Raw genomic sequence first — 257808 nt, forward strand, 5'->3', positions numbered from 1 at the left:
ATAAATAAATAAATAAAAAATCTTAAAAAAAAAAGATTAAAAAAAAAGGTGGGGAATAAATAAATAAAAAATCTTAAAAAAAAAAAGATTAAAAAAAAAAAAAAGGTGGGGGGATCCCTGGGTGGCTCAGCGGTTTCGCGCCTGCCTTTGGCCCAGGGCACGATCCTGGAGTCCTGGGATCGAGTCCCACATCGGGCTCCCTGCATGGAGCCTGCTTCTCCCTCTGCCTGTGTCTCTGCCTCTCTCTCTCTCTCTCTATCATAAATAAATAAATAAAATCTTTTTTTTTAAATTTTTTTTTATTATTTATTTATGATAGTCACAGAGAGAGAGAGAGAGGCAGAGACACAGGCAGAGGAAGAAGCAGGCTCCATGCACCGGGAGCCCGACGTGGGATTCGATCCCGGGTCCCCAGGATCGCGCCCTGGGCCAAAGGCAGGCGCCAAACCGCTGCGCCACCCACGGATCCCAATAAAATCTTTTTTAAAAAAAGATTTTATTTTATTTTTTAAATGTATTTATTCATGAGAGACACACAGAGAGAGAGGCAGAGACATAGGCAGAGAGAAGCAGGCTCCATGCAAGGAGCCTGATGTGGGACTCGATCCTGGGACCCCAGGATCAGTCCCTGGGCTGAAGACAGGCACTCAACTGCTGAGCCACCAGGCATTCCTGCAGTGAGGGATTTTTTTTTTTTTAAGATTTTATTTATTTACTCATGAGAGACACAGAGAGAGAGAGGCAGAGATACAGGCAGAGGGAGAAGCAGGCTCCATGCAGGGAGCCTGACGTGGGACTCAATCCCCGGTCCCCAGGATCAGGCCCTGGGCTGAAGGCAGCGCTAAACCGCTGAGCCACCAGGCTGCCTGCAGTGAGAGATTTTAATGCAAAAAAAAAACCATCAGGGTACCAGGAGATGAGCTCATTAATTTAAAACATATCACCTTGTCTGTGATCATTTACCCTAAGCTAGGCCAGAGCCAATTGTTTGTAATCTATGCAAGTTGTAAAAAGAAACTATAAAATGTTTCAGCATGTTAATTAATGGGAGCATGCCAATTTTCTTAGTGTGCAAATCCATCCTAAATAAGCCATTCGAATTACCATTAATGATTTTGTAGATGTAACATTTTTTTTGTTCTTATCATATATATAAACATTCAAGTGTTCATAATGATATCTTTTTTAAAAAGGTTTATTTATTTTAGATAGAGAATGAGCAGAGAGACAGGCAGAGGGAGACAGGGAATCTCAAGCAGTCTCCATGCAGAGCGCAGAACTGATGCAGGGCTCAATCCTAAGACCCTGAGACCATGACCTGAGCTGAAATCAAGAGTCAGATGCTCAACCAACTGAGCCACCCGGATGTGCCTTAATTACTGAAGAAAAAAAAATTAATGTTCATCATTGGAGTCCCTTGGGTGCTAATTCATTCTAAAAATTGGCAAATAAAAGGAAAAAAAAGTCAAACAATCTTCTTTTCTTTCTTTTTTTAATTTATTTATTTATTCATAAGAGACAGAGAGAGAGGCAGAGAGAGAAGCAGGCTGCATGCAGGGAGCCCGACGTGGGACTCCATCCCAGGTCTCCAGGATCACACTCCAGGTGAAAGCGGCACTAAACCGCTGAGCTACCGGGGTTGCCCTTAATCTTTTTTTCTATACAAATTGCATTTTGAAGAGATTACATAGACGATGACTCCAGGGTTTTTTTTTTTTTATTTTTTATTTATTTATTTATGATAGTCACACAGAGAGAGAGAGAGTTGGGGGGCAGAGACACAGGCAGAGGGAGAAGCAGGCTCCATGCACCAGGAGCCCGATGTGGGATTCGATCCCGGGTTTCCAGGATCGCGCCCTGGGCCAAAGGCAGGCGCCAAACCGCCGCGCCACCCAGGGATCCCCAGGTTTGTTTGTTTTTTTTTTTTTAATATTTATTTATTTATTCATAGAGAGAGAGAGAGAGAGAGAGGCAGAGACACAGGCAGAGGGAGCCGATGTGGGACTCGATCCTGGGTCTCCAGGATCACACCCTTGGCTGCAGGCGACACTAAACCGCTGCGCCACCGGGGCTGCCCGATTCCAGGTTTTTCAAAAGAATTCCAGCTAAGAGGGGGCCTGGGTGGCTCAGCTGGTGAAGTGTCTGCCTTCAGTTCAGGTCGTGATCTCAGAGGCCTGGGATCGAGCCCCGCGTCGGGCTCCCGGGTCAGCAGGGGGCCTGTTTCTCCCTCTCCCCTCACCTCTGCTCATGCTCTCTCTCTGTCTCTCTGTCTCTCTCTCTCAAATAACTCAATAAGATCTTTAAAAAAAATTCCAGCTGGGGATCCCTGGGTGGCGCAGGGGTTTGGCGCTTGCCTTTGGCCCAGGGCGCGATCCTGGAGACCCGGGATCGAATCCCACATCGGGCTCCCGGTGCATGGAGCCTGCTTCTCCCTCTGCCTATGTCTCTGCCTCTCTCTCTCTCTCTCTCTCTCTCTGTGACTATCATAAATAAATAAAAATAAAAAAAAAAATTTTGGAAAAAAAAAAAAATTCCAGCTAAGTAATGCAGAAGTATTAGAGAATGGCCATTTGCACATGCCTAATGAAACCATGCAGGCTGAGAACAATCCCGAGAGGCTGCTGGAACCGTCCGACGAAAGGTCGATGTGGCAGTTGATGACAGGTGGACCAGCCTGACGTCCCAGAGCCTAGTGCACCTCACCACAGGTGGGACAAGCAGAGTGTCCCCTGAGGTGAAGCAGTGGAAGCCCGCTGGGGCTCACCCAGCCTGAGACCCCAGAGGAGCAGATGAGCGGGCCACAGCTCACCTGGAGGATCCCATCAGGCAGATCCAGAAGCACCCACGCGAAATTCTCAACCCCAGTGTCCTGGTTTCCTGCACACCTAAGCACCACAAGGACAGAAAAGGAGACGGAAGTGAGTGTGGTATAATAAATATATATTTGATCTTTGTCCCCAGCTCCTGGCACAGGGCTCCTAAATCCCCTGGACTTTCCTGAGCAATCCGAATGGTCTTGTTGTTCATAACCAGCTCCTTTCAAGTACACCAGGGTCTGTGTTGATGAGGTGACTCTTGGGGGCCCCTGGATAGTTCCACGGTGGGTGCTGGTCACCAGAAAGACCAAGCTGTGCTTAGAGGTTTGGGACTTTCAGTGTCACCATACCCCACCCTCTGGAGAGGGGAGCCCAGTTAATCATCAATGGCTGAATCAATCGTGCCTTTTAATGACACCTCCATAAAGACTCCTAGATGATGGGGTTCAGCTCCTGGGTTGGTGGACCCTTGGAGGTGCCGGGAGGGCGGTGCACCTGCACAGAAGTGACACCCCCGAGGCCGTACCTTGTCCTAGACATCTCTCGCATCTGGCCGTTCCTTTATAATAAACCAGTGACTGTAAGTAAAGCATTTTCCTGACTTCTGTGACTTGTTTTACCAAGGTATGGAGCCTGACGCATGGTCATGGGAGCCCTCTTATGTGCGTCCGGCTGGCAAGACCTGGGCAGCCTGGCACCTGACCCGTGGCCGGGGTCTGAGGCAGGGCAGCCTTGTGCGATTGAGCCCTCAACCTGCGGGGTCTGGGCTAATTCCAGGTAGCCCCAGAATTTGACTGAATTGTGGGGCACCCCGCTGGTTTCAGACGGTTTGCGTGAGAAAAAACATCTTCGTGCAAGCGCATAGTGCATTGTCCAAGTGCGTAGTGTTGACTCCATCTGGATCCTGATGTAGATACACCAGCTTGAACAACAGTTTTGGGACACAAAAAAATAAATATTTCACATTTGATGATACTAAGAAAGCACTGTTGACTTTGGTAGGTATGTTAATGGTAGTGTTTTGTTTTGTTAATGATATTGCTATGCTGAAAATAAGAATCCCTTTTTTTTTTTTTTTTTAAGAATCCCTATTTTTTGCAGTTGAAATGGAAAAAGCAGACTCAAAAAAATTAAAAATTTAAGGCAGGGAATTTCAAATTAAATTAAATTAAATTAAATTAATTAAATTTAAAAAACTTAAATAAAAAAAATAACAATAATTTAAGACAAACCAAACATTGGGAAACAGACAAGGATGTGAACAGGAAGTTCATTAAAAAAAAAAAAAAGGAAAGAAAGAAAGGAATAAAGAAAAAAGAAAACATGCCCTTTTAGGGACACCTGGCTGGCTCAGTTAGTGGAGCATGTGATTCTTGATCTCAGGGTTGTAAGTTTGAATCTCGTGTTGGGTATAGAGATTATTTACAAATAAAATTTTTGGGATGTGACCTCAACTCGGGTCCTGATCTCAGGGTCCTGGGATCGAGTCCCACATCGGTCTCCCTGCAGGGAGCCCGCTTCTCTATGTCTCTGCCTCTTTCTCTGTGTCTCTCATGAATAAACAAAGTCTTTTAAAAATTTGATTAAGGGATCCCTGGGTGGCGCAGCGGTTTAGCGCCTGCCTTTGGCCCAGGGCGCGATCCTGGATCCTGGATCCTGGATCCTGGATCGAAGCCCACGTCGGGCTCCCGGTGCTCCCTCTGCCTGTGTCTCTGCCGCTCTCTCTGTGTGACTATCATAAATAAATAAAAATTTAAAAAATTTTTTAATTAAAAAAATGTTTTAAGGGCAGCCCCAGTGGCGCAGCGGTTTAGTGCCACCTGCAGCCCAGGGCTTGATCCTGGAGACCCTGGATGGAATCCCACCACGTCGGGCTCCCTGCATGCAGCCTGCTTCTCTTTTTTTTTTTTTTTTTTTAAAGATTTTATTTATTCATGAGAGACACAGAGAGAGAAAGAGAGAGAGAGAGAGACAGAGACACAGGCAGAGGGAGAAGCAGGTTCCATGCAGGGAGCCCAACATGGGACTCGATCCCAGGTCTCCAGGATCAGGCCCTGGGCTGAAGCAGCACTAAACCACTGAGCCACCAGGGCTGCCCCTGGAGCCTGCTTCTCCCTCTGCCTGTGTCTCTGCCTCTTTCTCTCTCTCTCTGTATCTCTATGAATAAATAAATAAAATATATTTTTTAAAGTTTTTAAAAAATGTAATGCAAGACATGCCCTTTTAGTAATGCAAGAAAAGCAAGTTAAATAATATGATGCCATCATTTTAGAACATTAAGTTGTCAAAGATATATTTTTCAGGAAAATTAACACAATCCTATCTTGGAAAGGTAAAACCAGAGTTTCTCTCTTTCCCTCTCTCTCGAAGATTTCATTTTTAAGTAATCTCTGTTTTTTAAAGATCTTATTTATTTATTCATGAGACACACACAGAGAGGCAGAGAGAGAAGCAGGCAGGCTCCATGCAGGGAGCCTGATGCAGGACTTGATCCTGAGACTCCAGGATCACGCCCGGGCCAAAGGCAGGCTCCAAACCACTGAGCCACCCAGGGATCCCCATATTTTTAAGTAATCTGTACACCCAACATGAAACTCAAACTCACAATCCTGAGATCGAGTCCCATGCTCCAACAACTACTGAGCCAGCCAGGAGCCCACCAGGGAATTTCACATGGATGACATAATCCTACGGTAGAAAATGTTAAGGAATCATGCAAAATTTAAGAACTAGTGAATTAGTTCAGCAAGGTTGCAGGATATAAGACTAATATACAAAAATCAGGTACCGGGCAAAGTCGTGGACTGTTCAACTCTTGATCTTGGGGTTGTGAGTTTGAGCCCCATGTTGGGGGGAGAAGTTCTTTTTTTTTTTTTTACTTATTTTTTTTTAAGATTTTATTTATTTGTTCATGAGAAACCCACAGAGAGAGAGAGAGAAGGAGGCAGAGACACAGGCAGAGGGAGAAGCAGGCTCCATGCAGGGAGCCCGACGCGGGACTCGATCCCAGGACTCCAGGATCACGCCCTGGACTGAAGCCGGCGCTAAACCGCTGAGCCATCCGGCTGCCCCAGATCTTAAAATTTATATGGAAATTCAAAGGACCTAGTATGGGCAAAGCAATTTTGAAAAATATAACAAACTTAGAGAACTTAAACTATCTATTATCAAAAGTGACTACAAAGCTACAGTAACCAAGGGATTGGGGTGTTAAAAATGGGCATATGGGAGGGAATCCCTGGGTGGCTCAGTGGTTCAGAGCTGCCTTCTGCCCAGGGCGTGATCCCGGAGACCCAGGATCGAGTCCCACGTCAGGATCCCTGCATGGAGCCTTCTTTTCCCCTCTGCCTATGTCTCTGCCTCTCTCTCCATTCCTTCTTGAATAAATAAATAAAATCTAAAAAAAAAAAAAAAAAAAAAAAGAATGGGCATATAGGTTGGGAAACAGAATTGAGATTTCAGAAATAGGGACCCCCGGTGGCTCAGCGGTTTAGCGCCGCCTTCGGCATGGGGTGTGATCCTGGAGACCCTGGATCGAGTCCCACATCAAGCTCCCTGCATGGAGCCTGCTTCTCCCTCTGCCTGTGTCTCTGCCTCTCTCTTTCTCTCTGTGTCCGTCATGAATAAATAAATAAAATCTTAAAAAAAAAAAAAAAGAGATTTCAGAAATAAACCCTTAAATTTATGGTGATCTGGGGTGCCTGGCTGGCTCCGAAGGTGGAGCATGTGACTCTTGGTCTCAGGATTGTGAGTTCAAGCCCCATGTTGGGTGTAAAGATTACTTAAAATCTTTAAAATCTTTATATTTCCAAATCATACACCTGATAAATGATATCCAGAACATATAAGTACTATTACAACTGAGTAAGGCGACCCAATTTAAAAATGGACAACAGGGCAGTGCGGGTGGCTCAGCGGTTTGGCCCCTGCCTTCAGCCCAGGGCGTGATCCTGGAGACCCAGGATCGAGTCCCGCGTCGGGCTCCCAGCATGGAGCCTGCTTCTCCCTCTGCCTGTGTCTCTGCCTCTCTCTCTATCATAAATAAATAAATAAATCTTTTTAAAAAAATGGACAACAGACTTGAGTAGATGTTTTACCAAGGAAGAGATGTCATCAGGGAGATGCAAATCAAACCCACAATGAGACATCATGTCACACTGGGCTTTAATCAAAAAGACAGACAATGCCAAGTATTGTCTAGGGTGTGCCCCACTGGAACCTTCTTTTATTGCTGGCAGGACTGTAAAATGGGAACATCCTCCTTGGAAAACATGGGGAATCCCACTCTTGGGAATCTACCGGAGATAAAAGAACATAGGTTCACACAAAGCAAAATGCAAATGTTCACAATGGACAAAAAGGAAACCAAAAGGCCATCAATTAACAAATGAAGAAAAACAAAATGTGCTATAGTTACTTAACCAACAGGACAGCACACACATTTCATGCCATAGATGGACTTGAGAAACATTAGTCACAAGACACCATTCGTGGAATCACAAGACACCATAAGACTGTTTATTGTATGATTCCACTTATGTGAAATGATCAGGAAAGGCAAAAAAGGCCCCAAAAACAGGACAGTGGTTGCCAGGGTCTGGGAGAGATGGGGTGGTAGGAAGAGGCATCAATGGCAAATAGCTCGAGGTAAAGTTTGGAGTGATGTTTATGCAACTCTACAGATTTACTAAAAAATAATTGAATTATAAACTTTTGGTGGATGGATTTTGTAAATTATACCTGTAAAAAATGGTCTATGTTATTAACTATTTTTATTTGAATCTCATTGAAAAGCTTTAATTCACAGGGTTTTTAAAGTAATGTGTATCAGCATTTGTATTTATTTATTTATTTATTTAATTTATTTATTAAGATTTTATGTATTTATTCCTGAGAGACACAGAGAGAGGCAGAGACCCAGGCAGAAGGAGAAGCAGGCTCCCTGCGGGGAGTGGGATGCGGGACTCGATCGATTCGGGGACCCCGGGGTCACACCCTGAGCTGAAGGGGCCTGAGGTGAAAGCAGGTGCTCAACCGCTGAGCCCCCCGCCCTGGCAACAGCCCCCCCCCCCCCCGCATCAGCATTTATTAAATACCGCGTAGATATCCTGCCACCGCAGGAGAGCGCAGGGCCACGCAGTGATCCGTTCCATGCTTTTCAGATCCCTAGGGTGAAAAGGTTTGATGCTGAAAAAATGTTGCGGTGAACCTTGTATCCAAACCGCTGCTCACACCCACGGTGATCTCCTCAGGGTAAGTTTTTCACCCTGCCCTTGCTGAGACCCGCCACCTGAGCACTGCTGAGGTGTAGGTAGGTCCACAGCTGCCCCCAGCCCCCCAGCCCCCCTGCATCAGGTGCGGCCGTGCTGTTATCCCGCGTGCTCACATCTTAGGTTCTTTGCTAATTTAACAAAAAGTTCAAAATAGGGGATCCCCGGGTGGCTCAGCGGTTTGGCGCCTGCCTTTGGCCCAGGACGAGATCCTGGAGTCCCGGGATCGAGTCCCGGGATCGAGTCCCGCATCGGGCTCCCAGCATGAGCCTGCTTCTCCCTCCCTCCCTCCCTGTGTCTATCATAAATAAATAAATAAAACTTAAAACAAAATTGTCAAAATAGTGTCACTGCTCCCTTGTGATGGTACAAAAACTAAAGGAAGCACCACATCACATCCAAAACCTGGTTTCCACAGGTCTGCCCTCCACCCCACAGAAAGGATGGAGGACAGGAGCGGCTCAGTGCTGGGCTGGGGGGTTGCCTCCAGGGTCTCAGCCATGAGGACTCTGCAGGACCCCTGGGTCCTTTACCAGGACATTACATGGAGCGAGGAGGATCATCCTATCCACGAAGACCCCAGTGTACAACTAACTGCCATGCATGAAATTTAATTTGATTCTGATTCAAACTAAAATGAAAGAACTCACAATGTGATCAAGGAAAATAATGTATGGATCTTTTTATTTTTTAAAAAGATTTATTTATTTACTTATTTATTTATTTATTCATGAGAGAGAGAAAGAAAGGCAGAGACACAGGAGGAGGGAGAAGCAGGATCGGCAGGAGAGCTCTGGCTGTGCTCGCGCAGCCCACAGAAAGCAGAGGCAGCTGCTGTAGGTCGCTGCTCCGAGCCAGTCCACTAAGCTGTTCCTTACCCAGCGGTAGATCCTGCAACAGGTGGATAAGGGCGCGGTGGCCAGAAGGATCCCCTTCCTCTGAAATAAACACATGCTAGAAGATTTAAGGTCGCTGTCACCTCTGAGGTTTGCTTCAAACCTGCTGTGTGTGGGGGAGGAGGGAGGGCACAGGTGGAAGAAAGGCCGCAGGCTGCTAACTGCTGAAGCTAGCTGCCAGGCCCACTGGGTTCACGGTACCCTTCTTTGGACTTTGGTGCATGTGGTGGGGCACCTGCAAGACAGGGCCCGACGGCCTAGGCGGCCAGACTTCTCACCCCGCGGCCCCTCCTACGCTGTCCTAGGGCAGGTCTGTGTGAGCAGAGCACCAGGGACCTTGCTTCTGAGATTCAGCTTCTAAGAGCCAGTGCAGCTTCGCCTCCAGTGCTTGCTGTTTCCCGGCTCTTGTCCTCTGTCCATGGTCCATCTGTCCGCCTCTGAGGCCTCACCTGGGACAAGCCAGCTACCTTGTTGTGGGCAGCCCTCTGGAGAGGCAGGGAGTGCCAGGTGGCACTGAGTCCTCCAGCGCACGAGGAACCGGACTCCTGTCCATAGCATCTGCAAGGCCCTAGGGACCCGGGCTCTGGCCGGCGACTGACCTGCGACCTCAAGGACCAGGAGCCAGGGCCGCCTGCCAAGCAGCTCCCTGATCTCAGCCGTAGAACTGCTGTGTTAAGCTGCTAAATACCATGGGAACGTTTTTACACTGTGATAGATCACGAATAAAACGTGTTTGATTTTTCCTACAGCGGCTTTTTTTCTTTTTACTTTTTGTTTTGTTTTTCAAAAGCACTTGGGTGATCTGCAAGCCGACCTTCTCCTCTCCCAGCCGCTGGGCGTGCAGGGCGGCGGGCGGGGTGTGCGGGCTTGCACAGGGGAAGCCGGAGAGCAGCACGCCGAGGCGCTCACCACGAGGCTCTGCACACACAGCCGAGGCTCTGCACACACAGCCGGCGCGCGGCTGCTACGTCACGCAGAATCTGCACATATTCCCCCGGTACTAAAACATATCTCCCAACGGGTAGCCAGGTTCGCAGCTCGCCTTCAGTTCCCTCCGCGCAGGGCCGCGCGGGGCCGAGCGTGCCGGGCCGAGGGCGGGGCGGGGGGGGGGGGCGGCACCTGCCGGGGCTCGGCGGCGCGCGCGGCTCATTCGGACACCTGCCGGCCGCGGGGAAGGGCGGGCGGAAGCGACCGGGCCGGCCGCACCGGGAGCTTCCGGATTAGGCTGCGAGGAGCGCCTCGGCGCCGGGCCCCCCTCCGCCGCGCCGGGACCCGGGGACGCCCCGCACCCCCGCACCGGAGAGCACCCGGCGCCCCGCGCGCGGCCCCGGCCCCGCCCCCGCGGACGCGCCCACGGAGGCCGGCTCCACAAGATGGCGGCGGCGCGCTCCCGGCGGCCCGTGCGCGCGCATGCGCCTTCCGCCCTCCGCCGTCCGCCCGGCGCGAGCGGAAGTCGCGTGACCCCGGAAGTGGCAGGCCGGGCGCGCGCGGGCGGGGCGGCGACGTTCGTCATTCCGTGCGGGAGGGAGCGCGAGAGCGGCGCGGTCGAGCCTCCGGTGAGCGGCGGCGGCGGCGGCGGCGGGCAGGGCGAGGCGGGGCGGGGCGGGACCGGGGAGGCGGGCGCCGCGGGGCCGGGGGTGCCGCGCCTTTGTTCGCGCCGCTCGCCGGGGTGGGCGCGGGCCTCCTCGGGGGCCACCGCCCGTGTCCCGCGGCGCCCCCGTCCGCGCCGCTGCTCGCCGGCGGACCCGGCCGGCGCCCCCTCCCCGGGGATGGCGGGCGCGGCGCCCTCACGGCGGCGTGGTCCCGAGCACCCCTCCCCGCGCGGCGCGCCCGCCCGCCCGCCCAGATTGCGGAGCGCTGCGGAAGGAAGTGTGGGCCGCGGCCATCGCTCTCGGAGGATCCTGTCGCCCGCGGCCACACTTGGGTGGCGTCAGGGCGTGAGCCTTCCAGAGGAATTCCAGAGGAAGCGGCCGGAGGCCTGCAACAGCGGCTGGCCCCACCCCGCCGGCGGCGGCCCTTTGTGGGGCTCGGGCCGCCCCCGGCGACCCCAGGCGGCCCGCCGGTCCGTGGGGACGGGCAGGCCGAGGTCTAGGGGGCCAGGGCCCCGGCCCACCTCCCGCGCCGCCCGGAGGACCCGAGCGGGCTTCCGTGTCCCGGGGCGACGCTGTCCGAGCCGCCCGGGGCCAGGATCCCGGAGGAGGATCCTGAGACCATGTGGGCACTGCCGCGCTTCCCAAACCGTGGCTCACGTACCCTGGCCGTTGGAGACGAGGTTGGCGGGTACTTAGGGCTCCTGGTGAGGCGCCGGGACCCACCTGTGGGACTCGGGCTGGCCGGGTCACCTGAGCTGCGCCGTGAGGACTTGCTTCCCTGTTAGAACCGGGCCCAGGGAGTGTGTTTGGTCAGGGAGACCCAGGAGGAGGTGTCGCTTGGGGAGAGGGTCTGGGCAGCTGCAGAAGAATCTCGGGGCTTCAGAGGTGACCCCTCCCTGTCGGGGCTGGGAGTGCTGTCTTCTCCCCCAGGCTTGGGAGAGGGATGCCTGGTCTTTTCAAGGAGCGGGTTGCAGGCCCCACTTGGTTCTGGATGCTCTATCCCAGCTTCTAGCAGGTCCCCGAGGTGGGCAGGGCAAGGAGTGTGCTCCCTCTCGGCTTCAGGAACTTGTTTGGGGGGCGAAGCTGAGTCTGCAGTTGCTTTCCTCCCAAAGGCCTACATCCCCTTGCGCCCAGACAAGGGGCCGGGTTACCTGCGGAGGGCCCGTCAGTACAGCGCACCTGCACCGGCGGAGGGGCTTGCTGAGAGGCAGGAGAGGGAGACGTGCGTCCCTTCAGGCTGACACAGCCCTGTCCCTGCCCACAGGTGTCCCAGACCAGCTAGGAGTGAGCATGGCTGAGCAAGAGCCCACAGCTGAGCAGCTTGCGCAGATCGCAGCTGAGAACGAGGAGGATGAGCACTCCGTCAACTACAAGCCCCCTGCCCAGAAGAGCATCCAGGAGATCCAGGAGCTGGACAAGGATGACGAGAGCCTGCGCAAGTACAAGGAGGCCCTGTTGGGCCGCGTAGCCGTGTCTGCTGGTAAGTGGGCTGAGGCAGCACCAAAAGGGATGCTTGTCACTTCTGGGTTTCAGCTGCCAGCCCCGCCCCCCAGCCTCCAGCAAGTGGGAGGTGGGGAGGTGGTCCAACCCACTCTCCCTCCGCAGACCCCAACGTCCCCAATGTTGTTGTGACCCGCCTGACCCTGGTGTGTAGCACAGCCCCGGGCCCTCTGGAGCTGGACCTGACAGGTGAGTGGCATCACTGAGGTTCTCCCGCCTGCCACCTTGCTGTTTCTGCTGAAACTAGTTCTCAGAACGTGGGTGCCCCCTTGTGGGGGGCGCGAGAAGCGCAACCAGGAAGTCTGCAGGCTCTGGCTTTGGAGGGACCTGGGCGGCGGGTGGGGTCAGGGTGGGGGCGGAAGGAGCGCCGAGCGCTGCAGATGGGAGATGCTGAGGCGGGCAGCTTCTCGCGGCTGAGCCTTTTAGTGCAATCTTCTTGGGCACAGGGGACCTGGAGAGCTTCAAGAAGCAGTCCTTTGTGCTGAAGGAGGGCGTGGAGTACCGGATAAAGATCTCTTTCCGAGTAAGGCAGAGGCTGTGGGAGGAGCTGGGAGGTGTCGGGCCTGGAGGGCCCCACCGAGCTCTGCCTGGGTTCTCCCCCTGCAGGTGAACCGGGAGATTGTGTCGGGCATGAAGTACATCCAGCACACGTACAGGAAAGGCGTCAAGAGTGAGTGGGGGGGTTGGCCCTGCCCCCGAGATGCCGTGGCACCATCTAGGTGGCCTGTGGGAGGGGGCAGGGTGGAGGTGGCTGCCCAGGGCTCTGGGACCAGGAGGGAGAGGAAGATGGCGGTGTGTGCCCTCAGCCCTGGCGGGATCGGGAGCACCGGTGACCTGTGTGTCTTCTGCACACAGTTGACAAGACCGACTACATGGTGGGGAGCTACGGGCCCCGGGCAGAGGAGTACGAGTTTCTGACCCCCATGGAGGAGGCACCCAAGGGTATGTTGGCTCGCGGCAGCTACAACATTAAGTCACGCTTCACAGACGACGACAAGACTGACCACCTGTCCTGGGAGTGGAACCTTACCATCAAAAAGGAATGGAAGGACTGAGCCCTTGCCCGGGAGGCGGGCAGGCCTTCGGACAGACAGACGGACCTGTCTGACACGCCCCACCCCTACCGCCCCCACCCCATCCCAACCCCTTACCAAAGTGCTGACGGGTCTGCTCCCCCTGGCCGACCCTTCCCATCCCTCCCGGCCCCGCCCCGCAGGCCCCAGCCTCCTCGGTGGTCTCGCCTTGCTGCTTCTGCCTGTGCTGGGGGGGGAGGGGGGAGGGAGCCTCCAGGCCAGGCCCCCACCTCCCCTTCCGTACCCCTTCATGTTCCCCCACCTGTCCTCACCTGACCTGAGGCCCTGGCTTTTCCGAGGGAATCTCGTGGGGGTGCTCGGGTCCCTGTGGGCCTTCGCAGTAGCCCTGAATCCTGTTCTTTCTCTTCTTCCGGGGTGGGGGTGGGGTGGGGTGCATGATTCGAGGCCTTTTGGGGGCCAGCCACCCTCCTGCTTTCACCTGTCCCCGGTCAGTTCATCCATCGCTGTCCGTAACCGTCTAACCATGATGCCTTAACATGTGGAACGTGTGCTGTGGGGGCCGTCACTAACCTCTAACCCCCCGTGTCTGCATGAGCATGTGGTCTCCCCCGGTCCTTGCCCCCTCCGCAATCCCCGTGGCCCGGGGAGGTGTGTGGGATGTGCTGCTGCTGCTCCCCTGCCCGCCAGGGCCTAGCCAGCCCCCTCCCCTGGCCAGGGCAGTGGGGGCGGCTCCAGGGGCTTGGGGAAAGCCAAATTGCCAAAACTGAAGTTGCCTCCATTCCCATGTGGGAGGCCAGGTGTCCTCACGCCTCTGCCTTCTCTGTCCCAGGGGGCGGTGCGGGAGCCCGGGGCCCCAGCACACAGCCCTTGCCAGACAGAGCCAGCGGCCGAGCCTTACTTGTCCCACCCGGGCCTGCCGGCCTGGTGTCGTGTGCCTGGCCGGTCAGTATTTATTGCCTCCATATGTGCCGTCCTCTGGGCCCCCTGGCCTGCCACCTCTGCCCCCAGGCTCGGTGCCACCATCCCCGGCAGGCCATCCCCGGACCCAGCCAGGACAGCTGCGGGACCAAGCCGCACAGTCGGAGCCCTCCCCTGTGCCTCCCTCCCCTTGCCTCCCTTGTTAGGCCTGGGCCTAGGATGTTCCGGAGCCTGACCCTGCTTCTCCTTTTCTGACCGGGAAATAAACTCCCCCAAAGGAGCCAGGGTGTCTGCTGCTTGTCTCCGGGGGCGGGGGAGGGGGCAGTAGGGACCCACAGGGAAGTGCTGACTCTTCCCCAGGCGGTAGCCACTGCCCCTGCGGCCGTTGAAGAAGGAAGGCTTTCGTACCAGTTTCTTTTTTTTTTTTAAAGATTTTTACTCATTTATGAGAGAGACACAGGCAGATGGAGAAGTAGGCTTCGTGCAGGGAGCCCGATGTGGGACTCAATCCCGGGACTCCAGGATCATGCCCTGAGCCAAACCAAACCGCTGCTCCACCCGGGCTGCCTGGCTTTCATGCCGGTTTCGTGTGGCTGGTGCTTCATGGCAGGTGTGGTCCTGGAGTCTCCCCAGAGGGCCTGTGTTGCAGGGGTTCTGGGCCAGTGGGGAGGTGCAGGTGTGCAGCAGGCCTGTCTGGGGGGTCTGGAGCACAGGCTCCGCGGAGGGAGTTCCCCCAACCCGGAAGAAGGGGAACCTGGCTGGAGCCCGGAGGCCTCTGCGAGAGGGAGGGGGACTGGAGGGTCCCTGCAGCTGGGGCAGGAGGCTGGAGGGAAGTGGGTGCCACAGGGAGCACCCGAGGCTGGCCCTGCCCCGGTTCCCTGCGGAGCCAGACAGGGATCAGGGGCCCGAGGCAGAATGGGTGGAGTGGGGTTGAAGGGAAGACACTGGGGGACCCTCACTGCTTAGAGGTGTAGGAGCGGCAAGGGGGGAACCCCTCCGCAGGGCCGTGGGGGCAGGGTGACCTGCCTCCTCCTAGACTGCCCAAGGGCACCAGCAACTGCGCCACCCCTCCCCCGGCCCGGGATGGGGAGAGGCACATGGGCCACCCGAGCTCCGGAGACCCTCTGCCGTGTCGCCCGCCGTGAAACCTGCTCTTTCCGTGGCCTGAAGTGGCTTAGGGTGTGCCGACGGGGGGCTGGGAAGCTGCCCTCCCAGGCCCCACCGCCCCGTCCCCAGGGCCCGCCCCTCCGCTCCTGCAGCGGGGCTGGGGCGGCCTGGTGACCTGGGTCCTCGCCGGGGCCCCCTGCTGGCTGACTCGTGCAGGTGGCACTGCCCGCTTAGTGGCGGCAGCGGCCGCGGGCAAAGAGCGGGCCCGCCCCCAGCCAGCGCCCGGGCCTGCCTCCCGAGCCCGCCTCCCGCGCCCCACCTTTCCCAGGCTGCTTCCTGGGAGGCCCAGGGTGGCCCCGCGCGGTCAGCGCTGCTCTACCCGCAGGCCCTCTGAGCCCGACACGTGAACTGGGACCCTACCTGCCCCGTTGTGCAGGCTCCCTGCCAACAGCCAGGACTTTGTGCTGGCTCCGCCCCGGGTGAAGGGCGACGTCGGGTGGTGCCCGCAGGACTTACATGACGTGTCTCTTGGGTCCCAAGTCTAACCTGATTTTCCTCCTGGTTCCACGCAGAACCTGGGAGCCAGGGCCTGTGGTCCTCTCTCCTCCCGTCCTCTGCCCGTGTCCCCCAGGAATCCCCAAGCTGCCCCCTCATCTAATCCCAGATGGGCCTCTCTTCCTTGAGGAAGTGCCAGTGGATGCCAGGTCAGGGCCTCTGATGGGACCGACTCATTCCTGTGACTTAGTACAATCTCCATGCCCAGCATTGTCCCACTCCAACCTCAGGACCCCCTCCTGCCCCCGGGCCGCGCTCCTCACTGTGTCCCAGAGTGCACACAGGCTGGCTGTGCTGGGTGTGCAGTCCTGCCCCACTGGGACCCTACAGTCAGGAGCCGACCCCTGGACCCCTCGTGGCCAGCGAGCACTTCCTGGCTGCCATGAGCCTGCCGGTGACTCCCTCGAAACCTACCCTGTCACAGACTGGGAGGAAGCTTTACTCTGAGAACTCTTATTTTTGAGAATAGTATTTATCAAAACGTCACTCAGTACTTCAAATGAGATTTAATGGGCAGCTTCTCAGAGGAGAGACGCCTGGAGGATGCTCTGGAGCCGCTGTGCTGGTCCTGAGAGATGCCAGAGCCACTGTCACAAGGGCACATTCCAGTGCAGGGCCCTGGGTGCAGGGTGAACAGCCTCGGGGCCTCTCTCTGGAGCTGCCTCTGGAAGATACGTGAGGGGACCCTTGGAAGGAGATCCACGCCAGGCCTCCCCTCCAAGCCGAGGCCTGCAGAGGTGTTCAGTGAACCTGCCTGTGTTCTGAGACCAACCCCACAGAAACTGGGGATCTCGGGCCTTCCCCAAATCAGGCCTCCTTCCAACTTGGAGGACCCCAACATTGCTGCTCTTGCACAGGTTGGCACAAGGCCAATTCAAGAGGCGCAGGCACCCTGAGAAGCACACAGTGCAGCCAAGATACCAAACACTGTGCCCCGTCCAGGCCAGAGCCCTGCTTAGGCTTTGCTCTTCACAGGACGTGACTTGGCCTTGCCACCTGGGCTGCACTGTCATCACCTGCATCAAGGTGTGTCGGCTGCCCTTGGCTACACGGAGGCACAGACTCAGCTACCAGAAGGTTCGGTCATGGCCGCAGCTGGACCCTTGTCTGGTTTGTTCTCCCCTGGATCCCAAAGTTCTCATTTTTTGTCAAGACGGTATGCTGCAGGGTGAAGCTGCTCTAAACCATCACAGACTCATCAACATCATGATATCTTAAATCTCTTAGTTCTGTCCCCATCAGGAAAAAACGAAGCCGCAACATGCAGCCATCTAAACACTGGTCTTTATGAGTGCCTCTGAAATCCAGACAAGGTACAAATATTGCTTATATCAGACCCAAAATTGTGGTCTATACAGTAAGGGTTATGGTAACCACAAAACGTTGGAAATGCGGCAGCAGCCGTGAAGCAACTGCCACCCGTTGGAAAAAAGCAAAGGGGACTTTGCTTGCCATTAGTTACGAAGAGCTGTCATTCATCCCTTGAGCTGCGGGGCCAGGGCCCCACTGAAGCTGGGCTGAGCGGCAGCTGCCAGGCACGTGTGCATAGCCCTTCCGCCCCAAGCTCCTGCAAAGCCCCAGCTCAGAGGACACAGGGATCCCGGCAGGTGCACCCCTCTGCTGACCCTTGCTCTAGTGGCACGAGGGGCAAGACACAGAGAACCTGGTCTTGACCTTCAGGAACTCGCTGAGTGGAGGGAGCCCCAACAGGAGGTGAGAGAGCAGGGCCTCACGAGCCAAGCAGCAACGAAATGCGAACTCTGGAGGGTACAAAGGCACCTTTTCTCTGTGTCTGACCGTTGGTGAAAGGAGGACGTTAGGACAGCCAACGTGTACATTGAGCGTGGGCGTTTCTCTCCTTCCTGCCAGGTTATTAAATTGATGATTAGTCCTCAAACCAGTGGTGGTGGCCCTTTCGTAAGAGAGGAAGCCAATTAAACGAAGAGGAAGGTTTCCTGGAGAAAAAAACGGCCTGTTCGGAGAGCGGGGGCGGGGCGGGCTGCTGGGCCGGGGGCCAGCTGACCCGTCTAGCGCGGGGCCAACGACAACAACGTGAGCCACGCTTTGCACGTTACTTTAATTAAATGTCATTTTAAGTTTCCTAGAACCTAGTTCAAAAAAAAAAAAAAAAAAAAGACACGCGCTAAAATGGAGCATTTTCAGTTAACCCGATGCATGCAAACTCTCGATACGTGTCCACACACGCATCTCGGGGATGCCCGTCCTGCCTCCGCGTCCCGGCCGGTGCTCCGCAGCCTCGCGGCCGGCGGGGTCGGGGGAGCGGCTGCAAGCGGGGGCCTCCCGCCGGCCGGACACGTCCCCGCTTCCGGGCCCGCAGGGGGACCGGCCCCCCCGCCCCCTCTTGCTGACCCCGCTCGGCCTCGGCCCGCCCCGGGCCCCCCGCGCGCAGCCCCGGCCCCCGCCCCCCGGGCCCCTGGCCCGCGGCCTCCGCAGGCACCGCCCGAACCTCACGCGCACCGGAAGTCGCGTTGCCCCAGCTTCCGGCTCGCCGAGCGGGTGTGTGCGGGGGGAGCGGTGTCAGTTACGGGCAAGCCGTCCAATCAGAATGCAACACGAGGGGTTTCAGAGGCGCAGGCGCAGCCCCGCCCCTCAGCCGGGAGCTCCGCCCCACTGCCACGTTCGACGACGGATCGCGCGGGGCGTGCGCGCCTCTCTTGGCCAATCAGGAGCCGCGCAGCCCGGGCCGCCGAAGGTGGCAGCCAGTCCAGGCCCGCGGAAGCCCAGGGAGAAAGCCACCAGTCACAAGTCGAGGAAGAGAAAGTTCTCCCGCGGGAGCCAATCAGGAGCCCGGGAAGACTGCGAGCGCGAGCTCCTCGGCCAATCCCGGGCGAGGCCGAGGGCAGCGGCCACGGCGATTCCGAATCCGGGGTCGGGGGCCGGGGCGGGCAGCCAATCCGAGCGCCTCGGAGGCGGGCCCCGGAGCCCGCCAGCCAATCGGGCGCGGGAGCGGGCGGGCGCGCGCGCGGCGGCGGCCGGGCTTATAGGGGCGGGGCGGGCGGCGCGCGCTCTCGTGGCCTCGCTGTCCCGGCGGCGCCAACCGAAGCGCCGCGCCCGCTGCCGACATGCTGCGCCGCGCTCTGCTCTGCCTGGCCCTGGCCGCGCTCACGCGCGCGGGCGCCGCCGCCCCGGAGGAGGAGGACCACGTCCTGGTGCTGCACAAGGGCAACTTCGAGGAGGCGCTGGCGGCGCACAAGTACCTGCTGGTGGAGTTCTGTGAGTGCCGCCGGCGGGCCGGGCCTGGGGCGCGGGGGCGCGGGGCCGCGGGGCCGCGGGGCCGGGCGGGGCGGGGCCCCCAGGGCTGCCGGCGCTCCCCGCCCGCGGATGCACGGGCCGCGCGCCGACGCTGCCCCGCGAGCTGCTGTCAGTCCCGGGCGCGCCCCTCCTGCCCCGGGGACCCAGCCCAGCGCGCCGCCGCCGCCCGCCAGCATCACCAGCCCGGCCCGGGCGGAAACCTAGAGCCCAGCGCCGCCCCCGTCGGCTGAGCGGCGGCCCTGTCCGGCGCCCCGAGCCCCGGAGCCACGGCGGCGCCAGGCCGCGTGCACACCCGCCCCGCACACGCCCGACCGGGTCTCGCTACGTGCGCAGGTGCCCGGGCGCCGGCCTCCTAGTCCTGTGCTCCCCGGGCCGGCGCAGGGGCCCCCGCCCTTGCCGCCTGCAGGTGCTCGGAGGGTCCCCCGGAGTTTGTCCCGTGCTGACCGTGACGGGGCGCGGGGGGCGGGGGTTGGTGTGGCGCTGTCGTTCGTGGCCTCTGTCCCGATATTGCCTAAGAGCATCGAGCTATCAGCTCAGCCCCGCGCGTTCACAGGGGGTTATCTTGGCGAGTAGATAAGGTTTTTATGGAAGGAGGGAAGTGCGCACAAGAAGGTGAGGGGAGCGGCGGAACTTGGTCAGTGCTGCTTCCTAGCGCCCCGCTTGCTCTTCCAGATGCCCCTTGGTGCGGCCACTGCAAGGCTCTGGCCCCTGAGTACGCCAAAGCCGCCGGGACACTGAAGGCAGAAGGTTCGGAGATCAGGCTGGCAAAGGTCGATGCCACAGAAGAGTCTGATCTGGCCCAGCAGTACGGGGTCCGTGGCTACCCCACGATCAAGTTCTTCAAGAACGGAGACACGGCTGCTCCCAGGGAGTACACAGGTGCGGCTGCCACGCTGCCCCTAAATGCGTGCAGGCCGCACAGGGTACCTGAGGGGCAGGAGGGGCCCTGTCCTCGGCCCAGTCCGGCCTCTCCGGCTCTCGGGAGGAGCGTTCCCAATCCCTGCAGAATCCTTTGGGTGGAGGAGGGCAGCCTTTTGGGGTGGATAGCAAGCTGAGGCTGGTCCTACGATTGACCCTGAGGAGAGAAGGGCTGGGGCCCCTGGGACCTCACAGAGCAACAGGTGTAGTGATAACTAACCCAGGTGTGCCAGCCGGCGTCACTCACCTGTCACCGAGCTCAGACGCAAGGCCAGCTGGGTGCCGCCTCTGGGGCTGCCTCCTGGGGGTTGGGCTGCGCTGCGGCTCGTAGGTACTGACGAGAGGAGAGACTTTTGTCTCTAGAACCGGTTCTGTAGCTCCTTGTCAGAACGCTCTGGAGCAGCCTAGTTAATCCTGACGCTGGTGACTCTGGTCTGCGTCTTAGGCTGCTGTTCATTGTTCCCACGTTCACTTGTGGAACAGGAAGCGCAGAGTTGTCACGGTCCCGCCGCTGACACGTAGCTTTGAGAACAAGACAGCTACTCCTAATTCCACCTGTAACTGATGACTCAGCTTTGAGCTGCCACTTAGGAGAATCCTTTTTAAGTGTGAGCTTTCGCAACCTTTCTCGCGTTGGACCAGCGAGCCAAACTGAGGGGAACGGTGACTGGCCTCAGTCTCAGGAGGAGCAGGCTCCTAGCGCTTCGTTCGGTCTGCCCTGTGGCACGCAGGTGCATGATCACGCTCCTTCCCTAGTCTGGGAGGCACATGCAGTAGGCCACAGCAGCCACGGACAGGGACACCTGAGTGGCCTGGATGCCCAAGGCCAGCTGTTGCTCAGCCTGTTGTCACAGGGAAAGCTGCTGTTCATCTGACTTACCAGCCTTTTTTTCCCCTTTTAAAAAAGTTGTACTGCATCTTTATGATGAGTGAGGCCACCGGGGGAAAGTGTGTGTGTTTAACGAGTTTAAAAGACAGGGAAGTTCAGAAGATGGAAAGGGACTGGAAAGGGAAAAGGAGCGGTAGCCCTATTGCTCGGCAGTAGCTGCTGTCCTTCCCCTGCTCCAAACTCAGTTTCTCGTGTGCTCAAGAAAGCCTTTTTTAGCCCTAGAATTTGCACGGGTGTGTAGACAAGGTGGCTCTTCTGTGGAAAGAGAATATCCTGCCTTGGTTTTGGCAGAGCTCAGAGAATGATGGGCAGGGAGGGTGGGCCTGGGTTTCAGTGGAATGTGCATGTGTTTGGGTGCAGCTGGCAGAGAAGCTGAGGACATTGTAAACTGGCTGAAGAAGCGCACAGGCCCTGCTGCCACCACACTGCCCGATGGGGCCGCCGCAGAGGCCTTGCTGGAGTCCAGCGAGGTGACCGTCATTGGCTTCTTCAAGGTAGAGGCTTTCATTTCGGGCCTTCTCCCCCAACACACAACCCCCATTCCCCATCGTCATTGGTTTCCGGTGGCCTGGGCAGTGGGCTGTCCTGCTGCTGACCCAGGCAGGGAGCCTCAGTGTCTGGGTGTCTGGCCACCTCTGCTGCTTCTTCCCTGTAGGACGTGGAGTCGGACTTTGCCAAGCAGTTCTTGCTGGCGGCAGAGGCCATTGATGACATACCTTTCGGGATCACGTCCAACAGCGACGTGTTCTCCAAATACCAGCTGAGCAAGGATGGGGTTGTCCTCTTCAAGAAGGTGAGTGCACCCCCCCCGCAGCCCCGCCCCAGGTGAGATGCCGCGGCCAGGGGCTGCTTTCCTTATTGCTCCCAGCGCCCGAGGACCTTGGCCGGGCGGCGCTGGACCGCCAGCTGGACTCATCGAGCACCTGTTTTGCAACATCAGACCTGAGGAGCCACTTAGACAGTGGCCTTCAGACTTTGCGCTGTGGGTCCTTCGTTCTGGCTTGTGTGGCAGCAGCACCAGGGCTGATGAAAGTAGAGCCACTCTGGGGTCTTAATTCTCTCTCTTTTTTTTTTTTTTTTTTTTGGTCTTAGTTCTTCTTTAAAAAAATGTTACAAGTCACGTAGCAATGTTTGCCATTACGATAGTTTTAAGTACGTGGTCGTTAGTATGTCGCGTCAATGATGTCGACACTGCTGTGTGACCCTTACTGTTTCCATGACCTTTGGGCTCACCGGAAACCGACTGGAGTCTCGCCACTGCTGGCCCGGGCCCCACAGTGTGGCGAGCACGGGTCCGGGACCAGTGCCTTTCAGTTGTTTGCGCCGTTGCTGGGACGTGGCCTGGCTTACATGTACGGTGTTACCACAGGGCCTCGTGTTTCTGGATTTTTATTTTAGCCACTAGACAGCCAGGTGGGCTGGCTGAACGGCCTTGCTGGGAGCACGGCTGTCCCCACGTCGTCCCTATGGGTCGGTAGCATGTGGCTCAGCGCAGGCAGTGGAGGCGAGGGTGGGAGGCGTGTCACGCCAGCACAGGCGTGGAGACAGGGCAAGAAGACGGCAGGTGTAGGGCTCTCGAAAGGTGGCGCACCCCGTGGTCCCGAGGGCCACTGGTCTCTGCCTGTGTGTGCACCCCACGTGTGGGCCGGGCAGCTGTGTAGTGAGGGCGGCCTCTGGCATTGTGCCCAGGGCTGCTGGGAGGGGCGGGGGTGCCTCCTGGTCGCACTCCTGGACCCGGGACACCACGGCTAGGGGGGGCTTGCTCCGGTGTCCTGGCTGTTCCGCTGTTGCCCCTCCCCGGGAACTCCGCGTGCTCTTCCTGAGGCGCCGATCCTCACAGCACTCCCCGGAGGCAGCGGAGTTGCTAGATTAGCCCATCGTCATCACACAGGGGTCCAGGAGATCCCAGTTCCCAAGTGAGGGGAGCCTGTGGGAGCCCCGGGGGCCGGGGCGGGAGGTGAGAGTCCTGGGTCCTGGGGTGGAGGCTGACGGAGGGGGAGAGTTTCTCTGAGGCTGCCAGGGCCGCACACCTTGCTGGGTCCTCGCACTGCTTTCCCATCGCCCTGAAGTTCCAGGGCACCAGTTTTCACGCAGGCCCCGTGCTGCTCCATGTCCTTGAAGGTCTGCGGAGGCGGCGTGTGCGGGAGCTCAGCCGCGGGCCGACGAGTGCTTGCTTCCCGTTGTCCATGCGCGCTGGGCACAGCCGGGCCCCTGGGGCTGGGGCTGGCTGGGGGGCAGCCTGGAGCATGAGCCTGGCAGAACCGGGGACTTGGTGCTGCGCAGGTCAGCGGTTGCCCCACGGGGCGGGGGGCTCAGGTCCAGCCCCTCCCAGGTTCCTGCGGGGCCACCCGTCTTCTCCACGTGACGCCTTTGCTTGTTCCTTCCTCCAGGGTCCAGTTGCGCACAGTGCGCTGGGTCTGCCTGTCTGCCGGGGGCCGGGGGCCTCCCCAGGGGACAGGGCAGGCAGGTGGGCTCCAGGAGTGGCCAGCTGCCACTTGCCGGGAGGATGGAGGCTTGGGTCATGGGTCACTGCCGGTTGGACGGCTGGTTTGAGGGCCACTTACCTGTGTCTTTGTCGGGTGTTCGCTGTGTTTGCCTCTTTCTCTGAAGCGGGCAGGTCAGGAGGCGCTGTGGGGCCGGCGTCTCCACTGCCTGCAGTGTCAAGCCTTCGGGCTCGTTTGTCTCTGGGGCCTCGTGGAGCTAGTCGCCGCGGCCGAATGAGGGCCGGTCATCTGCTTCTCACTCAGCGGACCGTGAGCGTAGTGTGAGGTGGCAGCGTTGCTAACAGGTTGCATCTCGAGGCGGGTGCATGGGGCAGCTCTGTTCCTGGGGCTCCCAGCGTGAAATCGGGCAGGCTGCTGACAGGTGGGGGTGGAGATGCGGTTCTGGAGGAGGCCGGGGCGCTGGCCTAGTGCTTCTGGTCGCCGCAGCGGCACGCCTGGTGGGCCTGGCCTGGCCTGGCCTTGGCTTCTCTGCCCCCTTTCGCTCTTCTCCGTCCCAGGTTTGGGAAGACAAAGGCTTTGGCTTTGCCCACCGAGGCCCAGGCCTCGATCTGGTCTAACTTAGCAGCCCCTGTTGTGCACCAGCTAAAGCCCAGGCTCTACGTGTAATGGTGGGAGCAGGGAGTGGCCACCTGTTCTTCTAGAAGTTTCTTCAGGGAAGCATAAAGGGAAACGTCTAGAATGAAAAGAGTAGTTTGTCTCGGGTCTGATCTGAGAGTCCAGAGGGAATGAAAAAGGCAGGCTCACCGGTACCCTCACCGGGCAGGGCATCAGCCCATCTGCGGCGGGGGGTGGCTTCCGTGCGCCCCTTCCAGAGCCCTCCTTGGGGGGCTGCAGGCCCCCTCTTGGGCCTCTCTGGTCAACAACCACGGCCTCCCACCCTCGGGGCTCCAGGACTCCTGGAACTCTTCCATGTTGTTGGGGATCCCGAAGAGCTTCTGTGGTTGTGGATTGATTATACCTACGGATTTTTATTGGGCCAGAAATTAGAGAAATGTCTTAAACAGTTTGTTCATCCAGGGTCACCCGACTGGCTCAGTTGCTGGAGCAAGCGACTCCTGATCTCAGCCACATTTTGGCAGAGGAGCCGACTTAAATCCCTTTCATCTAAAATAACATTGTATGATCACAAGTAACAGTCTTGTGAAAGTCCCTTTTCTCCAGACAACTGCAGCTGAGTGGTGAGAGTGTTCGGTTTCTGCCAGTCTCCTGGCCGACCTCAGCGTGCGGGATGTCCTCCATCCCTCCGCTTCCATCCAAGGGCACGGTGTGCTCAGGGGTGTGCTCAGGGGAGGGCGGGAGCAGGAACTTGCAGCTCCTCCCTAGGAAAGGCTGCACCAACCCTTGGTGTCCTCCCCTTGGTGTCGCTGTTGCCTGGTGCCCTGGAGGATGCTGCCCTCTGCAGCCCTCCGCTGGCTTTGTTTTGTGGACAGAGGCAAGTGGCTTCTGCTCCCATTGCCCACCCCCCCCCCCAGACAGGAAGGTGCAGGCTGCCCCGGTCGCAGGGAGGGTGGCACAGGAGGCTGGGGGCTCCAAGGCGCTCACGGCCCTCTCTGCATCCACAGTTTGACGAAGGCCGCAACAACTTCGAGGGGGAAATCAGCAAGGAGAAGCTGCTGGACTTCATCAAGCACAACCAGCTGCCACTGGTCATCGAGTTCACAGAGCAGGTGCGGCCCTCTAGTGGGTCCTGTGCCCTGAGAGTGGGGTGGCGCCCCAAAAGAGGTCCTGGCCCCAGGGATCCCCAGGCGCCGAGTGTGTGGTGGCGGCATCATAGCTGTTGAGAGAACATCCTGTGTTCGTGGCTTGGTCCCAGTAACCTGTGCTTGTGACACAGACGGCCCCGAAGATCTTCGGAGGGGAGATCAAGACCCACATCCTGCTGTTCCTGCCCAAGAGCGTGTCTGACTACGACAGCAAACTGAGCAACTTCAAGAAGGCGGCCGAGCGCTTCAAGGGGAAGGTGAGCAGCCCGTGTGCCCGCCTCCAGCGGCAGGGTAGCAGCAGCGTCCCCGCTTTCAGGACTGCAGGCCCGAGGCCGGCCACCCTCGGCCCCCCGCCCACCGAGCCACTTCTCCCCCCAGATCCTGTTCATCTTCATCGACAGCGACCACACTGACAACCAGCGCATCCTCGAGTTCTTTGGCCTCAAGAAGGAGGAGTGCCCCGCCGTGCGCCTCATCACCCTGGAGGAGGAGATGACCAAGTACAAGCCAGAGTCGACCGAGCTCACGGCCGAGAAGATCGAAGATTTCTGCCACCGCTTCCTGGAAGGAAAGATCAAGGTGGGGGGCGCCGCACGTGGCATGGGGCTGGCCCTGGGCCTGAGCCAAGGGTCCCGAGGACGGGGCGCCGCATGGGCATGGCCCCCTTCCAGGCAGCCCTGGTCCTCAGGGCGGGGGGGCAGAGGCCCGGCATCCCTGACCTTGGCCCACCTGTCCTCCAGCCCCACCTCATGAGCCAGGAGCTGCCTGAAGACTGGGACAAGCAGCCCGTCAAGGTGCTCGTTGGGAAGAACTTTGAGGAGGTCGCTTTCGATGAGAAAAAGAACGTCTTTGTGGAATTCTGTAAGTGAGGGGCCTGCAGCTCCCTGGCCTGAGCGCCAGAGTGTGTGCACGCTGGGGGCGGGTGGCCCAGGGCCTCAGCACCGTTCTCTTTCAGACGCGCCATGGTGTGGCCATTGCAAACAGCTGGCTCCCATTTGGGATAAGCTGGGAGAGACGTACAAGGACCACGAAAACATCATCATCGCCAAGATGGACTCGACGGCTAACGAGGTGGAGGCAGTGAAAGTGCACAGCTTCCCGACGCTCAAGTTCTTCCCCGCCAGCGCGGACAGGACGGTGCGCCACGCGCGGGCCCGGCAGGGAGGCAGGGAGGGGGAGCTGCTAGCCAACTCCCTAAGTCTCCCTGTCCCCCTCCACAGGTCATTGATTACAACGGTGAGCGGACACTAGAGGGTTTTAAGAAGTTTTTGGAGAGCGGTGGCCAGGACGGAGCTGGGGACGATGACGTGAGTGGGAGCCAGTGGTCGATGGGCCCTAGCCCGTGTCTGGAGATGCGCCCTGTGGTCCAGGGGCAGGCCTGCAGGGGCACCGTGGGAGGCAGGCGTGTGTATCCGGGCTAGGGGGAGCCACTCTCCGGATGGACACTCCGTATGTAGGGGTCCTTAAATGCTGGCGTTTGCTCATGGCAGCTGAGGTGTGTCCCGTGAGGCTCCCTGCTAACTGGGGCTCACGTGCTCTCCCCAGCCCATTGGCTGAGGTCTCCCACCAGACGGCAGCTTAGGCCTGTCCGTGTCGGCCTTGGGCAGCTGCGGGTGTGCCCGGGCCAGGGGGGCTGGCATAGGGTTGGAGGCCCACAGTGGTAGCAGGCCCGCCAAGACAGTGCTCCCTGAAGCCGTGGAGGCTGTCACCAAGCTGCAGACCCTGGAGCCTGGGGTCCCACACATCTGCTCGTAGATACCAGAGTCGGCTGTTTCTGTCCCGATGGCCAACCTGTCGGGGTGCGGGGCGTGGCTGCCGGCCGAGCTGTGCCACCCTCCTGATGGGTTTCTCCACTTCCTTTCCTGCGTCCTATCCCCCAGGATCTGGAAGATCTGGAAGAAGCAGAGGAGCCTGACCTGGAGGAGGAGGACGATCAGAAAACTGTGAGAGACGAGCTGTGAGGCAGAGTGCAGACCTGGGCACCCCAGACACGACCCCCACGGCTGCACGTCCAGCAGCACGGCCTCTGGAAGCCCGCGGACCCTCACCGGGACGAGGGAACACCGATCGGAAATGCAGGGAACTTTACTGAAGCCACACTTCATCCTAACACACGTGTAAACTTAGGCCCGTTTCTTCCTTCTGCTTTTCAATTTTTGGAAAGGGATTTATCTCCAGGCCAGCCCATCTTGATGGGCCGTTTTTTTTTAAATTGTGATGTACTTTTTCGTACATGGTTTTGTCCAAAGTGCTCGTTAAAATGTCTTGGGATCTCATGCAGGTGAAGCCTCCTTCCTGTTAGGTTTATACTCTCACTTTAAAAAATTCCATTTGTGGGATTTTGAGACATTTTTGGACGTCAGGGTGTCTGTTCCACTCTGGCCGGGCCTCCCTGGAGACTCCTGTCCCCTGTGTGGGGAGGGGCCGGGCCGGGCTGGACGGGTCCCTCCCACCTGGTGCCGGTGTTGCCGTGACCGAGTGTGGGTCTCACATTGTTTGCTTAAATGGAGACTTTGGGTCTCTGTCTCGGGGGGCCTTCTAGAAACGACTGGAGGGGCGGTGGGTGCTGGCTGGGCCCGGACGGGCCCGGGCAGCACCCCTTCCCCACCAAGCTGGGCTCCCCGGTGCTCTGACTCCCAGGGTAGCCTGAGGCCTGCCCCAGGCAGAACCAGAACCCTCCATTTCCAGGCTGGGAAACGGCCGAGGGTGCTTGAGCCGAACCACGTGCAGGCCGTTCTTCAGCCATTTCTACCATGATAGCGGAATTGAACACATTGGCCAAATAAAGTTGAAATTTTACTACTTCTTGTCTCTATCTTAGGAACTCTCCAGGCCACAGGGCATGGGCTTGGGTTGGGCCTCTCCTGGTCGCATCATGCTTATGGGAGCCACATGAGTGTCACGGGTAGTTTGCTGTGTCGTCACCAACTGGAAGGCATTGCCTGCCCTGGGGGCTGCGCGTCAGGTGGGGTGGGTGTCCTGGCACTGTCCTTGGGCCCCCGGCTGCCACGTGTGTCCTGCTCCGTGCTGCTCCAGGACCCAAGGTGGCCCCAGTCTGTTGCACAAGAGCAGTCTCCCTGCCATTGCGGGGTCCAACAAGAAACGGGGCACACACTCCAGGGTGGGTGAGTCGAGGGCATTGCCGTGCTTCACCAAGAAGCCTTCACAAGCAGGATTGTGCGTTGAAATAGCAAGTTACCCAGTTTTGTTTTGTTTTGTTTTGTTTTAAGATTTTATTTATTCAAAAAAAAAAAGATTTTATTTATTCATGAGACAGAGAGGCAGAGACACAGGCAGAGGGAGAAGCAGGCTCCCTGCAGGGAGCCCGACATGGGACTCTATGCCAGGTCTCCAGGATCAGGCCCTAGGCCAAAGTCGGCGCTAAACCGCTGAGCCACCTGGGCTGCCCCACAAGTTAACCAGTTTTTTAAATGCAATTTGACTTTGAAAACCTCAGCTTCGGGCAGCCCCAGATTTTACCTATTTATTCAGAGAGAGAGAGGCAGGGACACAGGCAGAGGAAGAAGCAAGCATCATACAGAGAGCCTGACGTAGGACTCGATCCAGGGTCTCCAGGATCACGCCCCGGGCTGCAGGTGGCGCTAAACCTCAGCACCACGGGGGCTACCCTAAATAAAATCTTTAATTGAAAAAACGTTAGGATGCTAATGTTAAAACTGAAACGGAGGGCAGCCCCGGTGGCACAGCGGTTTAGTGCCGCCTGCAGCCCGGGGTGTGATCCTGGAGACCCGGGATTGAGTCCCACATCGGGCTTCCTGTGTGGAGCCTGCTTCTCTCTCTGCCTGTGTCTCTGCCTCTCTCTGTGTGTGTCTCTACGAATAAATAAACAAAATCTTAAAAAAAAAAAACTGAAAAGGAAAAATTTCTAAAAAAAAAAGAAAACCTCAGCGTCCTTGGTTCACACAGGGACCGTCGGAATTGGTTTTCCTGCAGACGAAGCCACCGGCCTAGCTGCAGTCCTGGGCACATGCGCCTTGTGAGCCCGACTGACTCCTCGGGCCCTGCTGCCCAGCTGCACCTGTGGGTCCCCCTCGAGAGCAGGAGAGGAGCCCCACACGGGGCTGGCGGGCCTCGGGTAGCCGTCTGTCCCTGACGGCAGTACCCCCCAGGGCTTGGCATCTGCGCTCTCAGCTTGTCTACAGGGGCGGGAGGGCCACCCGGTGACCTCCTGGGAGGGGGACGGATGTGGACATACCGTCCACCTTGGGTCAAGGACAGCGCACATAGCTAGGTCTCTACAGAGCCCTGCCTGTCACTGCACGAGTCCCCCAACCTCTCCAGCCCTGCCCGCCCGGGGCGCTGATGCCCATGTGCCCCGGGGGGCTTCGAGGTGCCGGTGCCTGGCTGGAGACGCCACCGTAGGACGTGCCATGGACATGGCTCTCCAGCGTTCTCTGTTCACTGTCGCAGCCTGTGTCCTGCCCCAGCCCTCCCTGCTGCGTCAGCCTGCCCCAGGCCTCCGCAGACCCCAGCCCAGGTGAGCGGGACCCTGCGCAGCAGCCCGGGCCTCGGGTGGCCCGTCCTGGGGCTGCTCTCCAGCTCGTGCGCTCCGGGGCCTAGGCGCGCCGGGCCTCTGTCCTGCTGATGGAAGGCGACACGCAGGCAGAGAAAGGTGAGCTGGGCCACTTCTGGGGGAGAGGATGGTAGCCCTGCCCTCCAGACTGTGAGTCGTTCCCCCAGGGGTCACGGGGGGAGAAGAACCTCGGGGGAGGAAGCCCGCCCCGAGCAAGGCCGTCAGGATCCTGCGCTCCCGCCCCAGCGACGGGCGTGGGTGACCCTGAGCACCCAGCGGTGCCGGCCAGGCCCTGTGCACAGAGCTGGGACCAGGCGCGGCTGCCCGGAGCTGCTGTCATGTGCTCCCGGGAGAGGGACTGAGTCACCCATACCTTTCCTCTTTTGCAGAGGCAGCTGATTAGCACATTCCAGGGCCTGGATTGGCTGGGAGGCTGTGGGGTGGAGTCCAAAACCTGGCGGGGCTGGTGGATTAGCAGGCAACTTTGCAGCTCAGGGTGGTCAGTCAAGGCTTAGCAGCCCGGGACATCCCAAATCTCCCTCTTCCTCTCCTCCCTCCTCTTCTGCTCTCTGCAGGTGGTTGGAGGCTGCTGCCTCCGAAGTGCACCAGACCCTCGAGGTCCTCGGCCGCCAAGCCTGCTGGCAGGGGACGGGCGGCAGTGGGCCAGGCACCCGTTCTCCTAACAGGCTCTCCAGCTCTGTTTTCTGCGGGACGCAAAGCAGGACTGGTTGTGTTTCTCGGCCTTTTCCAAAGTAAGCTTTTTGGGTTAGATATTTCGGCCTGCTCCAGTTCCCTAGAAGGCAGAGCCTAACGTCGCACAAACCACGTCACTTCACAGGTTTACTTGGGCGTCAGGGACAAGGCTGGATAAACACTAGGTTTGGTCCTGCCTGTGGCTGCGTGAAAGATCCACTTTGCCAGATGGTCGGTCTCAGGTTGGATGCTCGCAGCCCGCTTCTGACGCCCCAGGCCGCACCCTGGTTCAGAGGACGTCCTGTGTCCTCAGCAGAACAAAAAGCACAGCAAAGTACTTTCCAGGGGGTCTGTGGTGACTGCGGGGCTTTGGGCACCGGTCCCTTCTCAGATCCACATGGAAACCCCAAAGCCACCGACGCCCAAGCTCTCCCTCAAGCTCACCTCAGTCTGATGGGCCAGGGGCTTCGTCACTGGGGTTGCCTACAGGTTTGCGCTGGCCTGAGTCAAGCCCAAAGCTGGTCGCTCTCGGGAAACGCTGTACCCGTGGCGGCCTCACTCAGGGTTCTTGGAGGCCAGACAGAACTTTCCACAGCACCAGACTAGGCAATCTTCACATCAAAGGAAAGTTCAGCCTCCTGTAAACAAGCCAGCAGCAGCTACACCGACTCCTCCCAAGTGACCAGGAGTTAAGATCACCTGGCACCACACTCACACTCGGAGCCCCGAAGTGCAGGAACACTGGGTACCAGGGGTATCAGGGCCCCCGCAGGGCCTGGGCTGGGAGGGGGGTCCCGCGGGGCTGGGCCCGCCAGCAGGTGGAGGCTCTGAGACCAGCTGGGAACCCCTTGTCAGGGCAGGGAGTCAGTCCTAGGCGGTGCCCCATTGCTGCACAGCATTCGGCCCAAGGCTTTGCACCTAGAGGGTGTTAAATACATTTGATTTGGTTTTGTTGGATCAAAACCAGCCTGGTGATGCAAGGCTTGCTGGTCACCAGGCTGCCTGCCCCACCCCCGTGCAGAGTACCCGTCAAGTGCTGGTCAATCTTGGTTCTGTCCTCCTTCAGGACTTCGGTGAGACCACCCACGGGGATCTCACCAATGTTATGGGGGAAGCTCCTCCAACATTCCTGTGTTGACCCCAGCTCCTCAGTACATGATCTTATTTGGAAATACAGTTGTCACAGATGTGACCAGTCAAGATGAGCTCTTCCTGCACCAGGAGGGAGCCTAATCCCATGACTAGTGTCCTTATAAAAAGTGAAAATTTGGGGACACCTGGGTGGCTCAGTGGTTGAGCATCTGCCTTCAACTCAGGGTGTGATCCTGGGGTCCTGGGATCGAGTTCCCCACGGGGAGCCTGCTTCTCCCTCTTTCATGAATAAATAAATAAAACCTTGAAAAAAAATGGAAATTTGGACACAGACACGCACACAGGGAGAAGACCACATGGACGTGAGGGCAGAGATGGGTGGATATGTCTGTGAATGAGAGAACGCCAAGGAGCGCCTCCAGACCCCAGGACATGGGCCCAGAACAGATTCTCCTTGGAAGGAACCCAGGATGCTGACACCTTGATCTTGGACTTCTGGTCTCTAGAATCATGAGAAAATAAAAGTTTTAAGCCCCCAGTCTGGTCCTTTGCAACAGCAGCCCTACCAAACGCAGCCAGCCAACCTCATGGGCTGCAGGGGCTGCCCCCGACCCGACAGGTATGCTCCCACTCCTGCACGCTCACGTCCACCGGCTCCTCTCCCCACGGAAGCGGAAGCCACCTCCAGACGTGGTTGCTGCGGTGAAGACAGTGAGTGACGGCTCAGGCCTCCGCCGCTTAGCCCCTCCCAGGGGTCTGGGCCGGCCAGAGTGTGCACCCCCCTAGGGATGCGATGGTCCATCCTGCAGGGCAGACCGCCCTTCCCTTCAGTGGGAGCACGCGTAGCCTCGGCAGTAAGTGGCAGGAGCCTGGACCCAGGGGAGAGGCGGGGGTCGAGGGAAACAAGTGTGGGATGGGCTGCGGGGAGCTGAGGCCTTTCTTCAGATTCCAACCTGGGACGTTTGTGAGGCGGAGGGCGGAGTGGTGTAGGCCCTGGTGAAGGTGACAAGTGACAGGGAGATACGGATGGCACTGGGCCTTCTCTGGCATGCTCAGGGCCCTGTGCCTCAGCCGTGGGCAGCCCCTGGCTTTCCCGGAGGTCGAAGCAGCCACCTTCACCAGACATCAAGGCCTTTCTCTGGAGTTACCAGGTCTCCAGGAGATGCCTGGGCCCTCTCCGTGACCTTGGTACCCACTTGTCTTCCTTATGGGTCCTGTCCTTCTAGTGCCTTCTCCTGCCCTCTGTAAGCACCTTCTAGGCCCAGCTGTGGGGCAGACGACAGTGGCCAGGAAGGACCTGACCCCTTTGGCCGGGGCACAGCAACAGGTGGGTTGAAAGATGAGCCATTAAACATGATCCTGAGCGCAGGGCCGGAGCTGCTCTGTTTCAGCCCCTCCCGGCGTGAGCATGACTGCGCAGCTTTATATAGCGCTGCGAGTCCTATATAAGAGGGACGTGCCCTGGTCACAGGGGAGCACGGGAGCGGGGTGGCGCTGGAAGAGACTGCATGCGTTGTGTGACCCGGGCCGGACACGTCCCTTCCCCGAGAAGCAGGGTCCCCACAAGGTGGGCCCGCCACGGCACCCAGGATGCCCAGCAGGACCAGCCGCTATGCCCGCTACAGCCCCCGGCAGCGGCGCAGGCGGCTGCTGGCGGATCGCAGCGTGCGCTTCCCGAATGACGTCCTGTTCCTAGACCACATCCGCCAGGGTGACTTGGAGCAGGTCGGGCGCTTCATCCGGGCTCGGAAAGTCGCCCTGGACACCATCCACCCGTCAGGTGAGTGCCTGCCGGACCAGCGGAGGGTCTGCGGGGTGTCAGGGCAAGGTCTCGGCCCTGACCCCTCGCGCCCTGTCCTGCGCAGGCCTGGCCGCCCTGCACGAAGCCGTGCTCTCTGGAAACCTGGAGTGCGTGAAGCTGCTGGTCAAATACGGCGCGGACATCCACCAGCGGGACGAGACCGGGTGGACGCCCCTGCACATCGCCTGCAGCGACGGCTACCCCGACATAGCCAGGTGAGAGGGTCAGGCCAGGGGCTCCGGCCTCCAGGGGCTCCAGGACGTGGTCTCCCCGAAGGGGGCCCTGGTCGTACGGCTAGGAACCCTCGGAGCTTCTCGGGTCTCCTTCCTGGCCTCCTGCCTTCCCCAGAGCAAACTAGCAAAATCAGCCTTTGTTTCTGGAGGATCAGGTTTCCTCCTCTTCACCCCTCCTGGAAAAATTAAAACAAAACAAAAACAAAATCAAGATGCCCCTCAGGACTCAGCCTGCGCTCCTCCTGACTGCATCGTCACGGCCACTTTGCACCCCAGGTACCTCATCTCCCTGGGGGCAGACAGAGACGCCACCAACGATGACGGGGACCTGCCCTCTGACCTCATCGACCCGGACTTCAAGGACCTGGTGGAGCTCTTCCAAGGGACCAAGATGGACTGAGCCCCACCTGCCCTTCCGGGGCTCCTGCCCCCCGGGTGCCAGGGCCTGTCCCACCAGTGGGGCCGGCAGGCGCCCAGGACCCTGCACCTGGGCACAACCCACCCCTCACACTTCTGGCCTGGCTTTTTCTCCAGGTGAATTTTTTATTGTGACACTTTTTACTTTTTCAATAAATGTCATTCCCTAGCTGCGGTGGTAGCCTCTTTACTGGGGATGGGACCATCTGCTCCCCCGCCTGGCTCATCCGACCCAGGCTGAGGGCCCAGGGGACAGCGCCGGTGCAGTTCCCCCACCCCCCACCTGCCCCCGACCTCGACCCCGACCCGCGGGCTGTGAGGTCTCCGGCGCGCCAGCCCCGGACCCCCGGGACCCCGCCGCACCCAGCCCTCAGCGGCGCTCCCCGAGGGCGTGCGAACCCCGCCCCGCGCCCCGCGCCCCGCGCCCCACTCCCCGCCCGGCCGTGCAGCGCACCCCGCCGAGGCCCCGCCCCCCGCCGAGGCCCCGCCCCCGCCGCGCGCGCGCCGGCCGTCACGTGCCCTCGCGCTGCCCGCACCTGCGCCTGCGCGCGCCGCGGTGACGTCACTTCCGGCCGGGCCCCAGCTGGCGGCGGCGGCGGCGGCGGCCGAGCGGGCGAGGTGAGGCGGGAGCGGGGGCGGGGGCGGAGGCGGGGGCGGGGCGGGCGCGGCCGGGACCCGCCCCGGCGCGGCGGCGGGCGCGGGGAGGGCGCGGGGAGGGCGCGGGCGGGCACCGGCTGGGCTGCGCCGCGCCCGAGTTGCTGGGCCTGCCGGGGGCGCGGGGCGCGCGGCGGGCGGGGCGGCGAGGAGCGGGGCGTGGGGACGTGGCGGGCCCCGCTTCCCGGGGGACACGGGCTCCACGGGGCCGCCGGGGGCCCGCCCTTCTCGCCTGTGAAGGGGCGGCCGCCGGGGTGGACAAGTGTCCTGCCCTCCGTTTTCCAAAGGGGCCGTTCCTGAGGATGCTTCGTGGCTCTCGGAGTGCAGCCGCCGCCCCCCGCCCCCGCCCCCCGCCGGGACTTTCCTTCCTTCCGTTTTCCAGCCTTCCCCGCGGTGCCGGCCTCCGCCCGCAGGTGGTGCGCGGCTAGGTGCGGGGTGGCCCGGGTGCGCTGTCTGCAGGGCCCGCCCGCCCCGGGGCTGCGGGGGTGCTGCACGGGCGGGGTGGACGCCCCGTGTGGGTCCGAGTCGTGACACCGAGGGTGTGGAGGTGCAGACGCCAGGCCCCCGGCCAGCCCCGGGAGGCTTCCAAGGAAAGGCGGTCTTTTAGCAGAATCCCAAGGATGAGCGAGATCCTGTGGGGCGGCGGGGACACCTTGAGCAAAGGCCCCGAGACGTCAGCGGGGAGCAGCGAGTGAGTGCTGGGGTCGAGAGAGAGAGAGAGAGAGAGAGAGAGAGAGAGAGAGAGCACAGTGGGAGTGAGGAGGAGCCGGGCAGGAGCCTCCTCCAGGGCCCAGGGCGGAGGCTGACGGGGGTGAGCTGAAGGGATGCTGAGGTTTCTGGGTCAGGGGGTAAGGGTGCCCAGGCTCAGGCTACTGCTTGGGATGCAAGCTGCTGCCATCAGCCAGGAAGGGGGGCGAGGGCGTGCTTCGGGGTTTGGCCCCGGGGTCTTCAGGGGAATGCCCCTTGGGGCATCTGGCACAGCGCTACTCTGGCACCCCTGTGGGTAGCAGTTTTTTGTTTTCTTTTTAAGTTTTCATTTATTCATGAGAGACAGAGAGAGAGGCAGACAGAGGCAGAGGGAGAAGCAGGCTCCACGCAGGAAGCCCGATGCGGGACTCCATCCCTGGTCTCCAGGATCACGCCCCGGGCTGAAGGTGGTGCTAAACGGTTGAGCCCCCCGGGCTGCCCTGCAGATCTTTTTCTAGAAGGCTTAATGGCTGAAAGTGTCGAGTACCGCAGAGACAAGGAATGTCATGGGAAAGTGGAATCCAAGAAAATTCAAGTATCAGAAATTCCAAAGGAAGACAGAACAACCACCGTTTGCATCACTGATTCTAGCTCTAGAATACTCATTGTCACTTTCCTGAACAACAGCGTGTCATCTCCTCTCCTGTCTTTAGGCATATGGCTGTGTGCGAGGAAAGAGTTTGAGACTGCGGGGCTGGAGGCTGGGCATCGGGTTCCCCACGCCCTGTCTCCCGCCCAAGGACCAGGGAGTCCTTGGTTCCCCTGCAAGAGCAAGGTACAAAACTTATCCATTGGGGGAGACTCCCTCCTCGTCTCTGAGCAGGGCCACGTGGATGCCAAGGGGGCCTGCCAGCGGGTGTGGGAGAGGCCATTGGCAGGCTCTTGGGTGCTCAGGTTGGCTGAGGTGTCTGAGCCTGGCCCTGACTGCCATGGCCCTGGAGGCTCAGAGGCTGGCAGCCACTTGGGGCTCAGACCCTGCTTTGCTGGGTGGCAGCTGGTGGCACTGCAGCCTTTTCACATGTCCTGGGCTTCCGTGGGCCTCCAGGTCCTTGTGCAGGGGCTGGCGCCACGTCTGGTGCACCCAGCACTGTCCTGGCCTGTGCGTCATAGTCAGCAATGGCCGTGCCACTCCCAGAATCGCCCAGTTAGACGTTGTGCTGTTTCTGTGATCGTCCTGTCTGTTGTCAAGCAGGAGAGCCTAGCGCACATCCTTGGGGACTGCTTTGGCTTAGTTGAGTACTGTGAGGCCCAGAGGGGGAAGGGGCTTCCCTGGAGGCAGCAGAGCAAGGGACGGATGATCTCCAGCCACAGAATCGTTTTGGACCTTCCCGTGTGCCCAGCACGTAGCCACTGGCTGCCGTGAGCCCTGCAGAGTGCGCAGTGGGGGGCAGCGTGTGGCTCCCTGTGGTGATGGCAGCGGGCAGAGGGGGCTGTGTGTCGGAGACTGTGCTTGGGGGTGGGCTGGAGCCCAGCAGAGACACCTGAAGAAATAGACTGGGCCACGCTGGGGGCTCTATGGCAGCACAGGGCCCAGGGCGTGCAGGCGGGGGATTCTTTGGGGAGGGGTGTCAGGGCCGGAGTCGGGGAGAGAGGTGCAGGAGACCGTGCTGCCGTACGGGGTGGTAGCTGGGCGAGGGGAGGCTGCGAATGGGAAGAGGTAGCCCGAGAGCACATTGGCGGCTCTGGGAAGGATGGCCTTGGGCTTGCCAAGGGTGGGATCGTGGGCCAGGGGAGACCATCGTTGTGTCATTAGATCTGAGACACCAGGAACTGAGCTGCTCCTCACATCACTGTCACCCGAATCCGTAGGACACTGGCAAACGTCAACACACTGGCAATTGCCAGGTGTGGTGATACTTCAAAACCGTTAAAGTGAAAGAAGTATCTTGGAGGTGATGGGACTGAGTGTGTACAGTAAGATTTTAAGGTCCAGAGCTGAAAAAATAACTTTTTGAAAAGATTTTATTTATCTGTGGGAGAGAGAGGGCGCGCCCAGGAGCATGAGCAGAGGGGAGGGGCAGAGGGAGAGGGAGAAGCAGAGTCCCCCCCCCTCCAAGCAGGGAGCTCCACCCACGATCATGGCCTGAGCTGAAGGCAGACGGAGCCACGCGGGCGCCCCCAGAGCTGGGAAGTAGTTGCCCCCAGAGCTGGGAAGTAGTTGCGCTTCGTAGTCCTTGTGAGCAGAAGAGGGAAGACAGATGAGAGGGACGGAGGGTCTCTGGCCTGGGCATCCGGCCCGCAGCCCCTGCCCCCTGCACACCAGGCCTTCGTCCTCCTAGACTTGAGGCTCCGTGGTCCTCGTGGCATGGCCTGTCTTGCTAGGGGTCCTTGGCCACTGGTCCCAGTCTCTGTCACCTGGCCCCTCTACACCTGCCTCTTCCATGGCCGTGGTCAGCCTGGCCTCCGGCCTCCCTTCAGAGCTGCTCCTCCCCACGGCAGCCTCGCTGACCACCCACTTTCTCCCCGTGTTCCACGGAGACCGTTCCTGCTGAGCGGGTTTGTCACGCTGGTCCAGTGGTCGCTTAGGTCCAGGTTGTGCTTGACTCCAGCTGTTCCCTTAGATGGGTCCCTGCCGACCTGAGCCTCTGTGGCTCGGCTTCTGCTGGGGCTGCTCCCAGCCTGCTCCTGGCCCCAGGCTTCCATCCTCTGTCCTTTTGGGTCACTTCCTTTTGCTCAGCCTCAGTGCCAGGATTTGCCTGCTCTTGTGTGGTTCATGTTCCCAGCGGTGTCAACTTCAGTGGCCAGAGTGGGGCCAACATAGGCTACCTTCTCTGGTGGCTCTTCCTTTAGGTGCTCATGAGGGACGCCTCTCTGGCCGCTCTTGTGTGCCTCCCAGTGGCCTCATGGCCCTTGTGTCAGACACGTACCCGGGACTAGAATGGTTTGTCAGGGTGTGCGTGATTATTCATGTGTTTTTTTTTAAGATTTTAGGGGCTCCCTGGGTGGCTCAGCAGTTTAGTGCCTGCCTTTGGGCATGATCCTGGGGTCCCTGGGTCAGGTCCCGTGTCGGGCTCCCTGCATGGAGCCTACTTCTGACTCTGCCTTTGTTTTTGTCTCTCTCTGTGTCTTTCATGAATAAATAAAATCTTTTATTTTTTATTTTTATTTTATTTTTTAAAATTTTTATTTATTTATGATAGTCACACACACACACAGAGAGAGGGGGGTGGGCAGAGACGCAGGCAGAGGGAGAAGCAGGCTCCATGCACCGGGAGCCCGATGTGGGATTCGATCCCGGGTCTCCAGGATCGCGCCCTGGGCCAAAGGCAGGCGCCAAACCGCTGTGCCACCCAGGGATCCCAAATCTTTTTTTTTTTTTTTTTTTTAATATTTTACTTATTTACTGATGAGAGACACAGAGAGCGAGGCACAGACACAGGCAGAGGGAGAAGCAGGCTCCATGCAGGGAGCCCGACGTGGGACTCCATCCCAGGTCTCCAGGATGACGCCCTGGGCTGAAGGCGGCGCTAAGCTGCTGAGCCACCTGGGCTGCCCCTAAAATGTCATTTTATTTGTTCTTCTGGCCCCCAGGCTCTGAGAACCCACTGAATGTACGACCCTGGGCAAAGATGCTTCTTAGTTCAGTTTATCCAGGGTACCAGAAATCTCCCTAACTGAAGTACGACGTCCGTACAGGCGGGCCTTTGGTGACAGAGGCCCAGGCCTGGGACAGGGAGCACATGTCATGCTGCTGCTTTAGTCAGGAACTGGGGGCAGTCGGGCTGGGTCCTCCAGGTGGGGCCCGAGTGCTCCGGTCACAGATACACCTGCGCAGGCCCGCTGCCCTGGGGCCAGCCCAGATGAGGCCTTCGGTCTGCAGAGACAGAGGAGCAGGTGAGGTGTCCAGAGACCCCCTGCAGGGAGGGTGGCGGGAGCTGAGAGGGTGAGCACCTGCGTTAGCCTGAGAGGGTGAGTAGGGGACCCTGAGATGAGGGCCCCGGGCCCATGAAGGCCGGTGGTCCCCAGGGGCTGTGACGGGGCGGGGTGGGGGGCAGGCTGCCCTGCAGGGAGAGGCCTGAAGCGAGGCGGGGGAGGCACGAAGGGCAGGTGTTCTGCGGCCGGGGCCTCCCAGGTTGAGGGGGACAAGCTGGGAGAGGGGCAGGAGATGACGAGGGCCCGGCTGAGGGCAGGCAGGGCCTGGCCCGTTCTCCTGGAACTTCCCGCCTTGTGCCGCTGAGGACAGCCCGAGTATCTCAGGGTGTCCTCGGCCAGAGCAGGCCTTTCCTCTGCTCTGGTGTTCAGGGGGCTGGTGCCTGGGAAAGAGGACCATGGGCAGCGAGACCCCGGAGTCCGGGAAAGAAGTCACTTTGCGAGGGGCAGGGTGGGGCTCGGCATCCCCTGTGCCCTCCTGGAAGTTGGCTGTATGCTCGGTCGCCCTTGTTTGGAATTTGGCTTGTTTTTACCTGTGCAGGTGTTCAAATGCTGGATCATTTATGAGACAACCGAGCAAAGCAGGGAGCACGTGCCCCCAGCGCCCCATCTTTTCGGGCCTCTGGGAAGGTCTGCAGCTACATGCTGTGGGCTGTGTGGGGCCCCAGGGCCCCCAAGTACCTAGGGGCACCCTGTCCTGTCCTGGGGCCGGCCCGGGACAGGCTGCTCCCTGGCCGTGTGCTGTTCTCAGCCAGAGGGGGCACGTCCAGCTGGCTAGGGTGACACTGAGCCTGAAGATACCCCCCCACCCCGGGGCTAAAACCTGAGCTGAGGGAGGCTGTGAACGGGCAGCAACCCCGGGCTCTCTGTCCCTGGGTCAGGCCTTCCCCCAGCCCCCCGTCTGTGCTGGGGCCCCGAGCCCCGGAGGCTGCGGGTGCCCTGCATCCCCTGGGCCCCGGCCTCTGCCGGGCTCCTCACCCAGACGCCCGTCCCTGTTTTGCGGGTGGGAACCAGCCTCAGCGGAAACAGGGCACCGGCCCTGCGGCAGGAAGGCAGAGTTAGGGTCCTGGGGTCGCCGAGCCCTTCCTGACAGGTGTTCTGTCTCCTGGAAAGGGGGCCCCACGGCACTGCTGCTGGCGCCACCAGGCTGCCTACCGCGGGGAAGGGCTCCCCAGCGGCAGGGGTCCCGGCCCAGGGGTGCTGGGGACTCGGCTGCTCCGAGTGGACGGCAGGTTGCTGGCCCCTGGCCTCATGGGGTTGTGTCTGCCCGGCTTGTGGCCTTCTCCGGAGGGGTCCCTGGTAGGCCACGAGCCCGGAGCAGTTTGTTGGGAGTTTGAGGGAGGAAGTAGACGGCCCGGGGAGGGCCAGCGCCTCCCCGCCCCGCAGCCCCCGTGGAGACGGTGACTGTCCTGCTCCCGGCCCGCCTTCCCTTTCAGAGGCCGAGGGGACCCGGCAGTGCAGCGCAAGGACCAGACGCCCCCGCGATGACCAGGTGGGTCTCGGGCAGTGGCGTGGCCTCCCCCGGGGGAGGGGAGGGGCGGGGGTGGGCCCCGCTGCTCCCAGCCCGCCCTAATGTGCCGGGTGCCCCCAGTTCCCCTGTCTCCAGAGTCGTCTACAACGGCAAGAGGAACAGTAGCCCCCGGTCTCCCCCCAGCAGCACCGAGATCTTCACCCCGGCCCATGAGGAGAATGTGCGCTTCATTTACGAAGGTACGTGGGGAGCTCCCCAGAGCCCTCCTCCTCTGCACCCTGCCTTCAGGGCCGGGGTGCCAGGCCCACGGGGGACTTGCCTGGTGAGAGACTGGTGCTGCCAGTGGGGGCAGGCAGCCCCTCGGGGGAGGAGCATGGGAGCCAGGCAGGTCTGCAGGGGCGGGAGCCGCGTGCAGGACAGGCAGGTAGGGGCAGCCGTGTGTCGTGACCCTGTGCCAGGAGGCAGGGGCTGGAGGAGGGGGAAAGGTACGGAGACTGAGTGGAGGATCGAGAGCCCATGGGCCCCGGTCACGGTACAGATGCACGCGGGCCCCCTAGGAGCCGGGATGGGCATAGGGAGGGGAGAGGGGTGCTTTGAAGACAGCCCCAGGTCGGGAGCAGACTGGCGGGGGGCTGCGGGCTGCGAGGTGGGGGGCGGGAGGAGGGCCGGGGAGGGGTGCAGGGCTGACCACTTGGACCTGGCCTGCTACGCAGCCATTTGGGGGCTCTGACGCCACCTCGTTGCTTCTGGCAGCCTGGCAGGGTGTGGAGCGAGATCTGCGGAGCCAGATGTCAGGCAGCGAGCGGGGCCTGGTGGAGGAGTACGTGGAGAAGGTCCCTAACCCCAGTCTGAAGAGTGAGTGGAGGAGCGGACCTAGCAGGGAGCGGCCTGGCCAGGGGCAGTGCTGGGGGGCGGGCAGGAAGGCCCCTCTACTTGGAAGGCGGTCTGGGGCGCAGGCCCCGCCTCCCGTCTGTGCCCCCACTGACCACTCTGTCCCCCCACAGCCTTCAAGCCCATCGACCTGAGTGACCTGAAGCGCCGGAACACGCCGGACGCCAAGAAGTCCTGAAGGGCACTGGGGTCCCTCCCCTGGCCTCTGGGAGACCGGGTACCGCCTCATGGTGGTCTCCTGTGGGCCCAGCTCCTGGGAAGGGGGGGGGGCGTGCGCCTGCGGGGCTGTCAACCCCAGGACCAGGAGGGGCATGGTCGGTGGCCAGGGCTTGCCCTTCCTCCCCAAGCCCCCTCCTTTCTTCTCAGGGGCCATCAGGCTGCCCCTGTCCCTGGGGGGGGTCTGGGCCCTGCCAGCCCCGGCTCTCCCCCTGGTTGTGTCTAGAGCTACGTGCTCTGCCCCCACCCCAGGGCCTTGACCCTGACTCCCCTCTGCTTCCCATCACCTTCCACTGCCCCTCACCCCCAACTATTCCAAGGTCAGGAGGGCAATGAGGGCCCTCTGCTGTCCCCCAGGCTGGTGGGCCTAGGCTCGTCCATAAGGTGGCCCTTCTCACACCCCCTGTCCCCCCCCCCACTGCTTTTCCATCCTGGACACATTGGGGAGCGTCTAGTTCTTCACCCTGCTGTCCAGCCTGGCCCGTCCTCCCCTGCATCAGCTTCAGGATGGCAGCAGCTCTCCGGGCCTGCGATGCCACCGAGCACCCCCCTCCACGAGGGTCCTGGGTAGCCACGGGTAGCCCCGTGCTGTGTGCGGCCCCGTGGCCCTGGCAGTCCCTTTGGACAGGAGCATAGGGCTGATCCTGGCCCCAAACTATGTGCCAGGGTGGTCACCAGGGTCCCCTGTTGTTCCTGTGCCCTCCAAAAGCCAAGTGTCTGTGACTGGAGCCCAAGGGCCAGTGAATAAAGGCGGGTGGCACTGGATTGGCCCCTTGGTCTGTCAGGTCCCCGTCCCAGCAGCCCACTCAGGGCTGGACGTCCAGGGTCGTGCTCCAGGCCGCCGAACCCAGAAATTCCATCTGGTCCCTGGGTTCCTCTAGGGGGTGCTCAAGCCTCCTGGGGGGGGCACTGGGAGGCAGAGGGTGGGGGGTTTCTGGAGGGAGGCTGAGGCAGCTTTCCTGTGTTCTTCAAGGGACCAGCCCCCTCCGGGTGGGGGCCCTGGACCTACACACTGGCCCCGGGGGAAGGATGGCCACTGGGCCCCGAGAGAGACCCAGGCGCACTTGACCTTCAGACCTGGAAAGCCCCGCTAGGCCAGGCCCGGATAGCCAAACTGGAATTTATTTTGGGAACACCCTTTCCTGGAAGAGTATTCTGAGGCCCTACAGGTGACTCCAGGAGGTGTCTTCTTCGGCGTGGGGGGGTGCTCCCGAGGGACAGGGCGCAGGAAGGACAGGTCATGTAATAAACAGCTGCCTGGGCTCGCTGCCAGTGGGCGCTGGCTGGTGCCGGGCCCTGAGCCAAGTCTCTAACCACGTGGCCTTGTTTGCTCCCCGGGGACCTGTGGGGTGTTTTGCTGAGGGGTTGGGATGCCCACAGCTCCCCTCCTTGGCCTCTTGTGCGACGTGATAGCTGTGGGCCTGTACCCCCTGCGGACCACAGGGGACCCCGCAAAGGCTTGTCACTCAGCGTCCCTGCCAACCTAGCTGCTTTGGGAGGCGGAGGCCCTCGGGCTGTGGTCTTTCTGCCAAGAACACCTTGGAGGTGGGAATGTGCTTAGGAGTCCACGCGCTAGGAGGGCGCAGCCCCGCTGGGGCAGGGGCAGGGAGGCACGCTGCTGCGTGTGCAGCCGTCCCTGACGGGGAGGGGGTCACTCCATGTGGCCCTAAAGGGGGTCGTGGGGACCAGGGGCCGGCGTGGGTGGAGGGGGGGGTGGGGCACAGGTGGTGGGAGGGCGGGGGGCCCGCCTCTCGAGGGGCACAAGCTGTCTGGGCTGAGGGCAGCCCCAGCTGCTCCCTGTCCAGGGTCCGGGGGGGGGGGGGGCTCCCCAGGCCCGGGGCTGCGTGGCGCCGCCGCAGACTCCGCCTCGGGTGCAGGGAGGGTGGGAGCATCCGTTTGGCCCTCGGTTTACTCTGCACATGCGCACATCACTTCCGATCACTGTTGACAACTCCGTGGGGCAAGTTCTAACCACCCTACGTCTGCAAGTGAAATGGTGACCTCCTTTCAGAGACGGGTCCTACTCAAATTTTTAGGCTTTGAATTTTGTTTTGTAGACACAGCGAGGCAGAGACACAGCAGAGGGAGAAGCAGGCTCCCTGCGGGGAGCCCAGTGCGGGGCTCGATCCCAGGACCCTGGGGTCATGGCCGAGCTGAAGGCAGGTGCTCAGCCGCTGAGCCAGCCGGGCGTCCCTGGGCTTTTAATTTTATCAGCTTTAATTCGGTAAATACTGAACACGTGCTCTGAGCATGTCTCTGTGTATTGAGCGTGAACAGCAATCCCCAAATACCTGCCCCCGTCGTGTTCCCTGACACCTTAACCTGTGGGTTATGGCCCGGGGCGGGGAGGCCGGGCATAGCCGTGTCCACTGCCCACCTGCCCCGCCGTGTCCCCTGCCCTGTCTATGCATTGAAGGGCCCTTGGCTGCTTCAAGATGGAGTTTCCTGAATTCCAGGTTTGACTGGTCACGTCCTGGCAACTGGCTTTTCTGTCCCCTGTGTTTCATATTTATTTATTTACTTATTTATTTAATTCATGAGAGACACAGAGAGGCAGAGACACAGGCGAGAAGTAGGCTCCACGCAGGGAGCCCGACTGGGACTCCAGGATCAGGCCCTGGGCTGAAGGCGGCACTAAGCCGCTGAGCCACCCGGGGTGTCCTGTCCCCTGCATTTCTATAAATAAGAGGTCTGGAGGCTCCATGGGATTCCTGGGGTGACACCTTGGATGTGAAACGACTGCTCTGGCTGTCATGTGGGGAACAGACTGGGGGGGGGCGGGCAGAGACCTCCCCGAGCTACCTCGGGATCGTGGGAAGAGGAAGCTGAGTGGGGGGCTTGGGGAACTCTAGGAGGTGCAGATTTGGGGGGCCCAGGGGCTGGAGAGGGGGAATCGTCTAGACAGTGGTAGTTTTCACCTAGGGTGAGGGAAGAAGGTGGACTGTTCTGGGCGCTGCGGGCGAGGAGGGGAGGGGGTAGTGGGGGGGGGAAGGGGACTGAGCAGTGCAAAGAGCTCAGGGAAGGCAAGCAGGGGCAGGGCCCGAGGCTGAGGCTGTCGGAGCGTCCAGGAAGAGGAGAGGCCGTGCGGGGAGTGCACCAGCCTCCTCCAACCCCCCTGCCACAACCATTTCCAAGTCTTCAGCTGATTGATTGTATTTCTATTTCTAGATGGCAAGCACACAGTGCGCTCAGTTTTCCTACTTCATTCTTGTCCCTGCTGCCACTATACACACGCGTCCTTCCCCCCCACCATCCTCCCTAGATGGCTCTTTTCTCCTCTTGTAACGTTGGTTACATCATCGTGCAGTATTTACATTATGATGTCTATGTTTGTAATTCAGAGCTAAACCATGTGGTGAATTATGACTTTTTGCCCAACTTTTTGTTTTCCTTGAAGTTATTAATGGCCTTCTTTTTTCATTTACTTAGTTTCCTATGTACTAACACTAATTACGTCTTGAACTCTCCACCAGGTCATTTAAATTTCTCATCAGTGTACTTAGTTACTTTGGTCCCCTTTAGGGTGTCTGGGGGAGCTTTCCGCCTGCTTGATGTCCCCTTGCCCAGTGATGCACTCAGCTGCCCTCCTGGGGGTGACCTCTCCACTCTCCCAGGTCTGATCCCTGTTTATTGTTTTGTTTTGTTTTGTTTTGTTTTGATCCCTGTTTATTGTGGTCCAGGTTTTCCCCTTTGCTGTTTCTCACACTCTTTAGTAGCACGTGTGTATACGTGTGCACACCTGCGTGGCAGGATCCGTATAGTCCTTTGGGGGCCTGGGGTGAAGGACTGCAGAGGCAACGGAAGAGCCCCAGGGCCTGGGGTGCCCGTTTTCCTGGACAGGGGCTGTCATGTGGGTGCTGGGCTCCGCGGCCCGCGCCCCTGCCTTCCCACCTGCCCCCCCCTGGTCGGAGCCGATGCTTATTGGCCAATAGGCCGGGCAGGTCCAGCCCCCGCCAGGCCTCTGCCTCCACCCTCCCCTCTCCCGGTTGGCTCTGGTTCCCTTGGGGACAGGGCCAAGGGTGAAGGAGGGTAAGGGCGCAGGGAGTCAGGGTAGGGAGGGCTGTCAGGAGGCCACTGGGTGGGTGACGCCCCCCCGGCAGTCACCAACCTCGGGCTCAGCTGGCGTGAAGGAGAACTGCCACTGTCCCGTACTAACTTGTGCCCTCGTGGGCTTCCAGGCATCAAGGGCCGGCGGGGCCCTGGGGCCGGGGCTCGTGTGGGCTGGGGGAAGCCGTGGCCTGCGGCCTCCGGTCGGGCCCTCCCTCTTCCCGGGGTCTGCAGCCCCCGTGTGTCACAGGAGTCCCGGGGCCACAATAGATCTCCGTTTCCGCCGACGAGCCTCAGCCCCTCCGTGCCCCCCCTCGGCCCCTGGCTGCCGTCCGGCCTGCAGTGGCGTGGGCGGCGCGGGGTGAAGGTCCCTCAGGAGGGCCGGGGTGACTAATTTTATTTACCTTTCCTGAGAGGCCTTCTGTCCTCTCATTTTCTCCAATTAGCCTGGCTCCGCGGAGCAGCTCCAGCCGGCGGCGCAGCGCCCGCACCCCCCGGGGCTCGGTGGTCCCTCCCCCCGGCCCCTGGGAGGGGACACCTGGCGGGCGGGCGGCCTGCCCTCCGCGCTGGCTCCTTCCTCCTGCCGCCCTGTCCCAGCACCGGCTCCGGCACCCCGGCGGGTGACCACGGCCCACACCTGCTCCTGTGTCAGCCGCGCTGTCCCCCGGACAGCAGGGACGCTCCGCTCAGTGCTGAGCCGAGCCAGGGGGGCCCCCCGGGAGCTGCTGTCCCTGCCCTGGGCCCGGGGCCTCCTCCTCCGCCGTCTGAGCGCGGCCCCCTCGCTGCCAGCCTCCCCGCTCGTCCCCGTGCTGGCAGGTGCTGGCTCTCGGGGGGTCGGGGGCTCTGGCCCAGAGGGTGTTGGGGCCCATTCTGGGGTTCCAGCTCCCCTTCGCCCAAAGGGGGACTCCGGAGGGAGCAGGCCCCTTCCCGGGCCCTGCCCGGCCCGCCGCCCCTCCGGCGCCTCAGCTCCCCACGGTGTGCCAGGTGTGCCAGGCAGCCGCTCCGCAGACTCTTTATTGTCGGAGGAGACCGCGTCCTGGGCCTCCCGAGCCGCCGCCTCCGCCCCGCCAGCCCCCCAGAGGGGGCAGAAGGGAGGCCCGCGTCGGGCCGGCACCGAGTTCGGGCTTGTCCCGCGGGGCCCACTCTCAGCACCTGAGTCCGGCCCCGACCGGGGCCCCGGGGGGCTCCTGGGGGCTCTCGAAGGGGCTGGCAGCCACCCCAGGGGGGCTGCCCACCAGGCCGGTGTCTGCAGAGGGGTCCTGGGCCGCCCCGTCGCGGCTCCCAGAAAGCAGCAGCTTCTCGCTGGGGGCGCCGCCTGCGGGCCGGCCCGGGTCGGGGTGCCTGCTGGGGGGGCGCTCCTCCCGCAGCCACTTGCCCACGCGCCAGCGCTGCCAGCGCCGCAGCAGCTCTGACTGCACCTGGGCGGAGGGGGGCAGAGGATGGGCTGGGCCAGTCCCGGGGTCCGCCAGGGCCCGCCCCCCCCGAGGACTACGGGCGCCCTGGGTGCCGAGTGAGGCCGGCCCCGCCGTGGAGTACGGGGGTCCCCCAATGCCTGGGCACCCCTGTCGAGTGCTCTCCTTGAGGAGCGGCTGAGGCTGCCCATGTCGGGGTCCAGCGCCCAGTAAACGCAGGTGGACGTGGAGGGCTCCCCCCCTGCCCCGCGCGCCTGTGCTCCCCCTGCCACCTACCTCCTTATTGAGGAAGCAGTATAGCACGGCCACCAGCAGGCCCTGGGGGGGAGGCGACAGTCAGGGTGGCCGGGGTGGGGGGGTGGGGGGGCGCAGGTGCTTATAGGGGCGGGGCAGGCACCTGGAAGGAGCTGAGAAAGAGGTCGAAGAAGAGCTTGGCAGAGCGCAGCGTCCCCTGGGCATGCTCATCCGTCACGAAGGCGAACACCACCTCGTGGACCCCCAGCAGGGGGATGAGGGTCAGCGTGGACTTGGCCAGCCTGCGGGTGGGAGCCTGAGCCGCCACGCCCCCCGGCGGCCCCCTCCCGCCCCGCCCAGCCCGCGCCACCCGCACCCACCGCACCCACCGGAACTTGTAGTCGCTGTAGCGCATCTGGCGGGCCCGAAGCTTGGCCATGAGGATGAGGAGGACGCGGATGAAGATGAAGAAGTTGATCTGCGTGTGGAGGGCACGGCTCAGGGCGGCGCCCGGGCCCCCTGGACCCTCCCGTAGCTAGACCTGGCAGCCGCACGGGCTGCGCTCGCAGGGCTCCGGGGCCGCTGGGCACCCAGCCAGGGACTGGCCTGTGTCCCGGCTCGGTGCCAGGGCCCCCTCCCTGTCCCAGGCAGGATGTCATCCGTCTCCGCAGGCCCCACAGGCCGACAAGGAAGGCGGGGTGGAGTCAGCCCCTCCCGGGGCCAGCAGGTGCCCCATCGCCTCACCAGGATCGCCAGGAAGACCGGCAGGCGCAGGATCCACCAGAACCCCATGTTGTCGTTGCTGGTCCAGCACCTGCAGGGCGGGCCCGCTCACAGCCTGCCGGCCCCCCCACCCCCCGACGCTGAGGGGGTCCAATCAGGACCTTGGGAACGGAGGGGAGGCGCTCAGAAACCACCCCTGTCCTGGGGCAGCGTCGCTTCCCCACCCAGCGCGTCCTCTGGCTGGAGGACCCCCGTCCCCCGGTGCCCGGCTCCTCCCCGAGCCCCAGGCCAGCACCCGCCGGAGCCGGCGGCCAGGAGGGGTGAGCCCCTGGGCGCCCCGGGCCCTCCCCCGCTCAGCTCGTACTCACTGGATGTTCTCAAACAGACACTTGACCACGGCCCAGGGGACGACGAAGAGCACGGGGGCGCCTGCGGGGAGGGGGCAGCTGTGGTCCCCGCCCCCCCTGCCCGCCCGCCCCCCCGCCCGCCCGCAGCCCACTCACCCCAGCCGACGGCCAGGTACAGGGGGAAGAAGCTCCGCTCGGGGAAGGTGGCGCGGCCCAGCAGGCTGTGCAGGTACACGCCCTCCACCAGCAGCCAGCAGGAGTTGGCCACCACGCCGTACTGCATGAACACCGCGGCCACCCGGCAGCCGGCCACCGCCTGGCCGCAGGGGCAGCATGAGCTCGGGCCGCGCGGCCCCCGCCGCCCTGGGGCCCGGAGGCCGGGGAAGGGGGTGCTCACCCCGTCGCTGAGCCAGACGCTCACGCTGAGGTCGTCGCCGATCTTCTGGCTGTAGCGGGTCTTGAGCAGCGCGTCGATGACCAGCACGGAGCCCGCCTTGAGCACGAACGAGGCGAACAGGTTGGCGTGGATGTAGTTCCGGGTGCAGCGCAGCTTGCTGCGGGGACCGGGGGTCAGTGGCTGCCTGCCGCCCTGCCCGCCGCGGGGGGCCGTGCCCAGGCCGGGCCGCCTACCTGAGGCCCAGCAGGACCACCAGGGCCAGGAGCAGGGCGCCCAGCGAGAGGGAGTACCCCACCGTGTACATCACCTGGAAGCTGCTGAACATCTTGGCCACTTCCTTCTACAAAGTAGGGTGGCAGGTCAGGGCTGGGGGGCCAGGCACCCGCCCCCCGGGCCCCCCGGCCCCCCAGCCCCGGCGCCCCTGCGGACCTGGACTTCAATCTCCTGATCGTCCAGCTGGCACTGGGAGGCGTTTCTCCACGACTGCCCCCGGGGCCCGCGTACCCACTGCCCATCGGGCCCGCACTTCTTGAAGACGAGGCGGTGCTGCACTGGAGGGGCGGCCCGGTCAGCTCCGACCCCCAGCCGGGCCCTCGGCCTCCCCCACCTCCCCGGAGTTACCTTTGTGGTGCCAGGGCAGGTACCAGGGGCAGGACATGTTGGCCGTGGTGTTGGGAGGGGTGTCGGGCCAACAGGAGTACTTGTCGAAGGTTCTGTTGCAGACCAGCTCTGTAAGGCAGGGCCGGGGTGGGGCCCCTCAGCAGGGCTGGGCCCCCGTCGTCCCCCCTGAGGTGCCCTGCGCATCACCCCCTGCGCCCCACCACGCAGGCTTCGCCACATCTCCCGGGGCCCCAGCAGCCTCCTCCCCGCACACCTCCCGTCTCCAATGTGCCCCAAGCCCACCCGAGCTCGGCCTTCTCCCCAGTGGCCCCCTTGCAGTGCTCCCCACTCTGGGGGCTGCACCCCGATCTGTGGCTTCCTTCCAGGCTCCAGCGTGACCTCTGTGGCTCAAACCCCCTCCTTCCTCTGCCCAGCGCAAGCCCCTGCCCCCATCTGACGATGGCTCTCGCCCCCTGGCAACTACCCCTGTCCAGACCTCTTGCCGTACCCTAAGGGACCCTCAGAACTGGTATAGAAGGGGGTGTCCTGTCCCTGCCGGAGCCCCCCCCCACCCGGGCCTTGGGTGGGCTTCGTGGGCTGCCTCCCCTACCACACTGCCCACCGGGCCTGGAGCTCCCAGGGCGTGAGCTCAGTAGGTGCTGGCCAGCCGAGCCCTGGACGTGGGGGGGAGGCGGGGGGCTCACCGGTGGGCGGGGGCAGCAGGCTCAGGTTGTAGAGACATTGGTCACCATAGAGCTTCCACTTCTCAAACAGGAAGTCCATCACCTGGGCAGAAGAGGCCTGTGGCTGGGGGGACAGATGAAGGGACAGGTGGGGCCGAGCCACGTCAGCCGGAGGGGCAGGCAGCAGGTGGGGCCCGGGGGGCTGGCGGGGGAGCAGGCAGTGGGGCTCACCTGGCAGGCCAGCAGCAGGAGGAGGAGGTGGGGGCAGTGCGGCCGGGCGGGGGGCATGCCTCTGAGCAGCCTCCCCCCACATCTGGCTGGGGCCACACAGCTGGGGCAAAGGGTCCTCGTGGGCACACGCGCTCCTCTGCGGACTTTGGTCAGAGCAGCAGGGCCTGTGGGGGGACCCCCATCAGCGAGGAGACCCGGCTGGGCTCTGCTGTGACGAGCGGGCTGCCCTGCTTCCCTCAAACCGCCCCCCGAGCCTCCTGGCCTATTGGTGAAGTGGGAGCCGGAGGGAGAAGATGCCAGAAGTAGCCCCTCGCTGCCAGTCACCGGGCTGGGGTCCCGCCGCCCGCGGGCTGGGTTTCCCACGGCTGGTGGCGTCTCCCTGCAGCTCTGACAGCCCGGAGCCCGCCCCTCGGTGCTGGCTGGCGGAGCCACCACGCTGCCTGGTGGCAGAACCGCGGCCGCCGGAAGGAGGAGCAGCCTCCCGGGATCCACCTCCTCCCTCGGCCTTTGCCGTCCTCCCCACCTATTCTTAGCCCCTGGGAAAGGCAGCTGGGCTGGGGCGGTGCCAGGGCCATCCATCACAGAGCCAGCCCCGGCCTTGCCCAGGGCACCTGCTCCGGATGGCCCCTGTCCCTCCCGTGCCCCTTCCCCGGGCGGGGGATCTAGGTGCATCCCCGGCCCCTCCTGGGGCTCAGGCCCGGCCTCCGGGGTCCCCTGGGGCGCATCGTGCAGGTGGCTGGCGGCATATTCCTTTGAGATCATTAGTGCTGGCGCCAGGCCCCCGGCGCGGGCCCCCAGCCCTGGTGGTGCCAGCAGGAGGGCTGCCCTGGGCCCGGCCCAAGTCTGGGTGGAGATCTGGGGCGCCAGGCCCTATTAATTTTCCTTTCCTTGCTTGCTTTTGCTCTGACTGAATTCCACAAGGGTGCGGGGGGGCCCTTTGAGCCTGGGTGTGGCCCTGCGGGAAGGACTCCAGGGCTGTGGAGGGGCCCTTCTCTGGCACCCTGGCAAGGAGGGAGCAAGTGACGGATGGATGGACGGGTGCGCACACGGACGGATGGACGGACGGACGACCAGCAGGCCGGAAGACAGCAGCCAGGGGTCAGGCTGCAGCAGGTGGAGGGGCTCAGCCTCGCCCATCAGGGTCCAGTGGGTGGAGCTGGGGCGAGCTGGCCGAGGAGGCCCCTGGGCGTGCGCCACACCCCTGCCCCTGGCTGGGCCCCTGGGTGCCCACCTCATTCATTCGGCACAGGGTCGTCCCGGGGCTCACCGGGCTTCAGTGGCCCCCACAGGAGGGAGGGTCCTGGAAACGACAGTCCACCTTGCTCTTCAGGTGGCAAAGCTCGTTGACGCCTCATGACGGGGCAGCAGGGACCCCCACCAGACACGCAAGGGAACGAGGCCCTGAGAAGTCAAATTATGGGCCCTGGTCCCGGGGCCGGAAAGGGGCCGGCAGGCGACGCGCCCTGTCCTGCGGGGCCAGACTCACTTCAGGGTGCCCCGGGCAGGGGCCTGAGGCCCGAGGCCTGGCACAGCCGAGGGTCGGCACACGCTGGGCTCCTGCTTCTCCAGCGGGTGAGCAGGGGTGCGGCCCCCGCAGGCGCCCCCACGCTGTGGTCTGGGGGCTGTCAGTTGGCCCTGAGCTCCTGGGGGCCACAGCTTTGCTGTCCCACCCCCGCCCCAGCTGCAGGGCGTCTGGGTAGGGAGCATCCTGTTGGGCAGTGTCCTTGCTCCCCCATCCCCTCCTCCCCCCAGAGCCTCTAGCCTCTCGGCCCCTGCGCCCACCTCTCCTCCCCCCTCTGCCCTGCAGGCCAGCCCAGCGCCCCCCCCACCAAGGGGAAGGGCAGCAGACAGGGTGGTCTGAACCGAAGCAGGAGATAAAGCCCCTTGGGTGCCGCCCACCACTTCTCCACCTGCCTGTCACCTCTGCCTCGAGGCCTTCACACTGTGGCTCCTGAGCCCTCAGCCTGGGTCTGGGACAAGTGGCTGTGGGGTGAGGAGGCCTCCACCGGGCCTGGCCTGCACCCGTGACCGAGGGCCGGGCTAGGACGCCCACAACAGGCCGTGACCTGGGCGCCCGGCCTTCGTGCCAGTGTCTCAGGGTCCCCTCAGGGCTAAGGGGTGAATCGCCAGGGGGTCCTGGGTCGAGCCTGCCGAGCACTGGGTGCGGTGCGCTCCCAGGGCCTCCTCACCCGCCAGCTTGGCGGGTTTTCCACTTTATTACCCTCACTGGAGCCAGTGGGGGGAGGGGTCGGCTCTCCTCCGGGAACACGCCCTCCCCCCTTCCTGGGCCTGGGGGTCCCACTCCCCGGGGGTCTCGAACCCTCCCATCCCAAGCAGCTCAGTGTTGAAGATGCGGGCAGGGGGTCGAGGGGAGAGTCAGGGGTCCATGGGCGGCCTCTGGGCCCGGCCCCAGCCCTCCCCCGCCTGCTGGGCTGCTTGCAGGCAGGTGCCCTGCCCCGGGCTGCCCAGAACACGCCACCTCTAGGTGCCAGGGCCCCGCCAGGGTCCCACCGATTTCCCTGGGGACGGCTGGGGGGCCCCCAGGCCTGGAGCGGGAGGTGGGGCCCCAGATGGGCGGATGGCCCACCCCACAGGCAAGGCCGTGGGGTCAGCCCTGCTGCCCTGCGCTCCGAATGGGGGGGGAGACTCCCAGGCTCAGAAGGGTCCGAGCTGGTGTGTGTGTGGGTGTTTGTGAAACCGGAGCAAGTAGCAGGAAGGTCATGGCCCCAGGGCAGGATCAGGGGCCAAAGGCTGTTGACAGAGCCCGGTTCCTGCTTCCTCCCCTGGGCACCCAGGCGGCGGGTGACCTGGAGGCCGGCCAGAGAGCAGCTCCCCACCAGCCCTCATCCCCCAGCACGGAAGGGCCCGGAGGCAGCCAGCGCCAGCCCGGAAGATGCGGGCAGCCAGGCGGCGGGGACCCGTAGGTCCAGGTGGGGACAGACACCCTGCCGCCCAGAAGTGGCAGTGGGGGCCGCTGGAGAGGTGAGAGCAGGGCAGTGACCCAGCCTCTCCGCAGGTCAAAGTGACAAGTGTGGGCTCTGCCAAGGAGCTGGCCGGGTGGGGAGCCGGGGACACCGGTGGAAGGGATGTCGCTAGGGGGGTCCCGGGGGGGGGGGGGCTGGGGCCCTCCGCAGGGGACAGCAGCTGCCCAGCCCCCTCCTCCGGGATGGCTCTGCGGGGCCCCATGTGGGCCCCTGGGGAGGGCCTTGGGGTGGGTGCCACACAGGGAGTGCAGGGCTCCCCGCAGCCGCAGGACCGCCTGCCTGGTGCCCCCGAAGCGCCCCCGAAGCGCCCCCCGAAGCGCCCTGGCGACCTCCCCCAGGGAAGGGAGGGCAGCGAAGCCCTGAGACCCCAGCCTGCCCCACGGGGAGCGGGTTGGGGGGACGGGACACACTGGTTGCCTGGCTGAGCTGGAAGGGCGCAGCCGGGGACTGGGATCAGAGGCGCCCAGAGGGTGCGGCAGCGACGCCCCAGGCCCTGAGACCTCCCGCCCACGGCAGGGGTCCCCGCTGGCCATCTCCGGCTGCCCATTCCGAGCGCCCCGGCCGCACCCGCCCAGGTGGGGGCTCTGGGGACCTGCCCTCGGGGACGGGACTCACCGCGCCGCCCGCTCCTGCTCCGGCCCGACCCTCCTGCCCTCCGCCTCCTCCTCCGGCAGCTCTGGTCGGCGCCGGCTCCGCGGCCAGCGGTGCGCAAACTTTCCAGCGGGGACGCTGGGTGGCGGTGGCGGTGGCGGTGGCGGCGGCGGAGGCGGAGGCGGAGGCGGAGGGGTGGGGGCGGCCCCGGGAGGGGTGGAGGGAGGGGGAGCGGTAGCTGAGGGTCCCCGCCCGCCCCTCCGCCCGGCTCCTGCCTGCGCCTCCGGCCCGACGCGCCCCAGCACCTGCCCCCCCACTCCTCCCCTCAGAACCCCCCTGGACTCGTTCTGCAGCACCCCCGCCAGGTCCGGGTCGCCCCCTCCCCTCGGAACAGGCCTGCGGATAGGGTCACGGTGGGTCCGCAGCTCCCCGCGGGGACAAGGGAGGAGGGTGGACGGGAGGGGACTGCGCCTGGACGCCCCCTCCTCTCCTGCCACCCACCCCTCCTGGGATCCAGGCTGCTGATTTGCCGAGAGGCCTGCCCCCCAATACCCCCCATTACCCCACCTGGGCTCCCAGGTGACATTCTTTCCCGGCAGGCAGTGTAGAGCACATGGACTGGGCGGGGGAGGGCAAGGCTGGGGGCGCTCAGGGCCCCCAGCACCACTCAGCAGTCCCACTGGCCAGTGGCCGGTCCCCGCTGGCCGCTGCTCCTGTTGCCGTGGGGTCGCCGGCCAGCTCGTGTCCCGCACCCCCCCACTTCTGCCCCCAGCCGCCCTCCTGTGCCCTCGCCTCCCCCAGGTCTGAGGCCTGAGTCCCAGCCCTTGCTCAGCGCCTGCTGACTTCAGGGGCCTCATCTTTAGGCCCGGGACATCCTGGACCCTGCAGGTCACGGCCTCCCAGGAAGTCACCCTGCTTCTGTGGCCCCAGGCGCACCCCCCTCCTCCCCTCCTTTCCCCTCCCTTCCTCCCCCCTCTGTCCTCCGTCCCTCCCTGCCCGCATCTGCCTGTCACCAGAGCCTGGGGCCTCACCTGGAGCCCTCTCCCTGACCTGCTCCCCGCGCCGGGGCACTTCACCCACTGGCCTCTGACACCTGGCAGTGTCCCGAGGGCTCCCGCGTCCACCAGCAAACCGTGTTGGTGTGGGGCTGCGGCCTCCTGTCAGCCCCTGTCCGTCACCCGCTGTCACCCAGGACACCCCCCAGCCCCCTTGTTAGGTGCTGTCCTTTGTCTTTGGGGATCTTCACCCAACTCTTCTGCTTTAGGGGGTGTCAGCGCCCAAGGCCCCTCTTCCTGCAGACCAACCCGCTGCCGGCCCACTGTGGGCGGTCTTCAGTGCTCTCTGCGCCCTCTGGGGACTCAGGAGGGGGGCTCCCGGGGGGGTCGGCACCACCCTCCAGACCCCAATTCTTACCGGCCCACCCCAGACCCTACCCCCAGGGCGAGCCTTTGTGTTTCAGTTCTGGGAATGGGCAGAAGGCAAAGGTCAGAGATTGTGGCCCTGCCTGGGGGAGGGGGCTGGGGGTGCTGCGGGGAGCGGGTGCTGGGGGTAGGCTGCCTCCCTCAGGGAAGATGCCCCCTCCCCCAGCCCTCCCTCTAGCGCCTCCCCCTCGTCTGGGGGTGGGGTGCCCGTGTGGGCCGGCACAGGGCCCTGGAGGTGTGTCCTGTCCCCCCTCCAGCCCCTGGGGGGACCCTGCCCTGCAGCCTCGGTTGGGTCGGTTGGGTCACAGCCCAAAGAGGTGACTTGGAATAAATGTAGGTGAGGAGCAGGGTGGGGGGAGTAGGGAGCAGACGGGGTGGGGGCCTGGGGGGGGCTGGGCCACCTCTGTTTACATAACCGACTCCTGGCTGTAAACAGCGGGAGCTGGGAGCCAGGGGCCGGGCCTTCCCACGTGGAGTCCCGGGGCCGGGCCCAGGATGAGGGCCCAGGAAGGTGCCCGCTGCCCTCCGTGGAGCCACCCCGCCTCCCCCATGAGTCCCCACGGCGTGTCCCTGGGGGCTGGGCGGCTCCTGCTCTGGGAGGCCTGGGCTGGGGACTGTCGCCCCCCCCCCCCCGCCCCTCCCCTGCCCCTGGAATGCTGCGGACCATCAGCAGTGCGGGTTCTGCCCGAGGGGGCGAGGGGGCAGCACCTGCTGGCCTGGGGGGACCCCAGACACCCACCCTCAGGGCCCAGGGTGGTGACAGGAAGCAGCAAGCAAAGGGGTGTTCAGCCCAGATAGCAGTGGACAGAAACCCAGGCAGAGGGACCGCGGGTGGGGAGGGGACATGGGGGCTGAGGGTGGAGGGAAGGGGTGGTGGGCGACCCGTTTCTCCTGGGTTTGGGGAGTCCACTGGCCCCTCCCCTGACAATGGCTGGAGTTCCACACCCGGCCTAGTACTCGGTACCGCGGCCTGTCACACGGGGGTCCCCGTGTCAGCCGGGGTCCCTCCAGCACTGCCTCCTGGGCGCCCTGGCGGCACTCCTCGGGTTTCACGCTGCCACCTGCCCTGCCCCGTGGGTGTGGGCAGGGTGTGGTCCCGTGTCCTGGCGCCCGGTCCTGGGCTCGCAGGCGGGGCGGGACCCCAGGGGACCCCAGGGGCCGGGTGGGCAGGCCGGGACCCAGGGCAGCGCTGCAGGAAACGGGGAGGCCCGCGCCCCTGCAGCCGTCGAACAGAGGACGAGACGAGCCGTGACGAGAACCCTAACATCTGCAGTTTTCCAAGTGGAAGCGAGACGCTGCAAGGCCAGGGGCCCCACCAGCCTCGGGGAAGTCGCGGGCCCACTTCCCGTGTCTGCTTTAAAATATGTGAGACAGGGATCCCCGGGTGGCGCAGCGGTTTGGCGCCTGCCTTTGGCCCAGGGCGCGATCCTGGAGACCCGGGATCCAATTCCACGTCGGGCTCCCTGCGTGGAGCCTGCTTCTCCCTCTGCCTGTCTCTGCCTCTCTCTCTCTCTCTCTGTGACTATCATAAATAAATTTAAAAAAATTATTAAAATATGTGAGACATTTCAGGCAAAAAAGGTATAGAAGGTGTCAGTTGCCTGAAGAACCAAGCTGTTAGGGGCGCCCGGCCGCCCTGTCCCTGGGCCAGCGGCTCTGGGTCTCCGGGTGCCGAGCGCGAGCCCTGTGCGGCGTGCAGGTGACTCCGGGGACCAAGGAAAAAAGGAAAGAAATTGTGCTGCCGCCGCCACCGAAGCCCCCTCCTGCGGAGACCCCCCCCCCCCCCCCGCCCTGGCCCCTTGCCACACGCGTGTGCGCGTCCAGATGGCGCGTGAGCTTGGGGAGCGAGCTGTGCCGGGCACGGCGGGGGCCGCGCGGTCCTGGCTGCTGCCGCCAGTTGAGCATCGGACACTCGGTCTCAGCTCAGGTCCTGATGGTGGAGGGGGGGTGGGAGGGGGTGTCGTGGGATCCAGGTCGCCGAGGCTCCACGCTGCTTGGAGTCGGCTCCGCTTCCTCGCTTTGCGCACCAGCCCCCACCCTGCCTCTTGCGCGTGCGCGCTCTCTCTCAAATAAATAAATACATCTTTTTTTAAAAAAAGATTTTGTTTATTTATTCATGAGAGACACACACACACAGAGGCAGAGACCCAGGCAGAGGGAGAAGCAGGCTCCATGCAGGGATCGGATGCAGGACTCGATCCCGGGACCCCGGGGTCACGCCCTGAGCTGAAGGTGACACTAAACCACTGAGCCATCTAGGCTGTCCCTTAAATAAATACATCTTTAAAAATCAATAAACAAAAAGAAACAGCCAGGCGCTTCTCGGGGCAGCGGCGGCCCGGTGAGCTCCCAGCGGCCGAGCTGAGGGTGCGGGGCCCACCCGGGCGCCCGGGGTTGGCAGGCCTTCTCGTTGAAAAAATTGGTTTTTGAAAAACTTAAGTGATAAGAGTTCCTTCTACCTTCTGGACAGGAGTTGCCTTTAACAGATACTTAGTTTGTAAGTATTTGCTTCCATGTGGTGGCTTGTCTGCTGCTTCCTTTTTAAAAAAAAAATTTTTTTATTCTTTTATTTTATTTATTTTTTTTATTTATTTATGATAGTCACAGAGAGAGAGAGGCAGAGACACAGGCAGAGGGAGAAGCAGGCTCCATGCCGGGAGCCCGACGTGGGACTCGATCCTGGGTCTCCAGGATCGTGCCCTGGGCCAAAGGCAGGCGCCAAACCGCTGCACCACCCAGGGATCCCAAATTTTATTCTTTTAAAGATTTTATTTATTTATTTGAGAAAAAGAGAACCCACAAGCGGGGGAGAGGCAGAGGGAGAAGCGGGCTCCCTGCGGGCACTCCATCCCAGGACCCGGGGTCACACCCTGAGCCCAAGGCAGACGTTCACGCGCTGAGACCCCCCACCCCACCCCGCACCCCCGGAGCCAGAGATCGAGAGCGCCTTCTGGGGACCTCCCTCCCGCGGAGTCTTCAGTTGTGCCAACGCTCCAGGAACCCGAGCCTGCGGAGTGGGGCGCGGGGAGCCCATTGCTCCTTCTCTCCCGCTTCTGGTCCTGCCCCAGATCGGAGTGGCCTGGCCTCTCTGGGCGGAGACTGTGTCTGTCCACGCGGGGTGCGCACGCACGTCCTCGGCCCCGGGGGTACTCGCCGCCCTCTGAGTCTCCAAGGAGACCGTCGGGGAGCAGTGAGGTTGCCGAGGAGCCACCGTGCACCCCGGAAGGCCCTGGCTGACCTTTGGCCCCGGGTCAGGCGTCGGGGGCGCTTATGGGCTGCTGTGCGTCCGCACGGGTCCAGCCCGGGGGGAGGAGGGGCACGAGCCTCAGGTCCATCAGCAAACAAAAGCTGGTGTCACGGGAGAGGTGCTGCCCGGGCAGAGGGGACGGGGGTCCTGGGCACTGGAGGACGGGCCCGGGGTTCGCAGAGCCCTGGTGCCGCCCGCCTGCCCGCAGCTGGGCACGGGAGGGGGCCGCCCGGCCTGTCTTCATCCTCCTGGGCCGCCTTCTCCGCACCTCCCCTGATCTTGTTGTTTGGTTGTAAAAGAAGCACCTGCAGGTGGCCCGTCCCCCCAGGCCGGGTGCTGGCCCAGGACCCCCAGGAGGTCAAGAGGTGGGTGCAGTGGGAGCCCCGAGCCCACGTGCCTGACCTGCAGGGGGTTCTGGGCCCCGAGACCAGCCTCCGTGGTCGCCGCCCCCGTCTCCCAGGTGGGAGGTGAAGTGGCAGGTGCAGGGGAAGGGCCCGGCCGGCTTGAGCGGAGGGAGGCGAGACCAAGGACACTGGCACCCTCCCTCCCTGGCCATCATTCTCTCCCCGAGTGACCCCCATCCTCTGGGAGGACACCTGGGTCCTGGCCTCTGTCTCGCCAGCTGCCTCTCGCCCCGAGCCACCATCCAGGTCATTATAGGCTCTGCACAGCCACATGAGGTGTCATCCAGTGCGGCTGGATCAAATCAGGCCACTTAGAGGGATGGCGGCGGCGGGAAGGGGCCCTGGGGCCACCAGCTCTGAATGGGGCCAGGTTCAGGTCAGTGACAAAGCGGGGGGGAGGGCGGGGGGCCGGTGCCACTGGCAGAGGAGGCGGGAGACAGGTGGTGGTGCAAGGGCTCCGAGGAGCCGTCGGGCAGGTGGCCCCCAACCCGGGAGCTCAGGCTGCGGCGGGGCAGACAAGCCACGGGCCCCCATCGGGGTCCTTAGAGCCCAGGCGACTGGGACGGAGGAGGCCTTGTCCCCGGGCTCCTGCAGGGTGCTCCAGGCCAAGTGGCGAGGGGGGACGAGGGGCAGGGAAGCCGGCAGAGGGACTCAGGCTGGCAGTGCCCAGTGGGCTCGCCCGCAGCCGGAGCCGCGGCGCTTGGGGGCCGCCCCACGGCCTTCTGATGCCCCGTGGGCTTATGACCCAGCAAGGCTCCTTGTGCCCCCACCCACTGGTCCCCGACCCCCGATGGACACTGGGGCCACCTCTCAGGGGCACACGGGGCCCGCAGCCTGGCCCCTGCCTAACGTCTCTCGTCTCAGAAGGGTGAACTGGGTGGAGCTTGGGGCCAGGAAGCTGGGGGTTCCCTGGAGGGTGGCGGCAATGGGGTGGGGACAGCTGCTCACCTGGGGTGGATGGGCCTGCGCGTCGGGTGGGCACGAACCCACTGGCCGCAGGTCTCCAGTGTTCCACAGGCACGGGGGTGACAGCAGCAGGGATCGGGCTCTGGCCGGCGGGACGCCCTGAAGCAGCAGCAGGAACTCGGGGTCCCCCCACCGAGCAAGACCCGGAAGCGCCCTTTAGGGGCCACACTCAGCACCCCACACATGTGCGTGGAAGTCTCAACGCCAGTACCTGTGTGACTAGAAATGAGATCATGGGGCGGGCACCGGCCCAGCGTGACCGGGTCCTTCCCAAGAGGTGAGAACAGACTCACGCAGACAGATGACCAGGCGAGGCCCAGGGGATCCCCGTGAGCCGAGGGGAGAGGCCTCGGGAGGGGCCGGCCCGGATCCCGGAGCCTGGCTCTGGACCCCGAAAATCCAGGGGTGCTGTGGAGCCCCGGCGGCCCCAGCGGTGCTCAGGGTCCCGTCCTAAAGCCAGGGGGACTCAGGTCCAAGATTTGATTCAAGGGTGCTGGACCCCCACGCACCTGGCAGCCTCCCCATGACGTGGGGCCACGGGGACCAAGAGCAGAGGAGACCCCACCAGCCAGTGGGACACCTGCCGGGAGCACCCGAGAGCCCGGAATCCGCTGGCCCGAAGCCCGCAGGCCCACACAGGGGTCCAGTCTCCCGCGTCCCTGGCCAGGACCTCTGCCTGCCCTCTGTGCTGCCCACCAGAAAAGAGGGCCAGTTTTTGTTTTTTTTTTTTAAGATTTTATTTATTTATTCATGAGAGAGAGAGAGAGAGAGGCAGAGACCCAGGCAGAGGGAGAAGCAGGCTCCATGCAGGGAGCCGGACACAGGACTCGATCCCGGGACCCCGGGGTCACGCCCTGGGCCGAGGGCAGGGGCTCCACCCCGGAGGCCCCAGGAGCCCCAAGAGCGTCAGTTCTTGCGAGGCCTGAGCGCGGAGCTCTGTGGCCTGTGGTGCGAGCAGCCGCCAGCCGGGCAGCCAGGACCCGCAGGCCCCAGGACAAGGCGGGGAGGAACGTCGGGGCTGCTGGAAAGTGGGAGGAATTAGGCCGGGGCTGGGGGAGGGGAGGCTGTCGGTACAGGTCCTGACCAGGAGCGGCGCTGGCGTGACAAGGGCCTGCGGAAGCGCGGGAGCTGCCCTGGGCGGTGGGGGGGGGCAGGACGAGGAAGCGGGAGGCGGGGGCTCACTTCGCACGGTCAGAGCACCCGCACCTGCGAGGTCCTGGGAGGGCGCCCGGACGGCAAGAGCCAAGGGGGGGGGGGGGGCCTGGGTGTCGGGAGGCCCTGGATCCTCCCCAGACCAGGCCGGGTGGTGGGTCCCGCCAGAGCCGGGGGTTGCGCGCGTCCCCATGGGATGCCAGAGCCCCGGGTGGCCCGCAGGCAGCCAGGCGGGCATGGCCCCCCGGGAGCCGTGACCCACGGCGGGGTAGGCCCCGGGGTGCTAGCAGAGAGCATCAGCTGCCTACTGCTGCGCGACAAAGGATCCCAAATTCAGCAGCTTGTGCGGGAAATGTCCACCGTCTGACGCTTTCCGTGGGTCAGGAATCCGAGTCGCGGTGTCGGCCGGGGCTGTGGGGCTCCCCCACGCAGCTGTCACAGGCCTCGGGTCCTTGGCGGCTGCCGGCCAGGCAGGGACAACGGTTCTTTCCTCGGTGGCCTTCCCGCAGGCAGCAGGCCAGACCCGGGCGGCTCCCCGAGGGGTGTGTGGGGACAGCGGGGTGGGACCGAAGCCCGTCTGCTTGTCACTAATCCAGGACGGGACGCCCTGTGTCATGTCAGAGGCCGGTCAGGATGCCCAGTCCTCGCTCCAGGGGAGGGGCCACCGCAGGACACGGGTGCCAGGTCCTGGGGCAGCTCGGAGCCGCCACTCCGGGAGGCGTGGGTGTCGCTGGACCCGACACCCCAACAACAGACCGAGAGCGGGGGACCCCCTGCCAATACGTCAGCCCTGAGTCCAGCCTCGGTAGCGGCCGCCGGGCAGCGCAGGCCTCAGGCCTCCCCAGGACGCCGACGCCCCATCCACGGGCTGCCCAGCCGGCGGGGGTGCGGGCGCCCAGGCTGGGGGCCCCTCAAGCACAGAAGACGTGAGGCAGGCTCCGCAGAAGGGCCCCCCTGGGACGGCTCGGGTGTCACCGAAGCCGGGAGAGGGGACTCAAACACTCAGAGCGGGGGGCGCCCGGGGGCTCCGCAGTGGAGCGTCTGCCTCTGGCTCAGGGTGTGACCTCGGGGTCCCGGGATCGAGTCCCGCGTCCGGGTCCCCGTGGGGAGCCTGCTCCTCCCTCTGCCTGCGTCTCTGCCTCGCTCCGGGCGTCATGGATAAATAAATAACATCTGAAAAAAAATAAAAAGGGAGCGGCAGTGAGTCGGCTCCCCAGGGTGAGGAAGGGCCTGGCCGCCGGGGGCAGGACGGGGTGGTGCCCCCCAGGTGCCCAGGCTGGAAACAGCTGGGTCCCTCCCTGCACCTGCGCAGGTGCCCCCCCACGCCGGGCCTGGAGATTATGGGGTCTCCCCACCCGGTCCCTCAGGGCCCGCGTCCCCCGGGAAGCCATGGCCACTGTCCCCAAACCTTCACCCCAGGCAGCCTGGGCCTTCCTCCCACGCTGTGCCCCAGACACGCGCGGGCTCCCCACGGTGCTGGCTGGGGTCGGGCTGGACGGACTGGCCGCGTGGCCCGGCCTCTCCCTTCCTCCTTCCCGGGGGTGGGGAGCTCGGGTCACCGTCTGCTCCAGAGGCCCTCAGGGTCCGGCGCTTCCGCCCGTGGGAAGCACAGAGCCGCCTGCCCAGGAAGCGCATCCCCGGGCGCCCCCAGCCCCGGAGGGCGGCCACCGGCCGGTCCTCCGTCGTCAGCTCCCCATTCCCCTGGGACGCCGCGTGGTCGGCCTGCACCCCGCCGCCCCCTGCGGGGCACCCCAGGCCTGGCCCGCTCTGCTCTGGGCCTTCCCGGCCTGACGCCACAGGGCTGCCCCCCAGCGGCCACTCGGGGGGCAACACGCTCGGGCGCACCTGCAGCTCCAGGGCCACAGCTGGCACAGGCCACCCCTGATGCCCCTGGGGCACTGACGGGCCACCGAGGAAGGAGCCTGGGACCCCCGTTAGGGCTCCGATGGGGCCACGGGCCTCATAGCTCCGGGACAGACCTGCGCGAGCGGAGCTGCGGGTCCGGGGAAGCCGCTTGTCCCCCACGCCGCCGGAGTCGCCTCCCGCCCAGACCCTGCAGGTGTGCGTCCGCCCCCCCAGACAGCAGCATCCCTCCCACGCCGTTCGTGAATCACTTAGTGTCCAGTCTGGAGGCGCCAGGAGGGTGACAGCACTGCCTTCCTTATTTTATTTTATTTTATTTTATTTTTTATTTTATTTATTTATTTATTTATTTTCTTATTTTATTTTTTTTAAGATTTTATTTATTTATTCGTGAGAGACATAGAGAGAGACAGAGACAGAGACAGAGGGAGAAGCAGGCTCCATGCAGGGAGCCCGACGCGGGACTTGATCCTGGGACCCTGGAGTCACACCCTGGGCCGAACGCAGGCGCCCAACCTCTTAGCCACCTGGGTGTCCCCTGTGTTTTTATTTTTATTTTGATTTATTTACTTGGGGGCAGAGGGACAGGGAGACGCAGGCTCCAGCGAGTGCAGAGCCCACAGCCCGAGCAGAAGTCAGGCCTCGGAAGCTCTATGGGCCGTGCTCCCCCCCCACCCCACTGACCGCCCCCCCGTCCTGCGTAGTGGCCTTTCCAAGGACTTGGGGACAGAATAGATTCCACCAGGACAGGATCCAGGGCTGTTTCCATTTCTTTTTCTATCTTTTTTTTTTTTTTCTCCTGTAGTTTCAAGTTTTTATTTAAATTCCAATTAGTTACCGCACAGGGTAGGACCAGCCTCAGGTGTGGGACACAGGGACCATCTTCCGGACGTCACCTGGTGCCGCCTCGACAGGCGCCCTCCTGCATCCCCGGCACCTGCCCCCGCGGCTCCGTCACCCTCACTCTGTTCTCCGTGGCAAAGAGTCCTTTTCTTTTTTTTCTTTTTTCTTTTATTTATTCATAAGAGACACAGAGAGAGGCAGAGACATAGGCAGAGGGAGAAGCAGGCTCCCTGCAGGGAGCCCGACGTGGGACTCGGTCCCAGATCCCGGGATCAGGACCTGAGCCAAAGGCAGACGCTCAACTGCTGAGCCACCAGGTGTCCCAAGTCTGTTTCTTGGTTTGTCTCTTTTTTCCCCCTTTGCTCACTTGTTTTGCTTCTTAAATTCCACACACGCGTGAAATCACATGATGTTCGTCTTTCCCTGACTTTTGCTGGGCGTCATACCCTCTAGCTCAGACGTGTCACCGAACATGGCAGGATTTCATTCCATGTCGGGGCGGAATCGTCTTCTGTCGCTGTTTTGATTTCTACGTACGGTTGCGGTGGGCGCAGCTGCTGTCCGCAAGACATTGTCTCGGGCGGCCCGGGGGGCTCAGCGGTTTAGCGCCGCCTTTGGCCCAGGCCCTGATCCTGGGGTCCCCGGATCGAGTCCCACGTTGGGCCCCCTGCATGGAGCCTGCTTCTCCCCCATCCTGTCTCTCTCTCTCTCTCTCTCTCTCTCTCTCTCTGTGTCTCTCATGAATAAATAAATAAATAAATAAAATCTTAAAAAAAAGAAAGAAAGAAAGAAAGAAAGAAAGAAAGAAAGAAAGAAAGAATTTTGTTTTTAATGGCAAATGAGCATCCAATTGAATCAAGTAGCTTTGTGCAGCCATGGAGATGACGGCACGTCTCTTTTCTTCTCTGATGTGTAATGAGGAATGTGCTCATCGGCTTCCTGACACCGAAATCCTGCTGTAAGCCCCATGTGGCCATGAGGGCTCACATTTTTCTTTTTCTTTTTAAGATTTTATTTCTTTATTCATGAGAGACCCAGAGAGAGAGGCAGAGACCCAGGCAGAGGGAGAAGCAGGCTCCCTGCAGGGGGCCTGATGTGGGACTCGATCCCAGGACCCCGGGATGAGGCCCTGGGCCGAAGGCAGATGGTCAACGGCTGAGCCCCCCGGCCATCCCTTACATTTTTCATATCTAACTGACTTCACCTTATTACCAGTGTGCTGAGGCCCTGGGCACTCGGTGGTGAATCAGGTTGGTCTACTAATTTGCATTTTGGGGTTGAGCTCACAGGAGCCTTCTGTGAAAGTTTTAAGACCTAGATGTTCCTGTTCTGTAAACATTCCGTCAACATTTTTTTTTAAAGATTGTGTTTATTTAATCATGAGAGACAGAGAGAGAGAGAGCGAGAGAGGCAGAGACACAGGCAGAGGGAGAAGCAGGCCCCATACAGGGAGCCTGATGGGGACTCGGTCTGGGTCTCCAGGATCACACCCTGGGCCAGAGGCGGCGCTAACCCACTGAGCACCGCCCCCCCTGCCCCCGCTGCCCACATTCCAGGAACATTTAATCAGAATTTGCCTGTAGGGACACCTACAGGCACCTGCCTTTGGCCCAGGGCGTGACCCCAGAGTCCTGGGATTGAGTCCCCCATCGGGCTCCCTGCAGGGAGCCTGCTTCTCCCTCTACCTGGGTCTCTACCTCTCTCTGTGTCTCATGAATAAATAAATAAAATCTTAAACAAACAACAGAAAAGTTCGCCTGTGCAAGCAGCTGGAGGGGTGTGCAGCCTGCGGGCGGGACCGCGGGGACTGGCATTTTGGCAGCGGCTCCAGGGCAGGCGAGGAGCGGGACAGGGACCAGGGACCAGGGACCAGGGCGCTGCAGGCGGGTGAGGCCCAGTGGGGGGGCTCAGCGGGTTAGTGCCGCCTTTAGGGCCCCCGCCTGGGGTGGGGGGGCCTGGCCGCGTGGGCTGAGCTCGTGGGCCCAGCTCGCCGGGCCTGGCCGCTCGTTCGCTCCGCCTGCCTCGTTCTTAGGAGCGAATCTGCTCCATCCTCCGCACGAACCAGCGGTTCCTAGTGTCTGCTCAGGACTCCGTCTCCGGGATTCCCGGCTCGTGGCCACCGGGTCCCTCCAGTCCCACGCGGTCCCGCCACAGCTTTGGCCTTTCGCGTCTCCTTGAAGTGTGAGCCTTGAGTTTCTGTCCATCAATTTATTTCTTCCATCCTCATCTTTAGTCGCTCCTTCCTCCTGTTCTCTCTGGGTTTCTGTTACAACTGCCCCACCTGACCGCGTAGACGCCGTTTCAGTTTTGCAAGAAGCGCGTTTCAGGCTGCGCACCTCCCCCGCGCTCCTGCGGCCGCTGCACGGTTGGCCGGGTTGCACACTCATCGTTGGCCGTTGAGAATTTTCCACGCTTTCCCCTGTGCTCGTCCCCTCGGCAGCCAAGCCACCTCGGAGCGGGTATTTTAGTTCTTGAGCGTATGCTTCTCTTTTGGGGAACCTCTCTTTTGATACTTAAAAGAAAAATATAGTTTTGGGAGGATTTTTTCCCCTTTTGTAGATTCCTTGGGGTTTTCTAGAAGATACCATGACACGTGCAGATGGAGGTAGTTTTATTTCTTACTTTCTATCTGCGTCTTTTGTTTTGTTTTTCTGCCGCTGGTTCTGGAGCCGGAGCCTGCTCTGGCCTCAGGGAAGCCCTTTGTCCCCCAGTGTCCAGGGCAACGCTAGCCCCGGCTCTTGGACGCTTTCCCAGTCCTGCTGCGATAGTTCCTTCTAGTTTCCTGAGAGGTCTTTAAAATCATGAATAGGTGTTGAATTTTGTCAGGTTTCATCAATTCTTCTTCAGTCAATGAATGGCAGTGACTTTCCTTTTTTATTTTTTTTTAATTTTATTTATTTATTCATGAGAGACACAGAGAGAGGGAGAAGCAGGCTCCCTGCGGGACCCGATGTGGGACTCGAATCCTGGAATGCGGGATCATGGCCTGAGCCAAAGGCAGATGCTCAACCACTGAGCCACTCAGGTGTCCCTCTTTGGAGTTTTAAAATTATGAATTTGGGATCCCTGGGTGGCGCAGCGGTTTGGCGCCTGCCTTTGGCCCAGGGCGCGATCCTGGAGACCCGGGATCGAATCCCACATTGGGCTCCCGGTGCGTGGAGTCTGCTTCTCCCTCTGCCTGTGTCTCTGCCTCTCTCTCTCTCTCTCTCTGTGACTATCATAAATAAATAGAAATTTAAAAAAATTATGAATTCAATGTCCTTCATATTCATAAGGCTGTTCGAATGATCTACTTCACGTTGGATCCCTTGCGGTCATCTCTGCTCCCCCGGGGATAGTCCCCTCCCATCTAAGTTGTCAAATGTCCTGGAGTAGGGTTGTTTATTATGTTCCCTCAATATCCTTCTGGTGTCTGGGGATCCCGGGTGGCTCAGCGGTTGGGCGTTTGCCCTTGGCTCAGGGCGTGACCCCGGGGTTCCAGGATCGAGTCCCGCGTTGGGCTCCCTGTGTGGACCCTGCTTCTCCCTCTGCCTGCGTCTCTGCCTCTCTCTCTCTCTCTCTCTCTCTCTCTCTGTGTCTCTCATGAATAAGTAAGATCTTAAAATTTTTTTTAAATTTAAAAGAAAAAATCCTTCTGGCGTCTGTAGGATCTGCAGTGATGGTCCCTCCTGTCAGTCTTGCTAGAAGTCTATCAATTTTATTGACCTTTTCAAAGAAACATTTTTTGGTTCTTTGATTTAAAAAAGTATATTTTGAAAAAAATAAAAAATAAAAATAAAAATAAAAAATAAAAAAGTATATTTTGGGCAGCCTGGGTGGCACAGCGGTTTAGTGCCTGCCTTCGGCCCAGGGTGTGATCCTGTAGTCCCAGGATCGAGTCCCGTGTTGGGTTCCCTGCGTGGAGCCTGCTTCTCCCTCTGCCTGTGTCTCTGCCTCTCTCTCTGGGTCTCTCATGAATAAATAAATAAAATCTTAAAAAAAATAAAATAAAAATTAAAAAGTATATTTTATTTACTTATTTGAAAGAGCGAGAGAGATCACATGCCGCGGGGGAGGCAGAGGGAGAAGCAGACTCCCCGCCCAGCGGGATCACGCCTGGGCCCAAGGCAGACACTTCACCCACTGAGTCACTCAGGAGCTCCTACTTGCTTAAAATTTCACTGATGGCCCATATCGGTATTATTTCCTTTCCTTCTCCTTGCTTAGTGTTTGTTTTGCTCTTTTCCCCTCTAGACCTTAGAGTGGAATCTCACTTTTTCTGTTTGAAAACTTTCTTTTTAGTCTGTTTATTGCTACAAGGTTCCCTCAAAGCTCTGTTTGTTGCAGTCACAAAGTTTTTACATGTTGTACTTTCGTTTTTATTCACTTCAACTTTTTTTTTTTTTTTTTTTTTTTTTTTAGTTTTCCTTGAGCTGTCTTGTTGACGCATGGATCATTTCTTTTCTTTTTAATTTTATTTGTTTATTCATGTGAGACACAGAGGGAGGCAGAGACACAGGCAGAGGGAGGAGCAGGCTCCCTGCGGGGAGCTGATGCAAGACTCAATCCGGGGACCCCGGGGTCATGGCCTGAGCCGGAGGTAGATGCCCAACCACTGAGCCACCTGGGCGCCCCGCATGGCTTGTTTTGTCCCCGGTGTGTAGTGTAGTCTCCAAGCGCTCGGGGATTTCTTATCTTTCTGTTACTGATTTCATTGTGGCGAGAGATGCAATTTGATGATTTCAAGTCTTTTAAGTTTGTTGTGGTTAGTTTTCTGGCTCAGGGTATGGTCCCCCATGGTCTCCCTGGGCTCTTCCGTTGTGGGTGGAACATTCTGCAGGTGCCCACTAGATCCTATTGCTCAGTGTGAGGAGACCTTCCACATTCCTGGGGATTTTCTATCCAATTCTTCTATTAGCTGAGCTAATAGCTTCTATTAGCTTCTATCCAATTCTTCTATTCTTCTATTATAATCATAGATTTGTCTATTCTTTGAAATAACTCTTGAGTAAAAAGAAAATCAAATGATCAAAGCATCTGGCTGACTCAGTCTGCAGAGCATGTGACTCTTGATCTCAAGGTCTTGAGTTTGAGCCCCAAGTTGGGCCTAGAGATTAGCTCCAAAATTTTTTTAAAAGATTTTTTTAAAAATTTTTATTTATTTATGATAGTCACACAGAGAGAGAGAGAGGCAGAGACACAGGCAGAGGGAGAAGCAGGCTCCATGCACCGGGAGCCCGACGTGGGATTCGATCCCGGGTCTCCAAGATCGCGCCCCGGGCCAAAGGCAGGCGCCAAACCTCTGCGCCACCCAGGGATCCCTTTTTAAAAGATTTTTATCTTTTTTTCAATGATCCATAACGAGGAAACACTATCGATCAGCAACCTGTGGAATAGAGCAAGTCAGTGTCAGAGGAAACGCGTTATAACCATTAAGGCATGACTTAGAAAATGTGGTTGGTAATCAGTGGAGTGATGAAAAAGATAATGAGCGAACATTAGGAACAGCTCCAGGCCAACACATTCAACACGTTTCTTGAAAAACACAAAGCACCAAAGCTCAGTGAAGAAGTTATGTGCCCTGAATAGGCCTCTATTTCCTAAAGAAATCCATCTTTTGGGCAGCCCCAGTGGTGCAGCGGTTTAGCGCCGCCTGCAGCCCGGGGCATGATCTGGAGACCCTGGATCGAGTCCCACGTCGGGCTCCCTGCATGGAGCCTGCTTCTCCCTCTGCCTGTCTCTCTCTCTCTCTCTCTCTCTCTCTGTGTCTCTCATGAATACATAAATAAAATATTTTAAGAAAATAAATAAAAATAAAAATAAAACCACAATGGAGGGACGCCTGGGTGGCTCAGTGGTTGAGAATCTGCCGTTGGCCCAGGGCGAAACCGGAGTCCCGGGATTGAGTCCTCCATCGGGCTCCCCACAGGGGTTGTGCTTCTCCCTCTGCCTGTGTCTCTCTGTGTCTCTTATTTATAAATAAATAAAATCCTAAAAAAATAAAATAAATAAAACCACGATGGATACCACCGCACACCCATTAAAATGGCTGAGAGTAGGAAGACCCACCGCAGCCTCAGTGAGCCGATGGCCACGGCCCCGGGAGGGCGTGTCCAGGTAGGCCACGATCCGCGGGGCATTGACCGAGACAAAGGAAAGCACGTGTCCTTGCAGAGACTCGAATACAGACGGTTGTAGCAGCTGTCCCTGTGACAGCCCCAAGCTGGACCCCCACCCCCGTGTCCTTCAATAGGTAGGTGGCTAAGCCAGCTGGGGTTACCTGTCCCCACCGCCGTCAGGTGCCATGAGCCCCGTGGATGGGTCGGGGCTGGGCGGGAAGGGGGGCAGGAGCGGACAGGCCGCGGGCCGGGCTGGTTGGCGGAGCCGCCACCTGATCTCAGTCCTGAGTTCAAGCCCCGTGTTGGGCAGAGCGCTTACTTTAAAAAAAAAAAAAAAAGACTACATATTCTATGACTTTATGTATCTGAACTTATGGAAATCTATAGTGGTGGAGGGAGATGGGCTGCTGGCCGCGCCGGGGGTGGGGACGGGCAGGAGGTCGGCGCTGCGGGGCTTCACCGCTGGGCTGCGGCGATGGTTTCACGGGCGTCGGTGCACGTGCAGACGTGTGAAATCGTGCCCTGCAGAAGCGTGTAGTTTGTCGCGTGTCCACGTGGATCAGATTGTTTAAAACTTCAAGAGGTGGCTGCGGGCGGGCGCGGAGGGCCCTGGCCGCCGTGGTCAGAAAGGCGGGCGACTCTGGGTCTCGGGGTCACGAGTTGGAGCCCCGGGAGGTGGAGCGCTTACTGAATAAATAAATAAGCTAAAAACAAAACAACTTCACCTGGTTTTCTGGAACATCCGCTTTGGGGAAGGTCTCTCTGGGAACCCAGTGGCGGCGCTGTGATGAACACAGGTCACAGGAGGCCACTTGTGGGCACATCGGGTCAGCAGCCCGGGGCCTCCCAGCCCGCAGCAGCCACGGCGTGAGGTGACCTAGGGCCCAGGTCTGGCGGGGCACGTGGGGCCCGGACGTGTGTGCGTGTGTCCCGGGCGCGGAGGCCTCTGCTCCTGGGCAGTTGATGTCTGGAGAACACACGGAAGGTGGGTGCTACAGGATGGGCAGGGTCCTGGGTCGCCTGGGAGCGAGGAGGCCCCGAGGGGCCCTGCGGGCGAGAGTGGGCTGAGACCAGGGCCAGCCGCAGGCTTGTAGAGCCAGGCTGCGGGGGTGGGGGGGGGAGGGGGGGGAAGCTGTCCACTGCACTTTGCGGTTTTCCGTCCCCTTTCAGGAGCCAGCCTCTCCTGTGGAAGCACTTCCCTGACGTGGAGCCCGCAGTGCACTTGCCCACCTGGTGGCTGGGGCCGTTTCTGGGGGGTCTGCTGGGGGGCGGGAGCTGCACTGTTCCAAGAAAAGCCTTCCCCACCCGGGAAGGTGTCTTGTGGTCTGCAGGTTACTTAAAAACAGCCACTATTATAAATAGACGTGGGAGCTAACCCCAGGCGGGGAGCACAGGGAGGAGGCGGGTGAGCCAGGGTCCTGGGGCCGCTGGCCTGGCTGCTCCCTTCACAGGCTGCCCTCCGCCCTCTGCGCTCCTTCGGGCTGATTTCAGGGTTCGACCCCGTCCCCAACTGCCCCAAAGGACACCAGCCCCGTTCAATGATCTGAAGCTACATGAAGCTCCATCAGGGTGGGTTTCTTTCTTTCTTTCTTTCTTTCTTTCTTTCTTTCTTTCTTTCTTTCTTTCTTTCTTTTCTTTCTTTCTTTCTTTCTTTCTTTCTTCTTTCTTTCTTTCTTTCCTTTCTTCTTTCTCTTTCTTCTTTCTTTTTCTTTCTTCTTTCTCTTTCTTTCTTCTTTTCTTATTTTTTTATGTTTTATTTATTTATTTGATAGCAAGAGCAGGGGAGAGGCAGAGGGAGAAGCAGGGAGCCCCACGAGGACTCGATCCCAGGACCCTGACATCAGGGCCTGAGCTGCAGGCAGGCAGATGCTTCACTGCTGAGCCCCCTGGGCACCCCAGGGTGGGCACTTGTGCAGAGTGTGGACACACTGGGCTGTCCTGCCCATGTCCCCTGGTGTCCCCAGCATCCACACCCGTGTGGCCGGCGGGCGTCCCACCCGTGCTGCCTCCGTCCATCACTTACTACCGTCCTGTAATCACCGAGGTTTTCAGGCACAGAGCACGTGGTCGTGGTCCCAAGCCCCATGTTGAGTGTAGACATGACTTAAAATCTTCATTTTTTTTTTTTTAAGATTTTTTATTTTATTTATTTTTTTTAGTCACAGAGAGAGAGAGAGAGAGAGAGAGAGAGGCAGAGACACAGGCAGAGGGAGAAGCAGGCTCCATGCACCGGGAGCCCGACGTGGGACTCGATCCCGGATCTCCAGGATCGCGCCCTGGGCCAAAGGCAGGCGCCAAACCGCTGCGCCACCCAGGGATCCCAAAATCTTCATTTTTTTAAAAAAAATTATTATTTATCTTATTTTTTTAAAGGTTTTCATTTATTTATTCATGAGACACAAGAGAGGCAGAGGCAGAGACGCAGGCAGAGGGAGAAGCAGGCTCCACCGGGAGCCCCATGTGGGACTGGATCCCGGGTCTCCAGGATCACGCCCCGGGCCACAGGCAGGCGCCAAACCGCTGTGCCCCCCAAGGACCTCTATCTTATTTTTTTAATTGAAGTTCAACTTGACTTAAAATCTTTTAAAGAAAATTCTCTTTTCAAAATTAAATATAATTACCTCCCTTCTAAGCAAAAAGGGAAACTTTAACGTTTCTCTATAAGGTTACGTGGCCAGCATGTCATGTCCCATTTTCACAGGGGTTCAGTTTGGGGGGGGGAAGCGGCTCTGCTGGAGAGGCGGGGGCGCAGGGACCCTTCCCTGCGGGGGCGGAGGCCTTGGGGGGAGGCCGTGGGGGCGGGGCTGCGGGGTGAGGTCCTGGGGGCGGGGCCCTGGGGCGGGCCGTGTGGGAGGCCGTGGGGGCGGGGCCATGGGCTGAGGTCGTTGGGGAGGCCGTGGGGGCGGGGCGATAGGGGGAGGCCGTAGGGGGCGGGGCCGTGTGGGAGGCCGTGGGGGCGGGGCCGTGGGGGAGGCCGTGGGGGCGGGGCCATGGGCTGAGGTCGTTGGGGAGGCCGTGGGGAGGGAGGCCGTGGGGGCGGGGCTGCGTGGTGAGGTCCTGGGGGCGGGGTCGTAGGGGGCGGGGCCGTAGGGCCGGGGCCGTGGGGCGGGGCCGTGGGGGCGGGGCCGTGGGGAGGCGGTCGTGGGAGGCCGTGGGGGGCAGACCCCGGGCCCTCCCAGTGTCCGCAGGGAGCCTCCCCCGCCCCCGCCGCCCGGTTCGGCTTCAGCCCAGACGTCGGGCAGCGGGATCGGGGCGCCCCGGGGAGTCTGGGCCCGAGTGAGCCGAGGCTGCAGCCCCGCCAGCGCGTCAGGGCCCGGCACCAGCGCCCCAGTCCTTGGAGCGGCCTTGCCCCGTTGCACGGTCTTGGCCCCTTGTTGCGATTTCTCCGCCTCAAGTACTTTCCCTGAACTTCTAAACCGTGAAGTGTCTAAGAAAGAGGCCGCGGCCCCCTCTCCGGGGCTCAGCGGGCGGGCGTGGGCCTCGCCCAGGGCGGGATCCCGGGGTCCTGGGCTCCCCACAGGGAGCCTGCTTCTCCCTCTGCCTGGGTCTCCGCCTCTCTCTGTGTCTCATGAATAAATAAAAAAAATTAAAAAAAAAAAAAAGGAGGCCGAGGTGGACGCCGTGGTGCGTCACCTGCCGGGCTGTGTCTGCAATAATCGGCTCGGGGCGCGGCGGGGCCTGGCGGGCGCGAGGGTGGAGGGTGCAGGTGCAGGGTGGAGGGTGCAGGGTGGAGGGTGCAGGTGCAGGGTGGAGGGTGCAGGGTGGCCTGCCAGCCGCTGCCCAGACCAGGCGCCGGAAGCCAGCGTCCTGCCCACGACCCAGCCCCGCCTGCCAGACCATCGCCAAACCTGTCGGGCCCGTCCTGTCTGCGGGGCACTGGGAGGCCCGGAGGCTGGTAAGCTGCCAGCTTCCCGGATCCCGGATCCCCGGGCGCTGAGCACAGGGGAAGACGAATCCTCGCTCCAAACCAAAGCAGCTTCGAGGAGAAAGCACAAGGCCCGGGCGCCCAAACCTGCCGTTGTCCTAAGGAGCCTGGGGCCTGGGAGGAGCAGGGAGCCAGCCCTTCATTACTGGGCTCTGGGTTCGTGGCCTCAGTGGGGGTTCCGACCTGGGCGGGGAGTCGTGTGCAAGTCAGCTGGGCAGGAGGTTCTTTGGACAGGCGGGCGTGCCTGCTCCCCAGCAGAGCCCCCCAGGCGCCCCAAGATCCTGGAGGCCTCGCTTCACCTGCTGTGGGTTTCCAGGTGCTTGGCTGCTTTGTGAGGACCTCCAAACCTGGTTGGGCCCTGAGGATCCCCCCAAACCAGGATGCAGGACCCCCACCCCACACCAGGTACTGATGCTCAGATGCGTCCACATCTATCGCCAGTTTAGAAAATTCAGGCGTGGGGATCCCTGGGTGGCGCAGCGGTTTGGCACCGGCCTTTGGCCCAGGGCGCGATCCTGGAGACCCCGGATCGAATCCCACATCAGGCTCCCGGTGCATGGAGCCTGCCTTCTCCCTCTGCCTGTGTCTCTGCCCCTCTCTCTCTCTCTCTGTGACTATCATAAATAAATGAAAATAAAAAAAAAAAAAAAAAGGAAATTCAGGCGTGAGGGTGCAGCCCGGGCTAGGATGGGGCGGGGAGGGAAGAGCCGCCTGCAGGGCGTCTCTGGCACTCGGAGACCGGACACGGGGAGACCGGCTCTGCCCAAGTGCTGCTGGGGAGGCGCGGGACAGTAGAGGGCCCATTACACTGTTTACGTAGAACAAGTGACTACTGGAGTTGCGTTCGTGGTTGTTAAGACCTTTTAAAAAATATTTGAGAGACAGCGAGAGCACAGAGAGGCAGAGGGAGAAGCAGGGTCCCCGCCCATGTGGGACAGGAGCCCGGGACCCCAGGATCACGCCCTGGGCCCGAGGCAGACTCAACCCACTGAGCCACCTGGGCGCCCCGAGGATTACCTCTAAAGATTTATTTATTTGGAGTAGAACAACGTTTATTTACTGGAGATAGAATCTCAAGTCGACTCTGTGCCGAGTGCAGAGCCCAACGCAGGGCTCGATCCCGCGACCCTGAGATCACCTGAGCCGAAACCAGGAGCCGGGCAGTCGGCCCACTGAGCCAGTCAGGTGCCCCCGAGAGACTATTTTTAGACACACGAGCTGATTTATGTATAAATGACTCAAAGTCTGGAATTTGCTTCCAAGTAGCCCCGCGGCTGGACACACGGATGCGGGACTGTCGTGACGGCAGCTCCGAGCGGATGCGGCAGGCTCCGCTCCCCCAGGGCTGGGCCGCCCTCACCGCCTCTGCTGGGCGCTCGGGATGCTCCGGAACCAGTGGGAGGTCCTGCTGGAGGCAGCTGCCCGCGGGCTGCCGGAGGCGGGGATCGCCCACCCGCCTGGGACGTTGGGAGGCTTCAGGGGTGGCACCCGTGCCACCTGCTGCCCTGGCCTGTCTGTCCAAGGGTCTGTGGTCTGCAGAACTGGGGTCTCCCCCGCCCCTCTCTGGGCCGGACCCCAGAGCCCAGGACTCTGACCCGAGGGGCTCCTCCCAGAGCCCAGAGGGGGCTCCCAGGGCAGCTGGAGACCCTCAAAGCTGGTGGGGGGGCAGCTTGCAGCACCCAGGTGCCAGCTGAGAAGGGGAAGCCCTGGGGGTCCATGGGCTTGGATCCAGAAACTGAACACTGACCAGACCCCCTGGGCACACCCACCCCCTCCCTCTGGTTTTGAGCTGCTGCAGCCCCAGCACCCGCAGTTCCTCTGCCCATAAGCCACCCCCCCCAATGTGTCCAGTCAGGGCTGGGGCTTCCTTCTCCCCTGGCGCCTCAGCCTTGTCCCCCAGAGACCGGACAGCCCTCCTTGGGGGTGCAGAGTGGGTCCCGTGCCCCGGACAGCGGAGCAGCCTGCAGACCGCACCACCAGCCTACACACAGACACCAGGCACGGAGCACTCCACCGTCCTTTATTAGCGCCCCGCCGAGCACCCTGCTGGCTGGGGGTGCAGGACTCAGGGGACCCGGGGAGGCAGGAGGTCGCAGCCCCCAGACCACTGCGGTGGCAGCGGGACTCAGGCGCTGGTGTTTTGGGTCTCAGCTGTGGGGGGGCCTGTGGACAGCCACGTCCACACTGGGGCCCCCGGGACACCCTGCAGCCGGCCTCTGCCTGGGGCCGGGGAGCGAGGGGAGCGAGGACAGCGAAGACAGCAAGGACAGCGTGGACGCTGCTCTCCCCGGCGCAGCAGGCTCCCAGCTGAGAGGTTTTGGCGAAACTACTTGTTAAAGCAACAGGGGGCGGCGGGACCTGGTGCCCGAGGCCACGTGCTGCCCCTCTGCCCGGAGCTTGGGGCGCAGCTACCCCGGAGAATGTCAGAGAAGCTCTGGTCCCGCTCAGGCAAGAAAAGTGCGTGTGCACGCCCCGAATCCGGTGTCAAGGCCAAGGGCCGGCCCCCCCACTCTGCCACCTAGCTCCTTGCTGGAAGCTGCTGGAAGACGGCGCCGAGGGCCGCAGAAGGGGCAGGGGACTCCGACCCTACAGAGCCTGGGCGCCCACCTTTCCCACCTCCCGGGTTAGGCGGCTGCTCAGGGAGGAGGAGACCGCCCGGGGCCCGGGAGGGCAGGAAGGAGGTGGGGGGACGAAGGTCCCTGGAAATGGCTCGGGCCCAGGCAGGCTGGGAGGGGTGGGAGCAGGAGCCTGCAGCCAAGCCAGGGAGGGGGGGCGGGGGCGGAGGCCCGGCCTGGGGCAGCGCTCAGCACCCCGGGATCAGCGCCCAGGCCTCCTGGGCTCGGGAAGGACCAGGCTCGGCCGCGCCCCCGCCCCTCAGGAAAGCACTTTGATGCCGAAGTGTTTGCGAAGCTGCTCCAGAAACACAAACGTGAGCACGGTGTGCGGCATGAGGCGGATGCCGGCAGGCAGGAGGCCCTGGGGAGCACAGGGGGCAGGACGTGGAGCGGCCCCAGGGACCCCCGCCCGCAGCCCCGCCCCCTCGGCCCCTGCCCCGCCCCTGCCCCCGCAGCCCCGCCCCCTCGGCCCCTGCCCCGCCCCTGACCCCGCAGCCCCCACACCCCTGATGCCCCTTTGCCCTGCCCCTGACCCCGCAGCCCCGACCCCCCTGATGCCCCTTTGCCCTGCCCCTGACCCCGCAGCCCCGACCCCCGATGCCCCCCTGCCCCGCCCCTGACCCCGCAGCCCCCACCCCCGATGCCCCCGACCCCCTGATGCCGCCTGCAGCCCTGCCCCCACCTTGTAAAAGGCCAGCGGCCCCAGCTTGGCCGTCTCCACAGCGCAGTGGAGGACACCCTGCAGAAACAAAGCCGTGAGACGCGGCTCCTGCCGTGGACGATTCGCGGAGCCCACCCACAGCCGCGGGCAGAGGGCGGCCTGGACCCAAGGTCCTGCCAGCAGGAGGGGCCTGCGGGCAACGAGGTCCCCGGCAGCAGAAGCCACGCCCGGGCCAGGTGACCGCCGGGCACCCCAGGCGTGGGGGGCTGGCGGGGAGAGCGGGCGCTGTAGGGACAGGGCGCCACGCACGCCCGTGGGCTCCGGGCCCGGCACCTCACCGAACTTCACTGACTACAGTGAACCGGCGGCCTCTGTTAACACGTCAAGGACTCGGATTTAAAAACACACGGGGGACACCCGGTGTTGTAGGGCACGTGACTCTCGATCTCAGGGTCCTGAGTGCAATCCCCACGCTGGGCGTGGAGCCTACTTGAAAGAATAAAATAAAACCTTTAAAGACACACACACGGGCCCCGGGCTGCTCCAAGGCTGCGCAGGCAGGAAACGAGCCTCAGCCAGGACCCGGACGCGGCCCCCCAGCCGCAGAGCCTCACCTGGTCCCCCTGGCCCGGCACCCCCACCTGTACTCTGGGGAAATGGTGCCTGCAGCCCCCACTAGACCGTGGCAGCGTGGGGACCCCTTCCCTAGTTCCCTGCCCCCATACTCGGGGCGGGGGGAGGGAGAACGCTGCCCGCAGCCCCCGCTCACCTGATACTCGCCCTTGGAGTTCATCAGACGAGTCTTGAGTACGTCCAGGGGCTGGCACAGGATCGTGGCACATCCACCCTGGGGGGGGGGGAGGGGGGGCTTATCACCACTGGCAGGGCACGCGGGCGCCCCTCACAGACCCACCCCTACAAACAAAAGCCCCTGGCCTGGATGCCTGCAGGACCCCGAGGGCTGCTCCCGAGCCCTCCTGAGCCCTGCATGGGCCCTCAGCTCCCACCCGCACCCGGCCCAGCACTCACTGCGATGAAGCTGGCGACAAAGTGAGTGAAGACTCCGTCAGTCAGGTACCCGGTGCTGAGGACCAGCTGCTTGGCCTGGTCGTAGCAGGACAGCTGTGGGGGTGGAGGGGGCAGGCAGGCCTGTGAGATGGCCCCCAGCTCCAGGGAAAGTACACAGGGGCCCCCAGGGACCCCACCCGGGCTGACCACGCGCCTGCTCTGAGGTCACCTACACGGGGACGGTGACCAGGCAGACGGGCGAGGCCCACATGGGGACGGGCCTACCCACCTCCCAGCCCCCACCGTGGTCCGTGCCCAGTGTCTTCCTCCACCACCTCTCCAAGGGCCCAGGGCGGGTCCCCCAGATGCCGTCCTGACACCCCCCGCCAGCAGAAGCCCCACCTGGCCCACGGTGACAAGCATCCCTCGACTGGATGCCATGCTTGCGCCCGAGAACAGCTTCTTCAGACCCTCTGCCGGAGAATGGAGGTCAGGCGCCCAGCCAGATCCCTCAGGGCTCCCCCCGGACGCCCCAGGCCCCTCTGCCTCCTTGGGCCCCACCAAGGGCCCCGCTCCCCTTACCTTCGCGGGCCACGCGGTACAAGCCGTCCAAGGCATGGGCATAGCTGCCGGGGACAGAGAATGGGTCCCCGTGAGGCCCTCCCGGATCGCCGGCCCCTGGGCCCCACGGGCGTCTTCCCTGGGAAGCGCCATGCGGCTCGCACGGGCGTCAGGGGCCCCTCAGGTTCTACAAGAAAACACCTGGGCGCCAGCCCTCGAGGCTGGTCCAGAGGTGAGCGGGTGCAGCCCTTTCACTTGGTCCCCCTTCCCGGCGGCTCACACCGGCCAGAGTGGACACAGGGCCTGCCTGGAGCCCATTTACCCTGGACTGTGGCCAACACCTGCTCTCTCGCTAGGGCGTCAGGCCACAAGCACCTTGGAACCAACAGGACCTCAGACTTCATGAAAAACAGTATTTTCACCATAAAAAAAATAAAAAAATATATATATATATATATATCCCAACTCCCAAACCTGTTTAAAGGCCCAAACTCACTCAAATTTTTAATCTATCCTTCCTGTGAACCAGCACAAGATACAAGAAAGGTGGCGGGGGGGGGGGGGGGGGGGTGGGCGGCAGCCTCCCGGGCCCTCCTAGCCCAGCCGCCCGCCCAGATCCACCCCAAAGAACCCAGAGGCCCTCCTGACTCAGGGCAGCCGTGCTGCAGGTTTTCAAAAGCCGTCAGCCGGCCCTGTTTGCTCCAGGTGACGCCACAGGGACGCGGCCTGTTGGGGCTCCCAGCTGGGGCCCGCAGAGCCGCTCAGGGCTTCCTGCTTGGCACCCCGCACCCCAAGAGCAGAACCCCGTCCCGCTACTCACTTGCGGCGCTGATTCGGGGGCAGCTTCATGTCATTCTGCATCCTGAAACAACCACACTGGCTCAGGAGGGTGGCAGGGGCCCGGACACAGAAGCCGGCGGGCATCGGGGCTCAGCCTGGCCCGCCCCCCAGGGGCCAGGACCCCAAGGCCTGAGCCACCGTCCCAGGCTGAATACGGGGCACGGCCTGCCCGGGCAGGGGGCGCACACTGACCTGACGTTCACCATATCTGCGGGCGTCCCCACGAAGCCTCCAATGCAACCTGGGCGGACAGACCCGAGCCCACATGTGACGACTGGTGATGCCCACCTGCCCCCCCGCCCCCACCCGCCCCGCAGGCAGCTCACCGCTGATGGAGCCCAGCAACACCTTCTTGTAGAAAGGCAGGGGCCCCTGGCTGTCCTTGGCCACGTGGTCCCGCACCGTCTCATAGATGGCAAAGCGAGTCAGGGAGTAGGTCATCTGGGGAAGGGGGCCCGGCTCAGAGGGTGCAGGTGGAGGGACCCTCCCGGTGCACAGTCTTCACCTAAGGGGCCACGGGGCGACCCTCCCAAGGCCATACTAACCCGGGGCCAGGGGAGTCCAGAGCCGCTCGCTTGTCCCCCCCCCCATTTGCCCACCCTCCCGTGGGTCTCTAAGCAGAGGTCTGAGGGCGCTGGAGAGCAGGGCCTGACCCTGACCCTGCGGGAGGCAGAAGCTCCCCCTGCCCCCACACCCCGCCCCCTCCCTGGGCCCGGGGTTCTTGCCTCCACCATGAAAAAGAGGAGACAGGGACGTCCCCGCCCACGGGGCAGCCAGAGGGAGGAGGCAAGGCCGCCTCCCAGGCCGGGCCTGGGCCGCGCCAGCCTCTCCCCCACCTGCATGGACTCTGGACCCGGGACTTTAGGACGCCCTCACCCGGAGGCCGGGGGCCTGGGAGGCAGAAGGCCCTGGAGAGAGTCCTGCCCGCCCACCGTCCTGGGCGGCGGGGCCCCCAGAGGCACCTGTCGGCACAGGGAGGCACTGAGGCCGTTGTAGAGCGCCAGGATGCCATCGGAGCGCACCACCTGCAGCGCCATGCCCGTCATGCGCAGCTTCACCTCCTGCTGCGTCTGCAGATGCACCTGTCGGGGTCACACCTGCTCAGAACAGGGCCCGCCCCCCACCCAGGGCCCACCCAGCTCAGCCCTGAGCCCTCTCCCACCACCTACCACTTCTACACCCACACGAAGACCCCATGGGCTGAGTGCTGTCAGCACCCCAGTTTAGAGATGGGAAACTGAGGCACGGGGAGGCCCAGCTGGGGTGCAGAAGGGACTCCACGCCCACACCTGGCACCAACCTCTAGCCTACACTATTGCTCTACGCGTGGCAATACCAGCTGACACATGGGCCCGCCAGGCCCGTGACAATACTCCACACGCGTGCCTGCGGCCTCACAGCACGGGCTGCAGGGGTGGGGTCAGCAGTGTCATTTTACAGATGAGGACACTGAGGCAGGGTGTGACCCCCAGCAAGGGGACTGCAGAGCCCCATTTCTTAGCCAGACCACGTCTCAAAAGAGCGATCAAAGTTACGGGGACTCCAGAGGCAGCCTGCCAGCCTGCCGGCGGGCTTGGAAGAGACGCGGGAGTCCGGCGGGGGAGGAGGGGGAGGACGCGCCTGCTGTTCACCCCAGCCTGGGCGGCCCCAGTCACGTTCTGGGGGGGCCTGCTTGGGCAGGTTACGGGCCCTCCTGCCTCGGTTTCCCTCAGTGGGGGAACCCCTCCCTTCCTTCTCTGTCGCTGCCCAGGGGACTGGGTGGCGGGGCAGCGGAGGTGGGAGGGGCGCTCGGCTCAGCCACAGCCGCCAGCTGGACGGGACAGAGGGCACTGGGCCTGGGGGCAAGGGGGCCACGCAGGAAGTGGCCCTTGTCCAGGTGGGGAGCAGCCGTGAGGCCTGAGCCGGGGCAGGAGGCAAAGCGAGACCAAAGAGCTGTAATCACTCCGGTGGCCTCGCCGCGGAGAGGCGACAAGCTGGCCTCCCCGCCGACCTCCCGCCTGCTGCACCCCGCAGAGGACTGAGGGCTCCCGGGCCAGACAGCAGAGTCCTGTGGCCGCGGCCTCCCATGACCCCCTCCTGGCAGCATCGGCTGCAAACCAGCACCCGGGGGGCAGGGCGTGGGGCGGTGATGCCCAACGGAGCCCTGGACTCTGGGCCGCCCGAGGGCCCCGGGAAGCTGTGTCCACCCACAGCCAGGCGCACAGCTAACCCCCAGGGCCCCACCGCGGGGGTGGGGGGCAGGGCCGGGCACACGGACCTGCGGGGGCGGGGAGAGCCAGACAACACAGACACGGGGGAGGTTCCTCCTTCCCCAAACCAAAGAGCACCTTTCTCCTCACCGACACCGCCCCTTCCCCTTCCCGGGCCCTTCCAGGAGCCCCGCACCCTGCAGGCCTGGCCCCGCTCCCCGGGCCGCCCCTCAGGCCCCACGCAGGCCTCTCCAGGACGGGACGGGCCAGGGCCGAGCTGTGCCGCCCCATCTGCTGATCCTGCCTTGACCGGCGGGGACCGTTTCTACTAGAAAAGTCAATCCCCTTCATTTAGGACAAAAGCTGCTCAAAGAAACATCCTCAGGTGGAGGAGGGGCTGAGACTTGGGTCCAGGGGGCCAGGGCGCCAGTGCCCCCCTGGGGCTGCCGGGGGTGGGCAGGAGGTGGCCGGGCCGGGACAGGGCCTCGGGGGCAGACCGAGCTGTGCTTTGCATCATCGGCCCTTTGTTCTCTGGGGAGAACCGGGCAGAAACGCCCCCGCCGGCTGCCCCGGGAGACAAGAGCAGCTCTGTCGCGGCCGGCCGCCCCGTAAGCACTTTCCTAGGAAAGTAGAGCCGCGTGTGAACGCTGCGGCCGCCCCCGGGCCGCGCTCAGGTGCGCCCCAGGTGCCCCGCCCAGGGGAGGCAGCCCCCGCGCCGCTGGGCCCACGGAGCCGCCCCCACTCGGAGCCCGCACAGTCGGTCCCCAGAGGCCCGGCGCGGGGCCCAAGGTCACACAGGTAGCGGGGCACGGCCGGGGGGGGGCGGCGGGCGCACGGCGGCAGGTCCACGCCCGCGGCAGGTGTCCGCGCAGGGAGCTCGGCCCCCGGCCCCCGGCCCCCCGGCTCCCCCCGGCCCCCCCGGCCCCCCCGGCCCCCGCGCCCCGCCCTCACCTTGAGCAGGTCCAGCGGGTGCGTGCAGCAGGCGGCCCCGCAGGAGGCCAGGCCCCCGAAGTACCAGCGCGACACGCGCGCCTCCGCCGCCATGGCCCCGCCGCGGACGCCCCGAGCGCCCCCGCCGCCCGCCGCCGCCCGCCGCCGCCCGCAGCGCCCCGGCCCCGCCGCCGCACGCGCGAGGTTCAAAGCGCCACCCGCCACCCGCGCCCCGCGCAGCCAATGCGCCCGCGCGGGCCTGGGGGCGGGGCCAGCGGGGGCGGGGCCGGCGGGACCACGCCCCCCGGCGGGGCGGAGCGCGCGTCTTAAAGCGGCCGCGGCCCGTCAGCGGAGCCGAGCGAGCATCGCCGAGCCGCCCGCAGCTGCGCCCGGGGCTGGGGTGCGGCGGGGCTGGGGCGCACCGACCCAGGGAGCCTGCTGGGCGGGCCTGCTCCCCTCCGCCCGGGAATCTGGCGTCCCCCGGCCCCCAGGCTCCGGCCGCCCCAGGGTCACCCCCACGCCTAGGGCTGGTCCCCGAAGGTCACCGCGAAGGAGCAGCCTCGGCTCTGGGCCAGGCGCCGCCACTCCTCCTGCAAACAACCCGCCCCAGCCGCGGCCCTGACCTTGCACCCAGTGTCCCAGCCCAGCCACGCCGGCCCTGGGATCAGCCCTGGGACTCGTGCATCTGCAGGAGGTGGCAGAGATTCTTTTTTGGAGCCAGTGTGCGGATTACACAGAAAACTAGAGGCGAACGACAATTCGGGGAGACCAGCAGCCCTCTCCGGGGCTCCCAGCCAAGTCCAGCCTCAGGTCTGCTCTGACCAGACAGCACTAGGCAGACGTCCTGGAAGAGGACAGTGGGCAGGCTGCCTGCCCTGGAGATACCCCCGTGTGCAGATTCCCACTCTCACCCCACATCCAAACAGGTGGTACAAGTGTGCTCCTAGGTGAAAGATGCACCTGCTGGCCAAAGGGGAAATCTGCATCTCCAGGGCTACCTTACAACAGGGACACATGGACCCGGGAGTTCTCTGCAGCTTCCAATCTCAGAGAAGGCAGAGCCAGAGCCACTGCAGCACCCCCACCCCAAGGGAGAAGTGTGAGGGGCATTGCAGAAACAACTCTGGATCCCCTGAACCTGCCAAGCACCGTGACCAAGTCCAGGCAGGCCTCTGAGCATCCTGTGACTATGCCAGCAGCATGGTACAGGCCAGCAAACCTTTGCTTAAAACTGCCACTTGGAGACTGCCTTCTAGAACCCTAGGAGGCCTCTCACCCTGAGGTCTTCAGCTCGGGAAGTGAACAGCTGCAGAGATAGTGTCCAGCCCAGGAATGCTGAGGACCCTGGGAGGTGGGGGGGGGGGGTAGTCAGCCATAGAGGCATCCCGCTTTATCTCAAGTGGATGGGTGGGACTGAGGAAGATGCAAGCTGCAGACTAGATGGAAACACAGCCGGGAGGAGGCATGAGGGGGCAGGGTCACAGCAATTCACCGGAGGAAACCAGAGAGGCACCTGGCTGGCTCAGTTCTAAGAGCATGGGGTTCTTGATCTTGGGGTTCTGTGCTCAAGCTCCACATTGGACATAGAGCTTACTTAAAAAGATTGTACTTCTACACATCTGTAATAAACAAATTAGGAAAAACAATTCCTTTAAAAACCCAGAGAAGATGCGAGACACACACCAGAGCTCTGCAAAGAAGTGAAATGTGTCATCAAACAAAAGAGATGGTTTTCACACCTAAGCCCTTTATTTAGAAGCAGAGCTAACAGGGACACCCAGGTGGCTCAGCAGTTGAGCATCTACCTTCGGCTCAGGGTGTGACCCAAGGTCCTGGGATCGAGTTTCGAATGGGGCTCCTGCAGGGAGCCTGCTTCTCCCTCTGCCTGTGTCTCTGCCTCTCATGAATAAATAAATAAAATCTTTAAAAGAAAAAAAAAAAAAGCAGCAGCTGCAGAGCTAACAGACTGAGCTGATTGGCCTCCTTGCCATTGTCCCACCAGAAGTCAGTAGCCCATTCTGAGACCCAAGCCAGCACAAAACCTGCCCTTGTCATTCGGGATAAATCACGATGTCCAAATCTCCGATCAGCCCCATCCACACATGACTGCAAAGCAGCAAACAAGTGGGTGACATGGTGTGTGCTGGTCCCCTCACTGTGGTCACATCAGCAAGAGTCCTGAACCTGCAGTGGGCTGGGACACCCTGGTGCACAGGCCCAGGACTGCCCCCAGATGAGAACGGCAGATCCCTGAGGCTTAGGAGCAGAAGCTGAAGATACCAAACAACTAAAAACATAAAGAGCAGCAGCATGGCAAGCCCTTGAGAAGTGGAAACAGGCGAGAAGTCCTGGAAAACGGGAAGTGCAAGTATGGAGAACCTTCTTAAGGAAAAGTGGGACTTTGGGAGGTATAGGTCAGGGAACTCAAAAAGATCCCCAGCTGACCTCTCAAGTGGATCACAAAGACTTGTGCACAAACCCAAGGTCTTAGATGGGGAGGTCAGGTGAGGTCCTAAAACAGGCTGCCTGGCCAGACCTCTTGCCGGGGCACTCCCACTTCCCCATGCTGCTGGGGGAGGACCGATGGGGCCACGGGAGGGCCAGGAAGCCGCCTGGAGGGTTCTGGACCCGGCTGGAGGCAGGGGTTGGCTCCAGGTCTCTTCTGCAGTTCATCAGCATGGACACAGACCCAGTATGCTAACTCCCACTAGGATCTGACAGGACCTTGGAAGGTCTCATGTGGGTGCCATCAGGCCAATTCAGGACGTACAGCAGACCCACCTCCCCGTGCTGTGTCCTGTGGGCCAGGCCAAGTGGCCTCCGGGGACACAGGCACACCCCATCTATCGCCAGGTCGGAGACACAACTTTATTGGCCAACTGCAGACCAGAGTAGATCAAGCCCAGAGGTTGGGGGTGGGGGGATGGAGGAAGGCACTATCAGGGATGGCGAGGCCAGGCAGGCAGGATGAGGGCCTGAAGGCCGTGGGGTGTGGCACCAGTTGCACTTCTGAGCAGCCACCCCTACGATGTCCAACACGGAACAGGGGGTCCCTAAACATCACCTCAACTCCCCTAGAACATGCAGACTCTGTAGGTCACCTGCAGAAGGCCTAGGCTGAGAGCTGTCCCTGAGTTCAGACCACATTCTTCCCCCAGAAGAGGCAGCTGGGTCAGCAGGATACCCGCCCCAGGAGGCCCAGCAGTCACCTTCCTTGGGGGGAGGCACGCCCAGAGATCGGCTGATGGTAAATCATTAATCCTTAGGGACTGCCCAGGGCCACAGACTTGGCCAGTGGGGCTCTCTGGGTCAGGGAGCAGCCTTCCGACAAGGAGGCTCGGCAGGAAGCACATCCCATCCTCCGGGGGCCCGGGTCCTGGGCTGGGCCTGTCCTGAGGGCCCAGGCTGGGCGCTCCCAGATGCAATGTCCCTTTCTGGTCCCGCAGCCCTGTTCCTGCAGGTTATTCTTCCAACAGGACCAGGGCGGGGGCGGGGGGATACATGGGGGCCTGCAAATGCCTCACCTCCTGCTTCAGTCTGCTAAAGACCCTCACAGGTGCCCCAAACCCACCTCCTAGGTGACATCTGGCATCAGTCACGTGCCAGCTGTTGCCGCCCAGGCAGGACGGGTGCTGCTGCCAGCCCTGGGAGGTCAGGCCCCTGCACAGAGGACCCGGAGGTGGCTGGCCGCCCCTCACACATCCCGCTGGGGGTTGAGGGGGCCAGGAAGGAGCCCTGCCCCCCAGATGGCCATCCTAGCCAGCTACACACCGCCCGCCTGGCAGCCCGCCTAGACACACCACTCTGCACACACCGCACCCGAACAATGTATTTTTCTCAGTGGCCACCAGGGGGTGCATGTTGACCGTGGTATGTTCTAGAGTCCACCTCCCTGGTGCTCACACAGGAGCCACGGCCCCCATCCCAGCAGGTCCATCCAGAGTCGGCCAAGGTGTGCCAGTGCCGCAGTTCTGAGCAGATCCCGGATGTTGGGGTGCGGCGGGTGGGGCCTCACCCAGGTCCCAGGGACCCGTGTCCACCAGTCCTCAGAGCGGCCTACTCCAGAACCACGGTGCCGCCCACTGCCTCCAGGGCTGCCTTGATCTTCTCTGCCTCTGCCTTGGCGACGTTGGCTTTAATTTCCTGGGGCAGGGACTCCACCAGCTTCTTTGCCTGCCATAGAGCAAAGTCAGATCGGGCCTGGGTTCTGTGCCCACCTGCCCCAGAAGGGGCCAGTCCCGGTGCTGCTGCCACGTTAGGGACAGCAGGAGGACCGCGCCGCACACGGAGCTCACCTGGACGAGGTTTATGCCCGGGATGTAGTTCTTGATCTCCTTGATCAGCTTCACCTTATCCACGGGCTTTGCCTCCGTTAGGCGGACAGTGAAATGTGTCTGTTCTTTCTGTTTGGGGATCTCTTCTTCTACTGCCTGGGGGGGAGCGGAGGCACCAGGTAAAGCAGGCATATTCACTCCCGGGCCACCCCGTCCTGTAACCCCTAGGCCAGCCCAGCAAGGCCTGCAGTTCTAGCAGGAGGCCGCTCGGAGCCTTCCCTCCGACACACTCCCCAGTGAGACGCGGTTCCCTGGCCGAAAACCCTACCTCTCTCCGGAGGCTGCTCTCAAACAGCCGCTCAAGTTCCCGCACCCCGTAAACGCTGTAACTGGGGCACAGACAGGGTGACATCAACAGGTCTCATCCAACAATGTCTCAGGAAAGCAGTGTTCCCATCCTCAGCTCAACCCCAAATCACAGGTGGGTGACAACCTGACAGGCAGCCCCAGCCCCACCGTCACCTGGCGACCCACATCAGGACTGTGCTGAGTGCGCCCTGTGGCCACATGTGAGACTCAGCAGCACCGCTGGGGAGCAGGGGGCCACCTGGCATGGCGGCCTGAGGCAGTCCTGGTTTGGATTTGCCCCCCGGTTACCACCAGCATCCCTTCATTCTCAGAAGAGTTCCAGCTCAAACGAATTTCATACTAATTCTCTCTCCTTGCCCCAAATATTCAGCCTGAATCTCATCTACCTGTAAAGGTACCAGTTCACGCAGACAGGAGGAGTGGAGCTGACGGCCGTGGAACCATCAGACATGTCTGGGACGTGGGACACTCCCCAGGACCCCTGACCTGGCTTCCTCAGCATTGGATGGCTGGGGAAAGGGGACTGAGGCCAGGATCCAGACTTCAGAGACCCAGAGGCCAGATGCAGCACACAGACCTTGTTCAGACGAGAGCAAACCCACTGCTATAAAGTCCGGGACTATCAGCTAAAATCTGAGCAGATGAGCTAGAGGATGACCGTTAACTATGTTTGTTGCGCAAATGGCTCGCAGCTATGTTAAGAAAATAGCTGCCCGGGATGCCCGGGTGGCTCAGCGGTTGAGCATCTGCCTGTGGCTCAGGGTCTGATCCCGGAATCCTGGGATCGAGTCCCACATCTGGCTTCCTGCGTGGAGCCTGCTTCTCCCTCTGCCTGTGTCTCTGCTTCTCTCTCTGTGTCTATCATGAATAAATAAAATCTTAAAAAAAAGAAAACAGCTGCTCGTTGAGAGATGTGCTGGAACACAGAAGGAGAGACCAGGAATGTGCTTTAAGCTTCAAGGAACAAGGAAGAGTAAATGGGGCAAAACCTTGATCGTTGCTGAGGCTGGGGGATACACACATGGGTCACTATTTGTACTCACAGATAACCCGAGCTATTGCTAACAGAAATTGCAATACCTGCCCCAAAACCAAAGAACCAAACACAAAACACAATAAGTTAGTGTGTGGGTTCAGGTCTGTTGGATTCCTCGTGGAGATCCACCCCCGCCCACCGCCTCCGCGACGTCTGCTCCAGCCCTGGACGTGCCCCATGGCTCTCGTGCCTGCTGGCCTTCTGCTGGGAGTGCCCTGCTCTCTTCCCGTACTCCTCACATATCCCCAACGACGTCATCTCCTTTTTGGGGCCTTCCTTGAAATTGTAACCATCCCCTCCCTTAAGCCTTCTTCCCTACATTTCCCCACAACACTTATTATGCTCTGCTACTCAGTAAAATTTTTCTTGTTCCTCTCATTCAGATCATTGCCAATTTCTCTCCATGAGAAACAACCTCCATGCAGGCAGAGACCTGTACATCTCGGCGAGGAGGAGGCCCCGACGAGGCTGCAGGGGAGCCCACCGCCAGCACACACGGGTTTGCAGGATGTGTCGGCTGATGCAGGACCAAGATGAGGGACAATGAGAGAAATCTGGCCGGCTGGCCACGTGACATGGGAAGAACAGGTACCAGAGAAAAACCGTTCTGCACGGGGCCCTGGCCTGGGCTCACCTCGGGGGCTGCTGCGGCAGGGGCAGCACTGGGCATCACGCCACCCATCGGCATGAGTCCAACATCCTGGATCTTCAGTGTTTTCTGCAGGGAGAGGGGAGAGAGTAGTCTCAGCAGTTGCCCATCACATCCAAAGATACACAACAAGCCTGGCACGGGGCGCGTGTACTTTGTACCCAGGGAGCACGCTTCTGATGTTTACTACGCTCCGCAGACAGACCAGGGACAAGACACGGGCTGTGGTACCTTCAGGAGCTCGTTGAGATCTGAGATCTCCAGGAGTGTGAGGCTGGCGATGTCCTGGACCAGCTGCTGGATCTTGGGGGGATACTCTTTGGGGGCGTTATCCAGGGGTGCACCGGCGAGGGCCTCCCCCATCCGACGGCTGCTGCATCTCATCAGCCGCACGGCGCAGACGCGGGGCACCTGTTGCCTAGCCCCCCATTCAAACAGAGCTGTCAGCCCGGCTGGGGCGGCTCGGGCGCAGGCGCTGTGAGCTCAGGTCTAGCTCCCGCGTCCCAAGGCCGGCTTCTCGGACTCCAGGGTCCACGTGGACAAGGGGATGGCCCCGCTACCTTAAATCCTCCAATGACTTTTAGAAATGCACGTAGGCATTTGCAGACGTGAGACCCACGTTAGTTTCCGGGTCGAAAGACTGTGGGGCCACGGGAGCAGGACAGTAACTTGAATGCGTTCATTCCGCTGCACTAAGCGAGTCCGAGCCGGGCCTCGGGCGGCACAAGGCCAGACCCGCCGACGGAAGCCCTAGCACGTCCCTGGGGCTGCGGCGGACACTGCGGCTGGGGAGGGTCGGCGACCTGTGTGAGGCCACCCGGGGCCACCCCTGCAGTCAGCAGCCCGCGAGGTTAGGGAGCCGGCGCCGGGGCCCTCGCGACGCCCACCTCCGCCAGGACCGCCGCCCCGGGGGCACCCGCCCGCCGCGCGCGGAGCCGCCGCCGCCCCGCGCCCCGTGTTGCCCGGGGAGGGCCCCAACCCGGCCACCCGCCAGGCCTCGGCGGGCCGCGTACCTGGCGAGACGGAGCGCAGCGCCCTGAAGCCTGAGACACGACCCCCAAAGGGGGCGAGCGGCCGGCGGCAGCATCGGTCCGCGGGCGGGAAGGTCACACGCGGCTCCCCGGGAGGAGGACGCTCTAGCCGCCGGGGCCGCCGAGCATACGAGCCGGAGACGACGCTCTAGCCGCCGGGGCCGCCGAGCATACGAGCCGGAGACGACGCTCTAGCCCACGAGGCCGCCGAGCATACGAGCTGGAGACGACGCTCTAGCCGCGGCTGCGCTTCCTTCCTCTCGCTCCCCAAGGTTACCCACAAGGCGGCGAGCCGCGCAGGCGCAGTGGCTCGTTGTGGGCCGCCCGGCGTCGGGGTCGGCCCGGGGCACGACGGTGGCCTGCGAGGCCCTTCTCCCGAGAAGGCCGACGCTCGGGCAGGCCTGGGCCCGTGGCGGGCACGAGGGTCCCGAGCGCCCACTCGGCAGGTGCTGCCGCCGCCCGAGGTCACCTGCGGGCAGCCTCGTCCGTGCCCGCCCGGCACTCCCGGTGACGGGGGCGGAGGACGTGCGAGCCCCGGCCCTGCGCCAGCCGCCCGCCCCGCCCGCGCCCCCTCCCCCGCCCGCGCCCCGCCCACACCCGGCGTGTGCGCCCCGGGGCCCGCTCGGCCGATTCCTAGGAGCCCGGCCCGGAGCAGCGCCCCCTGGGCCGGCCGGAGCTCACGCGGCCCGAGCCTGGAGGAGCTAATGCTGGGGTCGCCCAGGGGTCGGGCCCTCGGGCGTGAGTCGACCGACTGGGGAGGAGTCCAGCAGGTCCTGGGGGGGGCGCAGCCTGGCGGGGGCTGCGGCTGCTGCAGTGGGGCCGGCCTGGCTCTGGGCACAGGTGCCGCCGGCCGAGCCTACCCGCGCCTGCAAAGCAGGACCAGCCACCCACCACCTTCCTTCTCCACAGACTCCGAGACGCTTGTTGAAAGACATTTTATTATCAGTGTTCCATTCCGTCTACTCAGGGCACTGGATGAGATGGCGGCTCAAGCAGAGAAGCTGGAGACAAACCCCCACCCTCCTGGGAGGGCCAGGAGCGCCTGCTGACCTCGGGGCCACGCCGGAGGGCTCTGGGGAGCAGATGGGGGGGCGCTCCAGCCAGCCTTCGCGGGCCCTGGCTCACTGGGAGAAGGTCCTTCCCTCCCACCCTCAGAGGCCCAGCCCTGGGGAAAGGAGTCAGAGACCAACGCAGGGAGACGGGGATGAGGACGGGGGCAGGGGGCACGGGCAGTCAGCAGGAGGGCAGGGGCGGGCAGGGTGAAGGGCCACCCCCAGCCCGTGGCAGGGGCACTACATGGCAGTAGGAGAGCGAGGCAGGACGACGCTAGTTAGAGACGGAGGCGGTGGTTTCGGAGAACCGTAGTGTTCTGCATGGCGGGCTCCCGGCCGGGGATCAGTCAAACGAGATGAGCTGGGCCTCGCTGCCCTGTGCGGGAGGGCCCTGCGCAGGCGGCGGCTGGGCCACGGGGGGCGGCTGTTGGGGGGGTCCCCCGGAGGGTGCCATCTGGGGGGCCCGCACAGGAGCCGTTGTCTTCCTGCCACAGGCCCCAGCCTTCCCACCTCCAGGAGGCTCCGCCCTGCTCTCAGCCCCAGGGCTCAGTTCCCCCCAGGCCTCCCTCCTCCCAACCTGTCGTGGGCTCCCTGTTCCTGTCCTGCCCCAGCAGAGACCCTAGGGCTCCCGACCAGTGTGTGGGGTTGAGATGGGCACACGCGTGGTCTGGGTATCTGTGCCTGTTGCTGCGTGCGTGCGTGCGGGGTGTGTTCCGTCCTCGCTGTCTGCTGGGAAGCCATCCTGGCCTACGCTGTCTGTTCTTCCCAGGACGGCCACCATGCTCAGCATCCTGAGCCTTGACACACTCACCTGCTGGTACATGGGCTGCTGCCCTGCGATGTAGGGCTGCTGTGGGGGCGGCAGAGGGGCGTCCTGGCTGGGAAGGGTGGTCATGAGACTCTGAAAGTGAAGTGAAGCCTGCGTTAAGGAGTCCTGCATGCCAAGAAAGGGGGCATTTCTGACTTGGAAAAATCAAATGACCACCAGCGAGGAGAGCCTAACAATGGGGAAGGGGCGGTGAGCAGGAGGGCAGGGGGCGGGGCGGGGTGGGGCGGGGCGGGGCCCGCCCAGTGCTCCCCCAGCCTCTTCTCCATCTGGACGCCAGGGTCTCACCTGCATGCTGTAAGGCTGGTAGCCCATGGACACCGACTGGCTCCCCATGTAACCCATGGCGCCGGACTGCGGGGGCTGGGAGATGGCCGGAAGGCTCTGCGGGGCCTGGGAGGCCACGTTCTGTGGAGGGAAGGGTGTGATGGGAGAAGGTCCAGGGCCCTGGCTGGGGAGGGGAGCTGCCCCGCCCGCCTACCTGATAGCCCTGCGTGGGAGTGGGCTGGTAGGACGAGTAGGCGGGGCTGGCGGTGGGCCCGCTGGGGCCCTGGGGGGCTGCCTGGGCGCCAGCCGCCCCTGCCGGGTACATGTAGGCGCTCACCATGGCAGGATCTGCGGAAGGAGAGGAGCCAGCTCACCACCCTGCGGGGGCAGTTTTCCTCTGTTGTGACTTCGGGAACCAAGTTCACTTTTCACATTCTCACAAAAGTAAAAGAAGGAAAATCCAGGATGGGCGAGGAGCTCTAATGCCGAATGGAACTGGAAATGAACCAAACCCTACTGACGGGGAGTGACAGGACGACGCGGGAGGGCCGGGGAAACGGGCCCCTGCACCTCCTGAAACTCTCGGCCTGAAGACAGGACCACACACCCCGCGCCGGGTCACAGGCACCCCTTCCCCGGGGCTCGGCCTGCCACTCCCGAGCCACGTTCTGTGTGTTCCAGGAGCAAACAAAACAAACGGGACATGAGAACGGGACTTGCTGGCGCAGAAAGGGGAGGAGCCCCGTGCTGTGTCAGCGAGCCTGTCTGCCACACAGGTGCCGCCAGCCAAGCCAGGTGTGTGCACACGTGTGTCCTCACAGTCGCCACGGAGCACACCAGGCCACGGGGGCTACCTCCGGGGCTGAGAGCAACAACGTGAACACAGAGCAGCCCGCACCTGGGACAGTCTGAGCACCAAAACCAATTGTGAAATTTGAATAAAATGGGTCCATGCTGCTGTAGATGACAAAAAAAGCAAACGGGAGGAGGAAGACTGCCTCCTTAGCAACAGGAGAGGGCCAAGGTGCCAGAGTCACTAGCTGACAAACGCAAAGACGGCCTCAGACGCAGCGGAGGAGATGCTAGAGCTAGCAGGTAAAAATTCAGGAAGAACAAGCACAGGTACAGGTCTCATCTCCCCACTGGACTGGGGCTGTCACAGGAGAGCCAGTCCCTTCTGGGGAGGAACCTGGACAGGCTGCCACACGCCTCGCAGCCAGCAGCTGGGTGTGCCCTCCCACTGAACACTCCAGCGCCCAGACGCCTGGCCGAAATACAGCCACGGACGGTCACACCAACGAAGACAAAACTCACTGTGGGGGGAGGGGGTCTGCAAGACAGCAGGCCAGCACCTTGGAAAAGTGAGTGCGTGAACGCCAAGGCAGTGTGGGAACATTCTAGATCAAAGATGACAAGCAGTCGAGTAGCTAAAGACCATAACCATGGGGTTCCCTGTGGGCACAAGGGGTGTGACACGGACGCTGTGGGAGAGCTGAGCCCCACGGTGGAGGTCACACCGCAGACTCGGGCTCCCGACCTAGAATCCATGCCCAGGTCACAGGGGAGGGTCTCACATTTGCCGGGAGCAAAGGGCATCGCGCCTGCCACTTGCTCTAAAAAGATTTAGGAGAGAAAGCCTGTGGGTGCACACGTGCGCATGTGCAGAGAGCGAGCAGATTTGTGACGTGATGTTAATGTTTGGGAAAATATGGAAAACTGTACTGTCCTTTCAACTTTTCTGTAAATCTGAAATTAATAGCAAAGCAAAACCAAAAAAGAAGTAGCGGTCTGGGCTCATCTTGGCTGGCGGCACCTCTGCCCGGCCCATTACCTGCTCCGGTCCCAGGCATGCTGGGGTAGGGGCTGCTGGCGGCGGCGGCCGGCTGGCTCAGGTACACCGTGTGCATGGGGGAGCCCTCCACTGAGCCTGCGGGGCTGAAGGTGCCCGGGAAGCTTGTTGGGCCGGAGGGCTGGTACAGCACGCCCCCCGCCGGAGGCATGGCCTGGAGCTGGGGACAAAGAGGGACAGTGGTCAGCGGCTTCCTCCATCGCTGGAGTCGGGGGCAGGGGTAGGACGGGGCTGGGTGCGTGCCTGGGCATAGGGCAGGGAGAAGGCGGGCATCTGGGCCCGCATCTGGATGGTCTGCTTCTGCTGTTCCAGGCGCAGCTGCCGCTCCTTCTCCTGCTCCTGCAGACGCTGGATGGCCAGCTGCCGCTGCACCTCCAGGTACTCCTGTGGGCCACAACGCGGCAATCAGGGCTGTCCACAACCTTGGCTCCCCCGAAGTGGGGCCGAGCACCACACCTGCTTCTTCTGCCGCATGATCTCCAGCTTCTGGGCCAGCTGGATCTGGCGCTGGCGCTCAGCTTCCTCGGCAGCCCGGCGAAGCTTCTCTCGATGCTCCTCCCGCAGGGCACTGAGTGCTCCCCGGGCATCGCGGATCTGCGCCAGCTTGTCCTGCAGCCCCTCGTAGTACACTGTGGGGACAGGGCACAGCCAGGAGTGCTTGGCATGGGAGGGAAGCCTGGCTGCCCCACGCTGGGCTTTGGCTCTGGGCCGTGGCCACTGGGCCCGCCCTTGCCCAGCCGAGTGCTTGTCATCAGGGCACGGCTGGCCGTTGGGCTCCCAGTGTCAGGGCTGGGGGTGGGAGTCCTTAGGCTGTCTTGTGCTTAGGGGGACACCTCCCATCGCTGGGACGACCTCCTGAGTGGCCTGCAGCCCAGAGACGGGCTCTTGAGAAGCTGCTGCCCCTTGGGGTAGCCCCACCCTTGAGAACCTTGCCGATGCCCAGAGCGACTGAGACGGCGTGGAAGGTGCTCACACAACACTGCACCCAGGGGGCACAGTGAGGCCTCAACACGAGGACCCCGTGCACCGCAGCACCTACGCCTGCGCTCGTCCAGCTGGTTGAGCAGCTCCAGCAGCTGGGGGTGCATGCTGTTGATGGACTGGAAGAGGGACAGCACGGCCGAGTCGTTGGTGATGCTGCGGCCCCGCACGTGGTTGCTCTTCATGCGGTTGACAAAGGTGGTGACGGCGTTCTGTAGGGCCTTCAGAAACTGCGCATGGCTCTCCTCCGACTCCCCGTTCTGGTACTGCTGTGGGGACACACGGTGGGGTCTTGTGGAGCTGGCCCCTGTGCCCTCCAGGCCTCCTGGGCGGAGGTAGCACCCACCACTCCAGGCGCTGAGCTCTGAGCCTGCTGTGCATGCCCCCCTCCCTCCCAGTGGTGCTGTGAGGGGCGCCCTCGGCACCCCCTTTTACAGATGCAAACACTGAGGCCCAAGAAGCCTTAACTCTTGCACATGGGCATGGCGCTGGCCAGGACAGAGCTGGCTGGAGTTCGGGCAGCCTGGTTCATGGCCCCTCTGTCCCTCCCCTATACGGGGCCTACCTCCCTCGAAGAGGTCCTGGTCTCTGACTCCAATGACCAACAGAGCCCAGCAGCCCCAGGACGGGACAAGGACTCATCTAGGTGGTGCTGGGCCGCCCTACAATACCCCGATCCGTTCTAGGCAGCATGTGGTCAAGTTCTGGACCACAGCCACCAGCCCGGCGAGGTTCCACGCAGAGTTCTGGGCTGGAATGACTTGCCTCTAGGTCAGTGTAGGCAGGGCTCACCCTATCAGGACAGGTGCCTGGGCGGGCCCGTCAGGGAGCCACAGCTTACCTCGCCAAAGGGGCCGCCGGAGGGAGCTATGGGCTGAGGGTCTGTCTCCGGGAGGGGAGTCTGGAAGAGGCCAGAGGATGAGGGGGGGCATCCGGTGTGGCCCACCCCCCACCACCTGGGAGCTGAGAGCAGCCCACCTCCAGCGCATTGGCCGGGACTGCGTGTCCCTCCACGGGCGGGGCGGCGGGCTCCGTCAGGGGTGCAGGGGCAGACGGTGTGGGGCTCTTCCGGGCCTCCTCCTGCTTCTTCTCCCAGTAGTTCCGGTTGAGGTAGCGGGCGAGCTGCACACACAACAAGGGTCACTCCCAAGGGCCAAGGAGTGGCAGGGGGAAAGCCTGGCATGTGGGGGCACCCTCACCTCTGGGTCGATGTCCTCAGCCAGAGGCGCCGACGATGTCTGGGGAGACAGGCCAGAGCAGCGGTGACCCACAGGCTCAGACGCTGCCCAGTCCCTCCCGGGCCGTCCCTCAGGAGGCTGGGCACCATGACGGTGACGGTGGGCACCGGGCACTCGCCAGTCTGGCTGAGGGGCCCTAGGAGCTCTGTGACCGTGAGCAAGGTGCTGGCAGTATCCCGCCCGCTTCCTTGCAGCCACACGGCCGGTCCCAGCGCGGGCTGGCAGGGCTGTTCTTAGGCCCTCGAGCGCCTGGCCCTGCCCCCGCCCAGAGCCCACGGAGCTCACGACTTCCAAAACCTCTGTCCCACCGACACCCCACTTACACGGTGCAGGGGGGCCGAGGCTGGAGAGAGCCAGGCCACCCTGACCCCAGGGCTCGCCCGCCCCCTCTCACTGTGTGGAGGTCTCCAGCCTTCCCAGCGTCCTCCTGCCCTACAGGGAACCCTGACCAGGAGCAGAGGGCTGGGGACGGCCAGGCCGGACCTTGACCTGCACCTGCTGGATCAGGCATCTTCACCCATCTTCTGGGACGGCCCTCCCTGCCCCCACAGACCCGTTGCCCAGCCTGGGAGCGGGCTCACCACCGGCGAGGAGTACAGGCTGCTGGCAGGGGGCGCCGACGACGCCACGGGCGCGGGCTCCGCCTTGGGGTATGTGGCTGTGGCCGCCGCGTAGGCGGACTTCTGTCTCTGTGGAGAGGTAGGAAGTGTCCTGGCCTGGGTGGGCCGAGGCTCCACACTCCGGTCCCCCCCAGACATCCAGGGGCCCGGCGCCCCCACACCAGGGGAGCCCGCCCCACTCACCATCCTCTCCTTCTCCTCGGCTTCAGACTGGGACAGAGCCAGGGCCAGCTGCAGCTCCTCCTCCTCCTGCAGGGCCGTCTCATCTCGCTTGGGGGGCAGCTGGGGACAGAGAGGCTGTGAGCAGGGCCCGGGGCAAGGCACCCCTGGGAACCCAGGGACCCGGGGCCAGTACCTGGGATTGCTGGGACAGGGGGCTGGTCAGGTACTCTGGTGGCAGCTCTGTCGTGGATGACGCCTTTCCTTCTGCTTTCCTGGGGGCGAGAGGACGCTGGGTGGCTAAGCGCCACCCCTTGGCCCCCAGCATCCCCACAGAACGACACTAGGGCCACAGGTCACACTCTGGACAAAAACTGGTCCCTCACACCAGCTCTGCTGTCCCTGGGATGCAGGACCCCGGGCACGTCACCTGGTCTAAACCCCAGCCCCTCTCCTGGAAACGAGGTACAAACGTGGGAAAAAAACTTTCCAGGAGAGCAGCCTGCAGTCACCACGTAACCAAGGGATGAGCTCCCATCGCTGACGCTGGGAGACGAACAGCAGGGACCTCAGTGCGGCTGCACCGAGGGAGACAGCCGCATCCTGGGGTTGCACCCGGAGCAGAAGCACACCTCAGGACAAAGGCTGCACACAGGTCACAGGAGCTCAGGAGGCGTGACGGCCACCTGCGTGTGCTGTGGACATGGGCGAGCCTGCCAGGGGCATAACTGCCACACGACACGGCTGGGACTCAGTGGAACCAGAACAGGAATACAAACCAGGGGCCGGCGCCAGGCTACTATCATGTGTCCCGGCCTGCCAGCAGCACTCTGGTCCCACGAGCACACTCCTCCCGGGAGTCTCGGGTACAGGGACTGGGTCCCCGCACAGGTTCACAACGAACACAGCACGTGGGAGCGCCCGTACAGAGGGGGACGCAAGTGAGCCCCACAGCCACGGCCACGCCGAGGGACCTGGGGGGAGGCCGCACCGTGTGGGGTCCGCTTCCCACTCCTGCAATTCTTCTCTAAGTTTCACTTCAAACTAAAAAGTTAAAAACCGGGATCCCTGGGTGGCGCAGCGGTTTGGCGCTTGCCTTTGGCCCAGGGCGCGATCCTGGAGACCCGGGATCGAATCCCACGTCGGGCTCCGGGTGCATGGAGCCTGCTTCTCCCTCTGCCTGTGTCTCTGCCTCTCTCTCTCTCTCTCTGTATGACTATCATAAATAAATAATAATAAAAAAAATATTTAAAAAAAAAAAAATAAAAAAAAATAAAAAGTTAAAAACCTGACAGACCGGGCAGCCCTGGTGGCGCAGCAGTTTAGCGCCACCTGCAGCCTGGGGTGTGATCCTGGAGACCCGGGATCGAGTCCCACATCAGGCTCCCTGCATGGAGCCTGCTTCTCCCTCTGCCTGTGTCTCCTCTGCCTCTGTCTCTCTCTCTGAATAAATAAATAAATAAATAAATAAAATAATCTTATAAAAAAAATTTAAAAAGCTGACAAACCAAAAAACAAGCTGAAGCAACTGGCTGGCAGGTGTCAGACCCTGGGCGCGTCCCGGCCCTGCTGCTGGACGGCCGGGATAGAAGCCCAGTGTCCCTGAGCACGCCAGGCCCCCCTGCACCCAGCAGGGAACTCACTTGTTCAGCTGCTCGTAGCAGGGCTCACACACGCGCACCTCCTTCTCGATGCCAAACTTGGGGATGGTGGAGTACTTGGAGGAGCACTTGCCGCAGAAGATCTGGCCACACGCCCGGCAGTGGTGCTGTGACATGGAGCGCATCAGCGTGCGGCCTTGTGCTGGGCCGGTGGCCCCTCGCACCAACCCTACCCACTACTGCCCGCCGCAGGGCGCACCAGCCTGGGCCTCCCCAGGTGGGCGCCACAAACGCCCTAGGGAAACAGCACGCTTCCAGGCTCTTAACAGCAGTCGTTTGGGATAAAAATGTCAAAATAAAAAGAAAGACTCGTGAACGTCATGTGTGAGCTGTGTGGAGGTAAGAGACGTTGCTGATGGTGGCTCCGGTGAGGCTGCTCACACGCCCTGGGCCCGGGCCTCACCATCGGGGTCTGTGCCGCGGTAGGAAGACGGGCGCCGCCAGAAGGCTGTGGGCCCAGGCCACGCACGCCGCCACGCACGCTGGAGCCTCTCGAGGCCTCTCCCTGCCCCCTGGGGAGTGCAGCCTCACCCAAGCTTCATCCCACAGCACAGACCATGGACACAGGACCCCCTGGGGACCACGCTCACACGCTCACCGCCTAGCTAGGAGCTGCATTTGCTCCTTGCATCACGAGGTCACAGCCAAGAGAAAACGGACCTGGAGTGGCCCCAGTGGCCTCGTGGGGACAGCGGGGACCTGGGGTCGGCCCCGGGGCGGGCACACTCACCTTGCGGGTCACCACCCCGAACTGCACCCTGCATCGGTGGCACTCCTCAGCATCCACCCAGTCGGGGGCCTGGGGGCAGACAAAATCAGGATCACACAGCGCCCACCCTCCCGGCGAGATCCCAACTTCCCACAGACGGGAGAAGACCCAGCGTGGGCTCGGGGGTCAGGGGCCAAGGGCCGAGTCTGCAGCGAGGCATGAGCCACTGCAAATGGACGCTGCTTCCTAAAGATGTGACAGCGAGACTTCTCGCCGCAGCTCAGGGTCCGTGTTTGTCTCAAGGACGTGACCCGTCGGCCGTGGCATGAAGACACCTTGAGCCCTGTTCCAAACTCAGCCTGCAAAGCACGGCTGCACGTTCCACAACGGCAGCTCACCCACGACGGACCCCACGGCTTCCCTTCCGCTTCCTCAAAGCAGCCTAGCTCCCGGGGTACCCAGCTGGCTGTTGGAAGAGCATGTGGCTCTTGATCTCGGAGTCATGAGTTCGAGCCCCATGCTGGGTGTACAGGTTACTTAAATAAACTTAAAAAAAAAAAAAAAAACAGCCTAACTGCTAGATACCCAGCACCTCGTGAACTCACTCTTTCTGCAGCAAACATGGCATCACTCTCCTTGAACTCTGGGAAGACGTGTCCTGGAGAGAGGAGATCACGGTCACCGCTGTGACAACCTTGGCTGGTCTGCCCCAAGACCTTCGGGAACCACATCCTAGCTCTGGGCATCCATCTCCCTAAGCAGACCTACAAAAGGAGGCCCAGAGCCCCTGGGCAGCAAGCACAGTGACCCGGCACCAGGCGAGGGCGCCCGGGGGCATAAGTGGGCCAGCTGTCCCCAGGGTGGTTCCCCGTGGGCTGCCCCGTCCTAGGGCAGGGAGCTTGGCCTCGCTCCCACCATGTCCAGGCCCCACAGGTCTGGCCTGGACCTCCTGTCTGGCGCTTGGCCCCATGCTCTGGCCAACTGTACCTCTCACAACTCTTCAAATGCATTCCCAAGCTTATTTTGAGGCACATACCTTTGGGGACTCCATAAAGCTTTGGATACCCTTCCAGGAAAGTGAACGTGGGTGTACACCCACCATCCCACGTCCAACGTCCAGGGTTGAGGGCCTGAGGCCAGCTCAGCGGCATGGACGGGACCCTCATATAGTATCCAGATGCTGCCCCTGCTCCACGCCTCAGGACAGGGCCTCTGCACAGGTGGGGGCACCCCAGCCCTCTCTCTCTTGCTGCCCAGCGTGGGCACTATGGCCTGAGTCCACTGCCCTGCTCACCAAGCCCCAGCAGATCTGGGTGGCCACCACAACGGCTGGGAGGAGCCCAGAAGAGGCCTTGAAAAGGTCCCTCACCTGTCACAGCCCCACTAAATGCCTCCCAGGCCTTCCCACCACTCTCAGGGCACCTCAGCTCCCACCCCAGCCGCTCTTGCAGGCTGCCACCCCCTGTGCCTTGTCACCGGTCCACCATGGCCCCGGGGCCCGGAAGCGAGTCCCACCCAGGATGCTGGCAGCAGCCCTCCTCACTGGCTTGTTCATGTTCAGGCCCGGCACAGGAGCTGCCTGCTGTCCAGCCTTCTCCCACCCCTGGTGCTCAACCAGCCGCCTGGAGGCCAGGGCCCCCAGCTTTCCCTCCCCCGCGAGGACCCAACACTCGGGAATTAGCTCCTCTGCTAACTCTCCCCACGTGTGTGTTGTCTGCCGCACGCCCTGTCCTGCCCTGACTGGGTGTGAGGTCGGGAAAGGCAGGGGGTCCACGGGGACCCCCACTCCACTCTCCTACCGCCGCCCGTCACGCAGTGGGGTGCCGACACGGGGTGCACACAGCCTTCCTTAGCTCCCCAGCACCTCGTGAACTCACTGGCGCAGAGCCGCCCCTCGGCTCCTGGAGGCTGTGTCCCGGGCCTGGGACGGACCCCGCCCAGCTCACCTTCCACCTTCATGATCTGGTACGTGTCCTGGACCACCTTGTACTTGGGCTCGTTCCGGAAGGCATGCGCCCAAGCCTGGATCAGATACAGAATCTTGTTTCGGACGTTTACTTCCACCTGCCTCTGCACGGAAAGGAGGAGGAAGAGTGTGACGAAGGCTGTGGGAGACACCGACACCAGGGACGTCTCCCCGTGAGGGAGTGGCGCACGGCTGGCAGAGCAGGGAGGGCCCCGGGTGGGACACCGGGCCGAGCACGGACCCACTCCCCAGGCCCAACCCTCCTCCTTGAAGCCCCGTCCTTCAAACGAACCCGTCGTGGCTACCTGCCCACTCAGGGCTCGACCCTTCCTTACCGCCCTGGGAGAAGCTAGGGCACCCCGGGAGCCCAGCTCCCCGTAACCACGTGAATCTTCCTCCTGCCCCAGGAGCTTGACCAACCGTAGGGAGGCTCCGGCAAATGCCAGGCTCTAACAGGGGGAGACCACGAGACCCGCACTGAGGGGGCAGCCGTGCAGCCAGCCCGGGGGGTGGGCAGCAGGCATGCAGAGCCGCCACGTCCACCGGGTTAGAGCAACACGAGCCAGGTTCCTTGAGCTCTGAGGGACGCTCAGGAAGACGGCAGGATGAGAAAGCTGCTGCGCAGAAATACCGACCAGCTCACGCACTAGCCCTCCGGTTCCTGCCCGTGATGTGTCCAGTCCTGAACTCCTCCTCCCCGTCGTAACCCTTCCTCTCCAGGGGGCACTAGCCGACTCAGACCACACGCGGCACAAACAGGACACAATTGCGTGACACGGGAAGTACTAACCCTCCTGCTCCTTCAGCCGGGCCACAGTAAGGACTGGCCGGGTCACCAGTCAGGGCCCAGCTCAGGTCCCGGCAGGGCCACGCGAGCCCATACAGGCCAGAGAGCAGCAGCCCCCCCCACCAGGGGCAGCAGACACGGCATCCGGGGCTCCGCTACTAGCCTCACCCTGTGGGCCACCCTTTCACCTCAGGAAACAGGTGCAGCCCTGTACCGCCTGCTCTGCATCACACAACCTGCTGGTGTCACCACCCACGTCACAATCCCTGCAGGTGGGCAGCACCAGCCTATGGGGCCGGGGGGCAGTGGCCCGTGCAGCACACTCTCTCGGGGCTCTACAAACCGAGGGTGTGGAGCCCACTTCCCAAGGCATCCCTGCTGCGCCATGTGCCCCAGCTCTCCTTCCATAAACAAGTAGGGCTCACGCGCCCCCCTGCTCAGAACCCTGGCTCTGCACATGGGACCCACCCAGCTGCCCCTGGCGCTCCCCCCAGGCCTCTGCCCACACACCCCGCTCACACTCATGCCCACACCGCTCCTTCCCTTCCTCCTCCGCCACCCAGTGAGGCTCTGAACCCTGCCCTGGGAAGCCTTTCCTGACCCCGTACAGCAGAGACTCCTCCATGTCCCCAGACACAGCACCCCCTGACATCACCAGACTGGGATGCTCGAGGCGCAGGAACCACCAACACCCGTCTTCCTGTCCCCTGTCTGCCTAGCACTGCTCCTGCCTCAGGTGCCGGCAAACACCCAGAATAGCACAGGCCCAGCCTCAGGGTGACTGTGTCCTCTCCCTGCTCTGGACCCCGCTGCCTCCTACCAAGCGCCCACCTTCAGCAGCTCCTTCAGCTCCTCCATGGTCTGCTTGTTGGCCACCTCGTCGTGCACCGTCTGGCCGCAGTTCTTCACTACAGACTCCATGACCTGCAGGACCCGAGAAAGGGAAGGGGGGGCCACTGGTTGGGCAGGGACTGCCCCTGGGACAGGCCCACCTCAGGCCACCTGGCCCCACAAGAGTCCATGTGGCAGCTCTGTGTGCTCATGTGTGCTCCTTTGACCGTCCTCTCTTCCCATGAGGCTCAGGAACCAGAGTCACCCTCTGGGCCCTAAGCCTGTCAGCTTCAGGCAGGGCAGCTGAGGCACTGCCTTCCATCATAGCTGCTTCTACCTACCCTCACTCCCCAGGCAGGTGGGCAAGGCCCCGGGGTCAGCCTGTCTCTGCCCTCCAGACACTGGGGTGGGGGTGGGGGTGACCCTTGAGGTGGCCGGAATGCAGGGGTCTAGTTACCTCCAGAGCGTACAAGGCCACATGGGGATTCTTGTCGTTGACTTTTTTTTTAATGGAACTCACGGCATATTTAGCTCTGAAAAAAAAGAAAAAAAAGGGTATTAGTTAAAAAAAAAAGGTGAAAAAAAACCACATATCTTAGAAGTTAAATTGAGAAAAAAAACCCCACCCCCACCCCTGATCTTCAAAATCCCCAAGCAAATGTTAAGGACCTCCAGGCTGTACCGAGAAAACCCTTTCCTTGTCCCCAGATCCCAGAGACCCCAGTGCGGAGACTGCTTGATTCTCCGCTTAAGGCCTAAGGTGGTCGACTCCCGTCAGGGCAGGACGCTGTGGGATCCTGGGGCACCAGCGTGCAGCAGGCAAGCCCGGAGCGCCGTGCTGCCAGCCCCCGCTTCTGAGCAGACAGAGCCCCCTCGCTTACTGCGTGTCCCCCTGGCGGATGAGGTCACAGATCTGGAGGATGGACTCCCAGTCGGTCTCCAGCAGAAGCTGGCTGGTCGCTTTGTCTAAGGCAAAAGCACACTGTTACCAGGGCTTGTCCTCTGCGGTTCCCTGGGTGGTCCCCCAGCTCCGCAACGGGGAGAAGAGACCGTCTCGTTCCCACTGAGAACACTCAGACTGAACGGGACACCGATGAAAATCCTCTCGGCGCCCGATAACCACAAGGGTGCTGTGTTCCCCGAAAAAAGGCAGACAACGTAAAAACTAACGCCGAGCACCTGCCGTGCACTCGCGTGCCAAGTGCCCTTCCAGACACCCAGCGGGATCTGAGGTCTTACACGAGCTCCTGAGCAGCGTCCTGTGTCTGTTGTCTTTACGGACAAAGATGACCAGGCCGAGAAGCGAGGTCGCTGCCCAGAGTGGCACAGCTTGGCGCAGAGCCAGGCGGGGTTTCACCCCTCGCTGGGCCACCTCCTGCCTCGGGGTCCCTGGCTTTCCGGGGCTCTAGCCTGTCCGCTGGGATGTCAGCCGGGGCAAGGCTGGACAGGACGCGGCGCCCACTCGGGTCCCTGCTTCAAGCGTTGGGGGCCGGGCCGGGCTGACCTCCGGCAGGTGCCCAGGTGCGCCCCGGCCTGCCGGCCCTCGTCCCGGCGCCGCGGGGCCTAGCCAGCCGCGGGGGCACTGGCCTGCTGGTAAGCCCCGGGATCTCGGGCCCGAACCGGCCTCGGCCCGCAGGAGCACGCTCCTCGGGGTCTCCTCCAAAGCCACACCCGAGGAAAGCGCAGGCGGGCTCCGGGCCGCCGCTGGGGCGCCCCCGACACCGAGCCCGCCGTTGCCCTGGGGACGCCGCGAGGCTGCGGAGGGCGCGGCGCGGACGGGGTCCCGGGGGGCGGCGCGGGAGCGCGGAGCCGCTGCGCCGGGCCCCGTCGGGCCCCGCAGTCCGCGCGGTCGGGGGCAGGTGCCCGCCTCCGTGACTCAGGGCCCGCGGCCGCTCGCTCGCAGGCCGCGCCGCGGGGCTCCAGGCCGCCGCCCGCCCGGCCTCGCGCGCCCTCGCCCACTCGGGTCGCAGCCCGCGCCCGCGCCCGCGCCCGCCGGGTCCCCGCACCGCCGCGCCCACCCACTCCCCGGGGCCGGCATCGCGCCGCGGCCGCCCCCCGCCGCTCCCGGGACGCGGGCCAGCGCGAGGGGCGGGGGCTGCGTTACCTAGGAGACGCTCGAAGGTGCCGCTGCCGCGCCCCATGGCGACCCCGGACCCCGACCCGACGCCGCGGCGCTCTCCGCCGCGAACCGGCGCGCCCCCGACTTCCGCTTCCGCCTTCCCTCGGGCGCGCGCACAGGCGCGGCTCCGGCCGGGCGGCCCTGCGGAGGGCGAGCGCCCAGAGCCAATGAGCAGCTCGGACGTCGGGCCTGTCCAATGAGGGCGCGGGGGGGGCGGGACTTGCGCCGCGGGCCCGAGGCGGGGGCGGGGGCCGGGGCGGGGGCCGGGGCCGGGGCCGGGGCCGCGATGTGTCTGCTGCTGGGGGCCCCGGGCGTCGGGAAGACGCTGTTGGTGAAGAGGCTGCAGACTATCCTTCCGCGCGGGGCGGGGCCGGGAGTGGCGGTGGGGGGGCTGGGACCCCGGGGCGCGGGGCGCCGGGAGGAGCGGGGCTGGGGCGCCCGGGGGCGCGGGGGGGGCGGGGCTGGGGCACCTGGGGAGCGGGGCGCCCGGGGGGGCGGGGCTGGGGCGCCCGGGGGCGCGGGGGGGGCGGGGCTGGGGCACCTGGGGGAGCGGGGCGCCCGGGGGCGCGGGGGGGGCGGGGCTGGGGCACCTGGGGAGCGGGGCGCCCGGGGGGGCGGGGCTGGGGCGCCCGGGGTGGCCCAGGGCGGGCTCCGGCCGCCGCCGCCTTCCCTGCCTGGCTCCACATCCTTGACGGCCCGCACAGCTGAGCTCCGCGGATGGGAAGGGCGACCTGGGCGACGCCCCCCCGACGCGGCCCACGGTAGGCTTCCGCTGTCCCGCGGGTTGGCACAGACGGGTACCCTCTGGGGCCTGGAGTCCGGCCGGTCGGTGTGTTAGGGCAGCCCGCGGGAGGTGAGCCGGTGTCACGGGGAGGAGCCTGCCCCCTGGGACGGAGCTGGCCCCCCAGAGGCCGACCTGACCCGCTGGTGGGTGTTGGAGCCGCGGCCACTGAACTCTGGGGTTAGGGCATTGGCCGCTGGAAGCCAGTTTCACCTCCTTTCCTTGGGGTTGTGCTTGACCGTCTAAGCCCCTGAGAGCCGGTGTGTTGGGCCTTAGGCCAGTGCACGTTCCCAGTGGAGAAGCGCCTGTGTCCTTAATGCTTCCTGGTTTTTTCCCACAGGTGGGCACCGACCTGACGGACATCGTGGTCCCGAGGAAGATCACCATCCGGGAGCTGGGGGGCTGCATGGGCCCCATCTGGCCCAGCTACTATGGAGATTGCCATTGTCTCCTGGTAGGTCAGCAGCCCCTGAGCTGCTTTAGGCATTGCTGGGCAGGAGTTTGGGTTCCTGGGCAGTGATGCTAGTCAAGGGAACAGGACTCACCTTCCAGTGGCTTCCTTTTGGGACCCCAGTTTGATCCCTAGTGCTCCTGCCCCAGAGCTGATGCGCAGCCCGTGTGGGGCTTGCTGGCGGAAGTGTTTATTCTCCACTTGTAAGGTGCTTGCTGTCTGCGGTGTTCCCACGGGTGTGTTTTAATGTTTACTATTGAATTGTACCCATTGTGAGTTTGTTCCATCCTAGCAAGGCCTGGCCCCAAATCCCAGGACCCTTCCTGGGAGAAGTGACGGCCACACGAGTAGAGAGGCTTCCACATGGGTGGAAACAAGTGACACCAGGTCACTCTCGTGCAATTCAATTTTCTCTATTTCCCCTGACCCCAAAGTCGTTTGTTTAAAAGTCATTTTGCTTTTCTGAGCAAGGCCTCAATGCCCAAAGGAGGGCATTTGGCAATGTCTCCCTCATGGGGTAGTCCCGGTCTGCATTTTCTTCCCCAGTTCATGATGGATGCCGCCAACCCCACTCAGCTGTCCGCGTCCTGTGTGCAACTCCTGGGTCTTCTTTCTGCAGAAGGACTCGCAGAAGCATCAGTCCTGATACTCTTCAATAAAATGTACGGGTCTGTCCTCCTGGAGGAGTGTGGGGTGCCCCCGGAGAGGAGCTCCCTTGGACCATAGCCAGGAGGGTGGCTCATGGGGTGGCGAGGGCTGGGATGGGCTTGTGGCAGCACACCGTGACTGCGCGCTGCTTCTGCTCTAGTGATCTGCCCTGTTACATGACCATCGAGGAGATGAAGTCCTTGATCAGACTCCCAGACATCATTGCCTGTGCCAAGCAGAACATCACCACGGCAGAAATCAGTGCCCACAAGGGCACTGGCTTATCTGAGGTCATGCACTGGCTCCAGGACACCCACAGGCCTGACCGCTGACCACCTGGAGCATAAGCGTGACAGGCTGGCTCCGGGGAGGAGGCAGAGAATAGCACCGTTCGGCCTCCAGCGATCTCTACTCGTCAGGGACAGGATGACCCAACACAAGCCGCGGGTCTCCTGGCCTGAGTTGCAGTGATGGGCAAACTGAGGCACCCTAGTTACAGAGACTCCTGATAGCTGGCCTCTGAATGAAAAAATTGTCCCCACGGCAGGGAGAGGAAGCTGGGCTTGCAGGGTGGCTGGGTGTCCTGTTGCCATCCTGGAATCTACTCCTTTCCCATCAGGACTGCTCTGCTTTCCCAGAGGTGTTTGCGCTGCACAGCCCCACAGACTTGGTCTCTTGACTGTGGTACAGATTGTACCCACGAGTTTCTGACATGCCAACAACATGACCTCCACTGTGTGAGGCCGCTGTCATAGAAAGAACCGAGCCTGGAGTCAAAACAAGAACAGTGTTTTCATTAGTTCATGTGCCGAATGCACGTGTGTGCCCAGGAGGGCATCGGGGTCCCACGGGTAGGCGAGCGTGGGGGCAGCCCTGATAGAGCACAGGAGGTCCTGGCAAGCTCATCCTGATCTCAGCTGAGGGGTTTGCAGAACACCTGTCGGGTGTATTAATGTCTTAGGGCCTCCGTAACAAATTGTCACCAACTTGATGGCTCACAGCCACCTAAATTTATGCTCATGGTCCTGGAGGTCAAAAAACTAACAGCAAGGTGTCCGCAGCGCTGGTTCCTTCTAGAGGCTGTGAGGGAGAATGCATTCCTTGCTGCTTTTCTGGCTTCGAGTGGCTGCTGGCAGTTCTCCATAGAACTTGGCTTGTGACTTGTGGAACTAGAATCCTTGCCTCTGCGTGTGGCCTTCTCTCCTTATAGGGACCCGTTACTGGATCTAGGGCCCACCCTAAATCTAGGATGATCTCGAGATCTCTAGTTGCATCTGCAAAGATCCTTTGTCAAAATAAGGTCACGCTTGCATGTCCCCAGGGTTACAGTGAGACATGTTCTCAGGGCTGCTGTACAGCCCACTGTGGTTGGGGTTAAGCCCTCCGCTCCTGGGTGTGGTGGGGTTTCCTACAGATGGATTTTTTCAGCTCAGCTGGTGGGTGAGGCTAGTAGGCCTCCGGGGCGTGCAGAGCAGAGCAGGGCCCAGGCTTCAGCCGCAGTTTCCACTTGGCTACTTCGTTGCCAGGGTCTGTGTGCCTGTGTGCGGGAGTTGGATGCCTCCGAGAAGCTCTTGCGGGGCCCCTGGGGCTGAGTCTCTGCCCCCCACCCACCCCGTGGACGTGCTCCTCTCTGGAAAGCCTGGGATCACTGTGTGCTGCGTCACTGCGTGAATTGCCCCGTGAATCACCCCATGCAGCCCTGGGTGTGAATGGCCTCCACCCCAGGATGAAGTCCTTGTGGCTTTCAGACAACTTGGCACCCAGAGTCCCCAGCCTTCACCCACCACCCCCACCCGGCCCCGCTTCAGTTACACACCGTGCACGCTCAGGAGACAAGCACCTGGCTCTGTCTTCGGGGTGACCCCAGTCTGGGCACCATCTCTCAGGGGCCGGCCCCCCCGGCACAGGCTTCACTTCAAACTTTACACCTGGTGACATCGCATGATAAAGCCACCCCGGGCCAAGTTGTTGAGTTTTGGGGACACTCTGACAGGCCTGACAGGATTCCATATGCCATGTGACTGGTGAACCTGGTTGTGAAAGGCAGACCTCCTCCAGCCACAACCTGTTTTCATCTTCCTGCTTTAGTACCACGCTTGGCAACACGTCCAGGAGCATGGGCGTTTCTCAGGGACTCGTTCGGTCCTGGTCTTGCCACTGTGCCACGTTCTGGAATCACTGCAGAAAGGGTGCCAGCCACTGAAGGAGCAGGCGTGCTGCCCACCCCACTGCCACTGGAGACCTGGCGTGAGTCCTGGCTGCTGCAGGGCACCCAGCACTCCTGGTCACCCGATGTAGGACAGGGCCCCCACCACACAGAAAGACACCCCCGAGCACAAATACAACTTCAACTCGTTTGTTTTTTTTTTAACTCAAGTTTTTAATTAAAAAAAAAAAAAAAAAAAAAAAAGGATGCAAACAAGGGCAAAAGAAGGATCCCACAGAGCACACTACCTGTGTAGGGCCATACTGTAGGGCCACCTGGCCGAGGCTGAGATAGAGCATTTCCTGGACTGTCCAGGCCCACGTCTGCCAGCTACAGAGCCAGAGCTGGCGAGCCCAAGCAGAGCCAGGTGCTGTCCTCACCAGGGTAGGAGCAGCAGGACTCTCCCCTTGAGGTCTTAAGCACATTGCTATCTGGGCATGGATGCCCGCCCGCCCTCCCGCCCTCGGCTCTGGTGGAAGGGTCAAACCTCACCAGGCCCTGTGGTTGGCAGGAATTCCCACATCGCCTTTTTTTAACCACAGGCAGGACCTGGGCCAGGGTTCTGTCCTTGCCATCACACGGCTTTATACCTCTTCTTTCCCCAACCAACCTCCTCCAAACCCACTAGGTGTGGGTGGTGCCATCAGTCTCTGTACCCCAGTGAGAGCCTGGGTGGGCTCCACCTGCCTCTGTAGGGATGCGGACCCCGACCCGCTGCCTGGCCTGTGCTTCCCGCCATGCTGTGCTGTTCAGCCCCACAGAGCTTCAGTTAGATTCGGCCGAGCGAGCACGGTCTCTCCAGTGGACTGGCGTTTAAGGACTGTCCTCCCTAAAGTGGCCCTGAGTTATCTTAGCCTGGACCTGAGTATTCAGAACAAAGCTGTGAGTGATGCCAGCTTCAGAGGAATGAGGCTAGGTGTGCCCGACTGTGTCCCAAACAGCTGCTGACCACTCCATGGGGACTTCGGACACACAAGCAGACGGTCACTCACAGGAGAGCCATCCTAAGGAGAAAAAACGAGAGCAAAGGCCTGGAGCCTTCTGCACCAGAGAGCGAGCCCACGGGGGCCCTGAGAGTCCCAGTGTGTGTTCCAGGCCGTCTACTCGTCCTCCCCCACACAGGCGTGGAGGCCCTGGTCCTGCCGTCACAGACACGTCTCTGCCTTCTTCCTGGAAGCGAGGTGGGGTGGCTGTGGTGACTGAGTCCCCTGCTGCTGCCGCTTCTTCAGTGCCCTATAGGCCTGCACGGCCCGCTCTCTCTCCTCCCCAATAATCCGCTGTCGGGCCAGTGACGTGGTCAGAGGCTGGGACACGCCACCAGAGCTCAAAAGCTTCCTCAGCATCAGCGATTTCTTCCCAGGCTAAAGAACAGAGATGGAAGACTGAGGCCAGGTTCAGGAAGGAGGGGAGATAATGAAGAACCCGTGTTGGTCCAACAGCTGTACGCCTGGTGAGAACGTGGCATTCCACGTAGGCTCCCGACCAGGCCTACTTACCTGGCCCCTGCTCGCGCTCGACCTGGGCTGGGCAGTCAGCTCTGGGGGCTGCAGGGCCACCTCGCCGAACTTCACTGGGTCTGGGGGGACAGAGGAGCACACTGATGCCTCTGCGCACACAACCTCCACCCCCGGGCCCCAGGACCCGGCCACCCATCGGCCGCCTGCCACCCCCCCAACCCTGCCGACACATAGGTGCCCAGGAAGAGCTACCTCGGAGCAGCTCCTGCTCCAGCCTTTCTGCTGCCTTCTCCTCCCTCCTCTGCCGGATTTTATCCAGTCGCCGTTGCTGGAACCTGAGGAAGAAAGCACAATGCTGCTCAGACTCCGAAAGTCTTACCTCATTGGACTCAAGGCAGAGATCACCCCTGTCCAGGAGGATGCCCCACAGCAGAGCCCAGCGAGCTGCTGCCAAGTCCCCACTCTGGCAACCACCTGCCCCCACAGCCATGTGCCCGAGAGGGCTCTGAACAGCAGGCCCCAGAGTTCCAAGTCCACATTCTCAGTGGGGGACACTGTGCTCCCTAGGGCACACCTGACCACGCCTGGAGACATTCTGGGTGGTCACAATGGGTGGGGTGCTCCTGGCACCTCAGGGGTAGAGGCCAGGCTGTTGCTGGCCGTGCTGTATACAACGCCCCCCATCCCCACCCCAAGACTCACTGGTCCCACATGTGGATTGTGCTGCTGCACCTAAACGGTCTCACAGAGCAGCGCTGTGTTCGGGAGATCGCTGCCGCTCTAGGTGGCATGTGGGAGTTTTCTGTGACGTACTTTTTGTCACTTGAGCTGACTACCAGTACGGAGAGAGCTCGGGTGCGGGCAGCCCCAGGAGGCTGCAGACCATCTCCAACCCTCACAGCTGTTAAACGAAGCTTGGAGCAGCTCATCTCAAAAACACAGTTATGGCAGAAACATCTCAAAAAGCTCTTTTCTTATTGAAACAACCTCCCATGGAGTGCCTGAGTGGCTCAGTGGTTGAGCATCTGCCTTTGGCCTGGGGTGTGACCCCGGGGTCCTGGGCTTGAGTCCCACATCGAGCTCCCCACAGGGAGCCTGTTCTCCCTCTGCCTGTGTCTCAGCCTCTCTCTGTGTCTCTCAGGAACAAATAAAATGTATAAAAGAAAAAAGAAACCACCTCTCAGCCCCTGCCCACAGGCTCAGGGAGGCGGCCCATGGCTTCCTTCCCAGGCTTCTACAGGGCTGGGGGGCAGAGGAGCTACAGCTGGTGGTAGGCTCCCTCTTGGTGCCAGATGCCACCCTCAGGAACCCTGCAAGGATCTCACCCGAGCCCCCACTGGACATGCCAGTATCCCCGCTTTACAGATGAGGCTCTGGAACCGAAAGAGGTCACAGATGAAGGCCCCCCAACTTCAGGGAAACGACCCCAGATCAGGTTCTCGGAGAGGAGGTGGCATCAGCCAGGCAGAAGCAGGGGAGCCCCAGAGCCGCGTGGGATCCCCCACCTGCAGTACCCATCTCCAGCGGGCAGCCACGGTCTCCCAGGAGCCAGCAAGCCTTCCTGAGGGAGCATCAGCCTTATCTCCCCCCTCTCCCCCATTGCAACTGGCCCTTGACCTCATCTGGCTCTTGGGCCCCCTTGATGAGAAAGGGAAAGACAAAGCTAGGCCACGAGTTCTATGGATTCAGAGGCTCCCTGAACCCCCTGAACCCCCAGGGTTAAGAAGCTCTGACAGAGAGAAAAACGCTCAGCAACCAACCAGGTTTTCACTTCCTTCTGTGCTCCCTCTGAGTCGTGGGGTGGGGTGCTGGTCCCCCAGCAAGAAAACACTGTCACCACAGAGAACAGTCACAGGATCCCTACCTCACCCCTACTCACGCTTTCTTCCGCTCTGACTTCTCCTTTTTGGGAGCCGCCTGCACCTCAGGCTGCCGGACCACCTGGTTCTTGCTGAGGAAGAGCACGTGCTGGGCCTCCTGCTCCATTCGCTGGACGTAGGCCTTGTCAGACTCCCACTTCCTCTGCTTGAATTTGGGGACCGCGATGTCTGGCTCCACTCCCTTGGCTTCCTTCTCCAGTGTCTTTCTGAAGGCCACCTGGGCTGAGGACAAAGGGAGATGTCGGGGCTGTGGTGCTGGCGGCTCCATGCTCCTGTCCCTGCGCGGAGCCACAGGGAAGACCAGACTCCAGTGAGTGGGGGCAGCCCAACCACGGGAGCTAGAGAGGATTTGCGATGCCCAGCTCAGGCAGCCACGCGGAGGGATCCGCACGCCCACTGCTGGGCATCAAAGACGTCCACCACAGCTCCGTTCAAAAGGAAAACAGCAGATAACCTAAGCATTAGTCAACAGGGGACTCGGTGAATCACTACCCCGTTTATGTAACGATCCACCACACAAACCCAGAACGTTAACCAATGCACAGAAGGAACATGTAGCTTTTCCATCATGGATACATGAGATCTTGTGTGGTATTTCTCTGCGGCAGGTATACGGGAGGATGCACAGGGCTTTGTTTTAGGCGGAAGAGCAGGATTCAGAGACAGGGAGGGGCGCTATGCCGTACCTCATACCTTTCACCGCTGTGTGTGACTGTAGGTCTTAAGTAACCCAAACCAGGAGGCAGTTCAGTAAAGCACAGTTCAAAACGTGCCACCTTCCGCTGGTGCCAGTACGCCGACTGTACTTCCCACCTTCCCTGCCTCTGTCACTATCTCTTTATACCCGTATACCTCCCAATGAAAAACCAGAAGGTTACAAAAAAATCGATGTAAAAACCATCTTATATTTGAGAAGACAAACGTATATGAGCAAAACACCAACAAGCCGGACTCCTTTCTCCAAGTGTCCTCTCTGGCAGAGGGTGACAGGTGGGCACCCAACCCGGCCTTGAGTGAGGGGTTGGAAAGGTAAGTTTTTCCGGGGAGGGCGGGGTTTCATCAATTCCCTCCTTCACCTCCGGAAAACAGCTACTTCTCTCCACCATCACTTTGCAACAGCTTCACTGGCCTGCCCTGCCCAAGCCCTCAATTGTTTCAGAGATCGTTTTTCAAAGTACATCTGAACCCATCATCCCTTCGGATGGATCTCTGCTAGTTTGGGGGGCGGGAATCAACAATCCTTACAGGAGGGCTCTGTCGAAACCTCATCTGAGGGCAGCCCGGGTGGCTCAGCGGTTTAGCGGCTTCAGCCCAGGGCGTGATCCTGGGGTCCTGGGATCAAGTCCCACGTTGGGCTCCCTGCATGGAGCCTGCTTCTCCCTCTGCCTGTGCCTCTGCCTCTCTCTCTCTCATGAATAAATAAATAAAAATCTTAAAAAAAAAAAAAAAAAGCCTCATCTGAAACCTCGCTGCCACCTGCTGCCAGCCACCTCCTTGGCCCTGGGGACACCAGCCTTTGGTCAGAGCCCCACGTGCTCCTGCACCTTCGGACCACCGCGTGCTGGCGGGTTTCTTCTGCTGAAGCCCGGGTGCACTGGGACACACACAGCTGCACCGCCGCCCAGCCCGGGCCTGCACGTTACCTTCTCTCTTCCTCTTCCTGTTACTGGTGGCATTTTTCATCTCCTGGCGGCTCCTCATAATCTCTCGGAGGCGGAAGGGGATTTCCTGTTCATCCTGGTTCTTGGGCTTGCAATTCACTTTCTTCTTTTCTTTTCTGGAGCGAGAATAGGAGAGTGGGACGCGAACTAGGTTCGGCATAGGCGGAGTCAGCGGCGCCGAAGCTGGGCTGGCAAGGGCACCGGCAGGCCGCCTGGCCGCTGGGGTGCGGGCGCGGCGAGGGCGCATCCTGCCCGGGGGCCGCCCCTGCGCTGGGTTCTCGCAGGCGCTGGCCCAGGAGGGCGGGAGGGCAGCTGCCTAGTGCCCGGCCGGAGACCCTGGAGCCTCCGCCCCCCTCCCCGCCGATCCTCCGGCGCGCCCGCCCCCCGGGCAGAGCGGGGCGGGCAGGGAGCGCGGGCGCTGAGACCCACCTGCGCGGCCCGGGCCACGGCGCTGAGCGCTGCTTCCCCGGCGGCTGCCGCCCCTGCGGCCGCCCCGGACCCCCCGGGCCCACCGGCGCAGCCCCTCCGCGGCGGGCCGCCGCCATCCCCACGCCGGACGCTCCCGGGCCAAGGCACTTCCGCCCTTCCGCGGGTCCCGCCCCACGCCGCCACTTCCGCTTCCTGCGCTCAGCCCGCCGCCCATTGGCCAGGGCGGCCGCCCGTCACGCCGCCGGCGGGGCCGCCGCGCGTGCGCAGAGGATGCTGCTGCGGAGCCTGGCCGGGGGAGGCCGGTCGGCGGCCGCTGCTGCGCGCGCTGCGGCAAGTACCGGCGGGCGTGTGCGGGAGGCCGGGGACCCGCGCTCCTGCTCCTCGCGCCAGTGAGGCCGGGGCGGTGCGCCGGGGTCGAGGGCCCGGAGACGGCAGAGCAGGGACAGGACCGTGCGGCCCGGGCCGGAGGAGGCACAGAAGGGCGCAGCCGTGCCTCTGCGGGGAGGGGGCTGCCCTCGGGGCCTTGGGCGGTGACCTGGGGGGGGGGGGCCAGGGCCGCGGGGGCGCCGCCGGTCAGGATGGCCCAGCCTGGTAGCGGGAGGGAGGAGCCACTTCCACCCTGCCCCCATTTCTGCCCACGGTGGGGTGCCACCTACCCGCCCCCCGCACCTGCTGGAGTGTGCACAGGCTGCCTGTCCCTGACCCAGCATCTGCCCGGCCCTTACATCCATGTCACGGAGGGGAAACCGAGTCTGCAGGCCAAGTTACCTGTCTCAGGTCTCCTGGGAAATGAGGAAGCAGAGACGCACCACCTGGAGCCCCCTGCCAGTTCCCCCAGAGCTGGGGGCAGGCGAGGCCTCACGAGCATCTGTCCTCTTAGGGGCCGCGGCCACTCTGCAGCTGGGACCCGCGCCCAAGGCTTCCCGGAGGCAGCAGCATTCTCTACAGGCCTCAGGCCCGGATCCAGGTCCGTGACAGCCACGGAGAGTCTGGGAAGGACCACGCAGAGGTGGGCTGTCCGTCAGGTGCAGATGGCACCAGGCAGCCCAAGTCCTCCCTGCCCAGCGGGGGCCCCGCAGAAGCCCCGTATCCCCCTCCCCCTGAGCTCCAGCCCCCCACAAACTGCTGCATGAGTGGCTGCCCCAACTGCGTGTGGGTGGAGTATGCAGATGCGCTGCTGCAGCACTACCAGGATGGTGGGGAGCGCGCCCTGGCTGCCCTGGAGGAACACGTGGCTGACCAGAACCTCAAGGCCTTCCTCAGGTTGGAGATCCAGCTCCGAGTGAGGAGTGGAGGCTGAGCCGACTCGCCTGAACACCCACACAGGCTCCAGCCAGACGGCTCCTCCGCAGGGAGCAACACGGAGCTTTATTCTCAGCCCTTCACGTGGCAGGTGTCAGACGGCAGTAGGAAGCATCATTTACTGACTTTATCTGAGAATAAATAAATTCTTGTGGTGGTTGGACAGGAGGTTTCTGTGCTGTCCCCTTAGGGCTTAAGTTACGTTGTCAAAGAAAGCAGGTTCGGGTTGCCATCCAAGTTTTATCGTCAGCCTATAGCTTTCACCAATCTATACGAGTGAAGTAAGATCCATTGCTTTGAATATCTGCATGACGACAACCCCAGGAGCCCCCTTCCATGCCCCTGCACCCCAGGAGTCCTGCCCCGAGGTCAGCTCTGGTTATTCTCAGTGGCAGAGGGAGGATCACCCAGTCCCATGAAGTTGCCATTGGCAAAGCCCTTGGCAGGCAGGAACCCCGGTCGGCAGCCTGGGAAGGGTCCGTTCTTCCAGCTGCAGGGCTCCTGGGGAGACACCCCATTCAGCAGCCAGGTAGAAAGCTGTGCATCAGCCCGCAGGGGCCTGACCCTCCAGCCCTCTCAACCCACTTAGCCACGACCATCGAGGCAACTGGCCAGGTGTAAGGACCCGGAGGCCTCCGACATCAGCCCTAGAATCAGCCTCCTGGCACTAGCCTGGTCCTCAGCTGCAGACCTGGCCACAGGACCGTTGAGCCCAGGAAGAACGTTATCTTTGGGCCCCCACTGTCCATCTCCACCTCCTGCTCACCCCCATCATGGAACTAACCCCACCAATCTCCCTCCCCCAGCAAGCCCAGGCGCTCATACCAGCAGCCTAGATGGAGCAGAGGCCAAGGACCTTGTGTGTGTTTTCTCTCATTTAAAGGAAAAGCTAAGGTTGTAGCATAAATCCATGACGGGTTTGAGCTGGTAAACAGGCCTTCCCAGGGAGGAGCTTTAACATAAAGCTAGCGTGTTCCATAGAGATGTGTGGGCGAGAGAATGGAAGCAAAACGCGGTGCCCCGTCAGATGCCTGTGGTTCAGGCTGTCTTTCTGGACAGCTATGTGCCCTCCGGAAAGGGGGCTTTGGATGGTTCAGAGAAATCTGGCTTATTTATTTTTAAAAGATTCCATTTTTATCTATTCACGAGAGACACACAGAGAGGGGCACAGACACAGGCAGAGGGAGAAGCAGGCTCCCTGCAGGGAGCCCGACCTGGGACTCGATCCCAGGTCTCCAGGACCACGCCCTGGGCTGAAGGTGGTGCTAAACCGCTGAGCCACGCGGGCTGCCCGAGAAATCTGGCTTATGGTGACACAGCTCTATTAGGCTGTATCTCAGAGAGCTGCTCGTTTAACCCATTCTCCTACAAGTTCGAAAATGTCCCAGAAAGGGAAAGACTTTCCCCAGAGACAGCAGCACAGCAATGCGTGGTGGGCTCCGAGGCTCCGTGAGGCCGTGGCTTACCTCCGAGACGCAGAGGTTTTCTGTACGCACCTGTGTGTGTGTGCAGGTGCACATCTGGAGGATCCCACTAAATTAGCCCCACTGCGGAAAGCAAGCGTCACAGCAGAGTGCTGTGCAGTGTGAGATGTCCCCAGAGGGCAGCCGCCTTGTCCTTGCAGCCAGGCGAGCTCGTCCGACACGTAGCACACCGGAGTCGGGGATGCCCGAGGTGCCAGCTCCAGGCTCGCCCAGAATCACCCAGGTGTGGGTCTTGTCTGTTCATTCATTTGTGTCACGGGCCTGGTTGACCACCTGTGTCGTGTCTGGCGCTGGGCTAGAAGCTGGGGTCTACTGGAAACGGCTGCTGCGTGCTGCTCTGACGTGGAAGACAGGTCAACACGAGCGTCATCCAGGTGTACAACTCTGTAAACGTGAAGGACTTCTAGCCTCCATGAGTCCCTATGAAATAGGCATCCTGGTCTAGCCTGAGGGGTCGCCCTGAGGAAGTGACCCCAGGGCAGCGCTCTGAGACCCCAGGAAGAGGCAATGAGACGGGTACACGGTGCAGCAGATGCAAAGATCCTGCGGTGGAAAAGGGGCCGGGAGTGTAGAGAGCGAGAGGAGGGAGAGAAGGTGAGGCCAAAGGAGTAGATAGTGGCCTGACTACACAGGACGCTGGGGGCTGTGAAGACAGGTTTTTTGAAGGTCAGAGGGCAAAGTGGGGGGGTCCCAAGACAACAGCCAGTGCAGTTTGTTCTTCGCTTCGAAGACAGCAGCTTTAGCAGAGTCTTGCCCTTCTCCAGTGGTTATGATGGCACAGCCCATCCCTGTCCTGACCCCATCTCGCCTCATCGTTCCTTTGAGCCCTTGACTGCACCCGGGCCCCTTCCCTGGTCTCCTAAATCCTCCGTGGTGATGCCCTCACCCTCCTGAGTGGCCCTGGACAATCTTATTAGTGTAGGGTCAGGGGACAATCCTAATCAGCTTACCCAGAAGGTGGATAAATGGCCAGCCGGCGCCCTGCTGGGGGATACCTGGCCACTCACACCCGTGGCCCTGAGACCTGCCCAGGGCTTGGTGAGTAGTGACCTTCCCTAGTGGCTTGTCTTGGCTGCCACTTACCCGAGGACCAGAGGGCGGGGAGTTGGCGGGCGTTTCGCCGCCACACTGAGGTCTGTCCTATCCAGAGAGGCTCCCAGCCAGTCACCTTCGGCTCCCCTGTATCAGGTGATGGTTGCAGGTAGTCCCCAGGGCCACCCTCTCAGCTAACCCAAGTGGGCATCGGCCGCAGACTGGACTGGGGCTGGGGCAGCTGGGAGAGCTTGGATGGTGGTTTGCACGAGGCCAGCATCTGAGAGTGGCCGTCCTGCCCGGGTTGGGGTGTGCACACCGGGTCCGCCGCCTGGGGCAGGTGGAGGGGTCCGGCTGGGCCTACACCACCTGGGCTGGGGGTGCGGGCATCAGGGGCCAGAGCAGCCAGGACCACCAGGCCTGATGCTGGCCGCCGTGGACCCCGTGCACCTCCCGGGCTGGTGCAGGTTCTGGCACGGAGGACACATCCCAGGGAGGAAGGGTCATGTGGGGTGCAGCCTTCCCCCGGTGGGACCGCCTGTCCTCGCCCGCCCGTTGGTCTCAGCCCTGATGCTGTAGCCAGCAGCTGGTGGTGGCCCGAGGCTGCGCTCAGGCACTGCAGAGGGGGCCCAAGGGGTGGTGCCTGGGTATCTGGCGCGAGGGGCTCCTGTCTGTGTCATGAGCTACCCCCGGAACCTTCTAGGCTCACAGCGCCCCTGAGAGATTAGAGTCACCCTCTGGTGCTAATAGGCTTAGGAGAAGCCGAGTTGCCCTTGAGCAGGGTCAGTGGGGCTTAGAGTGTCCAGGGAGAGGCAGAGGGGAGGTCACCCTGTGCAGCGGGTTCAGGGACACCCGCGGCTGACACACTGCTGCCCAAGGCGGTGTCTGAGCCAGTGAGTGGCCAGCGGATTTGCCAGGAGAGGGAAGAGACTGCGGGGTGGGGGTGGGGAGACGGTTGTGCAGCTCAGCTTGGGACTGGTTCCCAGACAGGCCCCTCCCTGCCCGCCACCCTGCCCTCCAATTCTCCCTTGACTGTTACTGGCACTGCTAGGTGCCCGGCCACAAGGAATGACACTGGGTGTCCCCGCCCCCAGGGATTGCGGTGGGTGGGGAACGCAGAAGGGGAGACTCCCGAGGGGGTGCAGCTGGGGGCCTCATTCCCCCTGCCTGACCCCAGGCGGAGCCCCACGTGGAGTTGGCCGGCGGCTCCTGCTGGGGTCATGCTCAGGGTCCCCTGGGTCTCCTGTTCCAGGACTTCCTCTGTTCAGCTGGTTGAGACCTGCAAGGGGGGCAGCCGCAGGGGAGCTGACTGGTGTGCCCCCAGCCCACAGCGTGAGGGAGTCTAGAAGCCAGACGTCGCCGTGGGTTCTCTGCCAAACTGGCCATGAACCTGGAGCCACCGAAGGCCGAGATCCGGTCGGCCACCAGGGTGATTGGGGGGCCCGTCACTCCCAGAAAAGGGCCCCCCAAATTTAAGCAGCGGCAAACCAGGCAGTTCAAGAGCAAGCCCCCCAAGAAAGGCGTCCAAGGGTAAGCAGAGCTGGCGGAGGGGCCCAGCCGCAGGCTACACAGGAACTGGGGGGCGGGTGGCCCCTCAGAGCAGGGGGCCCGGCCACCCTTTCCTGGCTGAGGTCGGTCCCACCATCCTACTAGGCTGGGGTGGTGCCCCTCATTCCTCAGCATGGAGGTGGGAGGGCTTGGGGCCCCCTGGCACCGTCCCCCTGAGGACCACACTCACTGCCCCTTAATGACTGGGCCACAGCCCCCGCACCAGCCTGTGTCCCTGCATGCACCCCCACTCCCCTCCTCCTGGCCACTGGCCCTGACCACTCTGTCCTGCAGGTTTGGGGACGACATCCCTGGAATGGAAGGCCTGGGGACAGGTATGACGGCTTCTAGGGTCTTCCCAGATCCCCCAACTCTCCCGCGGGCTATGGGCCTGGGGGCCCCGTCCCCCCTGTGTTGTCTCCAGCCGGAGCTTACCTAGGACACCGCCCCAAGCCTGTCCGTCCTCTGCCCCAACCCTGAGCTTTAGCCTCACCGAGGGGCCGCTCCTTTCAGTGGGTTCGCCGGCCACTCAGAGGTGCCGGAGAGCACCAAGGGGCCTTCGCTGTCCTCTTACCTCCCTGGTGTGCTGCACCCGTACGCTTCCCTCAACACCCTGGGAGGAGGATCTCTGGGCGTGGACAACAGGGCCACGACCCCCCTGATGCCCCGTCCCTTCTCCTGCAGACATCACGGTCATCTGCCCTTGGGAGGCCTTCAACCACCTGGAGCTGCACGAGCTGGCCCAGTACGGCATCATCTAGCGCCAGAGCCTGACCCAGAGGCTCGGGGCCGGGGCCCCTGCCACCCACTCCGCCCCCTGCTCCGGGTGCCTGCGAGGAGGCCGGCCCCCCCACGGTGTCCAGATTGCCCGGTGTGTGTTTGCAGACCCTCGCAGGGTGGCAGCCTCAGCCCCCAGATGCCCATTACCAGAAGCCCACCAGCTCCCTGCAGGACCCCTCGGGCCCTGCTTCACTTCCACAAACACCGGCCCACAGACCTTCTCTTAGGGCAGGAAGGCCAGGCAGGTGTCCCAGGAATGTCCCTCACACCCCACTCCCCTCCTGTGGTCTAGTGACAAGGATGAGCCCCCCTCACTAGTCTTCCCAGCTGAGTGGGCAGGGTGGGGGTCCCGGCAGCCTCAGAGCAGCAGCCCTCCGAAGCCAACACAGTGGCAGGAAGCATCCTGTCCAGCATGGCCCATGCTTGCTGTCCCCGTTTCAGAGTAAAGTTAGTGTGGCCCCCGCTCGCTTGTCTGGAGTGTGTTGGGGGGCAGGGCTGGAGGGTGTGGGTCTGTATGGATGAAGGTGCTGGGGGCAGCAGGGCCCTGGCCAGGCCATGAAGGAGGGAGACCCGTTAGATGCAGAGCCTGGCCGGTGGGGGTTGGGGGGTGGGGGGGGCCAGGGGCCGGGGGTCGGGGGCTGGGCAGCACTGGTGAGGCTGGGAGGGGGAGAGTGCAGCCGTGCCGCCCAGGTGAGGGGACAGGTGCAAGGAGAGTGGGCAGTCAGCCAAGTGGCCCAGCCAGCCCGTCCTTGGATGTCCACTGCGGCTGGACAGGTGCCCACCAGTGACCCCGCAGTCTCCCCCCACCTGGACGCCACACCCTGGGGAATCGGGCGCACCTGCACGCACAGGCCTGGTGAAACTGTCCCCAGCAGCAGTTGCCACCTGGAAGCCACCCAAGTGTGTGTCCACATAGACCAGGGGCATTTGTGGGGTGTCTTCATCCCGCAGGGACCAGACGGTGATTCTTGGCAAGGGCTCTCTGTGATCCCATTTATGTGAAAGCCAGAAAAACTCACAGTAACCAAAGGTGCTGAAGGCCAGCCGGGGTGGCCACGGGGAGGAGGGAGAGCAGCCTGCTGCCGTGGGCCCCTGACCCTGCCTCGGGTCCCCATGTTCACGTCGGGAAGAGTCCCCACGCTGCCCGCTTGAGACTGGTGCCATTAACCGTATGAGCCATGCATCTCACGAAAGTTTATTCCCGCCTGGGTCTTGCTTCCGGCCACCACAGTGGACGGGAAAGGGCCGGCCGGTGGTAGGGGAGCGGGGCCACAGGGCTGGGCCTCAGCGGCAGGCATCTGGGGGGCTTAGAGCCTCGGGCGGGGGTCGGAGGTGACGGTCAGGGCAGAGAGGTGGAGGCCTGACGGCCTGACGGCGTGTCATCCAGTCTCGGCAGCCGCGTGCCCTCCCCACTGGCCAGGCCCCGCATCCCCGCAGCCCTCATGGGGGGGGCGGGGGGGGCGCAGGCTCGGCTTACCAGGCCTCGGGGGTGTGGGCGGGGCAGGGCAGGGGCCGTGCCTGGCTCAGGGGCTGAGGACAAAAGTCTCCAAAAGAGTGTGACATCAGGTGGTGGCAGGGGGCTCACCCTAGCAGGGTTGAGGGAACCAGGAAGGAGGTGGACATGCCCTGTCCTCAGAGAAAGAGGCCCTGGGGGGGGCGGGAGGCACAGCAGGTGGAGGAGACCAGGGGTCTCGGCTGCACATGGTGACTCGACGCCTTCCCTGGGTGTCCTGCTGGGCTGTGAGCCCTGGGCCAGCCGGGCCACTTAGGCAGGGGGCCTCTCCCTGGGCGCCCCCGTCCCCGCGGTTCTGGGGCTCTGCAGCCCCCCCTTGCGGACCGCCAGGGCCCTCAGCAGCTGGGCGGCCAACAGGAGCTCGGCCCCCTGGACTGCGACGACTGCGACCACATAGACACCGGCGGCCCGGACGCTCCTGCGGAGCCACCCTCGCAACGGGGGGCCACAGCCCTGCAGATGCACCACCCTCTGAGCGGCCTCCTGGTCCAGGCCCAGAGCTCCGAGGCCACACGGGTCGCTGACGGCCGCCCCGTCTTCCCTGGGGCCGATGCAGCAGGAGGCGGGAAGGCTGCAGGCCTGGGCTCCCGGGGAGCTGCAGTTAAAGTGCCTGTGAGGGCACAGGGGCCTCAGTCTGCGGGCGGGGCCCAGTGCCCAGGCGGGTGCCCCTTACCTGCCCTTCAAACCGCCGCAGCCACACAGACACTCGCATGCGCACACGCGGGCTTGTGCACTCGATGCCCCGCTTCCTACGGTTTGTCCTGCACACGGCGGCCTCTGCACACGCAGGCTCGCCCCCGCCCAACCTCACACACAAGCTCTCGTCTCCCGGAAGAGTGGGCCCCGCCAAGCAAGGACCCTTCCTGACACCACAGGGGCTGCCACGGTCCAGTCACACACGGCCCACCAACGAGAAGGCCACATGGATGCTTCTAGAATGCCTGGCACTTTTTAGTGACTGTTGGGTACTGGTGGCTGGTTCTCAGGTGTCTATATGACTCCACTACTCGTGTCAGTTGTCCTCAAGCAGAATGTAAAAACATACCGTGCCGTGTTCCTAAATAGACAATGCTTACAGACACACAGACAGAGACACGACACAGACACGTGTACAGACACACGGACACACAGACACGCATGCAGACACAGACCTAGACACACACACATGCACAGACATGCATGGACACACAGACACGTGCACAAGAGACACACATGCACACGCAAGATGCACACACATGCACAGATACACGCATGCACACAACAGACACACACCCACATGCACAGACACACACCGTGGAGGGAGACCTGTGGAGTCCACAGTGATGTCCCCAAGAGCCTAAGTTCACTTGACATTCAGACGTTTTGCATGACGACCTCACCGAAAGCACTCCCCACTTCCTAGTCTGCGGGCTCAGCCTCCCACTAAGATCCCTGTCCACCTGGTCCTGGTTGGAGGGGGCAAAAACCCGAGGGGGGGCTTGGCCTGGGCCTGAGTGTGTGTATGTGCGTGTGTGTGCACACTCGTGTGCCAGCGGCTGTATCCATGTGGGTGTACGCGGGTGTGGCCTGCTGACCGCCAGGGACTGCCCCCCGCACCTGCCGCGCCTGCCCCATGGCCTCTGGGACTCACATGTTCCTCGTCCAGTCCTGGTAGGAAGACGCCCCACAGCACTGCAGCCCACGCTGTACCTGGTCGATGAGGAAGTGCAGGTCGGGGTCATCCTGATAGTGGGCGACGGCCGCACGCAGGGTGTACTCCAGGCCGTCCTGCAGTGGGCCCCACAGGGCCACCAGCAGGGCACCCAGCACAGCTTCCAGCAGCAGGAAGGCGAGGAGACCCCCAGAGAAGCAGTGCAGCAGGCAGGCGTTCTCACAGAGGGCACCCAGGCAGCCTGCCAGGCTCACTGCGCCGACCGCCAGCCCCCCCAGCGCCAGCCCCAGCATGGGGTCTCTGGGCAGGGCTGCCCCACCACTCCCCAGGGGCCCCTTGACTGCCAAGCCCCAGAGCCCGACGGCCAGGGCCAGCAGACCAAGCAGAGAGAAGACGAAGTTGAACAGGAAGGTCAGGTACTTCAGGCAGCTGCTTCCCAAGGGGAGAGGGGAGGCCGGCTCGCCCCCAGCGCCTGCCCGCCAGACCTGGTCCTCTCGGGGTGCCGGCCCCGGGCGGCGTGAGGTGAGTGGGCTGCTCCCGGGGAGGGCCCGGCACCCAGCGCCCTGTGGAGGAACGAGGAACAGACAGGGAGACCTCAGGCGCGACGTGATACTTCACAGGCAGGTGACCTGCTGGTGGCCAGGTGTCGGGGCCTGGCAGCGGGGAAGAGGCTCAGAGGCCTGGGGCGGCCTGGGGCGGCCGGGGGGTGTCCCGCCCCGCCAGGCGCCAGAGGGCCCGTTCACAGTGGACGCCAAGCAAGGCGATCCTGGGCCGCAGGTGTCCGCGAGCACACGCCCGGCCCTTCTGCCCTCTGAGCGTGGAGGCCGTGGGCCCCAGGCAGGTGGCAGCCAAAGCATCATTCCAGGGGGGCTCCCCCACCCCGCCAGTCCAGGGGGGGCTCCCCCACCCCGCCACGAGGCCGAGGCCCGCCAGGAAGGGCTGGCCCCGGTGACAGCGCCGTGTGCGTCCCCCGTCAGGCCAGCCAGCGGCCAGGACCCCTCCGTCGGCGCCACGCTCTGAGCGCCGAGCTGCACGTACGGCTGCGCCCGCTGGGCTCGCGGGGCCGCCGGAAGGGGCCCGGGCTGGCCCTGAGCAGGACCCCCGGCCGCGCCCGGCCGCGCTGGTTGTACCAAGTGTGGGGAGTAGAGGACGGCCGCCCGCGGAGGAGCGGCCCACGGCTGGGGTCTGCGGAAGCCGCGAGAAGGTCTGCCAGCTTGGGCCCTACGTGGTCAATCTCAATTTCAAATCCCCCCCACCCCCTCCCAGCCCTCAGAGACTTCAGTCGTCCCCCTGCAGGGAGGAGAGGCACGGCTGCCCCCGAAATCTGGGAGATCTAGGCCGCTGTGGCCCCACCTCGGGCAGGGCTTCCACGCCAAGCCAGCTGACCAGCAGCGAGCCGCCTGCACCCCCGGCCCCCTCTGCCTGGAATCCTCTTCACTGGGCACCTGGAGCACAGGAGGATTCCCCCCCGCCCAGACCCCAAAGGGCAGGAGGAGCACAAGGCCAGGCCGCTGGTGCCAGCCCAGCCTGGGGGGGGCAGGGGGGCCTTCAGCACCGAGCAGAGCCCTCCAGTCCACAGGCAGCAGCGGGGGCTGGGCAGGACAGGTGGAGGCCCCGAAGGCCCCAACGGGCACCGCCCGCTGGCCATGTGCCGCCCTCAGCACGCCCCCCCCTCCCCCAGCGAGCTCAGGGGCCAGGGTAGGAAACGGTTCAGAGCTGCAGCAAGGTGCTGGGTGAGGATAAGGCACCTGGCCAGTAAAACCCCCATCCTGATGTCAGCTCCTCTGGGTGTCCACCTACCGGCTAGCCCCAGCCCTCGGCCAGGCTCAGGGTGGGACCTGGGGCCAGGGTCCTCCGAGGTGGAGACATTCCCAATGGGGGGCAGAGGCCCCCAGGGCACTGGCTTACCTGGGACAGCAAGGGGCTCCTTTCCCCGCCCTCCATCCTCCACCAGGACAGGTGTGCTGTCCCCCCCCTGGTGTCTCCAGCTGCACGCTGCCCGTTCCCCAGCCGCCCTGCGAGCTGTGCGGCCCAGGGCCACTGGGCTGTGAGCTGAAGCGGGGCACCACAGTCACGACCCGATCATGTGAGGCATCACGTTTTAGGGCTTAGGACAGCTTCTGCTTGTTGAGACACAGCCCGTCCTTCTTCTTGAGCGCAGATTGCAGCCTTGCTGTGGATTCCCTGAAGCCCTGTGCAGGCATGACGGGGGTGGGCTCCCCTGTCACCTGGTGGCCGCCACTGCAGGGCCCCAGTGTGGGCCTCGGCCTGGCAGGTCCAGCGTCTGCTCCATCAGCTCATCCCTGAGAGCCGGATCACAGAAATAATCCTGGGACACCCGCCAGCAGTTAAACGCGTTACCCCCAGCTTATTCCCTGTAAGAATGAGACAGGGTCCACTGGCCAGATCACATCCTTCCTGGTTTTGAGGTACGCGGGCTCCTCCCTCCTTCCAAGTTTCTCTTCTCACGGGCAGGACTTGGTCACAACCATCGTCACGTGTCCTAGCGCTTGAAGGCTCCGGGCCACGCAGGTGCCCCGCACACAGGGCTGCTCAAGGCTCTGTGACCCTGTCCTGTCCTCTCTCCTTGGCTTGGACGGCGGTGGGAGGGAAGGCTCCGAGCAGATCCCCACCCACGCCAGGGCTCGAACACAGGGGCACACACCTCTCCATGCCTCCCTCGTTGCTTTGGGAGGTGGGAGGTTGTGACACGAATGGCAGTCATTGGCTTGTGGGGCTCTTTGGAGGTCGCAGAGGGACCCTCTGCATGTTTTCATGGCAGGAGAAAGGGGGAACCTCCCGCGCGATGCCATGTGCCGAGTCTGCCTTCGCCATCCTCTCCCCCTGGTGCTTCTTCTGTTTGACATTCGAGCCCCAGGCACTTCCTCACTTGACCCTCCACCTTATAATCCAGCCTCACGGGCTGCTTGTTGGCTCTCGCGCCCTCGACCTTGTTCGTCCCCCGAAATCTCCCTGCGTCCAGTTCCAGATCACATCCTGCCCAGCAAGCAGGGGCCTCCCCTCTTCCCCGGGGCTTTTGGGACATGACTTACCATATTTTGTGATGATTTGTGATTTGCGTTCTTGCTTCATGCCCCTGCCCCCGCCCCAGCTTCCCACATGACAACCACCCAACCGGGCCCAGCCTCAATTCCTGATCCGCAGGACCAGGGTGGGTGGGTACTAACTGGCCATTGTGTTAAGTCACTAAGTTTTGGAGGAGCTCACTTCACAGACTTATGGTGACAACGGATTTACAATAGACGTACGGTTATACGATAGATGACGGACAGTGGATCAGTGATCTGTGTCAGGGAGTGTGCTGAGCCGCGGCCGAAGACCCTAGTCAGCAGGAGCTCACCTCGGGTGAAGAGGAAGTCATCGAGGGAGCCAACAGAGACGTGAATATATGTGATTTTTTACGGTGGTCAGAGCTGGGGAGCCAGCAAAGGAGGGTGAAGAGTTGGCTGCGCCCCAAAGACATGAAAACGGGGACTCAAGTACATAGACGCACATGTTCACGGCAGCGTTATCCACAATTGCCAAAAGGTGGCAAGCACCTGACGTCAATCCACAAAGGATGGAAAGTCAAAATGTGCTCTGTCCACCCAGTGGAATGATTCCAGCCATCGAAAGGCGCTCTGACAGCTGCCACGCCGCTGTGGATGGGAAACCGTCAGCAGTGAAAGAAGCCAGCCGCCACGTCCACGTCCCTGTCATTCCGCTGACGTGAGATGCTCAGAGTCGGTAAATCTGTAGAGACGGACGGACGAGGATGGGTGGGTGCCGGGCCCTGGGGGCGGTGCTGAATGGGGGTGGGGTGTCCCTCGGGGGGGGGGGGGTGGTGAGGGGAACGTTTGGGAAGTAGATACAGGAGGTGCTTGCACGACACCGATCGTGACAGCACCAAATGCCACTGAATTGTTCAAAGATGGTTGGCCGCATGCTGCGTGGGGTTCATGTTAATTAAATAAAAGAGGAAGGGGAGAGATGGGAAAGGTCTCTGGCAGCCTCCGCTCGCCTGTCCACGGAAGCAGCCCACCCGGACCCCTGGGTGCCTGCCCCCAGCTCCACCGCCAGGGTCTCTGGCGACGCCAGTCACCTCTCCAGCTCCGCTCGCTCTGTCCTGACACTGGGCGACAACGAATCAAACTACAGCCCCCACCCCGCCGAGGGGCTGGACTGATTCCCTCGCACCCACATGTTGAGGCCCCAAACCCCAGAACCTCAGGAGGTGACTTGGAGAGCGGCCCTTCAAGAGGTCGCCAACTTCAAACGAGGCCAGAGGAAACTGGGCCGCACTGGCAGATGCCAGGGACACTTGAGATGCTCGGGCGCAGCGGCCTGTGGCCCAGGGGAGCGCCCCCCGAGAGTCCCGGCTGCCTGTCAACGTGCTCGCAACTTCCAGTCTCCAGAACCCTGAGAAGAGAAATAAATCTCCACTCTGGAGCCGGGGGATTGTGCGGTGGCCGTCCTCGCAGCGCGGCCGCTGATGCGACGTCAGCAGAGTCAGCGGCAGAGCCTCCCGGTACCACGAAGGGCTGAAGAGGTGGGGGGGGGGGGACCTGTCACCCGGCAGGCTCACTCCTGGGGGCGCCAGGAGACCTCACGTAGAAGAGGGCGACTTGCCCTCTGCAGGATGGACATGTTTGGGTAGAAGAGAAGCAGCGAGACCAGAGGCCGCTCTGTAAAGGAAGAGGGGGAAAGCGACAGTGGAAGGACGCGTGTCGGCCAGTCGGAGGCCGGTGTCCCGGTCTTGCAGGGAACCCTACGTGCGGCTGGGTCTCGCTGCCTCCTCAGCACCCACCCCGGCCTCTCTTCCTGCCTCTCCCTGGTCTCCTGTCCCTCCAGCCTCCAGAGAATCCGTCTGAAACACAACGGAGAGCCTCCTTTGCTGTCACCCCTCCAAAGGCCTTCAAATATGACACACTGAGACTAGCGCCCAGAGGCCTTTCGGCGTCCCACCCGGTTCTTGGGCCCAGTCCCCCCCTGCCCTCTGCACGCCTTGCTGTTCCTGGAGAACCCGGTGCTTCCCGGGCCCCAGGGCCTTTGCAGATGCTTCCCTCTTGTCCTGTGTCACTCTTCTGGGACTTGCTCACACCTCACGCCCTCAGAGAGATCTTTCTTGACCGTCTTATTTAAAATTAAAATAGCCTCTGTCACCCTCTGTCCCCTCCGCTGCAGCGGTTGCCGGCGACCAGACGTTGCACACTTACCCATTTCATGTGTTTACACATAGATTCCACTGGGGCAGGGGCTCCCCCGTTCCTGCTCCATCCCCAGCATTCGCCCCCACACCCAAATAGACGAGCAAATATTGGAGGATGGGCTGAGGAGGCACGTGACCTCTTCCCTAAAACTGAGGTCACAGAACATGTCGTGTTGTGAACACTGATATTGTCAAACGGTAGGAGGATGGGGAGGAAATGAGGGTGATAATGTCCTAACTTTTGCGGCACACGAGATACACAAAGGCGAGCTGGAGGGGAGCCCTGGGGTTAAAACACATAGACTGGGCAGCCGGCGGGGGGGGGGGGGGGGGGGGGGGGTTCGGCGGGCTCCCTGCATGGAGCCTGCTTCTCCCTCTGCCTGTGTCTCTGCCTCTGTCTCTCATGAATAAATAAATAAAATCTAAAAAAGAAAACAAAACACATAGGCTTTGGCCCCATGGACATTTTGGTGGCTTTCCCCCCACAGTCATGGGCAAGGTCACAGAACCTCACAGGGCCTGGAGGAGGAACAGGGATGACAACTAGCCGGACCCAAGCATGAGGCCTGTGGGTAGGTTGGTGGCTCGTGAGCCACAACAGTGTTTTGTAGGACACTACCTCTCTGTGGCCAGGGAACATTGCCCTGAAATGCAGTATGTATGTATGTATGTATTTAAAGACTTTGTCCATTTATGAGAGACAGAGAGAGAGGCAGAGACCCAGACAGAGGGAGAAGCAGGCTCCCTGTGGGGAGCCCGATGTGGGACTCGATACCGAGACCAGGATCACACCCTTAGCCAAAGGCAGCCGCTCAACCACTGAGCCTCCCAGGCGTCCCTCTTTACTTATTTTAAAAGATTTTATTTTTATTTGAGATAGAGAGGGGAGCTTGAGAGAGCACAGGGGCAAGGGAGAGGGAGAAGCAGACTCCCTGCTGGGGAGGGAGCCCCAGGACCCGGAGATCATGACCTGAGCTGAAGGCCGACACACAACTCCTAAAATGCAGTTAAATTCAGGTTTCCTGCCTTGCCTGGATTTTCATAAACAATGTCATATTCCCTGGCGTACTCCCTCCTCTCTCCATCTGCCCCCCAACCCACTGGTCTCCTACTCAATCTGCACCCCCCAACCCCGACTGTCTCCTCCATCCCCCCACACCTCCCCATCTGCTCCCCATCCCTCTGCTGGCCTCTCCAGTCTGGTCCCCACCCCGCCCCCTCCCCTCAGCCATCTGCCTCCCACCCCTCTCTATCTGCTCCTCCCTCCTTCCTCCCATCCCCACCCACCAGTCTGGTCTCCCAGCCCCCTGTGCCCCCACCCCTCCCTAGCTGTACCTCCCTCCCTCTACTCCCCTCCTCCACCTGCCCACCCCTGTCTTCCCCCCTTCTCCGCCTCCTCTTCCCCCATCTGCTCCTCTGCTGCCCTCCCTCTCGCTGATCCTCCCCGGTCTGGTGTCCCGGCCCCCTCCAGTCTGTTCCCCCCATCTGCCCCCCCAACTCTGTCTCTACTCTCCTTACCACCCCCTCGTCTGTCCCCCCCACTCCCCCACTCTGTCTGCTCCCCGCCCCCTGTCTGTCCCCCCCATTCCATCTACTCTCTCCTCTCCCCCCTCCGTTGTCTGCCCCTCCCTATCTGCCCCCCACTCAGCTCATCACCCCCCATCTCCCGCCCCCTCCATCAGTTCCCCTGTCTTTTCCCCCTCACTCTGTCTACTCTCCCTTCCCCATCTGCCCCTCCCCCATCCGCCCATCCCCCTCTGTTCTCCCCTTGCCCCCCCCCCCGCTGTCGGTCCCCCTCCACCCCTGCCTGGTCTCCCGCCCCCTCCCGACTGTCCCTCCCCCGTCTGTCCCCCCCCCCCCGTCTCCCGCCCTCCCCCGTCTGCCCCCCCTTGTTCCCCCCCTCTGTGGTCTCCCGCCCCGCCCCCCGCGTCTGTCCCCCCCACTCCGTCTACTCTCTCCTTCCCCCTCCCGCCCGGTCTCCCCCCCCCCACCATCTGCCCCTCCCTGTCTGCCCCCCCTTGTTCCCCCGTGGTCTCCCGCCCCCCCCCCCGCGTCTGTCCCCCCCACTCCGTCTTCTCTCTCCTCCCCCTCCCCCTCCTGCCCCTCCCCCGCCTGCTCCCCGCCCCCCCCCGCGGGCTCGCGGCCGCCGGGTGTGCGCATGCGCGGGCCGTTGGAGCGCCGGAACTCGGGTTCGGGGCCGCGCAGCCGGCGGAGCGCGTTGGACGAGGCGCCGGACGTCGCGCGGCGGCGGCGGCGGCGGCGGCGAAGCTGGAGCGGCGGTGGCGGCGGCGGCGGGAGGCCGGGGCTGAGGCCGGGGCCGGGGCTGCGAGGCCCGCGGGGCGGCAGGCGGCGGCGGCGGCGGCCCGGGGCCCGAGCCCGGAGACGGGAGCGGCCGCCATGGCCGAGAGCATCGTGAGTGGGGCGGGAGCGGGGCGCCGGGATGAGGCAGCAGATTTACCGGCGCGGCCTGTGGGGCGGCGGCCCGCTCCCGCCCCCGGCCCCGGCCCCGGCCCCCGCCCCGGCCCCGCTCCCGGCCCGGCCGCGGCCCCTCCCGCCGCCCGGGCTCCTGCGGGCTCCTGCGGGCTCCTGCGGGCCGGGTCGGGGCCGGGGTCGGGCCGGGGTCGGGCCGGGGTCGGGCCGGGGCTCGAGTCCCCGCGGGCAGCGCTGTGTCCACGGCCGTGCGGGCGCGGGCTGGGCACCGGGGCTGGGGACCGGCCGCGACCCCTGTGCCGCTCGGACAGTGACAGCTCCGTGTGCGCAGGGGGCGCGTTCCGAGGGTTGACCTCGCTCCTCTCCCGGAGTTAGGGAGCGCCCTGCCCCCCCCCCCCCCCCCCCCAGTGAAGTGAAGGAACTCAGCGAAAATGAGAAAACAAAACCCCGGACCCGCACAGTCCCGCGTTTACTTGTGCCAGGTTCCCTTTCACAAGGAAATGTGGCTGGGAAAGCCTCCGCTCGGCCGTCGGACGGAATCTGGGCTGACGTCGAGGAGCTCCTGGATCTGGGGGGGAGCCCGGCAGGTGGCAAGTCCCTCCCGCTCCCGGCCGGCGGCCCGCGGGGCTCCCTCCTGGGGTCTCGGAATTTAAGGCCTTCCCGCTCCCCTCCCCCCTCCCCCAGCCCCCAGGGGCCCCGGAGTCTCCTCCGCGTTCCCCAGCCTGGACAGGACTGGAGGGAACAAATGGCCCAAGACAAACTTCAGAGAAAGGAACTCCTTTTAGAATAAGATTTCCTTTTTTCTTTCTTTTTAACATTTTATTTATCTATTCATGAAAGGCAGAGAGAGAGAGAGGCAGAGACCCAGGCAGAGGGAGAAGCAGGCTCCACGCAGGGAGCCCGATGTGGGACTCGATCCAGGGCCCCGGGGGTCACGCCCTGGGCTGAAGGCAGATGCTCAACCGCTGAGCCCCCCACCCCCCGTCCCTGGGCGGGGGGGCTTTGCTGTAATACTTTTTTTCTTTTTTAAATACTTTATTTATTTATTCATGAAAGACACACACAGAGAGAGGCAGACACAGGCAGAGGGAGAAGCAGGCTCCGTGCAGGGAGCCCGACGTGGGACTCGATCCCTGGTCTCCAGGATCACGCCCTGGGCCACAGGCAGGCCCTAAGCCGCTGAGCCACCCAGGGGTTCCCCGCTGTAATACTTTTGATTCAAGTAGCCACAGACCAATGAGTTGTTTTAGAAAAGGCTGTTTTTCTGCTCGTAAGTATACAAGGCGAGGTGCTTACTGACAGCATTGGCTGTCCTCAAATTCTTCTGTAGGAGAAATTGTCTGCTGGTAACTGATTTTTATGATACCAAGAAGTATTCTGGGCTCATTTTCTTATAAGTAGCGAAACCCAAGTCACCAGGAGCCTACGTGTCCGTGTTGCCAGGTCTTGGAGTGTTTTTTATGCTGTAGCCCGTGTCAGACACCGGGCGAGAACTCACCTCAGTACAAACTATGTTTGGTAGGTAGGTAAATCCTGGATTCAGTCGACAAACCAGGGCTGCTATGCCCTGTTGTACATCCTCAAACAGGATGATTTCTTAAGCTTTAGAACCCTCTGGAAACCTGGGAAACCTGGACCTTTAACTCCTCAAGGAGTGGAGTGTCAGGCTCTTGGTCCCGAGTGAACAAGGGAACGGTCACAAAATCTCCCACAGAGAAGCCGAGCTCTCGTTAAACGTGTCGTAGTGTGGGACACAGATTTCAGAAATGGATTACTTGGCGAGTGCCCATGCTGTGTGCGATGAAGACGTTTTTCTAGGTGTCGAATCCAGAGAGAAGGGTAAAAGAAGAATTTGTATTTGTATTCCTCACTGATGAGTGAGAAAGTTAAGCAGATGTAGTTAAGAAGCAAAAAGAAGGGCAGCCCGGGTGGCTCAGCGGTTTAGCGCCTGCCTTCGGCCCAGGGCGTGATCCTGGAGTCCTGGGCTCGAGTCCCATGTCGGGCTCCCTGCATGGAGCCTGCTTCTCCCTCTACCTGTGTCTGTGCCTCTCTCTGTGCGTCTCTCATGATTAAATAAGTAAAATATTTTTTTTTTAAATTTTTTAAATTTACTTATGATAGTCACACACAGAGAGAGAGAGAGGCAGAGAGAGAAGCAGGCTCCATGCACCGGAAGCCTGATGTGGGATTCGATCCAGGGTCTCCAGGATCACGCCCTGGGCCAAAGGCAGGCGCCAAACCGCTGCGCCACCCATGGATCCCTAAATAAGTAAAATCTTAAAAAAAAAAAAAAAAAAGCAGAAAAGATATTTTATGCCTTAATAATTGGGATTTCTAAGGATTATTCAAAATAGAATCTTGAGAACACTATCAGAGCAAAGCCTTTTCAGTTCAATGAAAGTTAGTAGAAAATGAGAAATTCAAACTAATTTAGGAAAATCTAGATTAATCTTGTTTGATAAAAGCAGACAGTGGATCAAGAGCTATTGTGTGTCAGTGAAATTTTTTTTTTTAGATTCTGTTCTTTTAAGGTTTTATTTTTACGTAATCTCTACATTCAACGTGGGGCTTGAACCCACAATTCTAAGACCAGGAGTTTCAGGTTCCACTGACTGAGCAAGCCAGGTGCCCCACTGAAAATCTTTTTTTAAAAACAATAGCTTGTGACATTTTTCATGCATAGAGGTTTTTTTTTTTTTTTTAAGTGTTGTTTTTGGTATAGTGTACAGTGTAGTAATTGCTGAGAAGCCACCACAAGTACTTAGTGGTGTGTTGCTGCCTTTCTTTTCTCCCACCCCTCAGGTTTTGGAGCCTAGTCCATCTGTTTGCAGGGCGTTGCTGGGCAATCCTTTTCTTGCTCCCTGACAGTAGGAACTTGCCTAGTGGGCCAGGCATAGGAACTCACCTTCCCAAGGACTTTGACCTGCATGAAAATCCAGTTGGAATGGGAGGCTCTCTTCATGCAGTGTTCCAGGCCTGCCGATTGCTACAGGCTTGCCATAAAAATATGTAGGGACACCTGGGTGACTCAGTGGTTGAGTGTCTGCCTTCGGCTTAGGTCGTGATCCTGGGGTTCTGGGATCGAGTGCCCGCATTGGGCTCCCTGCATGGAGCCTGCTTCTCCCTCTGTGTCTCTGCCTCTCTCTGTGTCTCAGGAATAAATAAATAAAATCTTAAAAAAAAAAGTTTATAAAACCCTGCTACATTTATCACAATGTTATACACCTTTATCTCTTTTCTTTTAGTTTTTCTATTAAAAATAACAAATGAGAAGCTATCCTATGATTCTTTTAGATCATTCTAATTTTTGCATGTAGATTCTAGAACAAAGTGAGATCTTTTTTATTTTTAATTGTTGTGTTTAAAATTTTTATTTATTTATCTTTAAAGTAATCTTTATACCCAGTATGGAACTTGAACTCACAGCCCTGAGATCCAGAGTTGGATGGTTCACTGACTGAGCCAGGCGCCCCCAAAGTGAGATCTTTTTTTGTAAAGAGCCCAGTCGTTCATGATTCATGAATAGTTTTTTTTTTTTAATTTTTTGCTGTTGTTTTTGTAAATCTGAAGAGAAAGTTTAAGTGTTTCACATATATTTCTTGTAGATATGGTTAAAAGTTTTTCTGAGTGAAATGACCTGGAGTTGAGAGGCCAGGTGGTAGTCTCTTCACATATGTTGATGAATCTCATACCTCTGCTGCTGCTTGGGTGTTCCATGGGAAAGGGCGAGGCTTGGCTCTAAGTTTCCGTGACCCAGCTGCTGAAAGACCTCAGATGTTAGTCTTAGTAATAGGTCAGGAACTTACTAGTCTGTGCAGTAACCACCTTGTTTCATTTGTGACAGATAATTCGTGTCCAGTCCCCAGATGGGGTGAAGCGGATCACAGCCACAAAGAGAGAAACAGCTGCAGCATTTTTGAAAAAGGTAGCTGTGGCTTGGGTGTTTGCACTGTTACCCTCCGCTGTTACTCCCTTCCATCTCTACCTTTCCTCTTCTCCTCAGTCTCTGTTCCTGCCCACTCTCTACTTCAGTCTCTTGCATTGTTCTCGTCTGTCATGACTGGATTGATCCAGGGTCGGATTGCGTCACAATTGACCCTGGCTGTGGGACCAAGGGTCTGAAGGCATGTGTTGAAGTAGTTCAGGAGGGTGAGAAATCGGAAAAAATTAGAGTCAAAGACTTGAGTTGTCCATCAAAGGAGAATTGTTAAAAACAAACATAGAATAATCCCATTTTATTCTTTTTTTTTTTTTTAAGTTTTTATTTATTTATTAGAGATAGCGAGGCGGGGTTGGGGGGGCAGCGCGAGAGAGCACAAGCATGGAGGAGAGGCCGAAGCAGCCTTCCCACTGAGTAGGGAGCCCAATGCAGGGTTTTATCCCAGGACCCCAGGATCACAATCTGAGCCAAAGGCAGATGCTTAACTGACTGAGTCACCCAGGTGTCCCAATCCCACTTTACTTTTAGAAAACTAGAGCCACAGGGTGCACCTTAAGTGGCCTATTCTTGGTCAGCTCAGGTCATGATCTTAGGATCCTGAGATTGAACCCTGAGTCGGGCTCCCTGCTTAGCAGGGAGTCTGCTTCTCTCCTTTTCCCTCTTCTTATGTGTGTCCATTTCTCTCTCTCTAATAAATAAATCTTAAAGAAAGAGAACGAGAGCCACATATACAGATCTGGGGTGTGAGCACAGAATATAATATAAAAGAGCACAGCCAGACTTAAAAAGGGTAGTTTTTTAAGAGAGGAGAAGGAGGAGAGCCTCACTAAGGAGAGCGGCTTTTGCTTTATACTTCATATAAGAGATCAGCAAATTATGGCTCATGGGATGACCTCCTATTCTTTTTTCCCTTGACATACAGATTGCATTTCCCTGACCGCCTTTTCTTTTCTTTCTTTTGAAGATTTTGTTTCCTTAGCCACACATGCAGGGCAGGCGAGGGGCAGAGGGAGAGGGAGTGAGAGTCTTCTTGAGATGAGTGCAGAGCCAATGCTGGGGCTCAGTCTCATGACTCTGAGATCATGACTTGAGCTGAAACCAAGAGTTGGTTGCTTAACTGACTCAGTCACCCAGGTGCCCCTATTTTTGTAAATAAAGTTTTATTGGAACACACTCACTGGTTTCTTTGTTGTCTGGCTGTTTTTGAGCTTCTACAACAGAGTTGGGTAGTTGTGACAGAGACTGTATGGCTTGAAAAATTTTGTCAACTTTTACTTTTTACTTTTTTTTTAAATGTAAAAAGTAAATGTACTTTTTACATTTACTTTTTACATTTTTTACATTTTACATTTTTTATGTTGACTGTTGCAAACGGGTGTTACGTTTGTAATAAGTGTTGTTTCTCATTTTCGTAAGGATGTAAGGATATAAAAGCTGTGGGGTTATAGATTGTTGGAGCCAGAGGGAATCCTAGGTGTTGTGGAGTCTAATCTTTTTATTTTCACAATGGTGGAAACTGATGGCCTAGTGAGTGAAGAGATTTGCTGAGGATCACTAGGTTGTGATCTGTTAGTGAAGCCATAATACTCATTTGGGAAATTTGGTTCCTAAATGATAATTGCTGTCATAATTGCCATAGCACTACTTGTGGGGCCATATTTATAAGAATAAAAGAAAAAAGAATTAGGTGCAATAGACACCAGAGAGGAGGGTCTCTGAATCTAAGAAATTTGTTATTTTCGGGATGCCTGTGTGGCTCAGTGGTTGAGCATCTGCCTTCGGCTCAGGGCATGATCCCAGAGTTCCGGGGTGGAGTCCTACATCAGGGAGCCTGCTTCTCCCTCTGCCTGTGTCACTGCCTCTCTCTCTCTCTGTGTCTCTCCTGAGTAAATAAATAAAATCTTAAATTTTTTTTTTTTTTTTTTTGTAATTTTCTATTCTTTGCCCTTTGAGTAGCAACTGACACCAGCTTGCTCCTAGAGATGGTGCTAGGTATGTTGCATGTTGGAATTCACCAGAGATCATCCGAGGCAGAAATTAAGCATTAAGTGGCTATTGCCTAGACAATTGTGTGGATAAACACCAGGCCTAAGAGGTGCACGCAGTTCTTTTGTTTTCTCTGAGCCTTTGTGGAAATTTCTTTTCTCTGGTAGGAAGATTTCTTAAATTTGTAGTAACCATGTAGGAATATGATTTTTTTTATTTTTTATTTTTTTATTTATGATAGTCACACAGAGAGAGAGAGAGGTAGAGACACAGGCAGAAGGAGAAGCAGGCTCCACGCACCGGGAGCCCGACGTGGGACTCGATCCCGGGTCCCCAGGATCGCACCCTGGGCCAAAGGCAGGCGCCAAACAGCTGCGCCACCCAGGGATCCCTATGATTTTTATTTATTTATTTATTTATTTATTTGTTTGTTTATTTATTTATTTATCTATCTATTTATCTATCTATCTATTTATTTATTTATTATTTTTTTAAATTTTATTTTATTTTAATTTTTTTTTTATTATTTTGTTTTTAACTTAAGGCTTTTGTGCTTGATACCAAATGTAGAGTAGTCAAGCAGGTTAAATTCAGAAGGTTTCAGAGAAACCTAAGAACATAACATTATAATTCTCACTTTTATATGCTTCAGTAGTATTCCTGAAATGCTTGGATTTCCCACTGAATGGGTCCTGGTTGCCTTGTACAGGGAGACATGGAATGAGAGCCAGTCACTGGGATGGTTGGGGTTGGGGGGTGTAGTTTAGTTTTGACTTCTTGGTCCCTACAGCCATCACCAGCACAGTAATTACTGCTTAGGAGAGATTTTCTTTGGAATACTCAAAAACAAACATGGTTTACTACTCTGAAATGTTTCCCCTCAAATGAAAATTCTTCTGATTATAAGGATAATATGCCTTAGTTATAAAAAGCTTAAACAATTCAGAAAAGTGTAAAGAAGCAAGTAAGAATCACTTGAAATTTTACTACTCCAGAGCAACTGTTAACATGGCATGTCTTTAGCACACGCACACTTACACACATGGACTTTTACCAGAATGGGATTGTGCTGTACTATTTATCGGTGTATTTCATCGAATCTATGACATTTTTGAGTTTAAGAAGAAACATTTACGTATCAAGAAAGAAAAAAATGCTTTCACATTTGCTCTCCTTTGTCATTTAGATTTTACACTTACATAAAGTGCTTTTTCTTATTTTTTAAATTTTTTTTTAAAAATTTATTTATGGTAGTCACACACACACACACAGAGAGAGAGAGAGAGAGAGAGAGGCAGAGACATAGGCAGAGGGAGAAGCAAGCTCCATGCACCGGGAGCCCGATCTCCAGGATCGCGCCCCGGGCCAAAGGCAGGCGCCAAACCGCTGCACCACCCAGGGATCCCTTTTTCTTATTTTTTTAAAGAATTTATTTATTTATTCATGAGAGACACAGAGGGAGAAGCAGGCTCCCCATAGGGACCTGATGCAGGACTCAATCCCAGGACCCCAGAATCATGCATAAAGTGTTTTTTAAAAAATAATGTATTTATTTGAGAGAGAGAGAGAGAGAGAGAGAGCGCAAGCATGAGCATGAGCAGGGGGAGGTGCAGAGGTAGAAGCAGACTCCCCAAAAAAAAAAAAAAAAAAAAGAAGCAGACTCCCCTTGAGCAGGGAGCCTTACACAGGGCTCTATCCCAGGACCCTGAGATCATGACCTGAGCCAAAGGCAGATGCTTAACCCACTGAGGCACCTAGGTGCCCCACATAAAGTGTTTTTTCAGACTTACTTGGAAATATTTTAATCACGTGTTATGCATCCATAAGAAGGAAAACTTGAGTGAAATTAATTAGGTACATCTTACTACAGTGTCACATTAGAGTCTGGCCCTTTTGAACATTTTTTGATTCAGTTGTCGATGTCCACGTCTCCCTGTAAAGGGTCATCATTTGCACTGTCAGGAGATCAGGGCCAGCTGTCAGCACCTGTTCTGTAGGTGCTTTGGGCTAGATTTCTCTCTTGTCTTATTAGGACTTGACAATCAAAAGTCCTGTCTTTTCCTTGATTGATCATTAAATGGCTTGTTTGACAGAAATGTTGAGGGATAACAGCTGTTCAACCATGCTACGTGGATGACGTGGATGACGACAGGTTTACATGAGTCCAGGCAGTCACCTGTATGCCCTGCTGCCCCACAGGCAAGAATTATAACACATTGTTCCTAAGATGCATCCATTCCAAGGATGTTAAAAATTACATTTTAGGATAATTTGTTACCTTTTTTTTTTCACTTGACAATAGGTTAAGTAATGGTTTTATGTCAATAAATATATTTATATCTTCTTAAAATTTGTGTTTAAAAATAACACTTAACAGGGGCACCTGGGTGGCTCAGTCAGTTTAGTCTCTGCCTTCAGCTCAGGCTGTGATCTCTAGTTCCTGGGATTGAGCCTCCCATAGGGCTTCCTGCTCAGCAGGGAGTCTGGTTCTCCCTTTTCTCTCCCTTTTCCCCTCCCCACTGCTTGTTTTGTCTCTCTCTTTCTCTCAAAAAAAAGAAAATCTTTTTTTTTTAAATTTAAAAAAATAGAAAATCTTAAAAAAAATAGCACATAACAGTGGGGCTTGAGTCTCATTAGGTTAAGCATCTGATTCTTGATTTTGGCTCAGGTCATGAGTCAGGCTCTGTGCTGGGTCTGGAGTCAGCTTTAGATTCTCTCCCTTTCCCTCAGCCGCCTTGCCCCACTGGATCACTTGCACTTTCCATGCTCTCTCTTTTTCAAAAAAATAAATAACACATAAGAGGGGTGCCAGGCTCGGTGTCAGTAGTGTTTCTGACTCTTTTTTTTTTTTTTTTTTTTAAGATTTTATTTATTTATTGAGACACACACAGAGAGAGAGAAGCAGGCTCCATGCAGAGAGCCTGATGTGGGACTCGATCCCAGGTCTCCAGGATCACGCCGCGGGGTGCAGGCGGCGCTAAACCACTGCGCCACTGGGGCTGCCCCGTGTTTGTGACTCTTAATCTCAGGGTTGTGGGTTCGAGCCCCATGTTAGGTATAGAAATTACTTAAAAATCTTTAAGAAAAATGTGTAACATAAAATTTGTCATCTAACCCAATTTTTTTTTTTTTTAATTTTTATTTATTATAGTCACACAGAGAGAGAGAGAGGGAGAGAGAGGCAGAGACATAGGCAGAGGGAGAAGCAGGCTCCATGCACCGGGAGCCCGACTTGGGATTCGATCCCAGGTCTCCAGGATCGCGCCCTGGGCCAAAGGCAGGCGCTAAACCGCTGCGCCACCCAGGGATCCCCCAATTTTTTTTTTAAGATTTATTTATTTATTCATGAAAGACACAGACTGAGAGAGAGAGAGAGGCAGAGACACAGGCAGAGGGAGAACCAGGCTCCATGCAGGGAGCCTGATGTGGGACTTGATGCCAGATCCCGGGATCACAACGTGAGCCAAAGGCAGGCATCCAACTGCTGAGCCACCCAGGCATCCCATCTAACCCAATTTTTAAAGTAATCTCTATTTCCACTGTGGGGCTTGAACTCACAACCCTGAGATCGAGAGTTGCATGTTCCTCCAACTGAGCTAGCCAGGTGCCCCCCGTCTAAATCATTTTTAAGTATACAATTCAGTCGTGTTAAGTACGTTCATATTATGCAGTCATAACTACCATCTATTTCCAGAACTTTTTCGTCTTGCAGATCTGAAACTGTATGCATTAAACAACAGCTGCCCTTTTTTCCTGGGCCCCATTCCTTGGTAACTACCATCCTAATTTGTTTTTGTGAATGACCACTTCAGTATCTTATAAAGTGGATCCTACTCATCTTCAATAATGAGTAATTTGGCTGTGCATACGTGCATAAGTGGGTTTCCTGTTCCTCACAGACTTGTGTGCTGACCACTGTGAACATTGCTGGCTCCAGCTTGCTGTCCCTACATTTGATAGCCTTGACCCTGCTTTAACATGTGGCATTATGCCCTCTAAGGAATTCCTATTTGCAAGTATGAAGAGGTGGGTGACATGGAGGATATCTCATAGAAATTTAGAGTTGTGGTTCTTGGGAGACCATCTGATGCTGCTCATTCTGTGGCTTATCAGACCATAAGCCCTTCTCGGGCAGGTTCTTCGGCTGTCTTGCTCAGCAGTGCTCCTTCCTCAGCTCACTCTGTTGGGTTGCTGCTGTTGCTCCCCTGCTCAGGCTACTGAATGGCTCTGTCCTGTCCCAGTTGACCTCAGCAGTCTGTGACCTTGTCTTTTTTCCTTATATGTGTGTATATATATGTACACACATATATATATATATATATATATATATTTTAAAGATTTTATGTATTCATTAGAGACACAGAGAGAGAGGCAGGCTCCATGCAGGGAGCCCGACGCAGACTCTACCCCGGGTCTCCAGGATCATGCCCTGGGCTGAAGGCGGCGCTAAACCACTAAGCCACTGGGGCTGCCCCTTTTTCCTTATATTTAATTTATATTTTGTTTGTTTTACCACCAAGTGAAGTACATACTAAGAAATGCCTGAAAAATGCCAAATGACTGATGGTGAAGCAAACACTTAGGGAGGGCACTGCCCGTGCTCCAGAGTATGTTAGCTTCCCCACTGTCTTACCCCCTCCTAATGTGATGAGGATGGCTCCCCCCTTTATCTGTGTTGTGCCTCCTCAGTGTGCATTCCTAAACCCTAAATTGTAGTTTTGCCTGTTTTGAAAATGAATTGGAATAATGCTGTGTATTCTTTTTTGTTACCATTAATTATAAGTATTAATTTCACTCCAGACTCTTGTTTCTGGTCTTTTTTTTTTTTTTTTTTTTTTATTCCTTAAGACTTTGTTTATTCATGAGAGACACAGGCAGAGGGAGAAGCAGGCTCCATGCAGGGAGCCCAACATGGGACTCGATCCCAGGTCTCTAGGATCATGCCCTGGGCTGAAGGCAGTGCTAAGCCCTGAGCCACCCGGGCTGCCCATGTTTCTGATCTTATTACAACAGTTATGCATAAAGTTTACCTCAGGTATGAGTATAACATTTTTAAGATTTTAAAGATCTATTTAATTATTTGAGAGGGAGCGTGTGAGCATGGGGCTGGGGGAGGCAGAAGGAGATGGCGAGAATCTTAAATAGACTCTGGTAAGCATGAAGCTCGACTCAGGGCTCCATCTTCCAACCCTCAGGTCATGACCTGAGCTGAAATGAAGAATTGGATGCTTAAGCAACTGTGCCACCTAGGTGCCCCCATTTTTAAGATTTTAATGACCTCATGAGACTGCTAATATTTTTTTTTGAATGGTCAGTGTCCTTTAGATTTATGTTCTTTAAAGAACTCAGAAGTTCATAGAAGCAGTTATGTTCACAGGAGGAGCATAAAAAAGTAATACATGTATTTCTGTATCTCAAAAGTGGGATTCGACTGGAAGTACTCGTGCTTGCTATCATTTGAAAATGCATCTGGGGGCGCCTGGATGGCTCTTGGTTTTGGCTCAGGTTATGATCTCAGGGTCGTGAGATGGAGCCCTGTGTTGGGCTCTGTGCTCAGCTTGGAGTCTGCTTGAGATTCTCTCTCTCCCTCTACCCCACCCCTCGTGTGCATACATGTGCATGTGCTCTCTTGGATAAATTTTTTTTTTAAAGGTTTTATTCATTTATTTGAGAAAGAGTAAGCAAGAAAGAGAGCACAAGCAGAGGGAGTGGCAGAGGCAGAAACAAAGCTCCCCATTGAGCAAGGAGCCTGATATGAGATTCAATCCCAGGACCCTGAGATTATGACCTGAGCTAAAGGCAGACACCCAACTGACTGAGCCGCCCAGGTGCCCCAATAAACAAATCTTAAACAAACAAACAAACAAACAGCTGTATCAGTCCTCATGGGAAGCATAAAACTCTGGTCATGTTGTCCCAGGAGACTTATACAAAGGGCTGGCCTGACGAGAACTCCTGCCCCATTTTGGAAACTCCTTTTCATCCTGGGAATGTTGTGGTAGCTTTCATGAAGCTCACACTTGTGGTGATAGCTTTCTCATTTTTGGATATAGCTTGCAGGGCTTGGGGTACAGGAAAACACGATGTGTTTGCAGAATAGCTGAAATGCCACAATTGGTTGGTTTCAGCTTCTATCTGAGCTATTTCAGAGAAGACATTATTTTTAGTCTTTAACCTTAATTTTTTTTTGCAGTTGGGAATACAGATTTTGTGGTCTTAATTTGCTGATGCTTTATTAATGCCTATTTTAGTTTGGGGGAAAAAAAACTATCAAATACTGTAAGTTCATCTGCTATAAAGTCTTACTTATTTTTATTAAAATTTTTTTAAACATATTTTAAAAAAATTTTAAGAAATCTCTACACTCATTGTGGGGCCCGGACCCATGACCCCAAGATCAGGAGTTACAAACACATTCCACCAACTGAGCCAGCCAAGTGCCTCAAATGTGTGTTTTAAGGACCTTTTTTTTTTAAAATTTTTATTTATTTATGATAGTCACACACAGAGAGAGAGAGAGAGAGGCAGAGACACAGGCAGAGGGAGAAGCAGGCTCCATGCACCGGGAGCCCGACGTGGGATTCGATCCCGGATCGCCAGGTTCGCGCCCTGGGCCAAAGGCAGGCGCTAACCTGCTGCGCCACCCAAGGATCCCTAAGGACCATTTTTTATTGTCTCTTTGAGAATTTCAGAATGAGAAGGTGGAGTTACTTGTAAACCGTTCATTTAAAATCAGTAGGAGGGACCCCTGGGTGGCTCAGTGGTTGTGTGTCTGCCTTTGGCTCAGGGCATGATCCCAGAATGCTGGGATTGGTCATACTTTGGGCTCCCTGCATGGAGCCTGCTTCTCCTCCCTCTGCCTGTGTCTCTGCTTCTCTCTGTGTGTCTCTTGTGCATGGATACATAAAATCCTTTTTTATTTAAGACTGTATTTATTCACGAGAGACACAGCTTTTTTTTTTTAAAAGCAACTCTTTTTTTTCTCATAGTGAATAAATTATGGGTTTTATCAATAATTCCATATTATTATTATTATTTTTAATAATTCCGTATTAAAGGAGAAATCAACCATAGCTGAAAAGCAACAGGTAGTAGTAGGCGTAAATTGTATTTGGTTGACTTGGGGAAACATGCATTGCCTCTTTCCAGTCTCATCCCTGACCTGTGTTGTCTCTCAGGATTTTCATGGCAGTTCCCCTTGCCCCGCCCTTCATTTAATTTTTCTATTTATTAATTACTTATTCAAGTATAGTTGACTGCAGGTTTTTTTTTTTTTTAAGATTTTATTTATTTATTCATGAGAGACACACAGAGAGAGGCAGAGACACAGGCTGAGGGAGAAGCAAGCTCCATACAGGGAGCCCGACGTGGTTCTCTCTCCCCCCCCCCCCCCACGTGGTTCTCGATCCTGTGTCTCCAATCACGCCCTGGGTGGAAGGCCGCCCCTGAACCACCTGGGCTGCCCCAATGCAGTTCTCATTTAAAAACCAATCACAGGACCTTTAATGTGATAGTTTCAGGTTGTGTAGTTCAGAGCTCTTGCTGTCCTGCTCTCTGCCTTATGTGTCCTTCCCGTGTTGTCTTTGGGTCTGATGTGATCTGGTGTCGCCTTCCTCGGCCTGCAGATTGAGCATCTCCTGGCATTTACTGAAGTGGAGGTTTGCTGGCGACACAGGCCTGGAAATGTTTTCAGTTTTGCTTTTGTATCCAAAGGGTATTTTTGCCCAATACAGAATTCTGAGTTGCCAGATTTTTATTCCCTCTCAGCACTTTGAAGGTGTCATTCCACTGTATTCTGGTCCCCATCAGTCTCTGGCTGTCAGCGCTTTGACCGTGAAGCATGCCCTGAGGGATTGGGTTTTTTATGTATCCTGCTGGGGGCTGCTGAACTTCCTGATTTGTTAGTCTGTGTTTGTCATCGCACTGGAGGTTTTCCACATTCGTTCTTCAAATACTTTTCAGTCCTAGCCTTATTTTTTTTCTTTAGGATCATTACATATTGTCCTAGGAGTTCTTAAGGTTCTCTTCATTTTTCTTTCAAATCTCTGTCTTCAGATTGCAGGTTCGCGTCCTTTATCTTTTTCTGGTCGATGACTTTGCATCTCCTCTCTGCTGATAAGCCTGTCTGGTGTTCTCTATTTCAGTTCTTGTTTTCTTTCTTCTTTTTTTTTTAAATTTTATTTATTTATTCTTGAGAGACAGAGAGAGGGGCAGAGATACAGGCATGGGGAGAAGCAGGCTCCATGCAGGGAGCCCGATGTGGGCTCCAGATTCCGGGGTCACGCCCTGAGCCAAAGGCAGACGCTCCACTGCTGAGCCACCCAGGTGTCCCTCAGTTATTGTTTTCTGTTGTAGAATTTCCCTTTGATTCTATTTTATTGTTTGTTTCTCTGCCGAGACTCCCTGTCTCTTCATGTGTTTGCCTCTGACCCCTGAATGTTGAGCAACCACTTGGACTCCTCTCCTGGCCCCAGGCTCACGTGCTAATAACTGCCTGCTGGTGCCTTCCCCAGGGTGCGAGGCACCACCACCTACCCTCTTCTGTGCTTCCTTACAGCTGTGGCCTTCCCCTTGCTTCTCAAGCCAGAAGTCTGAATACCACACTGATGTCCCTCTTTGCCCTGCTCTACTCTGCCCCTCATCCCAGCCATTAGCAAGGGCTGTTGATAATAGCCAGGTGTGCTCCTCCTTCCACCTCTGCTGTCCTGGTTGGCTGAGACCGTCTCCTCTAGGCTGGACAGCTGACTCCTGTCTCATCTTCCCACCTTCAGCTGAGCATGTGGATGAGAAGGAAGCCTCGTGGTTTGGCCACTCTCTGCCGTCAGCTCCTGTGGCTTCCAGGGCTCCTGGGCTGGAATGCAGACTCCGCAATCTGCGTGGTCCTGCATGCCGGCCCCGTCTAGCTCGTCGTTCTCCTCTCTTATAGTTTCCTGCCTGCCTGCTGGGCTCTGGCCTTATTGGCCTCTCTCTTCCCAACTCCTTCTTGCCCCTTGGCCTTTGTGCTTGCTCTCTTGACTGCACTATTCTTTCTCAGCTGGATGAGTAGCAGCCTTAGTCTCCTCCTCAGAAGCTTTCTCTGTCCTGTCCAGAGTGGCCTCTCCCATGCTTCTCTCTTTCTCTCTTGCTTACAGCTGACTTTTGCCTGTGGTTCTCATCTGGTAGCTTTCTCTCCCCTACCTGATGCTGAGGTCCTGGGTGGAGGAATCTTGACTGTTTTTATTGACTGTTGTGTTCTGAGCACCAGAGTGGAGGTGGCACAGGGGACTGCTTACTGTTTGTGGAGTGAGCAAGTGAGTGTTCTGAGCACCTGGTATAGTACCTGGCGCTGGTACTCGTTGGGACTGACTTGGTGGCACCATTCTTCACTTCTGTTTTTCTTTTCTTAGGTTTCGAAGTTGGAATTGGGTTTTCACGGGACACCTGGGTGGCTCAGCAGTTGAGCGCCTGCCTTCAGCTCAGAGTGTAATCCTGGAGCTCCGGGATTGCGTCCTGCATTGGGTTCCCTGCATGGATCCTGCTTCTCCCTCTGCCTGTGTCTCTGCCTCTGTCTTTCTGTGTCTCGTGAATAAATAAATAAAATCTTTTTTATTATTTTATTTTATTTTATTTTATTTTATTTTATTTTTTAAGATTTATTTATTGATTTATGATAGACATAGAGAGAGACAGAGAGGTGCAGAGACACAGGAGGAGGGAGAAGCAGGCTCCATGCCGGGAGCCCGACATGGGACTCGATCCTGGGACTCCAGGATCACGCCCTGGGCCAAAGGCAGGTGCCAAACAGCTGAGCCACCCAGGGATCCCAATAAAATATTTTTTAAAAAAGGAATTAGGTTTTTACAATTGATTTCAAAAGTAGAAATTAAACTTTCCAGATATAGCTATAGCCGTGTCTTTTGCTTGCCTCAAATTCTTAAATGTGTCCTTTAGTCTTACCATTATTTTTTTATTTTTTATTTTTTTTAATTTTTTAAAAATTTATTTATGATAGTCACAGAGAGAGAGAGAGAGAGAGAGAGAGAGAGAGAGGCAGAGACACAGGCAGAGGGAGAAGCAGGCCCCATGTACCAGGAACCCGATGTGGGATTTGATCCCGGGTCTCCAGGATCGCACCCTGGGCCAAAGACAGGCGCCAAACCGCTGCGCCACCCAGGGATCCCCATTATTTTTTTAAAGATTTTATTTATTTGTTCATGAGAGACACACAGAGAGGCAGAGACACAGGTGGAGGGAGAAGCAGGCTCCGTGCAGGGAGCCTGATGAGAGACTCGATCCCGGGTCTCCAGGATCCTGAGCCAAAGGCCGGTGCCAAACCACTGAGCCACCCAGGGATCCCTTAGTCTTACCATTTACACAGAGCTTTGCTCCTCTTTGGACACTTTGCTCATTTTACTTGACATCTATGTGGACAGTACACATTTTCTCACAGGAGAGCAAAATCACGAGAGAAATTTGGTTTCTGAGTAGTTGCTAAATTTAGTGAGTATTGTTCTAATATGTGGCCAGAGTAGTGATACTCAAATATTTTTTTAAATCTCTGTTGTTTGGGTCTTGTCTTAGGTCGCAAAGGAGTTTGGCTTCCAAAATAATGGCTTCTCAGTTTACATCAATAGAAACAAGACTGGAGAGATAACAGCATCGTCCACCAAATCCCTCAGTCTGCTCAAAATCCAGTAAGTACTATGGAGGGACAAGGGGAGGGGGAATGACCGTGGGGGTCTGCTGACTTCCTCCCCCCACCCGCCCGCTGATGCCACCGTGTTTCTTAAGAGGTAGTCAGCAATCCAGCAATCATAGTGTGCTGCTCCTCTTGTCTGAGCTGACTGACTCGCAGACTGTGACGTGTGTCACCGAGGAGAGAGTTATGGGTTCAGGGGGTGTGTGTAGCTGCACACTCAGCTCCCTCTGCATGGAGGGACCTTGAACGGGGCTCTGTGCCGTTCTGCCTTGGGACGGCTTGCTGGGTAGGAACGGCCATCTCCCACACTGTATTTCTTGGTGGTGTGACCCCCTTGAGCTCCTCTGAGGTGGTCAGTCATGTCAGTGGCATTTCTAAGACTTAAAGACCTTTTCCTGCGGCCGCTGCCTGGTTCTTGTAGCTTAGCTGGAGCCCGACCACATTGTTTGTTTGTGTGTGCTCGTGCCGCAAGGGTAGACCTGAGCGATTGTGACATAGACAGTATTGCCTGCAAAGCCGAGAGTATTTGCCATTTGGCTCTTTACAGAAGTTTGCGGTCTCTTGTCCAACCTGTCTGGACACACCTGCTCTCGTGTCAGTGATTTTAGCCCTTAGTAGCAAGCTCGGAGCACTCCTGTCTGGACTGCAGAGCGTGGGGCTGCTGTGGCCACTGCTGGGTGATTGGGTGGGGCTTTGCTGGCAGTTGGCCATATGTCTGTTTACCTGTCAGAATATTAAGATATTTTGACAATTTGTATGATCATTTTTAGTTTCACAGGTAAGTACATCGAGGAAAAAAAATGCAATTATATAGCATTCATCCATTTGTTCCTCAGCGAGTATTCGTTGGGCACCTGTCACTCGCCTGTCCCTGTAATTACCTAAAACTTTTCATTGTCATTGATGTCGTTTACACCCCACATAGTGAGGTAGCTTGTAAAGATTTTTGGCATCTTGAGAATCATTTCTCGTGAACGTTACGTGGTTTGTGTCCCTGCTCCACCAGTCAGTGGTGCTGAGCCTGGGGCAGTCGCTTCACCTTAGGGGGCCCCACCACCCTTGTCTGCAAGCAGGTAGCAGTGCCGCTTTCACAAGGTTGCAGGGCGCCTGCACATGGCAAGCATGCGGAAGATGATAGCTCTGTGCTTTGGAACTGTTTTGATAGCAGATATAAGCAGAGGAGGCTGTAGACACCTTTGAGAGAAAGCCATGAGGCTGTAGTGTGGCCATACTAGTGCTGTCCCAGCGGGGTGGGACCCCAGAGGGGTGAGACAGATCAGCCATCCCATGGAAGGGGGGCACTTAGAGGGGATGTCTTTCTGAGTTACCCTTGAGAGTATCTTTCCAGTGAGAGTCATAATACCTACTGACCAGCTTTAGACCAGGGTCTAAACCTGAGGGCGATGGCTGTCTTCCCTGAAGCCTGTCTGTGGGAGGGAGTGATTTCTCGTCCTTGAGCTTGATGTCGGTTTCTCTCCACTGCTTCTGGCTTCTGTGATTGCAGTTCAGTCTGCTGTATTCTGTTTGCATGCAGGTGATGTTTTTCCCCCTCTGGCTGCTTTTAGGTTCTTCTGTTTCTGTTGGGATCCTACAGATTGTGTCTGGTGCATCCAGGTGTAGATTCCTGGTTTGTTTGTTTAATCCTACCTGATGGATGTTGTGTTTCCTGTACCTGGAGATCAGGTCTGGAAAATTTGTGGCCATTATCTCTTTAAATATCACTTCTCTCTGGATGCCCAGGTGGCTCAGCGGTGGAGCGTCTGCCTTTGGCTCAGGGTGTGATCCCAGGATCCTACACCAAGTCCCCCATGGGGCTCCCGCAAGGAGCCTGCTTCTCCCTCTGCCTGTGTCTCTGCCTCTCTCATGAATAAGTAAATAAATAAATCTTTAAAAAAAAATAAATCACTTCTCTCCAATTGGCTTTATTTTTTAAGTGATTGTATTTTTTGCTTTTAAAATACATGATTTGATTTCAAACCTAGCTATTCGCTCCAGGTGCTCATGGGGGCTGCGATGCTCTCACACTGCCCCCTGGCTTTCGCTGAGGACCACTGGGCTCCTCGGGGGCTCTGCCTCGGCCTGTCACAAGCATAATGCTTCCCTCTTGGGTCTCAGGGTATCCGTGGTCTGTCTCCCCCAGGTGGAATCAGGGCGGCACTGTTGTCAGAGCTGTCTCTCGGTTGTTTGGCTTGGCTATACGAAGAGTATTTGGGAAGATTTACCCAATCTGTGACCACTGCCACTCGCTTCCCAGAAGCCCCTGTTGCTTTCGGCAGCCTCTCGTTGCTTGTGCTCTTTCTGTTGAACATTCTGGAGACTTTTTTTTTTTTTTTTTTTATGATAGTCACAGAGAGAGAGAGAGAGAGAGGCAGAGACACAGGTGGAGGGAGAAGCAGGCTCCATGCACCGGGAGCCCGATGTGGGATTCGATCCCGGGTCTCCAGGATCGCGCCCTGGGCCAAAGGCAGGCGCCAAACCGCTGCGCCACCCAGGGATCCCATTCTGGAGACTTTTATGTTCCATGTCTTGCAGTTCCAAATCTGAAGTCCTTGGCTGTTTAATTCTGTTATTGTTGTGTCTGCTCACTCTTGTGCGTGGTGGCTTGGTTCTCTTATACATCCCGTGACCCCTTTTTGAGAGCTCATAATTGATGAGACTTGGTCATGGGGAGTCTCTGAGGGCTGTAGGCCAGTGACTTTTCTGCGAGGACACTTGCACTTGCTTCTGTTGGCACAAGGGGGCACTGTGGCCCTGGCACTCCCTCTAGTCAATTTCTGTCTTTGGGCTTCCTGAGCCAAGCAGCATCCCTAAGTCCACCCCGAATGCATGGCAGAGCAGGCCTGTGGTTACAGACTTTCAGAGGGGACTGGTTTCCCTTCTGCGTAGTGGGTGCAGGAAGACAAGATTCCTCCTTGGTTCCTATTTTCAGCTGTTGATTCTTCCCAGCTGTTGAGACATCGGGCTTTATGTGGTGTTTGAGGCTCAGCATCCTGCTTTGGGATGGCAGCCTCATGAACTTGCATCCTATTGCCCGGAGAACGAGTGTGTATGCTAAGCTCAGGGGTCCTTTAGGATAATGTCGTATTGCCATGCCTGTTGGGGTACTGTGGGCTGTTTGGGGCCACGAGGAGTTCCTTACTTAGGTTAGAGCTCCGTGGTACATTTTAGAGCAAATCTGTTAGAACTGATGGAGGAGCTGAGCCAAGGGTTCTATAGCTCGAGGGTGTTTAGGAATATCTGGTCTGTTGCTAGAAACAAGTCTCTAGTTACAGTTAGGCAATTTTATCACCCCTTAATTATGGAGGGGGGAAGAGAGAACAGACCTATGGAAGAGCAGCAGCCATGCTTCTTAGTGTCCTGTGTCTTTGGTGTTTGCTCTCAAGGCCTGCTGCCTGTCCTCTTTCAGTTTGTTAGGTTAGGGCTGCGGTAGGCTACTTCTTCACACTTCCATTTGCATATTGTTGGTGGCAGCTAAGTATTTACCAAATGATAGTGCTGCAGCTTTTCCTTGAAGACTGGGGTTGATTTTAGTGTTGCAGACCCTGTGTGTGCAGCCCACGCTGCTTCTGTCCAGCGCTTGTAAGTGGGAGCGTCTCACACCTCGGGTCTCGTTGGTCTGGCTGTGCTAACCAGGTCCTTCAGTGAGTCAGCAGTGTGAGTGAGAAAAGAGAGAGCACGACTCACGTGGAAATGGTAGAAAATCAGACACTGCTGCTTGAACTGTGAATTGTGTGGCCTGTTTGGATAGCAGCGCATCGGTGACTTCACAAATAAAACCCTCTGTCTATAGTAGGGTCACTCCTGTAGAAGTAAAACCACACAGTTGCCCGTCTTTGGGCCTTTCCTCAGGTGCAGTTCTTGGTGGTAGGAACGTGATGGTCGAGCACGTGCCTGTCAGTGTGGGGGTGCCGGCAACTGTGATGAGTCGGGCTGGCTGCAGAGCACTATGCTGCCATTAGAAGCAGTGATTAGACACAGACCCCGTGTTTGGAGGGATCTGGGGTGAGGTATGATTGAATGAGAAAAGCAAATGCAAAACATATGTCTTTGGTAATTTCATTTTTGTCAGGCAGCGTCATACATGTCTGCGTGCACGTGTGTGGGGGTGGGAGTGCAGAGAAAGAAGCGGAAGGCTGTGTAGTAGGTAGATGAAGTGTCGGGGTGCTAAATAGTAGACGGTAGGGAATGAACAAGGAAAAGTGGGAGCTAAGCCCAGAATGAGAAGCAGGGAGAACCCTGCTTCAGGCCAAGTGTGTATGTTGTGGCCGTATCTCATCTGTGTGGAATCCAACGGGCATATGGAAGTCTTACAATTGTAAAAGAAAGTGAGTCGCGGTTACAGAGAACCCACTGAGACCTTTCGAATGCTGGGGAGCGTAGGAGACATGCAGAGGGAGAATTCTGGTCTCTTAAAATTAGAAGCCTCGTTATTCAGCTTTTAGGGAAGTTGGTGTTTGCTTCTTGGATGTCAGAGACTCTCACATGTGAGCAGCTCTTCTGTGCAGCCAAGGTTGTGGGAGGAAGGAAGGCAGGCCCTGCCCTGTGTTTGTTGTCTGACAGGCACGGAGATCTGCTGTTCCTGTTTCCCTCGAGCCTTGCTGGACCCTCCTCAGAAATGGAGACGTCGGCCCCGCCGGGGCTGAAGGCCTGCGGCGCTCCCAACGTGGTGGAGGATGAGATCGACCAGTACCTCAGCAAGCAGGACGGGAAGATTTATAGAAGCCGCGATCCACAGCTGTGAGTGTGTGGGGTTCCGGTCCCACTTGTGCTGACTTGAGTGGGCAGGAAGCGAGATGATTGTAACGTGCCCTGTTTGAGTATCTACTGAAGAAACACAAGTTTTGAGTTTGACCATCTATTTTCAGATAAAATTTCACTTCAGGTTATTTTGTAGGCTTTTTCTTGTGTGAATCTCAGAGTATATTCCACATGTACTTGAAAAGTTTCCAAGTGTTTGGAGCTAAGAGATTTGAGAGGAGGGATGGAACTGAAACCAAGTGTTGAGTGCAGTGCGCTCCTGAGGTGCTCCTGCCGTGTAGCACGTCAGGCCTGTGCGGCCGTGTCAGGGCGAGAGCAGGGAAGTGGGGAAGGGGTGGTCTTGGCCACAAACCGGTGCAGGTGCTCGTTCAGGTCATCTTGCTGGGTTCAGTCGAGAAATGTCAGCGCCATATACATGTTCTTCCCATTCTTTTCACTGGTGCTTCATGCACTGAGCACACTGCTCCCTTGAATAGTTACTGTTCATCTAGGGTTAATGAAACAATTACACTGGGTATGTTTCTGTATTTCTGATTTTTTTGCAGTTCTTTTTACTTTAAAAATTTTTTTAAATTTTTTAAAGACTTATTTATTGATCTTAGAACATGTGGAGGGAGGAGGAGCAGAGGGAGAGAGAATCTCAAGCAGAGGGCAGCCCTGGTGGCTCAGCAGTTCAGCGCCGCCTTCAGTCCAGGGCGTGATCCTGGAGACTCGGGATCGAGTCCTGTGTCGGGCTCCCTGCCTGGAGCCTGCTTCTCCCTCTGCCTGTGTCTCTGCCTCTCTCTCTCTCTCTCTCTCTCTCTCTCTGTCTCTCATGAATAAATAAATAAAATCTTAAAAACAAAAAAGAATCTCAAGCAGATTCCTCACTGAGTGCAGAGCCGGATGCAGGCCTTGATCCCACGACCCTGAGATCATGACCTGAGCCAAAATCAAGAGTTGGATGCTTAACTGACTGAGCCACCCAGGCGCACCGGCAGTTCTTTTTAAAGAAACCGGTTAGAGGGATCCCTGGGTGGCGCAGCGGTTTAGCGCCTGCCTTTGGCCCAGGGCGCGATCCTGGAGATCCGGGATCGAATCCCACGTCGGGCTCCCGGTGCATGGAGCCTGCTTCTCCCTCTGCCTGTGTCTCTGCCCCTCTCTCTCTCTCTCTCTCTCTCTCTGTGTGTGTGTGTGTGTGTATGACTATCATAAATAAATAAAAAAATTTTTAAAAAAATTAAAAAAAAAAAAGAAACCGGTTAGATACACTTGAGTTTACATCAGTGATGTGAAATTATCTGACTGAAGGTTTTTTGTCTCTGCACTAGAGCCTTCTATAACTGCCTCACTCCATAAACATGATGGGGTGCTGACATTGAGATATTGGGACTCTAAGTGCCGCATTAGCAACTTGTATGTCTTAGATTGAAGAGCCCCAAATGGTGCTCTGCTGCAGTTGGCGTGGAGCCACTTCACAGCCATCGCCATCAGCCCGTATGCCCCTTTCATTTGCATTTCCTCCCAGGGAACCCATGTTAGCTCCCCCCACGATCTGTGTCTTCGAGGGTTCATTAGGAATCTTTTAGAGGGTGCTTGTGCATGTGTGCGTGTGTTCTGGCCTGCCAGCTGTAAGAGCCTCCCTGTTAGGAGACACAGACTATCTCTCCTCTGAAGTGTGGAATGCACATGCGTCCAGGAGTTGTGACCCCACTTAGCAAAGGATGCAGTTGAGCCCAGAGGGACCACCACTTGGGTTTCCTACCAGCCATCACCGCCCTCCTTACCTGAGCACATTATGCTGTCATGTATGTGTGGAGCTTTTAGGGCTTTAGTCTTTCTTAGTGACAGAAATCACTAAAACCCATAGAGCCAGGCATCTTCGTGCTTTTCCTAAATGTGCACAAAATGAGTATTTCCCAAACTGGACTTCTGTCCCACTGGGAAGTTTTTTTTGCCATATCCCATCCCAACATTCTTAGTGTTTACTTAACATCTATTAAAATCAATTTTAAGTCCATTCACTTTATTTAGTGTCATTTTCAGCAGTTAATATCTACACAGTCACAAGTGAGATGTGCTGGGCAGTTTTTTTCTAACACAAATGAAAATAAATACTAAGTTATTAAAATAAAAAATGCTTGGGCAGCCCGGCAGCTCAGTGGTTCAGCCCAGGGCCTTATCCTGGAGTTCTGGGATCAAGTCCCATGTCAGGCTCCCTGCATGGAGCCTGCCTCTCCCTCTGTCTCTGCCTCTGCCTCTCTCTCTCTCTCTCTCTCTCTCATGAATAAATAAATAAAATCTTAAAAAGAAAAAAACTCACGTACCATGTTATGTGAAAATAATTCCCACAGGGGATGCCTGACTGGCTCAGTCAGTAGAGCGCACGACTCTTTATTTAGGCTCGTGAGATTAAGCCCCACATTGGGTGTAGAGTTTACTAAAAAATAAATAAAAATAAAGCAATGGACACAGGTAGGGAAATACTCTATTTAAATGTCAAAAATGTGAGGTGACAGTCACAGGAAAGCAGGCATACTAATTACTGTGTTTCTCTTGCCCTGTGCTCTTAGGTGCCGACATGGGCCTCTGGGGAAATGTGTCCACTGTGTCCCACTAGAGGTGAGAGTCTGTGCAAGCATAAGGCCTGGGCTGGTGGGAGGGGCCGCTTCCCAGAGCCTGTCAGTACTTTCCTTGCATCCCGGCGCTAGGTCGGAGTGGGGAAAAGACCTTAGCTGTTTGTTGCCCTGGCCTCATGGTCCCACTAACGCGAGCGGCTTGAAGAGCACGAGCCTTTATTTATGGGAGTGACCTTCTGGGTGGATGATGAATGGCTGAAGCGTTTGTATTGCTGTGATGGAGGGGCAGCACTTACCGTGGGCTCCCTGGACAATCCTTTTGAAACCTGACACGAAGCTGGGGCTGGCGGTTTCCTTGCTCGTCATTGTTTTGATTTACTTTTCCCTGAGTCTCACATCCTCCTGCTGATGCGTCCTGGTGAGATTGAGAGTTACCATAATAATGCTGACTGGTAACTGGTTAATGCTGAATTTACAGCAGCAAGGCCAACCTGATTTTCTTCATGAGCCTCTTCTTCATCTCGTGGGCTTTTTTTTTTTAAATTTTCCTAATATTTACTTGACCTAGAGCATTTTGTATTTAATAGAGATTCATTTTAATCTTGGAACGATAACTGGTACACAAAGAAACCTTTGGTTCTGACCTAGAATGATGAGTGAGAACCAGGTGCCCGACCTCTCTCATTGCCCTCCCTGGGTCCTGGCTTGGTCTCTCCCCGCGTGCAGCGGAAGCTCGGCTGCCCGCCCTCCGTGCCTCGAGACGCCAGCAGGTGCGTGAGCGTACTGACTGTGTGTGTTTTGGCAGCCGTTTGACGAGGACTACCTGAACCATCTCGAACCTCCTGTGAAGCACATGTCCTTCCACGCCTACATCCGAAAGCTGACCGGGGGGGCCGACAAGTAAGCAACCTGAGCGCAGTTAGGCTGTACCAATGTGGCTTGGGCGTGCACAAGTTCTTTTTGTCTATCTGGCAGGTGTGCTTAAAGCCTGTGAGCACAGGAATGAGAACAGCAAAGATCGGGGTCTGGGCACAGAGCGTTTGAGTTCGTGACTTTTTCCCTGATTCTAGAAAAGAAACAGACGAGTGGAGCCTCTGACGCCCTGTCATAGTCCACATGCTCAGAGTGTGGGGCAGATGCCATGTTGGCAGCAGCCGCCGTGGAGGCCCCTGGGGAACATCCCCAGACTTCCTGCAGGTGTGCAGTGCTCTGGCAACTTAGTTGTATGTGAAGGTGGATGAGATGTGGTGTGATGGTGGCCAGAACTCATCCTCTGCTTTTTTGGAAAGACCACACCACTCCATGGTTCTCTCGGCTCAGTTATTCCACGGCCCCCATCAGCCTTTTGCCCTGGAGCCTGCCTCTTTATCAGCTTGACTTCATGGCCGTCACAGGAGCTGAAGCAATGGTGCCGTCCATGGGTGGGCCTCATGGTGCCTCAACAGGTACTGTTTGCAGGCTTGGCCACGTGCGCAGTGGGGCGACCATCTCGCACCTCCCTGGGTGCAGGCTGTGACAATGGCTGGAGAGGGGCTAAGAACATTTTTTTTATAAACCATGTCAAGTACTTCCCTGTGTGATCCCTTTCTGTTGACTCTATGACTATATGTGCACCTTTCCAGAAAGTAACGGACTTGATACCATGATTTTATAATTCCCATCAATGCAGCAGGAGGAGCTGGTGGCTGAACCCAAGTCAGCAACATTTTGTGAAGAATGTCATGTTGGCCTGATTATAGTTTTTCTCTGACAACCTGCTGACACCCTAAAATGGCTTTTTTAAAAAGTTAGATCACGGGAAACAAATCTTACCAGAAACCCATCCTTGCCTGTCAGTGGGGTAAGCCGTGGGACTTTCTGGATGAGGGAATGAGTAGCGATTCATTGTGCTGAAATCCGTCAGCCTTTCACCAGTCTGGGTCCAGGCCATGGTACCCCATGGGGCACATTGGCAGTTCTCGCTAACATGCAGACTGGTAGCAGTCACTGCTTCTCAGGGGCCCGTGGGCCAGCGTCCTATCAGCCTGTGAAGACAAGATTGAGTTACTGGACCATTGAGTGAATGCGGAAGTGGCAGAGGGTGAGGGCATGTATACACCCTCACCCTATGTCAGGGTGGGGCCCTGGGTGCCTCACTGAGCGGTTGTATTTCAGCTATAAGCTGGGGTACCCACATGAGGTGATTCAGAGTTTTTTTTTTTTTTTTTTACAAATATGTCAGTGCTGGACTCATGATGTAGAGGTTGCTAATGAGTTAATGAAACTTAAAAACAAGCTTGGTTTCCTCTCAGTGGCACAGGGCAGTCACTAGGTATTTAATAGTGTTCTTGAAAATTTTCATGGGTGTTAGTGACAGACATTGAAAACAGAGATTTTTTATAGGGAAATAAATAGTCCTGCATTTCTGCATAGCCTCCATGTGCAGGGCCAAAGCCGGAAGTCCATGATGGCAATTTTTAGCACATTTTCCCAGCTGCTGCTTGCCATGTGCTTAGCTTCTTAGAACTCTGTTCTGGAGGTGTAAGATGTTTGACATGTGATTTCCAGTCTCCTGCTAAACTTTTCACTGTTGGAATGTTTAATTAATTAACTTCCTCTTCTTATTCAGGGGGAAATTTGTTGCCCTGGAGAACATCAGTTGCAAGATTAAATCAGGGTGTGAGGGACACCTTCCGTGGCCTAACGGCATCTGTACTAAGTGCCAGCCAAGTGCCATCACTCTGAACAGACAGGTGAGATGCTCACTGTGTCCATCTAGGCAGTGGAAAGCAGTAGATCTGTATTCATGGCTCAGAAATAAAAATTTCCAGAAAAGGTCTTCCTTGGAGGGAGGATTGCACTACATGTGGCTAGTCTAAGTGCACTTCTGAGTTATATGCTGGACACGTTATTGCTGAGACCTCTAGCTGTTGTAGGCATGGAGGAGAGGGAGTCTTATTTTTTCTTCTGTTGGCTTGCATGGAGGAAGAACTTTCTTGGTGACTGTTTAAGTGCTTCATGGTTGCGACTTTGCTTTCTAAGAAACCATGGCAGGACGCCTGGGTGGCTCGGTGGTTAAGCATCTGCCTTCAGCTCAGGGCATGATCCTGGAGTCCCAGGATCGAGTGCCACATTGGGCTCCCTGCATGGAGCCTGCTTCTCCCTCTGCCTGTGTCTCTGCCCCTGTCCCTCTCTTTGTCTCTCTATCTCTCTTTCTCTCTCTGTCTCTCATGAATAAATAAAGTCTTAAAAAACAAAACAAAACATGGCTCTGGAAGCTGGTAACTGAACTGTCCTGTAGCCCCCTCAGAGCAGCTGTCTGGGTCAGGTAAAGAAGAAAGCTGGGCTCTGAAATGAGGAAGAGACCAGTATTCTGGCCTCTTCCCTTCTGGTTCCCGTGTCCTTGAGGATCGCTCACCTCGCCTTCTCTGCATTGCTGGCCAATGTTTTACTCCATAGAGAGCTCTCCAGAACCTTTGTGACTGTTCGGAAACTGCTTCCTTTCTCTTCTTCCTGGCGCGTGCTCTCTTTCTCTTTTTGAAAACTAATTTTAGTACTAGAGATAGTGAAAACCTGAATTTGTGGTGAAATCCCAGTAAGCTTAATTTGAATTAATTTATTGAGGAATCCCACCCCTACCCTACCCTCCCTCTAGAATCTGAAATGGTCTTAAGGGCAGAGCACATTCTTAAAACGTGCGTATGTGTGCATGTGCATGTGTAAAGAGGTAAATAGAGATTTATAAGTGGCTTTTTTTTTTTTTTAGATTTTATTTATTTATTCATGAGAGGCAGAGACACAGGCAGAGAGAGGAGGCTCCCTGCAGGGCATGAGGTCCCCACTCCCATGTGGAACTCAGTTCTGGGTTCCCAGGATCATGCCCTGAGGGCAAGGCAGATGCTCAACCACTGAACCTCCCAGGTGTCCCTTAAACTGGAAAAATTATTTATTTATTTATTTATTCATTCGTTCATTCATTCATTCATTCATTCATTTCTGACAGAGTATATTCATTAGCCCGTTGTTTGCTCTACAGAAATACAGACATGTGGACAATATCATGTTCGAGAATCACACGGTTGCCGATCGATTCCTTGACTTCTGGAGGAAGACAGGGAACCAGCATTTTGGGTATTTATATGGACGGTATACAGAGCACAAAGACATTCCTCTTGGCATCAGGGCCGAAGTAGCTGCCATTTATGAGCCGCCTCAGGTAGGTGAGCATAGGCTTCACAGTTCATGGGCCTTCATGTTGCCCGGCTCTGAAGGCTGTGCAGGCTCTTATTAAAGACTTCATTTCACTTCTCTGCCCTGTCACTGTCAACACACACACAAACAGTGTTTATTTTCTGAATTCTGGGAGGGTAAACTTATGGCCCCTAAATATTTCAGTGTGCATTTCCAGAGTATAAGGTCATTGACTTACAGGGTAATAAGGACCCTTTTTAATGTCAGTAAGTTGAACATCGTTGGAATTTTTTTTTTTTTAAAGATTTTATTTTTTTTATTCATGAGAGACACAGGCAGAGATGCAGAGGGAGAAAGCAGGCTTGTTGGAATATTTTAATCTATTGCCTGTGTTCTACTTTTGTTGATTGCCCCAAAGTGCCACAATGCCTGCTCCCTCCTTCGTGACTGTATCTCCTTTGCCTGTGCCTGTGGTCAGCTGGCCTAGAAATGGTGGCATGGGAGGATCGCGGGATGACTCGTGTCCTTTTTCTTTTTCTTTTTTTTTTTTTTTAAGATTTTTATTTATTTATGAAAGAGAGAGAGAGGCAGAGACACAGGCAGAGGGAGAAAGAAGCAGGTTCCATGCAGGGAGCCTGATGTGGGACTTGATCCTGGGACTCTAAGATCACGCCCTGGGTCGAAGGCAGACGCTAAACCGCTGAGCCACCCAGGGATCCCCTTGTGTCCTTTATCCCATGCCACACACACAAGTGTCTTAGAACAATAGTCTCAAAATTACCACCAGTATAAGACTGAAAACCATTTAAGGGTTTTTTTTGGCGGAAGGAGGAGGATCCTTAGAGTGTGTCTCATGAGGGACAAGCAATCAATTACTGTGTTTTATTTTAATTTTCATTATTTTTTTTGAAGATTTTATTTATTTATTCATGAGAGATACAGAGTGGCAGAGGGAGAAGCAAGCTGCCTGTGGGGAGCCCAGTGTAGGACTCGATCCAGGACTGTGGGATCTCGCCCTGAGCCAAAGCAGACGCTCAACCACTGAGCCACCGGGCATCCCTAGTTACTGTGTTTTATTTATTTTTTTTTTTTTATTTTTATTTTTTTAAATTTTTTATTTATTTATGATAGTCACAGAGAGAGAGAGAGAGAGGCAGAGACACAGGCGGAGGGAGAAGCAGGCTCCATGCACCGGGAGCCCGACGTGGGATTCGATCCCGGGTCTCCAGGATCGCGCCCTGGGCCAAAGGCAGGCGCCAAATCGCTGCGCCACCCAGGGATCCCAGTTACTGTGTTTTAAAGTCATTTGGAAGGTCCTCTCTGTAAGACTATGCCACCAACTAGTTAACACATTTATGTTCATTTTATTTTCAGTATTTAGGGATTAGTGTTTCATATACACATTTGTTGTATAGGTATATGGAGTATTTATATAGTACGTTTCATTACATATATATTTATTACAAACATGGAAACATTGAAATTTCGTCAGTGATATATGTGGTGAAGTGCTCGGGAGGGGTGCTTGTGTGTGCAGTTTACTGTGATGTACAGCAGAGTCCTACAACAAAGATGGCTTGGGGGTGATTAGAGGGATGGGTGCAGTAGAGTAAGCGTTAGTGGCCCAATCTAGATAGCTGATGACGTGAGTCCTCACTGCAAAATTCTTTAAACTTTGCTGTATGTTTGAAATTTGTAGTTAAAATGTTGGAAAAGAAAAAATTTTACTCATTTCCAAGGTCGGATCTACAAAGTATCCCCTTCATCCTATCCCTTTCTTTCCAGAATGTTTGGTTTAGACTTCTAAATTTTAAGTTTAAAAATATAAGCAAATATACAGAATATTTATACCACTGTTCTCTCTTTACATGTATGTCATACCAGACTCACCTTTGTCACCTTGCTCTGTGTTCGGTAAATCAGTCCATGATCAGCTGACTTCTTAAATAAGCCAAGGTCTGAAACTGCACGCCCTGTGGCTACTACTAGCTGGTGTGCGGGCCAGGCCCATGGCTCTTGCACAAATGCCATTGTCTCCCTGGCTGGATTTATGCAGAGTTTGAGTGTAGTCTCCACCTTTTTGCCAGTTTCCATGTTTACTGAGAGCTACAGGGAAGTATTTGTGGGGGCCTCCTGTGGTGTTTCATTCAAAAGGGGTTGCTAAGTGGTGATGGAGACCCTGCCAGAAGGTCGGGGTTACCTAACCACCAGGATAGTAAGTGTGCTCTGCAATCAGGGAGCTGCTTTCGGACGCACTTTATCTTCAAACTCAGTTTTGTAGAGGTCTCTTTCGTGAGCAGCTTCAGCAGTCGTGTTAGGAGTGTGATGGAGTAAAACACGGAAACAGAAACCTCTAGTGTCCAGACTGCTAATAGCATCTCCAGAGCTCCCAGCTTCAGGATCCTGAAGGTTGAAACCATTAACTATAATAACCTTTAACTCATTAGAAGTTGAAGCTCAAGCTCATGCTGCCACAGGTCAGGAAATCAGATCTTTAGATTTGTTCTGAATTTCTGATATGACCTGTGCTCTGGAGGCATTTAAAGATTTGCATATTGTTAATAGCCGGCAACAGAAAGTTATTTTTTGTTGTTTTGCCATAATTTGACTCATTTGCAAGGATGTACCCATCCTTGGTTTGGGATTACCTTCACTTTTTTGCTGTGGCCAGAGTTTCTGCTAGGTACGGGACTTACTATTCATGACCTCGAGCTACATTCAGTGCAGATGAAGGATTTCGGCAAGCTTTGTCCACTGCAGGAAGTTGGGGTCCTATGGCTGGTTTAGGTTGCATATGAGCCAGAGTCCAAGCCCACCTATTACCCCAAGCCCTGTGCTCTGCCCAGCAAGTTGCCGCTTTAGGTTCCTTTTTTATTCCTCTGATTCTCTCATTCAGTACCTAGCCTTTGAAGCTCAGCACTACCCTGCGGGAGCTGCACAGAAATTTTCCTAGCCTGTTTACTGGGCATAAATGTTATACCTTGCACCTGGAAGCTTGCCCAATGTACCCAAAGCTATTTGGAAGGAAACTGTTTCTCCAGGGGAGTTTTGAAACTGACTTTCCGCAGTGAAGGAACCCATTTAAAAATTCTGGAAACAGCCTTCCTCAGTCCTAAGAGCAACCACACACTTGACAAGAGACTGTGTGATGTGAACCAGCCTGAATGTCCCCATCTTGTCTCAGAGGCTTGACTGGAAAGCATGATAAAATGTGAGAAGGGGCAGAGCCTGGAGGGTGTGGGCTGTGTTTTATCTGGATGTCAACCTTTTTTTGCTGCCATAACTCTCCTTTTTTGGCAAGGGGTAGAGCAATAGAGCAGTGTGCCCTTGGGACTCCTGAGACAGAATTAGAGTGGGATGGCTGTGGGTTCCTCTGAGTTTGTCTTCTCCTTTTACTGCCTCAACAGATCGGCACACAGAACAGCCTGGAGCTTCTGGAAGACCCAAAAGCTGAGGTGGTGGATGAAATTGCTGCCAAACTTGGCCTGAGGAAGGTACTGAGGCATTCTGCTGGCCTTCTAATGGGGTACCAGGGCTCTCTGTTGGGATCATTGGGGTGGGTGGCATGGCCAGGCCTTGTCTAGGACTGAACTCCCAGCTGCCCGAGGTCAGGTGCAGGCCCAGCATGTTGTAAAGCCTGCTTGAATCTTGTGTTCCTCAGATTTGAAATAGAATATTTCTCTGAATTAAAGTAAAATGAAAACAAACGATCCCTATACTGGGGCTGTTATGTTGAAATCTGCAGGCCTCACTCCCTGAGGACAGCTTCAAAGGGTGTAAGAAAGAGGCAGCTAGATGCACATCCCTTCTTCCTGCCCAGGAAGAAGTCTCAATGCTGAGCTGTATGTCCTGCCCACACACCGCGGCCTCACCTCTTAGTAGGAGCCCTTCCTTCGTGTGTCCTTGCAGCTTTGCAGCCTGTGACAAAGGCCTGTGCACAGGGTTCATTTCCTGCTCTGGGCGCTTGGAGCCTCTGGCCATCTTCTGTCATCAGTGGATTTCCTGTTTCTAATTTAGATGTCTGAACATGTGAGCTTTCCTAGTTTTACTGGGCAGTAAGACAATAGGGAAGAAGTTTTGAGTTTGTTGATCTGGTTTGTGTCACATCCTTGGTGGAGCTCCCAGGAACTTACAGTAGGGTTTCTACACGTGTATATGGAACGTGAAATTGAATACCTCTTAGAATTTCACAGTTAATAGCTATGTAAGTTTTATCCTTTGTTTGTTAATCAACTTAGTGGAAAACAAACTCCCAGATAAACAGGAATAGTAGAGAATGTGCTTATTATAAGCCTTGGGAGGTTATAGAACAAAGTCATTTTTTTTTTTTTTTAATTTTTTATTTATTTATGATAGTCACAGAGAGAGAGAGAGAGAGAGGCAGAGACACAGGCGGAGGGAGAAGCAGGCTCCATGCACCGGGAGCCTGATGTGGGATTCGATCCCGGGTCTCCAGGATCGCGCCCTGGGCCAAAGGCAGGCGCCAAACCGCTGCGCCACCCAGGGATCCCATTAACAAAAGCTTCAAGAAAACAGTTCCTATTGTTTCTACTAAGGAATCACCATCTCTTTTTTTTTTTTTTTTTTTTTAAAGTAGGTTCCACACCCAGCAGGGAGCCCAGCATAGGGCTTGAACTCACAACCCCGAGATCAAGACCTGAGTTGAGATCAAAGATCTTAACCAATTTACCCGACTGAGCCACCCAGGCACCCCAGGAATCAGTGTCTTGATTTAGAGTCCTATTTGGTTTAAATTTTTGAAGTTTCTTGTGTTCAAAAGAGAAACTAGTGTAATTTTTTGACCTTTTTTGTTTTAAACATACAGTTCAGTATCACTGTAGTTCTAATAGATCTTGAAGTGACTTCAGTGTCTGAAACCCTGGCTCTGTTGCTTTAGCTGACATCAGCCTGGCTTTGGCTCTGCTTTACTCATTGCTTTGGCTCATTTACACTGCAAGTCTCCTTTTCTTTGCTGTGTCCTCTACGGGATTTTTTTGTGTGTGTGTGTGTGCACTGGGGTATTTTTAAAGAAAATAAAGTTCTGGGCATCTCGGGTGGCTCAGCGGTTTAGCACCGCCTTCAGCCCAGGGCCTGATCCTGGAGACCTGGGGTCAAGTCCCACATCAGGCTTCCTGCATGGAGCCTGCTTCTCCCTCTGCCTGTGTCTCTGCCTCTCCCTCTCTCTGTGTGTCTCTCACGAATAAATAAAATCTTAAAAAAAAAAAGAAAAAAGAAAATGAAGTTCTCCACATTTGCCTGTTCTTGTGTGCAGGAGATGGGTTTGAAGAGTTCTGTACCAGGGTTCTGCTGGACAGAGTCATGGGCACCACTTCTCCAAAGGATGTGGACTTGGGGTCCAGCCCTGCTTGTAAACCTCCCAGCCCAGTTACAGTTCAGGAGGGGCAACCAGCTGTGAGGTTCTTGGGCATCGGAGGCCTAGGAACCCAATAGGCAGCTGTCTAAGACTGTGGCTTGCCCTAGGGATGAGGGTTTCAGCTTCTTGGGCCCTCACATGCTGTCTCCAGTTCTGTAGCAAGGAGTGTAAAGGAGCCTCTGGGCAAGGACTTTGTGGTGGTGGTCCTTATTTTAAGTACCTTTTCTAGGGAGTCTGTTTTCTTATGGAGAAAGCCCTAGCATCTCAAATAGCATTGTCTGTCTTTGCAGTGTCAGCATTCTATTAATCTTGTTCACCCCTGGGGTTTCCCCCGAGCCCAGCACAGTGCTGGGTATAGAGTTGGTGCCATGGAGTTTCTAACAGATGAGCTCTGCTCATGCAACATCCCCTCCAGTCCAGCAGCACCAGAGGAGAATGGCTGTTTTCAACTGAATGGAGTTTGAAAGTCCTGGTAGTATACTTGAGGATCTGACTCCCCTAGAAGGAAGTGTCTCACAACAGTCTCTTACTGAAACATTATTCTGAAGGTCTTTGGACAGATGCCAGAAAGCATTCATTCCCTGTTTCAGGGAGAGGTGGCTCAAAGGATACTTTCCTTTTCGTTCAGGTTGGCTGGATATTTACAGACCTCGTCTCTGAAGACACCCGGAAGGGTACCGTCCGATACAGCCGGAATAAGGTGAGCGGTAACGGGAGTGCCCAGTGCCCTCCTAGCTTAGCCTGCAGCTCAGTTACAAGCCGGCTCTGGCTCATGCCTGCAGGGTGGCTGTGCACAGCTCCTCCTGGCTTTTAGACCAAATTGTTCTCAACACCAGTGCTCTTGATAAATTAAGGGTGGGTCTCTTGATGGTGTCTTGTAGAGCAAACCCCCTGGGCCTGCACCAGTGTTTTTTGGAGGTCAGCCCGTAGGGTTGGATGCCTGATGCTTCTGGCCTTTCTAGTTACTCGTGGTGGGAGAGGAGGGGCCCGTAACAGCTAGGAGCTGTAGGTGTTTGTTTCTTGCAGTGTTTGACAGGCGACTGTTTAGTTCTTAATGTTATCTAAAGAAGAAATAGCATGTTTCCACATGATGTTGTAAAATGTGATACGCCGACTCTTTTCTTTTAGGACACCTATTTTCTGAGTTCGGAAGAATGTATCACTGCAGGAGACTTCCAGAATAAGCATCCCAACATATGTCGACTCTCTCCAGACGGACATTTTGGATCTAAGTTTGTCACTGCGGTGGCAACAGGTGTGTGTTCTGTTCCTCTTTTGGCACATTTTCATTCTTAGCTACAGTAGATTTTCTTAATGTTCTTGTGGGGCACAAATTCCACTTTTTGTTTTGTGTTAAAAATCCTAAAGTTACCCACATCACCTACAAAACTACTAGAATTGGGGGCTCAGTGTAGCTCTTCTCTCATCTGCTCACGTTCCAAGTCGAGGCCAGTTTGAGTCTGGATCTCAGCTCAGGGCTGCCTTTGCCACTTCAAGTAGCCAAAGAGGACTCTGGCTATGCAAGAGAAAGGGATTTACTATTGGTTACTTGTTTTTGACATTAAGAGCAAGAGTCTTTTTTTTTTTTTAAGATTTATTTATTTATGATAGACATACAGAGAGAAAGAGAGGCAGAGACACAGGAGGAGGGAGAAAGGGAGAAGCAGCCTCCATGCTGGGAGCCCGACGTGAGACTCGATCCCGGGACTCCAGGATCGCGCCCTGGGCCAACGGCAGGCGCTAAACCGCTGAGCCGCCCAGGGATCCCCAGCAAGAGTCATTTTAAGACACCATGTCCGTGTGTGTGTGTGTGTGTGTGTGTGTGTGTGTGTGTGTGTGTGTGTTGATACGTATATTCTGTGCTATATATATCATAAATATATAATAAAAAAATTGTGGCCCATATAAAGGTACTATCACAATCTTTAACAAGCTTTACATATGTTGGCTTAGGAAAAAACTGGCCATAGGACTATACAATTTAAAAAGAATAGGAGGGATCCCTGGGTGGCGCAGCGGTTTGGCGCCTGCCTTTGGCTCAGGGCGCGATCTTGGAGACCCGAGATCGAATCCCACGTCAGGCTCCTGGTGCATGGAGCCTGCTTCTCCCTCTGCCTGTGTCTCTGCCTCTCTCTCTCTCTCTGTGTGTGTGACTATCATAAAAAAAAAAAAAAAAAAAAAAAAAATTAAAAAAAAAAAATAAATAAATAAAAAGAATAGGAATTTTAAGGGTGCCTGTGTGGCTCAGTCAGTGAAGCATGTACCTTTGACTCAGGTCATGATTAGGGTTCTGGGATTGAGTCCCACTTCGGGCTCCCTCCTCAGCAAAGCGTCTGCTTCTCCCTCTCCCTCTCCTCTTAGCGTGCTCACTTGTGCTCTCTCTCTCAAATAAATAAGTATAAATAAATTAAAAAATAAAAAACAAATAGGAGTTTTAAACTTGGAGAACCAACTCATGAAAGCATAGTCTATTTGGCCAATTTTTTAAAGTAAACACTAACCTGGAACCTATGAAGACCTGGTTTCTACTCTCACAGAATTGATAACTCAGTTTGTTCATGGTAGTCAACCTTCCCCTAGTTCTGTAGAAAGAAGCACTCCCAGTTGAACAAAACCAGTTTACAAGTAGCCCAAACAGGTAAGTTACTGGATCCCCTGTTAATCCCAGTTGAGGCTGTCACACTGAGAATCATGAAGAGAAACACTGCCTGATTTTTAAAGATCCGTGGATTTAAGATGCAAGTGGATTAGTCACTTTCTTTTTGAAAGGAATGTACTTTTGAGGCATGAGAGGCAGTGGCAGCATCTTTCACACGCTAGTGCGAATTAGGTGAAGTCTTACCTGAACATGTGAACATGTCCCCTTCCTTCTGCTAACTTGTTCTCACACTCCTAAAGAATTCACCATGGATTAAAACTCCATGTTTGTTTGTTTGTTTTTAATTTTTATTTATTTTATGATATTTACACACACACACACACAGAGAGAGAGAGAGAGAGAGAGAGGGGGGCAGAGACGCAGGCAGAGGGAGAAGCAGGCTCCATGCACCGGGAGCCCGACGTGGGATTCGATCCCGGGTCTCCAGGATCGTGCCCTGGGCCAAAGGCAGGCCCTAAACCGCTGCGCCACCCAGGGATCCCTCCATGTTTGTTTTTATGCATATGTATAAAATATGGTTGAATCTTCTTCTTCCTTTTTTTTTTTTTTTTTTTTTTTAAGATTTTATTACTTGAGAGAGAACATAAGCAGGGGAGGTGCAGAGGGAGAAGCAGTTTCCCTGCTGAGCAAGGAGGGCTCGATCCCAGGACCTGAGGTCATGACTTGAGCCAAAGGCAGATGTTTAGCTGACTGAGCCCCCCAGGTACCCCAACAGCATCGTACATCTTGTACCTCCAAACAGTTTGCTGTTCCCCTTTGTCAGTGGTTTTTGACCACAAGCACACACGGGGCAGCCCCACTTTGCTCCTTCCCTAACTTCCCTGCTGCCCTGTGGAGCTGTTTGAGCTGTGCTTGCTGTACCCCATCCCTGAGTTCCTGATGGGCTGGGAAGGAGCTGGCCTGTGTGTTTGTAACCATTGCCCAGGAGACTGTTGCATCTGGGCTTTATGGTGCTTCTGCAGGCACTGTGCTCGCAGCTCCCCTAGAGCTGCTGCTGAAGCTGCAGGCTCCCCCTTGCCTTTCCCTGCCAAGAAAACTCTAGCTTAAGACCTGTGGAGGAAGAGAGAAGTGAGTATGTGTGGGTTTGCTCTTTGGAAATGGATCTAGTGACGGATCTAGTGGAAGGAGGATGCATCATTTAGCCCAAGTTTAAACTCCCTGCCCCGATGCTGGCATCTCTGTGCCTTGGTAGGCTGGCCACCCTGGCCACCCACCCATGTCTCTGGGCCGTGAGATTCCCTTCTTGAGGCTGCCTCCCAGGCACAGAGTTCTTCTGCAACAGGCCCTTTCCTCCCACATGCAGGTTTCCTTTGCAGATTGACTTGAGAAGGAAACAATCATATTGTTAGCTTGTCCCACTGCCTCTACAGCCCAACCAATATTGGGTTTCCGGAAAGGGTAAAGAAACCCATTAGAGCTTGGTGTCTTGTTCCTCCACATGGAGAAGGAGAGCTTGCAATTCCTCTCTTTGAATCTGCCTTTGGAGACTATCCAGTTTATCCAGTTTATCCATAGTCAGCATATGGACTAATGTTGCCCTTTTTTTTTTAAAGATTTATTTTAGAGAGTTTGTGCATGGGGAGGGGCAGAGGGAGAGAGAGAAACTCCAAGCAGACTCCCTGCTGAACTCGGAGCTGGACTTGGGGCACCTGAGCCAAAACCAAGAGTCAGTTGCTTAACTGTGCCACCCAGGGACCCCCTAATGTTGCTTTTTATTTTTTTTAACAGCCTTCAATTTCATAAATACTGCTTTCTATTTTTCTGTTTCTCAAAGAGAAATCTCAAAGAGATTTTTTTTTTCTCTAATGACCCATCACACTTTAATGATCAGTCTAAGAGCCAGTGTAGGTTTACAACGCCCAAGGTTAAACAAGAGCCAGATGCACACACAGGGGTCGGTGTCACTGTGCTCCTTCACTGCCTTCCCTGCTGCCCCTTCTAAACCATTGCACTTATCTTTGGTGCAGGGATGGTGTTCCTAACCCTGAGCACACCAGGGGGTGAAGCGACCTGTATCTGCTGCCTCGACGCTAGTGAGTGGTCATAGCCAGCTCTCCTGAGTGTGTGAGGGAGGGACAGAGAGAGATGCTAGGCTTGCTTGTCGAGTGGGCCTCTGGAGCCCATTTGCGTTTCTGGAAGCCAGCTACTGTCGACCTCTGGTGTGCAAATTCGAGCAGATGGCAGGCCCCTGGCTTGTGCCCTGTTAGCTGGTTCTGCCCAAATCCTTCACAGTTCTCTGTTTTGCCACCAGATCTGGTAAATGTTTGAAAGCCAGATGGAGAAATTTTCTTTTTTAATTTTTTTGAAAATTTTTTTATTTTTTGGGAAAATTTTCTATTCCCTGATCAGTAACTAACTTTGTTTTTGTGAAAGAAACTAAAATGGAGATGTTGAGGGTGGTTTGTTTGTTTGTTTGACGGTGGTTTTAATTCTCCCAAACTAAATAATTCCAGACAATAGAGTTGTCAGAGCATATAACCTGATGGCAGAAGCGCACGTGTGTGTGTGGTGGTAGGAGTCCACCATGTGCACTGTTGCTCTTACCTCTTCTAGAGGCTCAGGGTCCACCTTTGACAGGGTGCCCATCCATCTCTTTAGGATCTCATCTCAGCTAGGTTCCTGCTCAGCTTAACTTCACTGAATATTTCACTCTCAGCAGCTTTTGCGCTATCCGCGTCCCTAATTTTAAGTCACATTGCAGGTTTTATGGCATGACGATTGAAGGGAGAGGTAAGGGTGAAAGGCACAGTGAAGGCAGCAGCACAGCCTAGGCCCCTTGCGTGCTGGCCCTGGCTCTGTGCCGTGTCCACACCTCCTGAGTGGGATGCTGGATGATGGTGTGGTGGCCCTGCAGGCATCTGGGGGGTAGAGCTGATGGTACAGACACTGGCATTGTTTTCACCATTTGTCCTGTCCGTCTCCATCCCCCCATTCCATTCACTCAGGTTCAGAAGTTTGCTGGGATGAGGGCTCTGCTCTGTCTGCCATTCTTGCCTCTGGTGTTTGTAAATCAGAGCCGCCGTACGTGGTGACACCACGCATAGTTTTGGAACAGGTATTAGAGAGCTGTTGGGGGAGCTGCGGTGGCGTCTCCCAGCTCTGCATCTGAGGCTGTGTGCTCAAGCTACTCAACAGGTTACTGTCAGGCGTTTTTGAATTCTTAGCCCAAGACAGACTCTGGAGGGTCTTTTCGTTGTGTTGGTCCAGAGTGATGAGTAACAGATACAGACTTGGTTTGAGTCTTCTCTGGTGGATTTTCCATGAAGGTCTCTCTCTCGCAGGTGGTCCCGACAACCAGGTCCACTTTGAAGGGTACCAGGTCTCCAATCAGTGCATGGCATTGGTCCGTGACGAGTGCCTGCTGCCCTGCAAGGATGCCCCTGAGCTCGGCTATGCCAAGGAGTCCAGCAGCGAGCAGTATGTGCCCGATGTGTTCTATAAGGTAAAAACACCATGGTGCAGAGAGAATTGTGGGTGGGGAATAGCTGAATGCTGACTTGTGTCAGACTCCACTGTCCTGTCAGCCACTTGTCCTCTGGTGGTTCAGAACCCACTTTGTGGGTGAAGGCATTGCCAGAGCATGTTTGGGGCTTCTGATGGAAAGTAGAAATAACATGCGCTGGGCTGGGGATATGTGATCAGATCAAACCATTGCCACACAGACACAATTTCCATTTCTGAACATGAGAAAAGTGGATACATCAGCCTCAGCAGGAGTAGAGAATGGAGCCATGTGGTTCATCCACGCACTCTCCTCAGGACACCAACGTGTGAGCTAACAATTTAGACGCATCATCGTCCATTACTAAATCTTTGTTTCTTGTGAGAGCTATTAAAGCTATTTTCGTTGAAGAATGTCCTGCTTGAACAGGTAGGAGTTAGGTGCTCTCCTCTGCGACTGGAGAGTCCATTGTTCCTGCTTCGAGGCCAGGCCCCTTCTTGGTTCCCGAGTGGGCAGCCTTGGGTTTCTCCCCAGTACCGTCCTGCTGCCTGGAGGGTTCCTTCAGTTCTCTCTCCTGCAAGGCAGCTTTTGTCTGTCTGGAGGCTATCTTGTCTTCGTTTTGCAGGCTGTTTTCACTGTATAAAGAATACTAGGGGGCAGCCCAGGTGGCTCAGCAGTTTAGTTGCCACCTTTGGCCCAGGGTGTGATCCTGGAGACCCAGGATTGATTCCCACATCGGGCTCCTCGCAGGGAGCCTGCTTCTCCCTCTGCCTGTGTCTCTGCCTCTTTCTCTGTGTCTCTTATGAATAAAGAAAATCTTTAAGAAAAAAAAAATGCTAGGTTGACAGGTTGGTGTCACTGTGACTCTGGACGTTTCCAGCGGGAATCCAGCTGTCACCCTCATGGGTTCCTTCATCCATAATAAGACTTCTTGCTGCTCCTTCTTACGTTCTCCTCTTCTTACTGCTTTCAAGCAACTTGGTCCTGATGTGCTTGGGTAGTTTTCCTCATTTGTCCTGAATTTGGGGTTTCTTGAGCTTCTTGGGTCTGTGTGTTGTGTCATTTTTGGCCATTGTATTCATCTCGTGTGGCAGCCGTAACAAGTCGCTACAAACAGGGTTGCCGTAACCATACTGCTGTGTTCACTCACAGCACCGAGGTTGGGCTCTGGGCAGTGCTCAGCCATCGCGGTGTCAGTTGGGCTCTGATATTATTATCTGCAGGGAGATGTTGGCAGCACCAGGTACCCGGGCACCTCGCCCCACGCACTTCACAGAGAGGCAGTCTGCTGCTTCTCCCTGCAGGCCTGCCAGGAGTGTGTTCCTCTGACTGCTGCTTCCCTTGCACTACTTGACAGGCTCATGTCTTTCGATCTGGCCTGTCTAGCTGCTCCAAGGTCGTCTTCGGACTTGAAAGTCAGTGGATTAGTCATCTTTTTTTTTTTTTAAGGCATTATTTTTTTATTCCTGAGAGACACACAGAGAGAGGTGGAGACACAGGCAGAGGGAGAAGCGGGCTTCCCTGCAGGGAGCTCGATGCGAGACTCAATCCCAGGACCCCGGGATCACACCCTGACCCGAAGGCAGAAACTCAACCGCTGAGCCACCCAGGTGTCCCTGGATTAGTGACCTTAATGCTATCTGCAACATTCCACCCTGTACACTCCTGAAATTTGTATCATCTTGCCAGGGAGAATGGCTGTGTGTTTGAACTCCCTGTGTCTAAGATGTGGTCATCCCAGCCCCGTGCAGAACTGGCTTCTATCTGCAGCAGTGGCCTTCCACCAGGGACAGAACCAGAACTCCTAACCCCTCGTGCTCTCAGGAGTGGGGAGAGCCTCAGCGTCACTCCATACTTCACTCAGTACTCTGTCTGGGTTTTCCCTGTTCAGCTGTGTTGTTTCTCGGTCCCTCCTACTGGCAGTACTTTTGCCTTGAGCAGAGGCGCGCTTTGGAGATATTGCGGGTTCAGTTCCAGACCACCACAATAAAGCAGATAGGACAATAAAACCAGCCAGATGGCATTTTTTTGGTTTCCCAGTGCACGCAAAAGTGAGATGTGTAGTAGGATGTCTAGAAAACAATGTACATACCTTAAATTAAAGATATTTTATTCCTGAGAAGTGCTAAGCATCATTGGAGCTTTTTCAGCAGGTCATGATCTTTTTGCCTCAGTGTGGTTGGCTGCTGAAGGCTGGGCTTGCTGTGGCAAGTTCTTACACTAGGGTTGCAGTGAAGCTTGCTCCGTCACTTGTTCCTTTCATGAACGAGTTTCCTGTAGCAGACGATGCTGTGTGATAGCAGGTTACCCACAGGAGAGCTGCTTTCAAAATCGGAGTCAGTTCTCTCACATGCTGCTGCTGCCTCATCAAGTTTATGTAATATCAGAGATCCCTGATCACAGGCTGTCCTAACACATAATAACAAAGAAGTTTGAGGGGTGCCTGGGTGGCTCGGTTGGTTGCGCTCAGGTCATGATCGAGCTCTGTGCTTGGGGGCAGTCTGCTGTTCTCTCTCCTTCTGCCTCCACCCTGCTTGTGTGCAAGTGTGCTCTCTCCCTCCCTCTCCCTTGCTGTCAAAGAAATAAAATATTAAGAAAAAAACACAGAATACAAAGATGTTTGAAATAATGCAGGAGTCACCAAAATGTGGCACAAAGACACGAAGTGAGCAAATGTTATTGGAAAAATGGTGCCTGTAGACCTACTTAGTATGGGGCGGCCACAAACCTTCAACCTGTAAAACCTCACAGTGCTTGTGAACCACGGGACACCAAAGTGCAGTGAGACAAGGCGTGCCTGCTCCGTGGGATTGCAGAGGCTGTTCTCTGCCCTCTGGGTGCTTGGCCTCCTGTGTGCCTCAGCATCGGACAGCATGTCCCCGTAGCCGGGTGGACCCTCCAGCCCCTTTTGGTGTCCAGTTTGTAGCTGCAGCCCAGCTCACACCCACGAGAAAGGCCTGGCTGCGCGCACTCTCCTCCTCCAGTAGACATCTGCGGGGGGCCGTATCCTCACCCCTGGGTGGCATCCCCTCTCCCCCCCCTGCCCTGGAGGTAAGTCCTTGGCACCCTTGCCACCCTTATGCCCACAGCGTTCTGACAGCTTTTTTTTTTTTTTTTTTAAATAAATTTTTATTTATTTATGATAGTCACAGAGAGAGAGAGAGAGGCAGAGACACAGGCAGAGGGAGAAGCAGGCTCCATGCACCCGACATGGGATTTGATCCCGGGTCTTCAGGATCGCGTCCTGGGCCAAAGGCAGGCGCCAAACCGCTGCGCCACCCAGGGATCCCTCTGACAGCTTTTAAAACGCAGCTTGGAAGGCCCGTGTTTCTGTGGTGTTTGTGGGAGCTCTTGTGCATGTTGTGTGTGTGTCTCCAGGCCCTGGAGGCTGGATGGACACCATGGTGTGGGGCTGGAGGGGGTGGATTTCAGGTGTTCCTTCCTTCCTGAGAAGGGCCTCGCTCTCATTCAGTAATGTGGCCCTGAGTGGCCAGTAGAGACACAGGGAGCCAACGGAAACTGTAATTCCAGCGGGCTGCAGGCTTTCTGAGAGCTATCGGCATCTCCCCTCGTCCTCATGGCACCCTACAGGGTTAGGTGGTGTTAGGGGTACTGTTGTCCCCTCCCCTTTTCCAGGTGGGGAAGTGGAGGCACAAAGATGCTTACGCAGCCAGTAGATGGCAGAGGTGTGGGCATGGCCCATCTGAGGGCAGAGTCCTAGCAGCAGGACACCTCTGGGAGGAGCTTGTCATCCCTGCAAACACTCAAGAGATGCAGCGCTCCTAGCACACGGGGAAAGTATCCTGTCTGGTGAGCCAGATGCCCTGCGTGAAACCTGGCCTGATGGCTTCCCTCTTATGCTGTCTCTCCTGAGCCCTTCATTGTACAGAGAACTTTGGAGGTGATGCCCCTTCCAGAGTTGTTAACTGTAGGGAACGCGTGTTGGGAATTGATCTGCCAGGAGGGCCTTGGGGGTGGCATTTGGAAAGTTGGAACATGTTCCAGCCCATTGGGTTCTCATGCTGTGGGCCTGGGACACCTTTGAGATCCATTTCTTAAGTAAGCAAGTGTCTACACCAAGTGAGATTTTTTTTTTTTTTTAAGATATTATTTATTTATTCATGAGAGACAGAGAGAGGCAGAGAAGCAGGCTCTATGCCGGGAGCCTGACATGGGACTTGATCCCGGATCTCCAGGATCAGGCCCTGGGCTCAAGGCGGTGCTAAACGGCTGAGCCATCCGGGCTGCGCCCCAAGTGAGATTTTACTCCGGTGTATTTACTTATTTATTATTTATTTATTTATTCATGAGAATGACAGGCAGAGACATAGGCAGAGGGAGAAGCAGGGTCCCTGCGGGGAGCCCCTTGGGAGACTCGATCCCAGGACCCCAGGATCACACCCTGAACTGAAGGCCAATGCTCAACCCCTGAGCCTTCCAGGTGCCCCACTCCAAGAGTATTTAGACACTGTGTTTATGAAGGAAATAATCTTAAACAATTGATACTAATATTGATGACTTTTGTCAAGAAAATGAATTCTAGAGTATATACCATTTAAATCGTTTTGGTATCTTGATGACTTTCAGTGAGGTGTGATTTTTTTCTTACTCCTTTTTGTTTTATTGAAGTTTACTTGCATCAGAATGAGTTCTTTTCCAGGCATATTTGATAAAGATTTAATTCGTTGTAATCCATTTCGTAATTATTTCTGTTGTGAAATAAGCTGCATACAAAAGAGTCAGTAAAATGTGTAAATAAGAATAATCAAACAGGATCCCTGGGTGGCTCAGCGGTTTAGCATCTGCCTTCGACCCAGGGCATGATCCTGGAGTCCCGGGATCAAGTCCCACATCGGGCTCCCTGTGTGGAGTCTGCCTCTCCCTCTGTCTGTGTCTCTGCCCCTGTCTCTCTCTCTCTCTGCCTCTAATGAATAAGTAAATAGAATCCTTTAAAAAAAAAAAAAAAGAGTAAAAAAAACAGCGTGTCTTCACCTTTAAGAAACAGGAAGGTAGGGGCACCTGGGTGGCTCAGTCAGTGAAGCATCTGCCTTTGGCTCAGGTCATGATCTCAGGGTCCTGGGATCGAGTTCTGTGTCAGGCTCTCTCCTCTGCGGGGAGTCTGCTGCTCTCTCTCCCTCTGCCTCTCCCTCGACTTGTGCTTGCTTTCTGTTAAATAAATAAAATTAAAAAAAATATATAATGAGGCTAAATATTTTTTAAAGTTTATTTATTTAAGAGAGGGGGAGGGAGGAAGAAAGCTTGGGGTGGAGGTGGAGGGAGAGGAAGAGAGAGAATCCCAAGCAGACTCTGTGCACAGTGCAGATAAGGGCCTTTGATCCTGTGACCCCGAGACTATAACCTGAGTTGAAACCAAGAGTCAGAAGCTCAGCTGACTAAGCCACTAAGGCACCATTCCTCCAGCAATTTTTAAAGTTGATGTGTGTACTTCTAGTCATTGTTTTGGTACTTATTATTTCTATCAAGTTAATTTTTTTAACAATTTATTTATTTGAGAGAGTGTGCATGAGCGGGGAGCCCGATGCAGGGCTGGATCCCAGGACCTTGAGGTCATGACCTTAACCAAAGTCCGATGCCAACTCACTGAGCCACCCAGGCACCCCTCAAGTTAAATGTTAAAATGGCTTTTTTGAGATATAACTCACATACAGTATAATTCACCTATCAAAAGTGCACAGTTCACTGGGTTTTAGCATATTCACACATATTCGTGCACCATCTGATTTTAGAATACTTTTATCCCCCAAACAGAAACCCTGCATGACTTGACTGCCCCTCCCCAAGCCTCTCGTTCCGGAACTACTCCTGGCAGTCGGAACTCCTGGCAGTCGTTTGTCCCTTGTGTGTGTGTGTGTGTGTGTGTGTGTGTGTGTGTGTGTGTTGTCCTGACAGAGTCGCCCCATGCACCGTCTGTTGTGACGGGCTTTCTTCACCACTTTCTGTAATGTCTTCAGGTCCAGCCATGTAGTGCTCATTCTTTGTCTTTGCTGAAAATCATTCAGTGCTTGATTGTACCAGAGTGCTGGGGTGGGGGGTGGCGGGAATGCCCAGACACTCAGTCCCTGTGTGGAATGACATCGTCTGTGTTGGTGGGTCCGTGTTCACGGGCACGGGAAGGGACAGGGCAGTGAGCGCTGGCCCACTCAGCAGCACCCTCCTCGGCTGTCTTCTGCCTGAGTTAGCACAGTTGCCGCAGCTCAAGGGTCTGCGGGGTCTGCAGGAGCACTGGGGTGGTGCCCTGAATGCTGGGCCAGCAAGCAGAGGCAAGTGTCCCAAGGCACAGGCCCACTCTTGTCAGCCACTATCTGGAAATGCCTGTGGAGCCAAGGACGATGGCACTGCTGCACCTGCTCTTTCCAGACTGGTGCAGGTGAAGGACAGAGTAGGGCTCTCCTGTGACAGCTCACTTGGATGCCTCTCCGGTTTGGGGGAGCAGTGGAGCTGGTGGGGAGGGGCACTCCTATCACTCTTCCAAGGAAGTGATACCTAGCCCCTTGTGTAGTGGTTCCTCTTCTCCTCTCCCTGCATCCTCCATGGTGTTTAATAAAAACGATTGGCCTCGAGAGTACACACCTTGCCCTTAGATCCTGTTTGTGGAGCAGGTACTTCAGTTTTAAACTATTATTAAATGCTCACACCTCAAATCACATCACACTGGGAACCATACGAGAAATAGAGTTAGTTCCTCCCCCTCCAAAGTTCCTACCTTACAAAGATGCATTTGTGATACGATGTTTTGTAATGTAGAATCAGTGTTTTGACTTGTTTTTAGGACCTGAGGTCAAGGGTTCTGCTGGCTGCCATTCTGAGCATTTGGACAATAATTTCATTTAATCCTTTTTAGGAAAGCGTGCGAGCCTGTGGGTGATGGCAGGACCTGGTGCCCTCACGTTGAGGAGCTCGGCGTGTCTTACATCCTAGATTCCTCACCCAGGCTCTCTGGCTCCACCCCGGCACCTGCTTAGGAAGCCCTCTGTGCGTACTATCAATGAATACATCACTTTAGATTAATTATGCTCCCATCCGATTCTTTTCGAAGTTTTTAAAATTAAATACCAAATAGATATGAAAGATTACCTATAAAATATGTTTAAGAAATAAAACATCACATAATACCAAGTCTGACCTGGCATTTAAGGACTACAATATTCCTGTGGCCTCTGAAGCTCCTGGGACCCTCCTGTGCTTCCCCTCCTTTTCTCTCCCAGGTGACCTCAGTCTACAGCGCTGAGCTACCACCCCCAGCTTCTCTTCCTAGATCTGCATGTTGTTGTAGTCGACAGATCTGAGACTGTGCTTCCCCCCAAGCTTGCTGAGCCCATTCCCTAGAGTGTTCCCTGGCTGCGCACAGGTGCCAACCACTGCTGACTTCCACACACTCTTTGTTGTGTTATGACTTTTACTCACCTGATTGTAAGTGAGATCAGTCTTTGTGTGTTGGCTCGTCCTATGTCCCGTGTCCTGTGTCCTGTGATGTGCATTTCAAGTCGGCTTCCTGTTTTGTTTTGTTTTTTCCTGGGCGGTTGGTTGTGTCTCTTTCATGTTGATTTGTAAGTGTCCCCGGTATTCCATTTCTTCCCTTTGTCAATGACACATGTGACAGCTCTTCACGTGGCTCATGTTTCCTCTCTGTGGTGTCTTGATGCCAGAGGTTGTTTCATCATGGTCAGCTTTGTGGCTCTTGTCGTTTGGGTTTAGCATGTTGAGTCATGAGATAGTCTATCGTCTTATACGAGGTTTATGATTTTGTCTTACACATTTGAGCTCTTAGCCCACCTGGAATTTTTTTCACTGGATGGTGTGAGGCAGAGGCCCAACTTCTTTCTTAATTTTAAAAAAAATCTTCTGGATAATCAACTGGAAACACCATTTATTGAAAACCCTCTACTTCAACCCCTGTTGATCTGTGGCACTTTGTCATCTGTGTCCCCTCGCCCAGGATGTGTTTCTGCTCTGCTCTGCTCCATTGGCCAGTTTTCTCCGCTGGCACCAATATTATGTGTTCACCATCACTCTGACTACGGTTACGCTCTGTGCCTGATTGCTTACATCCCCACCTTACTTTTCTTCAGGAGCCTTGACTGCTCCTGACCCTTTTCTCTTCCATAGAAGATAGACAGCTGGCTCGCAAGTTGCACCAGAACAAACAAGTCTTACTAGGACTTCATGGCCCCCTTTTCTGTGCTGAGTTCCCCTGCGAATGTTGGGGTGCTGCGCCTGCTCCATGTCCCCAGTGTCTCAGGGACTTAGGGTCATCGGCATGGAGGTCCTGCCTGTAGATTGCTCCTTGATACTTACGGTTTCTACATGTTATAAATAGCGTCTTTTTAAAATTATGTTTTAGCTATTTGAAACTGATAAATGTTTGGCAACTTTGATATCTATTATTGCTTCCTCTGAATTCACATGTATATTCCTCTGGGTTTTCTGCACATATGAGTGTATTATCCAGGAATGGCGATGGTCTCTCCCTACCCATTCATTTCGGCTCCTCCTGTTGGTAGGGCTTCCAGAACAACGTCCAGTGACCAGCACTATTGTCTTATTTTTAACCGTAAAGGAAGTGCTTTTTTTTTTCTTTTAATGTTCTATTTATTTATTCATGAGAGACACACACACAGAGAGGCAGAGACACAGGCAGAGGGAGAAGTTGGCTCCATGCGGGGAGCCCGATGCGGGACTTGATCCCGGGACCCCAGGATCACGACCTGAGCTGAAAGCAGGCGCTCAACCACTGAGCCACCCAGGCTTCCATAAAGGAAGTGCTTTTAAGATTTCATCATTATCTATGAGTTTGCTTGTGGGTTTTTTATTTGTTTGGTAATATCCTTTATCGGGTTGGAAATGTGCTTTTTACTTCCATTCTTGTAAATTTCTTGCACTTAAGAAGTGCACACCCCCCTCCCCTTAAGATTTTGTTTATTTGAGAGAAAGCACGAGTGGGGGGCGGGGCAGAGGGAATCTCCAGTAGACTCCCCACTGAGCAGGGAGCCCGTTGCAGGGCTCCATCCCAGCACCCTGAGATCGTGACCTGAGCCAAAGTCCGATGCTTCACTGACTGAGCCCCCCGGGCACCCTGGGAAGTGAGCTCCCTGTGATCACGGAGCCTGTGTTATTTCTTTAAGTCATGCTGTGTTTTTTTTCCGGATTGCTCATTTGGCTGTTAGTGAGAGCAGGTTTGCCGTGCTTCCCACAATTGTTTATAGCCTTGTAGGATTTGAGATACTCATTTCTCATATGTTTTAGGAAAATCAGTTTGAGCAAAGAGACCTCTGAAGGCAAACATGGAAATAATCCTCTTGGTCCTCCCGTGGGCTGTGGCTGGGTTAAGTCAGCCTTGCAAATGGGCCGTGCACCAAGGTTCACCTGAGGCTACTCGTCATGGTGTCATCTGTGATAACAAATATGGGAGGCCATCTAAAAGTCCAATAATGGGGCATTAAATTAGAATATGTCTCCGGGTAGAATATATTGTGACCACTTAAGGCATGTGCTTGAAAATTATTTAAGGACCTAGGATAAAACTCAAAACGTAAAATTCAGTACATAGCTGTATATGCAGCGTGAGCATACGTGGGTGGTGATGCTCATGTTCCTGTGGGTGTGTGTACAGTGTACAGAGGACACGCCCGGGGAGCTTGGGGGGCTTTTGTGAGGGTGGTGAGTGGCCACGCTCTGGTCTGCATGACCTGGCGGGTGCTGTGCAACCCATGAAAAGGGGCTGGGTGGGGGATGTGATTGAGAGGCCGTGAGTCTGTAGAAGTAAGGATTGGGAAGACGTGCAGTGACATCCAAGGCATGTTGTTTGTAAAAGCAGGTGCTTTCCTGAGGGAGCTACTGCTTGATGTGGGTTATCTTGGGGCTGTTCAGGGCAGAAGAGAGTATGGTATTTTCCTTTCTCCTTTTCTGTGCCATTTTACACTCCATTTGGGTTCCTTCTGTAGTTTAAAGCAAGAGTTTTGGGCTCATGGTCGCACACTTGATCTCTATAGAAAGACCTGAGGGGGGCCTGGTGAGCAGTAACCACTGTCTGCATCTGGCCTACTTCTCATTTTTTTACTGTTGCTTTAGGTCAATCATTTATTTTTTTAAGATTTTATTTATTCATGAGAGACACAGAGAGAGGCAGAGACAAAGGCAGAGGGAGAAACAGGCTCCCTGTGGGGTGGTCGCTGTGGGACTTGATCGTAGGACCCCGGCGTCACGCCTTGAGCCAAAGGCAGACGCTCCACCGCTGAGCCACCCAGGGGCCCCTAGGTCAATCATTTAAATGTGATTATAAAGAAGAAGGAGCACATGACTGAAGATGTGGCTAAATCATAGCGTCTGTAACAACTGAAAGCTATTCCGGTTGTTCTGGGTGCTGTGAGGGCTCCTGCATGTGCCAGTGCAGCTCTGGACCTAGGCCCATGCCTCTATACCACCCTGGCCGGGGGCAGGTGAGTATGGAGCCTGGGACAGTGAGTTGTACCTGGAGGTGGGTCTGCAGATGTGCTGCGTGGATGGTGTGAGGGGCTGTTGCCTGGATGCCATCGTTGGGGAGGAGAGGTGGAGACGAGCATTCAGGGGCAGGCGAGGGCCGCAGCAGAGACAGAGTGTGCACTCCTGGGATGCTAGGGGGCACCAGGAAGCCAAGCCGAGAAACAGCTACCTTGTCATGTGGTGCTGACAGTCCCAGAATGGGAGTGTTGTGGGCACCATGTGGCCATCGGGGCCCGAGCAGCTGGTGTAGAGAACGCAGGGCTGGCTAGTGTGGATTTAAAGGAGAGGCCGGCCAAAAACCGAGTCTGCTGGAAAGGTGGGAGGTGATGGACAGTGTTCGTGTGGGAAGTGGGAACAAGATGTTTTCTCATTTGGGGTTTTTGTAACATGAGAAAAATGATCCACGTGAGTGCTCCTGGTGTTGGTCCTGTGGCAAGGGGTGACTGGTGTGGAGCAGAGGGTCTGGGGAATTCGGAGATGGCCACAGGAGGGAGATGTGAGGTGGGCCTGAAAGCAGTGTGATGTGTGGTAGGAGGTGCTTGGATACCAGGTTGTGGGTGGGAGGTCAGTGTTGTAGATCATTCTGGGCACAGAGTTGGGGAACCCAGTGAGAAGACTTGTGCTGTAATGTAGGGAACACATGTCCACTCCCTGTGGCCGTTGGGCAGAGCGCCCCGGAGGCCTCCGGGGTGGCAGGGAGGAACCCAGGCTGGAGCCAGGTCTCTGGCCAGGGTGAGCAGGTGGGCACTGGAGTCAGAGACTGCGGTGAGTAGCACCCTGAGACCCAGGGGCCAGTGTTTGGTGTTTGACGTCTGGCATGGTGGGACAGGAACGAAGCCAAGCAAGCCCTTTTTGGTGTCAGTTGCACTGGAAGCCTTGCAAGGAAGTGAGAGGACGGGGTCGGCCGGGCCGGGCAGCCCCACCGTCCCACGGAACTCAGCTCTTCGTGGGCTGGTTCAGGCGGTGGGGCAGGAGGGTGGGATCCAAGGTGTAGGGGCGAGGAGGGCACGGAGGCAGAGGGGGTCGTCCCTCCTTCAAGGAGCTGGCTGTTGAGGGACCCAGGTTTGTGCCCAGCACCTGGCACTTCTCAGCAGTGATCCTCGGCCCTTCCCTTACCTTGCTCTTGGTGTGTGCTCTACATTACTCAGGACAAATCCCCAGAGCTGTCATTATTTGTTGAAGGACAGTTGTATTTCAAGGGTGTTAGGCATCCTCCCAAATCTCCAAAAAGGTGGCACAGCTCCCTCATGCAGACTGGGCTGCAGACCACACTGCCCTTGCTGGCGCGTGGGCACAGTGGCTCTGTCAGGACCCTGCTCCGCACCCGCTTCATCCCAGGGTCTCCTGTGTCCTTTGTGGATTGCCTTGGCGTGTGCAGCACTGGGTATTTGTGAGGTGATTCATTGTTTCTGCATTGTTTGTCGGGTTTTGTATGTTAACCCTTTGTCGTATGTTAGAGACACATGCCAGGCTGTCATTTTCTTTATGTTTTTCCTGTAAAGAAGCTGAAATAGTTTCTGATTTCAAAGATCCTTTTTCATGATAGTTTCTGCCTTTGTTATTGTATTTAGGAAGTAATTCTTTACCCCATAACTGTATATTTACCTACATTTTCTCCTTGTGGATTTTTTTTTTTCCTTTTGAAGATTTTATTTATTTGAGAGAGAGAGCGAGCACCAGCTAAGGGAGGGGCAGAGGGAGAAGCAGACTCTCCGCTGAGCAGGGAGCCCAACTCGGGGCTCGATCCCAGGTCCCCGAGATCAAGACCTGAGCTGAAGGCAGATGGACACTTAACTGAGCCCCCCCAGGTGCCCCATTATAGTTCCATAATATGTTTCTGTATTTCTCAAGGTAAAGACCGCTGCACTTGTTAATATTTTTTAAACAAATATTTTAGGGATCCCTGGGTGGCGCAGCGGTTTGGCGCCTGCCTTTGGCCCAGGGCGTGATCCTGGAGACCCAGGATTGAATCCCACATCCGGCTCCCGGTGCATGGAGCCTGCTTCTCCCTCTGCCTGTGTCTCTGCCTCTCTCTCTCTCTCTCTGTGACTATCATAAATAAATAAAAATTAAAAAAAAAACAAAAACAAAAACAAATATTTTAATTACAAGAGATTGTGTTTGCTACATAATGGGCATTATTCAGGAAAATTTATCAATCAAGAAATTGCCAATAAGAGAAGAGACTCTGAACCACATATTGCCATGATGTCCCAGTCTAGGAACAAGGATTCTGTGGTACCTGCGGTACCCATTCTTTCCCTGGAGTCGGAGGTAGCAAGTTTTGCTCAGCAGGATACTTTGCAGGACTGGAGCCTGTGGCCACAGGGTCCCCACAAGTGGGAGTGGGGTTGGAATGTTTGACCTCGGTGCCAGCGCAGGGTGGAAGAGCATAGTGTGCCAGGTTCCAGTGCTGAGCTCTGGGGTTCTGATATGGGTAGACTGGGTCTCTAACCCCCTCCACTCACCTCTACCAGGCACTCCACGTCAGGCACGTGAACTCACTTTCGTAGCCCCTGATGTCCTCATGCACTGGGGGCCTGCTGGTTGTATACATGTGGTGTCTAGCCTGGACCGTGTACCCCAGCACCTAATATATGTCAGCTGCTGATTCTGTTTGCCTCTGACAGACACTCTGTAGGTGCTTATTGACAGGATTGTTTCCTAGACAGTGATTCTTTTGAGAAACATTGTTCTGAGAACTTTGATTTTTTTCTTTATCCTGTGAAGTCTCAGGTCAAGCTGCTGGTGTTACTTGTTATCCTTCTTACCAATTCTTTAAAGAGAAAAGCAATACAATAGGGATTTCGTTCACCTTTCTAAGGAAGATGACACCACCAGGTCAGTGGAGCTTGTCCTTGTCCTGCCACAAACACAGACAGAGATCCCTGGACTTCTCTATGCTATCCCGACGGTGGTACAGCTGTCTGCAGACATGGCCATTGCAGGTGGCCTGGCACCGGGGACCTCAGCCCCTGCCTATCCCAAAGACTACCTCCCTGTGGAGATGAAACCGCTGACACTTTGTCGGCTGCCGACCTGGGAATTCAGAGGCCCTCCTCCCCCAGCCCGACATCTGCTGACGCCCATAAAAAGTAATTGCTTTTGAGATGCTGTGTAGGGCTGGGGACTGGCTGGCAGAAACATAGACGTGGAGGCACGGGGGAGAGATAGAAGTTACCTGTTCTCCCCCGGGGAGCAGAGAGGGATGCAGCACCTTTATTTTCTTGGGGAGCAGAAAGGTACAGTTGGGTAGTTAAATTTGAAAGAGAATAGCACGACGCAGAAAAAAAAGAGAGAGGGGCATTTAACAAGAAAAATCCCTAGAGGGGAAGATGAAAGCGAACAGGTGCTGGAAGAATGTTTCTGCATATTAGAGCTTAATTAGATTGGAAGATGAATTCCAGATGGGCTAATTATATATGAGTTGTTGCAGGTTATTTCTTGTAGGGGCAAGCGTGTATTTTTGGAAGTGGTGATTTAGTGTGATTGGATTTGATTCCCGCCTCCTACCATATCTCCTCTATCGAGAAACTGCCACTTCTGGGGCCCCAGGACCCACTCCACCGGCCCATGTCTCAGGCTGCCCCCATCCAAGCCGGGAGAGCCACAGAAAGCTGGGCCCGGCCTGACTGTTGTGGAAACCAGCGCAGGGCAGCCACCTGTCACGTGTAAGGACAAGTGACTCTTACCCAGATGGAGTGGAAAGTAATTCCAACTTCAAAAGAAGCCAGACAGACAAAGCATGGTGTGTTGTTTCCAGGAATGTGTCCTTTGATGGGGTGCTAATGCTTCCTGTGTAGTTAGATTTGGACTGTGTCCTGGGAGAGCAGAGGGGCGGGCTCTGGTTGGCAGCTCTCTTTAGTTGTGAATCGAAGAAAGGTTAGGAAGGCATGGATAAACAGCTTTATTGCAGACCAGAAATTTTAATTTCTAAACAAAAGGATCTGGGCCAAATAGGACCTCCAGACTTGCCGTTAGGATGATAGACCTGGTTCAACTTAGGAACAGCCTGGGAAGGTTGTCTTGAACGACGGTGCGTGCCTCTGACGTCCCTGGAAAGGTGGGATATGCTGGGGTGGCCTTGCGTCATCCTACAGGCCTCAGGGGGACCTGCCTGGCATCCATTTGGTGGGTCTGAGAGCTTTAATAAATGTAAACTTTTATGGAAGGCCCCATAATTGGAAGTTATGGATGTATAATTTATATATGACTCAGTGAATGATTTATATGATGTTAAATGATGATTTAGATAGAAAATATGACCCCCTCTCACAGAATCTTTAATGAAAAGTGTTGGTTCTTATGAATTTATTTTAGAGCTCTGTTTGAACTCAGCATGTTTGACATAAATCAGATATAATTGTCATTTTATGATTAATGAACATATGCTGGCCGTTTTTCCCCATAATTAAACTTTATGTTCTGTGCATCTGACAAAGCAAAACAAGTTTAGACTTTGACAGATTGGTGGTGGGGGTTTTCCATGTCTGCGTATTTGTGTGTGTGTGTACTCGTTTGCGTATGTATTTATTTTATTAACGTATGTGTATTAAGTTGGGTTTTCAGAGGTGTAAGTAGATCATTAGGAGCTAGCATTTAGGCTCAAGATTGTGGGGAGCTTGTCCAGGATGGAAGGGGACAGGTGTAGCCTGGGAGGCAGGTGGGAGGGAGCCCTGGACCCGTGTGTTGCACAGGGCAACGTTAGTGTGAGGCCTGATGTGTATGCTGGGTAGGGGGCTGTAACATAGGCTCCCAGCAGAGACTACCCATTAGCTAAAAGCATGGCTGGTTTTCATGTTATGGCCATCATACAGAGCTCCAGGAAATGACAGAAGGTGGATGTGTAGCAAAAACACGCACAGTATCCTGTCTGCTTTTCATACACATAGGCAAGAATTGTAGTCATTGGGGGTGCCTGGGTGGCTCAGTTGGTTGAGCGTCTGCCTTCAGCTCGGGTCATGATTTCAGGGTCCTGGGATCGAGTCCTGCACAGCGGAGGGGGGGCAGTTCTGCTCCCTCTCCTCCCCCCTCCTCTTGTGTCCTCTCTCTCTCTCTTACTCTTTCTCTCAAATAAATAAATCTTTAAAAATAAATTGTAGTCATTCAAAAGCTAAGACGAGCATGTAAAAGATAAACCATGTCACTGGTCACATCTTTGCTCATGCAGCTCACTTTTATTTCCTGTTTCAGGACATAGACAAGTTTGGCAATGAGATCACCCAGCTTGCCCGGCCCCTGCCCGTGGAGTATCTGATCATAGATGTAAGTGTACAGCGCCCCGCCACCCCCCTGGGCTGCCGGGTGGGGGCCCTGTGAGGGTAGCAGCAGTAGCTTGGACAGTTGCCCCTATGCCTGGCCCAGGATGGACACCCGGGAAATATATGAATCATTGAGATCCTGTCATCATGAAAAGCTGGTGACTTCAAGGTCTTTTTCTTCTAGTTTCAATGTTTTTATTTCCTTAAAAACAACTTAGGATTTACCTTCTCCCAAACCTAAAGTATAACAAAGGACCACTGACCTGGCCAGGCAGCCTGTGGAGGTCAGCGAGCCCAGTGTGGCACTGTGCATGGTGCGGTGTGTGCGGGTGCTGCCCTGGCCAGACCTCAGCTGCCAGAGCCGGGCTCATGGTGGTGGGTCACTCTCCTCCTGAGTCAGTCCCCCGCGGCAGGTAGCCATGATTGTCCTTGAGTGAGATGGTAGTGTGCTTTCCTGGGTGGAACTCCAGAATGCCTGGTCCCAGTCTCAGCTCCTTTCTGGAGGCATGCTCTAGTCCTGGAGCTGTGGTCCCAGGCCAAAGGGCAGTCGAGGACGCCGGCATGAATGCCCAACACATTTGCAGCAATCAGCTCTGTTCCAAGGGGACGGGCGGCTGCTCATTTCCTAACCGCTGCCTGCCAGGATCTCTTTGGGCTACATTTGGACTCAGGAAGGGCATGTGATTCAGGTTGTAAAATATCATTGCATTTGGAGCAGCAGGTCCCCATGAGCCAAGCCCATCGGTGCTCCATTCCAATTGACAGTTCCTGAGAACGTATTTATTACCTAGGCCGTAAAGGCATCTGTTTTTTAGACTACCTAGGGTGTAATTAAGATGAAAACAGATTGATGGAACATACACTTAGGAGGAGTCGGCGTGATTTAAAGCCAGCTTTCTGAGGTCTTCTCTCCCTGTGGCCTCCCCACCTCTTTCCTTTTAGAAATGGGCCGAGTTCTTGCTTAGTGTGTTGAGTCAGTAAAGTTTGGTTGTGAGGGAACATTCCGCCCTATGATACCCAGGCTCTCTGTTCTTATGGAACGAGGTTGGGGCAGCCCGCCATGAGCAGGCTGCTGTTTCAGGCAAGAGAAGGGATGAATGAGCCCCCTTCCCTGGGCTGCTGTGGATGTGCTGTGGATGTGTCGGGGCATTGGCTAGATGACCTGAGGCAGGCTGGGTTGGGGCTGTTGGAATACAGGTCGAGGTGGGCATCCGGGATATTCGCAGACTGCCTAGTGAACTTTGGTTCTGTCATGCTCTAAGGGGAGTTTCAGGTCTAACACAGATGTCTCAATTCCACATCTGCTGCCTGGTAGGTGCTCTGTTGTTGCTGGCCCACCATCGTCTCTGCCCTCCCAAAGCAAAAGTGCTGTGCCATCCACAGACCTTTGTCTCTACAGCCTGGAAGGCTCTTCCGGCGTCTTTAGAACTATGACAGCAGCTAAGACTAATAAGGCCTGTGTGTCTGAGCCTTAGTGGATGTAGGCACTCGGAGTCATCTGTGTCTCACAGAGGAACAGACTGAGGCTTAGGATCCGTAGCTGACAGAGGCCATGCAGGTACGCGGCGCTGTGGCCAGAGTCCCCCAGCTGCATGGTCTGGTCGATAAAAGACCAGGGGAAGAGACGGTGGGAGAGACGCCTGGCTACTAGCTCCATTGATGGAGTGTGACTTGCTCTTGGGGTTGTGAGTTCAAGCCCCACGTTGGGTGTAGAGATGACTTAAAAATAAAATCTTTAAAAGAGCAGTGGGGCTCAGGTCTCAGATGCTGCGGATGGCTCAGCTTGTCCTTCAGAGTGCTGGCACAGTCACAGCAAATCCTGGGCCAGCCAGCTTGAAACGGCCCGCTGCCTTCACTGATGCAGAAAACAGACCAGAACAACATTTTCATTCTTTAGAAATAGTCCCGAAGGAACCAGAATAGCTACCCTAAATCTGGATGAGGTGTAATCTGCTGCCGCTAGTGTCATATTGTAGAGGAAAAGCTGTGTCAACCAAAAGGTGGTTGATAGCTCACACTTGGGTGCTTTCGTGGGGAGAGGCGTCTGCCAGGAGGAATGAAAAACTGTATTTGTATTGATTCTTGCACATTTACCACTGTCCCTGTAGTTTCTATTGATTATATGTTAGATTTAAAATGCCCTCTGCTGTTACTAAAGCATGTCTGAGCCAGATGAAGGGCTCAGGTTCCCCTTCAGACACAAGCTCTTGACTCCAGCCTGTCTGATGGGAAGAGCAGGAGGGCTGTGTGCTGCATCTCAGAAGCGTGGGTTCTCCTGCTGCCTCGACATGCCCTGGCTCCGTGCAGTGGTGCCGTATGTCCAGAGGAGCCTCTGCAAGCTCTGGAGGTCACTGTGTCTCTCACAGCATCAAGGCTGACCCTGAGAGTTCTTCTGTCCCCGTCCACTGCGTTCCCAGAGCTCACTCTCTGGCTCCTCCACGGGGAGGGCCTCTGTGTGAGCGGCTGGGCAGATGGAAGCCTGGCCAGCACACACAAACTGCCCACAACTGGCATGATCCTAAAACTTGTGACCAGTGATCCTTCAGTTTGCTTCCCAGAGTCAGAGTGTCAGGGCTTTCATTTAGGGTGTCATTAATGGGTGACCCTTGTGTCCAGTGGGGAACAGTTAGGACTCTGGCCGGAGCTCAGGGGAGGGTGCTGTGCTCAGGGCTATTTGGGGCACCTGGGGCCGCCCTCACCGCTGTTGGCATCACAATTTATCAAGGATTTGTGTTTTTGTTCATTAGATCACAACAACTTTCCCCAAGGATCCAGTTTATACTTTTTCTATTTCGCAAAATCCATTTCCTATTGAAAACCGGGATGTATTGGGTGAGACACAGGTAAGCTCTTTGTCTTTAGAAACATAATTTAAAGTAACTACTGCTTGTTCATCTAGTGTCAGTGTTGTTTTTCCAGAAAGTACCAAGCTTTCAAACTCTCCTGATTCATTCTTGTGACGAAGCCCAGCTAGGACTGTCTCTGAGACACTGTTGATCACCCTGACATTCACTCCAGGCCGGGCTGACAGATAACCACAGAGCAGAGCCCCGTGAGGCCCCAGGCCTGTGGATCTGCCAGAAGGGCCGTTCTCACTTGACTTCTTTTTTCCCCCAAATTTATTTGTCACTCGTGTCCTCTCCTAACGACTTTTTTATTTGTTAACAAGCGTCATTTCTTGTGGAGATGTGTCGCTTCGCTGCTTGCTCTGGCTTCCTGTCCTGTCACCCTGCTTCATCTCTCATGCACCATCCAGGACGTGTGTGGCCTTGTGTGGCCCGGCCACCCAGGCTTTCTAGCACTTGGTGCTGGTCTCAACGCAGCACGTCCTGTGCCGTGACCCCTGCTCTCTGCTGCAGGTGCCTCTTGCTGCCACATGGATGGTCTGGGACATGTTTGTTTGAATTGTTAACAGGCATCACAGAAAAGAATATAAGGATATTTTCTTGAGAAGCGTGGTGCTTCATTTACAAAACCTCTCTGATGCTTTGCTCTCCTCATGGCCCATCTGTGCGGGGACTCAGGGTGCTTATAAAGGTGCAGAGCCACTTTCTGGGTGGCATTCTTGAACCTCCTGCGTTTAGTTTTGCTGAAGGTGGTCATGTTGCATAATCCCCCCCAACATACTCTCTCTCTCTCTCTCAATCCTCGCGGTCCAACTACCCAAGGTCAGCAGTACAGCTGAGCCGCGAGCACCAGGCAGGTCTTCTAGCCCCAAAGTCAGCCCTTCCCACAGCCCACTCTCCCCCTGGAGGTGGGGGGTGGGGAGCGATCTGTCCTTGTGAATGCATTTGCCAGCTCGGTCAGCTTTATAACTGTGTTCTCTTACACCTGTCCATAAGTCACATGTGTACTGAGAGCATCCTCCTAGGAGGATAGAGCCACAGCTCATGTTGCAGCCATGTGTCCCTCTGGCCTGGGTCCCCATCAGTGGTTATCAAACAGGATGGGGAGTGGTGTGTGTCTGAGCTCTGAACTTAGCCGTGTCTCAGGAGGGGACAGATGGCTCTCTGGGCTGGGTCCCAGGGCTGTCCGGGGATGCTCGTGCTCACTTGCTTCCTCCCTCACCACTGTAGGACTTCCACAGTTTGGCCACCTATCTGTCCCAGAATACCTCATCCGTGTTCCTGGATACCATCTCGGATTTCCACCTCCTACTGTTTCTGGTCACCAATGAGGTCATGCCTCTGCAGGTACAGGCCTGAGTGTGCGTGCCCACTGAATATCTGGCTTTGGTGGTCCCCAGGTGGGGTTTGGCTATAAAAAAGATGCTTCCTTTTCTCACAAGCCAGAGCATGGCTGGGAAGCTGGGTCAGAGTCCCTCTTAGGTCCTGTGGGCAGTGGCTTTTCACAAGGGGCTTCTTGGTACAGAGATGGAGCTTCCACATTTAGCAATTACACTGAAACAGCTTCTCTAAGCCTCGGTGTCATGTGTGTCCCCCCCCCCCCATGGAGGACAGTTCCATTCGTCATAACTGCATGGGAAGCAGAGGACATTGAGCTCTGTCCTCTAGCATGGAGCATTAGAGATGCTGCACTCTATAACGGTTTCAGAGTCACAGCCCCTCCTTCTTACTGATATCTCCTCTCCTCCTGAATCAACTGTGGTTTTATTGCCTTGGCCCAGAAGGTTGGCTGGCATCCAGGCCCTGAGTGCACAGCTGCATAGTTGGCGTTTTGAAGACGTGCTGTCGGGGAGCCGAGAGCAAGTGTCACCAACAGTGGCTGCTGTCTGAGCAGCGTAGGGGCAGTGGGTCCACCCAGGAGGCCCTTACTTAGTTTGTGCCTTTCTCGTGCCTGAGACCCTTGGGAACAGCGGAGTGAGGGGAATGAATTTCTTCTGAGCCCCTGACTCGACACATTCCCTGAAGGTGACAGAGGGCAGAAGCGCCTCAGTCCCCACTTGTATCCTGTTCGGTCTATCTTGTGTCTGTATCTTGGCCCCAAACTACCTGCTTCATATATACCAGGCCCGTTTGTCAGTAGACATGTACTGTTTGGCAGTCACCTGTTGGAAAACATTTTCTGGGGAGCCCCTGAGATCCCCTGAAGCTTTAGTAGTTTTTCATTGTATAGACTATTTTAATTTTCTGTACTTGGACTCTGGAGGTGTAGGATCTAGAGACGGTTGAGAAGACAGAAAGCCTCCAGGAAAAGCATGAGGGTGGAGGGTGGGCCCCATGGCCGTGAGCTCCTGTCTGTGCATCCAGGTTCTCAGGATAAGGGATGTGAGCTCAGTATCTCGGTGGTTGAGCATAGTGGTCTGCTCGTGGCAGAGGGCAGCTCTTCAGGATGAACTTAAGTTTAGCTCTGAATTTAGCACTTGATTTTATAGATCTAAGTGTGTGGCATTTTGTGTTTCATAGTGACAGCCTGTGAGATTTTTTTAATTCCCTCTGGAGTATGTCTTGACATTGGGGAAGAAGAGTCTTATTAACAAGAGTGTGTCCACCATCGCACAACAAGTTGGAGTCTTCATTTTTGGGTTCTTGCAGGACAGCATCAGCTTGTTGCTGGAGGCAGTGAGGACCAGAAATGAGGAGCTCGCCCAGACGTGGAAGAAGTCTGAGCAGTGGGCCACCATCGAGCAGCTGTGCAGTAAGTGTCCCTGCCCTCCCATCACCAGAGCCCAGGGAACCGGGCACTACTCTGTAAGCTTCTGAGGTCCAGCACAAGCTGGGTGTCGAGGGCAGTCCAACAAGCGCACAGACTTTTTCATTGCTGCTCATGCACACTGTCAAAGCCACACAGATCTTGGGTGTTCAGCTCTGTGCTCGTACCTATATGTGTAGACGATTTGCTAATCATCCAGCATCTGAGGAGCAATTGGAAAGTCATTGCATTGTTTTTTGTTTTCTAATTTTTTAAAAAGATTTTATTTGAGATAGAGCATGAGCAGGAGGGGCAGAGGCAGGAGGAGAGGGAAATTCCCTGCTGAGCAGGGAGCCCGACGCAAGACTTGATCCCAGGACCCTGAGATCACAACCTGAGCTGAAGGCAGGTGCTACACCCACTGAGCAACCCAGGTTGCTGGGAATATCACTGTTTTAGATAAACAGAAACCTGGCGTTTCGCCACAGTGCTGAAAGGCCAGCACTCCTCAGGCTTTTCTTTTTCCCTTCTTACTCCTGGTCCTCAGACCTTTCTTGATGGACGAAGCGGAAAAGCCTTACAGAATAGAATGTAGGGATCTGTGTCCGCAGGGGCCCGCATCACCTCGCAGCCCCAGGCAGAGCCTCCCGGACTGCAGTCCCGGGCAGCTGCTCCCGATGTCCCTGCCCTGCCAGCGGAGGGCTCAGAGTGGCGGGCTGCTGGTGGGGTCCCTTCCTTTGTGGCTCTGAGAAATCCTGGAATGCCCTCTTCAGACAACTTTGAAAATACATGGAAATGTTTATACCGTTTCCTCAGTGTAGTGGGTTAGGTACTAGAACCAAAATTAGCCAAGAAAGACCCCAGTGGAACCTACGCCGTGAGGGAGCCTAGCGGACACCTCTTGTTCTCTCGATACCGATACCTGGGGCATCGGTGGTCTGGAGCGCCTCAGTAGTGGTTGTGCTACACTGTTTGTCAGGTTTTCTTTTCTTTCTTTTTTTTTTTTTTTAAGATTTATTTATTTATGATAGAGAGAGAGAGGCAGACACACAGGCAGAGGGAGAAGCAGGCTCCATGCTGGGAGCCCGACGTGGGACTTGATCCCGGGACTCCAGGATCGTGCCCTGGGCCAAAGGCAGGCACCAAACCGCTGAGCCACCCAGGGATCCCCAGGTTTTCTTTTCATACAAATCTGACAGAGCAGTACTGTAGCTGGCCAGCTGGGCCACGAGCGCTTGCTCTCCTGAAGTTCTGCTCACCACTCCAAGGCAGGAGCCCGCTTGTTCCCACCAAATTCCCTACAGTGAAGCCCCACAGCCTCGGGTGGCCAGTGGTGTGGTGCTGGCCACCCCTCTGCAAGTCTGTCTGCTTGCTGACCCCACCCCCGCCCAGGCCAGCAGTGTGGTTTTCAGATCCTTCACGGAGAAACACTACTCAGCAGCTTTAATGTTGTGGCACCATCTGTGTCAGTCCGGGGTGCCTGGAGAGGCTGCAGGCTGAGCCCAGCTTGGGGAACAGTCCATAAGCCTGTAAGATGGTGGTGGGGTGAGCCCACCTGCCTGGGGGTACCGCGCACTGTACAGGACTGTCAAGTCACTATGCCATATGCCCGAGACTGATAGAACCTCCTGTGTCAACTACACTAGGATGTAAAAACAACCTGGGTGACTTAGACTTTTCCCCACAAGAGAACAGCAACACTGAGCAGCCTCAGTCGGCCGGGAAATGGAGTTTACTCTAAGCAAGAGCCCATCACCCCCGTCAAAGCAGCCGTCAAAGCAGCCACAGCGCCAAGTGCTGGCGAGCTTACAGGGCAGCTGGAAGCCGCACGCATGCCAGTGACAATGTGAAAGCCGCCGCGGCGTGTTTTAGACACCTTGACTTCCTCTGTGATCCAACAAGCCTGCTCCTAGGTTTTCCCCCCAAGACGTGAAAACACAGGTCCACCCAGAGCTGAGAGAGGTGTGCCCGCGCATTGACGGCAGCTTTGTTGGTTGTAGCTCAAAAGTGTCAGTGGCCCAAATGTCCATAAGGAGGGGCACGGGTGGCCAGAGGCCGTGCTTTCACCGGGAACCCGCCCTTAGTAGTAGGAGGGGGCGCCCCTGACCCGCAAGCAAGGAGGGCAGCAGTGGGATGGAGCCGGTCGCGGTTGACAGCTTTGAGTTCTGCGGGCGGCCGCCCTGTGCGGCAGGGCTCTGTGTGCGAGCGGGGCCCCTCGGAGGCCCTGCAGCCCCGTCTGTCCGTGCCTCTGGCTGTGGTGGAGGCCAGAGTCGCCTTTTACTCTGCCGAGGAGCACGATAGAGGGCTCCCGGGGTGGAATGTCTTCCCCATGTGGAAACACCGAACAGCAACGAATGGCCACTTCTTTTCCACCCACAGGCACAGTCGGAGTACAGCTTCCGGGTCTCCACGAGTACGGTGCCGTCGGGGGCTCCACGCACGCCGCCACGGCTGCCATGTGGGCCTGTCAGCACTGCACCTTCATGAACCAGCCGGGCACCGGCCACTGCGAGATGTGCAGCCTCCCGAGGACCTAGGGCTCCCGGCCCCTGCTGGCAGGACTGGGCCCAGCCCAGCCCTCTCTGAAGCCGGGATCATCGTAACCATTGCCCGATGGCGGGCAGCCCTGACGGGCAGGGCAGGGTGGCTGCCCTCGGGTCTCTGACCCACAAAGCTTCTCAGCAGCAGGCTTCCCTGGAGGGAGAGCCAGGCTGGTGCTCTGCGGGCTGACGCCCCGTACCAGCCTCCCAGGTGGCGGAAGGACTCGGGCACCTCAGAACCGTCCCCTGGGGTTGGGAGGGGTGGGGAGGGCTTACTGTCACTATCCACCTTTCTCTTCCCTTCCTCTGGATGCTTTTTGTTCTCACCCCTCCCACGGTTTCAGTTGGGAGTTCCTGGTGGCTGCTGTACCCAGTTGCTCTGGGCAGACCCTGGCTGGGAGACCGCCTCTTCCCCTGCCAGGGGCCATTGCCATGGAAACCTGAGTGGGCCCAGGGTTCCTGGCCTCTCCCTTGTGCTTGATCTGCAGGTTAATTTGCTGCCCGCCCTCCTCCTTGCTCTCACCTGACCTCCAGGTGCGATTTTTAAAGTCTGCGTTGGTTGTAATAACAGTTATCAGTAATTTCTGCCCAGAAGACTTTTATTTATTTCTTTTTAAGATAAAAACTACATAAAAGGGGAGTGAGAGAGACTAGTTCCCACTTCCTTTCCTCTAGTAGTGAGTTCCCAGGAGCGGGTGCATGGAGGACACAGGGTGGGCGAGGGTGGACAGAGACCCACGGTCATTTCTTGGAAGTAAACCTCAGTGCCTGAGACTTTCTTGCCAAGCCACACAGCTGCAGATGTGGTCCAGCAGGAGGGCAGCGGCCCCTCCAGGAGGCTGATGCCTCTGGCCAGGCCTCCCCGGGGTGCACTGGGCTGCCCAGGACCCAGAGCTCTGGCCCCTTCTTCCCATTGCCCTGCCCATCCCCTGGGCTCCTGCACGGTGACAGAGCCGTTGCATCAGGCCCCCGTGAGAGTATGGGCTTGGCCTGTTATGAGGCCCATGGGGACTGTTGTGGGGTCCCAGGACAGAGGTCATGGTCAGGCCTTGCACCTGTGCATTAGGGTCCCCAGGCAGGTGTGTGCGGCACCCTGATGCCTCTTTGCCTTAATGAGGGCTGGGTCTCGGAGCTGCATGGCACCCACAGGAGAGGCTGGCCCAGACATTGACTGCCCTGGGGTCGGGGGAGGCCTGTGGGACCCTCCCTTAGCCACGGCACTATGGACAGAGAACTCTGGTCTCTGCGTGTTGGCTTTTCTGGTGGTAAGGGCTGTGCCTGGCACCTTCCAGTGCACCTGGTGTGGGTCACTCAAGACTGGTCTCTCGGGGCCAGGGCCCCATCTGTTGGGTCTGCCTTCAGCAGAGCCATTGGTGTTGGCGAGGGGGTGGGGTGGGCCAGAGACGTGCAGAGAAGCCGGCCTGAAGCACCGACCCCCGCCGGTGTGTGGTGTGTGGTGACTGTCCCGGAGCTCGGCTCCCAGCCACTCTCTGAGGGGCCGCCCACGGTCTTGCGGATGTGATTTTTGCGGCTGCGCTGGCTGGAGCTCTGGCCCCTGGGATCCGATGTGAGGCTGCAGGAGCCTGGTGGCCCGGGCCCCGAGCGCAGCCCCCCGTCTCCCAGGGCCCCTCCCCCCCGTTTACCCCAAGCTGGTTCCCATCTCTCTTCAGCCAACATTCTCCTCACTCTGAAGTCGTGGCAGATGCATAATTCGTTTTGTCTTTTAGCTGAAAGAAAAGCGTGATTTCTCTGCTTCTGGTTTTGAGTCACTTTGTTCAGTAACGCACTTTATTGTCCAAATAAATAGACTCCAAGCTCAGCGTAAGGGTGTGGGGGGTACCCCGCCGGAGGCTTTGCCCCAGCAGCTCAGCCACCTCCTCCCGCACAGAGGGGTCCCCCGCGCCACCTGCATCCTGCTGGCCCTCGCGTGGACCCAGCCTCTCCCCAGGGGACGCAGCTGGCTGCCTCGGCCTCTGACCAGCCTGCCCCGGGTGCTGCCGCTCCAGCTCGGCGGGGCTGCGGGGCCGTGGCCACTGGGCCTGCCATAGCGTTACTTGGACGCCGGCCCCGCCGTGAAGCCAATAAAACTCCTGAAGTGACTGCTGTGCTCCAGATTGTCATTCCTGGGCCCTGGGGCCTTCTGTGCCCCAAGCGTGCCTGCCTGCTGCTCCCAGGTCGGCCTCCTCAGGCCGCTGAAGGGGAGACCCCAGCGTGTTATGGGGCCGGAAGAGGAGAGCCGCCTCCCTCGGGTGCTTCCCTGCCCGTCGGCGATGTGGCTGCTCCTGGAGGGGGGAGGGCAGATGCTTGCAGCAGGTGAGGGACGCAGTCTGGAAGCCCCCAGACAGTGCGGTTATCGGGTGTGTGGGCTGCAGCTGACGTGCTGCTCGTCCTGAATCCCCTTGCCGATGGCAGCCAGAGGCACCCCCTTTTGCTGTTTGGATACCAGCCTCCAAACAACCGTCTCTACCACCCTGTCCTGTGGCCTTGAGACTCAGCGGCCACCGTCAGGGCCCCGGGGGCTCTCAGGGCTGGCTGCTCCCAGCAGCAGTGCAGTTGACATGACCAACCATAGTCCCCAAGTTGGTCACTGCCCCCCCCCACCCCTGGTGCACCTCAGGGAACAGCAGAGACCCTGTGCTGGCTGCAAGGGGTGCCCTGCACTCACTGGCTCCTCCCTGCATTTGGCATCAAGGGCAGTAACAGCAGTGCGCAGCTTGCACGCCCGCACGAGGCCCTGCGACTCCGCACCAGCCCTCAATTCCCTTTGTCTGTAAATCCCCTGGGACTGGCACTGGGGGAGGGGGGGTGGGGCTGTCCCTGGAGGTAGGCTGTTGACCATAAAGCCAGGGCGTGGGGCGGCGAGTGGTGACCCAGGCCGACACTGCCTGCAGGGGCATCCTGGCCAGCCCTGCCTCCCTCCTTCCCTGGTGCCTGGGAGGGCTGGGATGGGAGTGAGCTCGCCAGGCACGGTGGTCGCCCAGCGGGGGGAGGCAGAGTGCCCTCTCCTAGGGAAGGAGCCCGCCCTGCTCCCCGGTTGTGAGGGCTGTGAGGGCCTCCCGGGGTGCTCTTCCCCCAGCCCCGACTTCACCGTGGACGGCGGTGTGCGGGTTCACCTAGAGTTCAGCCCAGAACCCCCGCAGCAGTGGCTGCCACGGCCGGCGCGGGGTGCCCCCCTCACCCTGCGCTCCCGGGTCAGCGCTGGGGCTGGGGCTGGGGCTGGGGCCGCCCGGCAGGGGCAGGGGCCCCTCGCACGTGCCGGGCCTGGTCACACCGCAGGTGCCCGGGGGCGTGCGCGCTTGCACGCTCGCCGTTGCCTTGAGGGAGGGGCCCACGTGGCCGCTGCAGCCCTGGCCCCTGGGGTCGGCGCCTCCCGAGCAGGGAGCAGGCAGGGGCGCGGCGCGGGGAGGTGACCCGGGGAGGTGACCCGTCCCCACACGGCGCAGCGGGCAAACCCCCGACTCCAGGAGCGGCCCGCGGGGACCCCCGATCTCCGGGCCCGGCCTGCAGGGTCTCGGGGTCGGCCCGGTCCCAGGGCGCACGGGGGGACACGCGACGCGACCTCGCGCTCAACGGGGGCTCGGGGGCCCCGCACGGCCGTGGAGCGTGGGGGGCTGCCGGCCGCGGGGCCCCACCGGGAGGCCGCCGGGGGCGCGAGCGCAGGCCCTGGGAGTCCCGCGTGTCCACCGCGCAGCTCGCCGGGCGCAGCTGGGCCGGGGGCTCCCGCCGTCACCCCAGCAACCCGCGCCGCGGAGCCCGGGCCACGCCCCCGCCACGCCCCCGCCGGGCCGCTTTACGGCGGAGGGCGCGCCGCGACGTGGGCGGCCGTAAAGCGCCCCCGCCCGCGCCCGCCGCCCCACGCCCCCGCGCGGAGCCGCCTGCCCGCCTGCCCGCCCCCGCCCCCGCCCCCGCCCGCAGCATGGCCAGCCTGGCGCCGCGGGTGGACTACCTGGCGGCCTTCCGCTGCCCGCTCGGGGGCCCGGCGGCGGGGAAGCCGCACGTGCTGTGCCGCGGGGCCGAGCTCTTCGTGTCCACCGGGCGCGAGCTGGTCTACGTGTACGACCAGGAGGGGCGGCTGCTGACCGTGAGCGCCGGGAGGGCGGGGGGCGGGGGAGGGGCGGGGGGGCGGGGGCCGGCCCGGGGGGCGGGGGAGGGGCGGGGGGGGCGGGGGCCGGCCCGGGGGGCGGGGGGGGGCGGGGGGGCGGGGGGGGTGCTGGGGGCGCGGGGGCCGGCCCGGGGGGCGGGGGGGGGGCGGGGGGGCGGGGGCCGGGGAGGGCGGGGGCCGGCCCGGGGGCGCTGGCCTGACGCCGCCTTCCCTTCCCCGCGTCCAGGCCGCCTACCGGCTCCCCGGGCAGGTGTGGCACCTGGAGCTGTCGCGCCCCCGCGGGACGCTCTACGTGCTGTGCGCCCGGAAGGGCATCTACGGCTTGGCCCTGGCGCCGGGCCGGGCCAGCAGGTGACCCGGGGCGGGGCGGGGCGCGCGTGCTGGGGCCTGGGGCACGGGCCGGGGTGCGCCTCCAGCAGCCGCCCCCTCCTGCAGAATCCGCAGGAAACGAGCATCTGGCTGGTGTGCACCCGGGGCAGGGGCGTGACCCCCTTTTGCACGGGGCTGTGTGGTTAGCGTCAGCCAAAGCACCCTGAGCCCCGGCCAGTGGTTAGAGGGGCCGCCCCCGTGCACCAGTGCAGAGCCCAGTCGCAGGCTCGTGCCTGTTGCTGGGTCAGGACTGGAAAAGGGAGAGGGTGCGGTTCACAGACTAGGCCTTGGGGGTCTTACAGGTCTGCACCCATGAGAATTTGCTTCTGAGCCCCGTTTCTCAAAGCCCGGACACATCCCATTGCATGCGTGTCCTGGGGTGACTGGTGCCAATGACCGTGGTCCGTGGCCAGCTGCGCCTGGGTGGGCCTTCCCCACACTGCCAAGGGGCTGTCCTGGTCACTGAGGTCACTCCCTGGGAGACTCCAGGCCCAGTGTGCTCAGTGACACTGCGGGGACAAGAGCTTGCGAGCCTTCTGACCAGCGGTTCCCTGGTTTTTGAAGGTCCGTGAGCCAAGGTGACGGGGAGGACAGGGACAGCGAGGACAGTGCGGACGGTGAGCCCCCTTGCACCGTGATCCCCGTGGACCCGGAGGCCTGCGTCCTCCCCGACGCCACTCTGTGTGCTTTCACCGTGGTCGACAACATGCTTGTCACCCTGGCACAAGGCCCTGCCCGGTGGAAGGTACAGCTGTTTGAGTGTCCCTGTCCAGGGGACGACGCCAGACCTGGAGGCCAAGTCGGCGAGGTGGAGTTGTCCACCTCCAGCCCCCTGGCTGGGACCCTTGGGGAGCCCGCAGCCCCTCGCTCCCTGCCAGTGCTGTGCTGCGTGTCACCACCGGGTAGCAGCGCGCTGCACGGCCACGTGCGGGGCTCCGGGGGCTTCGCAGGCTTCACGCTGGAACAGGCTCTCTTTGGGCTACTCTTTGGAGTTGATGCCTCCCTCCTGGAATCACCTGTGATCGTCTGTGGCCTCCCTGATGGCCAGCTCTGCTGTGTGGTCTTGAAGAATCTGGTCACCTCACGGTTGTCCCCCGGTGACCCAAAGGCCCTCGTCAAGATCCTCCATCACCTAGAGGAACCCGTTGTTTTCATTGGGGCCTTGAAGACCGAGTCATCAGCTGAGGACACACACCCTGACTGCCTCGTGGCACTTGGTCACCACGGCCGGATCCTGGCCATCAGGGCCAGCTGGGACGAGGCAGGGAATCTGGTGCCAGACCTGCGGGAGTGCAGGCTCCCGGGGCCCGTGCTCTGTGCGGCCTGTGGCGCAGGTGGCCGAGTGTACTATAGCACCCCCTCGGAGCTCTGTGTCGTGGACCTGGCTGCCGGAGGCGCCCCCTGGAAGCCCGAGCAGCCTGACGGGGGCCCGGGAGACCTGCCATCTCCGCTGTGTCCCATAAGCTTAGGCATCTGCAGTGTCGTCACCCTGTCTGTGTTGTCCGAGATGCCTGAAGGTACGAGCTGCTGTTAGAACCTGAGACTCCGCAGCCTGTCACGGTGGGGGTGGGATGTAACGGGTGGCTGTCTCCTGCCCCGTGAACTGGCCTGCCTCCCTCGCCCTGCTTTGTTCCCGCGTCTCGCACACCTGATGGGGGGGCTTCCCAGCTGCCATAGCTCGGCGCCTGGCGCGCCTTGTTTCAGAGCCAGGGTGTGCCTGGTCCGGTGTCTTGTGTGGCTGGGGGTGGGGCTGCACCTGGCGGCCCAGGCAAGGGCATCTGTCCGTGACGGGGCTATGACGGGCAGTCCAGGGAGGTCCACATCGCTTCCGGTTAAGCCCTGGCGTTTCTGAAGGTTAGCAAACACCTGCCCCGCTTCCCGTGGGGCCCGCTCCCGGCCCGCTCTGTACCGGGCTCTGCTTGCCTGCGTCTGCCCCAGACAGAGCCCAGAGAGGGCTGGAGCCGTGTTTGCCCGGCGCTGTGGGGCGAGGACAGAGCCACCCTCCTCCAGTGCATGCGGTTGTCCAGATGGCCCACAAGGCCTGCAAAGCCACGGGGGTTGGTGCTCGATGTGGGGGGAGAGGCCGAGTACATGGCAGCACCACGTGCGGGCTCCGTACCCACCGTTCTGGCTGCCACGCCTTGGCCTGTGGGAGATGCCAGAGGGCTGCGGGAGGCGGGGCCCAGGGATGGGGACGGGGACGGGAGGATGCTAGGGACAGCAGGCTTCCAGAAAGGCCCCAGTGAGTGCGGCGCCCTTCCCATGCAGCCCTGGGGGCAGCCCCACCACGGCGGGGCCCCTTCGATAGTTCTCCGCGGCCCACGCGCGCCTGCGGGGCTCCTCAGGGCCGTGTCCGGGGCCTCCCTTTCTCCCTGGGGCGCTGGCCCCTGAGGACGGGCCCCTCCCCGCCCGCTGACCGGCCCGTGGCCGTGCCTCTCCAGGGGGCGCCAGGCTCCTGGCCCTGTCCACTGGGGGCCGCCTCATGATCTGCAGCCTGGCCCTGAGCTCCGACGCGCCGTGTCCCGGCAGAGCCACCGTGGCCGACAGCGGCCAGAAGATTAAGGAGCTGCTGTGTGACATCGGCACCGTGTCTGAGAGGTGAGCAGCCGCGCGGCCTGCGGCTCGGACAGAGGCCAGGGCTGCGCCCGTGGGAAGGTGAAGGGACGCCGCCGCGCCCTAGAGCCTGCCTGCTGGCCTCTTCTCGCCCCCTCCTGGTCCCAGCGGAGGCCCCAGCGGAGGTCCCAGCGGCTCTTTGCTCTGACCCGGCAGGGAAGCGGGCTCCCGCCGCCCTCAGCGGCCCTTCTGCTTGGCCTGAGTGCGTGGGTGGGCTCTGGTGCCCTGTGGCTGGGGCCTTGGTGCCTGCCGCCCTCTGGGCCGTCACGGAGGAGCACCAGGGCCAGCTCAGTGCGGTGGGATGCGGCGAGGAGGCCAGCCCCCCCGCGGACACCACTGGCCCACGCAGCCCTGACCCGTTGGCGCCGGGAGTGTGCGCCAGGTCAGCTCCGTCCTCTGGCCGCTGTGGTCCCACCGCCCGAGAGGAGGCGTCGGGCCAGGTGGCCAGGCGGGACCGGAGCGCTGCCCCCAGGTGGTGATGGCTCCTTACGGGTGTGTGTCCGGGAATGAGGCTCTGGTGCCTTCCACTCCCGGGAGCAGGGACCAGGCCCCCGCCGCCTTCCCCGCCCTCGGCGCACGCGTGTTCTTTCCAGGGTATCTTCCCTGAAGAAGGCAGTCGACCAGCGGAACAAGGCCCTGACGTGCCTCAACGAAGCCATGAACGTGAGCTGCATCCTACTGGCCAGCCGGGAGGGCCCCAGGCCCATCTCCTGCACCACCAGCACGGCCTGGAGCCGCCTGCAGCTGCGGGACGTGCTGACGGCCACCCTCCGGCTGCAGAATGACAGTGGCTTCCGTCTGGACCGGGGCTGGGCCTTGTGTGTGCAGGTGCTGACCAGCTCGCAAGCCCCAGACCCAGACGTGGCTGACTCGGCCACCACCTACACCATCCCCGTGGACCAGCTGGGCCCTGGCGATCGGCGGGAAGTGACGCTGCCGCTGGGCCCTGGTGAGGATGGCGCCCTGGACCTGCCCGTGACGGTGTCCTGCGCGCTGCACTACAGCCTCAGGGAGGTTGTGGGCGAGGCCCTGGCCCCCTCAGAGTCTTTCAAGGATTCCTGTTTGGATGAGGGCCCCCCCGCCGTGCTGCCCGAGCAGGACGGCATCTGCCTGCCCCTGAGTGAGCACACCGTGGACTTGCTGCAGTGCCTGCGCTTCCCTGCCCTAGCCGCACCCCACACGCAGGCTGCCAGCCTGCTGGGCCCCGCTTGCGACCCTGTGGACACCTTCTTGGGAACTCTCCTTGGGCCGCGCGGCGAGCCAGCGGGACCTGCTTCCCTGCGGGCCAAGTTCCTGCCCCCGTCGGTGGCCACGATCAAGGTGTCAGCAGAGCTGCTGAGGGCCGCCGTGGGGCCCAGTCATTCAGGTTGGTGTTGCTGAGTGGCCTCACTTGGCCCCAGGGCCTGTGGACACGGGGCCCCGCCCTCTTCTAGGACCCACCGGAGCTCACTGCGGCGCCCCTGTCCACCAGGCACGTCCCTGTGCTGTGCCACCCTGCAGTGGCTCCTCGCCGAGAACACCGCGCTGGAGGCCATGAGGACCCAACCGCTGTCCTCCGTCCAGGGAGTGGCCCCAGATGGCACCGAGGTCCACCTCACCATCCAAGAGGCAAGCAGGGGTCAGCACCCAGGGGAATGGGCCTGTATGGTAGCGGTTCTCCGCGTGGCATCTCGGGGCTGCTTGAAGGCGTCAAGGCACGGGTCGTCCACCTGGCCCGGGTTTCTGACACGCGCCTGGGGCACGGCTGTGCTGGAGTGGCCTCTGTGGGGCTGGGGTGTCCCTATGGGGACCGGCCTGTCCTTCACACGTGGGCCCCCACCCCACGCACTGGAGGTGTTCGTGGCCAGGTGCCCCGGCACTGCTTAGCGGTGGTCTGTACCCCAGGGCATCACCCACTGACTCCAGTCCCTGAGTGGGGACTGCCGGTGCTCTGGCCTCTCGCTCTCCACACTCGTTCCTCCCTGAGGTGCTCCTGCTGGCAGGCCCGGGCCACGTCCAGCAGACTCTTATGACCGAGCACTGGGGGTTTGCAGATCCGCCCAGGCTGCCAGGATGCGTGTCCCTGAGGTGGTGGGCCGGCCCCTGCACAGCCTTTCAGGCCAGGCCAGCATGTCTAGGTTGGGGCGTCCCTGGGCCCTGGTTCTGGGCCCTGCACCACAGGTGCTGGAAAGGGCCAGGTGCTCTTGGTCTTCCTAAAATGCCCAGGCCCCTGGGGCCTTGCACATCCTGGCCCACGGCCCATCCCTGTTGGGGTTTTAGCTTTGGCTTTGTGGGGTTGGGATGTTCTGGGGAGCAAGTGGCTGACTGATCACCCAGCCCGCTCCCTGTTTCACATCTGAAACCCTGGCCCTGTTGTTGGGGGACCTGGGATGCCCAGTGTGGGCCGCAGGGTGGTCCAGGCAGAGACTGTCCATGGTGAAGCAGGCACAGTCACTTCCCTGTCCAGTGAGGGTCATGAGTCTAGATTCCGAGGGAACAGGACTGGGGTCCCCAGGGCCTCTTGGGGACAGGTTGAGCTGCCCTCAGGGTGGGACGGGGCTGGGTGTGGGTGGTGAGGCTCCTCCCGTGTTGTAGGTGACCGTGACCCAGGTGTGTGCAGCAGGGCCCTTGCAGGCCATAGAGATCCAAGTGGAGAGCTCCTCTCTGGCCACCCTGTGCGGGGCTCACCATGCTGTCATTGGGCGTCTGCAGGTAGGTGGGCCTGCTTGGGAAGTCGGGGGAGGCGGTGGGGGCGGACTCGGGGCCCCAGGGGCGTGGCTGCCTGCGTGGGGGTCGCGGGACCAACCCTCCTCCTCTCTGCTCCTGCGTGTCTGTGTCGTGCAGGAGAGCTGTAGGCAGCGGGGTGGCCGTGGGGGAGCTCTACGGGTTGCCCTTCAGTAACAGGAGCTGCCCCTGCTGTGCTGGCAGCCCTCGCGCTCCTGTGGCAGAGGACGGTGCGTGTTCTCCGTCACGGTCAGCCGTGGGTCCCTGACCTTGCCTGGCCAAGCAGAGGTTGTGCGGAGAGGCCATGCGCCGGGGCTGGGTGCCCAGCGTGGCCAGGACGAGGCATCTGCACCCTGAGCCTCCGCATCTCTGTTGGGAAAGCGAGAGTGGGGCCACTGTCTCGGATCCTGCCGGGCGCCCCACCTGGCATAGCAGCCAGTAGCCACGTGGCGAGCCAGTCCGTTCCCTGCCCTCCCTGCCCCCCCCCCCGCCCCCCGCTGCTGGTTCTGCCTGTGGCCTTGGCCCCAGAGGACTCTGCGGGGACGGCCATCAGCCTCCCCTGGGAACTGGCCGTGCACACTCCCAGGCCCGCCCCAGACCCTGAGAATCGGAGGACCCGCAATCTAGGCTTTTAGGCTTTGACGAGGCCCTGAATGCTGCCGGTATCGACCCCCCTGTGCGCCCAGGGCGTGGGTGCCACTCAGGAGCCCATGTCCCCTGCGGTCACCCCGTGCAGCTCCACGATGAGCCCAGTGTGGTGCGTGCCGCTTGGGACTGTAGTTGCAACGCTGCGGGCTGTCAGCGGGGCTCTCCCAGCAGGGACACCCGGTCCCCAGACTGGTTCCCGTTCCTTCTGCCCAGAGAGGCCGGCGCCTCAGATGACGTGTCCCCATCCCAGATCCTGCCGGGCACGGCGGCCAGAGCGTGTGCTGGGGGGAGGTGTGACCACCTCGGGCGACAGGAGTTCAGTGCTGGGGGCCGAGGCCTCGCCCCACGGCCACGTGCAGACAGAGCTGTTCTTCATCTGTCCTGACTGCTTGTCCTCATTGCTCCCCCTCAGACTTGGGGCGCACCGCGTGTGCTCCTCCTACCTCGTTGGCAAGTGCGGTGCAGTCCCAGTGCAGTCACGTGCCGAGCTGCTGGGGCAGCACTTGCGCATGTGGATTTGGGGGCCACGGTTTGGCGGCTAACGGGGAGGCTGGGTGCCCCCGCAGGAATCTGTGAGGGGGCCGCAGGCCATGGGCCCTCCTCTGCCAGCGGACACTGTGCTCCCCGGAACAGGAGCGCCCGTGAGAACCAGCACGTGTTCTCTTGGCTCCTCAGTTTCGGGGACCTGCCAGGTGGGTGGCAGCCACAGAGGCTGGCGGGGCCCTCATCGCCTGAGCCTGTCTGGGCGCTCAGATCTGAGCCCCCAGGAGCCGCCTGGGCTTCCCCCAGAACGTGGGACAAGCAGCAGCCCCAAGGGGGGCCATGCCGAGTGCATGTGCCACTGGGGCAGTTTGGGTGGCCCCCGCGGGGAGCAGCAGCCAGGACTGAGGAGCAGGTGACTGCCAGGTACCTCTCTGTCAGGCGAGGGCTGGAGCGGAAGAGGCACAGGGGCCTCGGAGGTGGCGGAGCAGGGCTGAGGTCAGAGGGGTGGGAGGCGTCCTCTGCAGCCCCTGCCCCTGTCCCCCCAGAGGATGGTGGTGCAGCAGGCTGCCCAGAGCTGCAGCCCGCCTGACGTCCGTGTGCAGTATCTCCGCCAGATCCACGCCAACCACGAGGTGAGGCCCCTCCGGCTCCTGTCCCCGGGGCCTCCCAGCGGCCTGGCCAGCAGGGACCGGCCCCAGCCGGGCTTCTCTGGGCTCACACAGTGGCGTCATGGGTCACCCAGCACTTGCGGGCTGCCCAGTGCTCAGCCAGGGGACTTCGCTCCTCGCTCCTCATGGCTGTCCGCCTCCACTAGGACCCTTCTGTCCCCTGGGGAGGGGGTCCCCCTCAACCCAGCTGTTCGCTTCTGTCCTGAGGGGACTTGGCCTGGCTGCACGTCCCATGCAGTCCTGGGTCACCTGCCACAGCCCATAGGGTTTGTGCATGATGGGAGTCCCCAGAGGGGTGCCCGGCAGGAAGGTGGGGTCCGAGCCCTTGCTGCCCGCCCCCCCCAGGCGCTGCTGCAGGAGGTGCAGACCCTTCGGGACCGGCTGTGCACGGAGGACGAAGCCAGCTCCTGCACCACTGCCGAGAGGCTCCTGCAAGTGTACAGGCAGCTGCGGAGTCCCAGCCTCCTTCTGGTGTGACGCCCGCGGGGCCCATCCGTCCCACCACAGTGCCCACGTGGTCTTGGGGAGGAAAGCCCAGGACGCGAGCTGCTGCTGCCCGGCTCCTGACCCTGGTGTCGCTGTGAGGAGTGGGGGAGGCAGCTGAGCTTGGCTGCCGCACAGGACAAGGGCACCGGCCGCACGTGGGTTACAGGCGCTCAGGGAGGTGTCCACGCGGGCACGGGGCCCTGCCCTCACTCCCCGCCCAGTCCGCCCGCATCAATCCTCTTCCTTCAGCAGCTGCCCACGGCTCCCCACTGAACCTGGTCATGGCACAGGAGCCCTGGGGTGGCTCAGCGACACCCTCCACCCAGACGTCAGGCCCTGGACACGGGGCTGGGGCCACAGAACGTGTCGGGGTAGGACTTGGGGTGGGTTCATTTCTGAGGCCGGGGCCGTTCCTACCACTCCGGCCCCCACTCACCATGCACACACCGTCTTGCCCCCACCCCTCCGGGACCTCAGCCCTGCCCCTGTGCAGCTGCTGAGGTTGCCAGCTGGGACCACGTTCCCCGTGGCTTGAGCACATCACGCAGGTGCTTCCGGCCGGGCTGCACCCGCGCCTCGCACTGTGCGCGGTGTCCAGGGCCCCTTGGCCTGGGCTGCGGCTCCGCTCTGGTGCTGGTGCTTTTAGCATCTGGGGGGGTGACCCTCCTTTTGGACTCAGACATGGACACGGTGCTCTCCTGTGCGTGCGGGAGCCGCGAGGCACCCCCTGCCCCAGGACAAGTCTGTTCTTCGTGTTGAACTGTCTCAGCTTCCGCTGTGTGTTTTATTGGGGGGGGGGGGGCAGTTTCAGCTGCATTTCTGGGCCCCCCAGGTACACTTGGGTGAACCTTGTGTTGGCCTTTCCATGGTTGTAGGAGCCAGTAGGGAGTCCCCCAGCGCTGGGCCGAAGTGCCCACCCGGCCTTGAGGGTGTGGGAGGACTGAGCCATCTCCCAGTGGGTGCTCCTCGTCAGAGCCAGGAGAGTGGGGGTGGCTACACGGAGTCCACGCTGGGGGGCGGGGGGCGGCAGTACCTCCTCCCTGGGCCCCGGGGGCCCGCTGGGCTGCCTCTGATTCCCACCGCGCAGCTGTGGCCCCCGGGGACGCCTGGGCACTGGTCCTCCCAGGGCTGGAGCAGCAGTGGGAAGGGGCGCTTCTGCTGCTGGCGGGAGGCCTCTCGGGGGCGGGGCAGGTGTGGGGCCGTCATTCAGGGCCTGCCACCTAGTCTCCAGAAAAGGAGAACCCCAGGGACGCCTGACAGGTGACAGGAAGTGCAGTGGAGTCACACGGAACCTTCACAACCGAGGGGGGACCGTGGTGGGGCGAGGACCAGTGGGACACAGGACATAGGACGGGCCTCGGCCCAGCCGGATGCTCAGGGCAGCGGCAGATCCGCGGGGAGCCTCTGCTGGGTGCCCTGCCAGCGCCCCATCAGGGACGGGATGTCCCACGGCTCCAGGTGTCTCTCGCCAGCCTCTGCTGCATGGGGCTCCTCACCCCCGGCGTGGCCCCCTCCCCCGGTAACCAGTCTGCCATGAACCCCCGGCTGGGCCCTCCTGCAGCCCCCCAGGTCCTCTTCCTGCCTCGCCTCCCCGGCCACGCGTGCTCTCCTCAGCAAGTGTCTGTGGGCAGGTGCGCCATGACGTCAGCAGGGGGTTCGGGGACCCCAGCGGGATCCTCACACTGTGGTCAGCGGGGGGCGTTGGGGATGCCAGCAGGATCCTCACACTGGTCAACGGGGCGGGTTGGGGCTCCCAATGGGACCCTCACGCTGTGGTCACTGGCTGTCACCCTGGGGCGGCCGGACCTGAGCAGGTGACCCCAAGCCCCACCCCGGGTGCCAGCAGGGGGCAGCACAGGCTGTGGCTGTGGCTGTGGCTGTGGCTGCGGCTGCGGCCACCGCCTCGGGGCTCTGGGTGGGTCCTCCCAGGGGGGCACACTGGGGACTCGCAGGAGGAGGACAGTGAGGTGAGGAGCAGGCCAGGGTGGGGGGTGGGGGGTCGGGGGGCTTCCCGCTGTGGTCTGCACATCCGCCTGGACCCCCGCCCCGCGAGCACGCCCCGGTCCTCACTGACCCACCGTGACCCCTGCTGGGGGGTTTCGGGACCCAGGCCGGGGGAGCAGCTTGGATGGGCGCCTCCCTTCAGGCTCTAGGGCACGTGACCCCCGGGGTCCACGTCTCCCCCTGGGCTCTCCCCTCTGATGCCCTGGGTCACCCAGCTCACCCAGGAGGCACCGGCCGGGGTGGGGGTCCTCGGGGGCTGGGGAGCCGCAGACCTTGCCCTGGCATCCGACCTGCGTGGGGCAACGAGGGAGGGTAGCGGGAGGCCTGGAACCCCCTTGCTGGGCCGGAGGGCTGGGGGGCCTGCCCCCGGTGCTTGGGGCATTGCCTAGGACACCGCCCCGGGAAGCCCCCCAGACCCCAGCGGCCGCCACCCCGCCCGCGGCCCCGGAGCCGCCAGGCCCGACGCAGGCTCAGTACTCCCAGAGGGCGAGCCCCGCGGGCGCGTCGGCGTCGGCCCGCAGCAGCCCCGAGGCGCCGCCGCGCAGGTACTTGCCGCCCCGGGCGCGGATGGCCAGGCGGCCCCGGCCGCGGAACTCGAACAGGAAGTCCTCGGGGCGCTCGCCGTCGCTGCGCACGCTGCCGTGGCTGCCCGTGTTCCAGAACCCGCCGCCGCGGCCTGGGGGCGAGGGCGGGTCGGCGGGGGCACCGGGCGGCCCCCCACCCCGCGCTCCCCCGCCGCCCCGGGGCCCACCTCGGATCTGGTAGGCGCCGTCGCTGAAGCTCAGGTGGAAGACGTCGTAGACCGAGCGGTTGGTGTCCAGCTGGTTGGAGCCGCGGCGGTGGCAGACGAAGCCATCGAGGCCCCGGAGCACGAGGATGGGCCGGTTGATGAGCTTGAGGATGAACTCCTCGTCCTCACCTGGGGGGTCGGGGTCGGGCCGCCGGCGGGGTTAGGGTGGGCGGTGGGGCCCGGGGCACAAAGGGCCGCGGCCGCCGGTGACCCAAGTCCCCGGTGCCCCTTCGCGGCGGTCGGTGCCCAGGGCTCCGGCTCCTCGCCGTCGGGAGCGGTTGCCCGGCGGAGGGGCCAGCTCTTAGAGGCGGGGTGTGGGCAGGCGCCGTCCCCCGGGAGAGGCCCGGCCCCGGGTCCCCAGGACACGTGGCGACTGCTCACCCACAAAATCGCTGACGGCCGCCAGCTGTCCGTTCTTCTTCATGCACACGTAGCGCCCGTTACTGGCCTTGAGGGCCACCCGCCGGCCGCGCCACTCCACCTCAAACATGGTGTTGGCAGAGCTGGGAAGGTCAGGGTGAGGTCCCCTCAGGGCAGCAGGGGGTCGGGAGCCGAGGGCCAAGCTCCCCTCTCCCCCTCGGGTCCGGCACCGAGCCCAGCCTCCTGCTGGCCCGCACCCCGCACCCCGCACCACCATCAGAGCCCCCCTCGCCCCAGTGGGGGCTCTTTCCTGGCTGGACTGCTGCTGCGGTCCTCGGGGGAGGGGGAGACACTCACACCTGCGTGGCCGTGGCCTGGATGCCCCCGTGGGCGACGAGGGTCCAGTAGCCTCCGGTGCTGGAATAGAAGGTGCACTTCCCCGTGTCGCCGTCAATCTGCATCAGGAAGGTCTCATGGTGCAGCTCTTCGTCCTGGTTGGCTGACACGTTGACCCCTGCGGGAGGAGACGCAGCCCCTCACGCCTCTCCCTGGGCGGGGGCGGGGGCCAGGAAGATGGGGAGAGCAGGCTCTTGGGGCACCTGCCGGCAGAGGGGTCTCCTCCAGAGCCCTTTGGAGTTAAGGGGCGCCCGGGGGGGCTCAGCCGTTGAGCATGTGCCTTTGGCCCAGGACATGACCCCGGGGTCCCGGGATCAAGTCCCGCATCAGGCTCCCTGCACGGACCTGCCTCTCCCTCTGCCTGGGTCTCTACCTCTCTCCATGTCTCTCATGAATAAATACATAAAATACTTAAAAAAAAAAAAAAAACAAAAAAAACCCTTTGGAGTTAAGATCTAGAAGGCGCTCCTCGGAGGCAGGAGCCGCGGGCGGGCGGCCACACTGCAGCCCCGACACTGCGTTCCCTGCGGGCCTCGGCCTGACCCCCCGCAGCCCAGGAGCCAGGCCCCGCGGTGCCAGCAAATCCCCCGCTGTGCTAATCATCGGGTAATCTGCCTGCTGCTGCCCTGGCGCCCCAGGACCCACACCAGCGTCTATTTATAACCCCCTCCGAAGCCGCTGGGTGGGCACAGCCGGCTCCCTCATCTTCCCCCATCCACGGCCCAGGGCACAGGTCACCTCTGAGGCCTCCTCCTGTGTGCAGATGGCAGAGTGGGAGGAAAGGGAGCCCGAGGGTCCCCAGGAGGGCAGGGCGGCCTGCGCCGGAGGGGTGAGCCCTGCTGTCCTCCACCAGCGCCCGAGGCTGCTCCTCCCGGCCCGGGGCAGCGCCATCCCCGCCGTCCCATCAGCAGCCGGGATGCTTCGGTCACGTGATCGGCCCTGAGCTGGCGACCGTGTCCACCTGGGGCCCCACCACCCCCAGACTTCCACTTCTACGAAGCCCGGCAGTGGTTGTGGCAGGAAGAAGCCGACTGGTTCACGGGGGCAGCAAGAAAAGGTGGTGGGTGGAGAGAACGGAGAACCGGGGTGCTCCCAGACACCCGGTGGGGAGCAAGACGGCTTGGGGGCGGCCTGGCCAGCAAAATTGCTGATATCCGCAGAGCCCGCAGCTCCGCCTGCCTCCTCCCCCAAGACCCAGCCCAAGTCCTGCAGCTGTCGTCGCCAAGGCAACATCTGAACATGGGGGGGGCAGGTCACAGGCCCCGGGGTCATTGCACAGGGCCGAGCAGGCCAACGTGGGTGCCCCCGCCTCTACGGCAGAAGGCACTTCCTTAGCAGGGAAATGGCCCGTGGCAGAGACAGTCCGAGCAGGGCGGCACCCACCACCACCGTCCCCAGCAGCGCCACCGCGTCGCGCGCCACCTGAACCCGTACAAGTGCTTGCGTGCCCAGTGCCTCCCCCGAATCGCACGGTCGCCCGCGCTGTCCCGGCGAGCCAAGCCCGGGGCCTCCCGCAGGCCGGAGCGCGGAGTGGCTGGACCAGGAAGGACAAGGACTGATGGTCTCCGTCGGGGCCCAGGACCGGGCCGGGATCCACTCGGGCACTCGGGAGGTGTTTGCTGAACGCCTGTCGCTGCAGGACTGGCCTTGGGGGCCCCGGAGCCGCAGCGGGGCTGCCCCTCCCGCATGCTCCTGGCTGGGCCCCTGCCAGCTGGACTCGCGGTGGCCGTGGGCCAGGTCAGGGCGTGCCGGGCCACTCCCGGGTCTGTGCGCCCAGGTGGGGGCAGCTAGGGGCCACCCCGGGACCTCAGGTTCACCTCGGGGCCGTGTGGTCACGTATGGGGGCTCCTGGTCACATGAGGCGGGGCTGACGCGGAGCTGCACCCGCCAGGCAGCGACAGCGCCTTCCACCAGGAAGCCAGGCCCTGGGCGAGGCCACCAGCCTGGAGGGACCTCCAGGTCCCTCCTGGTTGGACGAGGATCCCCACCGGTCAGGCACGGAGGGCTCTGAGTCAGGGCCGCAGCCCAGGGCCAGTGTGCTCGGGCCCCCCCTTCCTGTAAAGTTCAGAAGACGGAGCAGACGAGAAGGGGAGCAGGGGGCAGCGCAGCGGGGGCACAGCCCCCCCACCCCCCGCAGCCCCGGCCTCGCCCGCCTCCCGCGGGGCGCCCCCGCCCCCAGGGCCCGGTACCTTGCCGCACCGACACGTAGCGGCGGTTGGCGGCCAGCAGCACCACCTGCGGGTGACTCTCCTCCAGGTCGAAGAGCTCGTCCTTGCCCGGCCGCGTGTTGCGCCCCGCCCTGAGCGAGCCGGCGGGCCCCGCGGGCGCCAGGTAGCGGCCGTCGCAGTCCTTGAAGGCCAGTTTGCCCGCCTTGAACTCGAGCGTGTAGCGCGCACTGGCCTCGGGCTCCCACACCAGGCGGCCGTCGCTGCGCAGGTAGCGGCTGTCACAGGACTTGAGGCAGTACTGGCGGTTCTGGAAGATGAGGGTGATGAGCGCGTCCACGCCCCACGGGGTGTTGCTGTCGGCCGCCATCTCGTCCTCCCGCGGGCACAGGTGCACGTAGCGCCGGCGGCTCACGCTCAGCAGGTGCGCCTGCGGGTGGATGGCCAGGTGCACGGTCCACAGCTCGGCCGCGGAGATGGCCGTGGCGAAGCAGGACAGCCGGTCCTCGGTGCCGCCGAAGAAGCGGCCGTGCGGCTCGGACCGCAGCACCCAGCGCCCGTCGGGCTGCGGCAGGACCAGGAAGCGGCAGTCGCGGCCCGGCCGCTCGGCCTCGCAGGCCACGCGCCCGTCCTCCTCGGCGGACAGGTAGCGGCCCAGGTGGCTGCTGCGGAGCAGCACGGCGCTGCCGTGGCCCGGGTCCGGCTCCAGCACCCACATCTGCTTCCTCTTGAGGCTGGGCGCCGAGGCGTTGACCTTGAAGCCGAAGCTCTCGGCGGTCAGGTAGCGGTCGGCGTCGTTGACGAGGCCGAACTGGATCTTCAGCACCTGGTGCAGCCCGTTGGTGGGCATCTTCGGGCCCGGCCCCGCGCCCCCCGAGCGGCCCGGGAGGCTCTCCGCGCGTCCCCCGGACGCCCCGCCGGCCTCATGGACCTGCCGCCCTCTGGCCGCGGCGGTGAGGGCGAGTGGGAGGTGGATCCGCTGCGCCGGCTTTGGGACGCGGCTGCCTTTTGTTGCCTCAGCTTGGATCTCAGCCACCCGTGGACTGCGGGCCTGGCCGGGCCCGGGGGTGGGAGCTCCGCCCGCGGCCTGACCGCCTCCCCGCTGTGCGCCGGCGGCCCCCAGGCCCTCCCGCCCCGGCCGCGGGCTCGCCCCTCCTCGCCGTCCAGGGGCCGACGCGGCTCCCGCTCCCCAGCCCAGCTCCTTCTGGTGGAAAACTCGCGGTGAGGCCGCAACCCGATCGCAGCCCTCCACCCTCGGCGGCCGCCAGATCCTCGGCCAGATCCAGTTACCGCTTCTCTGATTCCTGGTGCCAGGAGCCCGGCAAGGCCCCCGAACCCAGGCAGCCCCGAGCTCGCGTCACCGACGTCCCCCCGGGCCGCTCCGGGGCCGCAGCCCGCCACCCGGCCCGACACCCCTCCCCGGGCGGCCTGGGCGGAGCGATGGCAGGTGGGGGTCGGTGCCAGAGACAGCAGGCGCGCCCAGGCGTCCCCATCCCGCACTCGTGGCGCCCAGACCCCAGCCAGGGTGCAGGCGGCGTGGGGAGGCCGTCGGTCGGCCCAGGAGGGGGCCCGGTTGGCCCAACACGGAGCCGGTGACGTCCGCCTCGGGGACCACGCGGAGGGGAGGCGGCGCGGGCGCAGAGCAGGGGCGTCCTGCAGGCAGCAGGACCCCGGGGCAGAGGACCCGGGCGTGAGCACCTCGAGGCCCACGCGCTGCTCCCTGCGCCGTGGCTGAGCTGCGGTGGGGCCAGCCTTGCTGCGTGACCCGGGGACCCCTGACTGAGTTGGCGTTGCTGGGCAACTGGTCTGATGTGCAGGGTCTCTATGGGGTCTGGCCCCCGGGGGTGTGGGGGCAAAGGCCTGTCAGCGGGCAGGTGGGCCCCAGCCTTGGAGAGGCGGGAAGCTGGCCACCCCCAACCCCAGCCCCCGGGACCCCCAGGTGACACCCCTGCCCTGAGCCCGAGGAGGCCATCTTCGGGGACCTGCAGGGGGCCTGCTGGGCCGCACCCGGCCTGTCTGTCTCCTGCACCTGCCTCAGGGGCTGGGAGCCAACTCGTGCAACCAGAGCCGCCCGGCCTGGGCCCGGGCCAGCCTCGGTGTCCTCTTCCTTATCCAAGTGTGTGACCCTCAGGCCTCCCTGGGGAATGGGCCCGGGGCCACGGGCACTTCCAGCCTCATGGCCCCTTGATGCGGCAGGCAGCAGCACGCCAGCCCTCCCGGGGCCGTGGGGGTCCAGCCGCCTGCAAGGGCCGGGCCCAGGGGGCGGGCAGGGCAGACACTGGAGACCAAGGGACCTGTCCCCTCCCTGGGGCCCAAGCGGGATCCAGGAGACAGACCCGGCACCAGTCCCCACAACAGCCTGGTGCCCGCTGCGGGTTGGTCCGGCGGGGCCGGTCTTGGCGCCCCCTGACAGCATCGTCCATCTCTGCGACCCACACAGGTCGGTGGGGCGCCCACGGTGTGCCTGGCTGGGCTGTGTGCGGGAGATGCGTGTGGGGTAGCACCCCCTCCCCAGAGCGAGCGCCCGTGCTGAGTCCTCCACGTCTCGGCCCCGATGCCAGGGAAGAGTCCCTGGTTGGGGAGTAGGAACCATGATGCTGTCCACACCTGTTTCTCGCTGGGTCTCACTTCCTGCCACCCCGCAGGGTTGCAGGAACACGCGTGGAGCAGGTGCCCAATGGCAATGCTCAGTTGGCCCATGCATGGGCCCTTGGGCCTGCGGGGCAGCTGTGCCCACGGTCACCCCAACTCCCAGCCAGGCTCTGAGGGAGCCCGGGATGCCCGATCAGCGTGAAGGCCTCATTAGCGCCTGACTGGTGCTGGCAGGGTGCTCGCGGGCATCACGTGCCCAGTGGGAGGAAGCCCAGCTGCCAGGCGCTAAGTGGGCCTGGCTCCAGGCAGCGTCTTGGTGGCCGAGCCAGAAGAGGCCGTGGTCTCTCGGCTCTGGGGCCCCAGAGCCCCAGGTGGGCACAGGGTAGGGCTGTGAGCCAAGGGGTGACCTCGCAGGCCCCAAGGGGGACTCTGAGGGGTGGGCCGCCCAGCCCAGGCTTCCTTGGAGGGAGGAGTTTGCACGGATTGCCCCCCACTCCCTCTCAGGAGCCAAGCCCCGAGCCCAGATGCCTGCCAGGGGGCGTGGCTCCTTCCCGGATCCCCCGCATGGCCCTGGCGCACAGTAGGCACCGCGAATGTTTGGGAGGGAGGCTCTGGTTCCCGTGTGACGCACTGAGCCTCTGCAGGGGGGAAGGCGGGGTGCCCGGCAGCGCGGGGCGTGTGCAGGGGTGCACACGGACGCGGCGGGACACACTGCGCCGTGGTCCGGGCTGGGCCGGCGCTGGCCCTGCAGATGCTTCCCTGGATCCCAGCCTCACAGCCCACGCACGGCTGCCCAGCAGGGTGGTCAGGGCAGGGCCCGGCACAGCGCAAGGGAATCCGATTCAGGGCTGTGTCTTCAGGCAGCAGGGAGCCCTCCTCTCGCGGGCACACGTGCCCCTGCCATGGGGGGTCCACACAGCCACCCACGGTGGGCACCGAGGCCTGCGGCCTGCCCAGGAAGCCCTCGGGGGCACCCAAAGGTGCCCACTTACCTCTGAGCCTGGCCTCCTGGGGGATGGGGGTGTACCCCGGGTGTGTCCAGAGCCCTGGGCTGTCATCTGCCACCACGGGACAAGGCCTGAGCACGGGGGTCGGGCTGCCTGATGCACCAACTTAAATATGTGACATGAGGAGAGATGCCTTTCCTTCTCAGGCACTGAGATGTCATCGGGCGAGTGGCACCCCCGGACCCCCAGGTCAGGGAGCGGCCGGCTGCAGATGCCGGCAGGAGCTGGGCCTCGGAGGCGGAGGTGGCTTCAGCTCCCCGCAGCTCCAGCAGACAAGGTGGGGCAGACACGTGGCCTCCTGGGCCTCCGAGTGAGGTCAGCCGCCGCCAGGAAGCCCCCAGCCCCCTGGCACCCACCCTGGAGCTCTCGGGAGACTGTCCCCTCCCTGGGATGGGGGGGAATGGGCAGGCCTGGCCACCCACAGGGCTCCCCCCTCCCGTCAGGCCCCTGGTGGGGGTGGCTACGGGCACCGGACTCCCGGTCCCACATATCTAGACCACTGGCCTTGGCCGCTGCAGCCCAGCCTGGGCTCCTGCCAGCGCACGGCGTGCTGCCATGGTGACTGGCGCGTGTACCAGGCTGGGTGCCCGGGCAACGCTGCCGCTGGTGGCGTGAGCTGGCACTGGCCCCACATGTGTACAGGCTGGGGGAGGGGGTGGCTCCCCACTTCGGTTGGCCTGGAGCCCTGGAAACTGGGACGCGGCCCAGGACGGAGGGGCCTCCCCAGGCCACACCTGTCCCAGACCCACGTCCTGGCTCCGGCTCGAGCAGTGCCAGCTGGGCCCTTGCCTGCAGGCCGGCGGGTCTCTGGGAATCACTTCACACGAGGAAATCCCAAGGCCCAGCCCGCTTCCTGGGCCCCGCTCCCCGCACCTCTGTCCCACTCTGCCCAGGCACTGTGTGCCCCACACCCCCGGGGCCCGGCCGCTCTGGCCAGCCCCCATGGGGGTCTCTGCTGTCCCCGTGGGCCCGTCCCCGGGGCGAGGCAAGGCTCTCCTGCTGGCCGGGACCTGCGGGGCCCAAGGCCCTGGTTTCCAAGCTCCCAGGCCCAGCATCTGTCCCCGGGGTCCAGCCGGGCCGGCGCCCAGGGCCCAGGCCCCTGCGCTGCTTCTGCAAACAGGCCCGGGGCTTGGCTGCCTCATGATTTTTTCATGGCCGAGCTCCTAGGCCACTCTGAAGTTCCGTTTACACGGGCAGGCGGGGCCTGGGTTGGTTTACGGGAGTCTCCAGGCGGTTTAGGGTGACAGGAGCCCTTCTGCAGGGCCGCAGGGAGAGGGCAGTGTTGGAATGAAGAGTGTGGGGAGGGGGGTCCGGCGGCCTGGCTCTGCCGCCTGCTGCACTGCTGCACGGAAATCCAGCCCCTGCCTCTCCCCTTCCCCCCACCGCCCCTACCCCCCAGGACCCCTCTCTTCCTTCACCGACCCTGCCCCACTCCATCCGCCACCCCCCAAGGCAGGGCGGCTCACTGAAGTGCTCTCCTGCAGGGCGCTCCCTTCCCCTCCCCCTGGGGTGCAGAGCTGCTGGCTGGGGAGGCCCCCTGGGTGCTGTGGCGGGGGCGGGGGGGGGGGTGAAGCTGGTGCAGTCTCCTGGCTCCTGGCTCTCCTAAAATCAGGAAGTCCTGGGGGGGGGGGGGTTGGGGGCCAGGGAAGAGACAGAGGGACCAAGGCCTTTCGGGGCCACGGCAGGGCTGAAAGTCCCTGAAGAGGCCACATGGGCAGGACTGGGCATCCCGGCCGCCCAGTGCCCTGCGACCACTGCGGTCTTCGGCACCCAGGCCCCAGGGCCTTTGCATATCTCTGGAACAAGAGGGGAGCATTCACAGGAGTATCTGAGAGCAAGTCCCTGGCTGCATGGGGCTCAGATTCAGGACCCAGTCGACTCCGAGACACTAGACGGCTCTTTACTGTCCACCTGGGCTTCCAGACACACCTGGCACGGACAGTCGGGGGCCCAGGGCTCTGTGGGTGCCCAGGGCAGCCTCTGCGCCCCCCAGCACTTTCACGTGCAACCGTGCACACACACGCACACATGCATCGTGCTGCACCCACGCACAGAGCCCCAGCCTGCCACGAGGGGACCAGGCCCGCACGCCAGCCGTCACGGGCGCACGTTAAGTATCCACGGCGTGCCCGGGACCTTGCCTGACATCCCCAAAGGACTTCTGGGACAAAACGGGAATGGGCATTTCCTGTCCCACAACGGGAAAGGCGGCTCCCTTTGTCGGGCAGCGCCCCGGGCACAGCACCAGGCCTGGTCTGCTTCCCGGGAAATCCGTGCACCCCTGGGTGCTGCCCCGCGTGGCGGGCGATGGAGAGAGGAGCCCGGGAGTGTAGCCTGTGATGTGCCTGACGCCCGAATGACAGAGGTGGCCCTGCATGGGGACAGCCGCGGTCATCGACATGCAGACCGTCCTGAGGTGAGCCGCGTCCTGCTCACGTTAAATCAGACGACGGGGGCCGTAGTTACCACGTAGGTCGGTGCCCCTGTTCTCACGCCGAGCTCCGAAGGGGTGAAGGGCGGAACGTCTGGAACCAACTCCCAAGCGGTTCACGAGTGAACAGACAGATAAAAAGAACAATAAGACAAGTGTGGTAAACGTTAGAAAGTAAGTTTGAAATTATCCCAAAACAAAAAAGGCTACAAGCTATAATAACTAGGATAAGAAATTCCGCTGCAGGGTCAGAAGTCGTCAAGGATCTCAGGAAGCTGGGGGAAAACGGGTCACAGAAACAGCGATATTAAAGGTCTTGCGCAGGAGAGAGGACACCCCGTTATCAGAAATCCCAAACCACAAAACTGAAAAAAAAAAAAACAGAAAAGAAATTGTGAAAGAAAGAATGCAAGAAATTTCCCAAGAGCTGGAGGATACTGTGTGCCCAGGCCTGGAAGCGGTGGGGCCAAGCCGGGACCTCAGCCACAGCGCAGCCAGAAACGGAGAGAAAAGCCTAAAACCTCAGAGAAGCACGAAACAATCCTGGCCGATAGATCGGGACTCAGATGACACCCATTTCCCCAAAACAACAGTCTAAGCAAGAGACAGAGTCAAACCTTCAAAATCCAGGGCACATTCTCCACACGGAATTCCCCCCCAGCCCCCCCCCCCCAGGTAGGGTCAACCTCAGGCAGGTGCAGATACCAGAACTCAAGACCCTGCAGACCCCTGCCAGCCCCTCCCCAGCTGGGTGCCCACCAAGGGTCAAGTGTCAAGTGGGGCCTGGCGAGGGGGTCCGGGAAGGCACTCAGCACAGCTACCCCGAAGGTCGCTCTGGGTGCCAAGGGGTAGGGCCGCTCCCACAGTCCCCAGGGGGCACACGTGTGGGGCCAGCCCACCTGTCACCCAGGGAGGTGGACGGAGAGCATCACCTGTCCTTCCCCAGAATGACCTGACCCCTCCACTCCACCTTCAGGGCCACCTCTGCTCCCCCACCCCACCCCAGGCCACTCTGGGGCTCCTCCTGCCCCGGGGTGGCACTCCAGCTCCCCCTGCCGCCCTCCTGGGGCTAGCCCTGCTGCTCACCCCCCGGGGGCTGCCCCTGGGAGAGTGGAATAAAGCCACCCCCTCTGCCCCCGCCATGGCCTCCCATAGCTAGTGGGGTACCCAGCCAGCCCACCGCCCCAGTCCGAGCCCCGCCTCTCCTGCTGTGGGACCTGGAACCTGCCTCAGCCCCGGAGCCCCCTCCCGTCTCTGCATTGGTTGTCAAGGGCATCTGCCGGGGGCCCCAAGTGTGCAAATAACCCAGCGTGCCCAGGGCAGAGGAGCAGCTGGGAGGCCGCACCCCCGGCCCCTGGGCACAGGGGCCAGGTGTGCGCGGGCTTTTGGGCCCCTCTGGGGGTGCTGTCTGCCCTGGGCGGGGGGAGCCTGGCCATCGGCGTGGGCTGGCCCCGCCCGGCTGAGTCAGGGCCCTGGCGCGCCCCTTCCGCTGCCGGGTGCTGGCTGACCCCAATGCCACCTCTCCCTGCGTCAGCCCGGCTGAGGTCACCAGCCACTCCCGGTACTCTCTGGCCAGAGAGTGCGGAGCCTCCCCGACCGGGGCAGTGGCTGTGACCCCCACCCCCGCGCTGGGGCCGGGAGGGCGGCGCAGACAGGTGCGGGCCGGGCTCCTCGCCCAGCGCCGCTGGCGGGGCCCACCTGGCGGCCCACCTGGGCATAGCACCGGCCGCCGGGAGCGGGACGCCCCCTCCTGGCCCGGGCCTTGAAGCTCGCTGCCCCCGGGGACCGGGGACCCAGAGGTGCGTCCCCGGGCCCGGGGTCCGAGGATGCAGGTGGAGGGTGCGGTGGGCGGGGGGGCCCTGCGCTAACTGCTCGCCTCCCGCAGACCCGGCCGACCGGCAGGTGAGGGCGCCCCGGGCCCGGGCTCAGCGTGCGCTGCCGCTGCCGGTCCGGGGTCACTAACGCGGACCTCCCGGGGGCGGGGGCGGGGGCGAGGACGTGCGGCCTGGGCGCCCCCCCCACCACATAGGGACACGTGGCCCCGGGAGCGCCCCGCGCCCCGCACCTGCGGCGGGTGGGCGGGGCCTCGCGTAGCCACGCCCACCCACACCCGGCCCCGCCCCTTTCCCGGGAAGCCCGGGCCCTTGACCCGCCTGGAGCCCCGGCTGACCCCGGCCCGGCCCGGCTCCCTCCGCTCCGCCCACCCGAGCTGCAGCTCTCGGGGCCGGGGCCGGGGCGGAGGACGGGGCGCCCGGAGCTGTGGCCTCCTGCCCACGACCCGCCCTGATGCTAGTCCTGGGGGTGGGGACACCTGCTGCGCGGGGCCCTGACCTCGTGGAGGTCAGGGGAGAGGGACTAGCCCCCCACCCCCGCCGCAGCACCGGCCCCTGCACCCTATGAGCCTCGGGGGCAGCACGTTCTAGGGGCAGTCAGACCTCGGGGCTCCCTGCCTTCTCAGTCCAAGGACATATCCCCCCTTTTGCACACTGGAGCCAGGGTAGGGGGACAGCGCCACCCGTCCCTCCCAGAATCCCAGAAATTCCTCCAGAGCTGGGAGCCCCTCCCTCTTCATGCCTCCTGCGCCCTGCGGGTACCTGGCCCTGTTCCAGTCACGGGGGCACCAGCTTCAGCACCGTGCCCTGGGGACCTAGGCTCTGCGGCAGAGGGTGGGGACAGGGAGAATCACCAGTACTCAGGTAGGCGGTGGGGGGACTGGGCCTGAGGCCCGCGCACAGCCTGGAGGTGGGCAGCGAAGAGGATTAGCCTGGAAGAGGAAGAGCCAGGCACTGGCTTGGGTCACAGGGCAAGAGATGCAGCAGGTGACAGGTGGGGTCGGGCAGTGCCCCCTGCAACCACCTCCGGCAGCAGGGCGGGGGCTCCGTTTCTGCGTCCAGGCAGTGGCTGGCACAGGGAGCAGGGGCCAGACTTGCAGCATCATTGTGGGGAAGCAGGAGGCTGGACGGACATCACGGCAGGTCGGGGATGCACCCAGAGTGCTGCTGCCAGCCTGGCACCCCAGTTTCTGGCTTTAGCCACGTGCAGAGGTGGGGCCCTGTTGTGAAGCCACGGGAGGCCTGGACGCCTGGGTCTCATCCTTGGTTTCCTGTCGCAGTCTCGGGGTAAAGATCGCGAGAGTAGGAACTACGTGCGGGTGAGAAAGTGGTGACCCCTGGGGAGGTGGCTGTTGGGGGGCCCAGCCGCATCCCCAACATAATCATCCTTGGCAGCGTGCACAGCAAAGGTGTGAGCAGACAGCCTGACTGCTACGGGGCCACCGTCTGGGGTCCCACACCCCCGCCCTGTGGCGCAGGGAGCGCCCCCACCCACTCTGTCTACTGAGTTCACGGGGAAGCGAGGCCTGGAAACGTGCCCTGGAAGCAAAGCGAGGAGCCAGCTGCTCCATCACAGGCCACTGCTCCCAGGAATCCTGGGTCTGACACACAGAAGCGCTCGGTGAGTTCTTGACCGAGAACTGAACATGTAGGGGTGTGGAAGCCAGAGGCAGGGAAGACAGCCATGAGGGCCTGGGGGGCGAGGGTGGCGGGGGGTTCACGAGGCCACCCAATGGCCTCCTGTCCCTAGACCTGTCGTCCAGCCGCAGAGCCTCTGCTGGGCCTCCTAACCTTCCCGTCACTGGCCCACTTCTTTATGGAAACTGACGCACGGGAAGGCCACAGGGGCACACGGCTGAGCCTGGCCCAGAACCCAGGTCCTGACTCAGCTCACTGCTCTTCCAGGGGCCTCCTTGGTTCCTGCTCCACCAGGATGAAACTACGCGATAAACTCCAGCCTGGAACCCTGCTCTGCTGGAACAGCAGGACGCAGGGGAGGGGCCAGGGACTCCTGGCCTGGGTGTCTGTGCTCCTGATCCCCACACTGGGAGCCTGTTTCTCCACCTGTGAAACGGCATAGTTCTGTGGCACGTTCTGGGCAGCCAGAGCGGGGCAGCACACGCAGAGGCCTGGCCCAGTGCTTCCTGGCGTGGGACAAGGTGGCAGTGATGAGCCTGCACAGCCCGCTCCACTCCCACGGGCGCACCTGACCAAATGACCAGCCGGCCACTGTGAGGCCTCACAGAGGGGCTGGAGCCCCAACTTCCAGGCATGCCTCGGTGTGCACAGCGCTGGCGGGCGAACGAGCCCCCCTGGGCACCAGTCCAGACGAAGTATGTGGCTCTGACTTCCCCTCTGACTTGAATCTGGCGGCCAGCAGGCCAAGCCAGCAGGAACCTGGCCTCGCCCAGGGCAGCCCTTGGGACCTCGTTCCAGACAGACAGCACCGCTCAAGCCCACCCGCCCACCTCCGCTCCCCCGGGAGCCTGCCCAGCGCCTGCCCAGCGCCTGCCCAGCGCCCGCAGATGGCTTTACACGGCAGAAGCACCATCTTCTACTTGGTCTGTGCACAGGCCTGGGAGGATGAGACAGTGACCTAAAGATAGAGAAACTGGTTTTCCTTGCATTTTCTAAAACCAAGTTTTTATTATGAGTCAATTTTAGATTTACAGAAAAGTGGCAAAGACTGAGCTTTGCTGTAGGCTCCCCACTCTGTTTCCCCTAACGTGACAACTTACACAGGCGTGGTGCAGCTGTCACCGAGATGAACTCTGGCACCTGGCATTAAACTCCAGACTTGTCCTCGGACTTCACCGCTTCTTCTGCTGCCGTCCCCGTTCTCTGCTCCAGGATCCAAGCCCGGATCCCACGTTGCAGTTGCACGGAGCAGGAAAGGCATTCCTGGCAGGTGGAATGGCAGGGCAAAGACTAGGAGCAGTGGCCCATTAGAAGGTTGCCCACCCTGTGTGCTGGGGGTGGGAGCCAAGCAGGGGTGAAGGAGTGTGAGTGTGTGCGCGCCTGCGTGGGGCGGGGGGGGGGGGTGCTGCAGGCCAGGCTCCCAGGCACAGAAGTCCTGGGGAGCATCCCTGGAGCGGAAGCAGGGATGTCGCCGGCTGGTGCAGGGTTGCCAGGCAGCGCCCAGGGCCAGGAGCGCTAAGTCTCAGCCCCATTACTTGCCAGGTGGCGCCAGCTCCTGCCCCTATTTTCTCAGCCATCGCGGGCACCGGAGATACAACGAGATGCAGCACAGTCACAGTAAATCCCCCAAAGCCTGCAACGGGGCAGAAAAAAGCCACATTTCTCTGAGGCCCGGGTTTCCGTCCTCCCGGTGGGAAGACGCGGGGCTTCTGGGCAGGGGCGCGGCCCGCAGCCTCCCCGCTCCCGCAGCCTCCCGCGTCCTCGCGGCCCCTCCCCAGGGGCGCCGGGCGGGGTGGGGCGGCCCCGAGGTGACCTTGGGAGGCCTCCCGCTGCCCACGTGCCCACTTGCCGAACCGAAAGCTCCCCCCGGCCCCCCGCCCCGCCCCGCCCCCGCCGGGCCTGCGGGCCCGGTTCTACCTGGAGCCGGGCGCCCCCGCGTCCTCCGGGTGCTCCGGGTCCTCCCAGGGGCGCGGGCCCGCCCCACCCCGCCGCGGCCGGGCCTGCGGGGTCGCGGGGAGCCGGGGGCGGGGGCGCCGCCCGCCGCCGCGCCCCTTTGTTCCGCCGCCCAATCGGCGGCCTCCTTGACTAAATAAGGCGAGGAGCGCGCCCGGGCCCCCCGTCCGTTACTTCCACCCCCGCGGCCGGTGACTCAGGGCCGGCGGCGGGCGGGGACGGGGCTGCCGGGCCGCGGCTTCCCGGGGCGGGCGGGCGGGCGGGGCTCCGCGGGGCCGAGATCGCCTAATATGGCCGCGCGGCGCCGCGGTCCCCCCCCCCCCCCCGCACACCTGCGGCCGCACCTGGCGCCCCCCGCCGGCGACACCCCGCGGAAGGGGAAGGAGCGCGGCGCCGCGGGGGGCGGGCTGCGAGCCGCCCCGTGACCTCCGCGACCCTGCGGCCGGGCGCGGGCGGCTGCAAGGTGCGGGGGGCGGGGACCGCGGCGTTCCCAGAAGCGGCCTCCCCGGCAAGCCCCAGACAAAGGAGGGCGCGGGGCGGCCGGGGCTGCAGGGGCAGGTGCCCGCAGCCTGCGCGGGCCGGGGTGGGCGGACACCTCGGGGCCCCCAGGTGGAAGCCACCCTCGTGTGACCAACATCCCCACCTGGGGCCGGGCTGAGGGCGGGAGCGGGCGCCGGCGCCCACGGGTCTCACGGAGCCAGACCGGCCCCCACCCCCCACCCCCACCCGCGGCCGAGCCCTCGGCTGGTGCCCTGCGCCCCTGCGGAGCTCGGGGAGTCGGCGCCCAGCTGGGCCTAGGGGCGCGCGTGGCCACAGACAAGGCCTTGGCGACTGGGGGGCTGCCCAGGTGCGCGGGCAGCTGCTTGGCCTCTGGGCCCGCAGCTCACCTTGCGGGGCTCCCGGGGAGCCTGCCCCGCCCCGCGCATCAGACACCCCCTGGGTCCAGCCGAGCGCCCCCAGGCCCTGCCTCACTCTGCCCGCCCGCGACCCCCACCCCACGCCGCCTCTGAACGTTTAATTCCATGTTGAGCACTTCCAAAAGCCTAGAAATCAGCCCAAAGAAATCCTAGGCTTTGGTTCCCCTCCGGGCATAAGGAAAACACTGGCGCCAGCAGGTGAGGACAGGACCCTGCTGGCAGTGACCGGTCTCCGAGCTCGGGGTCCTGGGGGAAGGGGCAGCCGGGGCTTGGCGGCCTGTGGCGACCGGGGAGCAGGGGGCGGCCCGCTCCAGGGCTCAGCGAACCCCTCCCACCCTGGGGGCTCTCCGTGGCACCGCGAGCGCAGCAGAGGCTGCCCCCCAGCTCCCGCCCGCACTGCACCGGCCGGGCAGTCGCAACCCCCCTGCCTGCCTCAGTTTCCTGGTACTGCTCACAGTGGGTGGGGGTGGCCCTAAAGCCCGAGGGCGCCCCGCTGCAGGGACAATCGGGCCCGAGGTTTGAGAGGCGGGAGCCTCCGTCCGTCCCCGCGCCAACGGGGACCCCAGGCAGGGCGCCCCCTCCTCCGGGAGGACGCCGGGGGACAGGTGGCTCAGCCCTCGCCACGGAGACGGGGACACGGGGTCACGGGACCCCCGCCCCTCCCCCAGCCCGGCGCCGGCCTCGGCAGCGCACGCCCCTTGCGGAGCCTCAGGGTGCAGCGCGCAGGGGGCGCGCGGGGGCAAAGCGCCCCCCCCCGCACGGGGCCAGGCGGCGGGGACACACCCCGGCTCGGGGCGCGGCCGAGCCCTGGGCCAGGCAGTTTCGGGGCGCAGCCCGGCCCTCCCCCACGGCGCAGCAGTCCTGGGGCGGGGCCGCCGCTCGGCCCCGCAGCGCAGCCCGCGACCCCCGGGGGGCGCCCCCGGCCCTGCCCGCGCGCGGGTCCGTGCGGGGTCTCGCGCGCGGGGTCCGGAGCGCGCGGGGGCGGCGCGGGCGGGGCCGTTGGGGGCGGCGCGGGCGGGGGGCGGGGCCGGGCGCGGGGCCCCACGTGTCCCGGCCGGGCCAGCCAATGGGCGCCCGGCGTTCGGCAAGATCGCCATATATGGGCATGTTCTGGGGCCGCGCGCGCCGCCGGCCCGCGCGCGCGTCCCGCTCCGCTTAAATAGCGGCGGGGGAGGCCGCGCTCGGTCTCACTCGCCGCAGCCGGCCCGCGTTCCGCGTCCTCCCGCCGCTCGACCTCCGCGTCCGCGACCACCGCCTCCGCCGGTAAGAGGCCGGCTGCGCGCCCCGGGGCCTGCCGCCTGCCCCCCGCCCCGGCCCCGGCCCCGGCCCGCACACGCCTCCCGCCCGCGGCTCCCGGGCCGGCGGCCTGGGCCTGAGTCCGGGCCTGGGCCTGGGCCGGGGCGCGGCGGGGAGCTGGGGGGGGCCGGGGCGGGGCCGGCCGCAGTGCGGAGAGCTCGGCCGCGCCGCCGCCCGCGAGTGGGGGGCGCCCCGGAGACGCCGGGCCGGGTTCCGGGCGGTGCGCGCCCTGCGGGGTCGGGGGCGGCGGGGGCAGGCGGGGGCAGGCGGCCCGGGCCCGGCGTGACTCGCTCGCGTCCCCGCGCAGATCGCCATGGAAGAGGAGATCGCCGCGCTCGTCATCGACAATGGCTCCGGCATGTGCAAGGCGGGCTTCGCCGGGGATGACGCCCCCCGAGCCGTGTTCCCGTCCATCGTCGGGCGACCCCGGCACCAGGGCGTGATGGTGGGCATGGGCCAGAAGGACTCCTACGTGGGCGACGAGGCCCAGAGCAAGCGGGGCATCCTGACCCTCAAGTACCCCATCGAGCACGGCATCGTCACCAACTGGGACGACATGGAGAAGATCTGGCACCACACCTTCTACAACGAGCTGCGCGTGGCCCCCGAGGAGCACCCCGTGCTGCTGACCGAGGCCCCCCTGAACCCCAAGGCCAACCGTGAGAAGATGACTCAGGTAGGCCCTGCCCCATGCGACCGACTCCCCATCTGTTTTCGTTAAGCCATGTTGTGCTCAGCTTTATTTTCTGAAATTCAAGTATTTCTTTCGATATTTCCAGGGTTCTGTTGTTCCTCTCCTGGCATTTCCTTCCTGAAGTCTCAAGGTTTCTTATTTGTGTTTCTGCCTGCAACCTTTTCTTTTTCTCTACACATCACATTTGTGGCATGCCAGCATGCAGTGTGTGAGCATGGGGTGGCTCCGCGTCTCTGCCTCTGACTCAGGAGCCTGTTGCCTTTTCTCCAGATCATGTTCGAGACGTTCAACACCCCAGCCATGTACGTGGCCATCCAGGCCGTGCTGTCCCTGTACGCCTCTGGCCGCACCACTGGTATTGTCATGGACTCTGGGGATGGCGTCACCCACACTGTGCCCATCTACGAGGGGTACGCCCTGCCCCATGCCATCCTGCGTCTGGACCTGGCTGGCCGGGACCTGACCGACTACCTCATGAAGATCCTCACGGAGCGTGGCTACAGCTTCACCACCACTGCCGAGCGGGAGATCGTGCGTGACATCAAGGAGAAGCTCTGCTACGTCGCCCTGGACTTCGAGCAGGAGATGGCCACGGCCGCGTCCTCGTCCTCCCTGGAGAAGAGCTACGAGCTGCCTGACGGGCAGGTGATCACCATCGGCAACGAGCGGTTCCGCTGCCCAGAGGCGCTCTTCCAGCCTTCCTTCCTGGGTAGGTGTGGGGCGGCTTGAGTCTCGCCGAGGCCGTGAGGGCTGCGCCTGCGCCGTCTGGGGCCCCCGAAGGGGCGTGTACCCTCTAAGGGAGAGCTTTGTCTCCTAGGTATGGAGTCCTGCGGCATCCACGAGACCACCTTCAACTCCATCATGAAGTGTGACGTGGACATCCGGAAGGACCTTTACGCCAACACGGTGCTGTCTGGCGGGACCACCATGTACCCCGGCATCGCCGACAGGATGCAGAAGGAGATCACAGCCCTGGCCCCCAGCACGATGAAGATCAAGGTGAGTCCAGCGGGGCGGCGGCGGGCTGGGGCTCCGAGGCCTTGCCGTGAGGGCGGTGCCGTGAGCTAAAAGCCGCGTTCTTGTTTTTCCAGATCATTGCTCCTCCCGAACGCAAGTACTCTGTGTGGATCGGAGGCTCCATCCTGGCCTCGCTGTCCACCTTCCAGCAGATGTGGATCAGCAAGCAGGAGTACGACGAGTCGGGCCCCTCCATCGTCCACCGCAAATGCTTCTAAATGGACTGCGAGCAGATGCGTAGCATTTGCTGCATGAGTGAATTCCGAAGTATAAATTTGCCCTGGCAAATGTATACACCTCATGCTAGCCTCATGAAACTGGAATAAGCCTTTGAAAAGAAATTTGTCCTTGAAGCTTGTATCTGATATCAGCACTGGATTGTAGAACTTGTTGCTGATCTTGACCTTGTATCCAAGTTAACTGTTCCCTTGGTATATGTTTAATACCCTGTACATATCTTTGATTTAAACCCTTAGCACATGCGGCTCGGTCACTTCACGGCTGAGGTTGAGAACATGTTTATGGGAGAGAAATCCACTGATTTGGAGAATCCACAAGACCATCGGGTTCTTGATCTGTGCAGGGTATTCACGCGTAAGAGCCGCCTATTCCAGGATTTCTCTAGAGGCTGGCAAGAGTCTGAACCAGTTGTCATTTCTGTCTTGCCGGTCTAACAGGGTTGGGAAGGTCCGAGCCTTAGGACCCACTTTCCTGTCTTACCCGATGTTTTCCTGCCAGAACACCGTGGGTGGTTAATTGCCTTGAGTTGGAAAACGGTTTGCATTTACAACTGTAAATTTATTCATCCTTTTAATTTATGTAAGGTTTTTTGTACACAATTCTCAATTCTTTAAGAGATGACAACAAATTTTGGTTTTCTACTGTCATGTGAGAACATTAGGCCCCAGCAACGCGTCATTGTGTGAGGAAAATAAAGTGCTGCAGTAATGTGCGGTGGCTTCTGTCTGGGGGGAGTGGAGGGTGGGGTCTGGGGACAGTCTAGAGGACGGGGGAGCCCCTCATGTTGGGGGCTTTTGTATACAGGGGATCCTGTGAGCTGCCCACCTGAGTTGAGGGTGGCCCGCAGATCCCTGTCTGGGGCATCTTGGATGATCAGGGCGCAGGTTCCCTCCATGTGCTGAGGGAAGGGTCGCTTTCCTTCCAGGAGCCCCAGGAGAGGCCCGGAAGTTCATGAAATCACTGGCTCCCTGGCCCAAGAGACTGGTCACGGATGATGTGAAAGTGCCCAACTTCCTTTGGAGGCATCGAGTGTGCTGCACGTTTTCCCTTGGCCTCCGTACTTCTAGTGGCAGATCTGAGCCTTAGGCCTTTTCAAGTATTCATTATGTGCACGTTGGGACAAAAAAGGTTTTCCTTAGTTTTTTTTGAGAAGGTGCATTTTGTGGGGTTGGGTTGAGGAGAGGGAGAGAGGCTTAAGCTTAAGCGGTGGGGCTGGAACTCGACCTTGAGAATCCTGACCTGAGTAAAACTTCAGCCGTGTTCTAGGCTGAGCCACCCAGGCTCTTGAAGGAAGTAAGATTTCTTAACTTGATTGAGAGCTTAGGAATTTGGAAGGACTTCCTTGAAATGGTTAGGGCGCCTACTGGCTGGTGGACCATTTTTCCCTGTGCTGCAGGAGAAGCACATTTCATCAGTGGGGGACAGGGGTGGGCTCCTGGTCCGTTGGTTGGGGAGGCGGCTCTAAGGTCTGGAGCAGGGCACCCGACAGCACATGGTCCTCCCGGGGCCCAGGCCTTCCTCCCGCTGTTCCCTCCTCTGACCACCCATGGGAAGGACTTTCTCACCCTGGGCAGCTTTCCACTTGGGGGCTAGGTCTAACCCTCAGGGTGCACGGACCCCGGGAGCGGAGCAGAGGGCTCCCTGTGTGTCGGGGAGAAGAGCGAGGGAGGAGAACCTTCTACTCCTCTACTCGGCATGTCAGGCCCCAGACAGGCGCCCGGGGAGGAGGGGTGGCTTCTCCCCACGGATGTGAGGACGCAGTGCGGCCCCCCACACCTGAGCCAGCAAACCACCCTGGTCAGCGTTTCTCTCCGTAGCCCTGAGTCCACCAACATGCCAAGCTTTGAGGAAGGAGATGGGGCTCGAGATGACATGGAAGTCCATCTGCTCGAAGCCAAGCAAGACAGGGATAGTTTCAGCCTCCACAAAAGAAAAAGGGGGCTCTCTTCAAGGGAGGACGTCATCAACAACGTCAACAGACAGGCACTTGGGACGCGCATCTTCCAGGTGGAGAGAGAACCAGGGCTTCTATCCAGACGCACGGAGCTGCGAACCAGGGAGACAAAGGAAAATCTGCAGGCGAGTGAGGGAAAGGATCCGAGTGGACGCCTCCCAGAAGATGAAACCTCAGATGCTAACATCAGCCTAAATACCATTCGATTTAACGAATGGAAGCTTCTGGACGGATGTGTCCTTGGAGAAGCATCTCGTACACCCGGGCACTCAGTGCACCCCTGAAAGGCTCACCTTCCCCAGGGCCGCCCTGGTGTCCTGCCCTTGCGGCGGAGGGGAAGGGCTCCGAGGGGAGCAGGAGGCTCGCGGGCGCCCCGGCTTTCTGCCTCGTGAGGAGCGTCCACACGCCCACCGGATGCTCGGTAACTGCTCCAGCCTGGAGTCGATGTCCCCAGAAAGATGGGGGTCGCGTTTACTGGATGCAGTTCCAAGTCCAAGGTCCTTTGTCTCAAACGGCCAGTGTTTTAGCAGAGGACAGAGACCATGTCAGGGATTCGCACTGGAGACGCTGGTGTCCCGCGAGTGACAGGCTGTGGCCTGCAGGACCTTGTCCGGTCGCAGGCCCCCAACATCCATGGCTCTGGGAAGCGTGGGAGCCTCCGCCGCTGCCCACGGAGCCCCCAGGGCCTCCCACAGCTGTGCAGGCCTGTAGCCCCAGCCCCGACCGCGGCCTCCAGGAGTTCCTTGGCGCAGGAGGCCGCCCCTCCCTTGCAGCTCCTTGCGGGGCCCTCCTCGGGGTGCCTGGGGTGCACGATTCCTGAGGGTCATCCTACATTTGCAGGAGGCTGCCCCCCATCTGGAGACGGTTACACCTCCCACCCCAGCTATTGCGGGTTTGGCCACGGGACCCATGTTAGACAATGAAATGGCTTTAGGAGCTCTAGGAACCAGTGCGGGCGGCCTTGCTCTCTTTCCCCGGTTCTGGGGCCACAGTATTCCAGAGAGAGTCTTCTCCCTCCATCTGGAAGCTGGAGAGATGCCATCAGAGCCAACCTGGGTGGCTCTGGGGTGGACATATGGGGTGGACGAGAAAGAAATCCTTATTGCTAGCAGCCAGCAAGATTGAGGGTCACTCCTTATGCAGCTTAACCAAGCCTCTGCTGCCTGATGCAGCAGCATAGTGAATCTGTGTGAGTGGCACCCTCTGGAGCTGTGCCGCGTACCACCTGCGTGCTCGTCCGTGCTGTCCCTGCACAGCCCAGCCTGCCACCGTGCTCTATCCCACCAGTTCGGTGCCTGTGCTATTTGTTGCCCTCCCTTGTCTCTAGGATTCATGGCTGGATCAACCTATCCATCTTTTTTTTTTTTTTTTTAAAGATTTTATTTATTTATTCTTGAGAGATAGGAGAGACAGAGCCAGAGACACAGGCAGAGCCAGAGCCAGAGACAAAGGCAGAGGGAGAAGCAGGCTCCATGCACCGGGAGCCCGACGTGGGATTCGATCCTGGGTCTCCAGGACCGCCCTTTTGGCCCTGGGCCAAAGGCAGGCGCCAGACCGCTGCGCCACCCAGGGATCCCCCATCTTTTTTTTTTTAATTCTACTTTTCTTTATTTTTAATTTTTATTTATTTATGATAGTCACAGAGAGAGAGAGAGAGAAGCAGAGACATAGGCAGAGGGAGAAACAGGCTCCACGCACCAGGAGCCCAACGTGGGATTCGATCCCGGGTCTCCAGGATCACGCTCTGGGCCAAAGGCAGGCGCCAAACCGCTGCACCACCCAGGGATCCCCAACCTATCCAACTTAAAAAAAAAATTGTGGTAAGATAAACAAGACATAAAATGTATCCTTTTTAGGGGGCACCTGAGTGGCTCAGTGGTTGAGCATCTGCCCTCAGCCCAGGGTGTGATCCTGGGGTCCCGGGATCAAGTCCTGCATCGCGCTCTCCGCAGAGAGCCTGCTTCTTCCTCTGCCTGTGTCTCTGACTCTCTCTCTGTGTCTTTCATAAATAAATAAATAAATAAATAAATAAATAAATAAATAAATAAATATTTTTTTTAATGGTGCTGGAAACTGGGTTGTCCACACGCACAAGACTGAAGCTGTACCCCTACCTCACACCACATGCAAACATAGGCTCGGTACTGAGCAAGAACAGAGCCTAAGACTTAGGAAACCATGGAAGGAGAGCTCCATGACACTGGACTCGGCAGGGATTCCCTGGGGGTGACACCAAAGTCACAAGGTGGCAAAAGAAAAATAGACCAAAAGGACCTCATGAAAATTCTACACTTTTGTGCATCGAAAGACACAGTCGATGGCTCTAAGGACTCTGGGACCTCGGGTGAGTGGAATCACCTGCCTTCCTCACTGAGCACAGCGTCCCCGGGTTTGTCTGTGGTGCCGCGGGTGTCAGGATGTCCTTCCGTGGATCAAACCCTGTTGACACGAGACTGTGTTTCATCTGTTCATCCGCAGCGGCCACGTAGCTGCTCCCACGTCCGGCTCCCGTGAATCGTGCGGTTGTGAGCGTGGGTGCACGAGTGTCCCCTAGGGGCCCGCTCCCCGTGGGGCACAAGCGGGGAGGCGCGACACAGGATCCCGCTGTAGTCCTCACCCCCGGAGCCCCCTCCCGGTGGGCCGGCCCTTGCCGCTTCTGCTCTGGCCCCGGCGGCGGGCCGCAGGCTCTCTGAGGGCAGGGCTGTGGGCTCACCAGGGTGTCGCCCTCTCAGGCAGGGCCCCCTGGCACCCGCAGGTGCCCTGGACCTGCCGGGGACTCGGGCCCTGCCTCCAGGGCAGTAAAACCAAGCACTCGGAAGGCACTTAAGCTGCGAATTCAGGGAGCGGAGCGGAAACCGCCTTGGGACGGCGCGGGTGGCGCTGCGGCCTCGAGCGCGGTTGGCATCCAGGGGCCAGCGCCACCGGCTGAGCCCGCGTACGGGACTTCGCCTGCAGGGCGTGACCTCCAGGACCTCCGGCCGGTTGCTGGAGGCCAGGCGGGGTGAGGGCCAGCGCCCCGGACACGGGCAGTTCTGTCTCCGCCGACCCGGCTGCGCCCCACGCGCTCAGAGCCCTTCGCTCCCTGCCCCCAGCAGAGCCCGGGCACGGCTGTGCCGCCCGCCCCGAGGGGGCTCTCGGGCGGGCAGGACAGAAGGGCCGCTCCGGCCTCCTGCTGTGGCGCCTCACGCCGCCGGCTGCCCCTGACATCCTGTCATCCGGGGTCTGTCCCCTCTCGGGCCTGCGCGGGGGCCCACTGCTGCGGATCGGAGCCTCCCCCGCACCCCGCCGAGCTCTGCACCCCGCTCCCTGGGCTCCCAGCAGCCAGCTCCGTCCGGTCCCCTGACTGGGGAAGGCCCCGAGGGCCACTCGGGAGCCCCTGCCAGGCCCCTGCGCCCTCCCTGCTCTGCGCCCCCCGTCCTGATCACACGTGCTTTTCGTCGCCCCAGGGCTGCTGGACGGCGGCCGTCGGGGGCACCGGGCCATCGGGGGCACCAGGCCTGGACCAGGCCGAAGCCTCGCCCCGGCGGGAACAGGACCCACCGGCCCGCAGCAGCTCCCCCCGCGGAGTGTGAGGCGGGCACAGGCATGAAAGTGTTTGTGAATCACTAAGTGCCCCAAACACACGCGTGGCGATCGCGGAAGGGACGGCGGCAAAGACGCCTGAAGTGGGGTCTGAGAAGGGAGGAGCCGGCCGAGGACCTGCACGGGGGGGCTCGTGGGGCTGCAGAAGGAGGGGTGCCCCTGCCCGCCCCTGCCCCCCTCCTGAGGGAACTGGCTGCCCTCTCCCCAGCCAGCTCTCAGCCCTGCGCCTTGGGGTGGCCTGGTGCCGGGGGGGGGGGCACCCACTCTCCCAGGCTGCGCCGCGCCCGCCGAGGGAGGTGTCCGTGATGTAGCTCCTGGGGGACGTCGTCGCGGCGGAGAGCGGGCCGGGCTGCCGTGGGCACGTGAACACGGAGGCCGCCCCGGAAATCTGGGTTCCAGCCGCGCGGCCAGCCTTAGGGGGTGCGTGTCCCGCTCACAGACGCGCTCGCTCCCGAACCACGGCCTAACCCGAGCCGCGTGGACCTGGCCTCCGCTCGCACCGCCCCGATCTGTGGACGGGGCTGCGGGGGGTCCCGGGCCGGTGGCGTCAGAGGCAAAGGGCAGGCCCGCTGGCCCCGGGGGTGGCGCCCCAGCTACTGTCTCCCCGAGTCACAGTGTCACCCGTGATGTCCAGGAGCACCCCAAGTCTTCAGGACGGGCTCAGGGACGGTGAGGACGGCGCTCCTCCCGGTGTCCACACAGCCGTGAGAAGTGGGGCGCAGCCTGGGCCCCCGGAGATGAGGGCTGAGGAGTAGGGGCTCTGGTGAACCCCCCGGGACTGGTCTTCCCCACAGCAGAGCTGAGGGCTGAGGGTAAACTGGGATGCCGTGGGGGGCACTAGAGGGAGCCCCGCGTCTGACACCCGCAATCGGGGCCCCAGGGGGGGATGCAGCTGTCCTGCGGGCAGGGGCTCCTGAGGGCCGTGGGGGCCACCCCAGGGGCTGGACCCTGCCCGGGTGAAGCCGCAGCCATGCCGAGGGCCCGGGCCGGCCCAGCGTCCCGCCCCTGCCACCCTCCCCGCCGTCCTTTCTGGAAAGACCCCTGAGGAGTAGGCGCCTGGTCCCTGCCCAGCAGCCGGCTCTGCCCAGGGGCGTAGAGGCCGAGGCAGCGGCATTGGGATGTCCCGTCCCCCCACCCCGGGGCCAGGAGGGAGGCTCGAGCCGCGTGGCTCCCCCAGAACACGAGGGGCGACCTGCCTCCCCTGCTCGGGTGAAGAGGCAGGAGGCCCCGTAATTCTCGGTGGCTCTCTGTGACCGCCACGCGGCCCACTGCGGCTGGCCTCCGAGGAGCCTCCGTCCCCCTCCTGAGGGGAGACCCCGCGATGTCAGAGGCCTCCGCCCCGGCCCCAAGGACCCCGCCTCCGGGGTCAGACACGTGGCTCTGTGTTCAGGGAATAACACATTGGGGGGGGGGTCCGTGGTGGAGCATCTGCCCTCAGCCCAGGGCGTGACCCCGGGGTCCCGGGATCGAGTCCCAGGTCCGACTCCTGCATGGAGCCTGCTTGTCCCTCTGCCTGTGTCTGCTTCTGTCTGTGTGTCTCATGAATAGATAAAATCTTTATTTTTTTTTTTAATTTTTATTTATTTATGATAGTCACAGAGAGATAGAGAGAGAGGCAGAGACACAGGCAGAGGGAGAAGCAGGCTCCATGCACCGGGAGCCCGACGTGGGATTCGATCCCGGGTCTCCAGGATCGCGCCCTGGGCCAAAGGCAGGCGCCAAACCGCTGCGCCACCCAGGGATCCCAGATAAAATCTTTTAAAAAATAAAATCTTTAAAAAAGAAATAACGCATCATGTCTGTGTGTAAAGGTGAAGCACTTGGAAATATATTTTTTTAAGATTTAATTTATTTATTCATGAGAGACACAGAGAGAGGCAGAGACCCAGGCAGAGGGAGGAGTGGGCCCCATGCAGGGAGCCTGATGTGGGACCCGATCCCGGGACCCTGGGGTCACGCCCTGGGCCAAGGCAGGGGCTCAACCGCTGAGCCCCCCGCGCGCCCCAAGCACTTGGGAAGAATAAAGGAGAAGTGGTCCCCGAGTATCGCCGAGTATCGCCGAGTAAGCACGAGGAGAGCTCCGAGCTGCCTGTTTCTCTCCTGTGCCTTGAAGAGGAAAAGACACGCTCATGCGGGTGTTCGACGCCCCCCCCCCCCCCCCCCCCCCGCGCCCTGCCCCCAGCGATGCCCATTGTCCGCTTCTTTCTCTTCCTCCCCTCCCTCCCTCCCTCCCTCCCTCCCTCCCTCCCTCCCTCCCTCCTTTCCATCCTTCATTTTCTTTCCTTTTTAATTTTTAATTTTTTTCTTCATTTTCTTTTTAATCAACTTTCAATCTTAGGACAGTTTCGGATTCCCAGAACTCGGGGGGTCACGGCTGTCCCGAGTCTCCATCCGCCCCGCCCTGCGTCTCCCGCCCTCCCCACGGATTATCGGAATCCGGGACCAGCACAGGCTCCCTGTGGTTAACCAAAGTCCACACTCTGTTCAGGTTTCCTTGGTTCCTGTCACACCCTCTCTCCGCCCGGAACGTCACATTTCCCCGACGCCTCTGGGCCGTGCTGGCTCCCCCGTCCTTGGTTTCAGGTGGCCCAGCAGTTCTGGGGGTGCTGGGACCCTCCCTCCATCGGGACGCGTCTCACGCTGGGCGATGGGTTTGGGGAGGAAGACCACGGAGCTGAAGGCTTCTCATCACATCACTCAGGGGTCCCTGCTGTCACTGTGACACCATCACTGAGGACGGGCCGTGAGCCCTGGCTGGGGTGTGTTCATTGTCCCCAGGGCGTGTGACCGTTCCCTTTGGGGGGATGTCACCACGTGGGGCCGGGGGCCCTGCTCCGCCTACGCCTCCCCTCTTCCAGCGGGGAGCCTCTCCATAAATGATTCCCAGGTCTGCGTGGGAGCTCGTGTGTCCTCCATCCCCTCATTTGTCGTGTGTCCCCACGAGTGAATATTTCAGTACCCGGGATGCCGTGGGCTGTAATCCACTTACTGCTTCACTCCAAAGACCCCGCGGTGTGGATCGTCACCTGCGTGTGCCCCTCTGGCCCCGGCGGGACGCGGCAGGCTCCCTGGGCACCCCCGCCTCGGTCCTAGGGTCGGCTGGCCTCCAGCTCCTCCTTTCCTTGGAGGATGGAATCAGAGGCCGCACTGGGGGGGCTGGGCGTGCTCAGTGCCCTTGGGGTGCCCCGGCTTGCCGCCCCTTCTGGCAACAGAGCTGGGAGTGACGCGTGCATGTGCTCACGTGCATGCAGGTGCACGCATCTTCCTACCTGCGACCGCCTGCGCTTCTCGTAAAGCAACAGTGAGCGCCCACGGCCTTCCCACCTCCAGCCCCCGCCCCCTGCTTCTCGGCCAACTCCCACCCCACGGCAGGCAACCCGGCTCGCAGCACCCAGCACCCAGCACCCAGCAGCCAGCAGCCAGCAGCCACCGACTCTGCAACCCAGTCCCAGTGCGCGACGAGCGCCCCGGGGAAACCGCCTCCGCCCCGCTGTGGCTCCAGGCCCCTGTCGCAGACCTGGTCCCCCTGCCGGGGTTCTCCTGCCCGGGTCCTCCTGCCACGGCCTGCCTCCTGGTGCTTCCTGCGGTCCCCTGACCTACTGAGTCGCCTGGGAAGCGTCGTGCCCGTGATGGCTCACTGTCCTGCTGGAAAAGCCTGCAGAAGCGCAGCCCCCCCCAGGACAGTGGAGCTAGGGCCCCCCCGGGCCTGCCCCACGCCACCCCCGTCAGGCCCCTGGCGATCACCCGTCTATTTACTCTCTCGCTGTCGCTCTCTCGGTCGCCTTTTCTAGAAGCCGGTCGACATGGAAGGGACAGGATGTGGCCTTTCACACCGGCCTCTTTGGCTTTTGTCCAGCTCTGTGGCTTACCGAGTCTCACCGGCCACTGTCCCATGTGCGCGGCCCGAGGTCGCCTCCTCATGGGCCTGTGGTCGGCTCCCGGCCCTTGGCAATAAAACCATTACAGGGGCGCGGGGGGGGGGGGGGGGGGCGGCTCAGTGGTGGAGCGGCTGCCTCCGGCCCAGGGCATGACCCCGGGGTCCCGGGATCGAGTCCCACGTCGGGCTGCCCGCAGGGAGCCTGCTCCTCCCTCTGCCTGGGTCTCTGCCTCTCTCTGTGTCTCTCATGGATAAATAAATAAAATCCTTAAAAAGAAACCGATTATGAATGTGTCTGTGGCGGTCTTGGCGCGGACACAGGCGCGGACACAGGCTCTCAAATCAGGTGGATAAACCGCCCGGGGAGTCACTGGATTCAGTGGTAAAAATTAGGTTTGTCTTTGGTTTTTTTGTTTTGTTTTGCTTTTGTTTGTGTTTTTGTTTTTGAGGTTTGTCCTTGTAAGGACCGCAGCTCCCCTCCACGGGCGGCCGCTCGCGATCCCGCGGGCAGTGGGCCACGGTTTCCGATGCTCTGCTCCTTGCCTGCGATCTCATATTCTCGCTTTTCCGTTTCTAAATGTGGTAAAACACACATAACGCAGGATTTCCCATCAGAACCACTTTTAAGCGTTCGGCGGTCTTGAGTTCATGGTGGTGCCACCCATGTCCAGAACCATTTTCATTTTGTAGAACTGAAACTGTCCCCACCAACCGACAGCCGCCCCGGCCCGGCGCCTGCGTCCTCCCGTCCACCCCAGGGACCTCATCCAGCAGGTTCCTCGGAAGCTGCCCTTCGCTGCGGGCTGCTTTCACTTGTATGATGTCTTCAGGCTTCATCTGCTGTAGCGCGTGTTAGGATTTCCTTCCTTCCTTCCTTCCTTCCTTCCTTCCTTCCTTCCTTCCTTCCTTCCTGAGGGCAGGTAACGCTCCTCGGGCGGGGGCCCATGTCGTTGATCCGTCCACCTGCGGATGGACACTTGGGGGGCTTCAGGCCGGCCGTGCGAGTAGGGCTGCAATGAATGTCGGGCTGCAAATAGCTAAGACCCTGCTTTCAGTTCCTTTGGTTAATGCCCAGAAGTGAAATTTCAGGGTCATATATATAGATGATCATTCTCTTTTTAATATTTTTGAGGAACTGACCTGTCAGATTTTTACTTTAAATTTTTTTAAAGATTTTATTTATTCTTGAGACACACAGAGAGAGGCAGAGACACAGGCAGAGGGAGGAGCAGGCTCCATGCGGGGAGCCCGACACGGGACTCGATCCCAGGGTCCTGGGATCATGGCCTGGGCCGAAGGCAGATGCTCCACTGCTGAGCCACCCAGGTGTCCCAGTTTTTAATTTAATTTTAAAATATTTTATTTAGCTAGCTATTTGAGAGAGAGAGAGAGAGAGAGAGAGAGAGCAAGCACAAGCATGGAGGAGGGAGAGGAAATCTCAAGCAGACTTTGCACTGAATACACATCATGACCTGAACCAAAACCAAGAGTCAGGTGCCCAAACTACTGAGTTACCGAGGTGCCCCTGTTTTTTTGGGGGGAGGGTGTTTTTTTGTTTTAACTTTAGCCATTTGAATAGTAGTGTAGCTGTAACTTGTCTTAATGTTGCATTTCTCAAATGACAAATTACATTCAACATAATTTCACATGTGTGTCACCTGTGCATCTTAGGTGAGAGGTCTATTCAGATCATCTGGCCATTTTTTTTGTTTGTTTTTAAAGATTTTTTAATTTACTTATTCATTAGAGACACAGAGAGAGAAAGAATCAGAGACACAGGCAGAGGGAGAAGCAGGCTCCTTGTGGGGAGCCCGACATGGGGCTCGATCCCGGGTCTCCAGGATCACGCCCTGAGTTGTAGGTGGCGCTAAACGCTGAGCCACCGGGGATGCCCAGAGTAAAAGTTTTAAAGTTTAATAAAGTCCAATTCAATTTTTTCTTTTGTGGATCAGGATTTTGGTGTTACATCCAGAAACTCAAATCTGAGGTCGTGTAGATTTTCTTCTGTCCGTTCTAGAAGTCACAGAGCTTTACATTTTACGTTTAAGCCCAGGGCTTAGGACTTCAACGCATGAATTTTGTGGGGACACAAGTCAGCCCATAAAACAAATCAGTGTGACTAGAGCTTTATCAAAGTTACTGAGGTTTTCAAAGAGCTAGTTTTTCCTTTAATTGATTTTTCTCTATTGCTTATTCATTTTCTATATCATTGATTTTTGCTATTTTCTTTGTCCTTTCTATTTTGGATTTAATTTGCTCTTCTTCTTCTTCTTCTTTTTTTTTTCCAGGTCTTAAGATATAAGCAGACAGGGATCCCTGGGTGGCGCAGCGGTTTGGCGCCTGCCTTTGGCCCAGGGCGCGATCCTGGAGACCCGGGATCGAATCCCACATCAGGCTCCCGGTGCATGGAGCCTGCTTCTCCCTCCGCCTGTGTTTCTGCCTCTCTCTCTCTCTCTGTGACTATCATAAATAAATAAAAAAAAAAATTAAAAAAAAAAAAGATATAAGCAGACATACTTGACTTCGGACCCTTATTATTTTTTAATGTAAACATTTAAAACTATATATATCCTCTAAGCATTGCTGTGGTTGAAGCACCAAATTTTTGATATATTGTGTTTTCCATATCATTTGGTTAAAAATATGTCCTAATTTCTTTTGTGATTTATTTTATAATCCACAGAAATCTTAGAAATATATTAGTTACTTCCAAATATTTTTGATTTTTCCAGAATCTTTATGTTGTTGATTTCTACTTTACTTTTGTAGAGGTCAGAAAACATAATCTATATTCTTTCAATCCTTTTGGATTTATTAAAACTTGTTTTATAGCCCAGAATTTGGTCAATCTTTTATTATTACTATTATTATTATTTAAAGATTTTGTTTATTTATTCATGAGAGACACACACAGAGAGGGAGAGACACAGGCAGAGGGAGAAACAGGCTCCCTGCGGGGAGCTGGATGTGGGACTTGATCCCAGGACCTTGGGATCCCACCCTGAGCTGAAGGCAGATGCTCAACTGCTGAGCCACCCAGGTGTCCTGAATTTGGTCAATCTTAATTTATTTTCAGGTAGTGGGGAGGGGCAGGGGGAGACAGAGAGAAAGAATCTCAAGCAGACTCCCATCCGGCTTGGAACCAGATGCAGGGCTCGATGTCACAAGCCTGAGATCATGACCTGAGCCTAACCAACTGAGCCACCCAGGCATCCAATCTTAGTTAATTTTCTACGTATACTTGGAAAGGATGTGCAGGGCACCTGGCTGCCTCAGTCAACAGAGCATGCAACACTTGGGCTTATGAGTTCAAGCCTCAGAGCGGGTGTGGAGCATATTTTTAAAAAAAATAATTAATTTAAAGAAAAAAGGGAAATGATGTGGATTTTGCCATGTGGGGTTCAGTGTTCTAAAAATGTTAATTAGGTCAAGTTCTGAGTGGTGATGTGGTTGTTCGGGTGTTCTATTCCTTACTAATTTTTTTTTTTATTGTCGTCTCACATTCTTGTTTGTGACTTTTGTTATTATTATTATTAAGTGAGCTCTATGCCCAATGTGGGACCTGAACTCATGACCGGGAGATCAAGAGTCACATTCTCGGGATCCCTGGGTGGTGCAGCAGTTTGGCGCCTGCCTTTGGCCCAGGGCGTGATCCTGGAGACCCAGGATCGAATCCCACGTTGGGCTCCCGGTGCGTGGAGCCTGCTTCTCCCTCTGCCTGCTTCTGTCTCTGCCTCTCTCTCTCTCTGTGACTATCATAAATAAATTTAAAAAAAAAAAAGAGTCACATTCTCTACTGAGTGAGCGAGGCCTCTGTCTTCTCAGTTTCTAGGAGAAGATTGTTGAAATCAACTCTACATGTGAACTTTCAGTGAGATTTTTGTCACATATTTTGGAACTTTGTTATTAGGTGTATATACCTTTAGAATCATGATGGCTTTACCTCTGAAAATATTCCTTGTCCTTAAATCTACTTTGTCTGATACTAATATAGCAACTCTCCTTATTTTTTTCTTTTTTTAAAATATTTTATTTATTCATTCATGAGAGACAGAGAGAGAGAGAGGCAGAGACAGAGGGAGAAGCAGGCTCCATGCGGGGAGCCCAACGCGGGACTTGATCCCGGGACCCTGGGGTCAAGACCTGAGTGGAAGGCAGCCTCTCCACCGCTGAGCCACCCAGGTGGTGGCGGTGGTGGTGGCAGCGGCAGCAGCGGCCTCCTTCTTTTTCTTCTTCTTCTTCTTCTTCTTCTTCTTCTTCTTCTTCTTCTTCTTCTTCAGATTTAATTTATTTGGAGAGAGAGTGAGAGAGTGAGAGATCACGAGCAGAGGCAGAGGGAGAAGCAGACTCCCCACTGAGCAGGGAGCCCGACGCGGGCCTCGACCACAGGACCCGGGATCATGACCTGAGCCAAAGACAGATGCTTCACCCACTGAGCTGTCCAGGCGTCTGCAACTCCCCTTTCTTATGATTACTGTTTGCAAGCTCTAATATAGTCCATTTTTAGACTTTTAACCTATTTCTGTTCAATGTATGTTTCTGGCAGGCATCAGTTACTCGGTCTTGTTCCACATCCAGTGTGGCCATCTCTGCCATTCCCGCTCCCCTACCCCCTCCGGCCTCTCTCTCTCTTTCTCTCCAGACATAGCACACTCTACCTTCACGTACAGATTTTACCAGTCCACATCTGATGTAAGAATCTTACAATAATACACTTCTATTTCCTTTTTCTTGTCTTTGTGCTAGTTTTGACATATCGTACTTCTACATGTGTTGAAACCTAATGATGCACTGCTATGCATTTTTGCTTCAGAGTCAACTATCTTTAGGCAGCGCCTGGATGGCTCAGTCAGTAAAGTGTTTGACTCTTGGTTTCAGCTCAGGTCAGGATCTCAGGGTTGTGGAATCCAGCCCTGTGATCAGCTCAATACTCAGTATGGAGTCTGCTTGAGATCCTCTCTCTCCCTCTGCCCTTCTTCCCCTCTAAAATAAATAAATAAATAAATCTTAAAAAAATAAAGTCAGTTATATATTTTTTAAAATATTTTATTTATCAGACAGAGAGAGAGAGAGAGCGAGGAAGTGAGCACAAGGAGGGGGAGCAGCAGAGGCAGAGGGAGAAGCAGGCTCCATGCTGAGCAGGGAGCCCAAAGTGGGACTCGATCCCAGGAAGGACCCCAAGATCGTGACCTGAGCCAAAACCAAGAGTCAGACACTTAGCTGACCTAGCTGAGTGGAAGGTAGATGCTCGACTAAACCACTGAGCCACCCAGGGGCCCCCAAAATCAACTATATTCTAAAAGAATTAAAAACATAAAAATTCTTACATTTCCCATTTTTGGCATTCTTTGGTATCAATTTTCTTCAGTTTGCAGATTTTCCTTTTTTAAAATATGATTTTAAGGCAGCCTGGGTGGCTCAGCAGTTTAGTGCTGCCTTCAGCCCAGGGCCTGATCCTGAGTCCCGTGTTGGGCTCCCCGCAGGGAGCCTGCTTCTCAGAACCTCTGCCTATGTCTCTGCTTCTGTGTGTGTCTCATGAATAAAAAAATAAAATACTTAAAAAACAAATAAAGATTTTATTTTTAAAACTAATCTCTATACCCAGTGTAAGACTCGAACCCACAGCCTTGAGATCCAGAGTCACACACTCTACTACTGAGCTGGACTGGCGCCCCACATAGCTTTTCCTTTAATATCCTTGTAGTGCACGTCGGCCAACAATCAATGATTTCAGCCTTGTTTGTCTGAAAAAGTTTTGTTTTGCCTTCCTTTTTGAGTAGCATTATCTCTGAGTACAGAATTCTAGTTAATAAGGTGTTTTTCCTCCTTTTTAGCAATTTAGATATGTCATTACATTGTCTTCTGGTTTGCATTGTTTCTTATAATAAGTCAGTAGTCCTTCTTGTCTTTGTTTCCCTCAACGGAACGTATCTTTTTTCTCCCTGGATGCTTTTTACTCTTTTTACTACTGGTTTTCAAAATTTTGTGTTTTTTAAAATTTTTTATATATTTTTAATTTTTATTTATTATTATTATTTTTTATTTATTCAGAGGCAGAGAGAGAGAGAGAGGCAGGCAGAGAGGCAGAAACACAGGCAGAGGGAGAAGCAGGCTCCCTGCAGGGAGCCCAATGTGGGACTCGATCCCAGGACTCCAGGATCACACCCCAGGCTGCAGGCAGCGCTAAACCGCTGCGCCACTGGGGCTGCCCGGTTTTCAAAATTTTGATTCAGATCTGTTATAGTGTGGTTTTATTTATCTTTCTTTTAAAGATTTTACTTATTCACAGAGAGAGAAAGACAGAGAGCACAGGCAGAGGGAGGGGCAGAGGGAGAAGCAGACTCCCTGCAGAGTGGGGAGCCCGGGGCTGGACTCCACCCCAGGACCCTGGGATCATGACCTGAGCCGAAGGCACATGCTTCACTCACTGAGCCACTCAGCTGGCCCTTTATTTATCTTTACCTTGCTGGGGTTTGTCATATTTTTGGATCTGTGCCTTTATAGTTTCCAACAACTTTGGAAAAATTTTAGCCATTATTTTTTCAAATTCTGATTATATATAGGTTGGGCTGATTGCCTCAGTCCCACAGCATCACTGGGTTTCTATTCACTTTTCACGCGTTTTTCTTGGTGTGATTTAGGTTGGACAGCTCTTCTATTGTTGGGATCTCAAGCTGAGTGATCTTCTGTTTTGCTCATTATCTGTTTCTAGGTCCATATAGTTCATTTTTAATTCCAGTTAATTTTAATATTCAGTTTTAAAAGTTCCATTGGCTTCTTTTATATAATCTCTTTCTGGGGATCCCTAGGTGGCTCAGCGGTTTGGTGCCTGCCTTCGGTCCAGGGTGTGATCCTGGAGTCCCGGGATCAGGTCCTACATCGGGCTCCCTGCATGGAGCCTGCTTCTCCCTCTGCCTGTGTCTCTGCCTCTATCTCAGTCTGTGTCTCTCATGAATAAATAAATAAAATATTTTTAAAAAATCTCTTTCTCTCCTTTTTTTTTTTTTTAATTTAAGTGGGCCCTGTGCCCACTGTAGGGCTTGACCTCACCACCCTGAGATCAAGAGACTCATGTTAGTTCCACTGACTAAGCCACCCGTGAACCCCTTTTCTGAGGCTAACTGAAAGCTTCATCTGAGTGAGTCTGGGTTAGCCTTTTCCCCCGGGGGTAGCTTAGCTGTCCTACCCAGACATGACTAATGGGCTCTCCGTGCAATCCTCCGGGTGCCTCACGAGGTCTGCTGGGACCCCAGGGTCTCTCGTCCCAGGTGAGCTCTGGGAAAGGCTCAGCTCTACAGTTCTCCAGGAGCCGTTCTCTGCGGAGTCTCATGAGGTTTCCTTGAACACCGGCCTGGTCTAAAATTTCCCAAAAACCTTCAAGGAGCCTCTGTGTGGATTTCGGGAGCCCCTTCTCTGCACAGCCACACTGGCTGAGGCGCTCTGGCCTGCTGCTCCCAAGTGCTCCCGCCCCGCCCTGCTCCAGTCCCTGTGCCTCCATCCCGAGAGCACCCCAGGCAGAAAGGTAAGATCCTTGTAGGGCCCACGTTTTTGTTTTTCGTCTCTTAGGGACCCCACAGTCCCAGGCTGCCTGTTGTCCAACATCTTAGAAAATGTTGCTACATATTTTCTTTTCTTTCCAGTCTTCTTGGTGGCAGCAGGACAAATCCCATGCCGCGTATCCCGTGATGGCCAGAAACGGAAGTCTCTTCTATGCTTTGTAATGTGCGTATATTTTTAAAAGATTTTATTTATTTATTCATGAGAGACACGGAGAGAGAGGCAGAGACACAGGCAGAGGGAGAGGCAGGCTCCCTGTGGGGAGCCCGACAAGGGACTCGATCCCGGGACCCCGGGGTCAGGCCCTGCGCCGAAGGCAGACGCTCAGCCGCTGAGCCCCCCGGGCGCCCCTGTAATGTCATAGTACAAAGGATATACGCTTCCATGATCTGGTTTTTCTCGTATCAACATGCCGGTTGCCACCGTCTTTCCGGGTCAGTACACTTAGGGACGCCGCGTAGTGTTCCACCGTGGACATTCACTGTCCGTTAACCCCTCTCACTCGCGGTCCCGGAGGCGGCTCTAAGTTTCTTGTTATTACACATACACAGTGATGGGAGCTGTCACGCATGCGTCTTGATGGGCTCGTCTGGGGGTGTCCACTTGCCCAGCTCTCTCGGCCAGCGCCCCTGAGCTTCCTCCAAGGCCTTTACAATCGAAGGCTCGCGCTGATCTTCCGGGGATACATTCCGAGCCGCTCTGCCAACGAAGCTACAAGCTTAGCCTGGGTAATTGGTTTCTTGCTTTCAATAAATGACGCTTCATCAGATTGGCCAAGACAACTCCAGGTACGTCCTGTGCCTCTCACTTGCCATGATGACGTCAGCGTTCCCCCGATGATCATACATTCTCTGCTCGACGGCGGCCGGGCCAAGAGTCCCGCACTTGCCGCTGCCACAAGCCACGGTTAAGCTCAGCCCTGCTGTGCGGCCGGGAGCCCGCTCCTCCCTCTGCCTGTGTCTCTGCCTGTCCCCGTGTCTCTCATGAATAAATACATAAAATCTTTAAAAAAAAGATTTTAGGGGATCCCTGGGTGGCGCTGCAGTTTGGCGCCTGCCTTTGGCCCAGGGCGCGATCCTGGAGACCCGGGATCGAATCCCACATCGGGCTCCTGGTGCATGGAACCTGCTTCTCCCTCTGCCTATGTCTCTGCCTCTCTCTCTCTCTCTCTGTGACTGTCATAAGTAAATAAAAATTATTTTAAAAAAAAGATTTTATCTTTAAGAATCTCTACGCCTAACATGGAGCTGGAGTTTAAAACCCTGAGATCAAGAGTCTTCTGGCTCCCCAGCTGAGCCAGCCAGGGGCCCCTGAAGAGGAAATTTTTTTTAAAGATTCATGTATGTGTGTGTGTGTGTGTGTGTGTGTGTGTGTGTGTGAGAGACAGAGAGAGAGCGCGGCGGGCCCGTGTGAGCAGCGGGGGGCAGAGGGAGAGGGCGACTCGCGGGCGGACTCCCCGCTGAGCAGAGCCGCCGTGGGCCCTGGTCTCACGGAGCCCTGAGATCATGACCCGCGCAGAAAGCAAGAGTTGGCCGACCGAGGCGGCCAGGCGCTCCCGGAAGACGGGTGCTTCCACGAGAGTCGGGCGGCTCGGAGCGCCAGGGGTGGAGGGATCGGGCCGGGAATCCTGTAGCTGGCTGGGAAGCCCGACGTCCTGCTGCAGAGCCGGGTAGGTGGGCACAGCCCTGCTGCCGCCGCCACCGCGTACAGCGAAATGCAACCAATTCCGCCCGCCAGACGCCCCCCGGCCGCTGCCCCCCGTCAGCCGTGCCGCCGCCCATCGGCAGAGCAGGTTCTGCGCTGCCTCTGCTCAGGCTGGGATCGGGGCTGCGGGTCGGTGCACCAGGCTGGCGGAGCCCGGGCCGTTGACCTTCGCTGGGAAGGAGGAACCCGTCGGATGGAAGGTGACACATTTCAGAACGCGGTTTGGCAACATCTAGGAGTAGCCTACAGACGGCCACACCCGGGGCCCAGGTAAGCTGTCTCGGGGCGCGTGCTGGGCGTGCTGGGGAGCCTGTCACGAATGGGGGAGCCCGATGCGGGACTCGATCCCGGGACCCCAGGGTCACACCCTGAGCCGAAGGCAGACACTCAACCGCTGAGCCACCCAGGGATCCCCTAAAATCTTTTTTTAAAAGATTTTAAAAAAATCGCTCACACAGACTCTCTCTCTAATAAGTAAAATCTTAAAAAATAAAAATAAAAAGGGGACATGTGACCAGGCCTGCCTCCTCTTCCTTTCTTCTCTTCTTTCTTTTTCCCTTCCATGCCTTGACTGCGTCGCGTGAGCTATGTTGGAAGCTCCGGCCACCACCTTGTGAACCACGAGGACAAAAGCCAAGCCCCCTGCTAGCAGTGTTGGAGCGGAGAGACTGAGTGTGGTCCTGGACGGGGACAGCCCCCACCTCTAGATTTCTGGTTATATGAGGAAAATGAGCCACCATGAGGTTAATCTCTTAATTGTGCTACCGGAGCGGAATTTACTCCACAGCATCCCTACCTGGACACACCCTGGACTTGCCTCTGCAGATGGATGCAGGGATCCGCACCGCGCCCCGAGCCTTCCAGAGGCTCTCACTTTTGGGCACCTGCCCGCCACTGGGCGCTACGTCCTCAGTCAGGATCCTTGGGTGTAAAAGCAACGGGCACCCAGCGTTGGGTGAGAAGCTAAGACACGGCCTGGCGCATGAGGGCAGGCGGCCCACCGACGCCACAGGCGGTCTGAGAGCCTTGCCCAGCGGGTGGGCGGGAACCCGAGGCAGCGGGCCCCCAGCAGGTGCACCCCGCGCGGTCCAGGCATGTGGCCTCCCGGCATTGAACCCTCTGCTGTGGGCCCCAACTCTCCGTTGGGTGCTGCTGCTGGTGACCCCCCGAATCGGGGTCTTTCCTATCACCACTTCCAGATACATCTATCCCACTTCCAGAAGCGTCTGCCGTGCTGGCGGAGGCCGGGCTGCGGGGCTGGGGGTGGGAGGGCAGAGCGGCCAGCGGCTCGCATCACGCTTCCCACTTCCCGAATCCAGAGGCCTGGGGCCGCGTGAGCCGGGCTGCGCGGGCTTCTCTCCGGCTCCCAGCCCTGCCACCGCAGACGCCCCCTTCGTGTCCACACGGGCCCGCCGTGAGGGGCCAAGTTCCCCAGCACCTGAGACCTGCACCTCCGCCCCGCAGCCCGGGCCTCCAGGGGATTAGACCCCGAGTCGGGGAGGACCGTATTCTGACGGGCTGAGGCCCGGGCTGTCTGGCCAAGCACTTGGAGGGAGGCTGTGGCGCTGCGGGGCCTGGGGGGCAGGACCTAGCTCAGGAGCGCCGCGGCGTCCCATCTGTCCTATCCTACTGGTCCCCTGTGTGGGAGGGGACCTCAGGGACATGTGCACCGGAGGTGGCCCACCACCCCTGGCTGCCGCAGTGTCTGTCTGCCATCTACGCGTTAGTCTCAGAAGCTAATTAGCAGTTTTGATATTTATATTTTAAAGATTTTATTTATTTATTCATGAGAGACAGAGAGAGGCAGAGACACAGGCAGAGGAAGAAGCAGGTCCCCGCAGGGAGCCCAGTGTGGGACTCGATCCCGGGACCCCGAGGTCACGCCCTATGCCGAAGGGAGGCGCTCAACTACTGAGCCACCCAGGAGTCCCTGTTAATTTTTTAAAGATTTTAGGCTCAAAAAAATTAAAAATTAAAAATTAAAAAAAAAAAGATTTTAGGCTCCGCTGACTGAGCCAGCCGGGCGCCCCAGCCAATTTTGTTATGAAGCTGCCTCAAATCCAACCTCAGGTCCATGGAAGGAGGTCACACCTAGAGCGTGGCTCCTCTGTTGGGATTCTTCTGGAAACCGCTATGGGACATCCTTCAGCCGCAGATGGCCTCAGCCTGTCCGGTGTAGACAAATAACTCCCTTGGATACTTTCCAGATTTCTTTTGCTGAAAACAAATCCCTTTTTGTGACTCCCTCAGATCTTGTCTGTCTTGGTGATTTAGGCAAAAGAACAATCCACACTGTCCCAGCAGCCTTGTCAGGCCTCAGGGAAGGTCAGGCCCCCGCCCCCACCCCAGTCCCGAGACTGCCTGTCCCCTGGGAGGCCTGGGCTAGAGAGGCCAGGGGCCAGACCCTGAGGCCTGCGGGGGCCCCCCGGACTGACGGGTGTCCACTATCATGGACAAATGAGCCAGCTGCCAAGGACAGCGGCAGCTCTGATGACACCGTATGGGGAATGGCCCAGAGCCAAACCAGGGAGCATCCGGGAGACGGGAACGGGGCCTTCAGCGCTGGGGACCCATTACATCAGCCACCCAGGGTCAGGAGATAATTTGTCAGCTCTCTGCCCCACGTGGCCCCTGTGGAAATCAAACAAGCAGTCCTGCCCATTTTTAGAGATAAATTAAATGCATCAATATAAAAAAGTCAGGCAGCAATGCAGAGGGGAGAGGGTGGAGAGGTGCATGGAGCTGTGATTTATTGGCTCTTTAATAAGTATTTCTGGGGCTGCCCTGGCCGCCTCCCGCCCACCTGATGGTGCCCGCGAGCCTCTCCACGGAGCTCACGAGTGGAGCTGCCACTCTGATTTGCCACCCACCAGCCAGAGAGGCGGATCTCCTCCCAGCTGGTGCCCGGGGCATCAAGTACAGACTGCACTGGGATCCAGATGGCGGAGGAGGGAGGGAGGCAGGCCAGGGCTGTCCTGAGGGAGGGTCTCACCAGCTACCCCCAAGCTGTACTCCCTTGGGTCCTCAGGGTCAACCTGCGCGGTCACTGCCCTCCCTGCTCCCGTGGGCGCCTCTCCCTGGCACCCACCCTGCGATGCGTACCAGCCCGGTGGGTGAGAAATGACACTCCTGGCTGCCTGAAAGCTCATGTCTGAGCCTGGGGGCTGGAGCACGACCTGGGGTCACAGTGGAAGGTCTGCTCGCAGCCACGGCCTTTTCCTTGCTGATTAATAAAGACCCTCTGGGGCAGCTCGGGTGGCTGCCTTAGCGCCGCCTTCAGCCCAGGCCGTGATCCTGGAGACCCAGGATGGAGTCCTGCGTCGGGCTCCGTGCGTGGAGCCCGCTTCTCCTCCTGCCTGTGTCTCTGCCTCTCTCTGTGTGTCTCTCATGAATAAATAAATAATCTTAAAAAAAATAATAAAGACCCTCTGATGCGTTGAGAATGTTAACATTTTGTCCCGAACGTTACACGTCGCCGCCCGGTTTGTTGCTACGCGGGCTCCGGTTGGGGCTGGGAGGGGGCCGACCTTGATCTGGAAGGTGGTCTGCAGATTTATGGTGGATTTATATCCACTCCTTTATTGTCAACCGATACTTAGGGAGGGCCTCCTGGGAACCGCGCAGGATGCAGCTGGACACACAATGGGCAGAGAGAATTCACAGCCTAGTAGAGGGAAACAGACTGACAAACAAGGAAGCTGCAGTGTCACAGGGGATGTGAGCGGGGGAGGGGATGAAAGTGGAAGTAGGGGCTGGAGGAGGCCCCCGACAGGAAGACATGTGAACGAAGATCTGAAGGACATGGGGCACCTAGATGGGAGGGAAAAGAGGGGTCCCCAGAGGTACGGACAGTGTAAAGGCCCTGGGGTGAGTGCAGGCCTGGGTATCTTCCAGGAGCGGACGTGGCGCATGACAGTTTGTGGCCAGGAGATAGATGGTGGGGGACAGAGCAGGGGAGCGGGCACAGGACGTGGGCTGTGGGTTCCTGGGAGGGCTTTGGCTTCCCTCGGAGGGCTGGGTGGGCAGCCGCCCGTTCTCTGGCAACGCATGCGGACGGCTGAGCGGGATTCCCAGTTTGGGCCGAGCACTGAGGCTGGGAGCTGAGCGACTCTCACAGGCTCCGAGGGCCTCCGAGGGCCTCCTCCGCCTGCGGCGCCTCCCCCTCCCCGCTAGGACCTGGGGCTCCCGAGGCACACCCAGGGCAGCAGAGGCCCAGGCCAGGGCGGGCCCCCAGGACTCTGCAACAGGGCGGGGAGGGCAGGGAGGGGTGTTATCGGCCTGGTGTGTGGTGTGCGTGTCCCTCCCAGGGCGCCCGGGCTCTCCCTGTGGGTCAGCGGGGCGGGGTCACAGTGGGGGTGGCCCCTGTGGGCGCGGGGGCATCTCAGCGCGGAGGGGCGGCCGCCGTAGGTGCGCAGGCCCGGCTCCGAGACAAGGGGCAGGTTCCGAGGTCCAGGGTCCCCGCGGGCCTCCGGGAGGCCGGCACGTCATCCCCGCAGGTGCCCCGGGCTCTCCCGAAGCTGACCCAGTGGGGGCTCTGGGACCCCGTGCGCTGGGCCCGGGGGAGGGGTGGGGGTGGGGGTGGGAGCAGGAGGGGGGAGGGGAGGCAGGAGGGGGAGGGGAGGCCGCCCCGCCCGGACCGGCCCCGCCGCGGCCTCGCAGGCCCGGGGACCCCTTTGTCTCGCAGCGCGCGCGGCCAGACGCCGCCCCCCGCCCCCGCCCCCAGGGGCCCCTCGGCGGTCCTGCCCCTCCGTGGGCACCGCGGCGCCGATTCTCCCGCAGTAACATTTCCGCGGCTTCGCAGCGCTTCCTGCTCCCGGTGCAGGTTAGAGGGTCCGGGCGCCCGGGGCCGAGGAGGGGCGGGCGGGCACCGATCGCGGGGCAGCCCGGCGAGGGCGCGGGGGGCGGGGGGCGGGCCCGCCTGCAGGACCCTGTCCGAGCCCCGCCACGAGGCCGGAGCGCACGCAGGCTCCGGCGCAGGCCACGGGCGCACCCCACGCGAGGGCCCCGGGCGCCCCGGGGGGGGACGAGGGTCAGCGGGGGGCGGCCCCTCGCGGCGGGGGCGGGGCTGCACGTAGGGCCCGGTGCGCACGCGCCCGCCGCCCCGCGTGATTGGCCCGGGCTGCCGCGCTCCCGACCAATGAGCACGCGGCTCCAGGGCCCGGCGGGGGGCGGCGGGGGCGGCTGCGCTGCGGTCCTTCCGCGGGCGGGTGAGGCCGCGAGTGGGCCCGCGAGCCCCGCGATGCGCTGCGCGCCGGCCCGCAGCCTGCTCCGCCCGAAGCGCGCAGAGCGCCACAGCCCCCGCGCCTCTGCGCACCCCGCCGGCACCCCGCCGCTCCCAGGCCGCAGGCTTCAGAAGGCAAACCAGCCCCCTCGTAAAAACCAGTCGGCGGCGGTGGGGCCGGCGGCAAAGGCAAAATGTTTTCTCCTCCGTCGCTTATAGATCATCTTCAAGGAATCCATAATTTGTAATGAAATTATTACTTGTTGAAATGCTACACGAGGGGATCCCTGGGTGGCGCAGCGGTTTGGCGCCTGCCTTTGGCCCAGGGCGCGATCCTGGAGACCCGGGATCGAATCCCACGTCGGGCTCCCGGTGCATGGAGCCTGCTTCTCCCTCTGCCTGTGTCTCTGCCTCTCTCTCTCTCTCTATCATAAATAAAAAAAAAAAAACTTAAAAAAAAAAGAAATGCTACACGATAATAATAACACGGAGACAAGAAGCAAGTGATGATGGGGATGCAGAGAAATGGGCGCCGTCGAGCAGTGCTGATGCAGCCCTTCTGGAAGAGTCTGTCCACTCAGAGCGCTGGAAAGGGGATTCCCCCCCGCCCCCCAGGGCATGCCCAGGGGCTGAAAGCAGGAGCTCCACAGATCCCGGTGGCCAGTGTTCACTGCACCGGTCCTCACCATAGGGAAGGGGTGGCAACAGCCCAGGTGTCCATCAGCAGAGGAAGGATAAACAAAATGTGGTCCATCCACACAGCCGAATATTATTCAGCTTTAAAAAGGAAGGACATTCTGACACCTGCCACAGTGTGGCAAACCTCGAGGACACGATGCTAAGGAACAGGGGTCAGACAGGAAAAGACAAGCCTATAATTCTACCTACATGACACATTTAGCACAGGCCAATGCATTGAGAGGGAAGGTAGAGGTTAGCGGGGGGCTGGGGGAGGGTGGCCCAGGGGGTTGTCGCTTACTGAGTACAAAGTTTCTGTTTGGGATGATGAAAAAGTTCTGGGAAGGGTTGTGCACATGGTTGCACAACGATTTGAATATGCTCCAATATTCACAGTGCCACTGAACTGTGCACCTAAAAGTGATTTTAAAATGGCTAGTTTAGGGGCACCTGGGTGGCTCAGGGGCTGAGCGTCTGTCTGCCTTTGGCTCAGGGCGTGACCCCGCGGTCCCGGGATCGAGTCCCGCATCGGGCCCCCTGCATGGAGCCTGCTTCTCCCTCTGCCTGTGTCTCTGCCTCTCTCTGTGTGTCTCTCATGAATAAATAAATAAAATCCTTAAAAAAATAAAACGACAAGTTTAATATCATATATATTTCACCGCAATTTTAAAAATTAACGATGTAATATACCCAAACCATGGAGTCGTACACTTCAGACGGGTGAATTGTATGGTGTGTGAATTGTAGCTCAACAAAGCTGCTGAAATATTTAAAGCAGTAATATTGGAGAGAGCGTGTGCCGGCGGCTCCGGGCGCGCCTGACCCCGGGAGGCCCACGGGGCGGAGGTGCTGAGGACTCCTGCGGCCGCTGGGACGCGCACCCTCTCCATCCTCCCCTGCGCGCCGTGAGCAGTGCCTGACCCGGGAGCACCCCACCCGGGGCCGCGTCCGCGGAGAGCGCACAGCCGCACCTGCTGGGAGGCAGCCAGACCCCCCCCCCGCCCCGGGCCCCTGCAGGCCGGCCCCGCCCCCCGCCTGGGCATCCAGGCTGGAAGCCCGCAGACTCCCCAAAAGGCATCTTGCTCGTGACACTCAGCGGGCGCCCCCCGTTGGGCTCCCCAGTGACCTCCCATGCGGTCGGGAGCGCGCGGCAGCCAGGCCAGGCGGGGGTGGGAGGCCCGGCTCCCCGCCCCACGGTCCTGCCGCCCGCCCCTGCCGCCGCGGCCGCTGGAGGGCGCCCCCGCACCGCTCCTGCCGACCCGCGGGCTCCCGCCGGGACGGCCCTCGGCGGCGCCGGAGCTTGATCTCCTGGTTCGGCTCGGCAGGGGCGGGAGGCCGCAGCGGTCTTCAGACGCGGTGTCCAGACCCCCCGGCGGCCGCTTCCCGGCCCCAGGCTGCACCGCAGCTCCCGCTCGTTCCTGCCGGCCCCTGCGCTCAGCTCTCCGGGAAGCTGGAGGGACCGCCCTTCACCCTTAGGACGTGACACCAGCCGGCCAAGACCCGTCCATCCCCCCCAACACCTCTGTGCCTCAAAACTCTACCCTAACGGGGGTCCTCAACAGGTGACATGTGAGCAAGAACCAAGAGAGGGACCCTCTCCCTGCCCCTCCCGACTTCTCCTGCAGCGGGCAGGACCTCTGGCTGCAGAGCTGGGCCTGGAGCGCGGGCCCCTGCCTGCACATCCACGCTGAGCCACCCAGACACACACGCACACCCGCCACGGGCTTCTCATCTTCCAGGGAACTGGCCCAGGCTAATGGCTGCAAGTGGGATCCTGGGCCAGCCCGTAACCCAGACACTGGCTAACCCCAGTGCCCTTTCTCGGCCTCTGCCCCGGGGCTCCTGAGTGCCGGCAGATGGAGGGCTCCCGCTGACCACTCTGTCCTCTGTGGCCGATTACTGATAGGACCCCCGTCTGCCTCAGGTGGTCCAGTCATAGTCACTTGACATCAAGGGACAGTCGTGGCCTGGCTGTTCAGGGTGACAGTGAGAGCACCGCTGCGCTGGCGCGTGTGATGAGCAAGAGCCCTTTGGCAAGTACCTGTGCAGGGATGGCCCCCCACCCCCCGCAGCCCCAGGCGAGGCCAACAGCCCGGGGCTCTGGAGGACGGTGCTAAGGAGGTGGCCCCGCTGGAGTCGGGGCACAGGGTGCGGCTTGGGCACGGGGCGCTCCAGCAGCTACATGGGCTCCAGGCAGTGGCCGGCTCGAGGTCAGCGGGGTCACAGAGCAGCCAGCCCCTAAATCCTTCTGGGCCTGCCCGAGGGGGAGGCTTCCGCTGCAGGTGGGTGACTGGGGGCCTCGCTATCACCTCCGCAGTCTGTTTCCTCTTTCCTCTGCTGGCTCCCCGGGCCTCCTGGGGCCGTCTCCTCTCTACGTGGAGCCTCCCTGCTTCCGGAGGCCTCCGTGTGAGAGCAACAGAATACCTCTGAAAGGAGCCTGTGGTGCAGGGAAGCTTCTGGTGCCTCCTCAGTGTGTAGGGCAGGCAGCTGAGAAGCCCAGAGTGCCTGAATCTTAGGTGGAGAAAGGGGTCTCACTCGGCGAGCCAGAGCAGGGAGGAGCAGGCCCTTACCACGGCCGGAATCTCCTCCACGCACCCCTGGGCTGGCTTCTCTTCCTTGATGTGGTCAGCAGAGGGTCTTTGCCCCTAAACAGGACGTAAAGGGGTGCATCCCACTGGGATCTTCACCCCGAACTCTCACCAAGGGGACGCCCCGAGAGACAGGTGTGCAGTCCCCTTGCCTTTGCTTCCCTTCTTCCTGTGGCTATGCCCAACCACCCGGATGGGGACTGTTTAATTGATTCAATTTGTCCAACAGTAAAAACACTGCAGATGTCAGCCTCCCAGCACCCCGCCCCCAGGAGGCAGCAGACACCTGCCAAGGCCCTGAGGCTGGGAGTCCTTCCAGGGGCCACTATGGCCAGGCTGCGGGGGAGGCCCCCGGCTCCCATGCTGCTTGTTGGGAATGGCTAAGGGACGGCTCCAGGCGGCACAGAGGCATGCTGAACGAGGATCAGATCAGTCTGTCTTTCTCAAAGAATTATGGTTTGTACAGACTCCCAGTTCCAGGCAGATGACTCTTGTTTTGGTGGAGATGCTACTCCTGGGCCAGTGGTAGGGTTCCCTGTTCTCCATCAACTAGGTCCTGGGGGCTTTTCCAGGCCAGTGGGGGATGGGAGCAGCTGAGGGTTCCCTGGGCTTGACTGCCCCCTTCCTAGGGCTAGGGCCCCTCGCCAGGGCTTGGTGGTCTCCTTGTTGCCACCTGGTGTGAGGAAAGCAGTTGGGCCTCTGAGCTCCCAGCTGGCTGGGGACCCGAGGCCTGTGCAGAACTTGGTAGCCCTGTGTCTACAGCCTGGGGACCCCTGCTGCTGCCCGTCTGCCTGCGGGATGTGTCTGTGGCCACGGCCACACTGGGAGATGCTTCTAGGGGGAAGGTGCTGGGCCAGGAGGGAGACTCACCCTGAGTCCCTGAACCCCTAGCCCAGCCCGGAGCCCCAGTGTGGGCCCCCACCTCCAGAGCCACCCCTTTCCACCCCAGAGGGGGACCACTGGGAGAGAGAGCGAAGAGCAGGGGTGACTTAGGGAGGGGCTTCTCTCTGCGCCCTCACCACCCCTCCAACGCGGTCAGGGGAGCCCTATCACCCTGAATTTGGGGTCGGCCCTCCCCCACCGCACCCTCAGGAAAAGCCCGGGCCTTTCCATCATCCACTGGTTGCATTTTCAAGGATCCCAGGCTCTTTCCTCCAGCTCCTCGGGGACAGGGAGAAAGCAAGGGTAAGGGAACCGCGCGACGGAGGACCCGGAGGGCTCGTCCAAGGTCAGAGCCCGCGCAGGCCGCGTGTCGGGCCGCAGGGTCGTCGTCCTGCGTGTGGACCAGCGGGCGGGGAGGGCCGGGCCCCGCAGCGGCCACTTCGGAGGGGCGGCGGGAGGCAGCCTGCGACCCCCCGCCAGCTCCCCCGCGGCCCGGGCCCCGAGCTCCGGGTGGGGGTCCCCGGGGGCGGGAGCGGGAGGTGGGGCGCCCGGCGCCGAGGAGGAGAGAACAAAAGGGGGCCCCGCCCCCTCCCGGCCCGCCCGCGGCGGCCAATCGTCGCAGCCGCTGCTGACGGCGGCCTCTGATTGGCTGCGCGGCGGCCAATCCGGCGCCGGGGCCGCGGGCTCCTGCGGCCCCACGTGGGGCGGTGCGCGCGGCGGTTCGCGGGCCGCGGCGGGCGGGGCGTGCGGCTCGGGGCCGCGCTCGGGGACGGGACGGGGCCGCGCCGCGCCCCTGGGACCCCCGCCCCGGGCCCCCCGAGCGCCCCGGGCGCGCGCAGCGCTGTGCCGGCTTCCGGCTGCTGTGCACGCGCGGGGGGAGGTGAGCGCCTGTCGGGGAGGAGGCCGCGCCCCCGCCCCCCAGCGCTGCACCCCCAGGCTAGGCCCGGAGGCCGGGCAGGTGGCGGGGAGACCGGGTCTGCAGCGGCCGGCGAGCCCGGATGCAGCGCGCTCCCCACGCGGCCCCTGGACGTCCTGCGGTGGCCCCGCCGCGGCCTGGGGGGCCTCTCCCGGCTTCCATGAGTTGCTCCAGGCTCCTGCAAGAGGCACATGCCCGAGTGGCCTTTGGCATGAGTCAGGGCCGCGGCGGGGCATTTGTCCGGCGCCCTTCGCAGGGCATTTGAGCGCAGACTCGGATAAATCGAAGTCCCACGCATGAAAGGAGAGCGGGAGCCGTCCCCAGGGCGGGCAACAAAGGGAGGGCTACCGGCTACCACCCCAGGCCTGAAGGGCGCGGGACTCACCGGAGCCGCACAGCCAGCGGGGCTGTGACCTTGGGCAGAGGGACACAGAGACCCGGCTGGCAGGAGAATGGATAGTGCAGGGACCCGCTTCCGGCTGCTTTCCCTGCCTGCAGGCTCCTCATTGTCTCAGTCCAGCCCCAGCGGGCGGGG

At 59.2% G+C, this 257808-nt stretch overlaps 17 protein-coding genes and 3 long non-coding RNA genes across 37 annotated transcripts; 11 read left to right on the plus strand and 9 right to left on the minus strand.

Moving 5' to 3' along the window:
- Positions 1 to 10395: 10395 nt before the first annotated feature.
- On the plus strand, positions 10396 to 14306 carry ARHGDIA (Rho GDP dissociation inhibitor alpha). Of its 3 annotated transcripts, none has more exons than XM_072746041.1 (6): positions 10396 to 10538; positions 11839 to 12054; positions 12180 to 12263; positions 12521 to 12597; positions 12681 to 12744; positions 12930 to 14306. In XM_072746041.1, exons 2-6 carry the CDS (start codon positions 11865 to 11867, stop codon positions 13127 to 13129), a joined length of 615 nt encoding a protein of 204 aa, XP_072602142.1. In that variant the 5' UTR covers positions 10396 to 10538; positions 11839 to 11864; the 3' UTR covers positions 13130 to 14306. The 3 variants fall into 3 exon arrangements, with proteins under 3 accessions (XP_072602142.1, XP_072602131.1, XP_025855734.1); XM_072746030.1 differs by lacking the exon at positions 10396 to 10538 and adding an exon at positions 11016 to 11262; XM_025999949.2 differs by lacking the exon at positions 10396 to 10538 and adding an exon at positions 11089 to 11278.
- Positions 14307 to 16174: 1868 nt separating this feature from the next.
- LOC140597464 (uncharacterized) lies at positions 16175 to 17602 on the minus strand. Its single transcript, XR_011999299.1, has 2 exons — positions 17468 to 17602; positions 16175 to 16352 (listed from the first exon to the last, which is right to left on the minus strand). It is a non-coding gene; the product is annotated as an uncharacterized lncRNA (long non-coding RNA).
- A 1060-nt stretch (positions 17603 to 18662) lies between these two features.
- Positions 18663 to 27777, plus strand: P4HB (prolyl 4-hydroxylase subunit beta). The gene is made up of 11 exons (XM_072746045.1): positions 18663 to 18922; positions 19634 to 19840; positions 21129 to 21262; positions 21424 to 21561; positions 24835 to 24939; positions 25107 to 25232; positions 25354 to 25554; positions 25716 to 25836; positions 25931 to 26112; positions 26196 to 26282; positions 26856 to 27777. The coding sequence occupies exons 1-11, from the start codon at positions 18772 to 18774 to the stop codon at positions 26934 to 26936; spliced, it is 1533 nt and encodes a 510-aa protein (XP_072602146.1). The 5' UTR covers positions 18663 to 18771; the 3' UTR covers positions 26937 to 27777.
- A 2396-nt stretch (positions 27778 to 30173) lies between these two features.
- On the plus strand, positions 30174 to 31711 carry LOC140597465 (uncharacterized). The gene is made up of 2 exons (XR_011999300.1): positions 30174 to 30261; positions 31639 to 31711. It is a non-coding gene; the product is annotated as an uncharacterized lncRNA (long non-coding RNA).
- A 1036-nt stretch (positions 31712 to 32747) lies between these two features.
- On the plus strand, positions 32748 to 33916 carry PPP1R27 (protein phosphatase 1 regulatory subunit 27). Its single transcript, XM_025999437.2, has 3 exons — positions 32748 to 33074; positions 33160 to 33310; positions 33605 to 33916. The coding sequence occupies exons 1-3, from the start codon at positions 32885 to 32887 to the stop codon at positions 33726 to 33728; spliced, it is 465 nt and encodes a 154-aa protein (XP_025855222.1). The 5' UTR covers positions 32748 to 32884; the 3' UTR covers positions 33729 to 33916.
- Positions 33917 to 34242: 326 nt separating this feature from the next.
- On the plus strand, positions 34243 to 42907 carry MCRIP1 (MAPK regulated corepressor interacting protein 1). 3 transcript variants are annotated; one of them, XM_072746117.1, is made up of 6 exons: positions 34243 to 34363; positions 35800 to 35921; positions 40453 to 40508; positions 40608 to 40726; positions 41241 to 41342; positions 41492 to 42907. In XM_072746117.1, the coding sequence occupies exons 3-6, from the start codon at positions 40501 to 40503 to the stop codon at positions 41554 to 41556; spliced, it is 294 nt and encodes a 97-aa protein (XP_072602218.1). In that variant the 5' UTR covers positions 34243 to 34363; positions 35800 to 35921; positions 40453 to 40500; the 3' UTR covers positions 41557 to 42907. The 3 variants fall into 3 exon arrangements, with proteins under 3 accessions (XP_072602218.1, XP_072602207.1, XP_025855732.1); XM_025999947.2 differs by lacking the exon at positions 34243 to 34363 and adding an exon at positions 34590 to 35090; XM_072746106.1 differs by lacking the exon at positions 35800 to 35921 and having other exon boundaries at positions 34296 to 34363.
- A 3730-nt stretch (positions 42908 to 46637) lies between these two features.
- Positions 46638 to 55317, minus strand: GCGR (glucagon receptor). Of its 8 annotated transcripts, none has more exons than XM_072746078.1 (15): positions 53868 to 54019; positions 51500 to 51669; positions 50269 to 50432; positions 50059 to 50161; positions 49376 to 49483; positions 49184 to 49305; positions 48988 to 49094; positions 48755 to 48911; positions 48514 to 48673; positions 48379 to 48439; positions 48032 to 48101; positions 47677 to 47765; positions 47451 to 47589; positions 47330 to 47371; positions 46638 to 47059 (listed from the first exon to the last, which is right to left on the minus strand). In XM_072746078.1, exons 3-15 carry the CDS (start codon positions 50323 to 50325, stop codon positions 46787 to 46789), a joined length of 1488 nt encoding a protein of 495 aa, XP_072602179.1. In that variant the 5' UTR covers positions 50326 to 50432; positions 51500 to 51669; positions 53868 to 54019; the 3' UTR covers positions 46638 to 46786. The 8 variants fall into 8 exon arrangements, with proteins under 8 accessions (XP_072602179.1, XP_072602197.1, XP_072602176.1 ...); XM_072746096.1 differs by having other exon boundaries at positions 49376 to 49467; positions 51500 to 51568; positions 53868 to 54011; XM_072746075.1 differs by having other exon boundaries at positions 51500 to 51568; positions 53868 to 54010.
- A 20444-nt stretch (positions 55318 to 75761) lies between these two features.
- SLC25A10 (solute carrier family 25 member 10) lies at positions 75762 to 82779 on the minus strand. The gene is made up of 11 exons (XM_072746164.1): positions 82588 to 82779; positions 80410 to 80529; positions 79774 to 79888; positions 79640 to 79688; positions 79428 to 79469; positions 78629 to 78672; positions 78449 to 78519; positions 78068 to 78160; positions 77808 to 77885; positions 77060 to 77116; positions 75762 to 76738 (listed from the first exon to the last, which is right to left on the minus strand). Exons 1-11 carry the CDS (start codon positions 82678 to 82680, stop codon positions 76637 to 76639), a joined length of 864 nt encoding a protein of 287 aa, XP_072602265.1. The 5' UTR covers positions 82681 to 82779; the 3' UTR covers positions 75762 to 76636.
- Positions 82780 to 86377: 3598 nt separating this feature from the next.
- MRPL12 (mitochondrial ribosomal protein L12) lies at positions 86378 to 90469 on the minus strand. Its single transcript, XM_025999943.2, has 5 exons — positions 89908 to 90469; positions 89126 to 89312; positions 88880 to 88963; positions 86862 to 86996; positions 86378 to 86739 (listed from the first exon to the last, which is right to left on the minus strand). The coding sequence occupies exons 1-5, from the start codon at positions 89979 to 89981 to the stop codon at positions 86623 to 86625; spliced, it is 597 nt and encodes a 198-aa protein (XP_025855728.2). The 5' UTR covers positions 89982 to 90469; the 3' UTR covers positions 86378 to 86622.
- Positions 90470 to 90846: 377 nt separating this feature from the next.
- Positions 90847 to 105153, minus strand: HGS (hepatocyte growth factor-regulated tyrosine kinase substrate). 2 transcript variants are annotated; one of them, XM_072746131.1, is made up of 22 exons: positions 104976 to 105153; positions 103753 to 103837; positions 103329 to 103404; positions 102872 to 102964; positions 101234 to 101357; positions 99893 to 99945; positions 99309 to 99377; positions 98561 to 98685; positions 97114 to 97192; positions 96942 to 97040; positions 96720 to 96827; positions 96100 to 96138; positions 95879 to 96022; positions 95742 to 95801; positions 94959 to 95169; positions 94376 to 94548; positions 94163 to 94303; positions 93902 to 94079; positions 92285 to 92418; positions 92092 to 92211; positions 91789 to 91878; positions 90847 to 91431 (listed from the first exon to the last, which is right to left on the minus strand). In XM_072746131.1, exons 1-22 carry the CDS (start codon positions 105010 to 105012, stop codon positions 91321 to 91323), a joined length of 2349 nt encoding a protein of 782 aa, XP_072602232.1. In that variant the 5' UTR covers positions 105013 to 105153; the 3' UTR covers positions 90847 to 91320. The 2 variants fall into 2 exon arrangements, with proteins under 2 accessions (XP_072602232.1, XP_072602237.1); XM_072746136.1 differs by having other exon boundaries at positions 94959 to 95166; positions 104976 to 105113.
- A 94-nt stretch (positions 105154 to 105247) lies between these two features.
- ARL16 (ARF like GTPase 16) lies at positions 105248 to 108057 on the plus strand. 3 transcript variants are annotated; one of them, XM_072746180.1, is made up of 5 exons: positions 105248 to 105335; positions 105691 to 105751; positions 106112 to 106225; positions 106769 to 106884; positions 107031 to 108057. In XM_072746180.1, the coding sequence occupies exons 1-5, from the start codon at positions 105277 to 105279 to the stop codon at positions 107200 to 107202; spliced, it is 522 nt and encodes a 173-aa protein (XP_072602281.1). In that variant the 5' UTR covers positions 105248 to 105276; the 3' UTR covers positions 107203 to 108057. The 3 variants fall into 3 exon arrangements, with proteins under 3 accessions (XP_072602281.1, XP_072602275.1, XP_025855725.1); XM_072746174.1 differs by having other exon boundaries at positions 105258 to 105337; positions 105695 to 105751; positions 107031 to 107669; XM_025999940.2 differs by lacking the exons at positions 105248 to 105335; positions 105691 to 105751 and adding an exon at positions 105778 to 105843 and having other exon boundaries at positions 107031 to 107669.
- Positions 108058 to 109225: 1168 nt separating this feature from the next.
- CCDC137 (coiled-coil domain containing 137) lies at positions 109226 to 114733 on the minus strand. The gene is made up of 6 exons (XM_072746171.1): positions 114504 to 114733; positions 114057 to 114190; positions 112413 to 112635; positions 110786 to 110868; positions 110573 to 110652; positions 109226 to 110437 (listed from the first exon to the last, which is right to left on the minus strand). Exons 1-6 carry the CDS (start codon positions 114617 to 114619, stop codon positions 110222 to 110224), a joined length of 852 nt encoding a protein of 283 aa, XP_072602272.1. The 5' UTR covers positions 114620 to 114733; the 3' UTR covers positions 109226 to 110221.
- Positions 114734 to 114736: 3 nt separating this feature from the next.
- On the plus strand, positions 114737 to 115968 carry OXLD1 (oxidoreductase like domain containing 1). The gene is made up of 2 exons (XM_025999937.2): positions 114737 to 114833; positions 115384 to 115968. The coding sequence occupies exons 1-2, from the start codon at positions 114774 to 114776 to the stop codon at positions 115801 to 115803; spliced, it is 480 nt and encodes a 159-aa protein (XP_025855722.1). The 5' UTR covers positions 114737 to 114773; the 3' UTR covers positions 115804 to 115968.
- On the plus strand, positions 115391 to 121114 carry PDE6G (phosphodiesterase 6G). The gene is made up of 4 exons (XM_025999941.2): positions 115391 to 115528; positions 119574 to 119851; positions 120164 to 120204; positions 120554 to 121114. The coding sequence occupies exons 2-4, from the start codon at positions 119706 to 119708 to the stop codon at positions 120628 to 120630; spliced, it is 264 nt and encodes an 87-aa protein (XP_025855726.1). The 5' UTR covers positions 115391 to 115528; positions 119574 to 119705; the 3' UTR covers positions 120631 to 121114.
- A 741-nt stretch (positions 121115 to 121855) lies between these two features.
- TSPAN10 (tetraspanin 10) lies at positions 121856 to 126305 on the minus strand. Its single transcript, XM_072751236.1, has 6 exons — positions 126283 to 126305; positions 126042 to 126116; positions 125167 to 125340; positions 124852 to 124998; positions 123793 to 124425; positions 121856 to 122772 (listed from the first exon to the last, which is right to left on the minus strand). The coding sequence occupies exons 1-6, from the start codon at positions 126303 to 126305 to the stop codon at positions 122415 to 122417; spliced, it is 1410 nt and encodes a 469-aa protein (XP_072607337.1). The 3' UTR covers positions 121856 to 122414.
- Positions 126306 to 131271: 4966 nt separating this feature from the next.
- Positions 131272 to 197010, plus strand: NPLOC4 (NPL4 homolog, ubiquitin recognition factor). Its single transcript, XM_072746226.1, has 17 exons — positions 131272 to 131434; positions 135297 to 135377; positions 147939 to 148051; positions 152617 to 152793; positions 155367 to 155415; positions 156178 to 156272; positions 157981 to 158104; positions 159388 to 159567; positions 162950 to 163036; positions 165545 to 165616; positions 166045 to 166171; positions 170857 to 171017; positions 186711 to 186782; positions 189526 to 189621; positions 190855 to 190971; positions 192274 to 192376; positions 194750 to 197010. The coding sequence occupies exons 1-17, from the start codon at positions 131420 to 131422 to the stop codon at positions 194905 to 194907; spliced, it is 1827 nt and encodes a 608-aa protein (XP_072602327.1). The 5' UTR covers positions 131272 to 131419; the 3' UTR covers positions 194908 to 197010.
- Positions 197011 to 198765: 1755 nt separating this feature from the next.
- Positions 198766 to 207747, plus strand: FAAP100 (FA core complex associated protein 100). 3 transcript variants are annotated; one of them, XM_072746198.1, is made up of 9 exons: positions 198766 to 198991; positions 199239 to 199363; positions 199946 to 200898; positions 201823 to 201979; positions 202588 to 203360; positions 203466 to 203612; positions 204569 to 204685; positions 206374 to 206460; positions 206842 to 207747. In XM_072746198.1, exons 1-8 carry the CDS (start codon positions 198827 to 198829, stop codon positions 206415 to 206417), a joined length of 2481 nt encoding a protein of 826 aa, XP_072602299.1. In that variant the 5' UTR covers positions 198766 to 198826; the 3' UTR covers positions 206418 to 206460; positions 206842 to 207747. The 3 variants fall into 3 exon arrangements, with proteins under 3 accessions (XP_072602299.1, XP_072602294.1, XP_072602305.1); XM_072746193.1 differs by having other exon boundaries at positions 198768 to 198991; positions 203466 to 203602; XM_072746204.1 differs by lacking the exon at positions 199239 to 199363 and having other exon boundaries at positions 198806 to 198991; positions 203466 to 203602.
- Positions 207748 to 209338: 1591 nt separating this feature from the next.
- Positions 209339 to 213697, minus strand: FSCN2 (fascin actin-bundling protein 2, retinal). Of its 2 annotated transcripts, XM_025999932.2 has the most exons (5): positions 212722 to 213636; positions 210494 to 210650; positions 210158 to 210279; positions 209738 to 209905; positions 209339 to 209662 (listed from the first exon to the last, which is right to left on the minus strand). In XM_025999932.2, the coding sequence occupies exons 1-5, from the start codon at positions 213545 to 213547 to the stop codon at positions 209457 to 209459; spliced, it is 1479 nt and encodes a 492-aa protein (XP_025855717.1). In that variant the 5' UTR covers positions 213548 to 213636; the 3' UTR covers positions 209339 to 209456. The 2 variants fall into 2 exon arrangements, with proteins under 2 accessions (XP_025855717.1, XP_025855716.2); XM_025999931.2 differs by having other exon boundaries at positions 209339 to 209905; positions 212722 to 213697.
- Positions 213698 to 223321: 9624 nt separating this feature from the next.
- LOC140597513 (uncharacterized) lies at positions 223322 to 224256 on the minus strand. Its single transcript, XR_011999356.1, has 3 exons — positions 224115 to 224256; positions 223737 to 223830; positions 223322 to 223460 (listed from the first exon to the last, which is right to left on the minus strand). It is a non-coding gene; the product is annotated as an uncharacterized lncRNA (long non-coding RNA).
- Positions 224257 to 226137: 1881 nt separating this feature from the next.
- On the plus strand, positions 226138 to 229022 carry ACTG1 (actin gamma 1). The gene is made up of 5 exons (XM_072746234.1): positions 226138 to 226330; positions 226671 to 227039; positions 227328 to 227766; positions 227875 to 228056; positions 228149 to 229022. Exons 2-5 carry the CDS (start codon positions 226677 to 226679, stop codon positions 228290 to 228292), a joined length of 1128 nt encoding a protein of 375 aa, XP_072602335.1. The 5' UTR covers positions 226138 to 226330; positions 226671 to 226676; the 3' UTR covers positions 228293 to 229022.
- The last annotated feature ends 28786 nt before the right edge of the window (positions 229023 to 257808 follow it).

Source organism: Vulpes vulpes, chromosome 2 (genome assembly GCF_048418805.1).
Source record: "Vulpes vulpes isolate BD-2025 chromosome 2, VulVul3, whole genome shotgun sequence".
Taxonomy (NCBI): Eukaryota; Metazoa; Chordata; class Mammalia; order Carnivora; family Canidae; genus Vulpes; species Vulpes vulpes.

Excerpts from the sequence above, each read along its gene's own strand:
- GCGR (XM_072746071.1), bottom strand. Across the intron at positions 50,162-50,268 it reads TCCTGCTGCTGGCCTGCCAG|CCACAGGCCTCTTCTGCCCA; the intron begins GTGAGCCCCACT and ends CTGTCCCCCCAG. Across the intron at positions 47,372-47,450 it reads TCTTTCTCAGCTCCTTCCAG|GGCCTGCTGGTGGCCGTGCT; the intron begins GTGCCTGCCCCG and ends CCTCCCCCCCAG.
- NPLOC4 (XM_072746226.1), top strand. Across the intron at positions 148,052-152,616 it reads CTCAGTCTGCTCAAAATCCA|GCACGGAGATCTGCTGTTCC; the intron begins GTAAGTACTATG and ends GTTGTCTGACAG. Across the intron at positions 158,105-159,387 it reads CCATCACTCTGAACAGACAG|AAATACAGACATGTGGACAA; the intron begins GTGAGATGCTCA and ends TTTGCTCTACAG.
- CCDC137 (XM_072746171.1), bottom strand. The coding sequence starts at position 114,619 with ATGGCGGCGGCCCGCCGCGGAGGGGCTGCGCCGGTGGGCCCGGGGGGT. Across the intron at positions 114,191-114,503 it reads CCGTGGCCCGGGCCGCGCAG|AAAAGAAAAGAAGAAAGTGA; the intron begins GTGGGTCTCAGC and ends TTCTCGCTCCAG. Across the intron at positions 110,653-110,785 it reads GGAGCAGGAGCTGCTCCGAG|ACCCAGTGAAGTTCGGCGAG; the intron begins GTAGCTCTTCCT and ends CTGTCCCCCCAG.
- ARL16 (XM_072746180.1), top strand. The coding sequence starts at position 105,277 with ATGTGTCTGCTGCTGGGGGCCCCGGGCGTCGGGAAGACGCTGTTGGTG. Across the intron at positions 105,336-105,690 it reads CTGTTGGTGAAGAGGCTGCA|ACAGCTGAGCTCCGCGGATG; the intron begins GACTATCCTTCC and ends TTGACGGCCCGC. Across the intron at positions 106,885-107,030 it reads CTGATACTCTTCAATAAAAT|TGATCTGCCCTGTTACATGA; the intron begins GTACGGGTCTGT and ends CTTCTGCTCTAG.
- ACTG1 (XM_072746234.1), top strand. The coding sequence starts at position 226,677 with ATGGAAGAGGAGATCGCCGCGCTCGTCATCGACAATGGCTCCGGCATG. Across the intron at positions 227,767-227,874 it reads CTTCCAGCCTTCCTTCCTGG|GTATGGAGTCCTGCGGCATC; the intron begins GTAGGTGTGGGG and ends TTTGTCTCCTAG. Across the intron at positions 228,057-228,148 it reads CCAGCACGATGAAGATCAAG|ATCATTGCTCCTCCCGAACG; the intron begins GTGAGTCCAGCG and ends TTGTTTTTCCAG.
- PPP1R27 (XM_025999437.2), top strand. The coding sequence starts at position 32,885 with ATGCCCAGCAGGACCAGCCGCTATGCCCGCTACAGCCCCCGGCAGCGG. Across the intron at positions 33,075-33,159 it reads GGACACCATCCACCCGTCAG|GCCTGGCCGCCCTGCACGAA; the intron begins GTGAGTGCCTGC and ends TGTCCTGCGCAG. Across the intron at positions 33,311-33,604 it reads GGCTACCCCGACATAGCCAG|GTACCTCATCTCCCTGGGGG; the intron begins GTGAGAGGGTCA and ends TTTGCACCCCAG.
- MRPL12 (XM_025999943.2), bottom strand. The coding sequence starts at position 89,981 with ATGCTGCCGCCGGCCGCTCGCCCCCTTTGGGGGTCGTGTCTCAGGCTT. Across the intron at positions 89,313-89,907 it reads GCTGCGCTCCGTCTCGCCAG|GCAACAGGTGCCCCGCGTCT; the intron begins GTACGCGGCCCG and ends ATGGGGGGCTAG. Across the intron at positions 86,740-86,861 it reads CGGGCATAAACCTCGTCCAG|GCAAAGAAGCTGGTGGAGTC; the intron begins GTGAGCTCCGTG and ends GCTCTATGGCAG.
- HGS (XM_072746131.1), bottom strand. The coding sequence starts at position 105,012 with ATGGGGCGCGGCAGCGGCACCTTCGAGCGTCTCCTAG. Across the intron at positions 102,965-103,328 it reads TGGCCTTGTACGCTCTGGAG|GTCATGGAGTCTGTAGTGAA; the intron begins GTAACTAGACCC and ends CGGGTCCTGCAG. Across the intron at positions 94,080-94,162 it reads TCTCCCTGCCCTATGCCCAG|CTCCAGGCCATGCCTCCGGC; the intron begins GCACGCACCCAG and ends CTTTGTCCCCAG.
- ARHGDIA (XM_072746041.1), top strand. The coding sequence starts at position 11,865 with ATGGCTGAGCAAGAGCCCACAGCTGAGCAGCTTGCGCAGATCGCAGCT. Across the intron at positions 12,264-12,520 it reads TCTGGAGCTGGACCTGACAG|GGGACCTGGAGAGCTTCAAG; the intron begins GTGAGTGGCATC and ends TCTTGGGCACAG. Across the intron at positions 12,598-12,680 it reads GGATAAAGATCTCTTTCCGA|GTGAACCGGGAGATTGTGTC; the intron begins GTAAGGCAGAGG and ends CTCCCCCTGCAG.
- FSCN2 (XM_025999931.2), bottom strand. The coding sequence starts at position 213,547 with ATGCCCACCAACGGGCTGCACCAGGTGCTGAAGATCCAGTTCGGCCTC. Across the intron at positions 210,280-210,493 it reads CAGGCCACGGCCACGCAGGT|CTCTGCCAACACCATGTTTG; the intron begins GTGAGTGTCTCC and ends TGACCTTCCCAG. Across the intron at positions 209,906-210,157 it reads GGCCGTCAGCGATTTTGTGG|GTGAGGACGAGGAGTTCATC; the intron begins GTGAGCAGTCGC and ends CCGACCCCCCAG.
- PDE6G (XM_025999941.2), top strand. The coding sequence starts at position 119,706 with ATGAACCTGGAGCCACCGAAGGCCGAGATCCGGTCGGCCACCAGGGTG. Across the intron at positions 119,852-120,163 it reads CCCAAGAAAGGCGTCCAAGG|GTTTGGGGACGACATCCCTG; the intron begins GTAAGCAGAGCT and ends TCTGTCCTGCAG. Across the intron at positions 120,205-120,553 it reads AATGGAAGGCCTGGGGACAG|ACATCACGGTCATCTGCCCT; the intron begins GTATGACGGCTT and ends CTTCTCCTGCAG.
- FAAP100 (XM_072746193.1), top strand. The coding sequence starts at position 198,827 with ATGGCCAGCCTGGCGCCGCGGGTGGACTACCTGGCGGCCTTCCGCTGC. Across the intron at positions 203,603-204,568 it reads TCCACCTCACCATCCAAGAG|GTGACCGTGACCCAGGTGTG; the intron begins GCAAGCAGGGGT and ends CCCGTGTTGTAG. Across the intron at positions 206,461-206,841 it reads AGATCCACGCCAACCACGAG|GCGCTGCTGCAGGAGGTGCA; the intron begins GTGAGGCCCCTC and ends CGCCCCCCCCAG.
- MCRIP1 (XM_072746117.1), top strand. Across the intron at positions 40,727-41,240 it reads TGTGCGCTTCATTTACGAAG|CCTGGCAGGGTGTGGAGCGA; the intron begins GTACGTGGGGAG and ends TGCTTCTGGCAG. Across the intron at positions 41,343-41,491 it reads CCCTAACCCCAGTCTGAAGA|CCTTCAAGCCCATCGACCTG; the intron begins GTGAGTGGAGGA and ends GTCCCCCCACAG.
- OXLD1 (XM_025999937.2), top strand. The coding sequence starts at position 114,774 with ATGCTGCTGCGGAGCCTGGCCGGGGGAGGCCGGTCGGCGGCCGCTGCT. Across the intron at positions 114,834-115,383 it reads CCGCTGCTGCGCGCGCTGCG|GGGCCGCGGCCACTCTGCAG; the intron begins GCAAGTACCGGC and ends CTGTCCTCTTAG.
- P4HB (XM_072746045.1), top strand. The coding sequence starts at position 18,772 with ATGCTGCGCCGCGCTCTGCTCTGCCTGGCCCTGGCCGCGCTCACGCGC. Across the intron at positions 21,263-21,423 it reads CCGTCATTGGCTTCTTCAAG|GACGTGGAGTCGGACTTTGC; the intron begins GTAGAGGCTTTC and ends TCTTCCCTGTAG. Across the intron at positions 21,562-24,834 it reads GGGTTGTCCTCTTCAAGAAG|TTTGACGAAGGCCGCAACAA; the intron begins GTGAGTGCACCC and ends CTGCATCCACAG.
- SLC25A10 (XM_072746164.1), bottom strand. The coding sequence starts at position 82,680 with ATGGCGGCGGAGGCGCGCGTGTCGCGCTGGTACTTCGGGGGCCTGGCC. Across the intron at positions 79,889-80,409 it reads GTGCCTCCCTGTGCCGACAG|ATGACCTACTCCCTGACTCG; the intron begins GTGCCTCTGGGG and ends CCCCTTCCCCAG. Across the intron at positions 77,117-77,807 it reads ACTCCAAGGGCGAGTATCAG|GGTGTCCTCCACTGCGCTGT; the intron begins GTGAGCGGGGGC and ends TTGTTTCTGCAG.
- TSPAN10 (XM_072751236.1), bottom strand. The coding sequence starts at position 126,305 with ATGGTTGTGACCAAGTCCTGCCC. Across the intron at positions 126,117-126,282 it reads GTTGTGACCAAGTCCTGCCC|GGATGAGCTGATGGAGCAGA; the intron begins GTGAGAAGAGAA and ends TCCGGCTCTCAG. Across the intron at positions 125,341-126,041 it reads CCTGCAGTGGCGGCCACCAG|GCTGGGCTGGCACCAGCGGC; the intron begins GTGACAGGGGAG and ends TGCCCCCCCCAG.